Consider the following 247,500-nt stretch of genomic DNA (forward strand, 5'->3'; position numbering starts at 1 on the left):
TGCGTCATAGTTTCTTATATATATATATCTGAAAAACGATGTATTAGACGACAATAGTCGAAAAGATTAAAGCCACTCTTTTTTTCACGTATATTTTATTCATGCAGCTACAATTGTCGTGATTGCCTAAGTGAAGTCACCTGGGGCAATCGTTTGACGCGCTGGAGCGCACTTCCTGATTGGCTGACGTTCTCCTCTTAAGCGGTCTGCGTGCAGAGATGGACGTCAGACCGTACTTTTTGTATCCCTTTGTGTGTCTCCAGTTTACAAAGTACCTACGACTCCTGTTGCCTGATTAATGCCTGCCTTCCGTTTTTGACCTGTTTCCGTCCCACGTTTTTCCACCTGCTCTCCCGCCCTGGCCATCGACTTACCTGCTAAGCTGTACCTTCCACTTAACTGTCACGGAGCTGCCATTCCGCCCAAAGAGGTTGATGACCGACAAGCGCCGGCGTCACAAGCCAGCTCCAACAACTCTTTCCAATAAAAACTCCTTTGAAACAAACGCTATTGGATCCAAGAGTCCGTCCTGGTTCATGACAACAATAAGATAATTTACCACCTCCTAGTGGTGAATATAATTATTTTATTACAAAAAAAAATCCACATTGATTTAAATAATAAGCAAAAATATATGAACTACGATACAAGCACTTTTAAAAACAGTCGTAGGTCTGGAAATTAGCATTAGCATTTATTTTGCATAACATGGGATTGGGGAGGCAGTAGCTCAGGAGGTAGAGCGCTCGTCTTGGGATCAAGGGATCCCAGTTCGAATCCCGGCTTGTTACATGTCGAAGTGTCCTTGGGTAAGACACTGAACCCCCAATAAGCAGGTTAGCGCCTTAAATGGCTGCACAGATCACGGCCGCTATTGGGAAATGTGAAGCGCTTTGGGAAGTCATTGACTTGAAAAGCGCTATATAAATGCAGATCATTTCATTTAATTTCATTTCATTCACATAAAATAACATGACAATTGTCCGTCATCTTGCTGCTAAGGGTACAAAAATAACTAAAATGGTGGATTCTGGTCACTTTGAGTCTCTGTAGTTTGTATCTTCCCTTTTTACTTTTTAGCACTTATTTACAGTTGCACAAAATCATGCTGCAATATCAAGTGGTCAAAAAATATACACACAATTTTACAAATCAGGTGAAGTGAAGCAAATTAAAATACTTTTCCCGTTAATTTCAGAATACTCAAAGTCACTAGTACTGATACTTGAAAAAGACTGGTATCAACACCAAGACTGGATTGGATCTTTGCCATCCGTCATTTTTAAAGGCATTCATCATGGTTACCAGATAAAGATTAAAGCTAAGTTGTACACCATTATTGAAATAATCAGAATGCATTTTTTTAGATTTTTGAATGAATAATAGATTAAAATATCCTAAAAAATAAAAAAACTAATTCTGTAACACTCTTTATTACATGTAAAATGTGAAAAAGGATACTCTCAACACATGCAAAAAAATCCCAAGCATAAGTGTATAATCAATGAGCAAATTTCCAATAATCACAAATATTTTACAATAACTATTCATCATTTATTATTATCAAGTAATTGTTTGGAATATTTCTATAGGGTTAATACAAATTCACTCATTTACTAGATATCTCCTGGATGTTTTTATGTATTTATTTATTTTTACAAATATTTCCTTGGTTGAATGAATCAAAATAAATCATTTAAAAATGATGGTCACAAAGTAAAAAAAAAATTCTCATTTTGTAATTACTAAAGTCAAGAGTTTGGTTTTGGCATTTTTAAGTGATCACATATGATTGGTGGGGTACACGTCCCCTCTGTCCATGCAAAAAACTATGCCATTGACTAATATACCGGAGCCGTATCCCATACCTGTCAACCTCCACGGATCCATGCCCGTACAAACTGTCGTATTTTCCCTTACAAAATACAAATTAATCTTACACCATATTTTTTTTCCGGAATGATGCATGATGGGAAATCCCTAGGCGGCAGATGCATGGGCACAGTTGCATCAAACCGCTCATTTCATTTGCAACGAAAAAAACGATACCGAGATAGAGGGTACCGCGGCGAACTCGTTAGACTTGTTGATTTGCCGTTTCGTGATAGTCGGTGTTTACCGGATGGTACCCATAATTGACAAATTTACGTTTTTCCGTACAGATTTTCTTGTACATCGTACACGTCTTAAAATGAATAATTAACGTACTTTGTACGGCAAAAACGTACAGGTTGACAGGTATGGTATCCCCCTAGTGGGAGGTGGCTAGAGTCAAGAACACATTCACATATTTGTGTCTTTCTGGGAGATGGATACAGAGGAGGGGATTCCCAGCCCCGTCGTGCAACCCAACTGATGTGTTGTCATTAGGTGACCAATCCCCCCCAATTCCAACACCTAATGCCGAGCAGGCAGGCAATCGGTACCAATGTTGTAAGTCTTATATATGACCCGGCCGAGGCTCGAACCAGCAACCTCCCAGTCTCAGGGCAGGCGCCCTGCCACCAATACCACCACATGCAGTGTTCATTTTATCTCTGAAAGGTGATGGGTCCCAGGGACTCACATGCTCAAAAATCTATGGGTCCCAACAGAGATCTATGGGTCCCCAAATTTAGTGTGCTCCATGCCCTTATAAACTGTCGTATTTTCCCTTGCAAAATACAAAAAAAATCTTTTTTTTTTTTTCAAACATGTTTATTTATGTAGTTTATCTTATTATATTGTACATGAGTTTCCTTATATCATATATATTGTCAATGAACATTTTGTTGTGAGACACTGAGTTAAATGAGGTTTATTATAAAAAAAGTTGAAAAATGAAGTCGCTTGGACTTTCACTGTATAAGGAAAAAATACATGCAAATATAATTAAGTAGAATAACACATTTTCTTATTCAAATTATTAATAATTTTCTGCATTCAATTATTGTCGGTAATATACTGATTGAAAGGGATTACCACAAACCTGTCTTTTTTCATTTTCTCCTTTTATACTTCCTTTTTTTCTTAACTTCTTTATACAACATAATCATTCGTAATATAATGCATCAAAGCAAGTGAGCCGTTTGAGAGCCGGCTCTTTAATGAGTTGAGCCGAAAAAGCCGGTTCTCATAAAAGAGACGGACTACACAACTCGAGATCGGCGTGCAGACGAAAACTCGAACCGCGAGACCAAAACAACAATAACAGATCTACCTGACGAAAAGTTTGGAGTGCGGTAAATCTTTGTTAAAAATGTAAATGACAATTTTGTGTCAAAAAAGTTGCGTCCCGGGGACGCACGTTGATTTGACACGATGCATCCCCAGCAAAAATAATGCGTCTAGTACGCAGGGACGCTGGCAAACGAGAACACTGCACATGTCCCCTCTGTCCATGCAAAAACTACGCCATTGACTAATGAATACATTAAAAGGACAGTATATTACTTTAATGTTTCTTTCCATACTGCAGTAATTGGCACCTTCGCCTAATATGCAAAAGGACCCCGGTTCAAGACCAGGTGGAAACATACGTTGTCCTGGAGAGGGATGGCTGCCACCAGGCTGCACTTGCCCAAGACACACTGCAGGAAATGGTGCCCCTAATGGCTAAGGGTTCCAGATTACAATATTTAATGCCTCCGAGTGGTTGTCTTTGTTTTCTTACTAGGTTGCCTTTCAAAGTGACGGCCATGTTTTTCCCAACCCGTGAGAGAGTGGCGCCGCCGACACGATTTGACACGCGTGTCGACGCTAAGCAGATCGGAGTTGGCGCCTCGCTTCACACCAATCTGCATGGCTTCCTTTCAGGGCAAATGTCTCCTGCAGCGCTAACGTATAACTACACACGAATACACGGAGAAAATGAAATGGCTTGACCGTTCCTTGTTGGCGCGTCCTGCCCTTTGGCACTTACATTTTGGTTTTAAATCAGGAACTGAACCAGGAGACATAGTTGGAGTAGTGGACGTTTTTCGAGTATAGTAAATAAGAACCGGGGTTATGTATTAGCTATTATCTCATCTTATCTCATTAGCTGCACCGCTTATCCTCAGTAGGGTCGCGGGGGTGCTGGAGCCCATCCCAGCAAACATCGGGCAGTGGGCAGGGGACACCCTGAACTGGTTGCCAGCCAATCGCAGGGCACACGGGGACAGAAAATTCACTCGCCCATTCACACCTAGGGACAATTTGGACCGGCCAATTCACCTGAAATGCAGTTTTTGGAATGTGGGAGGAAACCGGAGTGCCCGGAGGAAACCCATGCAAGCACGGGGAGAACATACAAACTCCGCACAGGAAGTCTGGAGCTGGATTTGAACCCACGCAGGAGGTTCTCATGACATGAACTGTGCCGCACATGCGCTAACCACTGCGCCACCGTGCTGCCCATTAGCTATTATGATGACCTTATTTTAAGGATTATAAATCACACAGTTTTTGCGACATATGGCTTGTGTTAGATCAGGGGTTAGAACATTGTTTAGGCTCTTTTTATTAAGGCACATTTAGGCCAGGAGTGCAATACCGTATTTCTACCACTAGTGGCAATTAATTGTAGCTCTTTTCTACCATCAAGGCACAGGTGTCAAACAGCCGGCCCGCGGCAAGACAACCCTCAGAGAAGCGCAAGAGAAAAACAAGCTGCAGGTTGAAATATGTCAACTTGATGTTGCCAAAGCCATGTGCCTCTCACAAAGACACTGTACTTGTATTTATTTCTCTCTTTCTCTCTTTCTTTTCCACCCCTTTTCTCCCACTCTGTCTCTTTCACTCTCTGTGTCTCTCTTTTTCTCTTCCTTTGTTGCTCTTTGTCTTTTTCTCTGTGTCTTTTAACCTCTTTTACTCTAACTTCCTTTTTTCCTTTTCTCTCTTTTCTTTCTTCATGCACTCCACGCTTTTTCTCTTTTCTCTCCTTCTGTCTTTCTATTTCTCTTTGTATTTCTTTCTTCCTCTCCTTTTTTTTTTCCCCCATCTCTCACGACTTTTAATCTTTTGTTTCTCACGCTCTCTCCATCTCTCTCTTTTTCTTTCTTCGTCCAGCCCTCTCTCCTTTTCCCTTCCTCTTTCCCTTTCTTTTTTATCCCTTTTTCTTTCTCTTTTTTCTACTACTCCGGCCCCTGACAGAATGTTTGTTCCATCGTGTGGCCCCCGAGTTAAAATGAGTTTGACACCCCTGCATTAAGGCAATGAGAACACACATGCGGGTGTGACGTCCACCTTTAAGTATTTCTTAAGCATTTTTTCAAGCGTAGAATTTGCGCATGAGGACTTTTAAGACAGATATTTGTCAATTTCATAGATGTCGAAGAGTTCCATCTATGAAAAACGATAGAAGATTAATAATGACCATTATATTCCCAAGGTTAGGACTGTGACGATGTCCCATGGCTTGAGTAATTACTTCCATGTACTTTTCATTTGCAGTATTTTGTGACATTTTTACGAAATACCTCTGCTCACACTCTGTTTTGAACCAATTATTTAATGAACGGCTCCGATCTTAACCCTATATAACCTGATAAGTTCTTACTTTAAAAATGACTATCAAACTGGTAGTCCTCTGCGCTAATCTGTAACTTAAAGGTCTTACTTTGATACATTTCTAGTTTACATTTGTGTCACGGTTGCCTTGGCGACCAATTGTCCCCGCCCATGTGGCGCCAGCTGCGCCTCGTTGATAGATTGGCTTTCCGTCTATTCAAGCTCATTGCTCTCACTCTTCCTTTGTCAGTCCGTCAAAGAAACTCTGCCCCGCAGGACGTGGGTTTTGACTCGGTTCTGTTTCATGTTGGTATTTCCTGTCCCGTATTGTTCCCGTTTATTTTGTCCTGTTTAATATCGGTTTCCAATTTCGTTCCCGTCTAGTTTGTCCTGTTTAATTTCAATATCCTGTTTTGATATCAATCCTGTCTGTCACGTTGTTTAGTATCGGTTTCCAGTTTCATTCCCGTCTAGTTTGTCCTGTTTATTTTTGTCATCCTGTTTTGATATCAATCCTGTCTGTTCCATCCTGTCCGTTATCAACCCCATCTGTCCGATATCTGCTCGGGCAATTGGTATCGATCTCATCGGCCTCTGGCTTCCTATCATTCCATGCCAGAAAGCTGCCTAATGTGCATGACTCCCCATTTCCCGTAAAATAAAAGGCTTGTGTGAGAAACACCACGCATTTGGGTCCTGATCCTCTTCCGGTTTCATGGCAATTCGTATTACATAACACAGAACTCGAGAACCAATGCGAGTAAATGTCCAATATGATCTCAATTGAAGCAGACCCGAGATAGAGAAGATAGTTGACAGCTATTAGCATTAGCACAATAGTAACCACACAACAGACAACAATAGTTAAGCAGGGAGACTCCAGACTTTTACATGCGAGTTGTCACTCGTATTATTTTGACCTTTTTCTGGACTACACATGCTTATCTAGACAAGGCTGGATAGTTTGCTTATATTATTAGCTTCAACCTTTGCCGTTTAATCATGGCTAGCTAAAAGGTGAATGTGCGCATGATAATGTGTGTTACTTAATGTGTCGTGGGTCTTTAATAAGTTGGGGCCACGGGAGCACTGACTTTAATTAAGTGTTCGAGACAGATTTAGGCCTTGGCAGCGTCACATACTCACCCATTTGCAAGACGCATACACGGAAAAATGGAAAGCCAGCATCATTCACTGAAATTCTTTAGCCGGTGGGCTACTTTAGCTACGAGAGTGATTTTATTTTTTTTCGAATCAAGCTTTCTCACTCACGGCTTCATTTAGTTTGTTCGTCTCACTTGGTCAGATTTTGCTGATTCGACCGTACCCCACCCCGCTCCTAGAATTCATTACAACATCTTCATTTCACATCACATACACCCTGCTCCCCTTTTAGAGAAGTCAGGGAGTCGTTAGTATGCAGAGGAGTGCAAGTACAAACTGCATATTTCTCTTCAGAAATATAAAATTGAAATATTCATGACTTGAGAGAGCAATCGTTTTAAGGAGTGGGGCTGGGGAGGAGGCAGAAATGGAGAACAGGTGGCACTTTTCCTTCAAGTATCGGTTACCACCCCTCACCCAGATCTTCTTGCACCTGGGTGTTGCATCGCAGACTATTTAGTGGAATCAAATCCACTCTATGCAGTGGATAGTTCAGTTTTGAATGCCTTTGACGTAGGAAAGTCAAGTTTGCAATGCATTTCAGACGCTTTGGTAATGTATGCGCACAGTAGATGCTGTCAGCTACACCTCACACCAGAAAACTCACACAGACTCTGGCTGAGGCTTGCTATCTATGTTTGGTAATATTGTTACTGTACTCGAAAATCGAGTTAAAAAGAAAACATTACATTGATAAAATAGAAAATTACATACCGTAATTTCCTCACAATAAGGCGCACCGGGTCATAGGGCGCACCCCCCAAAAATAGTTTTTGGTCCTATATTTTCCATACATAAGGCGCACCGGATTATAAGGCGCTGCAATGGGAACGTCGACAAAACAGTCAGATAGTTCAGTCAAACTTATTACCCCCTTAACATTCCCAAAGCTTGCAAAGAAGCAAATACGTGTCTCAGACAAGTACGGAAACAGTGTCTGTACGATGTCACCAATCACTCAAATGCATCGTTCCAAATGTCATTCGGAAGGTTAAGGTTTTGGGATTCAAGAAATGCCAAACATTTCTTAGTTTCCAATTTATTTTTTGCTGGCAACTGTGTGACAGCAAAGTAAGAATTTTATTGTGCAGGGAAAGGGGGTTCTTTACTGTGTATATGACAATAAACACTTTGAATTGAATTTAGTTTAAAAAAAAACTCATCACAGAAACATCAAGATCGTTCTAAAACAAGATACCGGGAAAATATAAAGCCGCATATCTGACCTAAGTTCTCTTGCAGCCATCCCGTTCAATAATGGTACGTAACCATGGTCTTCTTACAACTGTGAGTGTAGTAAATCCAGGAGAGTAAAATATTTACAAATACAGAATAGTAAAACATGTTTTCTCTATGCCGTAGTGCAACCCAACGTGTGATTCACATTCATCTTTTTAGGCCAATTGGAGGCTTTGTTTCGCCCCTTTAGCCTATGCGAGCCTGTAAATGATAAAAGGGATCCGCCCCCTTTACCTCCGAATAACTTTAGCCAATAGTGACTGATTCAAATGATGATTGACACATTGGTTAGGAAATTAAACGCCGGTATATAAATCCCAGCATACACCGCGGACTACTGCGCCTTCGGGGGAAAATCTAGTCGGCAGCTGCTTGCCTTAGTTGCAAGACTTTGTGACTTAATATTGATCCATATATAAGGCGCACTGTATTATAAGGCGCATGGTCAGCTTTCAAAAAAAATAAAGGCTTTTAGGTGCGCCTTATAGTGTGGAAACTACGGTAATTACGTCAAGTCAAGTCTTATTTTTTTTGTATGGCAAAACATAGTAAATAATACTTTTTTACTAAAAAAATATTTTAAAGATTTTTGTAAAATAAGAGACATAATACGTTTCAAAAATGAATCAGAAAAAATAGTTAAAATATGGCAAAATAGTAAAAATAATATATCTTCTTTTATTGGAAAACATTGAATATGGAAAAACAGGATGCGTAATGTTTTTTTTTAAACAAATGGGTAAAAAAATCGAAAAATACAATAGCTAAATAAAATAAATAATACTTCAAAAAAATCGAAAGAAACCCATAACATAGGGCAAAATAAAATCAGCAATACTGTTTTTTTCATTGCTAAGAAATTGTGGAAATATGGCAAAATAAGATGAATGATACTTTAAAAAATGTAGTAAATTAGGATTTTAAAAACCTGAAAAAATAATTAAAATATGGCAAAATAAAAGAAAAAAATATATGTTTTTAATGGAAAGAAATGGTTAAATATGGCACCTTTAAACATTTTGGGACAATAATTAATAATATGGCAAAATAATCAATCCACTTATTTTTTTAAGCAGAAAGACATATTTAAAATACGGCATGTTTCCATTTATCTATTTAATGAAAAAATAGTTCAAAAATATTGTAAAACAAGAAAAAAAAAGATTTTTATCTTCTGTTGTGGCATTTGTACTTGGTGTTGGTAGGAGTGGGTACCAACAAGAACGTTACTTATATAAGTGTGGAAAAAAAAAAAGAAGTGACAATTGATTGTTATATTTCGTTTAAAGATTTTGGTTACTAATCTCTGACTAAATCTTTCAGTTAAACCAAAGGTTCCCAAACTTTTGCAGACTGGCGCCCCCTTGGCTTCCTAGTAAATTACTTTTTTCTTACAGCATAAAGGTCGGAAATGATGCTTTGATAGAGGTTTGTTTACCTCTCAGTCCACTTGTATAGATGCACCTTCTTCGTCTTTTACTTGTAATCATTTTTGACATTCTGTGTATTGTAATTTGTTAGAATTTTTAAGGTGCTGGTACAAATTACTTGTGTTTCCTTGTGTGACCTAGCGACTGCTCGAAAGCAAATTCGTCCTCTTTGTCAAAACCCAAAAAAGGTCCAAACAAGCAATGTATTGCCCTTCTTCGTTACAAGCTTCGTTTCCTTCTCTTTTGTTGACTCTGGGACTATGTTTACGGAGTCCGCCATGACACTCAATGACCTCACACTGTGGGTGTGGGATAGTGTAGTGCTTACAAACTTTGAATAAAGTTTATTGGCTTGTACTATTATTAAAACTTGCCTCTGATTGGTCGGCGCTTTAAAATCTCAAACAGTAACAAAACTCCCATCACTCACTACAAAACCTTGAAAAAAACGCAGTGCTTTGCAGTTTCACAACCCCACTAAGTCACATTGCGATGTCGATTTGATTTCGGTTAATTGTGCAGCCCTAACGTGTTGTGTACAAATTATCAAACAAACGTTCAAACTTCTGACTTTCACTTCAGACTGCCGCCCCCCTACCGCCCCCCTACTGCCCCCCTACTGCCCCCTTCTTCCTCACCGCTCCCCCAGATCTTTCCACCACCTCCAGGGGGGCGGTACCGCCCACTTTGGGAACCACTGACTTAAACTAATTATTCATTGAAACGGATATAAACCGTTAGATTACACAACCGCAGAAAAACTCCCATTGCGCACATAGCAAAGCAAGACATTCTTGCCCTTAGCCGTCTGATTTTGTTATCTGGATGCCATCTTCAACTTTGCCATCTCCTTTATCTTCCTCCTCCTGGCGTATTCTTTGTTTTCCAAATTTGTCCGTGATTTATCTTTCATTCGATTTTTTCGGACGGCGCCTGCACCTTCCTTCTTTGCTAGCACTCCGAGGGAACTGATGCACCTTTGATTAGTGCCTTGCTGAATATTCTGTTTGACTTCTGCTGGATTCCGTTTTGTTGTCTTTCCTGTCTGCCGCCGTGAACTTTTTCCTTTACTTTTTGTCGATATGAGTCATTCTCTGCTTTCTTTGCTAATGATTTCCGGAGGGCTTCGGTGCATTGCAAGTTGCCTCACCCATACAAAACTATTCATGCAATTGTTGTAATCACTCGTTTGAAAAAAACTAGCCTAGTGAATAAGTCAATTGAATATTTGAATGTTTTCTATCTATAGGCTCTTCCCAAACTCCTCAACTTAATTCTGACCCCTGATCCCTGAACCATACCCACTGACCCCTGACGCCTGACCCCTGACCCCAACCCTTAACCCAAATTCCTAACTGTGACCCTCTAATCACAACCCTGAACACCTAACCCTAACACTAACCCTTAATTCTAACACCTAAATCTAAAGCCAAGCCTAACACCTAATCCTAAACCGTAACCCCTGACTTCCTAGACTTAACCACTGACCCCCAAACCTAACTTTTAACCCTTAGTTCTAACCCCTAACCCTAATTTCTAACTCTCTAGCAATAACCCTAACCCCAACATCTAACCCTAAACGTATTCCCTAGCCCCTCAACCTTTAGTCAAACCCTATACCCTAACTCTCTAACCCCAAAACCTAGCCCAATTCTAGTTATTAACCCGTAACTCCCAAACCTAACACTCAACCCTTTAATCCTAACCCCTGGCACTGACCTCTAACCAATCGTAAGCCTAACTACTTACTCTTTAATAACCAAAAACACTAACCTCGACTATTTAACCCGAACATTTAACCCAAACCTTAACTCTCTAACCATAACCCTGCCTATTCCATAAGCCAACCCCAAATCGAAACTCCCATTATTCCATCAAATGTTACCTGGAGGCAGCATGGCGGCTGGGTGGTTAGCCCACACACCCACGGTACAGAGGTCCAGGGTTCAATTCCAGCCACCAAGGCCTCCCCCTGTGGAGTTTGCATGTTCTGTCCGTGCCTGCGTGGGTTTCCTCTTGGCACTCTAGGTTCCTCCCACATTCCAAAAACATGCATGTCAGGTTAATTGGCTAGTTCAAATTGTTCCTAGGTGTGAATGGGTGAGTGAGTTGTCTGTCTCTGTGTGCCCTGTGACTGGCTGGCAACCAGTTCAGGGTGTCCCCTGCCTACTGCCCTGAGATAGCTGGGATCGGCTCCAGAACCCTGTGATTCTACTGAGTATGGAAGGATGTTAACTGGATTGTAATGTTCTATCTCTTGTCATTAGCATGCATGCCTGAGTTTGCGTTTAGCACTGAAGGTATCACGTAAACTCACGGAGCCTCTCATTATTCCTCACAGAGGGCAGATGACTTATTGATTGCAAGGACTCATTTATTTAGATGGGACATCTGGAGAAGCCCCCAGGTCTTGTTTGTGTCATGAAACCGACCTTCTCTTTGTTCTGTAACCTCCACCAAGTCCCCTTTAAAGACACACTTTATAGCATTCATTGTTGAAGCTATAAATTTCGCACAGTGTTAAAGAACTAGAAAACCAAAACGTTGAGTGAAATAAAGAGTAAAATGCAATACAATTAAAAGTAAGGAGTTGCATTTACTTCAAAAGGTTTTGTTCTTTTTGGGTTCGTCTCAATAAATTTTGCAGATATTAAAAACTAAAAGATTGCCAATTTTCTCTCCGAGACAGCTCAAGTTACTTGAGGTTTGAAGGTGATCGTTTGTACACAGCATTTTTCAGATCTTTCCACAAACATTTTATAGGATTGAGGTTTTTACTCTGGCTGGGCCATTCAAACACTTTTATATTGTTATACTTAAACCATTGCATTGTAGATGTTGCTTTATGTTTTGGGTCATGGTCTTCTAGGAAGGTGAACCTGCACCCTATTCTCAAATCTCTTGCAGACTCCAACCGATTTTCTGTCAGAATCACCCTGTTTTTGGCTTTATGCATCTTCCCATTAATTCAAACGGTCTTCCCAGTCTTTGCTGAAGAAATGCAACCACAGAGCATGATTGTGCCACTCCCATGTTTGACAGTGGGGATGATGTTTTCAGAGTGATGTAAAGTGTTACTTTTCAACCTTACATAATGCTTTGAATTCAGCCTGAAAAGTTCAATTTTGTTTTCATCAAGTCCAACTTCACAATAGTGTCTCTTATGTTGTTCATTCTTAGAAAATATTTTCAGTTTTTTAGCTTTACGTTTGATGCCTGAAATGTGGCAATGCGACAACAAGTTATTGAAGGGCCAATACCTTCACTAGGCAATGTAAAAGGTATCTAACTCTTTAACATGTTCTATTTGAAGTTTACATATTTTTTATGGATTTCAAAACCTATTTTGGATTCCCCAAATACCATAACCCTTCGATTTTAATTGTAATAACAGTAATAGTACTTGTTATTGGTTTTATTATTTCCAACTCCTAATGACTTTCCAAAGATGAGTTAAGTCAATGTTATTTTCGGAGGAGTAAAGGATGAATTGGGAACGCGGATTTCCATGCTTGCTCCCACCTGGCAACCTCATCTGATTGTGTGTACTACAAAGTATTTAATCCAGGGTCAGCATCTTCCGTCAGCACGAGGGCCTTCCGTTCAATAAGTAAATAAACACGCCAAGGCCTTTGCACACCTCCCCTGTGCACACATTTGCGATTGAAGCCGAGTTCACACCAAGGCTCCTGTTTTGACAGGCTTTCCTTGCCGGGATTAGACGAGCGGCAAGAGTCGCATTAATCCTCCACTGCTAAATACCAAACATCCCTCTCCCGCCCTTTCCTGAGCTCCCTGAAGGCCCTTAAAACCGGGAAAAGAGAGCCCGGGATGGTGTAAATTTGTCTCATTAGGCCAGGGTTACGGAGGCTAGTCTGTTCTAGTTCTTTCATTCCAGTATTTCCTGACCTCCTCATGAACCTCGTGGAAAATCAGAATTCGCAAATGTTTTGCTCCAGCCGCATTGACCTTGAATACAATTTGAAGATGGACAGCTTGCGTGTGATGTCTAAGCGGCAGATGTAACAGGAGGAGGCTGAGCTATCCATCATGGGATTTTTTTTATTTTTAGTTTTTTTGTTTTTTGTGTGTGTGAGAGTGAGCGTGTTCTCTCCTTAGGCGTGTGATTGATGGAAGTAGGACGAGAGGCTCGCGTGATTCGTTCCGATAAAGGAAACTTCACTCAAGTCTCTCGCGGAATGTCTCGCAGAACTCCAAATGAAAGTTTTGCACAAGGAACTAAATCTTAAATCGGAAGTCAACCCAAAGGATTTTCTGAATAAGTGTCCTTCCCTAAACAGCATTTGCATTATTTTTGTTAGAATTTAAATGACAAGGTACATCTTTCGGCTCCCAAATGTCTCTTTGTATTTTTTTGTTTTTTTAGGAGTAACGGATCGGATGACTGAAAATAGCTAACGGTTTTGTTTTTCAGTAACGAGGTAATCTAACAATTTTTTTTTCCCACCGTTACAACGCTGTTACTGGACCTAAAATGTATATCTATCTTTGATTGTTATTCTTGTTTTGTCCATGGGGTGGCGTACATTAATTCGTACAGACGCTGCCCTACTTACAAACAAGATAGGTTGCGGACGATCATTCGTAAGTTTAATTTGTTTGTGAGTTGCTTCAGTGCTATATTTTGTATGTTTAGGGTTTGTATAAGTATGTCTAAGGCTTGTATTAGTAACCTGTATTGTTTTGTACTAAAATAAACATGAAATAAACATAACAATTTCAGAAAATTATATGCTCTATAAAGATAAATAAAGTTGAATTTAACTTACTTTTGGAAGATGGGCTTCAGGAGGTCCTCCTCTGTGGTAAAAATTGGCCGAAAAAAAAGCGTTTTCTCAACCGCATCAAGCTTTTTTATTCCACTTTCATTTCAAAAGAAACAGCTCGCCTCTTCTTTACACTTTACACCAACCATATTAAATAGAGGCACATGATATTAAACAATAAAAACGTAAAAGTTCTTAGCCCGCTAGATACTGTTTACACACGAACTCGGAAGTAGAAGTCGGATTTCTACTTCGGGGTGGATGCTGGGTGAGCTCTCACAGCGCCACACGCCGGTGGCGGCAGAAAGAAGCACTACAATAACGTCCTGTACTCGGCAACAGGTGCACACAATGCAAAATCTAACTTACAAAAATGTCCGGATACTTTTTGACATCCCGGAAAAAATGTTCGTAGATAACGTTTTACGTACGTCGAATGGTCGTAAGTTGGGGAGCGTCTATATTCCTGTAAGAGTAAAAACGCTTGGGTGGTCATACAGGTATCAGACCCGGAAAGGCAAAAGGTTTTTAACCGGAAGCTGGTTTGTTGTTGTCTCTTTGGTTTATGTGTCTTTTGTTATTGCCGTTTAATAGACTCTACTTCAGATCATTTTAATCAAATAAATAATAATAAATAATACATGGCCCTGGTCACTTTAGATAACATCTAGCGTATCTGCCTAGTTCCACCCGGCATATTGATATTTCAGTCTTTCTGTATTGGGCAGAACTCCTTTATCATTAGTCAAAAACCTTTCTGTTAGCGCTACACGGAATCTGCCATTAGCATTTGTCGAAACGTACTTAGCCAGGGTGCTGGCCCATGCTGACAGAGGCACGTTGGTTACTAGAGATTGTGTTTTATTCAATACAGTAAAACTCACTTTATATATTTTTATAATTGGCTTTTGTTGTAAACAAAATGAAGTCAGTACAGTAGGCTATGTCTATTTGACCAGTTGTCTCAAGCTGTGAGAGTTAGATGTAATTATTTAGACTCACTTTATATTTGTTTAATGTTGATACCTGATTTATTATAGTTTTTATTGTTTTTTTTTTTTTTTTTTTTTTTTTTTTGCACTTCAAATGTAGCATTAAATCTGTTGCTGGTGAGGTACCTGTACAATAAATATTACAAGGTCCTATAACACATCTACCTGTCTGTTCTTCTCTATTCAACTGACTCGAATATTGCTCTAAAAAGTTCAAATTCTTTGAAATACAACAACTTGTTTTCATAGTAGCGGAAATAGTCACTTTCCCTGATAACTAGGTACTTTTACTATAGAGTGATTCAGTTACTAACGCAGTTAGTTTTTGGAAGAAGTAGTGAGTATTGTACCTGGCACTTGATATATTGATAATGATAATGAAACATTATGCACTACTTTGATTAAGAATTCATTTTGAAAATATATTGTGCTACTATATTAAAATACCCTTTATTGTTTTGATACTTTTCCCAATTTCAACTATAATTTTAATTTTTTATTCTAAGCAATAGCAATGACGGGCAATGGAGTCTGGGTGATACTACTGATACTAGATACAATTGTTTAAAAAGAAAAAAGAAAATAAGACTGTTAAGAGATTATGGGATAGGAAATTCATAATCCCAAAGGTGAGAACAACCAGGAAAAGTATGTGTGTGTCTGTGTATGGAGTCAAACTTTGGAACAATTTAAATTAAAAAAAAAAAACATTACTGGCAGAATACAGAAATGAAGAAAATGGGGTATGAGTGATAGGAGAGATTGGGAATAGTGCATCTACAACTGTTTTTAACTTTGTTGTTATTGTTGCTATTATTAATTGCTGTTATTATTAATATTATTACTATTGTTTTTATCATTGGTGTATTTAATAGGGAAGATGAAGGGGTAGGGAAAATAAGCATCTGCTTCTTACTAGCCCTTTTCGAACAAATTATGTAACATTATTTTGTTGTTGGGTCATTGTTTTTTTTATATTTTTTATTTTAATGTTCGAAATAAAGTTTTCATTCAATATATATATTCATTTTTATTACCAAATAATAACATAATTTTCACTGCGATGACCAAACTCTCCTTTGATGCTCTTTCCATTTAGAAGACAGAAAACTCTGTCTTTGTGTGAATGGGGTGGACTTGATCAAGAGAAAGGATTAATATCCCCAGTAGGAGATGGAATGGAATCTTAATGAGAAGCGTGGCTTTTTGTGTGTGCTTGATATGTAGGTCACAAGCCTGTTTGCAAAATCTGGTGTGCTGCCGTGCTGCAAAAGTCAAGTAAATGAACAAAAAAAAAAAACTGGGTGCACAAAAGACCCCCGAGCTGCCTCCGCTGTCGGAGTGATGAGGCCTCGGGAGCGCTCGATCGCTGATGTCAAAGACAGCGAGGGTCGCTGATGAATGCTGGATTTGAGTGCTAGAGACCTTGTGCTGATTTTCAATGTTTGATTTTATATTGCGCTTATTCGGAAGCTCAGTCGCATTTGGTCCAAAGTCAGCAGTGAAGCTGAATGGGCTGGGTGACGTTCTATTGTCACTTTTTCGCCAACTCCAAGATTATTTTCATTATAACTAGCTTATTCAGTTTTTCTATACAGTACAAGATTGTTGGAAATGTTCCTGTATATATTAGAGTGTTTTTTATTACATGACATTGACCTTGCATTTAAAAATAAATACATAAAAAGTCTGCTGATAATTTCAAGCATTTATTTATTTCTTTGTAAATGTCAAATATCGAAAAGAAATGCACAAAAAAAAGAATTGAAATCCCTTTCCCTTTCCTAGAAATTTTAATCCAAGACGTACCCAAAATAAATAGAAAGCTCTTCTTGAACAATTTGAAAATATGGACAGTTTTGGTCTCTTTTGTAAATTAACACTCTGAAGTTCTGCCTAAGGTGAAATAATCACTGCAAGGGTTACTTGTCAGGACCAGAACGTAGACAGGACCCACTTGCGTTACGTTTCTTTCAGTTTTATTGGAAGAAAATAAAGGGTTGCCCCCACGATCCGGTGATTGCTTGGCACGGGAAGCAGGTCGCTCTGAACGCGGAAGTGGGACTTCCGTAGCGAGCGATGGCGGTGTCGGGAATGTTAAACGGGTCAGTAGCTGGGACAGGAGAGCAAAATACGTGGTCGGGGTCAGAAGCCAGGAAGGAATTATTTTGCAATCACATGCCTGCAGATGAGTGTAGCATAGACAGTTTAGTTTTAAAACAGGGTAGCTTGAAGCCTTACCTGGTACCTTGGCAAATTTGATCACAATCTGAAAAACTAATTCCATTTTACTCATTTTTCTAAGGGTGGGTTTAGGCATTTCAAAAGTGGCTATCTGGAAACAAGTTGACAGCGGTAAAAACTCTGCAACTGTGTTTTTTACTTCGGCCAATTTTTTAGACATATTAAAAGGGTTGTGAATGTTTGACTCCTCTTTCCAGAAGTCAGTCAATGATTGTAGACACTTGCGCATAATAATGAATCAAATGTGGTGTTGCTCACGTTTATTTTCAAATTTCTCATTTACACGGCAAAAATGTGGACATATTTATGTCGGGAATCATATTGGCTAACCAATGTGTCAATCGTCATTTGAATCGTTTACTGCTGGCAAAAGATATTTGGAGCTAAAGAAGCTGACCTCCCTTTTACCATTACAGGCCCTTTTAGGCTAATGCAGGCTGTGCACGGTGAAACAAAGCCTGATACTAGGCGATAGTGGTGTCAATCAAAAGGTTAGAGGCTAATAATTTTACAAGTCTGTTTGCAAACAGCAAACTGATAACAACAAGGAACTTCCAACAATGCAGACATGCCTTTAGGCCGATTTTTTAAAAAAATCTGTCGGCATTATTGTGTTTTCGAGTAGATCTTTAAAACGGTTGGATTCACTGGACAGTCCTAGATGTAAAGACTAAATGTTTGCAAAAAATGATCTCATGAGCTGCCTATCAAGGGACTTATTGATGAGCGACCTGGCTTCAGAGTTTTTGGGTAACTTGTTTCAGAATGTTCAAGATGTTTCTCTGATGAAAGCATATTTTAAATTCAAAGAGTTTAAGCTTTCCATTGATATGTCGCATGAAATATTTCATTGATTAGTGAGATCTTACAGACACGTATTTGTTTGTCAACTATCCGATATACATATATATACACCCACCTGTGTTTTATAGCCAGTCTCACTCACCCACACAAAACCAACAAGCTTCTGAAGATTCTAACTTCAAAAAGCTGCAGCTACACGCTTGAGAAAACGCACACGCCATTGTGGACACGTGTGTACTGTATGTAGCTGCAATTAGAAAAACTGTGGCGGCTAGCAAAGCGCGATAAAAGCTGCAGGCTGCGAGATTTTCTTGTCATTATTTGAAACAACCCGTGAAAGGATTGAACGGACCGTCCTTAGGAATAAAAGGAAGCTTCATGAACGGCTAAAACATTTTAATTGCTCTCATTTTTCTCACTGTTTATTCCTCTCTCTCTCTTTTTTTCTTTCTAATTCTCCTTTTTTTCCTCTCTCTTGTTATCTTTCGCCTTATCGTTCTCTTGCTCTTGCTCTTGTATATGTATATACAGATTTTACATAGTAAAAATAATAAATACAATTTCAAGCTGTCATGATTACCGATGTGAATTGAATCACTTGTGCCCGTTCATTTGGCATCAACCGCCGCGGGTTCTGATTGGCTTGCTTTACCTACTTAAACCCAGTCCTGTCAATCCCCTGTTGTCAGTCCGCCTGCGAACCTGTTTTTCGACCCTGATTCCCGCCTGTCCCGTTTTTGCTCCCGTTTGTCTCCGGCTACGCCCCTTTTCTATCCCACCACGTCTGCTCTCCCGTCCTGGTTCACGACCCGTTTCCGACCCCGACCTCGTTTTTACTCTCCTTCCGTTCCTGACACCGCCATCGCCCGCGACGCAAGATCCACTTCCGTATTCGGATCACAATCCGATTGCAAGAGTGACTTGCTTCCTGTGTCCAGCAACCATCGTTCCTCTTTCTTTTGATAAAATTGTGAAAAAACATTATGAAATTGGGTCTACCCTGTGTGCTGGTCCTGACACAAGCATTCATTTTTATTTTGCTGAAAATATATAACAATTTATTAAAAGAAATACAATACACCATTATCAAAATTACAAAAGGAAAGACGAGGGAACAGGGAAGCAGATGAAATGAAAAGAAATGATCTGCATTTATATAGCGCTTTTCAGGTCAATGACTTCCCAAAGTGCTTTACATTGTGTTTCACATTTCTCAATAGCGGCCGTGATCTGTGCAGCCCAGTAAGGCGCTAACCTGCTTATTGGGGGTATTGGGGGTTCAGTGTCTTACCCAAGGACACTTCAACATGTAACACGGACAAGCCGGGATTTCGAACTGGGATCCCTTAATCCTAAAACGATCGCTCTACCTCCTGAGCTACTGCCACCCCAGATAACAGCTGAGTCGTATTTTATTTATTATTTATTATGTTTCTTGATTTATTAGGAAAATAAGTTGCAACTTAAATACAAAAAAGGAAACCGATCAAATTAAAAATCACTTTAGTACAGTATTTGTCATCTGTATATCAGATAAGTTTGCCCATTTTAACTCTTGCTTTTCTTACTCTATCAGAGATATTTAAAAAAAAGGGGCTAACTTTTCCCAAAAAGTACTGCATTTCTAATAAGCGCACCTATTTGATATGACATACAGAGAGTTGTTTTGGTTCTTTTTTTTTTTTGTTAGAAATAAATATCTTAAATAATGATTCTATATTTTCTATATAATTTCAATGCTTTACTAATAATGATAAAATGTATCTTTTATCTTCAACATTCAAAATAATCTATTTCATCAGATCCTTTTGAAACAATATTTAAAATAGGAAAACCATAACCCCAAAAGGAGAAAACTCAATGCCAGTAGACCAAAATCTATATTGACAATGACATAGTCACAAAGAAAAATTGTCTATATTTGCCCCTGCTCCAGTATCACATTAATATTAGATAACAAAGTAAAACTTGACATTGATTCTTTTTCAGTATGCCATCCTCTATTTGCAGCTTAAGCACTGGCTAATATAATCAGTCATGATCATAGTTGAAGGTCCCCAGGCAAAAAACTGTGAATTAAATTATGGGATTTCATTATGCGGGATAACTTTTTATTTGGCGGTGACCTTTCGAGATGAACTTCAAAAGTCATGTTAGCTACAGGGTAATTTTTGAGTTGGTCTTATGAAATAAAGACTATTATGATTTTAAAAAAATGTTCGGAAAATGACTCAAAGGGGGATTTTTTTCAACTTCAGGTGGCCTTCTTTGTGTTGAATGTATTTTTATAGAGAAACCTGATTTTTTCTTTTTCTAGGTGCTCTAAACGTCTTAATATATTCTATGGAAAATTTTCAAATTCCACTGAGTTACAGCAAAAATCTTCAGTAGTTTTGGTTCATCCATCTATCTTTTCATGCAGACACATTGGTCCAGTTTGAAAATGAACTATCTGTACCACTGCTCGCAGAATTAGTCGACCACAACCATTCAATTCATTTTACTCCTTGTGACAAAAGTGCCTTCTGCGGGTTCCCACTCGCAGCAACATGGGGATTGTGGCTGCATGAGTGCTGTTCACTTTTTGGTGGAAAGAATAGCAAAAAAGTAAATTCCGCCGGTTGAGAAAAAATGCACTACCAGCCTCCGCCTGCAGCAATAGTCAACTGTGGCAAGAATGACATTTCCCAACAAAAGTGGCATCAATATGATACAGGGGATAATGGATTGTGGCCACGCAGGTGCTGTTTTTTTTTTGGCAGAAAATACAGTAACAGTAAATGAAATAACTGCTGTTGGGCCTGACAAAAATGGATAGCGGAAAGAAATTCAACCCACAATGCACTGAGTCTACAAAGTACAAAGGACGAAGTGACAAGAGATTACATAGTGAAAATATGATTAAATGTGAGGTATGCTAAGCTAATTCACAAAAGGGTTCCACACACTATCATACCTGTCAACGTATATGTTTTTTCAATATTTTATACGTCTTTTTTTATTTTTAATGGTATAAACCACATAACAATTCTTGTACAGGGAATTTTCTTAATATTAATTTTATTAATTTAGACTGATCTTGTCTTGCCTATTCCTGCTGTAATCCGGATCATTATAGTCACTGGTAGCTGATGACAACGTCATCGTATGTTGCTAATGTTGACCCTGATATTGACCCTAGCAAATGTTATCTGAGATCAATTATTTGTTTTTCGCGCATACTGCTTTCATAACTTTTATGTTTTTATCCTACATAGTCTGTCTTGCTGTGTGTAAATAGTCAAATTAAGTCGTGTTTATTTGTATAGCCCTTAAGAAGTCTCAAAGGGCTGCACAGACTACTACAGATGACAGACTATTATTACACCATCCCCTGATCTGAAACCAGAATGTGCGCAAGGAAAAACTCAATAACCACGGCATAAGGAAAAGAAAGAAACTTTAAAAAGAGGCTGCACATACGTCAATCCCCTTTCCAGACTACAATAGATGTTGCAATGGCATTAACAGACAATACACAGACACCAGCAGGTGCTGGACAAAGACTAGGAACCTTCCCGTGGTGTCCTGCGAAGGGCTCTCTCTCGGGGGAGCCTTACGAATCCAACTCTATCCACTCAGACTCGCTCTCTCTTTCTTTCTTGGTCCCCTCTCCTTTTTTGTCTCTCCTTTTCTCTCTTCCCCCTTTACACTCTTGTCTCTCATTTTCTCTATCCCTCTCTTTCCTACTCTCTCTCCACCTCTCTGACTCTCTTTTCCCCCTTTTTGCGTTTTACTCTGTCTGTCTTTCTATCTGTCCCTCTCTTTCTCTCTCTTCTACTCTCCTCTCTCTGTTCGTCTTACGGCGGGCGACATCGAGAGCAACCCTGGCCCCCAGTCCAAATGCCAGTGATGCTTTCGAACCATTCGCTGCGACCACACCCCAATCACCTGTACTACCTGCCCACGGGGCTTCCATAAATCGAACGTACTAAGGACTTCAGAGGCTTAGTATGCTTGGTTTGCTTGGGTCACACCCCGTCAGGCCTGGCGGCACAGGACAGTCGCAGCCCCCTCTCCTTCGGAGAACTACGGAGCCTCCCACAAGCGAGTCTAGCGCTACTAAGGATTACCTTAGGCGCCTTAAGTGACTCTACAACAACAACAACAACATCGGCAGGTTCTAGATGATAGCGTTCCGAGTGCTGGTACGATGGCTCAAAATACATGCACCTTGCAAAAAACAGAATTAGCTTTCTCCCTCAAAGACAAGATAACAAAGGTATGAGGTCCACATCACTCATATACTATTGAATATAAGTATGTCTTAAGCTTAGATTTAAACACTGCAACTGAGGTTGCAGATCCAATCTCAGAGCATTCCATTGCACCAGGGCCTGAATGAAGAATGCTCTTGATTCTGCAGATTTCTTCTTGGATCTTGGAATTATCGTTTTCTGAGCGGAGGCTGGACAGAATGACACAAAGGTGCTGCTTTGTGTTTCTAAGGTTTATATTGGCTTATGAAGGGAATTGCATTAATATTAATAAGGGGAGCAATTGGCTGAAGTTGACAGGTATGCATAATATTTTCCTTATGAGGAACAGTCGGTTTAATTGAAAAAAACAGAAAAATAAATGCTGCTTTAGAAAATGTATGGACCGGGCCTAATTTTTCCCGTTGCAAACAGGAACAAAGCAGCCTGTCAAAAGCGATGACGTTTCTCTGCGCTAATCGCGCGCTGGCCTTCTTGAAGAGTCATCAGCATGTGTCGGCCTTCAAAGCGTCGCGCTCGGCGTATTAAAATCCGTCTTTGTCGCCGCTTCTGATCCAAGCGCCGAGCCTTCAGCGTGAGCCGTCGCATGTGCTCATCATTTTCCTTTTTTTCCGCCAGCCACGAGCTAGCACGGCACCGTGCTAAAACCGAGAATGTGCATGTGTCGGAGCTGTCCCCTTAATCCTTACAGCAAATAAAGGGATGCTTACCCAGTCTGGTGCACATCAACACCAGTGCAGGCGTCTCCTTATTTTTTTTCCGCACATCCGTGTTCTTCCGCTTTTACTTTTTTCATCTGAGTCCCCCTGAGAAGTTTGCAATCTCCTTCCTGTCTCACGGGGTAGGCCACAATCCAAGCCGCCGAAAGCTCCCAAGCTCCTTTCGGGGTTTGTGAAATTGGCTCGGAAAGCAAAAAATAAAGGATTACCCCCGTCCCCGCCACAATTACACTCCTCTTTACCAAGCGACCCGCCAGAGCTGTTGAATAAAAGGAGAAGAGATTTGCACTTGGCCGGCATGCTATCAGCTGTTGCCCGTGCAGATTTGAGCTTTTAATATTCTTAAATAGGAAACTTTCTTTGTCTCGTTTTTATTTTCCACTGTGATAAGATCCCCTAAATAAAACAATGCTTCCGATAAAGATCTTCATTCCAATGATACATGAGTCAGCTACATTGGATAATGTGAGACTGCAAACGTAAATACATTTGTCTAGGCTTAGATAGATAGATAGATAGATAGATAGATAGATAGATAGATAGATAGATAGATAGATAGATAGATAGATAGATACTTTATTCATCCCCGAAGGGAAATTCACTTTTCCAGCAGCATCCCTAAGCTGAGAACAATCGAAAATAACTGAGAACAATGGCTTGAGTGACTCGGTAAATTAATGGAGTTTACAAAATGTTTGCAGTGAAAAAAAGGCGTCTCTTTATCATCAACGGCAGTCTTGTAAAATAGATCTTTGACGAAGTTGCCAAGGGGGCAAACAGAATGTACATCCTCTTTTGTACATGTACATCCGCATTTTAGAAGCTGACATTTTTAGATACTATATCAATCGGGAGGTTTGATAAATCAAGTTAAGTCATGTTTATTTATATAGCCCTTAATCACAAAGAGTATCAAAGGCTGCATAGACCACAGATTATTGCAAACCACAGACTATTATGACACCATCCCCCGATCTAAAACCTACATGACAGCAAATAATACAGATATTGTCAACATAAATACAGGCAATTAATATGCTATGGAATAGAAGTGGGTTTTACGTTTAGATTTAAACATTTCCACTGAGGTTGCAAATCGAATCTCAGAGGGAAGAGCATCCCACAGCACCGGGGCCCGAATGGAGAACGCTCTCGAACCTGCCGATCTCTTCTTGGCTCTTGCGATCACTAGTAGACCAGCATTTTCAGAGCAAAGGCTCCGGACCGTAACATAGGGGGAAATTAAATCTGAAAGATATGAGAGAGCAAGTCCATGCATGATTTTGTATACTACCAACAGAACCTTAAAATCACATCTTAAGCTAACAGGGAGCCAATGCAGGTTAGCTAAAATCAGGGTAATGTCTTGTCTTATTTAAAATCCTCGCTGCAGCATTTTGTACCAGCTGCAGGCTCTTGATTTTGGACTTCGGGAGCCCGGAGAGTAGTGCATTACAGACGCATGAATTATAATCCCCGCATCCGCCTGAGACAGTATAGGGCGGATTTTAGCAACGTTGCGAGGATGGAATAAATCTGTTTTAGTAATATTCTCAACGTGTGTTTGAAAGGACAGATCGGGGTCAACTATGACACCTAAATGTTTGACTGAGTCACTCAGGGTGATATTAATCAGGAATGTTTTGTTTAGGATTGTATTTCTGCAGTGTGTGAAGCTATATTTATTAAAGCTTTTGTTCTCAAATGTTTGCTAATCATTTATCGTCTGAGATACAAGAAATCTTCCTTAAATGTGCGGTCCGGAATTTAAAAATGGTCAACATGCTGATGCCATTTGAACCCAGGACCTATACACTGTGAGGCAGACTTGCTATGTAGTGTACCACTAAGACAATTTTAATAAATAAAACTATATCCGTGTAAAAATGTGTTCAAGCAAAGGTTCATCTTATCCTTTTATCGCTACAGGGCCCCCTCCGGATATAAATTAATCCTCCAACGATCTAACTATTTCTTTGGGCTGACGTTGCATTTAAAACGATGACTCTATGAAAAAACTACTACCCAAAAAGTTTCGAAGAGAAATGTGAGTATGCAAGAGAGAACATCCGACATATTCCTCACATGGGGGCTTCATAAAATTCAAGAATCATCATCTTTTTCACCTGCATTTTCATTTTTTTCCCCCGCCTGAAAACATTGGAGCGCAGTCTGCCCTCCCTAAAATCCCAATCCCCTTCCTATTCTTCCTATTTGGATGAAAAGATGGCGCCCGGGAAAAGAATCATACAAATAATATGCGTGTTTTATTCGGTCGATTTTCCATCCATCCATCCATTCATTATCTGCACTGCTTATCCTCAGTAGGGTCGCGGGGGTGCTGGGACCCATCCAGGCTGTCTTCAGGTAGTGGACACCCTGAACACCTAGGGACAATTTGGACCGGCCAATTAACCTGACATGCATGCTTTTGGAATGTGGGAGGAAACCGGAGTGCCTGGAGGAAACCCACTCAAGCATGGGGAGAACATGCAAACTCCACACAGGAGGTTCGATCTCATAACCTCAGACTGTGCCGCACATGCGCTAACTACTGCGCTGCCGTGCTGCCCTGGTCGATTTTCTGTATGTGCGATTTAGCTGTCACAAAGTGGCTAATTTACATACTCCATTAGTTGTTTCCCAAATTAAGTGATGAACATTGCAGCAGGTGCTCTTTAAGTCCTTGTCACCTACTGTAACTCATATGTTTCGGTCGTGTCTTAAACTCACTGAATATTGGAGATCATTTTTGAGGGGCATTTCCGATATCAATCAATCGCGCACAATCCACTGACAATCTCTCGACAACTGTTATTCAGGACGTTTTAGTCTTCGCCTCTTTGATAGCCCGTCGGAGGATACTACTTTTGTGGAAGTCCTCAGAACCACCTGCCTTCAGAACATGGTTACACAATATACTCTTTCTGCTTGAATTGGAAAAAAAATAAATTTCATCTCAGAGGATCTGACGTTATTTTCCATTCTCATCTGGAACCTTTGCTCTATTATTTTGGAAGGCTCCCACCTGACAACAGAGTATAATAGACCTGGATGTCAGGGTCTGTTGACTTCTAACTCTAAATGTTGTTGGGTGCACCCGATTTTCTGTATATATCCATCCATCCATTATCTGCACCGCTTATTTTAACTAGGATCACAGGGGTGTTGGAGCCCATCCCAGCTATCTTCAAGCAGTGGGCAGGGGACACCCTGAATTGCTTGCCAGCCAATCACAGAGTCACCCGCGTATTTACACCTTGTACCGGCCAATCAACCTGACATGCATGTTTTTGGAATGTGGGAGGAGACCGGAGTACCCCGAAGAAACCCACGCAGGCACAGGGAGAAACTGCAAACTCCGCACAGGAAGGCTGGTAGCTGGATTAGAACCCATGACCTCAGAACTGCGCCGCAGACACGCTAACCACTCAGCCGCCGTAGTGTCCTACTGCCTGTTATGTTGAACAATTTTGTCTATGATTAAAAAAATGAAAAAGAAAAACAACAAAACAGCAAGTTGCCTTTTGATGAAAATTAGTGACAAAAATACACTATTTGAATTTTCACTCCAACCAAACCAATTTCATGACAAACCGGATCCAGACACTGTATCTACAGTTTTGTCAAATAAAATAAATCAGTGTGGTTTCAAAGTAAAAAAATAAAACTAAAACAAACAAACAAGAAAAAACAAGTAAAAAATGCCCTGTCGTGAGACAGCAAGGAACAAACTAACACAGTATCCATAAATAAACAACGGTATCCAGCTTTTTGCTCAAATTAAGCGGACACCTCGGGGACGAGAGTCTCCAAATCTTTGTTTTAGCCACCATTAGCACGTTAGCATGTTTTGGTGCACTCTTGTCAGTGTAATGCGACGAGAAAGAAGAAAGTTGTCCCTCTGGTAAATTTAAATTTTGATTATGTTGATCTTAAGCTAACGTCTAAACGACAGAAAACGGGGAACTCATCCTTAACCAGTCATTATCCCTTCAGCATATTTTTCTGGATTTGTTGGTCTAATGCCACCTAAAAATATTATGTTGAACTAGTTTAAGTTGATTCCTCCAGAATAAGAAACTGGAATTTCCCATTTTAGCCACCATTGGCTTATTAGCATGCTTGTGTGGATTGTGTCATTGACGTGAAGGAATAAAGTAATCCCTCCAAACGTCAACATTTCCCATTTGTTTATCTGAAGCGGACAACTTGGTAAAGAGAAATGGGAAATCTATTTTTTACCTTCATTAGCTTGTTAGCATTTTTTGTGGATTGTGTCATTATATATGCCATGCAAAGGAAAAAATTTGTCCCTCACACTCGCCAACATTTGGCGTCAGTTTAACTTAGCGGACAACTCAGTAATAAGAAACCGTCATTAGCTCGTTAGCGTGTTTTTCTGGATTTTCTTCATTGTAAGGTAACGTGAAGGAAGAGCTTCTGTCACGGTTGCCATGGCACCCAATTGACCCGCCCATGTGGTGCCAGCTGCGGCTCGTTGACAGATTTACTTTCCTTCTATTTAAGTTCAGTGTCCTCACTCTCCGTTTGTCAGTCCGTCAACAAACCTCTGCAAGACGTGGGTTTTGACTCAGTCCTGTTTCCTGTTGGCATTTCCTGTCCGGTATTGTTCCCGTTTATTTTTGTCCTGTTTAATATCGGTTTCTAGTTTCGTTCCCGTTTACTTTTTGTCCTGTTTATTATTCTCTCCAGTTTACGTTCCCGTCTAGTTTGTCCTGTTTTCATTTTCTTGTTTCATTATCTATCCTGTCTGTCCCGTTCTGTCCGGTATTGACCCAATCTGTCCGATAGCAACTCGGGCAATTGGTATCGATCTCGTCGGCCTCTGGCTTCCTATCCTTTTACGCCAGACTGCTGCCTAACATTCATGACTCATATTCAGATTCAGATTCAGATACTTTATTGTCATTCTTGTACACATGTATACAGAACGAAATGTCGATACATCTGACCCGCACAGTTTCCTTGAATGTACAGATATAAATAAAATGTTGTATTGAGTTGGAGTATTGAAGTACTAATTATAGCTATGAGTATTATACAGTAGTGCAAGAGTGCAAGAGGAGCAGCTAAACAGATGTGCAAAGTGGGCATTCAGGTAAACAAGTCGCTATACAATAACAATAACAATAACAAAGGAGTACGGCAGTGCAGAGGAGAACACATGTGCAAAGGAGTGGCTAGGTATAAGAGACTCCCCATTTCCCGTAAAATAAAAGGCTTGTGTGAGTAACGTCATGCGTTTGGGTCCTGATCCTGTTCTGGTTCATGACAGCATCAGGCCATTTAACCTCAAAATTTCACGTTTATCTAAACCAGACAACTATGGAACGAGAAACGGGATATTCACGTTTTAGCCACCATTAGCTCAGCATGTTTTGTGGGTTCTCTTCAGTGTCTTCGGACTTCAAGTAGGAAATTTGACCCTCTAACATGCCAAAATGTTGTTTATGTTTATCTTACGCGAGCCAACCTTAACGAGAAACGAGAAATCTCTGTTATACCCGATATTAGCTTCTTAGCATGTTTTTGTGCATTGTTTCGGTAGGATGCCAAGAGAAAAACTAAATTCATCCCTCCAGCACGGTAAAATTCAGTATCGGTTTGTCTTGTCTCATCCAGGAAGCTTGGTAGCACTCCAGTGGTACGAAACATGTGCAAAAAAAATAAAAATGAAATAAAACTCCCCCCTATTGAATTACTCTTGTGCTGGAGGCCGCAACCCAGTCCGCCGAGGTCCTATAAAAAAGCAACCGGAGGGAGAGAAAAGTCCATGAGATCATAAAAAAATGCAATTATCCATGCGTGTGAAGTTGTAAGTAGCAAGCAACAATACATTATCCTCCCGCGCCAGCTGAGCTTTCACATTAAAATGACATTATGGTAATGTTTTATTCCTGTGAAAAATACTCCATTGTTACCTGCAGCCCAAAATGGGGGAATCTATAAAGGCACAGGTCCATGAATTTGGAGTTCAACCCCTTTTTATAGAATTAATGGGGAAATGGGAAGACAGTTTATAGAGGATAAAAAACACTGAAGTAAATAAGTAACAAAAATTGATTTAATAATACAATGTTAACAGTAAATGAAAATATTTATACATACAAATAAAAACAACTAAAACTAAAGATTTCTGATCTTGAGCAGGAATCAAAATCTATTCTGTAAAATGATATTACCAGAACATAAACTTCGCTCTACAAAAAACATATAGATTTTTTCACGGTTGCCATGGCACCCAATTGGCCCCGCTTGTGTGGTACCAGCTGAGTCTCATTGACAGATTGGTTTTCTGTCTATTTAAGCTCAGTTCTCTCATTTTTCCCTGGTCAGTCCGTCAACGAACTTCTGCCCCGCAAAAGACGTGAGTTTCGACTCGGCCTTGTTCCTGTTGGTATTACCTGTCTGGTATTGTTCCTGTTTATTTTGTCCTGTATAATTTCGGTTTACAGTTTTATTTCCGTCTATTTTGCCCTGTTCATTATTTTCGTTCCCATCTAGTTAGTCCTGTTTCTTTTCGATATCCTGTTTTAATATCTATCCTGTCTGTCCCGTCCTATCCGGTATGGACCCCATCTGTCCGATATCAACTCGGGTAATTGGTGTCGATCTCGTTGGCCTCTGGCTTCTTATCATTTCACACCAGACTGCTGCCTAACGTGCATGACTCCCCATTTCCCGTAAAATAAAACGCTTGTGTGAGTATCGTCACGCGTTTGGGTCACGATTTCAGTATACTTATCTAGTGGTCAAATACTACACAGTACATACTGTCTCTTTAATGACAACATTCCTAAAATGTCTATCCCGTTGTTAAGATGACCACTGGACAGAAGCTGATATCAGTGTTGGGATCACCTGCAGTGGTTTTGGGTAATGATCTTAAACATGAGCCTGGCATCAGCACCGATATCAATTCTTGATACATCCTCTTAACTATGCGTCCATTTATTGTGTAGTTATGTTTCTATCTATTCCCATCTGAACCCGGGATGCTAACAAGCGGACCACGTGTCTTCTTTTTGGGGTCTTTTTCATATCGGTTGTGACTCTGATTCAAAATGATGTGTGTGTTTTTACATATGATACATTTAAAATTTAGTAGCTAATATAAATGAGTAGAAAAAACATCAATGGAATTTATACCGTCAAGGTAAACAAGGAACCTTAACCCTATGTAAAAAATTCCAACCTGTTATAAAAGCCCTCCTCTGAGCTCTTTCTCTTTGTTAAATATCCCTGATCACAAAAATCAGATTATCCCTATAGATTCAACAATGAACAGCAATAGTTACAATGATTTAAACAGTGCATAATAGTCAAACTAATGAACAATAGTGAGCAACAGCAGTAAAAATAACAAACAACCCTGGCATCCCAAGCAATCTCCTTTGCAGGTGTCAGTAGTAAAAACTGAATACATTAGTTATTGTAAACAAGCAGAATAGACTAATGACTGCTTATCGCCTTTGCTGGTTTCCTGACTACTAGGAGTTGAAAATATGCAGGGATGGCCCAAGTTCTTGTCACGATTGCCCATTGCCCTCACGCGGCCCCGCCCATTTGGGTTCAGCTGCGGCTCATTGCCTAATTGGCTTCCCTCCTATTTAAGCTCAGTGCTCTCACTATCCCCTTGTCAATCCGTCAACGAACCTCTGCACCCGCAAGACGTGTGTTTTGACTCTGTCCGGTATCCTGCTTTGAATCCTGTCCGGTATTGATCACGTCTATCTCGCCCTGTTTGATATCTGACTCCAGTCTCCAGTATCTGGTATCGATCCTGTCTGTCTCGTCCTGTCTGATATTTTGCTAGAGTCTACGGTATCTGGTATCGATTCCGCCCGTCTCATCCTGTCTGATATCCTGCGCCGGTCTCCAGTATCAGGCATCGAACCCACCTGTTTCGTCCTGCCTGATATCTGGCTCCAGTCTCCAGTATCCGGTATCGATCCCGTCTGTCTCGTCCTGTCTGACATCTGACTCGAGTCTTCAGTATCTGGTATTGATCCTGTCTGTCCGGCCTGTCCAGTATTGATTCGTCTGTCCGGTATCTGCTCGTGTATCTGGTATCGATCCTGGCTGTCCCGTCCTGTCTGGTATTGGTCCGTCTGTCCGGTATCTGCTAGTGTATCTGGTATCGATCCTGTCTGTCCCGTTCTGTCCGGTATCGACTCCGTCTGTCCGGTATCTGCTCCTGTATCTGGTATTGATCCTGGCTGTTCCTTCCTGTCCGGTATCGACTCCGTCTGTCCAGTATCTGCTCATGTATCTGGTATCGATCCCATGTCCCGTCCTGTCCGGTATCTGGTATCGATCTCATTAGCCTCCCTTCCTGTTCTTCCACGCCAGACTTCTGTCTTCTGCCGCCCAGCGATCGCGGAATCACTGGCGTTTGTGTACACACGCATGACTGCCCCATTCCCGTAAAATAAAGCTTGTGTAAAAACTTTTTCGCATCTGGGTCCTCCTCCTGTTCTGGTTCTGACAGTTCTATGAAGATTAATATTGAATAGCATGAATACACATAGACATACAAATAAACTTTATGACTATGCATATGTGAACCAAAAAAAGAAAATAAAAGAAAAAGAAAAGTCAAACACTTGCCATAAGCAGCATTTCCAAACAAGAATGGTTTGTCATTAGCACTCGAAACAAAGACTATGCAAGAGTACAAACAATGCAAGACAGCACCAAGAGAAAAACAGGCTTGCAGCAACAACATCAACACATTTTTTTTCCCTTTGCAACATTAAACTCAGAATTCTCGCCTCGTGCTAGCGTTTCCATGAAAATGTATTTCCTTTGAAGGGCCTCGCATGTTCCGAGCAGGCATAATGAGATGGGGCTGTAGCGAACTTAGGAGAAATTGGAAAAGATGGAGTAGAAACAATTTGGAAAGAGGTGTTTTTTTTAATATTCAACGCCTAGTGGTAAAAAAACCAAAGAGTAATTCATTCAATGCCATAACGTATAAACACATTTTCTAAGGCATTGTCCCTGAGTGCCAAAACCTAGAAATACATTTTTCTATTTTGTAGGGTTTGGCGCTGCTCATCTGTAAGTATCACGCCACTGGGAATTATTTCAGTATGATAAATCATAATTAGATGGAGTGGTTTTGATCAGGGGCAGCACGGCGGCACAGTTCTGAGGTCATGGGTTCAAATCCAGCTATCAACCTTCCTGTGCGGAGTTTGCATGTTCTCCCCGTGCTTGCGTGGGTTTCCTCCGGGCACTCTGGTTTTCTCCCACATTCTAAAAACATGCATGTCAGGTTAATTGGCCGGTCGAAATTGTGTAAATGAGTGAGCGAATTGTCTGTCCCTGTGTGCCCTGCGACTGGCTGGCAACCAGTTCAGGGTGTCCCCCTGCCCACTGCCCGAAGAAAGCTGGGATGGGCTCCAGCACCCCCGCGACCCTACTGAGGATAAGCGGTGCAGATAATGGATGGATGGGTTTTGATCAGATCTTTGTCCGCACATCGAGAAAGCCCCCACTTTCTAATGTTGCTTCCTTTTTCCCGGGGAATGAGTGTGTGTAGGCAGCCACATATGACAAGTATGCGTAATAAAGCCGTGTGTTGCTAGTCATGAAGATATCAATAGGTACAGACAGTTAACACTTCAACAGAGCTTTTTTTATCGAAACAAGCTGAAAAAGCCCCCCGTCATCATTGGAGCTGAGTGGGATGTTGTTTTCGATGGTACGTGATTGCTAAGGTGACTGGAATTGTGCGACGGTTCTTGCTAAGTTCATGCATCCTTTGAACATATTTTATAGATTGGTTCAGTTTTTTTGCAATCAAATATTATTTTGTGGAAGTCCTCAGTGCCTTTGTGTTTATGGAAATGTTTTTGTAGATATTGGAGAAGCATCATTTCACTAAAAGACGTTTTTTTCAGAAGTTTTCCTCGAAACGAGTATTATCAGGAAAATTAGCAATGATCAACTGTTGTTGAGTAAACAATGGTTAAAGCTAAATAAGTACATTTTTCCTAATGAGGATGAGGGTTCAAGCTTTGCTTTGATATATAGCTACAGATACAAATTTTATTAAGGCCTTCATTAATGAGTCAAATGGCAAAAATTGGTTCTTCCCATTTGAGAGTAACGTCTCGTTTCGAATGAGTGCGTTCAGGAAACAACTACTAATGATTTAAATCATAATCAAAAATACATGACCTATCATGTAAACATACATATTTAAAAATACTAATAGGTCGAGAAATTTGCATATATTTCTGATAGCATAAGCATCCCCTGTAGGGAGCTGACTTTATTGTCCGCCATCTTGCAGCTACGAGTACCCCAAAAAAATCATAAACCTCTCGAAAGGCTGGGAAAAATGGTGCGGTTTGCTTACTTTGATTCTCTGTAGTTTTTCTTGGTGCTTTTTAGCACTTTTTGGGGAAGTACAACACAACAAAGGGGACAGCAGTAGCTCAGGAGGTAAAGCGCTCATCTTGGGACCAATTGTTATATGTTGAAGTGTCCTTGGGCAAGACCCTGAATTCCTAATGCCCCCGATAGGCAGGTAGTTGCCTTGCATGGCTGCTTTCAGTATGTGAGTGTGTGTATGGGCAAGTGTGAAGCACATTGTAAAGGTCATTGACTTGAAAAGTGCTGTATAAATGCAGACCATTTTGTCAAGACCAGAACAGAGACAGGACCCACTTGCGTACGTTTCTCTCAGTTTTATCGGGAAGAAGGGAAAGGATTGCACCCATGAATCGGAGATCGCTGGTCGCGGGGAGCAGGTTGCTCGGACGCGGAAGTGGTATTTCCGTGGCGAACGATGGCGGTGTCGGGAGCGAAAAAAAACAGGTCAGTAGCCAGGACAGGAGAGCAGGAAATGTGGTCGAGATCAGAAAATGGGTCCAAGCCGGGAAACAGATGGGAGCCAAAACAGGAGCGAGTCAGGGTCGAACAGCTTGCCCAGCGTAAACTTAGGTTTGCAGACGGACTGACAGCCAGTGACAGAAAGACGGGGCTTTAAATAGTGCCAGGGAGCCAATCAGAGTCCGAGGCAGTTGCCGCCAAAGGAGTGGGCACAGGTGCCTCGTATCAGTAATCATGACACATTTACATTTACAAAGTGGTATCTTGTAGTCAAATACAACACACTGTCCCTTGAACACACACAGTTTTTCATTTTTTTCATTATTTTTTTCCCTTTTGTCACATCCTCCCTATTATAAAAACGTAGCCCTTCTATTTTCTTTTTATAAGTGGTCATAGTTCTGATAGTGCGGACATTTTGCTTTAATATTTTTCATATAACATGTCAAATTTCTGGACATTGTGCAACCTATGTATATTTCAGTAAGTTCTTCCCACTGTTAGATTTTGTGTCCTTTTTTTCCTGAAAAAAAGTCAATCTTAATCGGTTTAAAATTGTGTCCAGTTGTTAAATATGATAAAAATGTTGTGTGCGGCACATCCCGGCATGAGCATGGCACCTCGCCCGGGCAATTATTCCCTCTGTTGGAGGGAATCAGTGTGAGAACCTGAACCTGTTTGGCTTCAGGTCGCCTTTGGGAAAAGCAAGCGCAACATAAATCTTAGGGCAGACATGTCCAAATTCAGACCCGGGGGCCAGTTGATCACATTTTTACTGGCGCGCGGCCTCTGTCATAAAACTACCAGAAAAAAAAACGAAATATATCTGATTTTTAGCCCACCCCATTTCCGATATGGTGACAGTAAATAAAAAAGGAAAGTTTACTGCAGGGGCAGCATCCAGGACAGGTGGAAATTGGATTTTTTTTATCACTGAAATCTGAAAAAAACTGCGTCTACCTAATTCGGCAAGAGACGGCGATTGTCTTTAAAGAATATTACATCGAGAGAAACTGCCAGACCAAACATGCTGACTACAATAAGCTAACGGGAAAAGAACGCTGTGAAAAGGTGAAGCAATTTGAATCTGTTTTAAAGACGCAAAATCCTGTGAGTCAAATGAAAATGCTACAAAGGCGATCTACAAGGTCGCTTTGCTGATCGCTAAGCACTGCAGACGTTATAAGGAGGGTACATTTATTAAAAACTGTGCAAAGAATGCCATGCTGAGTAGTCGGCCCTCACTCATGTTCAGGTTTTCCAAATGTTTGGACACCCCTGTCTTAGGGAGAGACTGAAGATTAAACTTATTAATCAAATGTTCAATATTTATTTGGTGCATCAATAATACGTATTATAACAGGGTAGTGTTATGAGCACCATTATATATACTATGTATACCACAGCCATATCCCCCTGGTGAGAGGTGGCTAGAGTCATTTCTGACTCTTTTTGGGAGATTGATTCAGAGGAGGGGATTCCCAGCCCCCTCCCTAAACCCAACTGAGGTGTTGGGATTCATTAGATGACCAAACCCCCCAATTCCAACCCCTAATGCTGAACGCCAAGCAGGGAGGCAACAGGTACCAATGTTTAAGTCTTAGGTATGACTCGGTCGAGGCTTGAACCACAACCTCCCAGTCTCGGGGCGGGCGCCATACCTCTAAGGCCACCGAGCACCATGATACTGAAAAATACAGTAGATACAGCAGACACTACACGTGACTATGGATGTATTTATAATGTCATTATACAATATATTTAATGTCACAAATGCCTTGCTGAAAAATATATCGCTCACTTTATCAAAGGTTATTATCTTACTGTGTGCCCTGTAACTGGCTGGCAACCAGTTCAGGGTGTCCCCTGCCCACTGCCCGAAGATAACAGGGATGGGCTCCAGCAGCCCCGCAATTCTACTGAGGATAAGTGGTGCAGATAATAGATGGATAGAGTATCTTACTTGTACACATTAGTAGTTATAATTTAAAAATAAAAGCCTGTTAACCCCTTTCTACTTAAAAGTTCATAATTCGTGGCCTTGATGCATCGTGAGTCGAAAAATATTCCGATCACATATTGCTACAAATCTTTGTCCGGCCTGCCAAGGTCTTCTTTGCAGTTCTTTGCAGAAAAAGCAAACAGCACCTATACGGCCGCGATCCATTATCCCAATCACATATTGCCTTAAGAAGAAGGTAGATTTTTTGGACCTAGCTGTCACAGACCAGGAACGGAGACGGGACCCAATAGCGCTTGTTTTCTCAGTTTTTATTGATCAAAGAGGGAGAGAAAGGCTTGCTTCCATGATCCGCAGATCAACGAACACGGATAGCAGGTGGCGGGAACGCGGAGGTGGCACTTCCGTGTCGAGCGAGGAAGATCAGAGACAGGCGGGAATAGCAAGTCGTTGGCCGGAGCTGGAGATCAAAGGCAGTGTCGAGTTCGTAAGCGAGGTCGGTAGCAGGAGGCTGGCAGGTAACGGGGCAAAACAGGTCAGGTAACAGGCAGGCAGAACGGGCAGAGTCAGGTCCGGAAACTGGTCGATAACAAAGATCAGGCATAAAAAGACGTAGCAAAAACGGGGTCAGTCAAGAAGGCTAACTGAGCAGAAGGTAACAGTTTGCAACGATCTGATGCAGGGAGCCGGAGGGTTTAAAAAGTGGCAAGGATCCAATCAGCAACCAGGGCTGTTGGCGCCACCTGCAGGTGCCCCAAATCATTAATCATGACACTAGCGGGTCTTTTTTATAAACGTTATTTCTAGCCACAATCCATTATCACCAATCCCATGTTGCTGTGAGTGGGGACTGGCAGAAGGCATTTTGGTCCACCATGAATTAAATGCTCAATTACAATCGCTCAACTATTGCTTAGAGCATGGGACTGCAGAGTCAATTTGTTTTAGTTTGGGCTTTGTAAATGTGCCGTAGTAGCCTGCCTAAAATAAACTGTACATCTCGGCGTGATCGTTAGACCCCAGTGAACAATTTCTTAGAACAGGGGCCAAGAAAACACATTTGAGTCTTGTGTAGGGGCTCTTTATTTCCGTTTATCTAAAATGAACAGCACTCATGCAAATGTGATCTATTGTCCCCAGTCAAATATTGCTGAGAGCGTAAAGCAGTCTTAAGGCACTTTTGTCAGGGTGGCAGGTAGGTGCCTACAGAGAACCTTTTTGGGGGGTTAGGAGCAACCCAAGAGTGCCACTGGGCCCACTTAAGATAAACTGCACTGCTTTGGATGAAATTCATTTTCCCCAGTGACTATTCTTGAGAGCGGGTGCTGAGAGAGCAAATTTGTGTCATTCCTAGGGGCTCATTTTGTCTGTTTTCTCCGCCTAAAATGAACAGCACCTTTGCGCTGCTATCCATTATCCACTGGGGGAAAGCAGGGTTGGATTAATTAGTGGATTTTTAAAAATTAAAAATTGTGTTTAGTTTTGGTCCCCATTAACTAAGATAAAAGAGGTATTACAGTATACAAATGCTACATGTGCGGTCCCTTCTCAAGGTTTCTTCATTTTCCTCATGTTGAGGTTTTTGAGTTTTTCCTTGCCCTCATGTTGGTTCCAGATCAGGGGATGATGTAATAATAGTCTGAAAAATAGTCTGTCTAATAACCTGTGCAGCCCTTTGAGACTCTTTGTGATTAAGGGCTATACAAATCAAAATGACTTGACTTGACTTAATGCAAAGAGGGGAAACTATATAAAGAGGGGAAACTATATCAAGCCAAATTGTGTGACTACTTCCATAGAAAATATCAGGATATGATTTGATTATTCTTAAGTATAGTCGGCTGATTATCAAGTGCCTAATTATCGGGTCTTTTTTTCTACCTAGCCCTGTGACGTCATATATGTCGTTCATCTCAAATAAATGTCACGTCAATTTTTTTTTAATTGTAAAGTCGATTGGTGATGACCCATTTCTTGTTTATTTAGTGGAGTTTATCGCCAATTTGTTCTTATCATTGATCCAATGGTAGTCCTTATTTTTACTAACATGGCATATAATCCTTAGAGCTTTGCTCTTACTGATGACCTTCCTATAGCTTTCTTTGCTGAAAACGTGCGACTGTGTGTGCATGTGTGTAGTTTTGTGTATTTGTGCTGACACGGGGCTGAGGGACTGGCACGCTAATAGAAAGTCTATTGACTGGGCTAGTCACTCATGGCCGCCGTAATAGCTGGCGGGCCACTCCGGGTACCGGTCGATAAAGCACGTTCGTCTCGACGGGCTGGCGTCGGAGACCTCTGTCAGCAAACCCAGCAAAATTAAATGTTTGATCGACCACCTTCCAGATGTAGTTTGTGGGTGCACGCTTGCCCCGGAGTGCATACCTATTCGTTTACGGGACTTCTCTAGTAAGTTGGGTTGGCGTTCAATTTGATCGGTTGAAGCTCTGGGCAAGGATCCGGATAAAGTTGGTGGTATACAACATTGTAAAATTAGAAATTTCTCAAAAAACATGGTACATGAAAGACTCTTTAGACACATACCAGTACCTAGCATTGCATGTAACAGGGCAGCAACAGGGCACTAAGAGCTGCATTGTTAAGACCAGGTTATATTGGCTTGAGTACCGTATTTTCCGAACTATAAGGTGCACTTAAAATCTCCAATATACCACAGAATACAGTGGAATTTATAGCTGTGCATTACTACACGAGATTTTGCAGTATACTATCACTAACTATCGCTAATAGATCGTGTGGAATAGGATTCGAACCCGGGTTGTTGCGATGAGGACGCTGACACTTTACTCTAGATCAGTGATTTTCAACCACTGTGCCGCGACACACTAGTGTGCCGTGAGAGATCGTCAGGTGTGCCGTGAGAAATTATCCAATGTCACTTTTTAAAATTAAAAAATTTATAAAACATTTATGAATCATTTTCTGCGAGTATTATGTAATTGTCAAGTGTCTGTGCTGTAAAAACTGGGGGTATTATAAATCATATTGTAATTAAATACACTGTTCAGTGTCATTTTATAACTTTTTTGGTTAGTGGTGTGCCGCAAAATGTTTCTAATGTAAAAAACATGCCCTGGCTCAAAAAGGTTTGAAAAACGTGGCTCTGGATCACCTGTTTTAAAAATGACATATGAAAAGGCATATTTCGTTATTACACTACGTTTATGCACATGATTTGCATAGTGCATTTTTTTATGCATTCTTATAGGTTGAACAGTCTCATCACTTCTTCACATGTGCGATGATAACATTAAGACGGAAACAGAAAACAAAACAAAATTCGACGTAAGCTCTTTTACATATTCGAAAGCTTACTTCCATATTTTCTTGCGTTAGCAAAAGGGTAAATTTCAGCCAGTGACAGGTCATGAAATCTGGTGTTAATTCCCGTGAGAGACAGCAAAAAACGAGTTAAATTGATTCACCAGAGTGGCTGAAAAGTGCAAAGGATGGAGTTGGTCAGAGTTTGTTGGTGACAGTTAGAGGGATAATCTACTAAAGAGGCAGGTAAAATATTGCAGAAACGGAGAAAACTGAATCACGGAACACTCCAACGTTTACTTATGTGACCAGCCGCGAAATGCGAGTGACACTGAAAGACCGAGTCGGCTTTATTGACACTGAGCAGCTAAGAATAACAAAAGCAGCCAGTGGCGAGCCATTTTTTTGCAGCCAAGTGACTAACATAAGTGGCTAGAGAACAAAACAGTGGAAAAAAGTAAACATTGACAAAAGCCAGAGGCCTGAATAACTGGACTTGGTGACCGTCACATCCAATATTTGACAGTTCACGGATACCTCAATTGCCTAGATCGTCGAGGTACCACATCTTGTGGTGTGTCTTGGGCGAGTATGGCCTGGTGGTGCCCTTGTTAGGTGTTTTCTCCCCGCATGAAACAAACAGGCGGCCCGCGGGCCAAACTCAGGTCCGCTAAGGGATTGAATCCACTCAGGGAAGCGCAAGAGAAAAACAAGCTGCAGGTTGAAATAAGTTAACTTGATGTTGCCAAAGCCAGGTGCCTCTCACAAAGACACTGTACTTGTATTTATTCTCTCTCTCTCTCTCTCTCTCTCTCTCTCTCTCTCTCTCTCTGTCTCTCTCTCTCTCTCTCTCTCTCTCTCTCTCTCTCTCTCTCTCTCTCTCTCTCTCTCTCTCTCTCTCTCTCTCTCTCTTTCTCTCTCTCTCTCTCTCTCTGTCTTTCTTTTCCACTCTGTCTCTGTCTCTTTCACTCTCAGTGTCTCGCTTTTATCTCTTCCTTTGTTGCTCTTTGTCTCTTTCTCTCTCTGTGTCTTTTTAACCTCTTTTGCTCTCTTTTTTCCTTTTCTCTCTTTTCTCTTTCTCTCGTCATACCCTTTGCACTTTCTTTTCTCTTTTCTCTCCTTCTTTTGTTCTATTTCTCTCTGGATTTCTTTCTTCCTCTCCCTTTCTTTTCCCCCTCTCTCACGACTTTTTTTTTTGTTTCTCACGCTCACTCCCTCTCTCTTTTTCTTTCTTTGTCCCGCACTCTCCCCTTTTCCCTCCCTCTTTCTCTTATTTCTTTATCTCTTTTTATATTTCTTTAATCTACTAGTCTGGCCCCCGACAGAATGTTTGTTCTATCGTGTGGCCCCCGAGTTTGGCACCCCTGCTCTAGTAATCCATGGTCAAGAGGATTAAATTAGTTCAGCAAAATCATATTGGCCACACAAATATTGAACTTCAAGAACTTTGCCTTTAGGGTGTACTTACTTTACTTTCTTACCAGGGGTTTAGCTACTAATGGCTATATTTGAAGTATTTTGAGTGGAAAAATATATTTACACTGTTATATAAGCTTTACACAGACTACCTTTCATTGTGTCAAAGCAATTTTTCTTCAGTGTTGTTCAAGTATACATAATAATGACATCTCTGCAGAAATGGGGTGTACTCAATTTCGTGACATACTGTACATGACTGCAATTCTGCAAGTCTGACACAATCAATAATAGCAGATGACTTGATGGAGAACGTCTGCAGCTTGCCGTGTCCCCAAAGTAATGCAGGCTTTGGCAAGGTTGTGTGCTTGATTGACAGCACTGACATTCAAACTGGAGGTTGGGGGCAGACAGGTGGCGGCATAGCGAGGTCCCTCTCAAGGGAGGCTGAATTGGGATGGACTGGCTCCAAACACATACACACACGCAAAAGCATGGGATGACAGGATGCATTATGGGAAAGAGCCTTCTTGATCACATGATCCTTAGGGGTGGGGGGTCGCGTTACTGAGGCACGCTAGCTAATCCCGCTGTCTCGCCGTTAACCTCTGACACATGCTTCCCGTCACGACTGGGTGGCCAAGGCGACAAGCCACGACGAGGTCGTAGCATTTAGTTGGAAAATACTTCAAGAGGAAGTCCTGCCTGGAGATTAGCAACAAATATGATACGGTCGCACCTCTTCATACGAGCACCTCTAAACACGAGAATTTTGGTACACGTGTTTTATTTGTAACAGAAATATTACTCTATGTACAAGGGTAAACCCAAGCTCCGAGCAGGTCTAGAGGCTACCACTAGTTGGCGCATGCACTTCCTACCATAAGATGCCTGCGGCAAGTTTTTTTCAATCATATAGCGCCTCCTTTTTCTGTAGCTTGTTGTGTTCTAGCTATTCGTTCTGGAAAGAGAAATGGTAAGGTATTTTCTCTGAAAATAAGGATATGCTAATCCCAAACAACCCCAGGTAACCCAGATAAAAACATTAAAATTGTATATACAAATTAAACATTATTTACCAATTGGTATGTAATAAGAATTATATGTAATATACGTGTTATGACTAATGTCAAGAACCCACTCGAGGTGGTGCGGTAGACCCCAAAACATTCATTAGTACAGCAAATGTCTTTCATACAGGTAGGCTATGTTACACTGAAATCCTTCCAAGAGTTTGGCAGGCAGTACTCATGATATGGAAGGGCAGGCAAGGGTTTGATAAACTGGAAGAACATGACTCTGGGACAAAAGTGCTTGGGAAGTGACATGGAAGACAACGAACAAGCACAGAGCCACGGGGACAGTGTTTAGATTGTGACGAGGGAGAGTCGTGATAGGAGGGAAATCAAGACGAGTGACCGCAACTGAAGGAAAATTTAACCCAGGCAGGCAGACGGGCAGGCGTACAGACAGACAAAGAGTCAAAAAGAATGCTTTCTTTGTATTTCCTAATTACCTCCAGCTTCGTTCCCATGGTTATTGTCTCCTGACTTCTCCAGGAAGGAAGTTCTGAGAGTGACAGCTAAACAAATGTAAGTTTACTGTGTGAGATTCTGAACCAAACCGTGATGTGAACGTTTTGCAGTTCAGCGACAATATAACCTAAGGGTGTATGGTAATCTAGAGGCATGTGGATATTTATGATATTCAAATAACCAGAGTGCCCTAAAACTTTATGGCCCACTTTGCAGGCTACTGATACATATTTCTTGGTAATTGCAAGCTCCGTTTCTATGTTCAGCATGTTTTCGATTCTCCTTAGCGTCACTGCAAGTCTAGGGACCTGTTTCTAACAAAAATATGGTATATGACATTCTGAACTAAATGAAAAGAAAGACATTGAGGGAGGGAGTTCACCCAATAGCATATTGGCATCTTCGAAATGCCGTGACACAAACTCGAAATGCCTTGACACAAACCAACAGCGGTCAAGCATCTTATTCTGCATATGCACAAACACTGCATAGTTTTGATTTTGGAAGTTTTTAGGCAATCAAGTTAATTTATTTTGGTGTGGTATGTTTCCATAGTGTAGTTGTTAGCATATTTGCCTATCACGTGAAAGGTTCCCGGTCCCAGATTCAAACAAACATAAAAAAAAAATTGCATTGCACATGGTATTAATGTGAAATAATCATGAATTGTCAATAAAGCGCACAATCCTGCCAAAGGCTATAAGCATCTGGGTCTACTGTATCTAAAATAATGCATAATCGCGGATCGAATTGGTTAACATCGACTTTGAAGTGGCGCTGCCTCCCATTGAGCAAATCTGCACTTTTATTTGGTTGTCTTACTCGGAGAAAGACAACCTGCTGAGACAGACAACACAGTGCATAATTGCAACCTCGGGCTTTTATTTACTCAACAGAAACCGGAGGCCCTCAGTTTTGTTATTTTGCCCATAGGAAACGCAAACCACACAAAGACTGCAGCTGTGATTTGAACTGCAAATCCCGCGTAGGAAGCACCTGTTTCTGCAAGGTGTTTACAAGTAAATAACAATATTTAGTAGAATAATGCAAAAATAATAATGTATAAAAAAAAATGTAACAAAAAGTAAATAAATAGAAAAATAAGTAAATAAATAAATAAATTATCGAACAAACAAACAAATCATAATAGAAATAATAATTGAATAAAAACATGCAAATAGCTGATCATTTTGAAATACTTATATATATATATATATATATATATATATATATATATATATATATATATATATATATATATATATATATATATATATATATATATATATATATATATATATCATTTTATATATTATTTTCATTAATTTATTAATTCATATTGGAAGCCAACCCTGCAACAATGATCTGAGAGACTCAACACTATTATTATTATTATCATCATTATTGTTATTATTGTTATTATTATGTTTTTATTGTTACTATTATTATTATAATAAATATTATTATATTTTGGATTGTTTTGGTTAATATTAATGTTAAAACAGGCCCAGCAGTTGTTTGAATTTGCATTTAAATACTGTATTGAGAAAATGTAAGCTTCTTAAGGGAAAAAATAAATAAATAAAAAGAGAAGGGGGAATTTTGGCATAATATTCTTTCTACATACAAAGAATATTGGACTTGTTATTCATCATTGCAAAAAAATAAAATAAAAAAGAAGAACCTTTGTCCGTGACGATATCTTTTTCCATCCTCCCTGTTCGGACAAAATAAAAGCATTTACATATTTATAGAAGTAAAGCTGTTTACCTGTTTCGCACACAGTAAGGTAAGTCAGGTTTGGCGCTTGTCGACATGTGGAGCACAGATTGCCAGAAAGTGCCAGAATTTTTCCTTTGGGAGTAATGAGCCCTTCTTTTTAAATGCTTCCGTTTACAGCTTGTTGGTAAACAGTTTTAGAGATGAATGGCCCTGATTGGAAAATGATGCTGCCGATGAGCTGCTCGGGTTTAGCAATTGGAAAGCAATGGCACAGTTTCGGTTACCGTGCTTAAAAATCATGTATTTATTACGGCCGGGAAAAATGTCGCGTTAACGATTTGCATTATTATTCAATTCAACACGTGAAAATATATTATTTCAACGGTTAAAATTCCGCCCTGTGTCAAGCCGCGCTGTTCCAACAAACGAAAAAGAGTTACTTTCGTTTCCTGAGGCTAACGTGGCGTAGCATGCTAGCGTTGGAAAAGAGAAAGGAAACACATTTAGGTTGACCGTTTTGCTTTGAAACATTGGACAAAGGGAATATTGACAAGGCGAAAGTGATATAAATGCAAACTACTTTGGATCAGTTTGGTGAAAGAGACGGGTGTTGTACAATGTTTACTGTAGGAACATGAATATTTTGTTTATGGAAGATTTGTCTTTGACATCACAAACAAAATGCACTTTTCATTTACTTGGTATGCATTTTTTGTTAAAATAACAGCTTTACAGCCTTTTTACAGTTCAACAGTGTTGACAGAAAGCACTTGAATATCTTTATTATGAAAGCTATCTTTTTCATTGTATGCATGTTTACTGTACTTGGTATAGGCCTATACCATTTGTCATAATAAATGTGATCTTATTTTTCTATTCCTATTTTTTCATACTTACTGCCGTTTGTAATATCTGGATTTAATACATTGATCACGATTAATTCATTGAAAAACTGAATTTAATTAGTTAATTCATTTTAATCGATTCCCAGCCCTAGTATTTATCTGTTAATGCAAATCATGCTTTGGAGTTGGCGCCGCAAAACGCCGCGTTGTCTCCAAAGCGACTATGCCACCTGTCATGGAGGATGTGAGTCTGACTAATTCACGGGTGCAGTTTTGTTTACCGTTCTGCTAGCTTCCCGAGAGTGTTGACAAACTCCAAGTGATGCTCATAAGGAAACTGTCAACTGCGAAGACGTCAAAGCAACTTGTGCCAAAAGATATCCTTGGCTGATTGACATCTTCAAATAGTTGGAGCTGAAATTTTGAAGGTAAAGAAAACGTTAAAATGGGGAAGATATCTTTGAAGGTAAACCTTTATTTCAGGTACTGATTTTTTTTCTTATTGATATTTTAACACATTGCAAAAAGTCCAGTAACAAATTTGAGGGAATGTATATTAATAGTAGTAATACGTAGGCATTTTTGCAATTATTCTGATAGCAAATAGTTTGCTCAATTAAAACATTATTTTTCTAAATTAAAAAAGTAAGAACTAATATTACTACAATAAAAACATTTTACTTAGACAGTTCTACACCCACTGCCATATCAGCTCATTTAAAAATGCCCTTATTATATAAATGACAACCCCTTAACCCTGATCCGCTAACCGCCTAGCCCTAAACTTTAACCTAACACCAAACACTAACCCAAATCAGAAACCTTGACCCCCCAACCGTTACCCCGTGACCCTTAACCCCTAAATCCTAACCCCCTAACTTAAGTCCATAGCCCTAACCCAAACCAAAACCCTTAATCCTATAACCCTGATCCCACTCTCTAACCCTAACCCTCAAAACCTAACTTCTTAAACACCCTTAGCCTAACACTTACCCCCTTGACCTGTATCCCCTTATTTCTACCCAAAACCCTAAACCGTGACCCCTAACCTTAACCCCTAAAACCTAAACCTCTAATCCTAACCCCATACACCTCCAACCCTAACCCAAACCATAAACATTGACTTCCCAACCCTTAACCCCAAAACCCATAAACCATAAACCCCCCAAAATAACCCCAAACCCCAAGATCCCACAAATCACCTGAAGTTTTGAGTGTTTCCTTGATGGCATGTTGGTTTAAGATCAGGCGATGGTGTAATTGTAATCCTGTGCAGTCCTCTGCAACATCTTGTGATGAAGGGCTATACAAATAAATGTGACTTGACTTGAATGGAAATCCTAAATGTTAACCTTCTCAACCTCTGGCCCTAGGACTTAAATTATGACCAAAATACCAAAACATGGTTAAAATAATGGAACAAATACACCAGAATTTCAGAATTATTCTTGTCCAAGTGAGGCAAATCCTTTACTGCTGTTGTATGTTTAAGTTTTCATTGTTTTCTAACAATCATTAAAATAAAGTGACTAATACAATAACAACAGACAAAAGTGGGTGGAAGGGTTGTCATGAATGGCACGGCGGATGGGTGGTTGGCTCGCAGGCCCACGTTGCAGAGGTCCAGGGTTCAATTCCAGCTACCCCAGCCTCCCTGTGTGGAGTGTGCATGTTCTCCCCGTGCTTGTGTGGGTTTCCTCCGGGCACTCCGGTTTCCTGCGACTGGCTGGCAACCAGTTTAGGGTGTCCCCTGATCATTGCCCTTTGACAGCTGGGATGGGCTCCAGCACCCCAGCAACCCTACTGAGGATAAGCAGAGCAGAAAATGGATTAATGGATGGATAGGTTGTCAAGACTCAAAATTTAGGCTTATGATTCAATTTTTAGATGACTGCAAAAATGTGCAAAACAATTCCAAAAAGCTGGGTCGAAATAACCCAAATTGTAGATCCGTCCACTTATGCCCAAATTGGGATATTTTTTTTATTCGGACCCAACATGTGTTCCCTCTAAGCTGCGCGCGTGCGCAATGCAATTCTCAGCGCACAAGAAAATCTAGCCGGCGCACAAAAATGAGGGCTCAAAATTACTTATTAAGAAGCGACTTAAGTTAAAGTTACAGTGCATGAAGGTAAAAATACAGTGGTTCCCCTGACGTTGTGTCCTGAATGCGGTATTTTGAAGTCGAACGAAGTTGAGTAAAGTTAGTAGAGTATGTCGAGAACCGGCCTCTTCGGCTCGGCTCACTAAAAGGAACCGTTTTTTTTTTGGCAGGGAAAAAAACAACCGAAGAACTTACTAGACCTGGCTCTTTCAGGTCCTTAACGGCTCTGCAGGTTGTTTTTGCTTCTTTAATCCCAACATGACCAAATATTAAGTATAATTATGCACAAAATGACTTAAAGGAAGGGGGGAAAAATACCAAAATGAAAAAGTAGTGAAAAGATGAGAAAAAAATGAAACAAAAGGAAGAGAAAAAAAGAAAAGGAAATTTAGAAAAAAGCCAGAAAAAAAGAAAATAAAGAAATTTAGGAAAAAAATAAATAGAGAACAAAAAGAAAAAAGTAACAGCTTGGAAAAAATAAACACAATGAGATTTAAAAATAAAAAAGTAGAAAAAAACACAGGTAAAAAGAAGAAAAAGTTACATTCAAATAATTTATAGTTATATCAAGTGTATCTTGTTGCCAACATTGTACTTCCACTAAAACATGTGACTGAGTACAGTTCTGTATCTTACAACCGACTAAATAAGCCCCCAAAAACGTTAATATTATGCGACAAAATATATCAGGAAATAAAAAGAAATGGATATCTTGTGAAAGAATTGTAAGAACAAACAACCTTTGTAGGCCGTACAACCTTTACAATAGTACATGAGTCAATTCATTCAAAAGAGAAAAATAATTTTGCATTCCCGGAAACTCAGCAAAATGTAACTTGATGTCAAGTTTCGACGTGTTTGATAATTAATTATCTTGCCATACTTGGGATTATGGTGGCTCACTGTTGTTTCAAGCGTTGCTCACCGACTTTGTGTGAACGCTCAGACCCGTGAAAAATTAGAGGGAACATTGGACCCAACTGTATTAAACCTGCCACGCCATTGACACGATAAAACGTGTTTTGTTTTCATTAACAGTAAAAGGTCCAGAAATGTATTTCAAACCAGAACTACAAATTGTATTGCTAATTTGTTTTTGGAACATCCTTAATTTGGACCATTTATTACCAGGCTCTGAGTATCTGAGTTTCTGGCAGGGAAAAAAACAACCGAAGAACTTACTAGACCTGGCTCTAGGTGACTTTTTTTTTTTTTCATTCTCAGTGCATTTATTACAAAGTAGTTACCGGTAGAACTCCTCCGACCTCCACAATCAGTTTACAGTCCAACACCAATTCACTGAGCAATCAGCTAAGTGCTGCTTATCAAAACCTAATGCAGTTAGCAGCATAGCTCCTCTCACCTTCTTTTACAAAACCACCCACGGGTAATTTAACCTTAACTCGTCGGCGCATATTGACTGGCGGCGTTTGTCCCTCCTCCAGAGAATGCTAAGTGCTTTTCAATGTTCAGTGCGTCCATCTCTTCAGGTCCGCTAATACGTCGGCGCCTCATTAATGGGCCGCTACGTTTACTGGCACTGGATGTGTATCATTAGAGGGAAGAGAATGGTTAATTTATTTCCAGTCTTTAATGATTCATTTCAAGCAACCTTTCGCCCGTGAAAACGGTGAGCTGCTTCCCACCGGAAAGATTTAATTCCTTGGCTTTGACACGAGCGGGTTTTATTGTCGTGACAATCAAAGTAAGACGTAACGCCGCAGTGCAGCCCGGCGCTCGATGGTCTCGCCTCCGTTGAAAGGGTTTTTCCCGTTTTAGCCGCTTTGCTTGCATGGACGGACGGCGGCTTTAGAGGATTTTGTTTCAGATTGAATGTTTACACAGTAATCCAATCGAACATGGCTAAATCTTTTACAGCTTGACCACCTTCTCCCCCCCCCTCCCCTTCCTGCTCCTACATAACGCTGATCCATTAAAACAAACTGCCGCCTTTTAATGTCCCTGCAAAGGTAATTTTCTGCTTAGCTGAAACTTTTAATTGAAATAGTTTTCTTTTTTGTTGTTCTTTCTGCCTCGAGAATCAGTTCAACACTTTTTGGGTGTACAGTTGAATGGCATGTGAGCAACGTTTAAGTACTGGTGAGAATCGATTCAAAAGTCTTTACGTCACATGATCTAATGTAATGTATAATTTGTGTGACATATATGCATGATGTACGGGCAGCACGGCGGCGCAGTGGTTAGTGCATGTGCGGCACAGTTCTGAGGTCATGGGTTAAAATCCAGCTACCAACCTTCCTGTGCGGAGTTTGTATGTTCTCCCCGTGCTTGCGTGGGTTTCCTCCGGGCACTCCGGTTTCCTCCCACATTCCAAAAACATGCATTTCAGGTGAATTGGCCGGTCCAAATTGTCCCTAGGTTTTAAGGAGCGAGCAAACTGTCTGTCCCTGTGTGCCCTGCGACTGTCTGGCAACCAGTTCAGGGTGTCCCCTGCCCACTGCCCGAAGATAGCTGGGATGGGCTCTAGCACCCCCGCGACCCTACTGAGGATAAGCGGTGCAAAAAATGGATGGATTGAAACACATATGTAACAAATATAAAAGTAACATGACATAACATGTAAGACACAACATGACAAAATGCAACATAACAGGTAAAACATATCCAACACTCAATGTAATACAAAGTAACCTAACTAAACATGATTAAACCTAAGTAAACATCTAACCAGTGTCTGAAACTCATGACCAAAAGATACAGGACACCAGGGCAGACAACTCTGAAAAGTTGCCTGCCCCATTTTTCCCAAATTGAAACACAATAAGATGACTAATCGCAAAATAAAAGAAAAACATTGTTGCAAAGTATTAAGGATTGATAATCAGAATATATAACAGAACAACACTTTAAAATTAAGTTTATTATAAATCTACATATAATATTCATTGCATGTATATGACATCGCTGTTTTCAATCTGCCATCGGTATGTACCTGTACTTACTCATTTCCATTCATGCAATGTTTGCGTTGCGTCGTATGCTACAAACCACGTGAACTCGTCTTCCCACTATGCTTTTAATGTATGTTTACGTTTTGTAGCGTCATCAATTTTGTTAGGTTCTTTTGAATCTTTTTTCTGGGGCTGAGATTTTGGCTCTATTCCAAACCACTTATCGATTTTTCTTGTGTTCTCTGTGTGTCTACTTTGGAAAATGATATGCAAATGCAAAGAAGTGTTCTGGTTCGAGAGCGTTCTCCATCCGGGCACCGGTGCTGTAGAATGCTCTTCCCCCTGAGATCTGCAACCTCAGTGGAAATGTTTAAATCTAAGCTTAAAACTCACTTCTACTCTGTAGCATATGAATAACCTACTCTTCTCGTTGGCTCCAGAGCAGGGGAATGTATAATAATATTCTGAAAAATAGTCTGTGTAATATAGTGTAATAATCTGTGAAGCCCTTTGAGACTCTTTGTGATTTAGGGCTATACAAATAAAAATGACTTGACTTGACTTGACTTAACATAACAAGTAACAGCATGCAACGGACACAAACAGCACATATGCACCATAAAATGTATCACAAATAAACACTATAGAAGATAGCATAACATGTGACACACACATAACATAAAGTATAACATATATGTAACATGTTACTTTAAGTATCCCTTATCGAACACCTAATATAACATGTAAAATACATCTATCAGAGATGTACAACAACCTGTAAAATATTGTAAGTTTACACGACAGTTAACATATTACATAACACACAAGTAACAACAGGTTATATAAATGTAACATGTAAGATGTAACTTTAAGTAACCTTGTGTTTGGCCAATGGAGTCGGATAACTAATTCCAACAATTTGGTAAACGGTACATTATAATATTAAATTCCTAACACTTGTATAAAATCTAGCCCAAAAGTAACATAACAGGTCAAGAATACATAACATGTAAGAACTAACTCATATAAACACTAACAAAGCATGTTACACAAGTAAAAAAAGTGTAACACACGTAACATGTAACTTAGGGCATCGAACAAAACATGTAACACACTTTTAAAACAACATGTAAAATAAAGTAACTTCATATGACAACTAACATAACATATACAACACAAGTTATAAAATCGATAACATACGAAAAATGTAAATTAAAGTAACATAATATAACATTTAACATAACATGTAACATACATGTATCACCCACATTTAATATAATGAAACATATAGAAACATCGTACAGTAGCTAACATAATGATGTAACTGTCACGTCCAGAACGGAATCAGGAACCAGATGCGTAACGTTAACCACAAGATTATTGATATAAAGAGGAAGGACAGCGCCGCAATCCGGTGCTCGCTGGACGCGGGAAGCAAGCCGCTAACAGAATCAGATCGTGATCCGAATGCGGAAGTGGATATTCTGGAACGGGAGATCGTAGTGTCGAAGACGGAAAAAACAGGTCGATAGCCGGGACAGAGAGCAAAATGTGGTCGGGATCAAAAACGGGTCGTAGGCGGAGACAAACGAGGAAATCAGGAATGGACGGGTGGAAAATGGATGCAAAAAGCAAGAGTGACGGGAGTCAGAGTCAAAGTGCTTGCCTTGTAGAAACAGAGGTTCGCTGATGGACTGACAACAGGCGAGTGAAAGGACTGATCTTAAAAAGGACGGGCAACCAATCAGGTAGCCCGCCGCGGCTGGTGCCAAATGAGCGGGCACAGGTGAACCTAATCAGTCATCATGACAGTAACCCTAGATGGCACGATGGATTAGTGGTTAACGCGTCCGTGGCACAGTTCTGAGGTCATGGGATCAAATCCAGCTACCAGTTTTCCTTTGCGGAGTTTGCGTGGGTTTTCTCCGGTGCTCTGGTTTTCTCCCACATTCCAAAAACATGCATGTTAATTGGGTGGTCCAAATTGTCCTTGGGTGTGAATGAGTCGTCTGTCCCTGTGTGCCCTGCTGCTGGCCGGCAACCAGTTCAGAGTGTCCCCCGCCCACTGCTCGAAGACAGCTGAGAAGGGGCTCCAGCACCCCCGTGACCCTACTGAGGATAAGCGGTGCAGAAAATGGATGGATGGATGGATGATGTCTCCTAACATGTAACACATACGCAGGGTTGGGTAGGGTTACTTTAACTTGATTAATTTCAATTACTTTTGGATTACTCCAATACTCCAAATATGCTAATAAAAGACAAAAGAAACTAAATATGAGTAAAATGACAAAATTGTGTGCAGGCTTGGGGAGTAACGGATTACATGGAACGGCAAAAATGATGTTGGCAAGCTGTTTGGACTTATTTTCATTTTGTTTCTGTCACATTTTATGTTAGTTTTGCCGGAGATCAAAGAGATCAAAGCCAGGAGAGAAAGCTTACCACGTGTTGTGAGTCATAATTTTATTCATATTTAGTTTATTTTGTCTTTTATTAGCATATTTGGTATTGGAGTAATCCAAAAGTAATTGAAAGTAATCCAGTTAAAGTAACCCGACCCAACCCTGCACATACGTAACATATAACTGAAAGTTATCTAACATTAAACTTTCCATACATACACTATAATCACATATTGATAATGCTGTGGAGAAAGATAAACCCCCAAACATTTCTAAAAGTATTTAGGCCAGATCACCCCAAAATAAATTCAATGTCCTCTTTTTGTGAGATGGCAGGGGCTTTCGTACCACTGGTCTGTGTGACCCACATCTTTCACCACCAATGCAATTGCGTTCTATAAGTATTTTTAACCAATAGAGGTCATTTTGAAACTGATACACTCTCTATAGAAGAAAGCCCTTATTTTGAGTTATCATCTTTATTTATTTTAGTATGCTTTTTGTTCATCGAATAAGAATCAATTCAACAAAGTGGATGGAAATTAAGCATTGAGCGACAGAAAGGCACCTTGCCATTTGTTTGGTGGCTTCAACAAACTCATTCTGGCTGGAATCTCTCGTTCTGCGCGTGATTTTGTGCGCGTGGGCGTTTGCGCGTTACAGATTTAGCTTGCCGGCTGGGCTTGTTGGGATGACAGCAGTCACTTGGGGGGGAAAGCAAGCATCAGACATAGTCGTCAACTGACAGACTCACTTATTACACTGGCTGTCCCCCCTCCTGAGTGGAGGCCCAGATACATACAGGATTAGGACAAACGCTGTCTGGCTTGCTCACTAACTTTTTACTTAAATTGTTACCTGGCTATACTGCGGTTTGAGTTTTTTGCCTTTGGTGCATTGCAGTTCTACTAAAAAATCATGGAATGTCGTTGTTACTTTAAGAGCGCCAGTACACACGAACTAATCGCAAAACTGTTTCCTGGGCACTGATTGGACCAATCCAAATGGATCATCTTTACATCTAGTAAAAAAAAATAATCAAACTTCTGTTTGCAGGTAATTTGATCAGGAATGCAAGCTAAAGAGACTTTATTACAAATGTAACGGTTGCCATGGCGCACAATTGGCCCCGCCCGTGTGGCACTAGCTGCGGCTTGTTGACAGATTGGCTTTCTGTCTATTTTAAGCTCAGCGCGCAAGACGTGGGTTTCGACTCAGTCCTGGTCCTGTTGGTATTTTCTGTCCGGTATTGTTTCCGTTTATTTTGTCCTTTTTAATTTCGGTTTCCAGTTTTGTTTCCGTCGCTGTTTGTCCCATTTATTATTTTCTCCAGTTTTCGTTCCCGTCTAGTTTTTCCTGTTTATTTTCAATATCCTGATTCATTATCTATCCTGTCTGTCCCGTCCTGTCCGGTATCGACCCCATCCGTCCGATATCAACTCTGACAATTAGAATCGATCTCGTCCGCCTCTGGCTTCCTATCATTCCATGCCAGACCGCTGCCTAAAGTGCATGACTCCCCATTTTCTGTAAAATTAAAGGCTTGTGTGAGAACATCACGCGTTTGGGTTTTAATCCTGTTCTGGTTCTTGACAACAAAATTGCACTTTCAACTTTCGACATTGATTTAAGGATGACTTCATGTATGTTACTGACCCCATTGTAAAAACAGTTGGGTCACAAATAACCAAAATGGTCAAAATGGATCAATCCATTACTTGAGTTGCTTGGACTGATTTCCTGTTTTGTTTTGCAGAAATAACACACTATTGGTCTAATCGACCACAAAAGGGTTTGCATTGCATTTAAACATGCGCAATTGGTTTTGTGTTTTCTTGTTGTTTTTAGAAATATAGAACAAAATGTCTTTAAAATTACACTAGGAAAAGCTGTATTTTATTTTAAACAACCTTGCAAAAATTATTATTTGTTGTTCATATTTCAAAAGTTTAAGGATTTTGTTTAGTATGCACAAAAGCATTTCCTCTATTTAAAATGTTGCATCCCCAACAAATATTTCAAATAACTTTTCCACAAGGTATTCATTTTTCTTAAAAGACACATTCTGCAAAATTGTGTCATTGTGTTATAGTTCTTTTGTGCAAAATAATTTTGACGAAAAACAACAAAACAAATGTTTTTGTCAAGAACTGTAACATTTCTCACACAAGCTTTATTTTACGTGAATGGGGCACTCATGCACATTAACACAAACACCAGTGATTTGGCGATCGCTGGATGGAAGAAGAAAGACAGAGGTCTGGCGTGGAACAACAGGAAGCCAGAGACCAACGAGATCAATACCATTTTCACGAGCCGATACCGGACAGAACAGGACTAACAGGATTGATAACAGATATAGGAGAACGGAGACAGAGATCTGAAAGAACGAGATAGATGGGAACGATTCCAGACACTGGAAAACGGAGACTGATATCGAAACAGGACGAAATAGACGGGATCGATACTGGACAGTATACACAAACAGGAAACCGGACGAAGTCAGAACACACATCTCGCAAGTGCAAAGGTTCATTGACGGACCGAAAAAGGGTGAGTGAGAGCACTGGGCTTAAATAGGAGGGAAGCCAATCAGTCAATGACCCGCAGCTGGCGCTAAACGGGCGGTGCCAATTAGGCGCCATGAGCAAATGTAACAATTTTAAATCACACCTTTAAAATTGGGTAATTATAAACTAAACAGGGTAATTTTGTGTAAGCCAACCCAAATAATTGGGTTGTTTTGTGTTAAACAAAACATACTATTTTGTGAAAATGTTACAAACAGTTGGTTGGTCTCATGTTAGATGGTCTTTAGAGTGCAACATCCACAAATTATTGTAACTTTTCCCTCCTCACAGCCAAAGTTGGCTCCCATGTGGCTTGCCAAAAGCCAAGACTTACACTACATATGGATAGATACAATTGGGGTATGGACTAGATATGGATGGAGACAGCTATAGATTCATACTGTTTATGGATGGATTTAACTGTGACATACCCTCTATATGGACGGATACAACTGTGGACTGGCACTGTATATGGATGGATCTAATTTCACCAGGGTGTAGAAATAAAATAGCAAAGTGGCTTGAGAAATCAACCAAAACATGGGTCTTTTTTGCGAGTAAACTGAAGTATAATGTGTTTGCGTACTGTCAGGAAGGACCAGAACAGAGCAGGAGACCCCAGAGCGTTCGTTACAAGTCTTTTATTTGGGGAAGCGTACAGGGTTAGCGGGAGACGCGATGACCGTCGAACGTCAGCAGCAACGCCGTGAAGACAACTTCGGGACACGTAGCCAATCGTAGCGTTGGACGGAAGCAGGTCGAGTTTACCGGGACTGGAGAGAAGATCGTAGCGTGGAACGGAAGTAGGTCGGATCGGAGGCAGGCAGAATCAGGTAAACAAGTAAAAAATACACAGGAAAATCAGGCGAATCAAACGGGGTAAAAAGTAATCCTCCCCCAAAGAGTTCTCCGCGTAACGCGTTTAAAAAGGGAGCATTAACCAATCAGGAAGCACATTCCAGCGCGCCACATGATTACCCCAGGTGGCTCTATTTGGGTAATCATGACACGTACACATTGTCCCGGAGGAGAGAAACTGCATGTGCGCTGCAAAATGTACAACTAAAGAGATTCATTTTGTTAGACATATGGATTATAAACGGTTCCTATATTGTGGAATTAACTTAACACGGGTGGTTATAAAACGGATAAACCACGGAAATTAGTTTTACAATTGCACATTTCCTAGAAAATCATCATGAGCATGTATTTCTTTGCTCGCTACCCACCATGTAGTAAGACTTCATCAGCATGTAAAAAAAAAGCCCCCCTTTAAATTCCACACACAGCCTGCCGCACTGGAGGTGTCACTCCAGCGTTTTAATTAAAGCTCTTCTGCCGAGCGACGCAACAGCAAAAAGCTTTTTACCGGAGGAAATCTTTTGCGCGTGGCAAAACGTCCTCGACTGAAATACAACGAGAGACACATTCGAATTATGAAGGAGGCAAAACAACCGTCTGAGCTGTTTTGCCGGCTTTATCCTAAATTAGGGGTAAAAACAGTGGGGGCTCTGTCGGAGTTACTTATTCATGATTTAATTTGATTATGGTGCGGTTATGTAACAACTTCGGCTTTGGTTAATTCAACAGAACTAAAGTAGTTCAAATCTTTTGGATGTTTTTACCTTTTATTTAGTGGCCTTTATCATTTAAAATCGAACATATCTAGATACAAATACTGCCGACTGACGCTGGTAGTCATTAAAAACAATAAGAGGTAGTTGCTAAGGCCTGCTAAAGCTAGCTGCATTGGTGGAGCTGAAGCTAAAACTTTACACTCCTACACACAATGGGATTGTCCTGACCAGAAAGGAAATAGGACCCACTCGCGTTACGGGACTTCCGTGGCGAGCGATGGCGGTGTCGAGAACGGAAAAAAACAGGTCAGTAGCTGGGATAGTAGAGCAAAAACGTCATTGGGATTGGAAACAAGTCGAAAGCCAGGAGAGGAGAGTAGACGTGGTCGAGATCAAAAATGGATCGTTATTCGCTGCGGGAGAACAGACGTGGTCGAGATCAAAACAGGTTGTAATTCGGGACGGGAGAGCAGACGTGGCCTAGATCAAAACAGATCGTAACAGGGGACAAACAGGAGCGAAAAACAGGACAGGCGAAAAAGGGCTTGCCGTGTAAAAACAGAGATTTGCAGACGGAACGACAAAAAGGGACTGACAGGACCGAGTTCAAATACCGACAGGGAGCCAATCCGTCAACAAGCTGTAGCTGGCGCCACACGGGCGGGGCCAATTGGGCGCCATGGCAACCGTGACAGAGATTGCTCGTCACTAATCCATGCTAATCTGGCTAATTGATCACTGCTTGGGCAAGGAAATTAGCAGCCTGTGGGCGTAATGCGGTCCAGGACAGTACCTCAATCGAGACTCACTTGTTTGTTATGGGAGCCGCCCCTGCAAAAAATAGCCGCGTTAGCCTAAGCAGCAGTAATGCTAAAATTTAGTGGCCCACTGGCCAAAATATGGTCTAAAAGAACCCAACAAGCAAATGACCTTAATTTTAATATAAATAAAGGATACAGAGGTTAAACAGTCACAAATTGCATTCTATCACAGTATGTCAAGTCAAGTCAAGTCAAGTCATTTTTATTTGTATAGCCCTTAATCACAATTAGTCTCTAAGGGCTTCACAAGTTATTACATATAAGAAGATTAGGTTACTCGTATGCTATAGAGTAGAAGTGAGTTTTAAGCCTAGATTTAAACATTTCCACCGAGGTTGCAGATCGGATATCAGGGGGAAGAGCATTCCACAACACCGGTGCCCGGATGGAGAACGCTCTCGAACCAGCGGAACACTTCTTGGCTCTTGGGATCACCAGGAGACCGGCGCTCTCGGAACGAAGGCTTCGGGCCGGGACATAAGGGCAGATCAGATCTGAAAGATACGAGGGGGAAAGTCCATGTATGATTTTGTATAGTAGTAGGAGAACCTTAAAATCGCATCTTAGGCTAACAGGGAGCCAATGCAGGTTAGCCAAAATTGGGGTGATGTGATCATACTTTTTTGTCCTTGTTAAAAGCCTCGCTGCAGCATTTTGTACCAGCTGAAGACTCTTGAGTCTGGTCATCGGAAGACCGGAAAGTAGTGCATTACAGTAGTCGAGACGGGAGGTAACAAACGCATGAATTATGATTTCCGCATCCGACTGAGAAAGTATAGGACGAATTTTAGCAATGTTACGGAGATGGAAGAAAGCGGTTCTAGTAATTTTCTTCACGTGTGTTTGAAAGGACAGATCAGGGTCGAAAATGACACCTAAATTTTTAAGTGAGTCACTCTGTGTGATGTGGCAATTGTCCAAGTTCACTGCGGTTTTAGAGAATAAGTCACGGGACTTAGAAGGACCAATTACTAACATTTCAGTCTTTTCAGGGTTAAGACGCAGGAAATTGAGTGACATCCACTCTTTTATCTCAGTGAGGCAGGCCTCCAAAGTTCCACAGTTTAGTGTGGTAGATTCCTCCATCGGGAAATAGAGTTGAGTGTCATCTGCGTAACAATGGAAACTGATGTTATACTTGCGAATAATATCACCTAGTGGAAGCATATAAATGCTGAAGAGAAGGGGGCCAAGCACTGAACCCTGCGGAACACCACAAGTTACACTAAATGGCTCAGATGTCAATTCGCCATATTTAACGCAGTGTGTCCTATCTGAGAGGTAAGATCTGAACCATAATAGGACGTTTCCTGAGAGACCAATCCATTTTTCCAACCGTTCTAGCAAGATAATATGGTCCACTGTGTCAAATGCAGCACTAATGTCCAGCAGCAGCAAAAGTGATGATGCGCCCGAGTCCATAGCCCGTAGGAGATCATTGGTTACCTTTATCAGAGCTGTCTCAGTAGAGTGGTTAGCCCTGAATCCTGATTGCATCGATTCAAAGAGATTGTTATCGGACATGAAATCATTCAGCTGCTGTGCCACTACTTTTTCAAGTATTTTAGAAAGAAACGGTAGGTTTGACACAGGTCTATAATTACATAAGTTTTCTGGATCTAGGTTGGGTCGTTTCAGTGTGGGTTTAATGACTACTTACTTACTTATTGCTCCAGCGAAGGTCGGGGGGTCCCGTCCCTGTGCGTTGAGCCGACCAGATGAACCAGGTTTTTCCAATGCTGGCGGTCTTGTGCCAGCTGTTCTGCATCCTCTACGGCAACTCCGTGTTGTTGGAGGTCGCCCGCAACGACGTCGAGCCATCGAGTGCGGGGTTTCCCTCGTGGTCGTCTCCAGCCTGCGGCCTTTGGGTCAAACTGGAGAATGGCTCGTGTCGGATGGTCTGGTGGTAGACGAAGGACATGGCCAAACCAGCGGGTGCGGCGTTGTGCGACCAAGGAAGATGCTTGGGGCTGGCACGTGCGGGCTCTGAGCTCTTTATTGAAGACTCGCTGGGGCCACCTGATGTTCTCGATGGTTCTGAGAGCCCTGCTATCAAAACCATCGATTCTTGTGGCCAGGGTGTCGTTCAGGGGCCATGTTTCTGAGCCATAAAGCAGGATAGGGAGTACGGCGAGGTTGTAAATGCGGAGCTTCGTCTTGCGTGCGATGGTCTGGTGCCGCCAGAGTGGTTTCCAGAGAGACTGCAGAGCAGATGCTGCCAGGGCTCTTCTGCGGAGAATCTCTGGTTTTAGGTCCCCATTGTCTGTCACCATGGACCCCAGATATACAAAGCTCTTGACAGGCTCTACGATGTCGCTACCAATTTGGATGGGAGGTGGATCTGGTCCATCACCGACATACATGAACTTGGTTTTCGTCCAACTCACTTGCAGGCCAAGCCGCGCTGCCTCTTCGCTGTAAATGCCCAGAGCGTCTCTCAGCTGGCTGTAGGAAGTGCTGAGAATGATGGTGTCGTCAGCATACTCCAGGTCAGTCAGGTGGTAGTTGCCGAAAGACACTCCGGGGATGCGCTCACTAACCCTGAACATCAGATGGTCGATGATGCAATTAAAAAGGTCGGGAGCAGCCACACAGCCTTGGCGAACGCCGCTGGAGATAGCAAACCAGTCGGAGTCAATGCCGTTGATACGGACACAGCTCTCTGTGTTGCTGTAGAGCAGCTTGAACAGGGCTATGATCTTGGGTGGTGCTCTGAGAGCTTGGAGGATGTTCCACAGTGAAGAGTGGCAGACGGTGTCAAAGGCGGCCTTCAGATCAATGAATCCGATATATAGATGGCGATCTTTACGGAATTCACGGGTCTTTTCTATCAGCAAACGGACGGCAGAGATGTGGTCCGTTGTGGAGCGGTTGGGCATAAAGCCAGCCTGCTGGGGACGGCGGCAGCTTCTGATTGCTGGAAGGGCACGGCTGAGCAAGATCCTGGTAAAGACCTTGCCCGGGATGGAGAGTAAGGTTATGCCTCTGTGGTTTCCACAGACAAGCCTGTCGCCCTTGCATTTCCAGAAGGGCAAGATGACTCCTCTGGTCCAGTCGGTGGGCAGCTGCTCCGATTCCCACACCTGGTTGAATAGGCGGGTTAGCCACTCCACCATGCCATCACCGCCGGCCTTGAGCATCTCGCCGGTAATGGCACAGATGCCGGGGGCTTTCTTGGTGTTCAGCTTCTTCAGAGCAGCTCTCACTTCCTCGGGTGTTACGGGGTCTGTGCAGCAGGTGTCGTTAGGAGGTGCTGTGCTCGCAGCCCGTAGGAGGGTGGGATCAGCCGGGATGGTGCTGTGCTGCAAGAGGAGGCTAAAGTGCTCCTTCCAGCGCTCGAGGCAGTTGGCTTCTGTCATGATGAGGTTGCCGTCTGAGTCCTTTACCAGGGCTGTCTTTATGTGTGGGCCGCTACGGGCTTGGCGTAGTAGACTGAATACGCGGCTCATGTTGTTGTTGTTGGCCGCGGACTCAAGCTGTTGGGCTTCTGCCTGCCAAAACCTCTCCCTATCTTCAGCAATGGCCACATTGCGCAGGCGATTCAGTCTCCGATACTCTGTGAGGTCGCCTCGGAGTCGGGCCTCACGCCGCTGGTCTATGATGTTTAGTGTCCTCTCTGATATCCAGGGCTTTCTCGGGGAGGATCGCGGGCGTCCGAGGACATTGTGAGCAGACTGGAGGACACTTTCCTTGAAGGCCGCCCAGTCTGTCAGCTTGTCAGGAGCCAGGGTATCAAGAGAGCGGCGGATGGAGCAACTGAAGTCTCTGGCGATGTTGGGGTCGCTGAGTCGGGAGGAGTCGGGGCGAGGCAGAGTCTTGTGCTGGTTGGCTCGGAGCTTTAGCTTGAGCTGGGCCACCAGCAGACGATGGTCTGTGTTGCCAAGCTGTGCTCCTCTGAACACCCGGCAGTTGGTTACAAACGACTTCCAGCGTCGTGATATCAGGATGTGGTCCAATCCCTTCCTGGTTCTGCCATCTGGGCTGTACCACGTCCAGTGATGGATGCATTTCCGGGGAAACCAGGTGTCAGCAACACAAAGGTTGTTTTGGTGGCAGAGGAGGAGGAGGCGGTTGCCATTGTCGTTTGTTGTGCTGTCAACGAAGGTGGTGCCGACAGGTGAGCCGGGGGACCGATCAATGCTGGATAGAGTGGCGTTGGCATCAGTGAGGATGATGGTGACGTCGTGTGGTGGGGCTTGGTTGACAGCCTGGTGGAGTTGGTCAAAGAACGCGTCCTTCGCATCCTCATCAGCGACATCGGTGGGGGCGTAGGCGACGATCACTGTCATCTTGCCGTGATGGTGGAGGAATCGAGCAGACAGTAGTCTGTCACTTATTGGTGTCCAGCTGATGAGGGACCTCCGGAGGGCTTTTGGAATGGCAAGAGCCACACCGTAAAGGCCGGTCCGACTCTCGGGGCCACTCCAGATGTAGCAATGGTTGCCAGCTGTTGTTTCACCATTGCCTTGCCATCGTACTTCACAGAGCCCTGCCATGGTGATGTTATAGCGACAGAGCTCTCGGGACAGCAGGGTGGCAGCTCCGGGGCGAAGGAGTGTCTGGACATTCCAGGTGGCGACACGGGTCTTATGACGAAGATCGATCCGTACTCGTTGGTCGGGGGCAGGCTGGGGTCCGTTACCGTGTTGGTCAGTCCGGCTTCTTTCTCTGGTCAGTTTCGTAACAAAGTGTGTTTCTCCTGGGTGAGTTGTTAGCCCTCCGCAGGATAGTCGGTTGGTGGGGCTGCCACCTCACAGCGTACCGACACGCTGGGGTCTTTGTTTGTCTGGAACCTACCCCGGAGACCGGCCCGCCATGGGTGACCCTACCAGGAGCAAGCTCCCGACGGTATCGCTCTCCAGGGTCACTGGAACACGCAAGCCCCCTCGCCGCATCAAGGCCAGACCCATCCGAGGGGGGGGTTTAATGACAGCGGACTTAAAAGCAGCTGGAACTACACCAGAGGCGAGTGATATGTTTAAAATATTTAGAACTGAAGGTGCAAGAACGCCAAAGAGACCTTTAATAAGTGAACCTGGAAGTGGGTCGAACTGGCAAGTCGTCGGTTTGGCAGTATTCACCATCTGTTTAAGATTTTCGAGTGACAGTTCACTAAAACGGGACCAAGTCCCTGGACAGCCACCATGTCGTGCATCTAGGGATTTGAGTGCTTTAGTATGTGTTGAATTAATATTGTCTTTAGCAATTTCTTCCTGTATGCTCTGGATCTTCTTAGTAAAGAAGACCATTATGTCGTGAGCAGAATGGGTGGAGCTATCTGGGATAGTCTGTTGCCTTGTAAGTGATGCTACAGTGTCAAAAAGGGCCTTGGGATTGTTCTTTTGTGACGCAATCACTTTCGAAAGGTAGGCTGATTTTGCAGAGGCCAGGGCCGCTTTATACTTCAACAAACTATCACACCAGATTTGATGGAAAACTTCAAGCTTGGTAGCGCGCCATTTTCTTTCAGATTTCCTGCATTCTCGTTTAAGGGATCTAGTTTCATCATTAAACCAAGGTGTGCGTCTTTTAGGTCGTAATTTATGCCGGATGGGCGCAACTAAATCCAGGGCATTGGCCAGGGTAGCGTTAAATTCATTTAGGAGTGGTTCTATGGAGCCTATGTAGGAAGGAAAGGACGCAACTGCTCCTGGAAGAATATCGGAGAGCTCAGAAACTGTGCCTGTGCTTATATTGCGTCCGGTGAATCCTTCAGTTTTTTTGGTACTACATTTAGCTAGCACCTCAAATGTAACTAAATAATGATCCGAGATAACTGTAGTACACGATAGCACCGCCATGTTTGAGGTTGAAACTCCTCGAGTCAGAACCAAGTCGAGCGTGTTTCCATCTTTATGGGTTGGCAAATCAACCAGTTGATTAAAACCAAAAGCATCAATTATAGACTGAAACGCAACAGTGAGTGAACTGAGTGGAGAGTTCATATGAATGTTAAAGTCCCCCATAATAATAATTTTGTCTGCGTAGGTTACTAGTTCAGACAGAAGTTCGGCGAATTCGTCTAAGAAAGTTGTGTATGGTCCTGGTGCGCGATAGATAGTTATTACGTCAATTGACAATAAGGGGGACCGCATCACAAGAGCCTCAAACGTTTTGTAATTATTAGAGGTACGTGGATTAAATTTAAGCGATTTTTCAGAGATTAGCGCGACACCGCCACCCTTTTTCAACGTGCGTGCTATATGGCTGCTCTCGTAATCTGGGGGAGAAGCATAATTTAGAGCTAAATACTCATCCGGGCGTAACCACGTTTCACAGAGACCAATACAGTTAAGTTTATAATCACGAATAATATTATCTACAAGTAAAGCTTTAGGAGCGAGCGATCTAACATTCAAAAGACCAAATTTTAGCTTTGAATCATTTGACTTAGCTGTAGCCTTTGTAGAGATCGTCACGAGATGCCGGTTGTGTGCGTTGGGCTTCGGTTGTCGGTTTACTCGTAGAATCGACGAAGAAATGATGGTTGGATTAGACAGATCTTCATGTCGTTGCTCCATCAACTTCACACGCTTCCCTGCACGACATCCTCGCTTCTGTTTTCTATCTTTTCGCCGTCTTCGTCTCCGATTTTTCTTCTTTTTCTTCGGTGGAGCGGGAAAGCAGGGCGAACCCGAGTCCCTTTGGAGCTCATTTGGGATGTCGTGGGTGGTATAAAAAGTGCCCGAAAAGTCGAAATTTAGACACCCACCTAGTCGGATGAGCTCCTCCCGACTGTAGGTCTTATTGGCCACGCATGTATCCAAAAAGGAAAGCAGGAGGACAGTTGTAAGTAGTAGGATAACCGGGTAACAATCAGCCGCAACGTAAACACGCGCCGCCATGTTGGAAACCGGAAATCCTTGAAATGTCATGTCCTTAGAAACCAAGTTGCTAATTAAAACAAGAGCCTCTGATAAATACATAATAGATACAATTTAAAAAATGCATGACCCATATGTAGTAATAAGTGTGTAATATAAAATTGCGAATAAATATTGAATTACATTACGCCATGTTAAGTCCTGAAACCTGTTGTAAATCAAAACAACAGCATATGATAAATAAATAATAGATAAGAAAATGCATTACCCCAACATAGTAATAACTGTGTAATTAGATATTTATCTGAGTAATATGAATTTGCAATAAAAACGACCTTTTTATATTGTTTGAAAGCTCTTGCTAAGCTATACAACCGTACGGTATCTGATAAATAAAGTTTAGTTACAATAAAGTAAAACAAATAAAATAAATGGTAATAACTGTGTAATAATATTGTCATCAGAGTGATAGAAATTGCTCGACAAACAGATGTCATTTTTTTTAAGTCATGGTGAATCCTTACAAACCCTGTTGCCGAAAAACAGCAGAATATGGTATGTAAAAATATATAAAATAAAGTTTAAAAAAATTGAGTAAACCTCCATGATGAGGAATACAAAAGTGCTCTAAGACGTATAGCCTAAACGAAAATATATTTAATTTTATGAAGTCATCTTAAACTCTTATGAAACCTGTTGCTAATCAAAACAACATAATCTCATACATAAATCATGGAAACAAAAAAGTAATAAATGTTTCATAACATTTTCACTTGACTAACATAAAATTGCTCTAAAACTAAATAAACAAAAACATATTTTATTCTTATGAACCCCGTTGCCAACCAAAACAACAGCATATGATACATAAATATTAGATCCAAATAAAAAAATCCATTACCTGGATGTAGTAATAGATGGGTAATAACACCTTCATCTCAGTCAGTGACTGCCTCTGGTGGCTGTTTTAAGAAAAAAAAATGACATTTTTTGCTAACTTTAGACTGAAAATACTGAATTATTTGCATAAAAGCAATCCTTATCCATCAAAGGTGTCACTGAGACGACTGTAAAGTGATTTTCTCACCTGAGGTCATCAATATTCATGCACCACATACCTCGCAGTGAGTCAACTGGAGTGGTGACCCTGTATTCAAATTCCCCCATGCCCTCCTCCTTAAAATACATAATACCAATATTGTCTTCAGTGCAACTGTTGGCATATTTCTGCAATATTTTAAAGACAAATCAAGTTATGTTTATTTGTTTACCCCTTCATAACAAAGAATCTCAAAAGGCTGCACAGACCGCAGACTATTATGATACCATCCCCTGATCTCAAACCTATATGAGGGCAAGGAGAAACTCAAATACCTCAGCATGAAGAGAATTGTGAAACCATTACAGCTTTGAAGCGACAAGCCCAATTTAAAACCTTATTTTAAAATTGATTTATTTGTTGGTTTTATTGTCCTTTAAAAAGAAAACGTAGAACGTAAGTAAACAAGTATTTGGGTATTTGGGCGGCTTAGTTTGACTGGCAGTTGTCCGCATCTTTTGTGTCAACATTGGAGACACTGCTCAGTATCCGAAGTGTCACCATGGAAACGTCGCCATGAGCAACAAACGTGTTGTTCAATTATTTGAAAACGAAAAGAATACCATATTGTTTAGTCTTGCATCATGCTTGCCGACCTTTTATAGTCAAAACAAATCCCATCCATGGTTTATCTTTTATACTTCTTATCAAAAAATACTTCTAAGATGATTTTGAATTTGTATGTGTCATGATTACCGATTGGAATCACCTGTACCCGCTCATTTGGCGCCAGCTTTCTGATTGGCTCCCTGTCCCTATTTAAACCCAGTCCTGTCACTCTCTGTTGTCAGTCCGTCTGCAAACCTCTGTAGATACAAGGCAAGCTTTTTTGACCCTGACTCCCGCCTGTCCCATTTTTGCTCCCGTTTTACCACCTGTCCGTTCCTGATCTCCCTTTCTGTCTCCGGCTACGACCTGTTTTTTGATCTTGACCACGTTTTTGCTCTCCTGTCCCGGCTATCGACCTTTTTTGCATCCCTGACTCCGCCATCGCCCGCTACGGAAGATCAACTTCCGTATTCGGATCACAATCCGATTGCAAAAGCGAATTGCTTCCCGCGTCCAGCGAGCGCCTTTCAATAAAACTTGTGGTAAACGTTACACAATTGGGGCCTGATTCTGTTCTGGTTTTGACGCTCTGAGGTTATGGTGGATTTTTTATAGGACTCACATTGAAAAAGTTTTAACGTTACTAAATCCATATGTCTTACTGCATGTTGCTATTGCAGCCCAATTTTTCTGTCATTTCAAGCTTCAGCTAAAGTACCTTTGTCTCTATTTTTAACCCGATTAGTGCCTAAAATTAACATACACTCGTAAAAAAGAAAGAACCACCCTAATTGAAAAATAACCTGAATTGGATACAAATACGCTACTTGATTGAATTTGATCCAGCCCCTAGGTTAGGTTTACTAGGTTGTTTTGTAATGAAATGATCTGCATTTATATAGCGCTTTTCAAGTCAATGACTTCCCAAAGCGCTTTACAATGTGCTCCACATTTCCCAATGCCATGTAAGACGCTAACCTGCTTATTGGGGGTATTAGGGGTTCAGTGTCTTACCCAAGGACACTTCGACATGTAACACGGATGAGCTGGGATTCGAACTGGGATCCCTTGATTCCAAGACGAGCGCTCTACCTCCTGAGCTACTGCTAGCTATTGTACGGATACATTATTTTTTGTTTGGGTTTTGAAGGCCACATATTTTTCCGTTATACATGACAACATTCGGGAAGATTTTTTGGGAAAAAAGTAACCACTATTTTTAAATTTCTGGTACAATTTGACTTGTAATAAATAGAAAAAAAAGTAAATACTTTTAGGATAGGGGCGTTACAAAAAAACATATACTAGTCCAGTTATATTAAACATATCACCAAATTCTTCAATTCAAATTGAATGTTTCTTTTTGTGTCTTAAATCATCCAATCCTTAGATGTTGTTTTGTTTAATATCATTACGTTGTTGTGAAGGTTTGAAACAAAATAAAACATTGTTGTGTTAGGTACGAGTTAACTTTTTATTTTTTAAACTACATGTAAAAAGCATTTTTTCGGGGGGTTGGTTGGGGTTCAAATATGTCATATTTCGAAGGTTACTCCGAAGAAGCGACCCAATGTTAACTGATTTTTAACAAAGTGGGCATTCACTACAGTCGTTTTTGTGTCTTAAATCACTGATTTATTTTTTTTTTTTTCTTAAGCCTCCTTATATATTGGGTAGGGTTTAAACAAAATAACTCATTTTTTCGTGGGGTGTCTGGTAGGAGTCTGACCTTTGTTTTCTCTTTTTTTTTTTTTTTAAAATAAACACTTACTTATAATTGTGTTTGAATGGGCGGGGATCAGACTAATTACCCTTTTTTATTAGTTTTTTTAAACAAACACCCACATTATAGACGATTTTAACAAAATATAAGGTTATCTAACGTAAACATTGTGACTTAAATCACAAATTCTTGTTTATTGCTTTTTTTTTGATACAAGACTATAGTTTTTGTTTAAAAAACAACAACTTTTTGTGCAACATTTAGTATACGTTAAGAAAATACCTTGATCAGGGTTATTCAGAACAAGTAATTCAAATTTAGGGGTTTTGACAAATTTGGGACATCATTTAGGCGTTTTTGGGGTCTTATTTTGTTTTATATAACACTCCTTAATTGGTTTGAAGAAAAATAAACCAATTGTGAGGATCGTTTTAGCGTAATAATTTCGGAACTGATTGCTTTTACGAAACAAAAGGTAAACAACAATGAAACATTTTGGTAAATTGTGTATCCCTTTAAAATAAAAAATGAGTTTAGTTTTACACATTCCTGTTTACTGTAGTTAAAATTATTTATTTGACCAAAAGAAATCCTTAAACCACCCTTATATTATGTTTCTCAATTACACAACGCACACACATTTTTCATATCATTGTCGGCATATTTATTATTATTTCTCAATAATAACAACACATTTCCCTCATCACCCGGTGGCTTAGTGCAGAGAAACAATAAAATACAAAACTCTCATAAATCTCAATACAATACACATACTTGAAGCTAATGCTTTTTCACCCCCCCCCCTCTGTTTTTCTGTATTTCCCACTTAAAACAGTCCTTTTAATCATCCGTAGAGGAAACGCTTTTTAATTACAGTAGGTCATTTGTAGTTCACTTTTCTCTCACGGATCACATGAATAAAAACATTTTTTTAATGAGTGAAATAAATAAAAAAATCTTCTGAAAAACAAAGAATGCTAATTTAGCGTAGCCACATCCTTTTCTGCTAAATCACAAAGCAATAAAGCAAAAAAACACTTCCCCCTTTTAAAGAGGTTACAAACAGTTCCAAATGCACTCTATACACAGATAAAATGACTCAAAACAATGCTGAAAATCTTGGTATCAAAAAGTCATTTTTTTTATAGAAACAGAGGTAACATCTCCCGACGTAGTTGGTGAGGTGCTAGCTAATAATCGTTTTTACGCATGAACACTAGAGGGCGGCACTATTGCCAAAACGGTGAGCGTGAGCTGCAGTGCCTTACAAAAGTGTTGGGCCCCCGAGAACTTTTGACATATCGCCATATTTTAGGCTTCAAACTTCTAGATTCAAAGCTTTTCTAAGAATAGGCAAATGTGAGACACAATCTGGACAAGAAACCAAATTTAAACAACATTTGTCGTTTTAAGTTTTGCAAATCATGGAACAGAAGTATTTTTACAAAACGGATCAGGTTCCTATAGGTTTGATGGGGATATTTTGGATCTTTTCACAAATGATTGTCCGTTTTAACACCTTTATATTGATATTTTGAACCATCCCATCGCAGATTGTGCATTATTATTAGGGTCGTTGTTCTGTCGGTAGGTGAACCTGTGACTCGATTATAGGTCTTTTGCAGACTCCAACAGATTATCTGCCAGAAGCATCCTCTATTTGTCTCCATCCATCTTCCCATCGGCTTGAACAAACTTCCCAGTCCCTGCTGAAGAAAATCAACCCCAGAACATGATCCTGCAGCCACCATGTTTGACAGAGGGGTGGTAATTTCAGGATGATGTGTGGTGTTACTCTTACGCCAAACATAGCATTTTGAATTCAGCCCAAAAAGTTAAATTTTGATCTCATCTGACCAGAGCACATTGTGTGCCTCTCATGTGGCTTGTTACAAATGCCAAACTGGATTGGTATGGTATTCTTTCAGAAAGGGTTTCCTTCTCGCAACTCTTCAATTAAGGGAAGATTTGACTAGTAGTTGTTTTATGCACAGATGTTCCCACCTCAGCTGTGTATGCCTGCAAGTAATCCAATGGGATCATAAACTTATTGGTTGCTTTTCTGATTAGTTTTCTACTTATTTGGGCCAAAAGTTTAGAGCGACGGCCAGGTCTTAGTAGGTTTGCAATGTTTTTATGCTCTCTCAGTTTTGATATCATCGCTCGCTCAATGCTCTGGGGGATGTGCTAACATTGCAAAATCATTCTGTATCCCATTCCTGCTTTGAACTTTTCCATAACTTTACCACGGACTCGCCTGGTGTGTCCTGTGGTCTTCATAATGCTTTCTGTTTGCCAGTGTTTGCTTTCCAAGACCTCTGAGCCCATCATATAGCAGGTACATTTAAACTGAGACTTAATGCACTCTGTTTGTCATTGTTAGTCTTTTAGGTCAACATTGGATTATTCAGAAGTCATCAGGGGATTACTGGAGTCAGTTGGCTCGGCTAAGAAAACAGGGGGGCAATCTTTTTTGCAAAACCTATTTATCAGCTTTTTTCGTTGTAATCAAAATATAAAATGTTGAAAAAAGTTTGGTTTCATTTGATGATTGTGTCTCACGTGTTGTTTATTGTCCAAAAATATATTTCGTGGGGGGCCAATGCTTTCGCTAGGTGCTCTATACGAAGAAAAATAAAAAGCAAGTGAATGCAACATTTCCCATGCATGAAGAGATGATTACACATTGATTGCTACATAGTCATATTTTTTTCCTCTAGCTTGCAACGCGAAAAAAATTGGCATTGTTCGAGAGACTTTTTGTTTTTGTGTTTTTTTGCCTCCGGACTGCTTCTGACATCAATATTCAGCTCTGTGGGAATGTTTTTGAGAAAAAAAGTCCCTTTTTGTGCTGCTGTCAACAAGTCAAGGCAGAGTTTTGCTTTTTCCTTGTTGGATTTCGATCTTTCGAGTTCAGTCCATCGAAAAAAAGAAGAAAAAAATAATAATTATACTTGTATTGTGAAAGATGTTTTCTTAAAGTCATCCACACATTTGTAGTCCTTGGATTTTCTTTACAGACGTGGGCCTGAGTCGTGTTTGTGTGGTGAGAACAAAGCCCATAAATTGAGTTCGGATTGCTGTTCGAAAATTGTGCAATGGAGGACCGAAAATGCCAGAAGGAAATATAAAAGTGAAAAAAAAATACATATCAAAAGGAAAAAAATATCAGTTAAGTACAAATAAATATATGAGGAAATACATAAAAATCAATAGATTAAAAAATAAAAAAAGCCAAGAAAAAATTAAAGTAAAATAAAATAAAAAATAGATCAAAATCAAACTATTAGAAAGAAGGTACTAACATATATATAGACAAAACTAGCATGTACTAATACATACCAACCATTAAATACATTTAAAAAAAAGTGAAAATAAAAAAGGGAAATCGAACAAAAATCCAAAGAGTATAGAAAAATAATATAAATAATAATAAATATACCATGTAATAAATAAACAAATAGAAACTATTACATCTGAAAACAATGTACAAAAACAAACTTCAGAAGAAAAAAAATAAAAATGAAAATAAAAAATATTTTATAATAAAAATGTCAATTCAAATTAAAAAATAGCCAGAATAAAGGTCTGTAAGAACCTTTATATTTAAAAAAATAAATCCAAAATCAGAATTTGCTTTATAATTAAGTTATAATTATTAGAAGAAAATGATAATAGATTTAATAACAATAAATGGACAAATAAAACAATTTAAAAAAATTGCAAACCATTAGATTTAATCATAAAAACAATGCCAGAAAAAAACTGAAAAATAAATCATGTTAATAATAAATATCTAAATACTCAAAGAAAAATATATATCAAAATTAAATGACCATAAATAACATAGAAACTTAAAATTGATAATTTATAGAAAAAATACAGAAATAAATATATATAAAATTAATTAAACACTACGTAACTTGGATCTATAAGAGGGTTAAAAATGACCTGATGGGTTGTTATTCTTCAAAATAAAATAAAAACTCCAATACTGTTAATAAAATAAAATAAAAAAAAATAAAAACCCAACCTGCGACTTGAATGTCTCGTTATCTTAATCAATTATCAAAAATTTGTGAATCTCAATAGACCAATGAAGAAGAGGACTGTGTCAATGCATGTAACATCTGATCAATTATAATCGTGCCATCTGCTGCCGAGATGGTATCTTGTTACTTAATGAAATGCTGTGCTGGCTGGCTGCTGGAATGGTCAGATGTGTTGCCAGGATGCTACACCAGATATTGCATTAAAAAGGATACAACTTTCCTGGACAGCATTAGCATTTTTGAGTCATGGTCATAAGTCGGATTCCACCCCTATACATGAATAAATGAATTTGATTTTGTATAATATTTTTTGAGTGTTCATATATTTATTTGCTTTTATTTGAATAACATGTTATATGTGGTTGTTTTATTTTCCCTTTTTTTTTATTTAACATTTTAGGTCCTCCATTTTGCAGACAACACAGATTGACACTTTAATCATAAATGCTGTTTATCATTTTATTATATGGTCAAAGATTATTCATACCCTGGCCCAATGATAAGCTAAATGAGCATTTATGCTTTTGGCAATAAACTATGTGGAGAGGAGCAGGCGACAAAATATATATATATAAAGAATATATACAGTTTCTTGCAAAACTATTTGGCCCCCTTGAAGTTTGTGACCGTTTGCCACATTTCAGACTCCAAACATAAAGATATAAAACTGTAATTTCAGTGCATCAAACTCCAGAAGTTCAGCGAGGATCTCTGAATGATTCAATGTTGATCTAAATGACAAACGATGATAAATGGAATCCACCTGTGTGTAATCAAGTCTCTGTATAAATGCACCTGCACTGTGATCGTCTGTTTAAAGCGCAGGGCTGAATAAATTTGCACACCCACTTTTCCAATTTTTTATGTGTTAAAGAGGTTTAAAATATCCAATAAAGTGTGTTCCACTTTGTGATTGTGTCCCACTTATTGTTGATTCTTCACAAGAAATTACAGTTTTATATATTTATGTTTTAAGTATGAAATGTGGCAAAAGGTCACAAAGTTCAAGGGGACCAAATAGTTTTGCAAGCCACTGTATATATATAAAAAGGACATTTTGGGTAAAAAGTGTGTGAATTTTTCCATTATCACCTATATTTTGTTAAAGAGCCTATCCTTAAAATAATTATGATGTGTATCTTTGTGATCTGTCATTTCAAAATGACTCAGAAAACGTTGTTTTTTCATATAGTTTCACATTTTCATAAATTTTTGGTACGGAAAATTAAAAAAAGAAAAGAGATATAAGTGGAACAAATTGTACCTATTCAAATGGAACATTAACCTTCCCCTCATCAAAAAATGTCTTAATACTCTCATTCCTCAAAATGTCAATCATTTTAACTAAACATTCGGCCAGAGTATCAATATTTTATGCTTAACTGTGAGTAACATTCTTGGCATTGACATCATTAAAATCTCGTACTCTTATTTTCCTTTTTTTCTAGGTCACCGACGAATAACGGACGGATGTCTCGGACGGTCACACATTCGCACACGAGGCTCACAAAATACACAATCACGCAAGATGCACGCACACAAATCTGAAATAGTGACATATGGCAGGATTCGAGAAATTCGCTGACTCCTCCTCGTTCACTGCTGAGGCTGCTGCTGCTGCTTCAGGCTGCAGAGAAACAAAGAGAGAGAAATCGGTTTAGTGTGTCTGAGTCGGGCCCTTGCGACAAGAAATTGTTGTTTTCGCTTCGGGGCGACACGGATGACGCCCACGGGGGGAAAAAGCGACCCGCTGTGTTGCTCGTCTTGTTTAGATTCCTGTCTGCTGCTTGAGGTTATTAGTGCAAGGATTGACGGATTTTTTTTTATTTTTGAGAGGTAAAAAGCTAAATTAAAATAGTTCAGTAACCCTATTGGCCTAATATCTCATTTTAAGTGTTACTTTAAACAAAAGTAATTTAAAGTTATCCAGTTAAAGTAACCCTACCCAACGCTCACTTTTTTATTTTTGAGAAGTAAACAGCTAAAATAAAATTGTTCAGTAACCCTATTGGACTAATATCTCATTTTAAGTGTTACTTTAAACAAAAGTAATGCAAAAGTAATTGAAAGTAATCCAGTTAAAGTAACCCTACCAACCCTCACTTTTTTTTTTTTTTTTGAGAGGTAAACAGCTAAAATAAAATAGTTCAGTAACCTTACTGGCCTAATATCTCATTTTAAGTGTTACTTTGAACAGGGTTGGGTAGGGTTACTTTAACTGCATTACTTTCAATTACTTTTGGATTAGTCCAATACCAATTATGCTAATAAAAGACAAAAGAAACTAAGTATAATTAAAATTATGACTCACAACAGGTGGTAAGCTTTCTCTCCTGGCTTTGATCTCTTTGATCTTCGGCGAAACGAACATAAAATGCGACAGAAACAAAATGAAAAGAAATCCAAACAGCTTGCCAACATCATTTTTGCCGTTCCATGTATTCCGTTACTCCCCAAGCCTGCACAAAATTTAGTAATCCAAAAGTAATTGAAAGTAATCAAGTTAAAAAAAAACCCTACCCAATCCTGACTTTAAATATTTTTTTCACAAATATCTTGTAGGGTACTACCAGGACCAGCCAAAGCCTTCATAGGCCCTCAGCAAAATCAGATTTGGGGGCCCCTATTACTTGTTAATTTGCATACTTAATAAAACTCATTCCATGTTCTACTCCAGGGGTGGGCAACTATTTGGAGATGGGGGCTGCATGTGTTATACGTCTTGTAAATGGATTAGTTTCATCAAATTGGTTTTGAAACAACCACAATTAGCAAGAAAGTATATTATGTCCCTGTTTTAAGCACTTCATTTGTTATTTATTTTTGAAGTATTACTGTCGTTTTTTTTCTTTAATTATTTCTGACACAGGGTAAATCTAGCTTGATTTTTTTCCTTTTTCAAAATAATTTTGAATATTTTTATTTCATTTTTATACTGACAGTTTAACCACAAATATTCTACGAATAAAAATATATTCTAACCCTATTTTTCTAAACTTACTTGAAAAGACGAGAACATTATTTCACCATCTGTTGGATACAATATATTTTTTGGAAAAACACATAAATATACTTAAAATGAGAATATTCTGAATAATAATATTCTATTTTATGTGTATATTTTTTCAGTGCACTTTTTTGACCGTTTGTTTGGACTACAAAAAAAATAATTATTTTTCCAGCAACATATATTGCTCGTATTAAGTATTTTTTTTTCCTTTTTCATTGATTTGTTTGAAAACTACGATACGTCTCAAGGTAACCAAAAAGATCCTCCCTAAAGATGTTAGCAGTTTTTTTTTTTTATGTTTTTAGAAAATATTTCTTGAAATATGCACAGTTATCCGGGATCTGCTGGATGAGGTATTCTATTTGAGAGACAATAGAATTTATACATTTTTTTACATCTTTAGAATTCCCTTAACTTGAAGATGGTAGATTGTTTTGCTCATTATTTCTTTTTTTTCCTAATGTTTAAGTTTTTTTATGTTTTAAATGACCAAAATGATCCATTTGTCATGATTACCGATGTAAATCACCTGTGCCTGCTCCTTTGGCGCCAACTGCCTTGGACTCTGATTGGCTCCCTGTCCCTATAAAAAACCCACTCCTTTCGGGCGCCTTTTGTCAGTCCGTCTCCGAACCTCAGTTAACACTAGGCAAACCTTTTTCGACCCTGACTTTCACCTGTTTTTTGCTCACATCCGTTTCCCATCTTTGACCCGTTTTTGATCCTGACCACATCTACTCTCCCTTCCCTGCTTTCGACCTCTTTTTGTCCTCAAGCACGTCTACTCTCCTTTCCTGGCTTACAACTCGCTTCCGACCATGACCACTTTTTTGCTCTCCTGTCCCGGCTACTGACCCGATTTTCCATTCCCGGCACCGCCCACACTCGCCACGGAAGATCCACTTCCGCTATCAGAGAGACCTGCTTTCCGCGCCTAGCGAACCCCGGATTGTGGGCGCAACCCTTTCTTTTTCCTCTAATAAAACCTGTGAGAAACGTAACGCAAGTGGGTCCTGTCTCTGTTCTTGTCCTGACGCCATTATCAAGATATTTTATCTGAGAAAAAAAATAAATAAAAAAATACTCAAGATCTTCCCCCAATAAGTTAAAAATATATATTTTTCTAGTGTAGTGGAGATAAAACAAACTGTCCATTCATGTTAAAACTGACGACGCCAAAAATGTATGCAAAAAAAAAGATATTTTTAGAACAGCAGTTTCGATAAAGGCCCCCTCATCAGGAAACGACGATTGTTTTTCATAACGGAAATCATCCCCGGCGTGAAACAAAGCACCTCGCACTTGATTCCAAACAAAGGAAAGAATAGCACCGAAGAAAAGCCACTTCATCAAACCTCCTTAATCACATTTGGGTTCCTGCAGAAAAGCCTGATTTAATGGTTCCATTATTTTGACTAAGCCAGATCGTTGTGCCGAAGCGAAATTTAATAAGCAAAATCGTTGTGAGGCCGCATGTCGAAAGCTATTTTTGATTCATTATTGCTTATTTAGTGATGCATTATTTTAATATTTATTAGCAGGGAACACATCGTATACTCGTTACTTTCTTTACAGTCTTTCAGAGATTTTAGAATATAAATAATTGAAAGGACAAATTAGATCAGATTTAGCAATGTGATGATATATTCTCCTTATTTCATTATGGTTATTTCGGGAGTACGGTAGACTACTGGGTTATGACCAGTGTTCCCTCTAAGCTGCACGCGTGCGCAATTGCGCACTGCTCGCACATTCTCGGCGCACAAGAAAATCTAGCCAGCGCACAAAATGAGGGCTCAAATTACTAATTAAGAAGCGACTTAAGTCAAAGTTACAGTGCATGAAGGTAAAAATACACGGGTTCCCCTGACGTTGTGTCCTAAATGCGGTATTTCAAAGTCGAACAGGTTGTTTTTGCTTCTTTAATCCCAACATGACCAAATATTAAGTAAAAATATGCACAAAATGACTTAAACTAAGGGGGAATAGAACAAAAAAGAAAAAAATACCAAAATGAAAAAGTACTGAAAAGCTGAGAATAAAAGAAACAAAAAGATGAGAAAAAAGAAAGACATATTTAGAAAAAAGCCAGCAAAAAAGAAAAGAAATGAGGAGAAGCAAATAGAGAACAAAAAGAAAAGAGTAACAGCTCACAAAAAATAAACACAATGAGAGTTTTTTTAAAGGAATTAAAAAAAAAGTAGAAAAAACACAGAAAAAAGAAGAAAACGTTCAAATAATTTCCAATTATATCAAGTGAATCGTGTTGCCAACATTGTACTTCCACTAAAAAATGTGATTAAGTACAGTTCTGTATCTTACATCCGACTAAATAAGCCCCTTCTGTATCTTACATCCGACTAAATAAGAACTTCACATATATCACTATATATAACATCTGTTGGATACAATATATAACAAGTTATCACCTCTAATTCTATCTCGGGTTTATTGTATTAGTAACCTTTTTTGAGATGAGTTGCAGGAAACGTGTCATAAAATCAATAGCGACTTTTTGCTGTATCAGGTGCAAACAGTAGCCGTATAGTGAAGCTTGTTATATTATTCTCACTCTATGAGACCATCATACATCTTTTTCTGCCACTGCGGTGAAAAGTGAATGAATTGCCAGAAAAAGAGAAATGAGGCTTCATACAGGCCTGGAAGTGAATTTTTAATCATAGGATGGACTATCTGAAAAAAGAGGGAATGGTGGAGGAGGGGACAGAGGGTGGTGTAGTTGATTTTCAACTTTGTATCAATTGAGAAGAAGGAGGGATGGAAGAAACTCTGGGAGTGGGTTCACTTTGGGGGCACCGTTGGTGGCGGTCTCGCCCGGAGTTCAGCTGCGGAACCAAACTAGAAGTTTGCTTATGCTAAGAGCTTGGCTGTCATGCCGTCAATGCAAATTGAGCTGTTTTTTTAACACTGGAACAAAACAGATCCACAAATGTATTTTGCTGGTCAGGATTCAAATAAGGTGCTATTTCTTTAGTGGAAGGTCAAAACAGTATTTGAAAAATTAAAATCAACGTTTGCAAGGTGACTCTCTCTCTATTTCTCTCTGCGTCCATTTGTCTTTGTCTCTTACTGTCTCTATTTCTGTCTATGTATCTAATGCTATCTCTGTCCGTCTCTTTTTCTCTTTGTTGGCTTGTCTCTGTCACTGACTGTCTCTCCTGCTCTGCCTTTGTCACTCTCTCTGTGTCTGACTCTCAAGATCAAATATTTGTGTCCCAAGAACGTGCAAATGTAAGATTTAGGTAACAATTTTGATTTCATGTGGAGTACCAGACCATTAGCCGGTCACCATGCTGCATTCTCCCATGGTCTGTGGTCCCCCCACCCCTCCCTGTGCTCCCCTTCCAACTCCTGATAAATGCACATTAGCTGGTTTTGCAGTTTGTCTACCAGCCCATGCCAAATAATTAGCGAGGGTAAACCGGCTAAAAGGATTGTCCTTGACCTCACCGGCGCACCCTCAGGGGTTTTTGTGAACATCAGCATCAACAATGCACTAATACACAAACATCCTCTGGATATGTAATAGACGTAATGCCAGGACCAGGGTCAAAATCATATTCCCAACTAGCAGGCTCTGGCTAGTTATTCCTTATGAAGGACGTTGATATACCATATTTTTTGGAATATAAGGTGCACCGTTATCCCACAAATTGGCAAGAAAATTTGTAAAAGGTCCTCATGTATCACTAAATAGTGGATGAGATTGGAGATGCATGACGCAGACCTAGAAAATAACTCAAACTTTGGGTTACGAGCAATGTTCCGTCTAGACTGCGCGCGTGCGCAATCGCACACTGCTCGCAGTTTATCAGCGCACAAGAAAATCCAGCCAGCTCACAAAAATCAGGGCTCGAAATTGCTAATTAAGAAGAATTAGTCAAAGTTACAGTGCATGAAGGTAAAAATACACGGGTTCCCCTGACGCTGTTTTCTAAATGCGGTATTTTGAAGTCAATGTCGAAGTAGAACAAAGTTGAGAAAAGTCAGTAGAGTTTTTTGAAAACCGGCTTCTTCGGCTTGGCTCACTAAAGAGAATCGGCTCTTTCGGGTCCCAAACGGCTTTTCAGGTTGTTTTTGCTTATTCAATCCCTACGCGACCAAATTTTATGTAAAATTGTGCACAAAATGACTTAAAGGGAACAGGGGTGAATGGAACAAAAAAGAAAAAAATGCTAAAATGAAAAAGTAGTGAAAAGCTGAGAAAAAAGAAACAAAAGGAGAAGAAAAAAGAAGGAACAATTCAGAAAAAACTGAAAAAAAGAAAAGAAAGAAACAAAGGAAATAAAGTAAATTGAGAACAAAAATAAAAAAGTAACAGGAAAAAATAAACACAATGAGATTTTTTTTTAAGGAATTAAAAAAAAAAACAGGAAAAAAACAGGGAAAACGAAGAAAAAGTTTGTGTTGCATTCAAATAATTTCCAATTATATCAAGTCAATCTTGTTGCCAACATTGTACTTCCACTAAAAATGTAATTAAGTACAGTTCTGTATCTTACAACCCACTAAATAAGCCCCCAAAAATGTTACTATTTTGCGACAAAATATGTCAGGAAATAAAAATAAATGGATATCTTGTGAAAGAATTGTAAGAACAAACGACGTTTGTAGGCCGTACAACCTTTGCAATAGTACATGAGTCAATTCATTCAAAAGAGAAAAATAAATTAGCATTGCCGGAAACTCAGCAAAATGTAACCTGATGTCAAGTTTTGGACATGTTTGATAATGATTTATCTTGCCACACTTGGGATTACGGTGGCTCACTGTTGTTTCAAGCGTTGCTCACCGACTTTGTGTGGACGCTCAGACCCGTGGAAAATTAGAGGGAACAGTGGTTACGAGGTTTACTACTTACTACTGTATTCATGCAGTGACTTATAAATCAGCACTTTTCAACTTTAATCTCAAAATGAACACAAACTATCTATCTATCTTAATATCTACCCTGGTCATATCCCTCGAGAGGGGTGACTGACAACAAGACAAACACATACATAAAAACAAAGAAAATAAAAAATGGTATAACGTAGCAAAAAAACACACACAAAAATGTGACCATGGCCAACCCAAATGCCCAGTCACCCAAACAAGTTAATCACCTCGGCACCCAAATTGGTCATGCTTTCGTCCCTCCAGATGAAACCGGACCCAAAAAAGCGGGTCAGGGTCACACAACACACTCTTCTGTTCAACAGCAGGGACAGCTTTCACTGGTTTACCCCTGCCGCATCATACAAGTGCCCTGCCTATCCTTTGGAACACGTCCAAAAATCCCACTATCCTTTTACAACACCTCTCCACTCATTCCTATCACCAACAAGAGCTCTAGCTTCCACTACATTTACACATATTTCCTGCAGTGCACTCATAACACCATCCATCCACGTCAAACACAAACTATTTATGCTTAACACTTCTTAATGGACTTACGTCTGTTCTTAGCCGTAATTAAAATTTTAAACACAGTAACTTATTTATTAAAAAAACAACAGTTGCTGTAAGGGCACCACAGTTATGTCCGGAAAAAAACAGGTTATCCTTAAAACTCTTTATTTAGCCCTTACAACTCAATTTATCACGCCTAAGGGGAGAATAAATTGATGAAATCCAAAATGTTGCACCTTCCCACTTGTGAGTTGAACTCGTTGATATACACGCTGGCTCTAAAGGTGCTAATGCAACATTGGCGGCATAGCGGCAGTCAGTGTTTATGCCGGAGGCTGTCGCAAGGGGGCAAAGATTATTCGTGATATTTTTTTAAAAAGTTAGCAGAGGAATAAGATGAGTTAAAATTGGTGAGATTGGAACTTTTGAGAAGAAGTCACAGACTTCTTGCATTGCATGTTATTTAGCACCACCAGGTGGTAAAAAATAGTAATTTATTAATAAAAAGTACATCATCGATTTGAAAAATGAGCAAATTACATAGACTTTCATATAATCCAAACTAAAGGGAGCTCACATCTGCCATCTTGCTGATACGGGTTCCCCAAAAAATCCCAAAACTCTCGAAAGGCTGGGAAAAATAGTGCGTTTTGCTCACTTTGACTATCCGTGGTTCTTCTCTGTGCTTTTTAGCACTTGTTGGGGTTATACTACACAATAAAGCGGCATCTTGTGGTCAAATATTACACACTGTTCCTTGAACACACACGATTCTTATTTTTAAGGTAAAATAAGTGAGAAGTAAAATGGTGAATTTTTGTCGCTTGGATTCTTTGTCGCTTGTTTATCACTCGTTTTCAGTTGCACTTCACCATTAAGTGACAGTTAGTGTCATAAATAATACACACTGTCCCTTTAAAATTGTATTTGTCAATTTCAAGGTGTTCAAAGAAAGGACAGAAATAATCCTGATGTCACAATATTTCTGTTATTTATTTTAAGGTTTTTGCTAAAATTTAAGAATTGTATTTTATTTGTATTCTCAGGTTAAGAAGAATATAATAATAATAATAATTTCCTTGTATTGTCATTCTGTGTAACAATGTACACAGAACGAAATGTCGATTGCACCTGACCCGTTGTAGCGAGCCGATGCAGCCGCAGCCAACAGAGGGCGCCGCCGACCACTTTTTAAGTCTTAGGAATGACTCGGCCGGGGCGCGAACCACCGACCTCCCAGTCTCAAAGCGGGCGCCTTACCATCTAGGCTACTGAGCTGGTAGACATGTACATTAAAAAAAATGATTCAACATCTTCTGCTAAATAGTTTTGCATTATTTTAACAGGTTGTAGTTGTTTATTTTAATATAAATTTTTTTGTAGATTATTTTGTTCCAATTTTCCCAAGAAAATACATTCGTTTTATCGCAACAAGAATTAAATAAAATATGAAAATAAATGATATATAATAAAACAATGATAATAATTCAAGCAGCATTTCACATTTTTATATTCCAAGTCTTATTTACCTTATACAATAGTGTAAAATAATAATGTCTATATAATTTATATTAAACTGTATACATTATTTTATATTATATTTTTATTGTTTGCAATTGTCTTAATGAGTTATATATTCTATAATCTCAAAGATAAAATCATAACCTTAAAATAAGCAAAATGATCTGACAACGATGTTTTTTGTATTATAATTTACAATATAAATTAATGATAATAATAAAATAAATATTTAAAAAATATAATCTTTATTTCATATTTTAGCATTTAAAGTAAAACCATCAAAATAATATGATACTTACATTATGAAAATAGAACACATTATTTTTTATTTATTTTTAATTATTTGTAATTTGTTTAATCAATCAAAGATTTTATACTATGATAGCATATCAAATAATAGCTTAAACCTTAAAATAAAAACAACAAATTTCCTAATGGGACAACACGTATTATTTTATTGGATTAGGATTTGTACAGTAATTAGAATATTGAGAATAATGACAATAATGACAATAATGACAACAATAATAATAATAATGATAATAATAACCACTATAACAATATTAGTTCAAACATTATTTCTAATTTTACATGTTAACCTAATATTTCAGAAAATAAAGTACATAAACATGGATAATATAATACTTGATACTATTATATAATATAATCCATTAGCTAATATTCTATATACATTTCAAAATTCATAATTTATTAATCATATATGTTATAATAATATATAAAATCAAAGCATAGCATAATCCTGCAAACTCAGCAAAATATTCTGCAAGGCATGTTTTTTTCCTAGTGTTTCTGCAGTACTAAAACAAAGAGCACTCAAGGCTCTTTTCAATGAATCATATTATTCCGTTTTCCAATATTTGGTCATGCGTAACACATTGCAATTGGAGTGAGTCCTATTGGAATACAAGTGGATCATAATTGGACTGAACAATATCCCGAGTCCTCTTAGATCATAGTTGGAGTCATTTATGTTATGTAGAAGTTTAATTGAATCATCATAATGTAGCGTACTCATTTCCAATTACGGGTCACCAACATGGTGCCCATGGGGTCCATGTAACCATTTGTTCCGTAAGAACATCGTTGTGGAAAACTAAGAACAATGTGTCTTATTTTGAAATTGACTTTTTAATCTGTCAGTAAAATAGACGCCTAGGTCAGTGTCTTTCAACCCTTTTTGAACCAAGGTATTCTGAGGCACACTGTTTGTCGATGATGTTTGAAAATGAAGTCAAATATTTCACTGTACTACCTAATAAGCAGATAATTAGTATATAAAAAGTATATAAAAATCTACTGCCACCTACTGATATGGATGACTATTACAGTTCCTCGCCTGAAGATAGCAAAAATACTGAATAATGGCCTGAATTTTTGGAAAGATACAATTGGGCAATTTCCAGAGGCACACTAGACAAAGTCTCATGGAACACTAGTGTGCCCCAGCACACTGGTTTAAAAACACTGGCCTAGGTTACGGCGTCCCTAGCTTACAATATTTTCAAGTTAGGATGTTGCATATGAAGATTTTTCGGCCTGTTTTGCCTACTATACAACATCAACAACACATTATTTTGCGTGCCCTGCCCAAAAACATACATAATATATTGTCAGGTAAAATATATACTTTACCTGACTGCCCATTTTGCACATCTGGTTAGCTGCTCCTCTTGCACTCTTTGCACTACTGTATAATACTATATATAGCTATAAATTATTTAGCATATTATCAGTACTTCAATACTCTAACTCAGTACAACATTTATTTATATCTGTACATTCAAGAAAACTGTGCGGGTCAGATGTATCGACATTTCGTTCTGTATACACGTGTACAAGAATGACAATAAAGTAGATCTGAATCTGAATCTGAGTAATGTTAGTGCCTATGCCTGGGAAGGTTACAGTGCCTTGCAAAAAATATTGCCTCATAGTAGATCTCTCATCTCTCATCTCATTAGCTACACCGCTTATCCTCAGTAGGGTCGCGGGGGGTGCTGGAGCCCATCCCAGCAATCATCGGGCAGTGGGTAGGGGACACCCTGAACTGGTTGCCAGCCAATTGCAGGGCACACAGGGACAGACAACTCACTCGCTCATTCACACCTAGGGACAATTTGGACCGGCCAATTCACCTGAAACGCATGTTTTTGGAATGTGGGAGGAAACCGGAGTGCCTGGAGGAAACCCATGCAAGCACGGGGAGAACATACAAACTCCGCACAGAAAGTCTGGAGCTGGATTTGAACCCACGCAGGAGGTTCCCAAGACATGAACTGTGCCGCACATGCGCTAACCACTGCGCCGCCGTGCTGCCCCAAGATAGTTGATCTATAGTTGTTATTTTGTTACGGTTATATACTCTCAGTCAGTAAGGACATCATCTGGAGGTAAGCGGGATAACAGAGGGATTACTGATAGATAGATAGATAGATAGATAGATAGATAGATAGATAGATAGATAGATAGATAGATAGATAGATAGATAGATACTTCATTCTTTATTATTACTGTATACCATTTTAATGGTTTTACCTAGATTACAGGGGGGTTGGAACACATGAGCTAATTACTGTATGTTTTTATGCCCCACTATACGGCAATTTCACATTTACAATCCCTACCTCAGAACAGATGAATGTCTTTTCCTGGCCGTATACAGTTTATAAATTACAGTAATGAGATTTTCTCTCATCCACCAACAGATAACGATTCCAGGTGGATTTCTTGTTTATTTCCTGATGGAAGTAAAGCACGCAGGTGCCAGCCTGCAGCTCCATTCAGGTAAGTACCCTGCATTATAGCAACACATTGTGTAAGCGAGAAAACGGCCTGCCAAATAGATGTGGTTATATCTTCCAGAACAGCTCCAATTACGGCGCCGGGGTGAGCCGAGTGTTATTCGAAGGACAAGCAGCTGACGGTGAACGAAACAGATGCGCGGGACGGATAAAAGAATGCTGGCGCGTAAACACGTCCAGCTGTTTGGTGGCCGGGAGAAATCTGTTGTGGCTTTACCCGTGACACCTTGCAAATGGACAACAGCCGTGAATTGAATTTGAAGAAGGGTTTTTGGGTCTGTTTTTAGTGAGGGCTTGCAACTCTTGTTTTTGGGTCAAATGCAACCCAAATTGGGTCAGAAATCAGCCAACCTTCTTCTTGGATCAATTTAATCTGTTTGTATTTAATCAAATCTTATTTTTTGTAGGGTTTTTCATGCTGAATGACCAGGTTTTAGGGGGTAATTTTGTACAAGAGGAGGTATTTTCAAAGGGTAGAAACAGCACGTTATACTTATAGACAGGGTTGGGTAGGGTTACTTTAACTTGATTACTTTCAAGTACTTTTGGATTACTCCAATACCAAATATGCTAATAAAAGACAAAATAAACTAAATATGAATAAAATTACTACATTTTGTGCAGGCTTGGGGAGTAACGGAATACATGGAACGGCAAAAATGATGTTGGCAAGCTGTTTGGATTTATTTTCATTTTGTTTCTGTCGCATTTTATGTTAGTTTTGCCGGAGATCAAAGAGATCAAAGCCAGGAGAGAAAGCTTACCACGTGTTGTGAGTCATAATTTTATTCATATTTAGTTTATTTTGATTTTATTAGCACATTTGGTATTGGAGTAATCCAAAAGTAATTGAAAGTAATCAAGTTAAAGTAACCCTACCCAACCTTGCTTATAGATAGGGTTAAGACAAACAATAAGAAAGTAAAACAAAGACCACTTGTTTTGAAAATAAAAAGTTCATTTTTTTTTTTTGTATAAAGTAAGCCAATTGTAAGGTTATCGTTGGTTGGTTAGTTGGATCCCATAACCACTATGGTTTTAGGGGCAGCATTTAAGGTTATCATTAATAATACATTTGATAACCTTAAGTAGAATTCCCAAGTTTTTTTGAGAATTATTTGCTTCTATATGACCAGTTTTATTTAATTTAGACATTTTTTTGCAGTTTAAAATATAAATGACATGTTTTGGGGGAATATGATAGAGGACGGGGCAGCACGGAAGCGCAGGGGTTAAAAGTCGTCTTCCGCAGAATCGGAAAGAAACTTTGTCATATAGGCGTCAACCCACGCTCCCTTATTCCGCAACACGCTCGCAAGGTAAAGGTTATGTGTTTTATCGGATTGCACGATAGCTTTAAGCTTGAAAGCTGCGTCATGTGCCTTTCGCTTTGCAATTTGCATGATGAGGGTAAGTTTACTATAATTTAATTTGTGCACAAGCTAAAAAGTTGCAGTCTTCCTTGGCGCATATATTCCAGCGGTCTAAATCTTACCTTTTGTACTCGAGCGCCGCTGGCGGCCGTTAAAAAAATTACATAAATTGGCCGCATCACTGAATAAGCCGCAGGGTTGGACATTTGGGAAAAAAGTAGCGGCTTATAGTCCGGAATTTACGGTATGTATTTTCACAATTTTATATATCTTTTTTTGACCCCCCAAAAAGTCCAAAGATAATTTAGAGCTATTTGTTCGTGTTGCTGTGTTGTTTTTGGCTTGTGCCTACTTTATTCCATGATTACAAGTAAAACAATCTGTGCTGTATGTTGTGCATATATTCACCTAAAGTGTGTGTAGCCACCCTTTAGAATAACTAAACAAGGTTTTTCATCCATTTTCCTGACATAATGATCCAAAAACGTATGTGGTGCTACAAAAGGCGAGACGAGATTTGAAAAGAATAAACTCGGCTTTTTAATTCAATTGGTCAATAAACTGTTTGCTGGAATAGATTATTTACCACCCATACTGTATTTTCTACACAAACCTGGCCAAACCATGAAAAAACTAACTTATACTCCATAGAATAGTTTATGGAAATCGCTTTGCACTGACTTTAGACCCGAATTGATGAAAATGAATTTTGAGGTTCTAATGGGCTTCGTCATAACAGCCCATCAATTGTGTGAAAAGGTTTGTTTAACGATTGCATCTTGAAGCAATGGAGGCTTAATAGAGTGCAACACTTGGCTGATCGGCGCTCTTGATTCAATCTTTGCTTGTTCGGTGTGTTGAGATGTCAGCTCGGAGATGATGAATAACTCAATAAGTTCATTTTGAGAGACATCGATTAAATGAAAACTAAGGTTGCCACAAAAGATGATTTTATCTTTTGATTCTCCATCCATAGATTTTCTGCACCGCATAGCCTCACTAGGGTAGCAGAGGGTGCTTGAGTCTATCCGAGCTATCTTTGGGCAGTGGGCAGGGGACACCCTAAACTGGTTACCAGCCAGTTCATGCATGTATTTGAAATGTGGGAGGAAACTGAAGCGCCTGGAGGAAGCCCACACAGGCGCGGGGAGAACATGCAAACTTCGCACGAAAAGGCTGCGGTAGCTGGAATTGAACCCTGGATCTCCGCCCCTTTGGCCTGTGCGCTAACCACCCATCCATCATGCCGCTCCTTCGATTATGCAGAGGATTATTTTTGGAATAGGTGGTCTCTACAAGCTCTTTGTAGCCCCATCAGAACACCTAAGTAGCCTGCAGACCAGTTCTAAAAATAGCTCACCAGTGATGAGTCATTGTAATTTTCTAGGGAATTTGATTTCTAGTCTATTTAAGCCTATTTTAACCCAACTTCTAATAAGTCTAACATGGTAGTAACATGTTAGAAACCTTGTAATGACATAGTAATAACACAATGACTTAGTTCTTTAAGTGGTAGCCTTTTGCGCTAATGACCAACAAAAACATAGCTTTTCGACTTGGTTGGTGATCCCGGTAATAAATTATTATAGGAGGGGGGAGTCATTTGTGGTATTTTCAAAAAAGTTGGACACTTTCTCTATCATAACAAGGTGAGAGTATTCTCTATTAGTTATGTATCAACAATACCGAATTGAGTTCAAATAGCCTTTATGTATTTTTTCCCACCACGCTTACCTGCTTTTATTTTACTTTTAGCACCACTATCCTGGGAGTCGCAACAAATTAGGAAGCAGGAAAGGGGGGTCGAGGGTTTGGAGAGTAATTTCATGCTTGTTCCCATGTTTTTTTTTTTTAATTAGTGTAGCCTGAAAATGGTGAAAGTAAGAGAAGGCCTGTTTCAAAAAAGCAGTCCAAACGCCAACCCAAAGCCCCCAAAAGATAAAGAAAATAAGAGTATGTTTGTACTTGAGGAATAAGCGGACGGAGGCGCGATTATGACTTTAAGCCTGGAGATGATGACAGAGAGCAGAAAAAAAATTCAAGTTGCGGACACCATTTTTAAGTTACTGTGGGTTTGAATACCAGCAAAATAAGTCTTCGATTGTAAAATTCAATAAAACTGGTAAATAATTTCTGTCGAGGAGGCAAAATTCTAAAGACCGTGTATAAACAGAAAGCTATCTAAATAATTACTTATTTAAAAAAACAAACAAACATAAATTTATTTAGAATTTCATTCATAACCTACTACAGATGTGCCAAATATCGAAAATCCCATCTCAAAATGAAAAAAAGACATTTTTCAGATTTGGAATATTATTCCTAGTAGCATTTAATTGTGCCATGTTTAGGTTGGAAGTGGTTCTTAGACAAGAATATCACTTAAAAAATTGAAAAAAACAAGCAGCAATCATTTGTAACTAGTAAAAATCTAGTTTGAATGTAACTGTTAAGCAATTAACATATTTGTAACAACCAATAATAAAAAATGAACATAGCTTGATTATGTTTTCTTTGATTTTTGTAATTTTAATAGACTTTCGTAATTTGCTTTGAACTGGCATAATAAACTACAGAACATTATTAGTATTTGGTAGCTTTACTAATACTAATAATTTAATAACATATTTGTTGCATGGCTAATTGACCAGTGATGTTTTATTTTCATTGAACTATTGTTATAATCCACTATTGTTTTTTATTGCATACTCATTATAACTTAAGCCAGTTTTTCCAAGCATTATTTTGAAATTATTTTTATTTTTTTGCCTATTTATCCTGATAGTCTTTTATCATTTTTCCCTTCAGTGTCTTTATTACATGTTTTACCCTGGAGTGTCCTGTCTAATCTCGTTGCATACAATGTTTTACATGTCAATGACAATAAAGACAATTCAATTCTATGCAGTAGCTCAGGAGGTAGAGCACTTATTTTGGGACCGAGAACTCGAAAGGTTCAATTTCAGGTTTCTCTGAGCTAAATATTGAAGTGTTCTTGAATAAGACACTGTTCCCCTAATACCCCCAATAACCAGGAAGATGCCTTGCATCTATTGATGTGTGAGTGTGTGTGTGTGTGTGAATGGGTCAATGTGAAGCACATTGAGTTGTTTTGGGATTTCTATTCTATTCTATTCTATTCTATTCTATTCTATTCTATTCTATTCTATTCTATTACAACCCCCAATTTACTCATATGATAAGAACACTCTCCACACATTTGATTTGAAAAAAAATCCCACATTCGTGTAAAGTGAGAGTACAGGGCAAAACTCCCCCAAAATATTTACTAAAAAACATTGAGTTGTTTTGATGTTTGTGTTCACGCCAAGCCGCCTGAACCGAAGCCGACACGCGAATCGTCGCCTGCGGAGCCTCACATCACCCATTTTTTTTTCCCGTCTCGTACTCCGCGCGAGTGCGTTTCCATTCACGTGTCAGCAGAAAATGTGACACTCGGCTAAGTGTGCTGCACGATGCACGCTGACAACGACTTTACATGCTATCATATCACGGCCAGAGTTGTACGAAGACGCAGAGATGACAGAGAATGCATTTATTGGGTGAAGGCTGGAGTCGACACTTTGCAGGGAGTGTAAATGGAGTGACACCTGAGTGAGTGGGAGATGGAAAAGGGAGGGAAATCGATGAGGTCCAACACATTTTATCTTGTTTGGAGAAATATTTCACAAAAAAGGTTTTGTGAACACCCTTTGTGTTCAACCCCAACATGAGGGAAAAGGCATGTTTTGTGTTTCATAAAGAAAAAGAAGAGTACAGTGGAACCTCGGTTTTCGAACGCCTCTCAGTTCGGACAAATCGGTGTTTTCGAGAAATTCTTGCTTCGCTGTTCGGTCAAAAAATCGGAGTTCGAACGCCGGTACGCTAGGGTGCGATGCTGAGCGGCGTACGGGTGTTTTAGCCCCTAATTATGCCTCCGAAGAAGGTCGGTGCACGCAGGACAGGTGAAAAAAAAACAAGTTGTTCGTCCAACTATTGCTTTTAAGAAAGACATAATAGCTAAATATGAAAGAGGTGCACGAATTTCCGATCTTGCTAGTGAATACAGCATGGCTAAATCTACTATTTTTTGGTTTGAACAAATTTATTGACACTAAAAACAGAAAACAATCATGACAATCTCAACAGCAATTAAGCACATTCACAATATTATATTCCAATATTACGTTTTTAACAGCAAACACAAAGTGAGGTTTGAACAAACCTTCTCGAAAATCAAACATATTCACAATTTCATTATATAACATCTTTGTTAGTGTCAATAGATCCGTCCAGGCCAAAGTCGATTGTCCTCGGTCTGAACAAATCCACTGACACCAACAGCAGCAAAACACAGCCATCAAGCATATTCACAATTTTTTTATATTTGACAATATGACGTGACGATATGACGTTTTAACATTTTTTCCTGACATTTCCAACATCAATTAAACAATTTCAGAGTTATTTTCTTTTAACAGTAGTTACCCAGCGTGTAAAAGGCAATACTATTGTGCAAGGGCATAGCTCTGCCATCCCACCCTCCCAAGCAGCATTCTTCCAGTCCTCTGTGTGGGTCCTTTCCCTTCTGCGTGGGTCCTCTCCCTTCTGGGTTCCACAACCCAGGCCGTTGCTGCCGGGACTCCCACAGCGTAGCTCCGGCTCCCCCCTCCGGGTGGGTACAGACGAGTCTTCTTTATGGCTGCGTCCTAGGCCCGCCGCTCGCAGATTGTATGGTATCTGCAGCCATTTGGAGCACAGCCACGGGGGGGATCTGCCTGCACCTCCATACCAGCAGGTTTCTGGAGGTCCAGATGGCGTCCTTGATGGCGGCGAGAGTGAGCCAGTCCCTGGCAAAGTCGTTCCGATGCCTCCTCGACCGACTCACCCCGTAAAGCACGTACTGTGCATCAGGGACCTCTCCTGCTGGCAAGTCCGGGAACTTTCCTAGTTGTTCGGCCATTGTCCACAAGACCTTGGCAGCGCTGCACTCACAAAAAAGGTGCCTCACCGACTCCTGGGCGCCACAGCCAGGTCGAGGGCACGTCGAAGTCGCTGACATTCCTCGGTGGTGCATTACAGCTCTGACTGGGAGAACTTCATGAGCCACCATCCATGACAAGTCTCGTAGTCTGTTTGGGAGGGCAGGATGATTGACGTTGCTCCAAACCGTTGTGGATTCGCCAAACGCAAGCCCCCGCACAGGGCTTACTGTAGCTCGCTCTTGCACAATAGCAATAAGGGCCCTGTGGTTTTGTAAAGTGTGACATTCTTGTGTTTCCAAATCAAACTTCTTCAAAAAAGCCCGAATAAAGAGATGTGTTGGTGGCAAGTTAAACGAAACTGGAATCAAACGATTGTCTGGTACAAGCTTTAGCTTCCGCAAATATGAGCCCATCCAAAAACGGGTCATTGCTTGACTTTTCGGGTTGTTGGGTGGGCCCACAGCGTTTTGGAAGTGGAGAGAGACATATTTGCTTCCCAGGAAAAGCTGGAGGTCAGGCACTCCTTTCCCCCCTTTTTCCTTTTTCTTTTTCATTGTATCTCTTTTTATCCTTTCCCACTTTGAGCCCCAGACAAAGCGAAAGATGGCTCGGTCCATTTGTAACAGCACGTTTCTTTTAGGCATAAAAATTAAACTGATTGACAAAAGCATTGGGAGGATGATCGCTTTGATGATTAGGACCTTCCCCTCTATTGTCAGTTTTCTTAGTGACCAAAAAACAAGTTTTTGCTTAACTTTCCTTGTCACGTCATCCCAGTTGGTCTCGCCTCCTCCATCCGCATTGAATTTTATCCCTAGGATTTTCTGGTCTGTCTTTAACACCGTCAGCGGGAGTCCTGCCTTTTCTGTCTCTTTCCACATTCCATAACACTTCACTTGTGATTTTTCTCTATTTAGCCTTGACCCAGACGCCCTCCCAAACAGGTCAGTCAAGTCAAGGGCTCTTTCAACAGATGCGCGGTCAGTACACAAAATATTAAAATCATCCATGTACAAAACACACTTGGTAATTTGTCCCCCACTTCCTGGGATATTGATGCCTTCGACAAATCTATCTTTTCTTAACATTTGTGCCAAAGGTTCAATGCAAAGAACATAGAGAAGGGGAGACATAGGGCAACCTTGACGTACACCGCAGTTGATCTCGATTGCTTCCGATAAATTCCCGTTAATCATGAATTTGCTGTAGATGTCTCGGTATAGCAGTCCTACCCAATTGATGTATTTTTGGGGAAAACCACATTTTTGCAATACCCTGAAGAGGTATTGGTGCGAGACTCGATCAAAGGCTTTTTCAAAGTCTAGGTTTAGGACCGCTAGTCGCATGTTTCTGTCTCTTGCATAACAAATGGTGTCACGGATCAGCATGAGACTGTCGCTGATCTTCCTTCCCACAATGGCACAGGTTTGGTCTGGATCAACCAAGTCTCCCAAGACAACAGACATTCGTGTTGCTAGAAGCTTGCTGAAAATTTTACAGTCCACGTTTAAAAGCGTTATGGGTCGCCAGTTTTTTAAGTCAATTTTGTCTCCTTTTTTGTGCAATAGAGTAACTATCCCGATTCTGAAACTGTCTGGCATATGGTCTCGACTGGAAAATTCGTTAAAAACACTTAACAGATCTGGTGCTAAAATATCCCAAAAAGTCCGGTAAAATTCGAGGTTGAGTCCGTCCTCCCCGGGTGATTTGCCTTTTTTCATAGTCTTTATGCAATCATTCAGTTGGTCTTGGGTAAAGTCCGATGTTAAAAAGGGGTCTTGACGCACTGATCTTGAAATATGATCTAATACATGCCCCATTTCATTCTCATATGTTTCTTTCTTTTCAAATAATTTTTTGTAGTAGTCTTCGACCAATCTGGTTATTTCACTACTTTCCTTTGTTATTTGCCCGTTTTCGTTTTGAAGTTTAAAAATCCCCTCATTTTTGCCCATAATTTTTTTAAAAAAGTAGCGTGTACATTTTTCCCCTTCTTCTATTTCTCTTTCTCTGCTTCTTATTATGATGCCTTTGCTCTTTATTTCCGCCAAAGCGTTTAGTTCTTGTTTGGTCTCTTTGATTTCATCATTAAAGTCCATCCCCTTTTCTGTTAGGATGAAATAGCGTTGGAGTCTTCTTTGTAGTCCCGACATGCGTTTCATCTCTTTGAGTTTCTTGTTTTTCCCTGCATTTTTAAAAAAGGTCTGTGTTCGTTTCTTTGTCATTTCCCACCATTGTGCTCGTGAATCATACGAGTCTTGAAGGGTCTGCCAGTCTTTGTACAGCTCCCTGTATTGTGCGGCTAGAGCCTCATCCTCCAGCAGGGAGCAGTTTAACTTCCACAAACCCTTCCCAACAGTCATACCTGAAGGAAATGAGAAAGAGCAGGACAGTAGCAAGTGATCCGAAAAAAAAACTGGAATTAATCTTGCATCACTCTGTGCTAAACCCCTCGTAAATATGTAGTCTATTCGAGAGGCTCTGGCATTGTCACTACTGAACCAGGTGAAGCCCTCCTCTCCTGGATGTATGGATTTGAAACAGTCCACCAGTTTAAATGTCCGGCACATGTCTTGTAATAAAGTTGATGTTTTATCTACTTTAAACTCCTCATCATTCCTCTTTCTATCCTTCCTACTTAAGATGCAATTAAAATCTCCTCCCACAATTAGTGGTTGATGGCCTAGCATATGCGACTGGATGTCCTCTAAAAGTTCGTACCTGAGTTGTCTGTCGGCATGGCCGTATATGTTAATGAGGTTAAAATCATTCCCTATATAAGAAAGTCTTGCTAAGATTGCGCGTCCGTCTCTCATCACAGTACTCCCCTTTATGATGAGTTGAGGGTTGTTTATTAAAATGGCTACCCCATCGTTACGGTTTTCATTCGAGCCACTCCATAATGACGGATATGGCCAAATCTCTTCCCACTGTTTATAATTTTTTAGAAAGGGGATGCAGCATTCCTGTAGTAAAAACACATCCGTTCTGATAGTTTTTAAGAACGATAAAACACTGTGAGCCTTAACCTTTGATCTCACACTTCTCACATTGATAGTAGAGAATCAGTACGATAGTAAAAAATAAGGAGGCTGTGAAATCGAGTGATGTGGCTAAGGAAGTTAGCGCTATAAGCAAGCAACTGCCGCAAGTTTTAGAAGAGGTTGAAAGAATTTTGAGGATTTTTCTCTCCCCACCGTCCACCACAAAGGTAAGAAATCCTATTCATAATCCCTTTTTTATTTTTACACGTTCATGTTAACGTAATCTTTCGTACGGAAGATTACGCTAACGCGAACGTACGATTAGCCTGGGTTAGCTTCATGTTTACGTTCGTGTTAAACATTCAGGGTGTTGGAACGGATTAAAAATATTTTACATTACTTTTAATGGGAAAAACGATTTTCGGTGATCGACCAAATCGGTTTTCGAACAGGGTTCTGGAACGGATTATGGTCGAGAACCGAGGTTCCACTGTAACTCAAAAAGCGTGTTAGAAATAAATAAACTAAAATATTATTAAATGGCATGTTAAAATTTGATAGGCAGCACACTGTAGCAAATATTTGATCTTAATCGAATGAAATAGTGGTTTTATTACTTTATATTTGCAAACAATGATTTGTTATTCCCTGCTTCAAAAACGTTTTGTAAGAATGTACATTATAGACATCATGGACATTAATGCAAGAACTGAGCATGTCTTTCGTCAGTGCTAGCTGAAGGCAGAACAGGCAAAAAAGGCATGATATTGTCAATAGCAATTGGTCGTGGGATATTGTCTGGAAAACCATACCTCTCCTTTTCTTTTTTTTACTCAACCTGGTGATGGTGTGATTCATAATGGATGGAACAAAAACAGATAATGTTGGGTTTTGGGCAGGTTATTTCGCTTCCCTTCCGGGAATTCCTCGATTCTTTGGACGAATGGAAATCTCAGTGATCCAAGTTGCGATCTACCCCAAACCAATAATCTAATAAGGATCGGACTGATCATAGAGCTTCACATCAAGGTCGTGGTAGGAATTGGGTTCTTGAAAGTGAAATCATAAAGTTTAAGAAACCACAATACCTATGGGTCTGGGATTCCCTTATTTGGGGAACATCCAAATTGTGTTTTCTTTGCTTATTTGATGAACCTTCTTGCCATTCATTTGAATTGTTATTAAAATTTGACCTGGATTAGTTTCTGACTTTATATTCTGAGACAAAGAAAGATTTAGGTTGAAACGCTATCAATCTGCATTAATGTACATTTTGTAACTAAGGTTATCAACCAATAATTGAGTAGATACCCAGTCATTAAATTGAAATAGAAATAAAACAGCATTAGAAAACCAGAATGAACCAAATTGAATTTTATTGTAATAAAAACTAAATGTTGTCTATTTTCTTGTCCATTGTTCATTAAACTGCAGGCTTTTGGATAATTTAATTTTGATTCTAATGTTTCCTCTATTAGTTTTACCACTCATCAAACCTAAAATTAGTACATTAGTTTTCATTCCCTCTGCTTAACAGCATAGGTGTGAGGCTAAAGTAAAACAGAATAAATGGAACCAGACTAACCCAAGCCAGACTAACTAGTTGGAGGAACAACTTAAACCAAAAATAGAGGGGTTGCTAAATAAGGGAAACGCTAAGTGTTCTGTTTAACAAATCCGAGTAAATCAAACCAGGGTAAATCAAACTAGACTTTCTCAAAGCAGAGTAACTCAAACTAGACTAATTAAAACCACATTAACTTCAACCAGAGTAACTCAAACCAGACTCACTCAAATCAGACTAACTCTAACCAAAAATGTGTAATTAAATGAAGGAAACAAGCAGTGTAACTCAATCCAGAATAATTCAAACCATCCATCCATCCATTATCTGCACCGCTTTCCTTTCTTCCTAATAAAACTGAGAAAAACATAACGCAAGTGGGTCCTGTCTCTGTTCTGGTCCTGACAAACTATTGGGAAAAGATAAAGTAAAATAAGAAAATGATGACATTTTTTTGATCATTTTCAAAATTAGAAAAAATATTGGATATTTGTCTCATCTCATCCCATCTCATTAGCTGCACCGCTTATCCTCAGTAGGGTCGCGGGGTGCTGGAGCCCATCCCGGCAATCATCGGGCAGTGGGCAGGGGACACCCTGAACTGGTTGCCAGCCAATAGCAGGGCACACAGGGACAGACAACTTGCTCGCCCATTCACACCTAGGGACAATTTGGACCGGCCAATTCACCTGAAATGCATGTCTTTGGAATGTGGGAGAAAACCGGAGTGCCCGGAGGAAACCCACGCAAGCACGGGGAGAACATACAAACTCAGTAGGTCCGGTAGCTGGATTTGAACCCACACAGGAGGTTCCCAAGACCTTAGAACTGTGCCGCACACGCGCTAACCACTGCGCCGCCGTGCTGCCTTTGGATATTTGTATTTATTAAAATAAAAAAATATAGAATTGAAAAAGTGCTAGTAGCTTCTAATCTTTTAAGCGTTAAAAAATATATTTCAGCACCTCCCTTGTGTTCTTCTCTTTTCTTTTTTCTTTTTTTTTTGCAATCCCTGCACTTGTTTAGCTCCGACACCATCTCCCTTGCCATCTGTCTGATTCTGTCGCGGTGTTGTCTCGTAAACAACTCTTTCAGTGTCTCGCTATCTTCCTCCACCTTTATTGGAGGGAAAGTAACAAAAGTGAGATTTATGAGCCGCTGACGTGAATTACAACATGTTTGCAGGAATTTCTCATTTCGAATTTAAAGGAGGAGGATCAGCACTCAACCTTCTCAGCTTACCCTTGGGGATGCATGGCTTTCTTTTGCCCACCGTGCTATTTATCGTGCTTGCAGTCTAAGAAGGAAGTTTGATTGCCCAAAAAGTTACACAGTTTAGCAGTTTGCCTAAGTACAATGTGTCCCGAGAGTCACTATGTGTTATTTTAACGAGCTTGACACAGCCTGCAGTTACGCTACGGGACAGGGGGGGCGGTAGATAGTTAAAAAGTAACAACCTTTTTCAATCCTGGACTCATTTTCTACATAACCTTAGCCAATGACATTTAAACATGCATACCTGATTCCCCCTCTTTTAGTGGGGGTACAGTAGACACCTGGGATATGACATTTATGCGTTAAATCCTTCCAAACCTTCGGTACCCCAGATAATACATTATAACAATGAACTAGTATATAGTAAGCACTGCTCATGTGTAATATGCGTGCATATGACAAAATTACACTTTACATTAAATATGCATGTAAGGGAAGAATGGAATTTTATGTATGTGGCTCGAGCTGGTGCAGTGGAGTTAGTGGGTGGATGCAGAGGTAAGATGACATGGCGGATTGAAATAAAACTGATTTTAAAGAATCCACGTACAAGGATTTCCTGAGAATAAGTTGTTGGTTTGATCTGCTCCTTATTTTAATTGCTAATTGGTTATGACTATGCAACTTAGTTAGGGTAAGATTTGTGTGCCATCCTCGTAATTCTTGATAATTACTAGCTACGATTTCTTGGTTATCATATTTTTGCTTCTCCCTTTAGCGTCATTGGAAGCTCTGGACCCAAACCAAAAAATACAGTATCGTGTCTCTGACCCATAAAAACCTCACTGAGAAAACCAGATTCCCAACTGGAAGAAGAAGAGAGAGGCATTGTAGGAGGTAGTTCAGCAAATAGCATATCTTTATTTTCATAAAACCAATACCAGACTAGTATTTTATATGGCGTCGACCAATAGCTGACATCTTGTGGACGTAACTCGTCCTACATATGAACAATGTAAAGTTGGAGATTTAGAAGTTCTTCCGTATTGTTCATGTCATAAAAAGGGAAACATGACATTCTAGACCGTTAGCTGAAAACATGGAAATGTTTGGACGCAGTATCGCTGGAGTTTACAGTATTAATATTTTAATTTTTGCCGGTATTTGACGACACAACCACAGATGGATTTTAATAGTTTTTCCCCACAATCTTTTGCCTTACTGTCCTCAATGAAGCCATTAAAAGGACTCACAGCAGTCTGTTATAAAATCTCATGATTGCTCTGATGAATTACTAAATCAAAATGTAATTATGGGCCAGACTATATTCATAACGGATCATCAACTAATGGATTAGTCATCAAATCTTTCTGAAGAGCATTAACTTAAATTTCAAAGCATTTTGGAAAGGGTGACCTGTATAACCCGGGAGTATTTTCAGTGTTTTCACTCATCTTTTACGGCTTAAAGAATTGTCGATTTTGGGGTTAGGTAAACTACGGGCCACGGGCTACATAAGGCCAGGCTGGTTTTTACCCGGCCCACAAAACCGAAATGGTAAAAATATGATAATGTACAGTATGTAATGGTGAAGGAAAGTAAAACTGATAATAAAATTTTATTTATCTGGTGCCATTCTTGTCCTAAATGTACCCTCGTGTGTATTCCCCAAACTGGGAACCAATATAATTTTCATGAAGCATTAATGTGTACTGTGCTGAGGGCCAACATTCAAATAGTTTGCTTTGATATTTTGTACTTATTGTCTTTATTTTGTTTATAAAGATATTTATTTACTTTCATAAAGTCGTCAGCAATGAAGAAATATGTTTATTTTAGAAAGTGTTGAAGGAAAAAAAGTATTAAAAAATATTTGTTATTTTTAACAATTACATATTTTTCCCCTAACATGTTTTGCTTAAGTGATGCCATTAATATCTAAACATTCCTTTAGAATATCAATCAATTTTCTTTTGAAACAAAAAATTAAAAAAAGTGAAAATAGCTATTTTTAATTCAAAAAATTATACTGGCTATTTACACGTTCCTTTGTAATTACAACTACTATTTAGACAGGCCTGTTCACTCATTTATCTTATTCACATTGTTATTCCATGTGTGTATACACTCAAAAAACGTCATTGCTTAAAGCTCAAAATTTAAATCACCCCCTCCAACATATTCGGTTTTCGATCACATTTTTGTGTCGTGATTACCCATATGCTTCACCCTGTGCCCGCTCCTTTGGCGCCAACTGCCTCGAACTCTGATTGGCTCTCTGTTCCTATCCAAACCCACTCCTATGTGTCCCCTGCTGTCAGTCCGTCTGCGAACCTCAATATACACTAGGCAAGCCTTTTTTCGACCCTGACTCCAACCTGTTTTTTTGCTCCTGTCTGTCCCCCGGCTTCGACCCATTTTTGATTCTGACCACGTCTACTCTACCGTACCGGCTTTTGACCTTTTTTGTCCTCGACCACGTCTACTCTCCTTTCCGACCCCGACCACGTTTTTGCTTTCCTCTCCCGGCTACTGACCTGTTTTTCCGTTTACAACACCGCCATCGCTCGCCACAGAAGTCCCACTTCCGTGTTCAAAGCGACCTGCTACCCACGCCCAGCGATCACAAGATTGTGGGGGCAACCCTTTCCCTTCCTTCAATAAAACTGAGATAAACGTAACGCAAGTGGGACCTGTCTCCGTTCTGGTCCTGACATTAGGTCAATCACAACTTGGATAGAATAAAAACCAGGATGTATTTGTATAGCACTTTCAGCAAAATTACAACTGAATGTGCTGCATAAAAATATTTATTGAAAAATAGGTTATAAATACACGCATACACAACAGTTATATTAAATAACTTATTATACAATTAAAAGCAAATAAATAAAATCATGCAAAATTTCACAAAGTCTGTCACCATATTTTCAAAGAGAAGGCATGTCTTCAAGAAAGGGCTCTTTTAATAGTTTTAGCCATAGTTCGTATTTACAAACCCTAAAAGTCGCATAGGGTTCATAGTAAGGTTAATTAGACTCTAAAAGTACATTGAAAAACAAAAAAAGGTAATCTCTGGATAGTTTTGTCATCTGGTCTAAAGTGATTAGTTGAATACATCTAGATTATTATAGGAATCCTGATTTGCGTGTGTGTGTGTGTTTGTATGTGGCTAATAGGTTCTGAAACGGCTGAACTGATTTTTGTGGAAATTTACACGGTAGTAATTTACCTCTCTGGGAGTGTTTTTAGCTTACTTGCATGTCAAGGCACCCCCAATAAATACCAACAAAGTCAATAGACATCTGCTTTAGTGTCCAAGCGACTCTGGAGCTGCAAGCATCTCTACTCTTTGGAACCCCCCAGTGGCTTCCTTGCACTTTTCCAACAAACCATTGCCCCAAAAAGCTCGCTTAGCTAGAATGTCCGACAACGCCAAGCCCGGCAACGCTGGGCCCTTATACTTGTCATCAATAATTGTAATTTAAATTTTGTCAAAACAGGAACTATTAATCGATTTTATGGAAGGTGAATCAAAATCAGTATACATGCACATGCATAAATTCCCGCTAGCATGGACCGCCTGTAACCATGCTTGGAGCCATCTCATGGTAAATGCATGATGTCTAAGTGTTCCTTTCCAGTGTTCTAGATGGTAGTTTAGAAACAACCACAAACCCATTTTCATATTCTGTATAGGGAAACATGATACATTCAGTAATATTCAATACAATACAATATGATTTAACAGACTCACTATTGCTGAAACAGTCTACATTTTTTTTGAAAATAAACACGCTTCTGTGAGGTCAGCAAGTTCGCAAGCTAATAATTGTGCAACCATTTTTTGCATGTTTATCCCACTGCTGTCAAAACATGGCTTGTTTCTCTGTAGGCCATAAATGAGATTCAACTTCCCCTCACTTCACCGGCCAAGGAGCCGTCACACACATACACATAAACACCTCTGGTTCAGATCAAATGCCTGGTAGGTGGTTTGTTCACACGCTAGGATGAGCGGCTGCACTCACTTGTTCTGATGTTTGGAGCCCTGAAGGTGCGCATGGTACTGTTCGATGGAGTTGAGGACCACGCTGCAGACGCTGCAGGAGTAACTGCTGCGAAGCCCTGGAGAGACAATAAACAAACGGGTCAGTCGTGATTAACTTTTCGGGATGCTCACAAAAACGTATGTGCTCGATTATAAAGGCTTCAGAAAATGTTAGCATCTTAATCATCATGATTAACAGAAGCCCTTAAAGGCACAGAGAATACGTAATCATTTAAATTTTTAGTGTATCATGGTTTATTACTAATTCAGTAACCCCTCGATTGTCATGGTTAATGTGTTCCATAGCCAACAGTATTGAGTGAATTTCTGCAAAGTCAGAAGGAAATATGCACAGATCTATGCATTGGAATGAATTGGGATCCCTTTGACTTCAATGTTATTTCCCTAAGTATAGCTCCCCTCGTGGATTTTCACGGTACTGATCCCAGAGGAAATACAAACGGCCATGCACCACCACCCACGGCAGACCTGGGCAAATTACGGCCCGCGGGCCACATCCGGCCCTTTGTACGTCCCTGTCCGGCCCGCGTAGGACCAATTATACACCATAAAAAAAAAAATAAACTTTTATTTTGAAATTTTATTTTGACTACATATACACGTCATAGACGTAGCGCCTTCACGCGCGTATACACTTGAGTGAGTGAAGGTGATACTGTTCGCCAGGGTACCCTTCAAGATGTCGGCACACCCCAAGAAAAGAAAAGTTGATAACGAATGCCGTGTTTTCAACAAGACATGGACTGCCAAATATTTCTTTACAGAAATTAAAGGTAAAGCAGTGTGCTTAGTCTGTGGTACACAGGTTGCTGTGTTTAAAGAATATAATTTGAGTCGCCACTACACGACCAAGCATGAAGATGAATACAGAAACCTGTCTGGTGAAGAGCGTGCAAGAAAGTCTGATGCATTGCTAGCAAAACTACAAACCCAACAAGGTTTTTTCACTAAACTTCACACTTCCAGAGATGCAGCCGTCAGGACAAGTTATGTAATTTCTCATAAAATCGCCAGAAAAAGTAAGGCATTTTCCGACGGAGAGTTCATTAAGGAGTGTTTATTGGACTCTGCTGAGCTGATATGCCCAGAAAAAAAGGGCGCGTTTGAGAACGTTTCACTCTCCCGACGCACTGTAACGAGGCGGATTGAGGACATCGCGGGAAATTTAGAGCTTCAGTTGAAGAAAAGAGCGGCCGACTTTGACTTTTTTTCTCTGGCTTTGGATGAGAGCTGCGATATACGTGACACCGCCCAGCTGCTCATCTTCTTACGTGGGATAACCGCAGACTTTCAAATCACGGAGGAGTTGGCAGCCATGCAGTCAATAAAAGGGACAACCACAGGTAATGACTTGTTCAGAGAGGTAAATGCATGTATGGACATGTTAGGACTGAAATGGGACAAGCTTGCAGGTGTGACAACAGATGGTTGTCCAAATCTTGTCGGGAAAAATATTGGACTTTTAAAGAGAATGCAGGATAAAGTGACAGAAATGAACCCTGATCAGAAATTGACATTTTTGCATTGTATCATACATCAGGAAGTGTTGTGTAAGACAGTGTTAAAAATGAAACATGTTGTTGATTCTGTCACTAAAATAGTTAAGAGCTTTAAATCACAGACAGTTTGTTGCTTTGTTGGAGGAAAATGAGGCTGAACATGGTGACATAAGCTATTACTGCACTGTTAGGTGGCTCAGCCTTGGCAAAATTCTGAAAAGTGTCTGGGACCTGAGAGACCAGATTCAGGAGTTCTGTGTTCAGAAAGGTCATGACGTCTCAGAACTTTCAGATGAAGACTGGTTGGCAGACCTCGGATTCACTGTGGATGTGACTGCACTAATGAACGAACTTAATGTCAAACTGCAGAGCAAGGGCCTTTTTGTGCATGAGATGTACAGTGCAGTGAAGGCTTTTATGAGAAAACTGCAGCTTCTCTCAAGCCAAGTGAAGGACAACATTCTGACCTTCTTGCCAACACTTAAGGAAGCCAAAAGATCAGGCGATCACCTCCAAAAGTACTCAACCATGTTAGAAACATTGCATGCAGAGTTTTCAAGGCGATTTCAAGATTTCAAAACTCTTGAGAGTGAAATGCACATGGTCTCTTCTCCCTTCAAATGCAGTGTGGATGATGCGCCAAGTGAAGTTCAGATGGAACTCATAGATCTGCAGTCTGACACACTTCTGGCAGATCACTTCAAGTCAGTCTCACTGCTGGATTTTTACTCCTCCCTCAAAGAGGAGAACTTTCCACACCTGAGGAAGCATGCTCAGAGAATCCTAGTCCTCTTTGGATCTACCTATCGTTGTGAACAGACATTCTCAGTTATGAAGTTTAATAAATCCACACATAGATCCTACATGACTGATGACCACCTCTCAGCTGTCCTTCGCATAGCCACTTCAGACATTCCGCCGGATTTCAATGCTCTTGTTCAAGCCCAGAACAGACTGGATTATTCTCACTGAAGAGGTGACATGAGGTGAAGAACATTAAAAGTTATTGTTTGTGGAAATTAACAAGTTAAAAATAAATTGCACTGGTTCAATGATTGTTTTTCTTATTTAACCAATACACGACAATTTCACATAGCCTAATATAAATATTTACAGAGTGCTATATTCTTCTGATTATCAGCATCAGCTATTCAAAATATTTAATTTGAGCATTTTACAATGAAAGAAAGTGTGTGGCCCTCTGACACAATTCAGGTTTCTCATGCGGCCCCTGATAAAAATTAATTGCCCACCCCTGACCCACGGTATTGAGAAGGAGCTGTCAATCTGTCAATCATGTCCGTGTCCGGGCTGGGTGAGCTTTCCGGAGTACAGACTCACGATCTTTCTGGCACTGCAGTACCGCCAAAAAATCCATTAGGGGAGCTGTACTTAGGTGTCTGGCATACCAGCTAAGTGCCCAAACCAATTGTCTGAACTGGGATATTTTCATGATGAAAAGCACTGTGGGATCTATGGTACAAAGACCAATGATACACGTAAATTTGCGCTTAACAAAATATCATGTTCAATGATTGATTTATCTAAGAGATTTCCATGGTGAAAATGCTACTGACCCTATATAGTGGATGGTGAATGACATAATCATAATGTCACTATTGTCCAAAATTAAACGCAGAATTGTGTTTCATAACGATATTGCTTGTGCTCGCCCTCTGACCTGAATCCTCACAAACTGCATGTATCATGGGGTTATTTTGCATGTAAACCATGCAAGCAGAGTCCAAGAAATAAACCACTTTTCCCTGGTTTGATTGTACCTGCACTCTATCAATGATGTCTGTCAGAACCCGAACAGACACAAGCTTTATTTCACAGGAACTGGGCAGTGATGCGCGAGAACACAAACACCAGCTGATTCGGCAATCGCTGGGCAGAAGTGATCGAAACCGGATAGGACAGACGGAATCGTTACCAGATACTGGTTACACGAGCAGATACCGGACAGGACAGGAGAGATGGGATCGATACACGAGCAAGATACCAGACAGGACGGGACGGATGTGACCGACACCGAATACTTAAGCAAGATACCGGACAGGACGGGACAGACAGAATCAATACCGGTTACTGGAGCAGGATACAGAACAGGACGAGACAGACAGGATTGATACTGGAGCAAGATACCGGACAGGATGAGACAGGGGGGATCGACACCGGATACTGGAGACTTGAGCAAGATACCGGACAGGACGAGACAGACGGGATCGATACCGGATACTGGAGACTTGAGCAAGATACCGGACAGGACGAGACAGGCGGGACATATACCGGTTACTGGAGCAAGATCCCGTACAGGACAAGACAGTTGAGATCGATACCTGATACTGTAGACTGGAGCAAGATACCGGACAGGACGAGACAGGCGGGATTGATACCAGATCCACGAGCAGGATACCGGACAGAGTCAAAATACAAGTCTTGAAGGAGCAGAGGTTCGTTGACGGACTGACAAGGAGTGAATGAGAGCACTGATATTAAATGGTAGGAGAGCCAATCAGGCAACGAGCATGGCGCCAAACAGGCGGGCCCAAATGAGGGCAATGGGCAACTGTGACAATGTCATAATTATGCAACATACGCAGAACTAATTAATATAAAAGGACACAAAGGCAAACCTTGATATGACGAGAGGACACTGTATTATTGCAAACAAAGATTTTTGATATTATAGCTGGGATCCAATCTTCCAAAGGCTAACTGTTTTAGCAATTTGTCTTTCTCGTATATTCAGGTTCCAGATTCCGAAATGGCCAATAGAGGGGAGCTGATACCGGTTTTCTGCACCCATACCTGGCATTGGTTCTGGCTCATCCCTAATCTTTAAGTTTGCTAGTTATTAAGTGTCAATGCTATTAACTCTAATTTTAATGAATTAGTTAATTAATTGATCATTTGTAAAAAAATAATTAACCCGTGTAGGCAATATTAGACATAAATAATATATATAATAGCTCCAGTGGAAGATTAGTTTGCACAATCTTGATCTTGTTTTTCTTAATTTCAACAATTTAGAATTTTTAGTGACATAAAAATATCATAAGTAAATCAAAAAAATATTTTGTTTATGTAAGCTACTATTTAATTAGTTTTTTAGAGGTAGAAAAGTGTTCTAAGTCATTATATTTTACTCATTTCATGAAAAATATTCCTCGAAATAAATATTCAAACAAGAAAAAAAAATGCAAAATTGTGCAAAATATTATTAGTATTATAATTTTATATTAAATACATTTGTAACTGGAGTTTTAAAGTGTATTTTTTTCGATATTGGTGATTTTTTTAATTGAATGCAAGAGCTTGCATCATAAAGGACAATAGTAAACTTAAAAAAACAATGTCATGTAGAGAAGCTAAAAATCTGAGGATTAAAATTAATATATTTAATAAAGCATCCAAACAATTATTCAGTCATTTAAAGTGTATTATATTTAAATAATGGTGAGTTTCCTTTTAATTAAATGCAAGGTATTGCATCGTACAGGACAATAGCAAATACAAATAAAAATGTCAAGTTGATAAGCTAATAATCTGAGGAATTAAAATTATATATTCCATATTGTATCAAAATATGTATTCAGTCATGATCATTGTTGTGAACTACTCTGAAAATCAATCTACCGATTAGTTGTTGAACCTTTCGTTAAAACTCATAATTCATTCTAATATATCTTAATTACGGAGCATATAAGGTATGAAATAGAACCGGCGCCAAACGAGCTTCTATTTTCCACTCTGCTGAGCGGGCAAATATTCCTAATTAGGTTAAATCTGGAGAGAGATTCGAATCTATTAATCATCATCACTAAGCTGGTTACATTTTTAGATCAATGAGGGCACGCTTGCAGACGTCAACAAGAAGAGGGCGGGGAAAAAACCATGAGATTTGCCGTAAATTGTCGCCGAAAATCGAAAAGCTCGCTCGAGACTCAGACGGGAAGCGACTGGAGGGCTTGCAGGTGGTCCACACGAACAGAGCCCCAAAAATAGATGAGGACAAAGAGGGGTGAATTTCCGGGAGGAAGAAGAGAGCGATGCATTTGTGATGAGTCGCCAGAGTTGTGAATTTGCGACAATCACATCCCAAGAATCCCGAAAAATAATTGGTTTCCTTTGCACCAATTTTACAAGCTTGAAAGCAAAAGACCCCCACTGTGTCGATGAAATAAGTAGTCTATCCATTACTGTATGACATCAAAAATATATATACTTAATTCTGTTACTTGGTGGGCTTCATATTGACCCTTTGCATGTGATGTCACGTTGCCTTCCGCTTCAGAATGAGATCCTTGCGAGATGGTAGAAGCATCTAAGAGTACAGCACTTGAATTAGAATTCGAGTTGAAACACATCAATAACAACGACAGAATAAGATTACCACCACTTTTTAGGATGGCGATTCATTGTTGTGCGGTGGGAAAAGGTTTTAAGCAAGATTTGGAATTGTTTCCTTTTTGATGAAGACAGAAGACAGCAATTTTTACCTGCAAATAGACAGAAGGGACTCGTGTTGTGCCGAGCTGCAACACCGGCAGCCTTGACGTTTTCCAGCATTTGCAGGGAACTTTTTTGACAATGTAGATTTACTGTATTTCTGAGCAATTTTAAATTAACAACTAATGGCTAAATTGTGATCGGTTAAATGCTTAAATGTAAAAGCACACATGAAGAAGCAGGGCAACCAGGTAGAAGTAATAACAGGAAGCTGAGAGCTCATTTGGAAGGACAAAAAATAATTAACATCACATGATTAAGATCTTTTTAGCCAAGCAGAGATGGTTTTGCAGGCTCTGGCGGCCCACCACTGCTGTAGACATGCATTTTGTTGAAATACCCGTAAGTTGAGAAATGTGTTCACATTTCACAACACTCACTTGAGGGAGCTGACATGATTGTCCGCCATATGTCAGCTAAGCGTATCCAAAAAAATCCCAAAACTTTGCAAAAGACTTGACAGAAATATGGATAATATGTTAACATGGGCGCTGCTATTGGCTGGCAACCAGTTCAGGGTGTCCCCTGCCTACTGCCCGATGATTGCTGGGGTGGGCTCCAGTACCCCCGCGACCCTACTGAGGATAAGCGGTGCAGCTAATGAGATGAGATGAGATGTTAACATGGAAAAGTAAAAATAGTGGTCATGTCTCCGTAGTTTGTATTCATACTTGTTTTTTTTAGCACTTGTTGTAGCATGACGCAATCCTGTGACATCTAAAGGTCAAATAATACACGCTGTCCCTTTAAAGCCTTGGATGCTCCACTTTACTCCTGTCCTCAGACAAAAGCGGCATTGCTTCTAATCAAAAGACTATTAACAGGAGAAGAAAAAGACACTCCATGACCGTCCTAGCTGGTTTTTATTTTATTACATTTCACGCTGCTTTTATTCTATAGGATTACAGAAAAAGGTCTGCTTTTTTTATACACTCGACAATGAAGGAGAAAGCTCTTAGTCTGATTGACAGTCTGGCCTGGTGTCTTGGATAGAAAAATGGCCACCTACAAGCTCCTTGTTTATGGACAATGACGCTTTTGCCTTTTGGCTGGCCGGGCGCCTTTTTGCTGTATGAGACTTTGGACTAATCCATGTAAATGATGTGCGGGGAAGGCTGTTGAATTTATGCGGGTGCTAGCCGTATTTTGTGAGGGCGTTTTAAGCCTTGTTAATTATGTGAAACAATATGTTAGTGACAGAAAAGAGGCATGAAGGCAGTTGTTTAATGCGTTGCCTGCTGGCTTTTTTGGCAATGCCGGTATGGAGACGTTACAAAAAGAAATGGAAAATGAAAGCAATGTGTTGTGTTGTGTTTTTTTTTCTTCATAAAGAGTATTGTTGTGCTTTGGGCGCTTGATGTTACTTAACTCTGCTTAAGAAAATTAAATGTAATGCGATGCACCACTCTCCGGTCTCCCGAGGTTCAAAATCAAGAGCCTACAGCTGGTACAAAATGCTGCAGCGAGGCTTCTAACTAAGACAAGAAAGTTTGACCACATTACCTCGATTTTAGCTAACATGCATTGGCTCCCTGTTAGCTTAAGATGTGATTTTAAGTTTCGGATGGTATTATACAAAATTATGCATGGACTTGCTCATATCTTTCGGATTTAATTTCCCCGTATGTGCCTGTCCGGAGCCTTCGCTCTGAAAATGCTGGACTACTCATGATCCCAAGAGCCAAGAAGAAATCAGCAGGAGGAGCGTTCTCCATTCGGGCCCCGGTGCTGTGGAATGCTCTGCCCTATGAGATTCGATCTGCAACCTTAGTGGAACTGTTTAAATCTAGGTTTAAAACACACTTATATTCTATCGTTTATGAATGACCTTTACTTCATGTTTACAATGTATGTGTATTGTTTGTTAATGCTACATTCATTGTACCCTGGTCATCATTTTTATTTTATTATTTATTTTTTTTATTTTAATAGTATACTTTCATTATTTTATATTTCATTTTATTGTTTGTTAATGCAACATTCATTGCAGCCTGGTCATCCTAAAAGGGAGGTACCTCATGTGCGGTCCCTTTTCAAGGTTTTTCTCATGCTGAAGTTTTTGAGTTTTTCCTTGCCCTCATGCAGGTTTTAGATCAGGGGATCGTGTAATAATAGACTGTGGTTTGCAATAGTCTGTGGTCTGTGCAGCCCTTTGAGATTCCTTGTGATTAAAGGCTATACAAATGAACATGACTTGACTTGACTTAAATAGGCTATCCCATTAAAGTGCTCCACCAAGCTCAAACTGTGGTTGTTACTTTTATAAACAGTAGTGGGAAACAGACTACAGTTGACCGCAGGATACTGCAACCCCGCCTTAATACATTTTTACTTTACAGTGTGAAATTAGATGTTTTTTTTTACCCCTCTTTACAGTTTTCCCCACGATACAAAACCTCCTTGAAATTATTTAGCTCGCTCCAAAACGTGTTTGTGCGTTTTTAGAGTTGACAGCCTGCTATTGGTCGGCTATTGGTCTAAGTCATGGCATCATGAAAGTGCCAATATGCTATTGAATAAACTGCCGCTCACGATCCTTTTCTCTACATTCTGTTCACAAACGTGTGTGCTTTGTAAAGCCTATGCGAGTAGGAAATACTATACTGTATTTATCCTACTGTATTATTCACTACTGGTCCCCAAGGCTTTCAATGATTCTAAAAGGGAAGCAAACACATGGTAATCATGGTAACCAATCTTGCAATTGCCAATAAATATGAAGAAAGTACATTAATCCCCACCCTCATTAAGTTGCATGGTTGTAACACATTTATATTCAGGACTAATATTAAAAATAAGGAGGCAATTACAGCAAGGAAATCCTCTAAGGGCATGACAATCAATGTCAATCAAAGAATTAATCGATCAATCAAGCTTTGCAAGTGGAAGTTTTAAAACCATTTTTAAGTTAAATCCACTGTCTCCTCAACCATTCACTGGCTACTCTTCCTGACCACCTTATCAAGTCACAAAAGTTGAATAAAATCTTACTTTTCTATGCAAAATGGTCTGGTCTGCATTTATATAGCGCTTTTCAAGTCAATGAAGACCTACCAAAGTGCTTTACAATGTGTTTCACACTTTTCCCTTTTAGACACTATGTCACCAATAGCGGCGTCAGCCATGCAAGGCAACTACCTGCTATCAGGGGGAATTAGGGATTCAGTATCTTGCCAAAGGACACTTGGACATATAACACACAGGAGCTGGGAATCAAACTTGTGACCTCTCAAACCCAAGACGAGCCAATGCTGCCCCAATGTTAATAATAATAGACATACATAGTACTAACTACATCATGTTATGGTTCGTTTTTATCTGGGGTACTGGGAGATTAGAACATATTAGCTATACATTACATGTTATTATGGCCCAGTAAACGGCAATTTCACTTTTCGGTTCTGAGAAGTATGTTATGTTTTCAATATTGGACACCTGCAAAGGAGATTGCATCTTCTTCGTTATTATGGTTCTAATGAACTGTTTACATTATTATCATGATCGGCCAATTATGTAGCAGTTCTTTGACCTCCACACCCTTTAGCGCAAATCTGTTTCTGTAACCACGGAAATTTGATAAAAAGAAAGGGCTAACTGGAGAGCTTTTAGAACAGGATGGACTCTGTTATCTCTGGTTTTGGTTCTTTTCCTGTCCTCCCTGCTTGCTCACACTTTTCCCTTTTACACACTACCTAACCGATTGCGGGGTCAGCCATGCAAGGCAACTAACTACCTGCTATCTTGCCCAAGGACACTTCGAAATATAACACGGAGGCAGGAATCGAATTGAAAGATCGTATTCAACGAGATTAGACATGGCACTCAGGAATCGAACCTGCGAGGAATAGGGATTTCCTATGTATAACAGCTGATCTCATTTTTGATTACCACAACCTGACTGGAAGCACTGACCTGTTAAATGGTCAATCACACACATAGTAAGTCTACACTGCTGCTAATCTGCACATCTGTTTGTCTGTTTTGTTTTTTGCACTACTAGGAGTTCTATATACGTAGCCACTCCTTTGCACATCTGTTCTCCTCTGCACTATCGTACTACAGTGTTATTGTTACTGTACAGTGACTTGTTTACCTGACTGCCCATTTTGCACATCTGGTTAGCTGCTACTCTTGCACTCTTTACACTATTGTATAATACTATACATAGCCACAATTATTTAGTATATTATTAGTACTTCAATACTCCAACTCAATACAACATTTTATTTATATCTGTACATTCAAGGAAACTGTGCGGGTCAGATGTATCGACATTTCGTTCTGTATACACGTGTACTAGAATGACAATAAAGTATATCTGAATCTGCTCAAAATGCATTGATGTCTTCCCTCCTTATTTTGAGTGTCTAACTAAACTTTTAATTAATCAGATCCCTACCTTGGAACAAATTACTGTCATATCCCAGTGGTCTACTTTACAGATCTTTACCCTGTTTGTTGCGAACAATTTTAGGTATATACAGCCACTGTTTAAGGCCCCAGGAACAATCGACAGACACATTCCGAAGGCAAATAAGAAAACGAGCCCTAAACACACTGTTTAACCGCCACCCCCAAATATCAATGCGGATCATTTTCAAGGTGCTTCAGACCTTTAGTAGAACGAATCAATTACCCGTTTTAAACACGTTTGCTGTCGAGGCAAGATAATGGGACATAGACATCCTTGCTGCACTTACAAATTAAAGTATCCGTTTTCCAGCTTAATTAAGGACAACCAAAAGTGAGAGGGAAGCCTATTGAAAGGAGACGTGAGCATTATAATTTATTCATTTGTCTGTGAAATACCTCGACTCATCTTCATAACCTGTTTGAGTTAAAACACAAAAGTCTCTCTGATGTTTTTTTTTTTGAGGGGGGTCCTGTAGACAGACGATAAATATCAATTCAACATCAGTGTCTACACTTTATCAAATGGGTTTGACGCTACAAGAATTAATTGGTTCAAAGTGTTCAAGTGTTTCTATTTGAATGATGGATGATTCATCAGTCGCTCTACATTTGCTTGAAAGGTATGGCATTTTGAAACATTAAGCACAAGAAAGTAAAAAAAGTAAAACACCAAGCTGTTGGCTATCAAGGTAAGGTTGGCAGTTGCGTACAGTTTGGTAATTTTTTGTCCTTGCATCACCGTCCAATATTCCAGTTTTGTTTTATATTTAACATCAGTCTCGATATGTCAAGTAGCACCAGAGGTGGGTAGTTACAAAGTACATTTACTCAGTTACATTTACTTGAGTAAGATTTGGGATCCGTTACATTTAATTGAGTAAGTTTTGGGAAATTGTGTACTTCTAGGAGTATTTCTAAATCCCTATACTTTTATTTTTACCCGAGAAAAATTGTTAAGTCAAGTCATGTTTATTTGTATAGCCCTTAATAACAAAGAGTCTCAAAGGGCTGCACAGACCACAGATTATTGCAAATCACAGACTATTATGACACCATCCCCTGATCTAAAACCTACATGAGGGCAAATAATACACAGATATTGTCAGTACTTTTACTCTGTTACCATAGGCAACATCAAGGTGATTACTGCGTTACTTAATAAATCCCCTCCGCATAAGTATGCGTATGTCTGTCTCCGCCAAGGCGCAAGGCACATTTATTATGATGGAGACCTCCACCAGGCGCTACCATGTTTAAGCAATCAAACGTGGCAGCCTGGTCATCTGACCATATTCGACTTCAGCGGAGGAAATTTTGTTTACGGATGAGACAGGTCGAATATGTAGCTTAGCAATACTGACGATGAAAACACAGAAGAGGAGAAGCACGCCTGGTCTCACATTAAAAGCATGTTCCCCTTAAAACGGGTGACAAACACCAGCTAAAGTATGCAATGTCTCCCTTGTTCGAGTTCATAGGCTAAGTTGTTGTTCTACTTGCAGAGCATGTTCATTTATAGAATTGCTACTTTGTGCAACATGTGCTTAAATGCATTTATTTGATGTATTAATTTCATTGTATTTTTTATTAAAGTACTTGAATTTACGTTGAATGTTTAAATGTACCTTGAAGTTAAATGAACTTGTCGTTTGGATGAACTTTGATAATATAATGAAATGATTGGTTGTTTTCAAAAAAAATCAGTTCATACGATAGTGCTACAATTACTCTGTACTTGAGTATTTTTTTCACCAAGTATTTTTTTTGTCTTTACTCAAGTAAGAATTTGGATCACTACTTTTACTTCTACTTGAGTAAACATTTTGGCTGCTCTACCCACCTCTGACTAGCACGTACTTGCACTCTCAGGATGAACATACTCAACAAAGGCTGCAATGATGATACACGAGAAAGGTGGCGGCCTCGAATAAAAAAGTTCCAACTTGCTTACATCTCCTTTAAGGTCTGAACAAGGCACAGCAGGGTAGGCAGAACTTAAAGAGACGTGAGGAGACATGTAACAGCTGTTTTGTTTTTTGCGTCTCACCTCTTTGTCTAGGTGCACGGCGCCAAGTAGGGAAGGGGCATGGGAGCACTAGGCCACAGAAAAGCTACATTTTCAAAAAACGTAATACTATGCATACATGCCTGTTCATGTATATATCATGCCCTTAGTTGTCATTTGAGAATAGGGGACCAGGGCCCTGTAAAAAATATAGATGTGATTTCAGCGTGTGTTGTTTGTTCTCAAATACTACATTTGCCAGAATAATATCTTTAATCCATAGAAGGCATTTTATAAAAGCATTGATCTAGTAATTTATTATAACATATTGTTTGTAGCCTGGGCGGCACAGCCAAAAACATGCATGGCAGTTTGATTAGCCTGTCCAAATTGTCCCTAGGTCTAAATGAGCGAGTGAATGTGATGTCTCCATGTGCCCTGCGACTGACTGGCAACCAGTTAATGGTATCCCCGCCCCACTGCCTGAAGATAGCCACGACCCAAACCGTCAGCAGTTGCGTCCTCATTGATGCCCTGACAACCGAGCCAGTTTAAGAATCTGTGACCCGTGAATCAGGCTAAACTGGAATAGTAGAATTTTGCACCTAAAGTATTGTTTTTGCTAAATACAACACTGGCATTATTACCTACTATGCTAGTAGGAGAAGCAGAAGATCACATTTCTGAGGCAAATGTTAAGAATATGAAGGTTCCTCAATTAGGCTTCATCCTACATTCTAAAAACTGCCTTGTTATTTGCTGAATACTCTAAATTGATTTTAATACATGGTTGTTTGTCTATATGTGACCTGGATCGACTCCAGCTCAAATGGGGCTAATGAGGACAAATGCGTCTGAAAAATATGGGTGTACCTAATGATTACACTCCCCCTTGGGAAGGACTAGATTTTGTTTTACAAACTCGGCAAAAAAAAAAAAAAACAAGTACAAGTCCTTCTGAATTAAAGGGCTAATTACTGCCTTAGGAGTATAAAAAATATCTCCTCATCATCACATGTATTGTTTGTAACTTAACAAGGCTACTATTGAAAATAAAGTCTGAAAGAAAACGATGATTGTTTTCGGTCCCCAAAAATGTTTTTGGCATGTAAACTGATGTTGCTAATTTTTCAGGCAGGGGTGTATATTAGCTCGACCTAAAATATCCAAAAGAAATCACGCTGCCGGAAACTGGCGATGCTAGATGAAGACTTGAGTTTTCGTTGGAAAAGACGATGCTAATTGCTTTTTTGGACTGTAATTCTACTTTTCAGCACCGAAGACAATAATGCTAGCTAACAGCGTTAAAGGTGAAAATGCTAGCTTTTGGCTTGGAAGATGACCATTTGATTTTTAATGAGCGAAGATGTTGCTAATGGTTGTTGTAGACAACCATGCTACTTTTCGGCGTCAAGGACAACAATTCTAGTTTTCAGTAAAAATAAGACAACGGCACAATTTTAACAAAAGGCTAATTTTTGTTGCGCACAAGAAAGCTAATTATCTGTGTCAAACACAACAACGCTAATGGTTGTTTTCAGTGAAGATAATGAATGTTTTTTCGCCTAATCAATGACGCTAGTTTTTTAACGAGGAAGTTTACTTTAGCTGTACTAAAATATAATTAAAAACTGGCGGAAACTGGCAACTGTTTCACAAAAAACCTGTGTAACGGTCTAATAGTGGAAACATTCTAATTTTGCCCTACCCTACTTTAGGCAGAGCAAAACATTTAAAATTATATTTCAAAACGAATAAAGAGCATTTTTTAGATTTTTAATTGTAGTAGCATTAAAGAGTGCCATTTTTAAGTTGAAAATGTTTCCTCGACCTAAATAGAAACAAACCTGTCGTTACTGGAAGGGTCCAGCAGATGACACTAATGCATCGTAAATTACCGAGGAACAGTCAACAATGTGTATACAAAAATTGAGCATCGCTTTAATTTTTTCATAGGTTTTTTTGGAAAATGAGTTTTTCATGCTTTAAACTAGCATGACCATGGAAGATTTATAGTAATTGGCAGCAACGCCCTGCGACCCTACTGAGGATAAGCGTTGCAGATAATGGGTGGATGGATGTAAGCTATGTTTACTGTATTTCTCTTTGATACTGAAGGAGGAGGAGGTTCTATGTTTTGTTGTTTACTGTTTACCCTCTTAAACTCTTGCCTCAGTGCATACACCTGCAGGTAGTGCCCCCATGTCACGTGAGCACCATTTCCAGGCGTAGGAGGTCAACAATGTCTCCTGACTCATACGTCGTCATCAATTACATGTCGCTTTTCCTGCTCTCCTCTGAGATCCTCGCGCTCAAGCCTCAGCTGGGGATGCTTATCTCACTGCTCCTAATTCACGGCCCTGCTTCCGTAGATACGAGACAATCGTCCAGCTTTGTCCTGAGGGGGTTTATACCCCGACCGTGATTTATGTAAAGACGCATTGGAGTCTGCCGGGCTCTCTGCCACGTCATACCCTGAGATCCGTCTCTCGGGGTTTTAGTCTTGCTAGCGCCTAAATAGCTTCCGATCCCTGCAGCAGTTTGTCAATGAGATCAGAAAAATGGAAAAAAGAGAAAGCATGCAAAGGCGTGTGCGCCACAAGGCTTTACGATATGAGAGTACAAGTAAAGGTCAGTATCATCAATAGAACAGCAAGGATGGAGTGTGAATAAGTCACCTGCGCCTCACGGGTATATAATGAGGATGACGGATGGGACGTGACGTGTGTCCATGCAAACAAATACATGTCTCCTGCACGTCTATAAACACACTCAGTGAAACAGGAGTAGCAGATGTTCCATAGCATGAAAACAATGTAGTGAACATTGTTTATAGCAAGATTAGACATGGTACTCTAGAACACTGTCATGTTTATAGTTTAGTACTAATTCAAAATAAGGAGAAAATACATCAATGCATTTTTGACTTGCACGGGCAACTCTACCAAAAATGCCTCACAATACCAAATTCACAACATGTTTGTAAGATCATCCCCTGAACACTTTCTAAATCATCAAATCGCCATGGTTACAAAAAAGCTGATCCGCCCTAGAGGATGTGGAAATCAAAGAGCAGCAACATTAATGGCCACCAACAATGTAATCAGTACCTAATGGTCAAAATAAGGAACAACAATCAGCGGTAATTGTATAAATAATCCCTTTTGCAGTTGTCTGATATTAAAAACAGAAAAATATTGTCAATGTCCATGCAATAGGTAAATGTAATGTTTGTTCAGTTTTGTGTTTTTGCATTTTATCTTTGAGATGTAATTTCCCTCTATGTTCCGGTCCGGAGCCTTCGCTCTGAAAATGCTGGTCTACTAGTAATACCAAAAGCCAAGAAGAAATCCGCAGGTTCGAGAGCGTTCTCCATTCAGGCCCCGGTGCAGTGGAATGCTCTTCCCCCTGAGATTCGATCTGCAACCTCAGTGGAAATGTTTGAATCTAAGCTTAAAACACACTTCTATTCTGTAGCATATGAATAACCTATAGATTCTGTTGACAATATATGTGTATTATTTGCTCTCATGTAGGTTTTAGATCAGGGGATGGTGTCATGATAGTCTGTGGTCTGCAATAATCTGTGGTCTGTGCAGCCCTTTGAGACTCTTTGTGATTAAGTGCCATGCAAATAAACATGACTTGACTTGACTTTATAATCTCATTGTTTCTGTGAAACAAAAAGAAGAGAATGACTAGTAAACTGTTAACATAAGTACCTGACACCTGAAGAGTAAATTGCTTTGGATGCCAGGGCCGTCCTTTATTTTGACTATTATTGCACCAAGTTGCTGGTTATTTTGGCTGACTGTTCACACCCTTGTCACTGTTGGGAAATCATGTTTTTTTTTATTTCACACCCCTTAGGGCTTACATTCTTTTTTAACCGGGATTGTTAATAAAAACAGAAAACCAGTGCAGACACATATTTCTAAAATGAGAGTCAGGATATAAAATATAAAGACAGGTTTTTCTATACATAGGTATGACAAATCTATATGTATTTTTTTCAGTCCTATGTGCTATTTAGAGTGGTGATAGCCCTTGGGAAGAAACCGTCACTGAGCTTGTTATTCCTAGTTTTAAGGGACTTGTAGCAATGCCAGAGAACAAAAATCTGCTAAGGCAATACATCTTAAAAACAATCAGCCCTAAATGTCTACTTGAAGTTCAGAAAATAGTTCCTGCAATGTGGAAAGTGAAAAAAAGAATGAAAACGTGTTCATCCAGCTCATTACAAAATGTTTTTTTCCAACCCAAGTATCTTCCTTGTCCGACGAATTGGCAAGATAAAAAGCAGGAACACTATCATTTTTAAGTCCAAGAAAGCAGGAAACCGACTTGATTTTATATAATATTTCTATGTTTCTGTTTTTTATCTGGTCTGTACACAGTGTTAACCATTCAGCTCCGTCCTAGCTAAGCATGTCATCAATGTATGTGTATATATTTTGCCTTTGAAGAAGTACGGCAATTGGATTTGAACCATTTGGATTGTTCAACTCCAACCAAAAAATGGATTAGGAATATTTTAAGTATTTAAAAAAAAATATCGCCCCAGGGGCAAATTATTTTGCTCTTTTGTATAATCAATTGTAACATAGTTTCTGAATTTCCCTACAAGAAAGCATTAGAAAAATAGTACTTAAATCAAGTTAAATTCAGATGTAGGGGGAGATAATTTGCTTTATTTATTTTAAATTCAATTGACACAATTACAACTACATAGATATAAAATGTATAGATAATTTCATAATTACACCAGCAAACATAATAATAATAATAATAATAATAATAATAATAATAATAATAATAATAATAATAATAATTATTATTATTATTATTAGTATTATTATTATTATTATTATTATTCCTAAAATGTGCCAAAAAATCTGCACTGCCTGGCAATTTGACCTATTTTAAGAATGATTTTCTTTTATTTAAACACATGTAACAAAACACATGGAATAATTCCGTCACTTTTTCTTTCATAGAATACCAAAAATAATACATTACCAGTACTTAAAATCAGCAACATGATTAGAGATGCGCAAGAACTATTTTATTTTCTACCGATATGATAACCAATAATATCCTGATTCTCTGCATTAATAGTGACAACCATAACATTTAAAAAAAAAATGCTATATTCATGTTGTGTTTGTCCGTTATCATTACGATAACTTTTAGACTGCTAAGTTATCATACATTTCGCAAAATATAACTTCTGTGTAATTCCAAACTCAACCAGTTGAAAATATGAAATGTAAAAAAACAAAGCTGTCTGATTGTGTGTATTATACCTAAACCTGTCCTTCCCAATGTTATGTAATTTTAACTTAACCTATATAAAACTTTAAAAATATATGAATATTAAAAATAATATTTATTTTCATTCATTACCTATCCAAGATAGTCGACAAATACACTCTTTAAAACACATGAGTTATAAAAAACAAACAATATTTTGTATTACATAAACCAACCCAACATCCTGCGTTGTTTTGCAGAAAAAAAAACACAAAGATGGTGTGATGTTTTAGTTTTTTAGCGCAACTTAATACCAGAAAAATCAACGACAACAAAAAACAGGTTATTTCATACTGTAATCCGACCCGGCATGATTAATGATGCAATCAGTCGCTTATTAAGTCTCGTTGCCAATTTGATAACAAAATAACAAGCGGTATAAACATTCACACAAGTGCTACTGTTGCTCGAACTCACACTGTTCAAGTGCACAAACACACTGACTTCAAAGCAAAGTACTTCAAAACACAAAAACTTTTGCATCTGTAGCATCCCTCCTCCCTCGCGACACACCCTTTCTTAAAGGGACCGTGCATAAAACACACAACAGAAGCAAAAGTATCAGTCATTACAATACTGAACGGTCTGGGTAATTATGTTTTGAACAGGGGTCTCCAATGTAGTGCCCTTGGGCACCATGTAGCCTGCCAAAACCACCCGAGGAGCCTGTTCACTCTGAAAACGTATCAGGGGTAATTTTGATGTTCTAGGAAATTTGATTTCTCACTGGCATGATGTTTAGTGGGGCAGCATGGCGGCGCGGTGGTTAGCGCGGTTGCGGCACAGTTCTGAGGTCTCAGGAACCTCCTGTGGGGGTTCAAATCCAGCTACCGGACTTCCTGTGCGGAGTTTGTATGTTCTCCCCGTGCTTGCGTGGGTTTCCTCCGGGCACTGCGGTTTCCGCCCACATTCCAAAGACATGCATTTCCGATGGATTGGCCGGTCCAAATTGTCCTTAGGTGTGAATGAGCGAGTAAGTTGTCTGTCCCTGTGTGCCCTGCGATTGGCTGGCAACCAGTTCAGGGTGTCCCCTGCCCACTGCCCGATGATTGCTAGGATGGGCTCCAGCCCCCCACGACCCTACTGAGGATAAGCGGTGCAGCTAATGAGATGAGATGAGATGATGTTTAGTGGTTGACTGAGCCAATTTGAACCTCTAGTAAATACAACCAAGTAACAACATTGAAATAACATGTGATTTAAGAAATGCTTATTTAACTGGTACCCCTTTGCGCCAATCAGTAACAAAACTAGATCTCAACTGCCAATTGGGTTGGTTTGTGTAAAATGATCCAGATAAAAAAATGTTCAAGTATTTTGGGGGTCCCATTTTCGACCAAAATGTTTATACTGTATTTGGGCCATGCAACCAGGCAGATCACTTTCTAAGTGAGCAAACATTTGCAAACATTTTCCACCATCTCGCACCTGAGAGGCGTCAAAGACCATTTGGACGTGTGAATCCTTTGCCAACAGAATCAAGTCACACACTAGGACAAACAATTCCTGACAATCGTTGCGTGATTAAAAGACGCCTGAGCCCAGACGTGATTGATGGAATGTGTAATGAATGACATCAGCGCCGAGCCGGCTTCTCAGACCGTGCCTGTCCGTCCTTGAGAGAAAAGATGCTGCAGCATCTTTAAGTTAATGAAAACAACAAGTGCAAATTACCACCCACCGACCATTCCCGAACACAGTAAACGGTATCAGGGTTGGGCAGTGATGCAACACATGTAACGGTGTTATGTAATTGAAAGACATAAATAACTGATCGGATTATGTGACAGTTACAGAAAAAAAATATGTAATCATATTACAGGTATAATTGGTTAAAACAATGATTACTTTGCAGGGATTAAATGTGTATTTAAAAATATATTTACCTATGCATAATGCGCCATTATATGAATAGCTTCTGTCATAATTCAGAGCACTGACACTCGAGAAACGTAGTGCGCAGATTGTACAGACGGCCAACTTATACAATGTGTTTTCAGGTAAAACACTTCTTTTTTGTTTGTATTTAATTTCTCATTCAATGTAGGACTAATTTTGTTTAATTGATGTGAGCCGCCGTTTCATTGGGCGAGCCGATGCAGCCACAGTCAAACAGGGCGCAGCCATTTTAGACCCAACTGCTGTGTTGGGAGTCATTAGGTGACCAAACCCCCCAATTCCAACCCTTAATGCCGAGCACTAAGGAGGGAGGCAATGAGTATCAATATTGTAAGTCTTAGGTATGACTCGAGGCTTGAACCAGCGACCTCCCAGTCTCGGAACGGGCGCCCTACCATCTAGGCTACAGAGCCGGTAAAAGCAACAACAAAATAAGGATGAGTTTTTCCAGAAAACTGGTGTACAAATCAACATCATGCAATCATCTCCCAAATTGTCCAACAACAGGAAGAACTGGATTAATCCCCGCCCCCCTGATCACAATTTCTATGTAACATCTAGGTTGGTGACTTTGTTGATGATGCAGGAGCGTCTTATCATAAACAAACTTTAGTAATTTCATTTATATTATATGTATTTTGTATTTTATTAGCATATTTAGTATTGGAAAAATCCAACAAAAAATAAAGGTAGTCACCTTATAATGTCACGCCCAGAACTAACAGGGGACCCAAATGCGTAACGTTCACACCACACTTTATTAAATAATCTGGGGGATCCGGGATATAGCAGTAAACAGCGGTCTGGTGCTCGATGAGCAGGTGGAACAGGAAGCCCTCGGGGCTGGTGACAGGTGGCAAGGCGGACAGCCGGGGCCGGAGAGCTTAGCGTGATTGTGGATCGGAGCAAGTCGGATAGCCGGGATAGAAGAACGAAGCGTGGTCGTGGATCTGAAGCAAGTCAGCGTACCAGAGACGATCGGATAGCAGGAATCAGGGGAAGGAATCAGGCAGAAAGATGAGGTGGGCAGGCAGATTGGAGGATGCAGGAACAGGTGGGAATCACAAGGGTAGCCAGGGTCAAACGAGCTTGCCTTTCATGTGCTGAAGTTCGCTGATGGACTGACAAAGAGTGACCGGAGAGGAAATGCTTACATAGGGAGAGGGATAATTAGGAAACCAGTGGCAGCTGGGGCGGAAGGAGTGCGCGCAGGTGAGGGCAATCAGTAGGCAACTGACGGGATCATGACATATAATCTGCAATATTATGGCATTAAGTCTATGTTCCGGATCACATTTTTCAGCAGGTATTGTTAGACTATCAGTGTTAATTTTACCTCTGAGAAGTGATGAGTCCGGGGACTCGCATGCTCAAAAATGTATGGGTCCCAACAGAGATCTATGGGTCCCCAAAATTTAGTGTTATCAAGATTGAAATTGTAAATCGGTGACAAATATATAATAAAAATCTATATATTCATTCAGTTTTAATCATCACATTTTTAATTCATTTTCTGCATCAAATTATTGTTGGTAATATACCGAATAAAGGGATAACCACAAACCCGTCTTTTTTTCATTTTCTCCTTTAATGCTTCATTTTTTTCTTAACTTCTTTGTACAACATAATTCGTAATATAATGCAACACAGCAAGTGAGCCGTTTGAGAGCCGGCTCTCTTGAATGAGTTGAGCCGAAAAAGCCTGTTCTCTAAAAAGAGACAGACTTTTCACCACACTACTAGAGATCAGCGTGCCGACGAAAACCTAAACCTAAACAACATCTGCCGGATCTGCCTGACGAAACGTTTGGAGTGCGGTAAATCTTTGTTTAAAAAAAATGTAATCGGGTAATAATGACAATTTTGTGTCAAAAGAGTTGCGTCCCGGGGACGCACGTTGATTTGAGACTATGCGTCCCGAGCAAAAATGATGCGTCTACGACGCAGGGACGCGGGCAAACGAGAACACTGGATTATTAACATGTGTCACTGAGTATGTTGTCACTGTAGCATGCATTTTCCAGCTAGTCTTATTAGTTAATCATCGCATCATTACTTTAATCATTGCATGATTTCTTTAGTTTTTAAAAGATAAACTTCATGCTTATCCACACAATTAAGTGTTCACTTATTGCATTCACTTAAAGGTTCAATGTATCATTCATTCAGTACTTTTTGAGTCTACTATACTCCTCTCAAAACATCTGAAAAGTCCAGTTCTTGTAAAGTTCTTTCTCGATTGCACAAAAAACATCTCTGTTAAGTTTCATTTTCCAGCTATGTTTCACTTTTATCCATCCACGTGCATTTCCTACAAGACAGTGGTGAGCAATGTTCCCTCTAATTTTCCTTACGGGTCTGAGCGTTCACACAAAGTCGGTGTGCAACGCTTGAAACAACAGCGAGCAACCGTAATTCCAAGTGTGGCAAGATAATTAATTATCAAACATGTCCAAAATTTGACATCACGTTACATTTTGCTGAGTTTCCGGCAATGCAAACTTATTTTTTTCTTTTGAATACATTGACTCATGTACTATTGCGGAGGTTGTTCGGCCTACAAACGTCGTTTGTTCTTACAATGCTTTCACAAGATATCCGTTTCTTTTTATTTCCTGATATATTTTGTCGCATAATATTAACATTTTTGGGGGCTCATTTAGTCGGTTGTAAGATACAGAACTGTACTAAATCACATTTTTTAGTGGAAGTACAATGTTGGCAACAAGATTCACTTGATAGAATTGGAAATTATTTGAATGCAACACAAACTTGTTCTTCTTTTTTCTGTGTTTTTTTCCACTTTTTTTAATTTCCTTTAAAAAAAAAAATCATTAGAGACTACTCTCTCCAGCTCTTTTTTTCTTAGTCCAAATACTCGATCCAAATCCTGGAAGTTGAACATGTTGTCTATGTCTACAGTAACATGTAACTGTATCAGATTACATTTTCAAAGTATCGGGATTGCCTTAAAATGCAGCGGTCTTCGGAGGATCTGGGTCACGGCAAGTGGATGGAGAACGATATCAAACATGACACAACTTAAAGCCTCTGAGCCAGTGTAGGCGGCAACATGACTCATGCTTTTAATATGATTGCTTCCTTGAGATGATTGCTTTTGTCATGGCACCTGGAGCACACAACTCACGCTCAAGCTTCTGCAGACAAAGCAATGGATTGTGTGTCCTGTGTCTTTGAGTGTGTGTGTCTTTGAGTGCATTGCATGGATGTGTCATGGAGTGCTCACGTGGATGCTAAGCTGCCTACTTAAGCTTTTTGACCATTGAGGAATGTCGATAAAATGTTTGATATAGTGTGCAACATTGTAGTGAAAAATGCGATGCATTCATTCATTCATTCATTCATTCATTCATTCATTCATTCTCCAAACCTTTTATCCTCACTAGGGTTGTAAAGGTAATGCAGCTGCCATTAGGCAGCATGCAAGGGACATTCTGGGTTGATTGCCAACCAATTATACATTTTTTTATTAAAGAAAATATGTGACTTTTATCTGTGCCTTCTGGTCATGAAAATATGTTGTGTTTTGAGATGCAAAAAAAAACGAAACAAAAACAAAAAACTCACAACATCTTTTCCTGTTGGCATACAATTGTGCTTATTTTTTATTTTTATTTTTTATTTCACTCCATCTTGAAAGTCATTTTGTAGAAAAACAGAAAAAATACTTTATAAATGTGGATCTGGAGTCGTCCAATTTCGTTGTCACAGCATATCCCATGTTGTAACAATGACAATAAAGGCATATTCTGTCACGGGGCGTGGTGGCGTGGAAGGGGACCGGACCAGAACAGAGGCAGGAGGCATGAAGGGAGAACTCAAATGCGTTGACGATCCATAGGTTTTATTTAATAAAATAAAAGTCGCCCAATACTCCGAGGCAAAACAGAACAATACAGAGTTCCTCCGGCACGAACTCAACAGGACAAGGCATAACAGACTAAAACAGGACAAGGCATAACAGACCGGGATTGTGGAGAATGAGTAGTAAACCAGCCCCCGCCAAACCCAAAATCCAGCCTTAAATAGCAGAACAGCAATCAGCTGATCTGCTTCAGCTTGAGTTCGGGGGCGTGGCATACTGGTCGTCATGGCGACCGTGACATATTCTATTCTATTCTATTTTATTCTATTCTATTCTATTCTATTCTATTCTATTCTATTCTATTTTATTTTATTTTATTTTATTTTATTTTATTTTATTTTATTTTATTTTATTTTATTTTATTTTATTTTATTTTATTCTATTCTATTCTATTCTATAATGTTCTACAATAACAGATGGCAGTTTGTTTTGCTCATTTTGGAGAACATTTGAGCAATTTGAACATCATTTCAAGTGATATTGTGTCTCCTGTAGAGTATTCAACGTTTGCAATGTCAGAAAACAATGTCAAACCTTGTGAGGTGAATACTGTGCTTGAAGTCAATCCCATAGATATGCTATCTGACTGATACTACTGGAATGTGAGGTTGGGTAGGGGGGGTTGGCTGCATTTGCACATCAACGGTTGCCGTCACAACTCCACCACACGGGTTCCGCCCCTCACAGGAGACCGGCTATACTAAAATTATAATATGGTGCTACAATAATTCTTGAAATTAAACATTAAAAAATCTATAATCAACAATATTTTTTTTTCTTAATTTCATCATCATCATTAGCCGTACCGCTTATCCTCAGTAGGGTCGCGGGGGGCTGGAGCCCATCCCAGCAATCATCGGGCAGTGGGCTGGGGACACCCTGAACTGGTTGCCAGCCAATCGCAGGGCACACAGGGACAGACAACTCAATCGCTCATTCACACCTAGGGACAATTTGGACCGGCCAATTCACCTGAAATGCATGTCTTTGGAACGTGGGAGGAAACCGGAGTGCCCGGAGGAAACCCACGCAAGCACGGGGAGAACATACAAACTCCGCACAGAAAGTCTGGAGCTGGATTTAAACCCACGACAGGTTCCCATGACATGAACTGTGCCGCACAAGCGCTAACCACTGCGCCGCCGTGCTGCCCCTTTTTCTTAATTTAAGAATTGTTATTTTCTGAAAAACTAGATGATTATGATATTATATAAAATATATTTTTCCCACATTAACTAGGCATTTTAATTTGATTTTACATTGTAATTATCTTACATTATTATAAATAATATTAAACATTAACATAAAAAAATACATAAAAATAAAAATAAAATGAGTGACATTTTGCTGATAGAATGATCTTGCAATGTATTGTGTGTATTATAAAAAAACAGAAAAAAAATAACATCAAACAGTTATCATGCAATCCTAACCAAAATTGGGCCTAACTTCACCTTTTTGGGTAAAACTTTGCAGATATTTCCTTTTGCATATGATATTTAATTGGTGTGTGACTCTAGAGACCCCTTGACATTAGTGCCCTGCAATTAGACCGTATCGTCAAGCAGTCACCAACCTCGAGCTTTCCCTGTCTGACGAGACCGGCAGAGTCGCTTAAGCAACTGAATTGCTCTGAGCAAAGTGCCTCCGTCACTTTAATTGCTATAAACTGGCGTGTATTCCTGAATGTGCACATTTGCCAAATGAAGGAGAACCAGGGAAAAAAATGCAGGCTCCAGCACCATTGTCAACAGTTTTTTTCCCGGCTTTCTATCAAAATAAAAGGGTTGCAGAATTATAACTCTGGGCACTAAGAGCTCTATAATCATTTTACTAACACAGCAAATATGTGTTATGAGGGGCCCATAATTATATATTACAAATCATTCCCTCCACCTGTGGATAGATATTTGAACTGTGCACATTTGTTCCCATCGTGCTATCAATTCAACAGTATGGAAGCCCAAGAGTGCCAAAATGAATAGAAAACAAACAACCTTTTGAAAAAAACACAGAAAAGCTAAATAACAGGTAATTATATAATGCAGCTTTTTTTTAATAGGGTGCCATCATTATGAATTATGTAGTGATAATAATAGCGCCCAAAGAAAAGTGATACTATACTATACTATACTATACTATACTATACTATACTATACTATACTATACTATACTATACTATACTATACTATACTATACTATACTATACTATACTCAGGGTTGAGTTGGGTTACTTTAACTGGATTACTTTCAATTACTTTTGGATTACTCCAATACCAAATATGCTAATAAAAACAAAATAAACTAAATATGAATAACATTATGACTCACAACAAGTGGTAAGCTTTCTCACCTGGCTTTGATCTCTTTGATCTCCGGCAAAACTAACATAAAATGTGACAGAAACAAAATGAAAATAAATCCAAACAGCTTGCCAACATCATTTTTGCCGTTCCATGTATTCCGTTACTCCCAAAGCCTGCACAAAATTTAGTATTTTTATTCATATTTAGTTTATTTTGTCTTTTATTAGCATATTTGGTATTGGAGTAATCCAAAAGTAATTGAAAGTAATCAAGTTAAAGTAACCCTACCCAACCCTGACTATACTATACTATACTATACTATACTATACTACACTACACTACGCTACACTGCATTGAACTATACTATACTATACTATACAACGCTACACTATACTGTATTGTACTGTACTGTAGCACACCTCACCACACGACACTATACTGTATTAAACTACACTATATTACACTACACTAAGCTACACTACACTGTATTGTACTATATTATACTATACTGTACTATAGTATACTATACTATACTATACTGTACTATACTATACTATACTATACTATACTTTTATGAATTATGATGATGAACATGAAAACTGATGTTAATTCCTGCGAGCAACAACAAAATACAGAGAAAACTGGATACCCCGAGAAGAAGCTGAAAAGAACGATTAGCTGGAGTTGGTCAGAGCTGGTGTCAATGGCTAACTTTAGCGGCATGATGCTCTCAAATGTATACATTTTAAATTAATTAATTAGAATATAATCTTTCTTTAATATAGGTACATATTTAATAATAACGGGACACTATTCATAAATCACGATATATTTAATGATGATAAAATGTTTAGTTAATGGATTTTAAAGAGGGTGAGAATGTATTACATATTAATAACACAATATTTTAAAAACAAGTAGTCTTATTACAGTTTTTTTTTTTTTTCAAAAGGTCGTCTTTCTTTATAACATTCTGACACTTTTAGGCCTCCATACATCAAAGATGGAGTTCATTAGGGAAAGAAAAAACATGTTTGCTTGTTGTGATGGATGAGCAGCCATACAAGAGTAATCCCTGGATTTCAAATTCTATTTATTTGCATGCACAGAGGAAACCCAAGCTGCAGAGGCCAAAGCTTTTTCAACTTCAGATGTAAATCATCCAACCTTAAAGCCTCCTTACTGAGATTGTAATGCAGGCTTTCTTTTGAAACCCTCTAAAGTATTTTATATTCCAAGATTGGAAAGCATTATAAAAATTGTTGATATTTAAACGTAATAACTATAAAATCATCCCAGCTATTTTTAACGGTCTTTAACACCACGGAAGCATGTCCTCTTATCGGGTTTCCCTTTAAAAAAGCAGCGAGACACCCATCAGGGGAGCCTTAGCAGGGAATTTAGGAGGACCAGGGTTGTAATTAGTTACAGTTACTAGTTACATGATTTAAAAAGTAGCCTGCAACTGTAAAAGTAAATCTAGTAACAGATTATTGTATTAACTCATGTTGAGGCCAACCACCCAAAACTGGTTTAAAATAGCTACATAATAAACTAAATAGACCAAACTGTGTTGATACTTTAAGGCTTGTGCAATATAGCTTTCAATAGAGGTGGGTAATACTGGGAATTTTTCTGTGGATCCGATCTAAGCAAATTCATAGTCATATCAACGGATTCTGATTGGATACTGATACTTTTGCTTGAAAATGTCATCATTCTCGAATAATTGAATCCTTCTCCCTTTGTCACGGCTGCCATGGCGCCCAATTGGCCCCGCCTGTGTGGTGCTAGCTGCGGCTCTTTGACAGATTGGGCTTTCCGTCTATTTAAGCTCAGTGCTCTCACTCTTCCTTTGTCAATCTGTCATTGAACCTCTGCCCTGCAAGACGTGGGTTTTGACTCGGTCCTGTTTCCTGTTGGTATTTCCTGTCCGGTATCTGATATCTGCTCAGACAATTGGTATCGATTTTGTCGGCCTCTGGCTTCCTGTCATTCCACGCTAGACTGCTGCCTAATGTGCATGACTCCCCATTTTCCGTAAAATAAAAGGTTTGTGTAAGAAGTTTTACGCATTTGGGTCCTGATCAGGTTCCGTTTCATGACACTCTTTAGTTAGTTTATAATTACAATAAACACAACCAAAATATATCAGTCACTAAAAATGTAATTTTTAAATAACTACATTGCAAACGTTAACAGTATAAAACAAAGATTCAAATATTTCTATTACTACTTTTTCAGAAAATAAGACAATATTCTCTAGAACTAAAATACCTTCCATTGCACAATTTATAAGATAAAAATGGTAATACCTATGAAATGTCAATCGGTTTTCTTTAGCTCCGGTGTTGGAGTGACAAGGTTTTGCCTTTATGTACATTTGTGGTGCTGCCACAGTAGCAGACCCATTGACCATAAAATGCACACCAGGCATTGTCCTTTTCTATTGTTTATAAAAAAGTCTGCACTGCGCTATTTGCTTTTGTCACATTTAGCATCCTGTAGGGAAGGACGCATTGATTTGGCCCTGTTTCTTGCCTTTCAGGCAAGATGCAGCAGCAGTTCCAACACTGACGAGGACTGACCTGTGCTTTCGGTAGCATCCAAGCTTCCGGCGAGCTGCTCGACCAGGCGTGCTCGGGCAGCGTTCCTGCGGTGCTTTTTGCCGTCGTAGTGCTGCTGAGCCATCAGAGGGTTGTTGAACCAGGCACCGCACAAACAGCAGTATTTGCCGGCTTCCTTGCCGCTGATTGCCGGGGCAGACGGAAGTGGGGGGCATGCCGTAGGGTCCGAGGGCACCGGGGTGGAAGGGGAGGAATCTGCGAGGGGTTGATAAAATAATATGTAAGTTAGCGCGAAAAACTGTATCTTTACAAAAACTGTTACCTGAGTGGGATGGATCATAAACCTAAAAGTTGCATTTTGTATGACATATTGAATTTATTTAAGACTTTCGGAAATACTAGTTCACATAACATACTGTCATGATTGCCGAAGTGAAGACACCTGTGGCAATCGTTTGCTGACGTTCACTTCTTAAGCGGTCAGCGTCCAGACAAGGACGTCCGATCGTACTCCTGTGTTCCTGTGTGTTTCGCCAGATTAGCAAGTACCAAAGACCACTCTCCTGTTTTGATTCCTGCCTTCGGTTCCGACCTGTTTCTGCATCACGTTTACGAGCTACTCTCCTGCCCTGGCCATCGACCTGCCGCTAAGACGTATTGATTCTGCCTACCTGTCACGGGACTGCCGTCCGTCCGATCGCTACGAACCTTCAGCTCCCGCTAAGAGAAGTGCCACTTCCGCGTCACGAGCGACCTGCTCCCCACAATCAACGATCACTGGATCGTGGGTGCCAGCTTACATCTCTTTTCAAATAAAACTAAGAAACTAACGCAATTGGGTTCCCGTCTCCGTTTCTGGTTCCTGAAACATACCACTTGCCTATAAACCTTAAGGTTTGATTATTTGAAGCACTATGTTAGGGGTGGCGAACAAGTTTGACACAAAGAGCCGAAATTTTCAATTGTGAGAGTCAAAGAGCCACGCACTGACCTGCCATGACAGACAGACACACACAAACACACACAATTAAAAACATATTATTTCCCATAACACACACCTCTCTTTACAATACGGTATTGTTCTTGAGTTGATTTTAAGGAAAGTGCCCACCCTCAATACACACAAAAAAAACTACCGTAAATTCCGGACTATAGAGCGCACCTGATAAGCCGCACCCACCACATTTTAAGAGGATAGCCGCTTTTGTACTTACACAAGCCGCACCTGTATATCAGCCGCACGCGCCCAAATTAGAATATATAACGTAATCATAAAATCAACCCAAACCCATCGTTGCGTCCCGCGATTTTGACTGAACACAGATTTCACAGTTCAAAATCCACAGCCGGCAAAATAACAGAAAACGATACCGGTACTTAACATTCGTTGCAGACCTGCAGAGTCCGGGTCCGGTTAAAAGTAATCCAAGGAAAAAAAGTGTATATTTCCAAAGGTAAGGGTGGGAAAAATATACATCCACTATTGTCTGCCGTGTCCACAAACACTCACCTTTACCGGTCCCCACTTCCTGTCATTCCCCGCGTCTGTTACACCCCTTCTTTTTAATTGGTCAGTGCAAGACTTATCAGAATAAGTGTCCAAAATAAATACAAATAAATACATTACAGAAATATACAGTTGCAAATACATATTATTCATGGTTACACATATTTACAGAGAAAGACGGTACACTGAGAGAGTTTTCAAAACTTTAATATTAATAATATAACTTTCATCCCAAACCGTGCCTGTGAAGGGTAGCAACACGCTCGCAACACAGTGAACCGAACTTTAAAAAAAAACAATCCATTCTTGCAGAAACCACGGTAAACCGTTCTCATCTACCTACTTATAATTGACGTCATCAAAGACATCTTCCCCAGTATGGGTAAGAGACTTTGTCTTATAGGCGACGTTCCACACTCCCGTAATCAAAAACATGCTAGCAGTAGCTCTGTTTCCTTCTTTATCGGACTGCTCGATTGCGTTTAGCTTGTAAGCTGCGTCATGTGCCTTGAATTCGAGCGCCGCTGGCGGCTGTTAGAAAAATTACATAAATTGGCCGCATCACTGAGTAAGCCGCAGGGTTGAAAGTGTGGTAAAAAAGTAGCGGCTTATAGTCCGGAATTTAGGGTAAACTTGAAACAAAGTAAAGTGCCACAGTATACAGAGAATATGATGAGGCAAAGAGCAGCATTTTCATTGGACAAGAGCCGCATGCGGCTCTAGAGCCACGTGTTCGCCACCCCTGCACTATGTGGTTATCAGAGGCAACAATTCCATCCACCTAGTTTTGGTGTCATTTACAATGAAAAGGAACAATTATAATCCAACATATTGAGAACTATTGTATAGAATTTGATAAAAAGAAGATAGGATCTTCCTATTTTGTGCTTTTGTCATAGAATGTCAATAGGAAACCTCATAATGAATTCTATTCCCGGACACAGGTTTTTTGGGGGGGAAAGTTAAAAAAGTATATATCTATAGTATTATCTATATATAAGTGTTCATTTTACCTCTGAAAAGTGATGGGTCCCAGGGATTCGCATGCTCAAAAATCTATGGGTCCCAACAGAGATCTATGGGTCCCGAAAATATCGGGTTATCGGGTTGAAATTGTAAATTGGCGACAAATATATAATATAAATCTACATATTCATTCAGTTTTAATAATCACAGTTTATTGGTAATACAAATCCGTTATCACTTCAAGATTTTTCTGTTCACAACAGTATTGTGCATTATACAAAATATTATTGCTGAAATACTTATATTAATCTATATTTCTATTCAGTTTTAATCATCACAGTTAATTGGTAATACAAAGCAGTTATCACTTCAATTTTTTTCAGTTCATGTATTCGTCGTGGTTTGCTGTTCCGCCATGGTTGTAATGCCTTCTCAAAATCCAATCCATTATCATCCTCCTCATAGCTTAACCAGGAATATAATTTAGTCCATTTTGGCAGAAAAGTCCTTTTCTTGCTAGTATTCTTTTGTTTATTTTCTTTCGTCGAATCGTTCGCTTCAAAACAGGTGTTTTCCTTGCCTTCGCGGTCTTCTGAAGAATTTCTCGTCGTTTTTTGGTGCCGGAATTATTGCCGTTGTTACCACTTTCTGTGTTATGTTTCGACTTATTACCGACACTGAATAAATTGCCATTTTTTTGTTGATTTGCAGCTAATTCCAACTGTTTTTTCGGAGGCATACTTCTCTTTCACTCGACAACCGCCACAACAATGATGTCATCTCGAAGCAACGAGATTTTGTTTACCGAGATCAGGAATGGGAATGAGTGTCAAAATCTTAAGCAGTGCTGATCTGATCGTTGAGATGAGAAAAGTAATACAAATGCAGTACTGAAACTGGCATAAACAATCATTGGGAAGAATGTGAACTTACCTGATCTATGGCAACTTGAGTCTTAGAAAAATTCAAATTCTTACTGTATTGTCGGGAAGGTTAACCGTTTTTAAGTATACTGTGTCTTATTATCAGATGTTTTATCTTGTTTCTCAATCAAAATTTCAAATCCTCTTTGAGATAGTCAAACTTATCCTGAAAAAATGGTTCGCGGCCACATGAATACTCTCAATTATAAAGACAAATTCAAAATATGAAAAAAAAACAGAAATTTAAATTAAATGTGTGCTTTTTAGAAATGTGTGTTTTTAACATGAATATGAATTTAAAACAGACAAAATTGTATTCATAATAAATGTAAATGTAATGTAACTTCACATTGTCATGATTTGCTAATTGCCCTAACCTGCTCTCACTCGTTCAGCCCCAGCTGCCACTCGTTCCCTAATTAGTCTTCCTCCTCCGTAAAGAACACAAAAATACAGCTCTTCATAAAAAATATTCTCTAGCTGCCCAAACAGAGCAAAAATATCCACAATGTGTATTTTCTTATGTAATTATAATTTTGACAGAAAGATGACAGTAGTTTGGAAATGGGGATGTTGGATCGCGGCCACAATGATGATGTTAATTTTATCCGTAAAAAACAGAAAAATACAGCTCATCATAAGAAATATTCTCTAGCTGCCAAAACTGAGCAAAATGATCCACAATGTGCATTTTCTTATGTAACTATTATTTTGACAGAAATATGACAAACGTTTGTTGGATTGCGGCTGCATGGATGCTGTTAATTATAACCGTGAAGAACAGACAATTAGAGCGGCCAAGTATGACACAAATTTGCTCACTGCAATACGTGACTGGAGATAATGAATTGCAGCCAAAAAAGTGCAGTTTATTTCAGGCAGGCCACAATGTTGTCAGCAAAAAAATAACACCAGGCCTGACAAATATGCCCACTGCCCTCCACTTCCTTGAACAAATAGAATAATCGATGATGAATAATGGAACGTGGTATATTTTTCAACACTATGAGGCTGCAAAGTACTAAGTGTACTGGGACGTAACAAGGCATTACTGGATCTGGTCCGCTTAATAAAATAAAAAAATATATTGTTAAAATCAAAATTGTATTAGCTTTACGAAGGGTTGCTAATTTGGCCATTTCAAAAAACATTTTTTGTCATGTTTACCGATGAGAATTACCTGTGCCCGCTCATTCGGCGCCAACCGCTGCGGGCTCTGATTGGCTCCCTGTCCCTATTTAATCCCAGTCTTCTCAATCCCCTGTGGTCAGTCCGACTGCGAACCTCATTGTATACTAGGCAAGTCTTTTTTCGACCCTAACTCCCACCTGTCCTATTTTTGCTCCTGTTTGTCGCCTACAACGACCTGTTTTGATCCCAACCACGTCTGCTCTCCCATCCCGGTTTACGACCCGTTTCTGACCCCGACCACGTTTTTGCGCTCTGTCCTGGCTATCGACCTGTTTTTCCGTCGCTGACACAGCCATCGCCCGCTACGGAAGTTCCACTTCCGTCTTCGGATCACAATCCGGTTGCGTCCAGCGAGCATCAGATCGCAGGCGCCACCCTTCCTCTTTCTTCCAATAAAACTGTGAGAAAACGTTACGCGATTGGGTCTACCCTGTGTGCTGGTCGTGACATTTTTAGCAAGATCAGAAAAATGATGCCAAAATGAGCAAAACATATCTATTTTCCTCATTTTGAATATGACAAAAACAAGTTTTTGGCAGTATAAATCTGCTTCAATGACAGAACAGATAACCAATTTGGAAATGCGCCTTAAAGAAAAATAAATACATTTTCTGTAAGTTATGAAATATCAACCAGAAGGACATTTGAATTCTGAATAACTATCCTGTGGTACGCTCAAAAACTACTTTTTCTGTGAATACATAACCCCAACCTGACCTGAAAAAAATACAATCCTGGTAGAAAAATACATTTTTAAAAATGTATAAACCAAAAGGCGAAAGAGATCATCCGAGGTCTATGCGCTTTGTCTCGTTCTTCCACCGCCGTTGGTAAATATTTAATCTGATTATGAGTAAAAATAATGTTTCTTTTACTTTGAGTTAATATCGGAGTGTGTTACCTTCAAACAAACACAATTTCGAAGATCCACTGCACCCAGCTGTTTTTTTTTTTTTTAACTTGGGGGTTAAAGTGCAATCGATCGTATTGAGCCTCACGTGTGAAACACAGATGAGGGTCACCTGAAGGTCGTTGGCCCTCCTGAGAGCATCCTTCAAGAAACTCCTTTTCTCTTGAACCCTTCCTTCAGAACCTCCTTTTTCTCTTATCTCTCATCCCTTTCCTCCATAAGGAACTTAATTTGGACCCACGGGTGACCACTGCTCATGACATGACACTGGTTGCCATGGCGATTGTCCATGAATAGCAACCAGTGATGACATGCCTATTGTGTGACGTTTGTCCAGTGCGCATTTATTGGCGTTTGAATCCAAGCTCCCTGCTTTTGTGAACCCCAGAATAGTGTAGTGAGGTTCAGCGCATGTATATTTGGACGCCAGAGAGTCAGGGGGGGTGTTGAAGTCCAAAGCCGAACGGCGTGATGAACGCTTATAACGGCAGATGGCTTTTCCAAATGTGGCGAAAAGCCATCTTCTGTGCGACAGCGTACCTCGCGTTATACTCTGTATCACTTGAGAGTTCACACAAGGAAAAACAAAACCCGTTCATTAGTCATAACACCGCTGTCGCACATTCGGTTTATAAATGATGATACTGTAATCCCTCACGACTTCAAGCTTTGTACAATGTGCCCTCAGTGCATCACAGTTTAGAAAATATTCCGCGATCCGCTATCCCGGATCGCATATTGCTGCGAGCGGGGGTCAGAGGAGACGATTTTTATCAAAGATGGCTGCTCTTTTTTGCCGTCCTGTCAAACAGATATTGAACTGCACTTGTGCGGCAGCACTCTGTTAACCCCAAGTCCATATCGCTAAGAGCGAGGACTGGCAGAATACTTGTTTTAAAGTATGGGTCATTGAGGCCAGCCCTAAATGAACTGCACTAAATTGGCCATGATCAATTATCCCCTATTGCTTAAAGCAATGGCCAAAAGAACATGTTTGTGTTATGCGTGGCGACTCATGTTTCTGTTCTTCCACTCCAAATAAACTGCTTATGTGCAGCCGTGCTCTATTAACCCAATTTGCATTTTGAAACAAGCAGGGACCAGCAAGGCAGATTTTTATGAGGTCCGGTGGCTTTTTTTTCCTATTCCTTGCACTCAAAAGTGAACTGCACTCATCCGGCCACAGCATGTTCCTGTGAGCAGGGAAGGGTAGAAGGCATGGGGAGTGTGCTATTCTGGCCAGTCTAAAATGAACTGCACTGTTTCACCAAAATCAATTGTCCTCTTTCCATTATTGATGAGGGGGAAAGCCGCAAGAGCAAATTTCACAAATTTTCAATCTCAAAACAGCACCCATGCGACCGCAATCCACAAATCCCCTGTCGACTATTGCAGTGACCAGGGACAGGCAGAGTACATATTTTTGGTTCAGACTGCTCAAACGTTCCCCTGCAGCTAGCCCAAAATGGATCACACTGTTTTGGCCTCGATCTACAGGGAGTGCAGAATTATTAGGCAAATGAGTATTTTGACCACATCATCCTCTTTATGCATGTTGTCTTACTCCAAGCTGTATAGGCTCGAAAGCCTACTACCAATTAAGCATATCAGGTGATGTGCATCTCTGTAATGAGAAGGGGTGTGGTCTAATGACATCAACACCCTATATCAGGTGTGCATAATTATTAGGCAACTTCCTTTCCTTTGGCAAAATGGGTCAGAAGAGGGACTTGACAGGCTCTGAAAAGTCAAAAATAGTGAGATATCTTGCAGACGGATGCAGCACTCTTAAAATTGCCAAGCTTCTGAAGCGTGATCATCGAACAATCAAGCGTTACATTCAAAATAGTCAACAGGGTCGCAAGAAGCGTGTAGAAAAACCAAGGCGCAAAATAACTGCCCGTGAACTGAGAAAAGTCAAGCGTACAGCTGCCAAGATGCCACTTGCCACCAGTTTTGCCATATTTCAGAGCTGCAACATCACTGGAGTGCCCAAAAGCACAAGGTGTGCAATACTCAGAGACATGGCCAAGGTAAGAAAGGCTAAAAACGACCACCACTGAACAAGACACACAAGCTGAAACGTCAAGACTGGGCCAAGAAAAATCTCAAGACGGATTTTTCTAAGGTTTTATGGACTGATGAAATGAGAGTGAGTCTTGATGGGCCAGATGGATGGGCCCGTGGCTGGATCGGTAAAGGGCAGAGAGCTCCAGTCCGCCTCAGACGCCAGCAAGGTGGAGGTGGGGTACTGGTATGGGCTGGTATCATCAAAGATGAGCTTGTGGGGCCTTTTCGGGTTGAGGATGGACTCAAGCTCAACTCCCAGTCCTACTGCCAGTTTCTGGAAGACACCTTCTTCAAGCAGTGGTACAGGAAGAAGTCCGCATCCTTCAAGAAAAACATGATTTTCATGCAGGACAACGCTCCATCACACGCATCCAAGTACTCCACAGCGTGGCTGGCAAGAAAGGGTCTAAAAGAAGAAAAACTAATGACATGGCCTCCTTGTTCACCTGATCTGAACCCCATAGAGAACCTGTGGTCCCTCATCAAATGTGAGATTTACAAGGAGGGAAAACAGTACACCTCTCTGAACAGTGTCTGGGAGGCTGTGGTTGCTGCTGCACGCAATGTTGATCGTGAACAGATCAAAGCACTGACAGAATCCATGGATGGCAGGCTTTTGAGTGTCCTTGCAAAGAAAGGTGGCTATATTGGTCACTGATTTGTTTTTGTTTTGTTTTTGAATGTCAGAAATGTATATTTGTGAATGTTGAGCTGTTATATTGGTTTCCCTGATGAAAATAAATAATTGAAATGGGTATACATTTGTTTTTTGTTAAGTTGCCTAATAATTATGCACAGTAATAGTCACCTGCACACACAGATATCCTCCTAAAATAGCTAAAACTAAAAAAGCCCCACTCCAACTTCCAAAATATTCAGCTTTGATATTAATGAGACTTTTGGGTTCATTAAGAACATGGTTGTTGTTCAATAATAAAATTCATCCTCAAAAATACAACTTGCCTAATAATTCTGCACTCCCTGTATTATCTCTGGTCCACTATTGCTGAAAGCAGGGGTCAAGAGAGCCAATTGGTCATGCATGGCAGCTTTTGTTTTTAGTTATTTTCGCCTAAAACATACAGCATCCCTTTGGCCACGATCCATTATGCCCAATCTCATATTGCTGCGAGGGCCACCGACTTAATGCACTTTTGTCAGGAAGAATGCCGTTCTGACCCATCTAAAATAAATGTCCCGGGTGTAGCTGTAAACCATTATTCCTGGTTGTCTAAGAGCAGGGCCCAGTCGAGCACATATATTTTTCAAATCAGTACTCTGAAGCAAGCAATTGTGGCTTGCTCAACACCAACTGGACTGTTTTGGCTGAGATCCACTACCTAAGGTCGAATTTTGTTGTGACCAGGAGCTGGTAGTGCACTGGCAAAAATGATTGAGTTACTCTGCAGATTTTTGCATATCCTGGGAGCTTGGGGGTCCCATTAATAATACCTTATACATTTTTTAGAGTTTCCTAATACATTTGGATAATCACAGACGCTGGGGAAATAATAATTAAGCATTAAGGGTCAACCCAGTTCAACTCCCCAATACTGTTATCAAATATTTACATAACTATTTTTACACCCGAACTGCCTCGTATTGTTTTCTTGCAATCTTGGCCTGAAATATCAAACGAGTCACTCCAAAAATATCTCCATCGATTTTGAAGTCTGGGAATTAATACCTGCAGTGTGAATGCAACTTCCATAACCCCATGGAAGCAAAGCATTGGAGTTAGAGCTGTTTTCTATTCTTCACAGTAGACACATATCTTCACTTCACCACCGCCACTCTCCAACCAAGCTGTAAAGCTCTCACTCTGCCCCTTGTGCCCCACTCCGTGAAAATCACTTACTTCTGCTCCAATGTGCAGAGATCACAGTCACGAGAAAAGACAGGGTGGGAAAACATGAGAAGAGGGTGTGTGTAGAGAGGGCAAGATACATCCAAGAATTTTTACCTTTCGCATCACAGAGCACACGCTCACCACTATGAAGCACAGAGATTTACATTTTATTTTCCATTGTAAAACTAAATACCAGTAAAAGGCCATAGGGATTTAGTTTCTAATTGAGATTTATGGCGCGCCAAAAAGAAGTGAAAGGAACACCAGTACGTGTAATAAGTGGAACGAGAAGCCGACGGTATTATAACGATCGGCTTGCAGGGTTTCTATTAGCTCACTTGGACTAAAATAGACGATAAGCGAAAGGGACTCCGTGGATCTCAGGCCGCATGATAGCACCAACCATTTCTGGCGCTTAAGAGCGGAAAATAAATCAGCGCCTTCTTACTGACACAAATGTATTAGCACATTCATTAGGAAAACAGATCTGGAGGAACCAGGTCTCAAGTGAGGTTATGATATCAAGAAACACTTAGAAACTGGACAGACTTTGAATTGGAGTCAAATAGTCTACAGGGTCCTTGGGTTTAAATAAATTGATACATGAATGCATACATTTTACCATTATCTATTTCATCTCATCTCATCTCATTAGCCGTACCGCTTATCCTCATTAGGGTCGCGGGGGGGCTGGAGCCCATTCAGCCATCTCTGGGCAGTGGGCAGGGGACACCCTGAACTGGTTGCCAGCCAATCGCAGGGCACACGGGGACAGACAACTCACTCGCTCAGTCACTCCTAGGGAAAATTTGGACCGGCCAATTCACCTGAAATGCATGTTTTTGGACTGTGGGAGGAAACCGGAGTGCCCGGAGGAAACCCACGCAAGCACGGGGAGAACATACAAACTCCGCACAGGAAGTCTGGAGCTGGATTTGAACTCATGCAGGAGGTTCCCATGACATGAACTGTGCCGCACATGCGCTAACCACTGCGCCGCCGTGCTGCCCCATTATCTATTTATTTCACATATTTATTAAATAAATGCAGATTTAAAACAATTGCAAACCAAACCTTAATAGAAATAGATAATAATAGAAATAATTACAGTTAAAACTACATTAAAAAAAAAGAGAGAGAAATACAAGATAACGACTATTTTTATCTATTATAATTTATTACTATTGTTGTTCAGCAGCTGAAAAACATTTAAGGTCAAAATAATTGAAAAAAGAGCCTCTATCCACATATTTATTCTGCCTCCATCTCATCTCATCTCATCAGCTGCACCGCTTATCCTCAGTAGGGTCGCGGGGGTGCTGGAGCCCATCCCAGCAATCATTGGGCAGTGGGCAGGGGACACTCTGAACTGGTAGCCAGCCAATCGCAGGGCACACGCGGACAGACAACTCGCTCACTCATACCTAGGGACAATTTGGACTGGCCAATTCACCTGAAATGCATGTCTTTGGAACGTGGGAGAAAACCGGAGTGCCCGGAAGAAACCCACGCAAGCACGGGGAGAACATACAAACTCCGCACAGTAAGGCCGGGAGCTGGATTTGAACCCACGCAGGAGGTTCCCACGACCTCAGAACTGTGCCGCACACACGCTAACCACTGCTCCCCCGTGCTGCCTTATTCTGCCACCACTCTCGCCAATATTCCACTGGGGATAGAGGATCGTGGCCGCAATCATGCATTGTGTTTCAGTTCACAGTGGCACCCTTCAGCAACCTGGACATACAAAAATGCACTATGCCGGCCCCTGCCGTTAGCAATGGTTAACCGGGGATAATGGATCGAGGCCACTATCGTGCACTTTACTTTAGTCAGCCCAGAACGGCATGAGTCTCACGAAAAGTGCCTTTTGGAAAAAAAAAACATTGGTAATAATGGATCTAGGCCACACAAGTGCAGTTCATTTTTGGCAAAACTACAGTTATGTCAAAAACAGAGGTGCCCGGTCCGACAGAAGTGTGGTTCAAAGCTCCCGGCTAGCAGCAATATGCGATCAGGAATAATGGATTATGGTCACACAAGTGCAGTCGACTTTTTGGGGTGAATGGAATGGCAATAAACAGCCGCCAGGCCTGACAAAAATGCCCCCCCCCCGCAACTATATGTGACTAGCTATAATGAATCACAAGTGCAGTTCACTTTTTGATAGGCAGAGCAGCAAAAAAGAGCCACCAGGCCCAACAAAAGTGCATTTTGCCGATCCCCACTCACACCAATATGTCGTCAGGGAAAATGGGTTATGGCTTTTGGGTGGAGAGAACAGCAAAAAAGCAGTGAAACCTGACAAAAAATGTACTCTACTGCTCCCTGTAATATGTAACCAGGTGTAATGGATCACTGAATATTTTTCACTGAAACCACGGGGTAAGAAGTACAAATAAGTGAGGGATTACAAAAAGTCTCCCTAGGATACACACACCATATAAAAGTAAAGAGAGGCAGATTTTTCGAAAATTATTGCATTGGGATCCATTCATTCAGCTAAATATTTGTTCTAGTTTGGCGCGGCTAAATGAAGCAATGATAACTTCTAAACTACAAATCCCATCATGCAGCGCTTCAGCTGCCGCCGCAAGACCAGGATTATTCCTGCAGCAATCGAGTAGCGCAGCCACTGCTAAAACTAATTACGAACTAATCTACTAACAAAAAAAACAAGTCGGCCATTAATAGTGAATTTTAAGTGTCACGCTGCAAAGGAAGGCTAAACTGAGACCAACAGGGGGCGTTTCTAGTGGCGTGGATAACGTGGAATGCTAAACCATCACAATGGCCGAAATAAAAACGGGTGCTCAAAACAAAACCTTTCAATATGATTTTTTAATTTTTTTTTATTGAAAACAAAGTATGTGTGTCACGACCAGAACAAACGGTGAACCCAAGTTATACTTTTCACACAATGCTTTATTGAGGAGCCGGGGAAGTCAGGGAGAGGGGAAATAACAGCGATCTGGTGCTTGCTGAACAGGTGGAACATGATGCCCCTGCGGTCAATGACAAATGGCGACGCGGACAGGCGGGCCCGGAGAGCGAAGTGTGATTGTGGATCCGAAAAGTTGAGTAGCCGGGACGGGAGAACATACAGTGATCTGGGATCGGAACATGTCGGACAGCCAGGACAGGAGAACGAAGCGTGGTTGGAGATTGGAAGCAAGTTGGGTAGTCGGGATAGAATCAGGCAGAATACGGGTAGCCAGGACAGGAGAACGGAGCTTGAACCGGTGATCGATTCAGGAAACGGAATCAGTCAGGATACAGGTAGCCAGGACAGGAGAACGGAGCTTGGATCAGGGATTGATACAGGAAACAGAATCGGGCAGGATACGAGGAGCCGGGACAGGAGGATGGAGCTTGTATCAGGGATCGATACAGTAAATTGAATCAGGCAGGATACGGGTAGCCGGGACAGGAGAACGGAGCTTGGATCAGGGATCGATACGGGAAATGGGTCAGGATCAAAAGAATCAAAATTGCTTGAGGTTCGCTGACGCACTGACCAGGAGTGAAGGAGAATGACATGCTAAATAGGAGGAGGACTAATTAGGGAATGAGTGGCAGCTGGGGCTGAACGAGTGAGAGCAGGTGAGGGCAGTTAGCAAATCATGACAACGTGAACTTATTTAATGTTTACATTTATTCTGGAATAATATTTTTGTCTGTTTTGAATTCATATTCATGTAAAAAGCCCACATAACTAAAAAACACACATTTAATTTATATTTCTGTTTTTTTTTCATATTTTGAATTTATATAGTTTTGACGGAATATATTTCTATGGAGAGTAAAGTATGTTAAGTTATTTAATGTTTGTTTTGGAATAATATTCTTGTATGTGGGCAGCACGGCGGCGCAGTGGTTAGCGCGTGTGCGGCACAGTTCTGAGGTCATGAGATCAAACCTCCTGTGTAGAGTTTGTATGTTCTCTCCGTGCTTGCGTGGGTTTCCTCCGGGCACTCCGGTTTCCTCCCACATTCCAAAAACACGCATGTTCAGGTTAATTGTCCGGTCCAAATTGTCCCTTAGTGTGAAAGGGCAATTGAGTTGTCAGTCTCTGTGTGCCCTGCGACTGGCTGGCAACCAGTTCAGGGTGTCCCTTGCCCACTGCCCGAAGATAGCTGGGATGGGCTCCAGCACTCCCGCGACCCTACTGAGGATAAACGGTGCAGATAATGGATGGATGGATTCCTGTCTGTTTCAAATGCATGTTAATGTTAGGAAAAAACATCAAGTTCTAGTGTTTTCAACAAATGTTTCTCCTTTTCGGCCCGAGACAAAAGGTGTGGTATGAGTTTCGGCCCTCTGTGCAAATGAGTTTGACACCCCTGTCGTAACGTTTACACAGGCTGCATTTCTTTTTTCTCGTACGCTGAACTTTAAAAGAACAAAAAGAAAAACGCACCCCGAAATCCCAGAAGATCTCCTCACCCGATGCCTGTTATGTAGCTGGCAAGTCAAGCACGAGCTAAACGGAGTAGGTACAGCGAGTGTGTGTTCATGTGTCTCGTCACATTGATTGTGCATCAGCGAGTGAAGGCTACTTTGGACTTTGATCCCCGATAGAACGCTGCTCTCTTCTCCCTGGATGCCTTCTCCTGTTGCACTCTTATAAATTGTTTGCTTTCCTCACACAGGTTGGAGGGAAATGCAGACGAGTGGCACGCCTCCAAAGTAGGACAAAGTTGAGGAAGAAGTCACATTAATACTGTGTGTTTTTTTAATAAGTGCGGCAAATGCTTGCTCGATGAATTGTGACAGTAAATCCAATTATAGTCACATTATGTGAAGCCACCCTGGGGACGACTCACCGCGTCCCAAAAATCCTGACTTTGAACAAACATGAATTCATCTTCATTACACCTTCCAAGATTTCCCTCTTGGGCGTCACTCGTGTTTGCAGACTTTATATGTCCCCCTCTCTGAAGCCCACGAGACGTTTTGACTTTATGGTTGACTAAATATGTATATAAAAGACGTGCTTTTTACTATATTTGTTTATAGTGAAGAGAGATGTGAAATCACACAATAATTAGCACTGTATGCTTGTTCCTGTCATGGTTGCCATGGCGCCCAATTGGCCGCACCCCTGTGTTCTGACTCCCTCCTCTTTTGCTGTACGTATTTCAAGTCCGGTATTGTTCCTGTTTGTTTTTGTCCTGTTTAATTTCGGGTTCCAGTTTTGTTTCCGTCTGTTTTTGTCCTGTTTGTTAGTTTCTCCAGTTTTTGTTCCAGTCTAGTTTAACTGTTTATTTTCGTTATCCTGATTCGTTATCGATCTCGTCGGTCTCTGGCTTCGGTCTTTCCACGCCAGACCGGCTGCCTAACATGCATGACTCCCCATTTCCCGTAAAATAAAAGGCTTGTGTGAGAACGTCACGTGATTGGGTCCTGATCCTGTTGGAATCCGATTATTGTCTAAACAGATACATATTACGAGCTTGAAATGCAGACTGGGCGAAAGCTTTTACGTGGAAAGTTTACAACATAGAAAGCTGACTTTAATTCTGCAGTAGTAGCAAGTTTTTATGATTAAGTTAATCTGTTTTTGTTGAAGACACATGTTTTTTTCCCTTATGATTAAATCATCTGTCAACTTGTACGTCATTTGTCCTGTTCATTTCCTTAAAGCTTCGGTGTCTAAATATTAGCATCATCCATATTTATAGCTACCTGAAATTTGCTATCCATGCACCCCTATTAAATATGTAATTGACCAATTGCTACATTTGCCCAATGGAGTTTCCTCTATATGCATCAATATTTTTATATTTATTAATATTTTTTTAAGATGCACAGCCAAGATAACGTCACTTTATAGAATCGAGTGATACTATTATCCCTTGTATCACAGTTGGCGCTTGATTGGCTAGATTGTCTCTCCCCTTTATAAACACCTCACCCCCTTTGGTTCCATGCTAGTTTGTTGTCTTCCATGTCACATTCCAAGCACAAGCACACTTGTTTCAAACTCTTGTTATTCCAGTGTATCGAACCCTTGCCACAATATGCACTCTGAGTCCCGCTTATCTCGATCTACACTTCCACTTTCTCGCTTTATTTGGTCACCCACTTCCTGGGTTTAATTACCACTCCACAACTGGTGTCACTTGTCCTGATTACCCTCCAATCACAGCTCTCCCTCTTCACTATCTAAAAACTATGTCTCTTGGGTTCTGTGCTAGTTCGATATCCTTCATGTCACGCCCCAAGAACCTTTGTCTCAGCCTCTTGTTATTCCAGTGTACCGGACCCTTTACTGCCGTTACAGATCATGAGTACTGCCGGGCGGACTCTTGAAATGGTGCCTTCACTGTATGAGTTTACTAAAACTCCGAACCCTCGTTTATTGCTTGGATCACGACTGTTGCCCCTCTACCTAAATTACCATGTACTTAACCCTGACCACTGTTTACTGTACAAATCTGTGTTTCTGAACTTTGCTTCTGCGCCACCTCGTGTAGGTTCATGACAAGTAACACCCCAGGTAACATTATAATATCTTATCAAGTGTATATCGGATACCTGCATTGGTGGGCTGCATGGTCAAAGCTCCGGGGCTGCTTGGAGTCTCACCAAGCACAAGGCGGACTCTCTTGGCGTGGGTTTTTCCTTGGTAGTGGGACTGAGCCACGATGGCTGAAGTGAAGAACATGTTGCACAAAGTGCAGCACTTGTTTTTGTCCACCTCCGTCTCGTCGCAGTCCTGCAATAGGTCAGAAACAAGGAAAGCGGTAAGGAAACCAGTACAGGACGTAGGTACATTATTTTCGATCATGTTGGAACAGGACAAAAGCTGATTAAGTGGATGAGGCACAAAAATAAGAGATACTGCGGAGCTGACGAAAAAAATAAATAAATAAATACACCAGCACGTAAGCAAAGACAACAAAGCGAGCTTGATTTCTCTGGAGCGGATCCTTCTCTTTGTTCTTGACCATCTGGCGTAGAAGCTGGAACAGGATGCGGAAAATCTAAGAATACTCGGTAAACCCGGGGAGGCGGATTCATTTTATGTACAAAGAAGCGGTGTAAACACGGTCCAATTTACACACACACACACACGGACACACACCTTCCATCAAAACAGCTTTACCTGCAGTCCGAATTTTAAAATATATTCTTGTTGCCAGTTTTGTATTAGATTAAACATTAACTAGATGGTAATCTAGGTAAGGGATCACCAACGTGTGCCCGTGTTCACCAGGTAGCCCCCTGAAAACAAGTTGTTCCAAGAGCTTTTCTGAAAATAGCTCACCAGTCAAAGGTCAATGTCATTTTCTAGGATATTCGTTTTCTAACCGGCATGATCAGCGTCTTTGATGTCACGATGACTGATTAGTTTCCCCAGTGCCCGCTCGTTGGCGCCAGCCGCTATGGGCTACCTGATTGGTTCCCTGTCCTTTTCAAGCCCAGTCCTTTCAGTCGCCAGTTGTCAGTCCGTCAGCCAGGCATAAGGGAAGCACTTTGACTCTGATTCCCGTCGGCCCCGCTTTTTGCACCCGTTTTACCACCCGTCCGTTCCTGATCTCCCGCCTGTGTGTCTCTGGCTACAACCTGTTTTTCAACCCCGACCACGTTTGCTCTCCCATCCCGGCTTACGATTCGTTTTTGATCTCGACTACGGTTTTGCTCTTCTGTCACGGCTATCGACCTGTTTTTTCCGTCTTTGACACCGCCATCTCTCGCTTGGGAAGATCCACTTCCGTATTCGGAACACGATCCGATTGTGTGAGCGACTTGCTTCCCACGTCAAGCGAGCACCTGATTCCGTTCTGGTCGTGACATTCAAATAGCTGATCAATTCTACCAAAATGACTTTAAGAATTAACACACAATTTACAAATGCCAACCACTGAGTGCCCTTATACAACAAAGATGTTTTAGCTGGGGACTAATTGCATCGCTACTTCTAACAACAACAATATGGTAATAATCTAACAAAAGCGTAGTAACAGTATCGTAATAACGTGATACATTGTTATTTGAGAACTGGTAGTAGCCCTTTGCTGTCAAAATGCTCTATGACCCGGGATGTAGGTCAACTGAAAAAACCTGACTCTAATAATATAGAACTTAGCTCTCATTTTTGATTGACATAAGGGGAAAAAACCCTTATCATTAACAATGTATTGGGAATTGCTTGGGCCAGATATCGAATCCCAAATGCCCCCAATGAGCAGGTAGTAGCCTTGCTAATGTTGCTATCGGTTAGTTAGCATGTATAAAGTGGAAAGTATGAAGCAGATTGTAAAGCGCTTAGGGAGGTCTTCATTGACTTGAAAAGTGCTATAGAATTGCAGAATATTTACATTTACATGTGTCGGTCTTGGACTGATACTAGGGAATACTGCGCGCTATTTTTAAACATCATTGGTTGTGACAAATGCCGGACACCTTCTGTTAGGTGTGTTCTAACTGAAAGACGCTACTGAAATGAAATGAATGAAATGATCTGCATTTATATACTACAAAATATATAACACAAAAAAAAATTAAAATACATCAATGCTTCGTACATGAGCACCATTGGTATATGTATGTAATATCGGTACCAGTAACTAGGAGATGAGTACTCGTACAGCTAACTACCTAAAAAAAAACATAATTGAACACCTTGGGTTTTAGCGACTCCTCAAGGTGAAAATACTCAAAACAAACTTTGATCTGCGCTGAAAATATTTTACAAACAATCTGTAAAATAAGTTAAGCATATTTCCTAGTAGGTCAACAAGAAGATAATTTTGCGTTTTTTTTCAGAGAAATCTCAAATTCATCAACACAAATAAATGGTTAACATATATTTCTCCGATTACTGATATTTTTGTTTGTTTGAATACATGTTCCTTTTTTTAAATTGAACATACCTTTTAAACTAAATCAGAAACAATACATGTTGTTACAGATTTCTTTCATAATTTTATTTGAAATCTAATACCACGATAATATTGATAATGTTAAAAAGTACTATTAATTACAATGTGTTTTTTTTGGTGCCGCTCATGCCCCCAGTTTACCCTAATGTATGCTGCGCTCACTGCCGACATACAAAATTTGGCTACATTTTTTTAACGGTTTTGTATTATGTACTTCTTATAATATGTATCACATTTAATGCAAAAAGAAACCATTTCTCACCGTTTTTAATGCTGTCATGAACCAGAACAGGATCGGGACCCAAATACGTGACGTATTCACACAATCCTTTTATTTTGGAAATGGGGAGTCATGCGCGTTTAGCAGCAGTCTGGCGTGGAATGATAGGAAGCCAGAGGCCGACGAGATCGATACCAATTGCCCTCGTTGATATCGGAAGGATAGGGTCGATACCGGACAGGACGGGACGGGACAGACAGGATAGATAATGAAACAGGATATCTAAAATAAACAGGACGAATTAGACCGGAACAAAAACTGGAGAGAACAATAAACAGGACAAAAATAGATGGGAACGCAACTGGAAAAAAATATTACACAGGACAAAAATAAACGGGAACAATACCAGACAGGGAATGCCAACAGGGAACAAGACCGAGTCAAAACCCACGTCTTGCGGGGCAGAGGTTTGTTGACCGACTGACAAAGGAAAAAATGAGAGCACTGAGCTTAGAAAGGCAGAAAGCCAATCTGTCAATGAGCCCCAGTTGTCGCCAAACAGGCGGAGCCAATTGGGCGCCATGCTTAAAAAGGGACATACAATTATTTGCTTCAGTTATGAGTGTTTTGTAAACAATTAGAAATGTTTGTTTTATAAACAAATATAGAAGCAGGGTTAGGTAGGGTTACTTTAACTTGATTACTTTCAATTACTTTTGGATTACTCCAATACCAAATATGCTAATAAAAGACAAAATAAACTAAATATGAATACAATTATGACTCACAACACGTGGTAACCTTTCTCTCCTGGCTTTGATCTCTTTGATCGCCGGCAAAACTAACATAAAATACGACAGAAACAAAATTAAAATAAATCCAAACAGCTTGCCAACATCATTTTTGCCGTTCCATGTATTCCGTTACTCCCCAAGCCTGCACAAAATGTAGTCATTTTATTCATATTTAGTTTCTTTTGTCTTTTATCAGCATATTTGGTATTGGAGTAATCCAAAAGTAATTGAAAGTAATCCAGTTAAAGTAACCCTACCCATACCTGTATAGAAGAAATATGATATGTATATGCAGATGTCTGCATGTAAACTACTCATAAATACAATTAAAAATAGATTATATCGGTTTTCTCATGCATTGCCAAGGCATCGGATCGAGACTCCGTATCGGCAGATAAAAAGATTCTGACCAATCAATCATATTTGTGTTTTTCTTGCTGTACTCTGAAAAATACGGCCCAAAACGCCACAAGGTTAAAATATTCCATGCGATAAAACTCCAAGTATGACAGCGCGTCTGGTTTGCTGCGCTCCTTCGATGACAAAAATCTTCTTGACGAGTTCAGAGTCTCGTCTGCCTCCCCTGCTCACTTTGAGGAGTCATTTTGGTTTGTCGGAGGCTCCTTTTCACACCAGCGCTCCTGCTAGTCCAGGTGTCAAGCCGGAGGAGACAAACCTGGCCCGGGTCAAGGGAGGCGAGGGCCAAAGATGCCTCGTGCGACGCTTTCATGTGTGCGTGAAGGCTGTCAACGCCGTTCAGCATCACGCTCGTAAACGTTGAGGACACCTTCACCTTCCGGGCTTTGCTTCGTCTCAGCTGTCTCCGCTTTTTTTTTTTTTGCCTCTTTCTACTCAATCTCTTTTTATTCTGTTTGCATCATCCTATCCTTCTACCCTTCCTCTTTAGGCACCGGGCTCACTGTGTTTGTGTGTTGTTGGGAGCGATACTGAAAAAAATATAGCTACAGTTACTGGTTCTTACCATAGCGTAGGGGTGTCAAACTCATTTTAACTCGGGGGCCACACGATAGAACAAACATTCTGTCGGGGGCCGGACGAGTAGATTAAAGAGAAAGAAAAAGAGAGATGAAATAAAATGATATGAAATGATCTGCATTTATATAGCGCTTTTCAAGTCAAGACTTCCCAAAGCGCTTTACAGTGTGCTTCACATTTCCCAATAGTGGCCGTGCAGCCATGTAAGGCGCTAACCTGCTTATTGGGGGTATTAGGAGTTCAGTGTCTTACCCAAGGACACTTCGACATGTAACACGGAGGAGCCGGGATTCGAACTGCGATCTCTTTATCCCAAGACGAGCGCTCTACCTCCTGAGCCACTGCCGCAAAGCAATAAGAGAAAGATGGATGGAAAAGGGGAGAGGGCAGGACAAAGAAAGGAAAATAGAAGGAGAGAGCGTGAGAAACAAAAGATAAAAAGCAGTGAGAGAGGGGGGAAAAGAAAGGGAGAGGAAGAAATAAATCTAAAGAGAAATAGAAAGACAAAAGGAGAGAAAAGAGAAAAGAAAGCATGAAGGGTATGAAGAGAGAAAGAGAAAAGAGAGAAAAGGAAAAAAGGAAGTTAGAGCAAAAGAGGTTAAAAGACACAGAGAGAGAAAGAGACAGAGTGGGAGAAAAGGGGTGGAGAGCAAGAGAGAGAGAAGAGAGAGAGAGAGAGAAAGAGAGAGAAAGAGAGAGAAAGAGAGAGAGAGAGAGAGAGAGAGAGAGAGAGAGAGAGAGAGAGAGCAGAGAATACAGTACCAGTAATGACAATTTAAAACTCAATGATATACAGTAATAGCGAGTTAATAATTTCACATATAAGGCTCACCGCAGTAAAAGTCACACTGCAGGCCGAACTATCAAAAACAATTGCGACTCGAAGTCTAGAAAATATGATGTACACGTTTGGAAGAGTATCTCCATGACAAAAATCTAGTGCCCTCTTATGCTATGCTTGAAACAGCACCATTTGTAAGGTATATACTGGACTGTCTCAGAAAATTAGAATATTGTGATAAAATTCTGTATTTTCTGTAATGCAATTAAAAAAACAAAAATGTCATACATTCTGGATTCATTACACATCAACTGAACTATTTCAAGCCTTTTATTATTTAAATATTGCTGATTTTGGCTTACAGCTGAAAAAAACTCAAAAATCCTATCTCAAAATATTAGAATACTTCCTCAGACCAAGTAAAAAAAATAATTTTATAACAGCAAAACTAAATCAAACATTTGAAAATGTCCATTGATGCACTCAGTACTTGGTTGGGAATCCTTTTGCACGGATCACTGCATCAATCCGGCGTGGCATGGAGGCAATCAGCCTGTGGCATTGCTGAGGTGTTATTGATGCCCAGGATGCTTCGATAGCGGCCTTCAGCTCATTTGCATTTGTAGGTCTGGTGTCTTTCATCTTCTTCTTAACTATACCCCACAAATTCTCGATGGGGTTCAGGTCAGGGGAATTAGCAGGCCAATCAAGGACAGTGATGCCATGGTCTGTGCACCAGTTACTGGTGGTTTTGGCACTGTGGGCAGGTGCCAGATCATGCTGGAAAATGAAATACTCATCTCCATAGAGCTTTTCAGCAGATGGAAGCATGTAGTGCTCTAAAATCTCTTGGTACACAGTTGCATTTACTCTGGACTTCATGAAACACAGTGGACCAACACCAGCAGCTGACATGGCTCCCCAAACCATTGCTGACTGTGGGAACTTCACACTGGATTTCAAGCAACTTGGATTTTGCTCTTCTCCAGCCTTTCTCCAGACTCTGGCGCCTTGACTTCCAAATGAAATGCAAAACTTGCTTTCGTCTGAAAAGAGGACTTTGGACCACTCTGCAACTGTCCAGTGCTTCTTCTCCATAGCCCAAGTCAGACGCTTCTTCCGTTGTCTTGAGTTCAGAAGTTTTTTATTGGCTTTGTTTTGTGTGTGCTGCAACATCTTCAGCATGTATTTTTAATGATACACCACAGGCACACTTTCACAGATGTGCATTTTTCTTGCAGTTTGAGAATCAACACAAGGGAAAAAAAATCTTGAGTTTGCCACATTTTAAAGAGACTTTCAAAGAGTCTGAAGCAGGGGCCTCAAACTCAATAATTTGGGGTATTGGCCCAAATATAGTTTTTTTTTTGTGCAAGGGAATCTGCCACGAACAGTACGGAATAAGGACCCAATCGCGTAACATTATTCCTGGATTTTTCTTTTTAGTTTATCTCTCTCACTGTGGACATGCACCTACAATGACAATTTCAGACACCTCCACCATTTTAAGTGGGAGAAATAGCAAAACAGCAGGGTGTTTAAATACGTATTTTCTTAACTGTATAAGATGAGGTACTAATGGCTTTCTGGGGGGGGGTCATAGAAAAAAACATTTACCATAAATCGCATAACCACATGCAGGGTTGGGTAGGGTTACTCTCACTGGATTACTTTCAATTACTTTTGGACTACTCCAATACCAAATATGCTAATAAAAAAACAAAAGAAACTAAATATGAATAAAATTATGACTCACTACACGTGGTAAGCTTTCTCTCCTGGCTTTGATCTCTTTGATCTCCGGCAAAACTAACATAAAATGCGACAGAAACAAAATGAAAATAAATCCAAACAGCTTGCCAACATCATTTTTGCCGTTCCATGTATTTCGTTACTCCCCAAGCCTGCACAAAATTTGGTAATTTTATTCAAATTTAGTTTCTTTTGTCTTTTATTAGCATATTTGGTATTGGAGTAATCCAAAAGTAATTGAAAGTAACTTTACCCAACTCAGACCACATGTAAGAAAAATGGCTCACATTGCACATTTGACACCAATTTGGAAAAGGATTTTCACAAAAATCCCTTCAGCTCGATTTGTAATCCGATGCGCATAATTGCTTTACATATCCCAGAAAACGGAGGGAACTTTGAACACAGATGAAACCGAAGCTAGCATGACAAGGTAGCGGCGCCATTGATTTCTGCAGGTGAGAAACGTCTTGTTAAATCTGCGCCGTCCACAATAAAGTCGTCCCATTTCCATATTTATTCATGAAGGTGTCACAGGAGTCGCAGTGCAAGTCCCATCCATTCTTTGCTGTTCCTTCGTGCTCATTAGCATAGCTTCTTATTCTGCTCTAATGTGTACTTGCTGCTCCTTCGCTCATTTTTCTCACTTATTATTATCCCGTTATTCTTTCGCTGACACTTTATCTTCTCTCCCGTGGCCGCGAGACTGCTTGCACCGTCAAAATCATTTCCGAGAGAGATCAGCGGCTTAAGTTCCTGTCAAAAAAGTGAAGCGAAAAATGGACGGAGCGTAAAATGTGAAGTAGGACTTTTTGAGTTTACTGTTACGCTCATTTTGAAAAAGACGATAAACAATAGCAAGATTCAACGTTTGGACCCTATGTGCCAGTATCAATGGGGTATAATTTAGAGGTTTCTATTTTAAAGTAGAAGCCTTGCCAAACCTTTTAATGAATACTGTAAAGTTAGTTATTTTTAGTTGTGTATTTCTCAGACTCCCATGCTTAGAAATTAACCTGTTTTTCTATTTTTAATACACAAGTAATCATTCACACACACACAGTCACATTTCAAAGATCTACGGTTTTATTCACGTTTTTTCCATGTTTTTGTATTGTATTTCCATTTATTCACTGAGCATGTGCGACTTTTCAATAAACCACACCTACTGACCGGATTTTGTCAGTTCGGCCCGGGCAGCCAGGCAAAATGGCGACCGGCCAGCGCTCTCTGCATTCGCGAAGTAGATTAAAACTGTATAAATGCCTCGACCTGAATAATTTCGCCAGCAACGAGTTAATATCTTTATAAACTCCGACAATACTCCTGTAATCCCCTTGCTAATTCGTGCTCTGCGGCCTTAGTGCATTGTGGGTTTAAAAATATTCTGCAATCTATAATCTGATTGCTTATTGCTTTAAACAGGGACCAGCGGAGTGGATTAATTTCCTGGCCTTGCAGGTTTTTTTTTTTGCTGTTTTGTCCCCAAAATGTGAACTGCACTTTTTCGGCCACAATCCATTATTCCGGATTGAATATTGCTTGTATCTAATTTATGGGGGATTGGAACAGTAAACTTCAGAGCATTTGCAGCTTGTATACGATGTAGAAATTGCTTTTGAACAAGTTGAAAATATTGACTTTGGCTAAATGACATGGCTCTGCGTGAAATGCACTCCCCCTTCCAACCCAAACGCACATGTAAACAAACTGCTTTTTTTGCGATTAACTGTCACGACCAGAACAGATGGAGGACCCGGATGCGTACCGTTACTCACAAGTTTATTGAAATATAGAGGAAAGGCAGCACCAGCTATCCGGTGCTCGCTGGACGCGTGACCTAAGCCGCTCCTAGGATAGGAGCGTGTTCCAAATGCGGAAGTGGATCTTCCGGAGGGGGAGATTGTAGCGTAGTTAGACGGAAAAACAGGTCGTTAGCCAGGACGGGAGATCAGAACGTGGTCGGGATCAAAAAACTAGTGGTAGCAGGAGACAAACGGGGAAATCAGGAACGGACGAGCGGAAAACGGGTGACAAAACGGGACCGACGGGACTCAGAGTCAAAAATGCTTGCCTTGTGAAAACAGAGGTTTGCTGATGGACTGACAAGAGGCGAGTGAAAAGACTGAGCTTAAATAGGACGGGGAACCAATCAGGTAACCAGCAGCAGCTGGAACCAAACGAGCGGGCAGAGATGCGTGTAATGAGTAATCATGACATTAACCAGCGATTCAAAACAGTCATCTTCTGCATAGCACATGTAATTAAACTGTTATGTGTTTTACCATAAAACTTATCAAGGTGAAATGAAACGTCAAATTCTCAACAAATGAACCGGGAGACGAAAGTACGGAAGATAGGCTAAGACGTCGTTTTGCAAAAGTCAATATTTACAACTTGCTCAAAAGTGATTAGTAAAAGCTATACAAGGTGCAAATTCTTTGTGCTTTAATGTTCTATTACATATTCCACAAAATTAGATACCAAGTTCCCTCCTATTTAAACACATCACTCCCATTTACTCCTTGTCAGTCAGTCAGCGAACTTCCGCACATGCAAGGCAAGCAATTTTTGACTCTGGCTCCCGTCTTTTCTGTCCTATCTTGTTTCCTACTCCTCTGTCCCTGGCTTCCCGATCGTCTCCGGTTAACTGGCTTTATTCCGTCCTCCGACCACGCTCCAATCTCTCATCCCGGCTGCCCGACTTATTTCCATCCTCCGACCACGCTCCAATATCCCGTCCCGGCTGCCCGACTTGTTTCCGTCTTCCGTTCATGCTCATCAATGGCTTCTTGTTCTCCTGCCCAGCGAGCACCGGATCGCTGACGTTTGTTTCCCAGGCCCTGACTTCCCCGATTCCTCAATAAAGCTATGTGCGAAACGTTACGCCTTTGGGTCTACTGTCTGTTGTGGTTCTGACAGGGGTATGCTGAATCGTTTAGCAAATGTTAGGTATTGTTTTTCTAATACTGTTAGAAAAATATGTTTAAAATGAGGAACAAAAATCTTCCATCTGCTTTATCGGATATGTTTGCTCATTTCAAGTATGCTTCGCTAATCTTAGATGACAAAAACCAAAGTAAAATACATTTTATGATAAAAAGTGATACTTCTATTCAAATATGTGTTTTTTTTAATGTATTTGTTTGTTTAGGGCAGCACGGCGGAGAAGTGGTTAGCGCGTGTGCGGTACAGTTCTAAGTTCTCGGGTTCAAATCCAGCTATCGGACTACCTGTGCGGAGTTTGTATGTTCTCCCCGTGCTTGCGGGGGTTTCCTCCGGGCACTCCGGTTTCCTCCCACATTCCAAAGACATGCATTTCAGGTGGATTGTCCAAATTGCCCCTAGGTGTGAATGAGCGAGCGAGTTGTCTGTCCCTGTGTGCCCTGCAATTGGCTGGCAACCAGTTCAGGGTGTCCCCTGCCCACTGCCCGATGATTGCTGGGATGGGCTCCAGCGCCCCCGCGACCCTACTGAGGATAAGCGGTGCAGCTAATGAGATGAGATGTGTTTGTTTATTCCTTATTTTATTTATTTATTTGTGCCAACATTCGGAAATACCTTGCCAAGGGTTATATGTCACCTTTAAAACACTGTCTTGCATATCACAGGATAGGAAAAAACAAAAACCTTTATCTGTCAGCACGATAATGTAAACATACACACAGTGATGATGTTGATTTTCCACACAGGCTCCGCCGTTAGAGAACATAATTTCCTTCCTTTAAAGTAATATGCATGTTGAAAACTGTCAACGTGAGCCGTTTGGCCCCCCCGAACCCCCTTCCAACCTACGTACCCGACGTCTGCAGCTCTAAATATGTTGTCTCCTCCCGTCTGTCCTTCACCTCACAATAAGCTACTAATAAGCTATGTTTGTCTTTCTCTTCATTTTTGCTCCTGTGTTCTCCTGTTTTTCACAGTGCTGCGTTCATGCGCCTTGGGGCACATCACCGCTAAATATACACTTGAAGGAAGCACTCCTTTGGAGGGGTGAAGATGAGGTGAGGGGGGTGATCCAAACATTGTGTTTTTGACTGGTTCACAATCTCTTGCCTTTTTCCTTAAGTCTCTTGCGCAAAAGCTGTGTGGAGAATCGGTTAAAAACATGTATCACCCCGACCGGCTTTCATCTGCGAGCACCTTTATGACCTACTTTTTTTGCGTTTTTACCTCGTCTCTCAAACAAAACCGGCCACAGAAAGCTCAAGGCTTGGCTTCTCACACTGAGTAAACATTGGCATTTTCTTTGCTACATCCAGATATCTTAGCCCATTTCCATTGCATGCAAGGGGGTAATCAGGGGGAGAGGATAGGATCAGTTTTCAAATCGGGAATATCCATTCTTTTTTTAAGCTAGGAGCTACTGTATGTTTGCTTATTAGCTCGGAGGGATACTGATAAAGTTAGTTTATTCAATTTTGGACAACTTTAAAGGAGATTTCAGAGGATGCCATTTTGTTATTTTGGCTATTGCGCACTGCTGTTTGTTGTTTCGACTATTAAATCATTGTTGCGATCGGCTAATGATACTGCTCTTCTTTGACTCCCACAATATTTAGGACATGCTTTTGTGTCCTAAGAGATGTAATTAAAATACAGGGCCCAGGTAGAGCCTTCAGTTGCACTTTCTTATCTAAAAGCTCCGTTGCCTATCTTCGCTGCTAGGTTAAAATCCATTGATGTCTTCTCTCCTTGTTTTGAGTGTTTACTAAACTTTAAACTCAAGTCAAGTCAAGTCAAATTTATTTGTATAGCCCTTAATCACAAAAATGTCTCAAAGGACTGCACAGGACCACAATGGATAGATAGATAGATACTTTATTCACATTGACACAACTGCCTGATCATAAACCAACATGCGGGCAAGGAACATCTAAAAACCTCAGCGTGAGGAAAAAGAGAAACCTTGAGAAGGGACCTTACAAGTGGTATCCCCCTTTCAGGATGACCAGAGTGAATTACATTTAACATTACAGTACACAAACATAGTAAACACTAGGTAACATGTTGAAAATTTATCCGAAAAGTGCATGACAGCAGCGACACCCCCAGCCTGTAAACTAGTCCAGAAAGTCTATGAAGGCCACGACGCAGCTTCCCATCTCTGCCAGCTGGTCCATGCAGGCGTTCACATGCTTCAGGTCAAACTTAAACTTAAACTTATCAGATAGGTACCTGGGTCCCTCTTTCTATGGGTTTATCTCTTGTGGGAGGGCTCAAAGAGTTCAGGTTTGTAGAGAACCAGGTAGTAGCCATAGGATAGGTCCTTGGCACACTGATACATTGCTTTAGAAACTGGCTTTTGGGACATGGACTGTCATCACTCTGGCGGGGAAGGAACCCAAGCTGGTGTGTGAGATTCAGAGGTTCCGACTTTATATAGTCGGACTCACCTCCACACACAGCTTGGGCTCTAGCACCAGTCCTTTCGAGAGGGGTTGGACTTTCTTCCACTCTGGAGTTGCCTGTGGCAAGCGGTGCAGTGCCTGTTTGGGCATATTAGTTGCCCCATGGCTCAGCAACTGTATGTTGGTGTTCAACCCGGTAGGCGAGAGGGTAGCCTCCTCTTTGGGTGGGGAGACGGGTCCTCACAGTAGTTTAGAGTATCCAACGTTTGTGGAGTCATTTAGGGTGGGCTTGAGAGTGCCTCCTGGATAAGCAGATGAAAATGGATGGATGGATGGAAGGATGGATAGATTGAGGGAGGGATGGCTGGATGGATGAATGGATGACAGTACCAATTTTATAGGCATGCTTAAAATAGCAATTAATTTACTGTTCTTACTAAAATATCAATGTGTTAAAACCAGGTTGTAATTATTACAAGTAGCGAAAAATTGGTTCAGTCAACCACTAGAACACCTGCTATAAGAGCCATGAGTGATTTACATATGTCATTTATAGGCTAATTTTTAAATAATGTTGTAAAAAGTTATTGTGTATTTAAACGGACAGTGGGTATTATTTAGCACCTTCTAGTGGAAAAAACCTCATTAATAAAAGGTAACGATATTGTTTTAAATTTTAAATACTCGTAGTTTCATAAATTTGCATTTATCTTAAATAACACGAGCCTCATCGAGGGTGCTGACATTTTTGTTTGTTATCTTGTTGCTAAGGGTACCCAAAAATCTAGCGAATGGCTGGGGAAAAATTGAAAAATCGGTGCAGTTTGGTTCCTTGAGTCCCAGTAGTTTTTATTCATGTTTGTGCTTTTTATCAATTATTTTCTTGATCATAACACAAACCAGCAACATCCAGTCATCAAATAAAAAAACTCACTGTACTTCAAAGACACTGCTCATGTCAATGATTTCTCATGATAGTTAGAAATAAAATATCCTTGAAAATCTCAAAACCTTGTCAATGGTGAAGAATTTTTCAGAACCACTTTGGTAATAATAATAATACTTTGGTTTGCCACTCAAATTTGGCATCTGTGCTATATTCTATTGCTTTTTAGAGTTTTTTATTCAGGTCACGTAGAGTGTCTCATTTTTCTGGTTTATAGTCTGTTCCGCATTTGTGGAATTCCTTTGGCTGCTGGCATTTTGTCCACTCAACAGCAATTTTGGAACGCATCGGGTGGGGTGGGCCAGAGTGTTTAATTTTTCGGTTTATTCTTTTGGTCTTTAGATTTGGAGTATTTGTAGCAGGATCTGGCACACCATTTTAGTACTGTTTTTAATATTCCCAATTAAAATTACTTCATGATGGTGTTTCTGTGGTGGATTTTTGACTGAATTTGATAAGATTCTTTAAAAAAAGGTGAAGAACCAGTGATCTGGCTAAACAAATTGCATTTGATCTATCATCCAAATAGAAAACCACAATCACGTTCATTGTCTCAGAGAAAATCATATTATACAAAACATTTGAGAGGTTAAGCTCCAAAGGATCAGAGATCATTTGAATGTGGTCCGGCCGGCGATATTATTTCATCTTGTGAAACAGTCAAAAAAGTCCTGTTACTACCTATGTGATACGCTTATAACAAGAGGAGAAGACGTAAGATAACCTGCAAGGAGAACAGGGGATGACAGTACAATAAACTCTCATAATGCCAAATTGCACATCTGGTTAAAAAGGCCTCCCCTGAGCCTTTTCATTTATTAAATATCATAAGCAGATTATGCCTTAGGGGTGTAGCTATCAAAGAACAGGAACACATTGGCCGATAGTGACAATAATGTAAAAAGTGCTAATAGTCAAAATAACAAACAACTGCAGTATTAATTTTACCTCTGAAAAGTGATGGGTCCCGGGACTTGCATGCTCAAAAATCTATGGGTCCCAACAGAGATCTATGGGTCCCTAAAATTTTGTGTTATCGAGGTTGAAATTGTAAATCGGCGACAAATACCGGTATATGAATAAATCTTTAAATCTATACATTCATTCAGTTTTAATAATCACACGTAATTGGTAATACAAAGCAGTTATCACTTCAGATTTTTCAGTTTACAAAAATGCTGTACATTATACAAAATAATATTGCTGAAATATTAGTCTATATATTCATGCAGTTTTAATCACTTCACATTTTTCAGTTCATATATTCTTCGTGGTTTGCTGTCCCAGCACAATTGTAATGCCTTCTCAAGGTCTAATTGCAGCAACGGAATTTCCATAGCTAATTTGTGGTTTTCATTGTCGTTGTGCCGATCCAATGTGCTTTTCTGAAAGTTCGTATTGCGAAATGATTTATGCAATCCAGTTTTTTGTCACGCTGGGTGCATGCATCACAGAACATGTAGCCTCCATTATCATCCTCCTCATAGTGTAACCAGGAATTAATAATAATATTTGAGTCCATTTTGGCAGAAAATTCCTTTTTTTCTTGCCTTTGCGATCTTCTGAAGAATTTCTCCGCAGTTTTTTCGTGCCGGAATTATTGCCGTTGTTTCCACTTTCTGTATTATGTTTCGACTTATTACCGACACTGAAGAAATTATCAATTTTGTGTTGATTTGCACCTAATACCAACTGTTTTTACTGAGGCATACTTCTCTTTCACTCGACAACCACCAAAACAATGACGTCATCTCGTTTGCCGAGATCGGCGCGAGACCAAAACAACAATGCCGGATTTGCCTGACGAAAAGTTTGAATCTTTGTTTAAAAAAAAAATTCATCGGGAAATAATGACATTTTGGTATCAAAAAAGTTGCGTCCCGGGGACGCACGTTGATTTGACACAATGCGTCCCCAGCAAAAATGATGCGTCTAGAACAGGGACGCGGGCAAACAAGAACACTGCAACAGTGATGTATAATGGTCAAAAACGGCATCTAATGCAATCTCCTTTAAAGGGTCGAGTATTAAAAATAATCACCTTGTCACCTATTTATTACAGTTTTTCTTCGAAGTAAAACTTTTTTTACAACACTTTTGATATAGTTTCAACGTTTATGTACTTTAATTGAAGTGTGACTCAGAGGCATGACACAACACTATAATACCTGTAATAACTAAAATATTTTTGCACAAAACAAGCTACCCTTGAAGAGATGAAAAAAACAGACTTTGCAGTGGTGGGCAAATACATGTTTTTGCCAATGTTTGGCAAAATTATCATAAGGTTTGAGAGTTGTCTCCAAAACTCAACTACAATTTTGCTTTGTCATGTTTGCAATAAAGCCCTGCAATTGGCTGGCAACCAGTTCAGGGTGCCCCCTGCCCGATGATTGCTGGGATGGGCTCCAGCACCCCCGCGATCCTACTGAGGATAAGCGGTGCAGCTAACGAGATGAGATGAGATGTTTGCAATCAAAACAATAATAGTGCTTAGCACATCCGCTTTGACATTAGAAATTCTGTTTTGAAATCTCTATTGTGAACACTAACTGCTGTTCTATCTGCCAGCCCAGCCAGGTTTTTCCCCAGTCAAAGTCAGGCATGGCTAAACCCCAATTCATCCATGACCTTAAGAAGGACAAGCTAATGAATTGTGTTTCTTAATAATGTGCTTGGCTTGTTCGAAATAAGTAAACATATAGATCCTAGGCTATTAAACAAATTGAACAGCCTTGGATTATTCATTGAGTGTTGTGTAGGATGTCTGTCTTATTTACAGCGTCACTCATCAGATAAATGTGTGAAGGGAGTGCCAAAGAAGAAACAAACCTTCAAGCTAATAAAGTCATCCCTTGATGAATGTTTGTAAGCGGAATGTAAGAAAAATAAATGCGAAGAAATGTTACGAACCAAGATCTGACCGGCGTAATGCTTGAAAAAGTGTGAATAAGCGTTTGTGTATCTGGGGCCCAAATGAAGTGGAAGCCAGAAGGGGGCTGAGTCACATCTTCCTCACTTTCGAAGGCAGATGGAGACGCAGGTGTAATGCTATTTATTTATTTTCTTTTTTTCGGAGGGGGGGTTGTGCACGCCAACTTCATGCAAGCGCGTCATGTGGCGCACATGCATGTTGTATTTTCCAGGCAGCTTTTGCAAAATTTGTCACTGAAAGGGGATCGGAGCTCGCTTATGTATGCCACGATTTACGCTTCATTTGATCTTGAGGGAATGATGTTATGCCATACTAAAGTTTGCTTTATTTCCCATGCGAATTGTAATAAACTGTGTGATATAATTCAAGGCTAATGATATATTTGTGGTTTTTGATCGTGCAACTGTGTAAATACCAAATAATTGATATAGTTATCAAATATATACTCCTTCATAAATTTTTATACATTAATTTATATATTCTATTTTCAGCGGCATGCATATGATTACTGTGGGACTGTTGACTACTTCCCAGTATCTTGAAGTCAGGGGAGGCAGATAAGGGAGTGCCTCGCCTGTCATCATAGAAATATATTTCAGTAAACTCTCATTTATTGTTATGTTGTTTTTTTTTTGTCAATATTACTGATATGCTTCACCTGTGCCCCCTCCTTTGGCACCAACTGCCTCGGACTCTGATTGGCTCCCTGTCCCTATCTATTCCCACTCCCATCCGTCCCCTGTTGTCATTCCGTCTGCGAAACTCAGTTTACACTCGGCAAGCCTTTTTTTCGACCCTGTCTCCAACCTGTTTTTTGCTCCTGTCCGTGCCCCGGCTTTCAACCTTTTTTGTCCCCGACCACGTCTCCTCTCCTTTCCTGGGTTACGACTCGCTTACAACCTCGACCACGTTTTTGCTCTCCTGTCCCGGCTACTGACCCATTTTTCAGTTTCCGACACCGCCGTCCCTCGCCACGGAAGTTCCAGTTCCGCGTTCAGAGCGACCTGTTCCCTGCGCCCAGCGATCACCGGATCGTGGGGGCAACCTTTGCCATTCTTCCAATAAAACTGAGAGAAACGTACACATGTGGGTCCTGTCTCCGTTCTGGTCCTAACATGTTTAATCATTATACAATTGAATACACGGTTAGACATTAAAACCAAAGAACAAACACTTTTTACAAGCCCAAGCTTTTATTTAACAAAAAAAAGATACTTGTTTTTAATCGATACCTACTGACTTGGGAACTGTTTTGTCATTCAGAAATGCAGAAAACAATGCATGGTGAACATTTGTGAAGATGCTAGACCCTAAAAGGTGCACCATGTTAAAACAAAGCAATTTATATTGTTTGTATGTTCTTTTTCCAAAATTCTGAATTTTCACATTATATGATGAATATTAGCAATACAATTAGTATGTAACGTACTGTGCTGAGCATGTGAAGATGTGGAGTGAGGCACACAATTCTATTTATTCAAAAGGAGCAGATTGTGCTTTATTTATTTGTTAAGGTAGGTCAATGCAACTGTTTTTTTTCTTTGTTACAGTTTATAGGCTGCTTTCTCTGTTAATCAAATCATGAATAAGAGGTAGGTTCAATTATTTCTAGATCTGACTGTGCCTCACCAGACATGAACCTTACCGCATGTCTCTCTCTCATACTTTTTAGTATGAGAGAGAGACATGCCTTGGCAAGATGTTCGGTTTAAAATCCACTTTTGAGGTTTCGTCACATTTTTCGGTTTAACCAATGTGTTTGTCTAGTTATGAGAATATTGTGTCCTGTAAAACATCGGCAAGGCTGGACCTTCCGTCTGTTGAGCATTTAAGTGTGGAGACTTTGTCCAAAAATGCCAGGGTAGGTGGAAAGCAGCGTGCGGAGTGTAAGTATAAATTGCTGCTCCTTGCATCTGTTGTCTTTGTTGTTTTGGATTGAACAAGGCCCAAGTAAAAGGGCCTGGCTGTCTGTCTTTCTCTGTCTGTTATTCTCTTTTTTGACACACTAGATCAGTGGTATCCAATACGGTTCCCCGGTCACCAGGGTGCTCCTTAAGGACAGCTGTGGTGTCCGCGGAGCTGTTCTGAAAATAGCTTACCAGCACTGGGGCATTGTATTTATCTAGTAATTGTATTTTGTTATTGGTTCTCTGAGTCTATTTAACCCTTTTGGTTAATAATGAACCTGGTAAAAACATAAAAAAGACATTGTTATGGCATGTACGTTAATTTTCAAAGTCAAACAAACAAAGCTATTTAGCAAGCTATCTAGTTAGCATTTTTCATTTTTTTTCATGCTATCTAGCTAACATTTACCTTTTTTGCGAGTGATAATGCTACATGTCTGCGCCCTTTTTAGCTCGCTATATAACTTCCTTTAACATTCTATCTGGCTATTTAGTTGGCTTTTTCACATTTTAGCCACCTATCTAGCGCTCTTTTAGTTTTTTACCTGTTTACCTTCCTAGCTAACTAAAAAATTGCATATCAAACTTGGTGCCCCTTGCTAACACAAAGCAGTTCACACTTGAAAAAGATTAGAGACCCCTGCACTAGAGCATCCATTCCTGGACAGTAAACCTGACAGGGGAATGGAAATGGAAGGAAAGTGCTTATGCTGCATGCTGGGAAGCTGCAAAGTGGCACTTTTCCAACTTTGTAGCAGGGACTAATGTTGCTATAATTTTGTCTTTCTTTTTTTGTGTGTAAAAAAACAATACAACAATCACTTGTGTTTAAATTCAGAGTGGGATGAATCCCAGATTCCACCATCCTCAAATGTATCATTCGTAAAAAAACTCACAATGTGATTGGATAAAAATGTTGTCTGTCGTGTCCACAATAAAAGGCAGATATTTTCTGTTATTTAAAAGATAACAGATTAGTCTTAAATTATTAAAGGAGACAATTAGGACAGTTGATTTTTCAATTGTTTATATAGACAATGTTTGGCCTCCGGAGTGCCTGTCCAAACTTTTCAGGAGGAGGTCCAGATTTTGTAAGTATAAAATGTTTGAGGGCCAATTTTTCAGCTTGGAATTCTTAAAACGGTCTTTAATAAGTAAAAGCCTGCCTTTAAAGCATTTTGTTTAACTTGCAGGGTTTCGCTGTTGTGCCGTAAAACAGCTTCCAGTTGCTTCACCTTTTCACTGCTTCCGTGTCCAGTCAGCATGCTTCGTCTGGCAGTGTCTCTTAATATTATATTCTTTGTAACCAGCCACAGTCAATTGGCTATTGCCAAAATCTGGTAAACTTGTGATTTAGTTTTTTTATACAAATGTATTTTATATTGCGGTCAACATTACTGGAGGGCCACATTATTAATCTTCAGTCAGAGGCCGCAGGCCAGTAAAAATTTGATCATTGACCTGTTGTATTCACTCGATGTCTCAATGTGTCAATCTAGTATTTTTATAGTGTCTACATTGTCCTAAGTGGTGTTCTAAATTTACTGTCAGAAGGGTCTAGCCTTGAATCAGTCCGAATTTTCCACTAACTTATGCTTAATTTTCGTCATAGAAAGCTGTGTTCTGTCTCTTTGGTAAATTAAAGGTCAGCCATTTTAAAAGCACAAACCATTACAGACATGATCACAAGACCAAAATATTCTGTTTTGTTTATTTATTTATTTTTTTATTGGAATAAAAATCTGAACAGAACTGCTTTACTCCTCTGTTTGTTTTACCTTTCGCTTCTCACAACCCGGAATTTAAATCATTAATGTGGTTCCTCCTTCAGGAAGCTACATTATCCTACTTTATCTTTCATGGAGGTAATTTTTTGAAATTTGTATACAAAATAAAACACAATTTAAAATCACTTAACTAGCAATAATAGTTTATCTGTTTTATGCACGTGTTCATTCTAAAGTATTGTTGTTTGACCTTTGATTTCCATAGGTTTACACGTACTTGTGGACAGCTTTCTTTCATTTGCTTTGGAATTCAAAAAATAAAATAAATGCACAAAGAGTCTTAAGTAATCCTCCGCCTTTCCACATTCAAATCACTCCAAATAAAAAAGTAAGTCTCATCTCTTCCTTTGAAGTTGATGGCCCGGGGCTTTCAACCAATTTATTTCATTTAAAATTGTGCACATTTTTTCAATCACAGACAGCGTTATGCAAATATTGTTGTGTGTTTTGGCAGGAGGTCTCTGTTTTTCTTTGCTGACTGAGCTAACAGGCCCGTAACAAGCAGTCAAGGTCTCCTCCATGGCGACGACCGAATTTGCCACACTGTTTGAGTTTGCTTTTTTTCTTTTTTTTCCCACCAGTTATGTCCACATTATTTGTGCAGAGGGTGACTGTTGTGAAGATACAGACGGTCCCCTACTTACGACCATTAGACTAACGAAAAACGGTAGATAAGAAAAAACATTTCGGTATGTCGAAAAATATCTGGACATTGCTATAAGTCAGATTTTGTATTGTGTGCACCTTTTTCCGAGTGCAAGACAGTAATGTAGTACGTCTTTCCGCCACTACCGGCGTGTGGTGCTGTGAGAGGTCACCCCGCATTCACCCCCAAGAAGAAATCCGCTACCTCTTTCTAGTTTGTGTATAAACATACTACGTATACTGTACTGTATTTCTAGTCCACTAAGAACTTTGAAGTTTGTATTGTTTAATATCTTGTGCATCCATTCGATATGTTTGATGTAAAGTGTAAAGAAAGTGCGAGCCGTTTCATTTGAAATGAAAGTGGAATATGGAAGCTTAATGCGGTTGAAAAAATGGTTGCATTGCTTTTTTTTCAGCCACTTTTTACCACGGAGGAGGAAGTCGCGTAACTCTTGAAGCTTAAAGCTAAACTTAACTTACTTATCTTCATACACAATATTATTTTATGAAATGTTTATTTTTTAGCACAAAGCAATACAGGTTACTTATACAAGCCTTGAACTTACGTATAAAAACCTTAAACATACAAAATATAGCACTGAAGCAACTTACGAATTCAATTTACGAACGATCGTCTCGCTCGTAAGTAGGACAGCGTCTGTATTCCGATTTTGATGGATGAATGGGGAAAATGCTCAATTGTTCTACTGTCATACACCACCATCCATCCGTTATCTGCACCGCTTATCCTCAGTAGGGTCCCGGGGGTAATGGAGCCCATCCCAGCTATCTTCGAGGAGTGAGCAGAGGACACCCTGAACTGGTTGCCAGCAAGTCGCAGGGCACACAAAGACAGACAACTCACTCGCTCATTTACACCTAGGGACAGTCTGGGCCGTCCAATAAACCTGACATAGTTTTGCCGGAGATCAAATAGATCAAAGCCAGGAGAGAAAGCTTACCACGTGTTGTGAGTCATAATTGTATTCATATTTAGTTTATTTTGTCTTTTATTAGCATATTTGGTATTGGAGTAATCCAAAAGTAATTGAAAGTAATGCAGTTAAAGTAACCCTACCCAACCCTGATTGCTTTACAATGTGCTTCACACTTGCCCGTTCATACACACACTCACACACCAATAGGGAATCAGCTATGCAAGGCCGACCTGCTTATTGGGGCATTAAGGATTTAGTGTCTTGCCCCAGGACACTTCGACATTTGTAGGTATTCATTCATTCATTTATACATTTATCTCCACGTAATATGCTATGGAACTCGGCTTAATACCATAACACCATCCTGTCTTTCCAACCGTTGCTTGCGGTGGTCCGATACAGTGTCTCTTGGCAGACCGCTGAAGCTCACCAGAAACGGCACGGCGGACTCTCTGAGGAGAATTACAGCCCACAAAAACCGCACGAGTGATTCAACAACATATAAATCCCCGCGGGTGCTCCTGCCACGGCCGAGCCAAAGAATGGATGGTCCGGCGGGTAACACCGGGGGAAATCTGCTTCTCTCTATCCTGTAGCATCAAGTACAACCAAGGACATCATGACCCATTTTCACCTGCAAGTGGCTGGTTTATTGCCACTGGTCATCTATAAAGATGGAGTTGAAGATCCTATTATGCTTCTACTGTTACGACTTTCTCAATGTATTATAATTCTGAACATTCTCTTTGTTTGCTTATCATCATTATATATTAAATATGGTATTTTCCGCACTATTAGGCTCACCAGATTATAAGGTTTTGTCATCTCTGTATTCCCCATTCTCTATTATTTTTGTCTGGCATGAGTGAAAGAAATGTTTGATTCATTAAAAGAGAAGACTTACCGGATTGTCCGGCCTGAGTCGCTTCGAAGGTGGCCCGCCATCTTCTGGGTGAAGCATATAAAACAGACGCACCTTGTTGGCATGTTTCTTGCTCTACACACACAAAAAGGGAGAAAAATCTATTATTGGGTCTCTTTATAGGTTACAGGTAATTATTTTGGTCAAGTGAGTAAAGTAGAACCCTGGTTTCACGTAAGTCAAGTCAAGTCACATTTATTTACATAGCCTTTAATCACAAAAATGTCTTAAAGGACTGCACAGGATTACAATGACACAATTATCTGATCTTAAACCAACATGCGGGCAAGGAACAACTCAAAACCTCACCGTATGGAAAAAGAGAAACCTTGAGAAAGGACCTCACAAGTGGTAATCCCCCATTCCAGGATGACCAGGGTGAAACACTGGAACACAATGTTTTTTCAGCCCTTTTTATGACATTTTCCCAATGCTACAATATCATCAACGACAGGCTTTGCAAGCTAAAAACACGTACAAAGGTGTGCATATGTTTGATTCAGATGCTTCATACTTCTATTAGAAGACTGCTACTGGTGGTTAACATCCAAGATGATGGTCTTTTTTGGGGTTTGTGTCATGCCTCCATGAAAAAAAACAACATGCTATTGGCTAAATTTCTTCCCACATTGTTTCATTTTTTTTTTTCCTGTTGACTTCAAAATTGCTATACTTAAGACTTGTCCCAAGATAGTGATGGTAAAGGGATAAGCAAGAAGATGATAACGATAGAAAGGAAGCTTAATATAGCCGTAACCAAATGACAATGAAGACAATTACTGTATATACTCACATATAAGACAACTTTAGAACTAGGGAACTCATCACTGAAATCAGGGGAGTCGGCTTGGAATTGCACAAAACTGTCAAAACCCGAAAAGACGGAGGACCCAGACGTGTAACATTTTCACACAAGCTTTATTTCACAGGAATGGGGCAGTCATGCGCGTAAACACAAACGCCAGTGATTCGGCAATCGCTGGGTTGAAGAAGTGAGACAGAGAAGTCAGGCACGGAAAAACAGGAAGCCAGAGGCAGACAAGGACAGACGGGATAGATACCGGATACAGGATACATGAGCAGATACCGGACAGGACGGAACAGACAAGATCGATACCTGATACCGGATACTGGAGCAAGCTACCGGAAAGGACGGGAAAGACGGGATCGATACCGAGTACTGGAGCAAGATACCGGACAGGGCAGGACAGACGGAATCGATACTGGATACTGGATACACAACAAGATACCGGACAAGATAAGGGCCAGACAAGATCGATACTGGATACTGGAGACTGGAGCAAGATACCGGACAAGGCAGGACAGACGGAATCGATACCGTATACTGGATACACGCGCAAGATACCGGACAGGACGGGACAGACGGGATCGATACCAGACACTGGAGCAAGATAACGGACAAGAAGAGACAGGCAGGATCGATACTGGAGACTGGAGCAAGATACCGGACAGGATGAGACAGACGGGGTTGATACCGGATACAGGAGACTGGAGCAAGATACCGGATAGGACGAGACAGGTGGGATCAATACCGGGTACTGGATACACGAGCAGGATACCGAACAAAGTCAAAATAGTCTTGCAAGTGCAGAGGTGCGTTGACGGACTGACAAGGAGTGAATGAGAGCACTGAGTTTAAATAGGAGGGTAGCCAATCAGGCAACAAGCAGCAGCCTGCACCAAACGGGCGGGCAATGTGAGGGCAATGGGCAACCGTGTCACAAAACAAAATGAATGAGCCTAAGACAGGCATAGTCACCAAATGGCCCACTGGCATGTGGTGTCTTCCTGCTTCACCTTGCCCAATCTTCTATTCCTGTTTAGTCAATTGGCGTTGTCCCGATTGCATTTGATAGAGACAGCATCTCATTTTATTCTGGTTTAGTAAGTTTGATTGCCTTTCATTGCCCATTATAATAGAAATCAGAAACATTTTAAAAATGTCGTATCCCAGGTGTCTACTGTATGTCAAGCAGAATTGTAGGTTATCTCTCATTTTGTCCCGTTGATACAAAACATGAACCCGTCTTATCTTAAACCCTTAATATAATAAGCTTGAACTATTCCAAGCAGAAAGGCAGCACCTGAGGCTGGATTGAAAATGACAGTGAGATGTCCTTGAAGCTGCTCGCTGTCACTTTAATGCAGGCACAACGAAAGTCAACGGAAAAGCGCTGCGGGCGAAGAAAATCAAATGATAGCATGTGTTTGTGTGCGAGGGTGACACGGCGAGCCCACGCTATTTGTGAAATTCTATTATGGCGTGTTGTGACCTCTCATAACCTCAACCAGATGCTGTTATATACAGTGGAGATAAATAAGGAGTGATGGATTAGATATACATTAGATTGTGAAGTATATAGCGTTTTGCTGATGTCCCTGCAGACTGAGTTAGAAATACATAATTAGTAGGACAAAATAGAAGATACTAAGGTATACATTTGATCAGGGTTGGGTAGGGTTACTTTAACTTGATTACTTTCAATTACTTTTGGATTACTCTAATACCAAATATGCTAATAAAAGACAAAAGAAACTAAATATGAATACAATTACTAAATTTTGTGCTGGCTCGGGGAGTAACGGAATACAATGAACGGCAAAAATTAGGTTGGCAAGCTGTTTGGATTTCTTTCATTTTGTTTCTGTCGCCTTTTCTGTTAGTTTTGCCGGAGATCAAAGAGATCAAAACCAGGAGAGAAAGCTTACCACTTGTTGTGAGTCATAATTGTATTCATATTTAGTTTCTCATCTCATCTCATCAGCTGTACCGCTTATCCTCATTAGGGTCGCGGGGGGGCTGGAGCCCATCCCAGCCATCTCCGGGCAGTGGGCAGGGGACACCCTGAACTGGTTGCCAGCCAATCGCAGGGCACACAGGGACAGACAACTCATTCGCTCATTCACACCTAGGGACAATTTGGACCGGCCAATTCACCTGAAATGCATGTTTTTGGAACGTGGGAGGAAACCGGAGTGCCTGGAGGAAACCCACGCAAGCACGGGGAGAACATACAAACTCCGCACAGGAAGTCTGGAGCTGGATTTGAACCCACGACAGGTTCCCATGACATGAACTGTGCCGCACAAGCGCTAACCACTGCTCCACCGTGCTGCCCATATTTAGTTTCTTTTGTCTTTTATTAGCATATTTGGTATTGGAGTAATCCAAAAGTAATTGAAAGTAATCAAGTTAAAGTAACCCTACCCAACCCTGAATTTGATTTAGCAACTTATGTAACAACACGGTTAAATTATTGAAAAGGTTGGGCTACCTTGTGGTATAAAACAGGAAAACGCTCATTTTCAGTGCGGACGAAAAAGATGCTAATATTTGGCGAAAAAAAATATGCTACTTCATTGGTAAATAACCTTTTGGATCATTGCAGACGGAGAGGCTAACTTTAAGCAACATAAAATATGCTAGTTTGTGGAGTAAAAGAAGACAATACGTGTTTGTTTTTTTGCCAAAGAAAATTATGCTACTTTCAGGGGAAAAAAGTTCTAGATTCTGTCTTGGAAGATTCTAATTTTCAGCAAAAAAATAATATGTGTCAAGAACCGGAACAGGATCAAGACCCAAATGCGTGACGTTTCTCACACAAGCCTTTTATTTTAGGGGAAATCGGGAGTCATGCACGTTAGGCAGCAGTCTGGCATGGAATGATAGGAAACCAGAGGCCGACGAGACCGATACCGATTGCCCGAGCAGATATAGGACGGATGGGGTCAAAACCGGACAAGACGTGACAGACAGGATTGATATAAAAACAGGATATCGAAATCAAACAGGACAAACTAGACAGGAATGAAACAGGAAACCGATATTAAACAGGACAAAAAGAACGGGAACAATACCGGACAGGAAATCCCAACAGGAAACAGGACTGAGTCAAAACCTTGAGGGGCAGAGGTTGACGGACTGACAAAGGAAGAGTGAGAGCACTGAGCTTAAAAAGACGGAAAGTCAATCTGTCAACCAGCCGCAGCTGGCGCCACACGGGCGGGGCCAACTGGCCGGCATGGCAACTGTGGCAAATATGGTAGTTTTGCCTAGGACAAAGATGGGACTAGTATTTGGCAAAGAAAATACCTGTATGCTAACTTTTGAAGAAATAGAAGGATATGCCAATTTTAGCAAAGGAATCGATGCTTGTTTACGGCATACAAGAAGACGGCACTAATTTTCGGAAAGGAAAAAATACCTGTATGCCAGTTTCCAGGGAAGGAGATTCTAATTTTCAACATGCTAATCTTCAAAAAGGAAGATTCTAGTGTCCAGCAAAGATAAAAACGCTCTTTTTTGGCAAAGAAGAAATTAAACAGTTTCTGACATAAAATAATATGACACTATTGTTTTCTAGTAGAGGTAAGCAGGCAAGTAAGAAAGCTAGTTTGTAGTGGAAAAGAATACGAATTTTTAGCGCTAAAAATAAACCACTAATTTTTTGTGACTCAATATTTAACTTTCGGCTTAGAAAAACAATTTTTCAAAGCACATAGCCTATGGATTTTTTTCAAGTGTGAATTTCTGTGGATTATACATTGGAGGAACAGCAAATATTTGAAACATAAGTGAAGTAAAATGTAATCTGGAAAAAAATCTTCTTTAACATTATGTATACAGTATTCTTTAGATATACATTTATATTAAAAACATGGAAATGGTATCAGTACTTAAAATGTGGTGGTAAAAACTATGTTAGGAATAAAACGGTATGAACTATGGATGGCATGATATTATTTTTTCCTTGATATTATAGCTGTCACTGTTGCCATGGCGCCCAATTGGCCCCACCCGTGTGGCGCCAGCTGCGGCTCGTTGACAGATTGGCTTTAGATGCAGAGGATAATTTTTGGAATAGGTTGCTGACTGATAAACTTGTCATGATTACTCATTGCACTCACCTTGCTTGTTTGGCTCCAGCTGCTGCTCGTTACCTGATTGGTTCCCACCTCCTATTTAAGCTCAGTGCTCTCACTCACCCTTTGTCAGTCTTTCAACAAACCTAGGCACCCCCAAGACGTGGGTATAGACTCTGTCCGGTTTCTGCCTGTGTTCCCTGTCTGGTATTGTTCCCATCTATTTTGTCCTGTTTATATAGATCACCAGTTTCGTTCCCGTCTAGTTTGTCCTGTTTAATTTCAATATCTAGTTTTGATATCAATCCCGTCTGTCCCGTCCTTACGGGTATCGACCCCATCCGTCCGATATCTGCTTGTGCAATCGGTATCAATCTCGTCGGCCTCTGGCTTCCTGTCCTTCCATGCCAGATGGCTGCCTTACAACGTCCGCCCAAGGATCGCCGAATCACCGGCGTTTGGGTTAACGTGCATGACTGCCCCATTTCCTGTAAAATAAAAGCTTGTGTGAGAAATGTCACGCGTTTGGGTTCTCCTTCTGTTCCGGTTCCTGACAATAGCGCGTTGATACCAATCTGATTCTCTGTGTTAACCTAATAGTTAAAAGAAAATTTAAAATTTAAGATTGCATATGTGCCATAGGTCTTAGCGAGGGTGCCTTTTGGTATTTCATGATAACTGTAAGCTTCGTTACCATGGTTATTATGGGTTTTTTTGGCTTCTATGTTTGGCATCACTGCTATTCTTAAGACCTATAAGTAAAAAGAAAATACACGACTGCTTCGCACAAAAATGCAAAGAAGCACACGACTTCCAGCACGCAACAAACAAGAGAAAAATACATCGTATAATAGTATGTCTGCATTTTCAAAAGTAGAGCTGCATCATATTTGAAACCAGCCAATAGCAGAGAGGCATCTTGAAGATCTATATGGCACATAACTGGCACAGTTCTATGGGTTTTTATACGTTTTAGGGCATCCCAAATAATTTTGTGTTGATGTTGTTTGGTAGGGAAAATGGTGTAATGAAGCGCCGACAAATAAGCTCACATCCAACATTATGATGTGAAAACTGTATAAACGAGGGACACCGTAAGCAGAAATCTACTGGATATTGTATTCAATTCTATTTTGGGTGGGGAAATGTATGGAATGAATACATGCATATACAGACAAACAAAAAACAACGAAATAGCTTGACTTTTCTCCCTCCATTTTAATACTGAAGATCTATCTCAGGATGCACAAACACAAGAAGAGGGAAAGCACTCAATTGCTGCATAATTGCTGTCTTACCTCCGTGAGGAGTGACTCATTTAAATCAATACAGTCTTACTTTAATGCTGCACATAATGACAAAAACACAGCAAGAATTCCAATTGAGACAGTGATTTAGTATTTTTAGATAAGTGTTAAAACAAGGCAGCACGGCATATAAAGAACACAAATGGGCCATTGACAAGGCGTTGTACTTCCAGCTCGGCTCCATCGATTAGATCTTCGATAAGATTGTAAACCCGCACCTTTCCTAACATGTCCCTTGTCTGACTACTTTTATTTTTTTGTGACTCGTGTGGTTGATGGCCTCTGAGGAAACTCGTGTTTGCACATAAACCCTCCAGCGGTCGGTTCCACCAAGCTGACCCTCGGTGCTCAGACCACAATCGTTAATGGACCGGTCTCGCTTCTTTCACTCTCGCTCAAAATCAAGTTAGACCAGCCGACGGTGCGAAGGACAAGGGACGGTTGGGTAAAAATAGCTTTACTTTCTGGATGGTTCGATTTGATTTAAGAAATGAAGAAAGCTCTATTACCAGTTTCTGTAGTAGGAGAGTCTAATGTAAAGACTGGACTGCTTACAGCTATCTATAAAACGTTTAATGCACCTTATATTTTCCCTATTGAAGATTTGCAGTACAGTATACTGTAGCGCTTATCCTCAGTAGGGCCGCGGGGTGCTAGAGCATATCTCAGCTATCTTCAGGCAGTGAACTACTTGCCACAGCCAGTTGCAGGGAACACAGAGACAGACAATGATTCACATGCTCACTCACACCTAAGGACAATTTTCGAGACACCAATTAACCTGCCATACTGTATATGTTTTTGGAATGTGGAAGGAAACCCTTGCAGGCACAGGGGGAACATGCAAACTCCACACAGGAAGTCTGGAAGCTGGTTTTGAATCCATGACCTCAGAATTGTGTTGTAGATGCGTTAAACATTCAGTCGCGGTGGCCGCCGCGCGGACAGTATTGTCACGACCAGAACAGAAAGAGGACCCAGATGCATAACGTTACTCACAAGTTTATTGAAATATAGAGAAAATTTTGCGCCAGCGATCCTGGTGCTCGCTGCACGCAGGAAGAAAGCCGCTCACGGGATCGGAGCGTGTTCCGAATGTGGAAGTAGATCTTCCGGACAGGGAGTTTGTAGCGTAGTTAGACGGAAAAACAGCGTTAGCCGGGACGGGAGATCAGAAAGTGTTCGGGGGTCAAAAAACAGGTCGTTAGCTGGAACAAGAGATTGAAACGTGGTCGGGGTCAAAAAACGGGTCGTTAGCCGGAACGGGAGATCAGAAAGTGGTCAGGGTAAAAAAAAAAAAACGGGTTGTTAGCCGGGACAAGAGACCAAAACGTGGTCGGGGTAAAAAAACGGGTTAAACCAGGAAACAAACGGGGAAATCAGGAACGAACGAGTGAAAAACGGGTGACAAAACGGGACCGACGGGAGTCAGAGTCAAAAATGCTTCCCTCGTGTTCTCTGACGGACTGACAACAGGCGAGTGAAAGGGCTGAGCTTAAGTAGGTCAGGAAACCAGGTAACCAGCAGCAGCTGGCGCCAAACGAGTAATCATGACAATTATATGTTAAACAAAAATGGAATTACAATATTGAGGTCAACATTAGGTGCTGTACAGAGATCCAGAACTACTCACGAAAAGTAAAAATTCATGGGGTAACGCATCACATAAATCAAAGCCTCCAAAGGATTAAACTTACCTCAAAATAATCTCATTACCGGCTAAGAGTATGGAACTCGAACAAAATAACAACTATAGATATTCAAATAATAACACAAAACACATAAAAGCAGTTGAATTATTGTTTTTATCGTAAATATACAAAAGAAAAAAAACTTGGAGGGCTTCTCCTTTCTGAGTAAGAAAGAGATTAAGAGAGAGCCTGGCTGGCTGCATGGTTGTCCTTGATTTAAGCCAAGTCTCCGTGATGATAAAAATAAAAGCGTCTTACCCGAAGTCCAGCACCCAGAGGCTATACACTAAATGAAAATAGAGAGGGCGAGGGCTGGTGACCATCAATACCACGGTCCTTGAAAAACCAAGAGTACATCATTCCAATGGCTCCGAAAGACTGAGTGAATTTCTCAGGAAGCAAAACTCTGAATGTAGCATTGTTACTCTTTAAAAAAACAAAGAAATCCTCCTTTTTTTCCTTACTTGTTCTAATTTTTCGTGTATTATTTTGATTATTCTATCCATTAACTCATTTTTTCTTCCTTTAATGTTTTTTTTCTTCTATATTTACTCTTTTTGTTATTATTTCATTTTATTTTTTCTCCTTTTGTTTCTTTTATCATTTGTGTCCTTTTTTAGCCTTATTCGTCCCCCAAAATGTTTTTTGTGTGCATGATCTTACATAATATTATTTTAATATATAGATAAAAAAAACAAAAAAACAATCTGAAGAGATTTTTGGGAAGCTAAAAGAGCTGCTTCCCATCATTACGAGAGTTTTTGAGTGTGAGCTACCTGGTAAAGGATAGGTAGATTCTGCAAACAAGGCATAACATGAATAAAGTATCTATCTATCTATCTATCTATCTATCTATCTATCTATCTATCTATCTATCTATCTATCTATCTATCTATCTATCTATCTATCTATCTATCTATCTATCTATCTATCTATCTATCTATCTATCTATCTATCTATCTATCTATCTATCTATCTATCTATCTATCTACCTACCTACCTACCTACCTATCTATCTATCTATCTATCTATCTATCTATCTATCTATCTATCTATCTATCTATCTATCTATCTATCTATCTATCTATCTATCTATCTATCTATCTATCTATCTATCTATCTATCTATCTATCTATCTATCTCTAACTAACACGCGGGCACACAGATGACAGGCTAAAAGTTCAAGATGAGTGAAATAATTGACAACAGTCCTTTTTTCAATGCGTTTCTTTTATGGGCTCTACGCCATCTAACACGTTTATGCCCTCAGTTGTACCTAAATCATATCATTCGCGCTGTTCTGTGTTCATTTTACTGCTACCAAAAAGGAAAATGGTGGTGGGCCAAACCAACTTAAAATTTAGGAGGTGGGAAATGCCCCAGATGGTAAAACTCACCTCATCTGTTGCGCTGAATGTGGCCAAATAGCTTATTGGAAAACGAATGCGCGAGGGAGGTTAGATAGTGCAAGTGACAGATACATGTTGAGATTAAATGAAATGATCTGCATTTATATAGCTCTTTTCAAGTCAAAACTTCCCAAAGCGCTTTACAATGTGCTTCACATTTCCCAATAGAAGCCGTGCAGCCATGTAAGACGCTAACCTGCTTATTGGGGATATTAGGGGTTCAGTGTCTTACCCAAGGACACTTAGACATGTAACACGGAGGAGCCGGGATTCGAACTGCGATCTGAGCCACTGCCGCCCCCAAATTCAAATTATTTTTCTCATCCAGCCAGCACAACCAATCTCCCATATTCCCCAATTAGTCATTTCGGCATTGTGTGGGAGAAAATAAGAAAAATAAAAATAAAAGCAAGAATGTCATAACGGGCAGCATTGCGGCACAATGGTAAGCGCGTGAGTGGCACAGTTCTGAGGTCATGATATTAAACCTTGCATAGTTGAATTTGCATATTCTCCCCGTGCATGTGTCGGTTTCCTCCGGGCACTCCGGTTTCCTCCCACATTCCAAAAACAGGCATGCCTGGTTAATTAGCCGGTCCAAATTGTCCCTAAATGTGAATGAGCAAGGGAGTTGTCTGTCTCTGTGTGCCCTGTGACTGGCTGGCAACCAGTTCAGGGTGTCCCCTGCCCACTGCCCGAGGATTACTGGGCTCCAGCACCCCCGCGACCCTACTGAGGATAAGCGGTACGGATAATTGGTGGATGGATGGATGTAATAACAGTATTAACAATAAACAACTAGGCAAGCAGCTATCTTTTTTCATGCCAAGAAATCGTTTCACTCTATATTGTATTGAATCCGGGAGCCTCCACTCTAGGAAGGTACAGGATTTAATTTTGACGGTCATACGTAAAGGTCACATCTTTCCAATACACATGATTTGAGTTACTCAATGTCCCCTGCGGTTACCTTAATTATGTTCAGCACAAATGTTGACTTCACCCAAGGAGAAACGGTTAATAACTTGGAATTCTAAGTCATCATAACCTCATAAATGTCCAGCGGTATATATTTTGGTGAGAATGAGTGGTTAAAACGTTTTGGAAGTATGAATGTTGTACATCGCTCCACAAAATATGATTTTGACCGTGCACTGAGAACATTTAAGGAATTACAGATCAACCATGACAGTAATAAGCAGCTTTGACGCACGTAGCTTCAGATAAATGTTAAACGAGTGCTAATTATGTGATGACATGGAAGCTAATTCCCCATTTGTGGCCTATCAGAATTTCATAAATCAGTTGTGGTTTCTGTTAATGAAAGAAGTCACCAAGACATTCGTCTTAGGAAGCACAAGGCTATCAACGTGTACACACTGTCCCTTTGAAATCAATCAATCAATCAACGAATCGTTAATCTCCTACCAGCCCTGATGCACTGCCAACTATTCTAACTGAAACAGTAGCTCAGGAGGTAAAGCGCTCATCTTGGGATCAAGAGGTCGCAGGTTCGATTTTTGGCTCCTCTGTGTTATATGTCAAAGTGTCCTTGGGCAAGACACTGAATCCCTATACCCCGATAAGCAGGAAGTTGATTTGCATGGCTGACGCTGCCATCGGTGTGTGAATGGGTAAGTGTGAAGCACATTGTAAAGCACTTTGGAAGGTCTCCAGTGACTTGAAAAGCGCTATGTACCGTAAATTCCGGACAATAGAGTGCACCTGATTATAAGCCGCACCCACCACGTTTCGGGAGAAAACCCGATTTTGTACATATACAAGCCGCACCTGTATATTAACCGCATGCGCCCACATTGAAAAAACGCGATGCAAACACGAGATTAACCTATACCCAATACAGTCCAAAAAACACAGCCGGCAAAATGAACGGAAAATGATAACCGGTACTTAAGATTTAATGCAGACCTGCAGAGTCCGGGTGCCCGTTGAAAGTAATCCAAGGAAAAAAGTGTATAATTCCAAAGGTAAGGGTGGGAAAAATCCACAATTGTCCGCTGCGTCCACAAAAACATCTCACCTTTACTCCACTTCCCGTCAGCCCGCGTTTGCCTTGCCCCTTCTTTCTCATTTGCTCGTACAAAACATATCAGAATAAGTTTCTAAAATAAATACATTACAAAAATATACTGTTGCAAATACATATTAAACATGGTTACACATATTTACAAAGAAAGACGGTACACCGAGAGAGTTTTCAAAGCTTTAATAATAATATTATAACTTTCATCCCAAACCGTGCCTGTGAAGGGTAGCAAAATGCTACTACCAACACGCTCGCAACACTGCAAACAGCTCTGTTAAAGAAACATACTGTACTTGTAGTGAGCACGATAAACCGTCTTCATCATCCTCCTTGTAACTGACGTCATCGAAGTCGTCTTCCTTCAGTGTGGGAAGGAGACTTTGTCATACAGACGATATCCCGCGCTCCCTTATTCAAAAACACGCTAGCATCACGCTCGCTAGGTAAGGTTTACGTGCAGTAGCTCTGTTTCCTTCTATATCGCTCGATTGCGTTAAGCTTGAAAGTTGCGTCGTGTGCCTTTCTTTGCAATTTGCATGATGAGGAAATGTCCACGCTAATTTAATTTGTGCACAAGCTATGAAGTTGCAGTCTAAATCTTACCTTTTGTACTCGAGCGCCGCTCTCGGCCGTTAGAAAAAATAAATTAATTGGGCGCATCACTGAATAAGCCGCAGGGTTGAAAGTTTGGGAAAAAAGTAGCGGCTTATAGTCCGGAATTTACTGTAAATACAAAAAGTTCCAGCACGCCTGAACTACAGCATGCAGACACACAATGTAGCTGCTGTTTGCTAGCAATTACTACTTGTCCTGATTAGTTTCCTTGTTAATCCCAATTGTGCCTTGTAATCAAGAAAGACCCCCATGCATGAACGCTGTGTGTGCGCGTGTGCACTTGAATACAGGACAGGGCTGATTATTTAATGGCTATTCATTAAATTACTCTTAGGGAGTAGCTGAGAGGTAGAGCACATTAAAACAGTTTGTGCGTACGTTTGCTTGTTTGTGTGCCATCCCCGACCGTTTCCATGCTGCATTAGGTCAATGGATAATGGATGAGCGCTGTTTTGTCCCTACAAATAAGCGCACTTCAAAGGCCACAGCAGAAGATCTTGCCTGCCAAAGCAACATTTTTGGGGGGTGTTCTGTGCGTGCCGTTTTTTCGTCTTCACTCGACTCGTAAACCGCAGAAAATAAATGAAGAAAAATGCGAGCGACGACAGAAAAAAGGAAGCTTGACTTACCTCATAGTGAGCCGTGCGCTGAGACTCGGAGATGAGTTGGGCATTGCAGATGTTGCAGTAACTTTCTGTGAACAAGCCTCCGTCCACTATGCCCGGGGACTTCATCTTCATCGGAGACTAAGTGAAAACATATAAATGACACAATTATTCCAGCAGTGAAGAATGTCAGCAAGAATTTCAGGTTTTAAATAGAGAGTGTTGATTTTGGTAAGGCAATTGTTGTTTTTAATCATCCAATCTATTTTTATAGACTGGACTTTCAGTACAGAAGCGAATGATCCAAGACAATTCTGGCTTATTGTTTAATTAACTGGGACTTTTACATTTTATATTTTCCCCCCACAGCAAAACACTATAGTTGTTTATATCACTACACAGATTAGTAGATCCAATAATCCTGTTTTAATATAAGAAACATGCCACAAAGATTTCATATGATTCCAGTTAATTATTTTGACTATCATTGCACGTTGTTGTTTTGACTGTCAGTATCGGTTTGCTAGTTTTTTATTCCAGAAACACGTGCAAAAACATGATAGAATATCTCCCAGGTTCATACAGGTTGGCAGCCCCAGCATTAAGATACATAGCTTATGTTTTTATTTATGACTAATGCAATAGCTTGTTGACAGTAGTTTAAAGTAGAACATATATCTTCATAGAGCGGTCGAGGGAATGCATTTTATTTCATTACACATGATATATGTATATTGTTTTTTTGTCTTTGTTTTTTTTTAACAAAAGGAAATAATACTTCTGTTTGTGTTGAGTGAATCTAAAAGTTAAAAAATTGTTCTCAGGGGCGGCAGTGGCTCAGGAGGTAGAGCGCTCGTCTTGGGATCAAGAGATCGCAGTGCGAATCCCAGCTCCTCCGTGTACATGTCGAAGTGTCCTTGGGTAATACACTGAACCCCTAATACCCCCAATAAGCAGGTTAGCGCCTTACATGGCTGCAAGGCCGCTATTGGGAAATGTGAAGCACACTGTAAAGCGCTTTGGGAAGTCTTGACTTGAAAAGCGCTATATAAATGCAGATCATTTCATTTAATTTCATGTTCTCCACACATTTATTTTTTTTGCTGAGGTTACATTATGCCACTTACATACTGTAGACCAAAGGATAGAAAATATATATTTTTTCCCTTTTTTTTGGTCATGTCTTCCAATTTACTACACGAACGCTTGGTGGTTAAGTCAAGTGTTAATCTAAAAATAGGCCACTTAATCTACGAAGACCCGAGAAACAGTCTGTCACCGTGGATTCTTAACAACCCCAAATTGTCTCGTTGCTTTTGCATCAGGTAACACTGAGGAAAAATGTTTTAATGATGTACTTGGAAAGCCTGTGTTAATATGTCTATTTTCTTCATTATACTTTACTCTGCAGAGCACTGCTCTCACAAGGTTAGGGAGAATAATGGGCCTTAAGGGACTAGTCTAGGAACAGTTCCTGCTAAAGTGGATTAGATCTTTGACCTGAGGGAGATCTTGATGCAGGGTGTTGCAGGGGGCAAGGATGCTTTGGAGGTCACCTTCATTGGGGTTGAAGAGATGATGCCATTATCTTTAAACTATTGACCATAGCAGTCTATATTTCATGTCCAGTGTCCAATTGATTCCATTGAGGAACAGCTCCAAACACTAAGAGGGACATAACACCTATAAGGTTCTCCTTTACTCAAACTGTAACATTTGCATCGGATTAGAAATCACCCACAATTGGGTCAAAGAATATTGGGTTGATATGGCCCAATTACTTGTGTTATTTTGCAGAAATTACCCCACTCAAATTCTGTAATATTTTAGTTTTTTGGGATAAGAGAATTCTGCATAACTTGTTCATAATACCATCCCCCAAAATAGTTCATTTAACACTAAACTGTATGAGTAACCTTGTTCAGAACAACCCAATTGGGTTGTTTTGTGTTAAATGTATCCAAGTATTGGGTTGGTCTCAAGTATGGGCCCCTTCAATTAAATGTTTTTTATCTTGGACAGGTCACACTGCCTTAAAAAATTCGGCTAAGATATTAGATTTTTCATCAATACAATATAAAATCAATTATTTCATGTTATCATTTTGATGAAATCAATGGGAATTGACTTATTTTAGATTGAATAATTTTTGCCACCCAGGTCAACACAGTCATTGATTCGTGCTTGGATTTGTTTTTTTGAAAATCCTATTCCGACTAAATCCCTTCTTGCCTAAAATTTTAGCCATTGTGGAATTAAAACGAAGGTTTCCTCCAGTTGTTTGTGAGCGTGACGGCCCGTCATGCTTTTATGGGTGAGAAATTAAAAATACTTTGTAGATTTTCTAATGTTTTCAGAGATTGTATGTGGTTATCAAAAAAATACTCATATACTAGTTATCCTATATGGACTAATGGTTGATCGATTACCAGGCGGGTAGATTATAAGCACTGATATTTGGTAATTTAAAACATATCGGCATATAATAAAGCCATCGTCATTGTCATCATACAGTATATTTACGGATTTACTAGTATTGCTATGCAATTTCTTGTTTGCTATTAAGGGGTGGACCATATGATGTGGAAAGATCATGTTATTTTGCTTCAAACCTTGTCAATAAAGTGCAGTGAGATGCAGAAACAAATTGAAAGAGCGTAAGTGCAGATGCCTTCACTCCCATATGTGTAAATTAGGCTTGAGTGTCTCTTATCTTTGTTGTTCTGGGTTGAACAAAGCCAAAACCAAGGCCTGCATTTCTCTTTAATAACTCTGATTTGACTCAAGTCTGTGCATCCATCCTTAGACAAACCCAAAAAGCCATAGCGTGGTGAAAACATCAAAATCCTCCCCTTCATAAATCCAGCTTGCGCGTCTGTTGTCTTTGATGCTCTGAATTGAGCCAAAAGACATGCTTGCCCTTTGTTAGAACCCGTGTCTGTGCATTGATTCTATGATAAACCTCAAAACATAGCATTGTAAGGACTTTAAAACCAGCCACCAGGCTGTACTTGCCCAAGACACACCATAGGAAATGGTGTCCCTACGACCCTAGTGGTTAAGGGATCCAACCAACCAACCAACCAACCAACCAACCAACGAACAAACCAATCAACCAACCAGATAGCCATCAAAGGACAGGCAGTTTGAGAAGGTCGTAATTTTATGCATGATTGCTTTGCCTACTGAATATCAACAATGAGAGTAAACTTGGTTTTAGAAATGCAGAAAAAGCCAATTTCTAAAACTACCAAATGATATCGTGCACTAATCATTCCAATTTTCCAGCTAAAAATAATACATTCCATTGAGATCAGACGTCTAACTAAAACGCCCGCCTCATTTAGCGCTAGAGTGACAACTGGAATGGATCTTATCTACTTAATATCTTCATTACTGGCGAATATCACGAGCGAGACGTGAGCGGAGGCCTAATTAATCGGAGAGATCTGTTGGTGGGATTTGCAGAAACGCATGACCAACCAAGCGTGAAGATGGGAAGACGGATAGTGATGGAATTAATGAAAGTGGGACGAGATTGGGAAGCTAAGCAAAGAGAAAGATCTTCATAGTGTGATATCGTCTTATTTGGAATTTAAAACTGGAAATTCCCAAAGGAAGATTTTATGTGGCAGAAAATCTCATTTTGTCGTGACATTATGTTCAACTTTGGATGCGGCGCAAGGCGAGAAGTGAGCGTGGTTGCCTGCTTGGCATAAGTGGGAGGTTCAGTCTGTACACGCAAAGAGTGAATCTGTGAGTTGATCTTTTTGATTATTTATCGGCGTCATTTGCATTCGGTCTGCGCTCCGATGCATTTAACGAGGGCAGCGTAAACTTGGTGAACCAGTTCACTTCGCTCTGACAATGGGGGGGATTTGAACTCAGCACGACTTTTGCTTTCTTTCTTCGGAGGAAAAGAAGCTCAGTTGGGTGTCAACCATCAATTGGAATTGGATCTGGGAAGGTTCAAAGAGTGAAAAACCCCAACAAAATGTGTAAGCCATCATCTCTGTACCGGTTAATTCCTATAGGCTAAATAATATACTGTTTTTCATCGCTATTTCTCGGTTCGCCTTTCAGTGTAACTCTGCAGTGGTATATTTTTAATAAGTTTCACGTAAAAATAGGTACTTTGTGAAATTACAGCTGCCTTTTGTTTCCCGAAGACGGCTGGGATGGGCTTCGGCACACCCGCGACCCAACTGTGGATAAGCACTGCAGATAATGGATGGTTGAAAATGAATGACCCCTTATAGCTGCTGTTTGCTAGCAATTCGATCAAAAAGCTAACAATCAACAAATAGACATTCCTGCATTTAACTTTTGACGTTAAATAAAGGATGATTTCTCTCATCTCAAAACACTAAAAACAGCATAGTGAGTAATCCCCTCGTTTATTGCGAGTTAAGTTCCTGTTACTGTAGCTACTATGCCGTCAAAAAGTAATAAGCGAGGAGCCTTTATCCAATCACAGTCCAGAACTCAATGTACAATGTAAATCTGTAGACTGCACTTTAGCAAAGAATTACTGTAACTTGCTTGCTTTCTCCAAAAGTGTCTTCTATTGTTGTGTCCGGTCTGTTTACAAGTCGTGCTCATACGTAGCTTGCCAGAAACATGGACTTACACTATATATGGATGGATAAAAATTTGGCATTTGTGTCATTGGGGGGTGGGGGTGGTTTTGGGGGTAAACGGAAATATCTCGGAGAAATCAGCTAATACACATTTGATAAATAGAGTGTAGATAGACAGCTGAATAGAAATAGAGAGATTGATATAGGTATAGATGAAGAGATATAGATATATATTTTGATAGAGATGGATAGAGGAATAGATAAAGATAAGGATAGAGAGATAGAAAGGGACAGAGTGATACATAGAGATAGCGACGGAGATAGATACATAGATAGAGATAGCTATGGATATAGACAGATAGATACATAGAGATAGCGACAGACAGAGAGAACGACAGACAGACAGACAGATAGATATATAAGGATAAAGATATACAGATAGAAATAGAGTGATAGATATAATTCAATTCATAAAAATACATAGGTATATAGAGATAGATAGAGATATAACGATAAATAAATATAACTAGAGCGATAAATAGAGGGATAGCTATAGAGATCAATAAAGATAGAGATGGAAAGATAAATAGATGGAGATATTACTTGCGAATACTGTATTACAGCTATTTACTGTACGTGTTTCTTCCTTAAAGATCAAGTACATTATAATATCATAATTATAATAAGAAAATAACGTTATTTTGTACACAAGACAAAAATACCTCCCTTAATTGAGTAAACAAATCCGGCCCCGAGCGGCGTACAGTATTTACGTTAGAACTTCAATCTGGGAATACACGGGTTTAATTAAGGACAAGAGATGGACATGATAAACCTCCGTTTAAAAAAAATAGCCTTAAACTCTAATTAGGCACAGCTCCGTGGATGAAAAAGGATGAAAAAAAAAGGATTAGCATGCTAGCCAGATAGAGGCGCCCAAAGAAAGTCAACCTTAAGCAGATTCTCTTTTTAAGACCACATCAAGTATTTAACATGAATATGAACTCTGAGATTCCTCACTGAAATCTTTACTGCTTCTGGCACATTATTCATTAAAAAGCTTTCAGCGCATTTGACTTTTATAGCTTTCGAATAACCGCTTAGGTATTTTTCCATCACCTGAGCCCGGAATAACCAACTTGATTTTTAACACCGTAATAGCTCTGTTCAAAATGAACAACTCTTGTTCGGGGAGTTATCTACATTTTTAACGGAGAAGGAGGCGGGATTTATATAAATAGTGTATAGTCGGCATTCTTTAAATCCTGGTTAAAGTCGTTTTGTGAACAATGAACCTGAAGCTGTGGGAAGAGTTTCCTTTCAGGGCCTTTTAATAGACTTTTGTGGGTTATTTTAATCAGAATCCTAAACTGATTTATCTGAAATAACCATAAACCTTACCCTATTCATTATCGGCCTAACAATAATTTACCTTATCTACACTTGATAATGTTTTTATTAAAATGATTTCTTAGCCATATTAAGTCAACCCGGTTTTGATTAACAGGGGACTTTAAACTAGATTTATTTTTAAATAGACCAGTAGGTATGATACTGGCCTAATAAGTTAGGAAAACCATTATTTCCTAGATTATAAGCAGGGTTGGGTAGGGTTACTTTAACTTGATTACTTTCAATTACTTTTGGATTACTCCAATACCAAATATGCTAATAAAAGACAAAAGAAACTAAATACGAATAAAATTACTAAATTTTGTGCAGGCTTGGGGAGTAACGGAATACATGAAACGGCAAAAATGATGTTGGCAAGCTGTTTGGATTTATTTTCATTTTGTTTCTGTCGCATTTTATGTTAGTTTTGTCGGAGATCAAAGAGATCAAAGCCAGGAGAGAAAGCTTACCACATGTTGTGAGTCATAATCTTATTCATTAATCAAGTTAAAGTAACCCTACCCAACCCTGATTATAAGGCACTATGGAGTTCAAGTCCCGCCATACAATACCTACTAAAGGAGGAAAAACATAAGTCGCATTGGTGTATGAGTTGGATTTTTGGGGAAACGTATTCATTTGATAAAATCCATTCAGGTGAAAAAAAACATTAAAAAAATATTAATTATTCTCTGTTCAAACAAAAATACATTTATATATTTAAATATATAAATCATATAAATAATATCAATAATATACATAAATAATAAAAAGCAATTTTAAAATGTTGGATTATTATTTAGTCTGACTTGGGTTCAAGAAATAAAGATACATTTGTATAAAAAAAGGAATACAGTACATGCTTATGGGTAAAACCATACAATTAAAATAAATAAAAAGTTGAATTACTCTTTGTTTTTGTTTGTTTTTCAAAAATAAAAAATAATATAAATTAATATAATTAAATACATAAATAGGTAAATACATGATTAGATAAAAATAAAAAATAAAAATGCAAAAATAATGTTGATATATTCTCTGGTCCAGGTATGTGTTTTTCCTCCCCAAAATAATTAAAATAAAATAAAGATACATTTGTATGATAAAAAAATAAATGGATGCTTTTTGGTAAATAAAAATTGTTGAATTATTCTAGGTTCTGACTGTTTTTGGGGTGTCTATGTTTTTATTTAAAAAATGTAAAATTGATATGATTAAATAGAAAAATGGTTAAAATTGAAATCAAAAATAATAAAAAAATAAAACATGCTGAATGGGTCCAACCCCTTTGTTTTTTGTTGCTGTTGTTTTCCCCACCAATTCATTTTTCGGTATAGTGAGATATTTATACTACAAAAGTATTTCCACAATCTTGAGCCTACTGATGTAGCACAATAATTGTTAATTCCCTAAAAAAACATAAACTTCTCACTAAACCTTCCATCAATTCCAAACAATAACCATACTTTCTTAAATGTAATTCTATCCTCAGTCAGTGATGTGTATTGTTGTTTTCTGATGAGTATTATTTTCATTTTTGCTCTGGCAGAGGGGCTCTGCAGAATGAACACAGTGGGTGATTGCGATAGTTTTTGTCTACTCCGTCACTCTTATGTGTGAGTTTGATTGAAACTATATTTACATATACATAATGCGCCGATAGACAAACTGTGTCCATCATAATTTCAGTCACTATTACTCGAGACACGCTGGTCGAAATAATGTCGTTATCTGTTGTGAAAATTGTACAGACTGCCGACTCAGACACTGTGTCGCAGGTAGAACACTTCTCTTTGTGTCTGTATTTTCTTTATCCTTCAATCTTATTGTTGAATTTGCAAGAGCCTGCAGTTACCAGTGATGCATTCAGGGACGTTTAAAAAATATTTTTGTATTTTGCAACTGGTTGTAAAGCAAATAAGCCCAGCACAAAAATGAGTTCCACATTCTTTGTTTCTAAAGCAACCGAGAACTTTGAAATAGATAGAACGACTGTGTCCCTTTTTTCGACAGTTCCCGGTCATACTAATTCACCATGTACCAAAATGAAATCTGATAACATGAAGTTTTGGATAAAATTAAAACATCCAAAGCTGTGTATTGATAAAATAATGTTCTCACCGGAATAACTATGTGGATTGGAAGGGCATTCTCAAGTACAGAACATTACGCAAATTTCTCACTTTGGCTTTCTATCAAGTTTAGCAATTTCAAACACCGTCACCCGATACTGAGAGTATTAGATATCTTACGCCACACCCATCGAGGCATGATCTGGTTGAGCGTCACTGGTCCATATAAAAAGAATTGGCTGGGCGATAGCCGTCCTCTTTTTTTCTCCTACCTGACTGACTTATTGCATGTTGGCTACATGGCGTGGCCATGCGGGCCTGCTCTGCGGCCTGGAGGTCAGTACGTGGGCCATACGTTGCGACCAACAGGAACACGAGACCAAATTGCTCCGCAACGCAAGTGAGGTGACGGCTATACATTTAACTCCATGTATGCTTGTTTGTGAGAATAAGCGTGTTTCTCTGTACAAGGGAATCTCCCCTAGTCGACTAGCAGGATAGCCGAAAATGTATTTTTGTGCTAGTGACCTCCAGACGACAGCGGTCAAAAACTCCCGTAATCTCGAGCGACGCCCCGCTTTTCGTTTTTATCATTGATTCCCTGTGTTAATAAATTGTGTGTCATATTTTAAACAGCCTGGTAAATGTATTCAATTTTCTCGGGATTAGTAATTGATATCAGAACACATGTCAAAGTGGAAACACATATGTATATAATAATAATAATAATAATAATTTCCTTGTATTGTCATTCTGTGTAACAATGTACACAGAACGAAATGTCGATTGCACCTGACCCGTTGTAGCGAGCCGATGCAGCCGCAGCCAACAGAGGGCGCCGCCGACCACTTTTTAAGTCTTAGGAATGACTCGGCCGGGGCGCGAACCACCGACCTTCCAGTCTCAAAGCGGGCGCCTTACCATCTAGGCTACTGAGCTGATATATATATATATATATATATATATATATATATATATATATATATATATATGTATATATATATATATATATATATATATATATATATATATATATATATATATATATATATATATATATATATATATATATATATATATATATATATATATACTGGACTGTCTCAGAAAATTAGAATATTGTGATAAAGTTCTTTATTTTCTGTAATGCAATTAAAAAAACAAAAATGTCATACATTCTGGATTCATTACACATCAACTGAACTATTTCAAGCCTTTTATTATTTGAATATTGCTGATTTTGGCTTACAGCTGAAAAAAACTCAAAAATCCTATCTCAAAATATTAGAATACTTCCTCAGACCAAGTAAAAAAAATAATTTTATAACAGCAAAACTAAATCAAACATTTGAAAATGTCCATTGATGCACTCAGTACTTGGTTGGGAATCCTTTTGCACGGATTACTGCATCAATCCGGCGTGGCATGGAGGCAATCAGCCTGTGGCATTGCTGAGGTGTTATTGATGCCCAGAATGCTTCGATAGCGGCCTTCAGCTCATTTGCATTTGTAGGTCTGGTGTCTTTCACCTTCTTCTTAACTATACCCCACAAATTCTCAATGGGGTTCAGGTCAGGGGAATTAGCAGGCCAATCAAGGACAGTGATGCCATGGTCAGTGCACCGGTTACTGGTGGTTTTGGCACTGTGGGCAGGTGCCAGATCACGCTGGAAAATGAAATACTCATCTCCATAGAGCTTTTCAGCAGATGGAAGCATGTAGTGCTCTAAAATCTTTTGGTACACAGTTGCATTTACTCTGGACTTGATGAAACACAGTGGACCAACACCAGCAGCTGACATGGCTCCCCAAACCATTGCTGACTGTGGGAACTTCACACTGGATTTCAAGCAACTTGGATTTTGCTCCTCTCCAGCCTTTCTCCAGACTCTGGCGCCTTGACTTCCAAATGAAATGCAAAACTTGCTTTCGTCTGAAAAGAGGACTTTGGACCACTCTGCAACTGTCCAATGCTTCTTCTCCATAGCCCAAGTCAGACGCTTCTTCCGTTGTCTTGAGTTCAGAAGTGGCTTGACCATGGGAATACGGCTATTGTAGCCCATTTCCCGGACACCTCTGTGAACTGTGGCTTTTGATACCTGGACTCCAGCTTCAGCCCACTGTCTTTGAAGCTCCCCCAAATTCTGGAAGCGGCTCTTCTTCACAATTTTGTTAAGGCTGCGGTCATCTCTCTTGGTTGTGCAGCGTTTCGGCCACATTTTTCCCTTCCGACAGACTTTTTGTGGATATGCTTTGAAACTGCACTCTGTGAACAGCCTGCTCTTTGAGAAATTTCTTTTTGTGTCTTACCCTCCTGATGGAGGGTATCAATGATGGTCCTCTGGACAGCAGTCAGATCAGCAGTCTTCCCCATACTTGTGATTTAGTTTACTGAACCAAGCTGAGTGTTTTTAAGGCTCAGGAAACCCCCGCAAGGTGTTTCGAGTTAATTAAATGATTCAGGTGATTAGTTGAATAGCCTACTTGTATACTTTTTCATGATATTCTAATATTTTGAGATAGGATTTTTGAGTTTTCTTAAGCTGTAAGCCAAATTCAGCAATATTAAAATAATAAAAGGCTTGAAATAGTTCAGTTGATGTGTAATGAATCCAGAATGTATGACATTTTTGTTTTTTTAATTGCATTACAGAAAATAAAGAACTTTATCACAATATTCTAATTTTCTGAGACAGTCCAGTATATATATATATTTTTTTTTATTTTATTTATTTATTTATTTTTTTTGGGAGTGTAGGTAATTCTCGCATCCTTTAGAGAAAAAAAATATTCATGGTGGAGCAAAATTAAAGCTAAAAAAAATCCTACATGGTGTTTAAAATTACTATATCACTGTATTGTTATATTGTGAAAACGTTTTACTAAATGTGAATATTGTCAAGATGTTTGGCACACCCTCTTCAGACTACAAGACTCCTACCTGACTCCTATTGTTTTTCGAGGTTTCACGGTTCATTTATCTTGAACAAAGTATAGTATTTTTATTTGTATTGTGTTTATTTGGTCTTTGAGTAGCATATTGTTTATTGGAGGAATCCAAAAAAACCCGAAAATAATCAAATTCCATGACTGCAATATAAAGATATTCGGATTACTGACAACAGGTAACTAGAAACAGTATCGGATTCCATTTTTATAGTAACCCTCCCAATCCTGCTCGTACGTTGCCAAAGCACTTGGCAGCGCCACTTTGAAGCTCGACATCACAAGTGCTTCTTTTCCACCCCTCGAAAATTTGTGCGCACCATGATGAACAATCCTCCTCCTCCTTCCTTCTGCTCACGAGCAATCAAAGGTTCCAGGCTGGTTTTAAATAAAAAAAAGAAAAGTCTTCAAAGGGATCCAAAAGCTAATTCATCGCATTTGCACCACTGCGAGTCCCTTTGTGCTAAATACGGCAAACTAATGCAAATGCCATCGAGCATAAACACAACTCTGCAAAATAGGAATACAATGTGTGAACTGAAATAGCGGATGGAGAAAACATTCAAAATATTCTGCATACTTCGACCAGAGGAAATACGGATTTGTGTTTATTATTTTGTTTGATAAAGACATTTTTTTAAATAAAAATGCAAATTTAGCACACATTCTTGGGATAATCGATACCACTTTTTTAGACCGATACCTGCACTCTTGAGTAGTCATCAATTGCAGATAACAATGGTGTCCAAAAATGAAGCAATATGTTTAAATCCCAACATATTGTTCAAATATGATTCTATTAAAACAAATTATAATAGTCCACTAATGTGTAGTTCCTAAAACGGGCTATTTCGGTATCAAACATTGTCCTGAATAAAGAACATAAGACTCTTGTTCTCACCAATACCAATACCTGATATCACTACTGGGGATATCCTTTACTGCTTGTTTTAGACCAATTTTTGTCCTCGAGAAGTTAGCGATTATGAATACTAAAAAACTAAAACTAAAAAATATTACATTTAAATCCCAACATTTTTTTTCAATAATATCGTATTTAGAAATATCATAATATTCCACGGGCAGCATGGCGGCGCAGTGGTTAGCGTGTGTGCAGCACAGTTCTGAGGTCATGAGATCGAACATCCTGTGTGGAGTTTGCATGTTCTCCCTGTGCTTGCGTAGGTTTCCTCCGGACACTCCGGTTTCCTCCCACATTCCAAAAACAAGCATGCTAGGTTAATTGGCCGGTCCAAATTGTCCCTAGGCGTGAATGAATGAGTGAGTTGTTTGTCTCTGTGTGCCCTGCTACTGGCTGGTAACCAGTTCAGGGTGTCCCCTGCACACTGCCTGATGGGCTCCAAAACCCCCGCGACCCTACTGAGGATAAGCGGTGCAGATAATGAATGGATGGATGGATAAATGGATAATATTTCACCAATGTGTAGTTCCTAAAATAGGCCATTCTGGTATTAAACATTATCACAAAAAAATAATACAAGACTGTTGTTGGTATCGATACCAATACCTGGTATCAATTTCTAGGGATAACACAAACCCCCTTTTTTAGAAAAATACATTGCTCCAGATACCGCAAAACATAAAATTTAAACACATTTAAATCCCAAAATATTTTTCAATAATATGGTATTAAAATATATAACAGTCGACTGACGTGTAGTTCCTAAAATGGGCCATTCTGGTATCAACCACCATCATGAAAAAATAATAATATGAGACTGTTGTTGGCACTGATGATAATACCTGGTATCACTACTCTCCAGTTTTTAATATAAACATTCATCTTCCATCAATTTTTCAACCTAATTTCCTCCTTAGGGTCATAGGGTTTATATTAACTCATAAAAGCATACATTATTAGAACATGTATTTTTTGCATAAACTACTAAAATAAATATTGCATTTTAAGATTTAATGCATCCAATTTATAACTATTTTATACATAAATTATATCAGTGATATTTGTAAGACTAATATTTTGGCCAGGTTTCCTGTGCACGTCAATAAGAATTTAATTAATTTGAATCATGCCCTTGATTTTTAAGAGTTTCCATGTTTTTTTTTTTTATAATTGTCAATACAGGAATAAATTGGAGTGAACCTAATCAAGATCTTTTTTTTTTTAATCAAATAAAGTTAAGTCAAAATCAAAATTGATTCCGTTAATTGAAGACAGAAAAGCTAAGATCTACTTTTTTGCTCTTAATTAGCATGAAGAGCCACAATATATATATATATATATATATATATATATATATATATATATATATGCATTTCTTAAATTAAACGCATGTACTAGTTGTCATGATTAGATGTGACTGAGCTGTGCCCCCTCATTTGGCGCCAACCACCCGGGGTTCTGTTCGGCTCCCTGTCACTATTTGAAACCTGTGCTGTCAATCGCCTGTTCTCGGTCCGTCTGTGAATCACCGTGCATACTAGGCTAACATTTTTTTGACCCTGACTCTTGCCTGTCCCATTTGGCTCCGGCTATGACCTGTTTGGATCGTGACCTCGTCTGATCTCCCGTCCCGGCTTATGACCCCTTTTGTTCCCGACTATGTCTTCGCTCCAGCTCTGGCTTACGACTCGTTTCCGACCCCGATCACATCTTGCTCTCCCAGTCCCAGCTACCATCCAGTTTTCCGCCCCTGACACCGCCATCGCTCAATACGGAAGTTCCACTTCCGTGTTCCGATCACAATCTGAGTACGAAAGAGACTTCCTTCCCGCGCCCAGCGAACACCGGATGGTGGGCGCAGCCCTTTCTCTCTCTTTCAATAAAACTTGAGGAAAACGTCACGCAAATGGGTCCTTTTTCCGTTCTGGTACTGACACTAATATGGTGTTACTATGTTACTATAATGTGATTACGAAGTTGTAATTACTATGAGTAGAGGTTAAGTAGGGTCAACCACTAAAACGTTTGCTTTGTGTAAGGGCACAAAGTGATCTATAAATCTATAGATCTGTCATCTATAAATAACAGGCTAATTTTAAATGGAATCTTCGAAAGAAATATATCATATATTTAAAGCACTGCTCATCTTAATGATTTTGCATGACATTCAAGATATTTTCCTAGAAAATCTCAATTTCACTTAGTTTGAGAAATGGTTGTTAGTAGCACCACACCCTGCTCTAGATACACTACTTTTTATGATTATTCACTATTATCGATTAATGATCCTTTACCTAGCCTACCTAGCCACTCCTTTGCACATCTGTTCTCCTCTGCACTATCGTACTCCAGTGTTATTGTTATTGTATAGTGACTTGTTTACCTGACCCATTTGGCACATCTGGTTAGCTGCTCCTCTTGCACTCTTTGCACTACTGTATAATACTATACATAGCTATAATTATTTAGTATATTATTATTAGTACTTCAATACTCCAACTCAATACAACATTTTATTTATATTTGTACATTGAAAGAAACTGTGCGGGTCAGATGTATCGACATTTCGTTCCGTATACACGTGTACAAGAATGACAATAAAGTATATTTGAATCTGAATCTCAATCTTTAAAAAAAAGAAAAAAAATCAAGGAACCTGATTGAAATTAATTGTAGTCTGCAAATGGAGATTTTTGTAATAAACCTTCACAGGGCCTCCTCTTTTCACTCCCCCTGGCGCTATCACGGCATGAATGCAGCCATTATTCAGGACAGCGCAGGACTTATCTACTCTTGAAAAGTATCATGCATTTTGCCACTGCGGTAACGGATTACAGTGCCTCAAGAACATAAGCACTCTTCCCAGCCATGCTTTACTTCTCAAATTATTCATGATATTTTAAACAGGGGTGTTTATTTGCATTTAAGGAGTGTATTCAAGGATTCAACATGTACTTTGCAGGGGTAGGACTTTTAACCAATTCCTGTTTTTTTCTTTTCTACCTCAGCGGTCTCAGACTCATATCAACTCAGGGGCCAAAAGGTATAAAAAGTGTGCTTTAGCTGTAGGGTTTGGTATCTTTAGGAGGCTCACAATTTAATTCAGGGGTTTGATTTTGAGATTATTGATGTCATGAACAGGAACAGGAGAAGAACCCAAATGCGTGACGTTTCTCATACAAGCTTTTATTTTACGGGAAATGGGGCAGTCATGCACATTAACCCAAACGCCAGTGATTCCGTGATCGTTGGGCGGAAGACGTAAGGCAGCAGTCTGGCGTGGAGAGACAGGAAGCTAGAGGCCGACGAGATTGATACCAATTGCAAGAGCAGATATCGGACAGATGGGGTTGATACCGGATAGGATGGGACACGCAGGATTGATATCAAAACTGGATATCGAAATTAAACACGACAAACTAGACGAGAACAAAACTGGAGATCGATATTAAACAGGACAAAATAGACGGGAACAAAACTGGAGATCGATATTAAACAGGATAAAATAGACGGGAACAATACCGGACAGGAAACACAGGCAGGTAACCGGACAGAGTCAAAACCCACGTCTTGCGGGGCAGAGGTTTGTTGACGGACTGACAAAGGTTGAGTGAGAGCACTAAACTTAAGTAGAAGGGAAGCCAATCTGTCAACGAGCCGCAGCTGGTGCCACACGGGCGGGGCCAATTGGGCCCCATGGCAACCGTGACAATTGAGTGCTTTTTTTCTCTCAATATATTTGCCTTCACTAAGATGTTATCTCTTGTAGTGTTTATCAACTGGACCTTGAAATAAATTACATGAATTTGTTTCTTCTACTGCTTGTGTAACTTGTGCATAGAGGGAGTAGCTTATTTCTAATTAATTTAGTTTGGATTCGAACTCGATGGTTACCGATTTAAGCAGCAGAAGGCTCTGGAGTTCTACCACAAGGATTGCCGTATTTTCTGCACTATAAGGCGCATTTTGGTCACTTTGAGTCTCAGTAGTTTGTCTCTTTCCTCGTGCTTTTCAGCACTTGTGTCACGGTCGCCTTGGTGACCAGTCTGCCCCGCCCCCTGGGCAACAGCTGAAAGCAGTTCCACTAATGGTGGATCTGTATTTAAGGCTGCATGGTGGGCTCTGCGGTTGCGGGTTCATTACTACTCATTATTCACAATCCCGTTCTGTTATGCCTTGTCCTGTTTTAGTCTGTTATGCCTTGTCCTGTTGAGTTCGTGCCGGAGGAACTCTGTATTGTTCTGTTTTGCCCCGGAGTATTGGGCGACTTTTATTTTATTAAATAAAACCTATGGATCGTCAACGCATTTGAGTTCTCCCTTCATGCCTCCTGCCTCCGTTCTGGTCCGGTCACCCCTTCAACTTCGCCATGCTTCGTGACAGAATGAACCAGCCAACAAATAGAACTCAGCGAACGATCCCAGCGCGACTTGGGAGAGCTGGAGAGCGCAGTTCGGCAGGCGCCTACTGAGTTGGCCTTCCCTGCCCGTTCGAACCACGGCCCCGCCCGTCGTGGCCCTTGCTGTGCCTCGAATGGGGTCCCGGGAAGAATTGACGCCTGCCTGTTCGACTCTCATGCCTGCCTGCCCGACTCCCGTGCCGATTGCCTGCTATTCCGTCTCCCCTGCGTGCCAGCCCGACTCCGACTCTGCTGCCCGTCGGGCCGACTCTGACTCCGCTGCCCGTCGGGCCAACTCCGACTCCGCTGGCCGACTCCGACTCCCAAGCCTGCCTGTTCGACTCCCAAGCCTGCCTGTTCGACTCCCAAGCCTGCCTGTTCGACTCCCAAGCCTGCCTGTTCGACTCCCAAGCCTGCCTGTTCGACTCCCAAGCCTGCCTGTTCGACTCCCAAGCCTGCCTGTTCGACTCCCAAGCCTGCCTGTTCGACTCCCATGCCTGCCTGTTCGACTCCCATGCCTGCCTGTTCGACTCCCATGCCTGCCTTGAGTCTCCCTGTACTGATTTTGTTCAGTCTTTCCTGTCCTGTCTTGACTGTTCTGAATCTGTTCCCCCCTGAGTCTGACTCTTCTGAATCTGATCCCCCCTGAGTCTGACTCTTCTGAATCTGATCCCCCCTGAGTCTGACTCTTCTGAACCTGATCCCCCCTGAGTCTGACTCTTCTGAACCTGATCCCCCCTGAGTCTGACTCTTCTGAACCTGAACCCCCTGATTCTGACTCTTCTGAACCTGAACCCCCAGAGTGCGACTCTTCTGCATCGGCCTGACCTGAGTGCGACTCTTCTGTAGAGGCCTGTCCTGTTTACCTGTTCTGATTCTGCCCTGATTTTGCCTGTCTGTTATCCCCTGTCCAGCTTGCCCGCCGGACCCCCCCTGCCGAGCGCCGATTCCGATCCGCCCGACGCAGATGGCGCCTGCCTCTCCCCGTTCCTGCGTGTTCGGAGGAGGGAGCGGGGTTGCCCCAATCGTGAGCGTCGAACCATTCCGGGGCGTGAGGTTGTAATTTTTTCTTTTTTGGGACCTCGGGAGCTGTCCCTTAAGAGGGGGGCTCTGTCACGGTCGCCTTGGTGACCAGTCTGCCCCGCCCCCTGGGCAACAGCTGAAAGCAGTTCCCTTAATGGTGGATCTGTATTTAAGGCTGCATGGTGGGCTCTGCGGTTGCGGGTTCATTACTACTCATTATTCACAATCCCGTTCTGTTATGCCTTGTCCTGTTTTAGTCTGTTATGCCTTGTCCTGTTGAGTTCGTGCCGGAGGAACTCTGTATTGTTCGGTTTTGCCCCGGAGTATTGGGCGACTTTTATTTTATTAAATAAAACCTATGGATCGTCAACGCATTTGAGTTCTCCCTTCATGCCTCCTGCCTCCGTTCTGGTCCGGTCACCTTCCACGCCACCACGTCTCGTGACAACTTGTTTTTGTTTCACTACACAATACAGCTATATCTAGTGATCAAATACTACACACTGGCCCTTTAATGATTTAAAAGTTCTTCTGCTTTTTTTTTCATAAAAACGTTTACCTGAAATTGAGAATTTTCAGTTGGATTTCACATTAATTCTAGAAAGAAGCTGAAGCTTTTTCGAGTTTCTGTAAAGACATTGATAAGGTGCTGACCGAACGACTTCCAACCACTGGGGATAAAAAGCAATATTTAGAATTTAATGTTATAGTTAAGAAAGATATTCAATCATATTGCCTTAAACAGCATGTCTGTGACTTTTATTTAAAGTCATATACCATGAACTGGAACAAGAGGAGAACCCAAATGTGTGACGTTTCTCACATAAGCATTTTGTTTTACGGGAAATGGGGAGTCATGCACGTTAGGCAGCATTCTGGCATGGAATGACAGGAAGCCAGAGGCCGACGAGATCGATACCAATTGCCCGAGCATATATCGGACAGATGGGGTCAATAACCTGACAGGACGGGACAGACAGGATTGATATGAAAACAGGATATCGAAATTAAACAGAACAAAAATAAACGGGATTGATACCAGACAGGAATTGCAGACAGGAAACCGGACAGAGTCAAAACCCACGTCTTGCGGGGCAGAGGTTCTTTGACGGACTGACAAAGGGTAAGCGAGAGCACTGAGCTTAAGAAGAAGGGAATCCAATCTGCCAACGAGCCGCAGCTGGTGCCACACGGGCGGGGCCAATTGGGCGCCATGGCAACCATGACATAACATCGGGATGGGCTTTTCTTTGAATGTTCTCTGGTTGATAAATGTCGGTCACCAAATATATACTGGGGAGTTTGTTTTGGAAGTGGCACCATTCAGTAAACACATTTATAACATTTTTCTCTTGTATGGTCCTCCAGGCCGGATAAAATCAATTTCCAAGACCGATTCCGATCCGCGGGACGTACGTACTTCAACACTGTTCTACCTGAATCATTTCCCTGCAATCAGTGCGGGCAAAGGGATTTCACCACAAATAGTTGGTCCGCTGATGTAAAACTCTCGGATTCTTTATGAGTTTAAATGGAGCTCTTGTGAGCCATCGGCGCTGTAGTAAAATAAATGTCTTCATTGTGGTGTTCATCTTCCAGATTATACGCAGCTTTACTAGTGAGCCCGATTGAGCTAAGACGATACAAGACAACAAAGAATACAATCGTTTCGGAAAAAGGGAGAGATAATGGACAATAGCTCTTCAACAAAGGTTGGTATTACGGTTACTATCCAGGAACAATGCATTGAAATAATAGAAGGCAGTTTTACATAGTTGTATGGGGAATTGGTTACACTGCAACAGCTGTTGGATACAGAATTACAATTTTGTTGGGAAAATATCTAAATATAAGATAAAAAATTGATGTAAATATATAAAATGAAATGTAAAATATTTTAAAAATGGCAATAAAACATACAAATATAGAATCAACCCGAAACATGATAAAATAACATAAAAATCAAAATTATAAAATAAGAAATAAATATCAAAAAATATATAACACAAATCTAAATTACAAGAGTATGGAATTAAATTAAAAAAATAAAATAAAATAAAAAATGAAAATAAATTCTGAAATAGAAGTTTATAGAATAAAATACAACTGAATATAAAATACAATTAATGTTGTAAATTATAAAATAAATATGACATGTAAGAATATAAAATAGTATAAACACATGTTAAATAGAAAATATGTAATAAAGATAAAATAAATTAATACATTGTCATGATAACCAATGTGATTCACCTGTGCCCGCTTATTTGGCGCCAACCGCTGCGGGTTCTGATTGGCTCCCTGTCCCTACTTAAACCCAGTCCTGTCAATCTCATGTTGTGAGTGCGTCTGGAACCTCTGTTTTTACAAGGCAAGCCTTTTTCGACCATGACTCCCGCTTGTTCCGTTTTTGCTCCCGTTCGTCTTCGGCTACGACCCGTTTTGATCCCAACTACGTCTGCTCTCGCGTCCATTACCATGACCCGTTTCTGACCCCGACCACGTTTTTGCTCTTCTGTCTCAGCTATCGACCTGCTTTTCTGTTCCTGACACAGGCCATCGCCCGCGACGGAAGATCCAAATCCGTATTCGGATGACAATCCGAGAGCGAGAGCGACTTGCTTCCCGCGTCCAGCGAGAATCGGATCGCGGGCGCTGCCCTTCCTCTTTCTTTCAATAAAATTGTGAGAAAACGTTACGCGATTGGGTTTATCCTGTGTGCTGGTCGTGACATACATAAAATATAAAATATGGAAAAGAAATTACAAAGTAACTATAAAATTATACTATAAAATATAAAAAACAAAGTAATACATATAAATATTAAATGTATAAAGGTATAAAACAAAGAATAAAAATTAATTATAAAAAAATCAAAATAACATATAAAAGTATCCATCAATCCAATTTCTGCACTGCTTATCCTCACTAGGGTCACAGAAAAAAAAAAAATATATTTAAAAATACATATTTGTGATATTTTAAACAATAAAAAAAAAAAATTCAAACTGTAAAAGGTTGTCCATATTTAGCGACTGAAATCTTAGTAAAGCCAATATCTGTCACGGTTGCCATGGCGCTCAAATGGCCCCGCCCGTGTGGAGCCAGCCGTGGCTGGTTAACAGATTGGCTTTCTGTCTATTTAAGCTCAGTCCTCTCACTCTTCCTTTGTCAGTCTGTAAACGAACCTCTGCCCTGCAAGACGCGGGTTTTGACTCAGTCCAGTTCCTGTTGGTATTTCCTATCCAGTATTGTTCCCATTTATTTTGTCCTGTTTAATATCCGTTTCCAGTTTTGTTCCCATCTAGTTTGTCCTGTTTTATTTCGATATCCTGTTTTGATATCAATTCTGTCCGTACCGTTGTTTAATATCGGTTTCCAGATTTGTTCCCGTCTAGTTTGTCCTGTTTAATTTCGATATCCTATTTTGATATCAATCCTGTCGGTCCCGTCCTGTTCGGTATCGACCCCATCTGTCCGATATCTGCTCGGGCAATTGGTATCGATCTCTTCGGCCTCTGGCTTCCTATCATTCCACGCCAGACTGCTGCCTAACGTGCATGACTCCCCATTTCCCGTAAAATAAAAGGCTTGTGTGAGAGACGTCACGCATTTGGGTCCTGATCCTGTTCCGGTTCATGACAATATCTTACAATGAAGCAACATATACTTGCATTTAAGTGACCATAATCATGAAATTGAAATGTTGAGGGTCGCCTAAATTGTCTTTGAACGAGAGGTAAGATCAGGCCTAAAGAATCCAGGCTGATCCGACCAGGACTAGTGGATATTAAACCCGGAACCCACCCAAACCAGCCAAATTAACTTGATTTGAGGGACTGAGCCCGAAGCATACCCGAATCATCATGTTTTATGAGTGAGGACTAGAGAGGATAAGGGCTTCTCTCTCTGTGATTTTCAGAAAAAAAAATACCTACCTGGCAAATGGTGCCCCTTGTGGTTAAAGGGATACCCCACGCATCAACCCACCCACCATTATTCTTTGTTTCTTTTTCTAAGTGGAGGATTCACATATGCACCGGAGCCCCCATGGCCTAGCTGCATTTTGGCATTCGGAAGCTAAATACCGTAAATTTCGGACTATAAGCCGCTACTTTTTTCCCAAACGTTCAACCCTGCGGATTATTCAGTGATGCGGCCAATTTATGTAATTTTTCTAACGGCCGCCAGCGGCGCTCGAGTACAAAAGATAAGATTCAGACCTGTGGAATATATGCGCCGAGGAAGACTGCAACTTCTTGGCTTGTGCATGAATTAAATTAGCGTAAACATACCCTCATCATGCAAAATGCAAAAAGAAAGACACATTAAAAAAATCGTCACCAACGGGTTCCGGAAAGTCGGTCTGCTGGGTGACGGAGAGGAGGGCACAGAATCAGGAGTGGAGAGAGTTCCAGCCACAGTGACAGCGCGAGTCAGGCTGCAGGACGACGTCTATATGACAAAGTTTCTTTCCGACACTGAGGAAGACGATTTTGATGGCTTCAGTACTAAGAAGGAAAATGAGGACGGTTTACCGTGATTTTTACAAGTACGGTATGTTTTTTTAACGGACTCGTTTACTATGTTGCGAACGTAGTGCTAGCGTGTTGCTACCATTAACTGCCCTGTCACAGGCACTGTTTGTAAATATGTGTAACCATGTATAATATGTATTTGCAACTCTATTTTTTTTGTAATGAATTTATTTTAGAGACTTATTCTGATACGTTTTGCACGGGCGAATAAAAAAGAAGGGCCGAGACAAACGGGGGCTGACGGGAAGTGGAGTAAAGATGAGACCTGTTTGTGGACGCGGCGGACAATAGTGGATATATATTTTTCCCACCCTTACCTTTGGAAGTATACACTTTTTTCCTTGGATTTCTTTCAACGGGACCCGGACTCTGCAGGTCTGCATCAAACCTTAAGTACCGGTATCATTTTCCGTTCATTTTGCCGGCTGTGATTTTTGGACTGTGTACTTTAATGAAGGACATTCAGTTTCAATCGCGGGACTTAAAGTCGGGTTTGGGTTAATTTTGAGTTTGTGTTACATTTTTTTCATGTGGGCGCATGCGGCTTATATAGAGGTGCGGCTTGTCTAGGTACAAAAAAATCGGTTTTCCTCTTAAAATGTGGTGGGTGCGGCTTATAATCAGGTGCCCTCTATAGTCCGGAATTTACGGTAGTTCACCATTATCTTAACACGATAAGTGGCGGTCTGAACACCCTGAAAAATAAATATACAACGATTTCCACATTTCCAAGAAAGCTCATCCACAGTCCCATGCGTTATACCCTCAAAGCATTTTTTCGGCTTTGTATGAATCTTCCGAGTTGAGTCGTTAGCGTCCGTAGGAACACGATCTTCCCTTCCGTAAAAGGTTGAAAGCCGAGTCCCGACTGCTAAAAGCCACTCATGAAGAAAACATTTTCATCCCCACCGTTAATCCATTCTCACCTAGCAAAACTGCTGAGGTGTTGAGGTTACTCTCTCAGGATGTGGAAGGGGGGTCTCTTGCGGTATTAATAGCAGACTGTCTGCTCGGGGCCACAATATGGACTCAGTGGAGGGTGAATCAGGACTATTATCACCTCCTCCCAAAAAGTTTTCCAGTTAAAGCGAGTTTATCCTTGCCTCCCTGTGTGTTTGGCAACAGACTGACTTAATGGGGGGTAAACAACATGGAGTGGTTATGTGGATGTAACATATGGGAGAGGATATAGTAGATGGCAAGCAAAACTGCTGGGGTCTCCATAATCTATTGGGGAGTGATTGCTTTCATTTTATTGCGTTTGTGGAACTTTGCAGGGAGCTGCGGGACACTTATGAAGCATGTGTTTTTCCCCACTATCGCATCTGTATCGAATGCAGAACACTACGGGGGTTCAACCCGACAAAAGTGATTTAAAAAAAAAGCAATACAAAGGTTTTTTCGTGGAACACAAATATGAGAGTTTTTTTATCTTCGAAGACAGTTTATGGAATACCACCTGGATTTATTTTGGTGGCAACTGAAGTCGTAATTCATTATTTTCATTCTGTTGTGCATTTTGTCATGCATCCAGTCGTGTAATTTGTAGTTCATTTTGTCGTAAATTCGGTTTTATCGTAAACTTTGATATGTATTTTGTTGTATATTTTGTGTTTTTTCATGCTATTTGTCATGTATTTTGTCTTTACATGTGGAATGAATTGTGTGTATTTGGTCAAGTTCTTTGTCGTGCATTTTGTTGTGTATATCATTCTTTCATATGTATTTGGTCATTTTTTTGGTCGTGTATTTGTGCATAGTTTGTCATCTATTTTTCATCTACTTTGTCATGTATTTTGTCATGTATTTTTTAATTTAATTCATGGGTTCATGTATTTTTTTCATTTATTATGTCCCTGTTTTTTCCCCCGTATTTATTTTTTGCTATATATTTTTTTGTGTATTTTGTTATGTATTTTGTCATTTATTTTGTCATGCTTTTTGTAGTGCATTTGTCATGCATTTTTTCGTGAACTTTGTTGTGTATTTTGTTGTGTATTTGTTGTGTATTTTGTTGTGTATTTTGTTGTGTATTTTGTTGTGTATTTTGTTGTGTATTTTGTTGTGTATTTTGTGTTTTTTTCGTGTTATTTGTCATGTATTTTGGCATTTATTTAGTCAGGTATTTTGTGTATATTTTGTCGTTTATTTTTCATATACCTTGTCATGTATTTCATTATACATTTTTGTAGTGTATTTTGTTTTGTTTTTCATGTATTTTGTCATTTATTTTTGGGGGGTATTTTTTGTATGTATTTTGTGGTGCATTTTGTCGTGTATTTGGTCTTTATTTTGTCATGAATTTTGTTGTGTATTGGGTTATGTGTTTTCTTGTGTATTTTTTTTGTAATGTATTTTGTATCTGTTGCATAATTAGTCATGTATTTTGTCCGATTTTTTGTTATTCATTCAGTCATGTTTTTTGGCATATTTTTTCTTGTGTGTTTTGTCGTGTAATTTGTGTTTTATTTGATCATGTGTTTCATTGTGTATTTCATCATTTATTTTGTCATGTAGTTGTCATCCATCCATCCATTATCTTCACCACTTATCCTCAGTATGGTCACGGGGGTGCTGGAGCTGGTCAGCTATCTTCGGGCAGTGGGCAGGGGACACCCTGAACTGGTTGCCAGCCAGTTGCAGGGCACACAGACAGACAACACACTCATTCACACCTAGGGACAATTTGGACCGACCAATTAACCTTACTCGCATGTTTTGGAATGTGGAGTGCCCGGAGGAAACCCACGCAAGCACGGGGAGAACATGCAAACTCCACACAGTAGGTTCAATCTCATGACCTCAGAACTGTGCCGCACACGCAATAACCACTGTGCCGCCTTGCTGCCCTATGTAGTTGTCATGATTTTTGTTACTTATTTTGTCGTGTGTTTTGTCAAATGCGGACCACAGGGGCTGTTTAATCAAACAAAAGCAATTAAAAAAAAGAGATACAAGCTCATTTTGGAGTTTATTCGGAGAACAAAAATACGAGCAATGTTTTATTTTCATTCCTGAAAGTCTATGTAGTACCAGCCATTTTATTTTGGCAGAGACTGAAGTCATAATTCATTATTTTTATAAATATAACCCCAGAAAGTGACACAAAGAACCCAATTGCGAGAAATCTTTCCAGTCTGTTTTATTGAAAAAGGCTTACTGAGGACAAATGCTCACACACACACACACACAAGAAGAATAACTTTCAAAAGCTTTTGAAGTCAGGCAAGTGACATTTTATAATAGCTCTCTTTTGCTATGCTCCGAGCCGCAATTATTGCATCACCCAATTAGGAAATAAAAACATGCTTTTTGTGAGATGACCAAAATTGTACGCAGTTTAATTTGCTGTATTTGTGAAGGTCCCAGTAGGTTATGAATATTACTAATATAATTACCGTAAATTCCGGACTATAAGCCGCTACTTTTTTCCCTAACTTTCAACCCTGCGGCTTATTGAGTGATGCGGCAACTTTATGTAATTTTTCTAACGGCCGCTAGCAGCGCTCGAGTGTTGCTACCATTAACTGCCCTGTCAAAGCTATATTATTATTATTAAAGCTTTGAAAACTCTCTCTGTGTACCGTCTTTCTTTGTAAATATGTGTAACCCATGTATAATATATATTTGCAACTGTATATTTTTGTAATGTATATATTTGTATTTATTTTAGACACTTATTCTAATATGTTTGGCACGGGTGAACGAAAAATGAGGGGCGGAACAAACGCGGGGTGCCGAGTTTAAGTGGGGACCGCTAAAGGTGAGGGACGGACAAGGAAAGAAGAGGGGGTAAAAAGTTGGTTAAAGAAAAGGAGTTGTGTGAGTAAATGTGTTCAACTGATTTATTTTTCCCACCCTTACCTTCGGAAATATACACCTTTTTCATTGGATTACTTTCAACGGGACCTGGATTCTGCAGGTCTGCATCAAACCTTGAGAACCGGTATAATTTTCCGTTTATTTTGCCGGCTGTGATTTTTGGACTGTGGACTTTAATGAAGGACATTTGCTGTTAATAGTGTCAATGAAATTGTTCAAACCAATTTAGTTTCAATCGCGGGACTTTAAGTCGGATTTGGGTTAATTTTGTGTTTGTGTTACATGTTTGAATGTGGGCTCATGCGGCTTATATACAGGCGCGGCTTGTGTATGTACAAAATCGGTTTTCCTCTTAAAATGTGGTGGGTGCGGATTATAATCAGGTGCGCTCTATAGTCCGGAATTTAAGGTAGTATGTAACCTTTATTGTGCTGAATGTCTGCAATTACGGATTGAGGCACGCAATTCTCTTGCATCATGGCAGAGGGTGATAGTGAGACGAAGGATTCTGAATTTGCGATAGTATTAGACAATTATCAGCAAATCAATGTACGCAGATATTATCATCGCATGGACTTTTTTTCATGATCCATTGGCTTTTATTCAGAAGGAGCAGTGCAAAGACTTCAATTATAAGTTAACATAAGACAATCAAATGTTGTTTTTTGTATGCTACACCTTATGTATTGCTTTTTGCTCATCTAAAGGATTAATAGGATGTAGTTTTTTTATTTGTGAATTTGACTACGCCTCACCAGACATGAACCTCATCGCTTTGAGTTGGTCTAAACTTGAGTCTACTCTTTGTAATTGTATTTTCTCATTAGAGTGCTTTTTGTGACAAAGACACCGGATATAAATATCTGTTTGCTTTTTTCATGCAAATTCTGACCTGACCCATTAAGCCGGCAAGACTCTGTTGAGTACGACGAGCAAGAAGGGCTCGCTGAGATCAGAGCGCCACACTCACACTCTGGAGTGGATTATATAGGGCATGACCTTGAAGCACCTAGCATCTATTTATAGCCAAGTGAGTGAGCGTGTTGTCTTCTTTTGGACACGCCTGAATAGTTGACTTAAAAACTAATTTAATGCAAATTTTTGTACAGAACGCAAAAATTAGGGCTTTTTTTTCTTATTTTATCAGTTTTTACCTCTGGTGAAAGAAAATTATTGATATAATAATAATGCATGAGATTATTTTATGCTAACCAGTATTAGATTCAGATTCAGATCTACTTTATTGTCATTCTAGTACACGTGTATACAGAACGATATGTCGATACATCTGACCCGCACAGTTTCCTTGAATGTACAGATATAAATAAATTGTTGTATTGAGATGGAGTATTGAGTACTAATAATATACTAAATAATTATGGCTATGTATAGTATTTTACAGTAGCGCAAATAGTGCAAGAGGAGCAGCTAACCAGATGTGCAAAATGGGCAGTCAGGTAAACAAGTCAAGTAAACAGTAACAATAACACTGTAACAATAACACTGTAAGTACAATAGTGCAGAGAAACAGATGTGCAAGGAGTGGCTAGCTATAAAGAACTGCCAGTAGTGCAAAAAGTCAAACAAAACCAACAGATGTACAGATTAGCAGCAGTTTAGATTTACTATGTGTTTGATTGACCATTTAACAGTCTAATGGCCAGGGGGACAAGACTATTGTGGAACCTGGTGGTCCATTAGGAGTAACACCGTTACAAGTAATGCCGTTATGTGACGACGTTATTTTTTTCAGTAACGGGGTAATAGATCGTGTTACTTTTCCGCCTTTACAACATTACTTTGGCTGCAGAACGCCGCAAAGTTCACCCTGTTTATAGCGGCAGAATAGAAAATAGTGACAACCATAAAGTTTACTACTCATCGTGATTACCAAGTGATTATCTACTAATGCGCTGAAAGAAAAGGCGATTTGGTGGTACAGCAATCTACTTGTGTCGTTCATGAATGATACGGCTCTATGAGCCGCCTCTTGTAAGTGGGAGCTAACAACTGAAAACCAGTCCCCTTCAACACGCAATTTTTCTCTTGTGATTGGTCGAAATGCATTTTTTTAGCGATTATGTTCTGTTGACTTTGAATTTATTGATTGTAAAAAAAAATGTTACAATTTTTTTGTATTTTATTTTCTTAGTTGTAAATTTTTAAATATTCAAATTTGTTTCCTGGGTTTTCAGTGTTAACGTTTAAGTGTTAGTTTTGCTTTATGTTTCCCCAACTAAGGTCATTCATAGTTATCCATAATAAATGGTAATATATGCATTAAACAAAGAAAACAACACAAAGAGCCATTTGGGGGCTGAATATACCAACTTTTTAGTGAGCCAAGCCAAAAAGGCCTGTTCTTTAAAAAGAGTTGGAATTACCATCCCTACAACTGACCCTTTGAGAGAGATTTAATTTATTAAACTCACTTCATATTGTTTACTGACGATTTTATTATATTATTTACTGTTATATATATTTTGTTTTGTTTTTTAAATTGTATTTTCATAAAATTATTTTAATAAGCAATGTTACATTAGCACCCCCCCTGCATACATAAGTGACACTGTTAATGGCCACTGTTAAGAGTAACAATGCTTCTTCTTTTTAAACGTGTCAGCACTAAAACCTGTGATAGGTACATCATGAGCAATGTTATGCAATTGTGATCATATATATGTATTGGCTGATGAATCCATGCACAAATTCGCCAATTTTGTATTATTTAAGCAAGCCTAAAAAAAAATGGTGGATGCGATTTATAATCCGATACTGCAAATAGGAATATTGCAATAAAAGCTATAAAAATGCAGCCAGTTTAACCATATATAGATCTAGACTAGATAGATAGATTAATATTGATCTTGGAACACTAAGAAAACATTGTTTCAAAGAAAACTGCAATATCACAACCCGTAAAAGCAGTGGGTCCAAATGCGTGACGTTTAACACAATGCTTTATTACGGGATCAGGGACGTCAGGCCGAGAGGAAAAAGACCGCGATATGGTGCTCGCTGGGCAGGAGGAGTGGGAAGCCCTCGCAAAAGAAGCGTGGTCGGGGATCAGAACAGGTAGGGCAGCCGGGACAGGACACGGAGCGTGGTCGGGGATCGGAGTCAGGTAACCGGAGACAATCGGGAAGCCAGGGACAGAGGATCGATACACGATACAGGAACAAGTCGGGAACAGAACGGGAGCCAGACTCAAAAATGCTTGCCTTGCATGTGCGGAGGTTCGTTGACTGACTGACCAGGAGTGAACGAGAATGACGTGCCTACATAGGACTAATTAGGGAACGAGTGGCAGCTGGGGCTGAAAGGGTGAGGGCAGGTCAGGGCAATTGACAAATCATGACACTTGCAGGCCTTAACTTTAACTTTAACAAATAATTTTAGAGATGATTCTAAAAAAGTCCCAAATAGCAAGGGACCAGAGTAAGTGTAACTTGAGAGAATATTTGTCACATATCCATATACATTTCAGTTGCATTTCCCCCCAACGAGCGATCTGTGACCAAAATGTCATCGTGTCTACCCCCCTTGCCAACTCAGTGGGGGGGTCACTTGTGACATTTCCAAGTATTCTGTCATCCGCACGGGCCGGAGCAAATTCACTCATCTATTTTAATATTCCCGTATCGCACTCGCTCTTCTTTCCCACCTGGCAGGCGGCCAGTTTACCAGAACGGCCATGCGGGGAAAGAAAATTGATTTCTAAAGAGGCACGTCGACTCGGCCCCGGATATGAAATACTCGGGCGGTTATTAGTACGCCGCTTATATTAACGTAACATGACAAGCGCATCCAGATTCGTATTAAAGATGCGACTGGTTCCCGCGAAGCGATACATGAATCGCGATCTGCTAACGTTCGGGTAAACGAATCATTAGCCATGCGATTACGAGAAGATCTGCGGCGGGTATACAACATTCATCCTGACAATGTAGAAATAAATGTGGAAATAGAGAAAATCCTACAAATATATGCCATATAAATAAATTAACACATACATGAATAAAGTAATACCTAAATACAGTGTATGATGTAAATGCAATGTTTTTTTTACTTATTTAAGCATTTTATTCTGTATTTTGTTGAGTAATTTTGCCCTGTATTTTGTCCAGTATTTTCCATTTTTTGTCATGTATTTGTTCGTTTGTTTTGTATATTGTCAGGTATTTTGTTGTACATTTTTTCATGAATTTTGTCATATTATTGATTTATTTATACATTTGGCAATGTGTTTATTTTTTATACTTATTTTTCATGGATTTTACCATGTACAGTACTTTATTGTGTATTTTGTAATGCATTTGTATTGTAGTTTGTCATGTACATTTTGTTGTTTATTTTTCCACTTACAGTATTTTTTGGTGTATTTTGTCATGTTTTCTTTCGTGTAATGAGTCATTAACATTTGTCATATTTTTTGTCATATTTTTGTTGTGCATTTTGTCGTGATTTTTGTCGTGTATGTTGTCGTATATTGTTTATTGTACTTTGTCAAGTATTATGTTGTGTATTTTGTAGTGTACCATGGCATTTATTTTGTCATGTATTTTGTAATGTGCAATGATAAGCATTTGGTCATGTATTTTTTTTATTAATACGTCATGATTTTTTTTCTTATATTTTGTCATTTATTTTCTCTACTGAACTATACACTTTTTAATATAACGCATTTACAGTATATTATTTGTCGTGAGTGTCTTTTGTTCCGTTCTCTCCGGTTCTTCTCGTAGGTTTAAAAGAATTGATGTCTTCTCTCCTTATTTTAAGTGTCTACTGAACTGTAAACCTTATGTTGTAACAAAAAACATGACAAAGTCCTACATATCTGAATATATTGCATTCATATCATATATCGTGACAGCTTTTCGTACAGTCCTCTCCTGTTCTTCTTGCAAGTTTAAAATGTATTGATGTTTTCTCTCCTTTTTTTAAGTGTCTACTGAACTATACAATTTTGTTGTGACACAATACATGACATAATGTATGGATATATGGATGTATCGCATTTATATCATATAGCGTAAGTGCTTTTTGTACAGTTCTCTCCTGTTCATCGGTGTCTCCTATTTTCTTCTTGTTTTAGGTGTCTCCTGAACTATACACTTTTGTTGTGACACAATACATGACAAAATGTATGATTATATGGATATATCGCATTTATATTATATAGCGTTAGTGCTTTTTGTACAGTTCTCTCCTGTTCATCGTGCAGGTGTATAATTCATTGATGTATTTTCTTCTTATTTTAGGTGTCTCCTGAACTATAAACTTTTGTTGTGACACAATACATGACAAGATGTACGGATATATGAATATATTGCATTCATACCATATAGCCTAAGTGCTTTTTGTATAGTCTTCTCCTGTTCTCCTTGCAAGTTTAAAATGTATTGATGTTTTCTCTCCTTATTTTAAGTTTCTCCTGAACTATACGCTTTTGTTGTGACAAAATACATGACACAATGTATGGATATATGAATATATTGTATTTATATTATATAGCTTAAGTGCTTTTTGTACAGTCCTCTCCTGTTCTCCTTGCAAGTTTAAAATGTAATGATGTTTTCTCTCCTTATTTTAGGCGTCTACTGAAGGATACACTTTTGTTGAGACAAAATACATAACAAAATGTATGGATGTATGAATATATTGCATGCATATCATATATTTACTGTAGGTGTCATTTATGTAAATATATTGCATATATATGTATGTATTTATTTATACATATATTTCTACGTACAGTGGGATTGGACCCTGAATTCCGGCGTGCACAGGAGGCGTGTTGCTTATCATGGCCCTATTAACGAACGAGGAGTGAGAAAGGTCAAATGTGCCGCCTGCTGATGCTTCGGCACGCGAGTGGCGCACACATGAGCGCTGATCCGAACTCGCTCGTGCGAAGGTTGGCATGCACGCACTTGGCAGGAAAGGTCACGGTGCACGGTGGCTGCGGGTGTGCCTATGTGCGTGCAAGCGTGCCACAGGATATTTGAAGACGATATGCAGCCTGTTGCTATGGAGCGGAATGGCTCGATTTGAGCGCACGCACACGTATATACTCGTAGAATACGCGTTCCATTCAAACTTGTAAAGTGTTATTGTAATCCCTGGTTACTTCATGCTGGGTTTTCTGTGGATTTAGTGCATTACAGGTTGAAAAATATTCCACAATCTATTATCCCTAATTGTACATTGCTTTTTCCACCAAAAAGTGAACTGCTCTCATGGGACTTAAACCCCTTACCCTTGTCACATAGTGCGGGGACCAGCATTTTTGTTGGGCTTCTCTTCTTTCTGCCCAAAATGAACAGCACCGTACAGCCACAGTCCCTATTTTCCTGGTGACTATCAATGCATTTTTTTGGGAAGGTGGAGATAAGTCTTCATTTTATTCATCTTCAGTTTGAAATGTGTTAAATCGGGAGATTTAGGTAGAAATTTACTAGTTAAAGCCGAATTACCAAAATGGGTTTCTGATAATCAGTTAATGTGCTACAATGGTTCTATGGCTTTTTTTAACAACCTCATTCATGTCTGAGTGTTTTGCACAGAATATATTTTTCAATCAATACAATTTTGTTTACAGGCAGCACGGCAGCTGAGTTGTTAGCGCGTCTCCGGCACGGTTCTGAGGTCAAGAGATCGAACCTTCCTGTGTGGAGTTTGCATGTTCTTCACCAGGCTTGCGTGAGCACTCCGGTTTCTTCCCACATACAAAAACATGAATTTCAGGTTAATTGTCCGCTCCAAATTGTCCCTATTTGTGAATGAAGGAGTGAATTGTCTGTCTCTGTGTGCCCAGTGCCCAGGCTGGCAACCAGTTCAGGGTGTCCACTGCCCCGAGATAGCTGGGATGGGCTCCAGCACCCCCGCGACCCTACTGAAGATAAGCGCTGCAAATAATGGATGGATGGATGTCATAACGGTATTAACAATAAACAACTAGGCAAGCAGCTATCTTTTTTCATGCCAAGAAATCGTTTCACTCTATATTGTATTGAATGCGGGAGCCTCCACTCTAGGAAGGTACAGGATTTAATTTCGACGGTCATACATAAAGGTCACATCTTTCCAATACACATGATTTGAGTTACTCAATGTCCCCTGCGGTTACCTTGCTGCCTGAAGATAGCTGGGATAGGCTCCAGCACTCCCGCGACCCTACTGAGGATGATCGGTGCAGACAATGGATGGATGGACAATTGATTTACTTAATGTGACTTGCGGTGATGTTTATTGTAAAAAAATAATAAAAATTGGTAATGAACCCAAAAACATTTTGGGGTGATGCTGCCCAGCTCCAACACACCTTTACATATAAAAAAAATATATATTCAAGTTGAAGATCAAACTTCCATCATTAGGGCTAGTCAAATGCATCTATCTATTTATATGTAAATTAATTCATAATCCAATCATTCTATCGTTTTTAGGATGTATTCGTTCAACAATCATGCAAGATGAATCTATCCATTTGACCAGCTGCCCTCGTTTCTTTCTTTATTTTATCTTTCTTTCTATCAATCCATCACATATGGTGTCATTTCTTCTTTTCCTTCAAAATCAGAATAATTTTTTCACCCATCAACTATTTGTCCTTCTTCCCTTTCTTCCATCCGACCTTCCTTCCTGCCTTCCTTACTTTCCTTGCAATAATCTATTCATCTTTCCTTTGTTACTTCTTTTCTTTGATCAATCAGCCATCTTTGAGCCCCCCCTTCTTACTTGCCTGGTTGATTGCCTTCTTGCCTCCTTGCTTGCTCACTTCAATCTTTCAGTCCCTACTCCCATTATCACTTCACTAGTCCTATATCCATCTTTGGCCAGCATCCATTCATCAAAAATATATTTTTTCTCCATCTTATCCTCCCATCCACCTGTCTTTTAATACTTCCTCCCTTTGTCCTCCCTTCAGACATTTCATATTTCCGTCAATCATGCATCCTTCAGTGTCCTCTTTGTCCCTGTATTCCTTGCTTCCATCCATCCCATATATATGACATATATTGTCGTTGCATCCATACATGCCTTTTTCTTCCTTCATTCAACCCATTATTTCAGTTTTTCCTTCTATTCACCACCTATTGAATCTATCATCAGCTAAACATTTTTCCTCGCATGCAACCAGCCAATTGCATCCACACCTCCAATTTGAATTCTTCTCGGGATCCTATGATAAAGGGGCAAGAATGAATAAAGGGATGGTAACTATTGCCTGCACTTTTCAGCTATATCAGGAATTGCCAGGATCCTAACAAAGGATATCCCAATTGCTCACCAAAGAGACAAGATAGTATCAGTAAGTAGTTGTACAAACAAGCACGTGCATCCTTGGCCACATTCTGAAAAATTGAGCCGGTTTAACACCTCCTATAGGGGCGGAAGATAAAGTCCAGTGAGGGGAATAAATGATCTATTCCAAGGATTGAACCAATGGCCGTATGAGGATGTGGAAAGCAGCACAACGGTTTGACCACGTGGCACTTCATTAAATTGTGTCGAAATGATTGATATTAAGGTATTGTGTGTGTTTCCAAATGTGTGTCTGAGACAAGAGCGGTGCAAAGGCCATAAAATGCTATCACACTTCCACAGACGCTCAGCGGACAAATTCTTGCGTTTGCAGCAGTTTTAGTGAGACGGCCCAAAAATTGCAGAACAAAAAATATGTGATGCATGTGTTCATGTCCAAGAGCGCCCCTCGGTGCTCGATTTGAACCGAGACAAACACATTGACTTGGCTTCATTACAATTAAGCAATTAAACGACTCTTTGAAACGTTCAATATGGTTTTAACGCGGCGTGAACCTTTCAATCAAGAACCCTGACAGCCTCGGTGCACACGAATGCATTAGGGCTGACAAAGCGGAGCCATAATCATAACACTGAATTAGCGCTATTGCTCTACAATCGCCTCTAACTGTATGGTAGACACAATAAGTGTTATGGGCGCCCATTTAAACATACTGTGAGAACTCACTGGGGAAATAAGGTTCTCTTAGCTCATTCATTCAAATATCTATGAAGCATATACATTACAGATCCTATCCAGGGTGGAGAGGATCAACACAGCCCAGAAAATCATCAGTTGCTCTCTGCTCGGCAACATTGCGCTACTTCAGCAACATTATCAAGGACTCCTCAGACCCAGGCCATCAAATCTTTGATTTGCTTCCATCTGGCAGAAGCTACAGATACCTGTGGATGTATTGTGTAGAGAACCGGAAAACTAGTTCTACAACGCGCAAGGAAGAGTGCAAACTACAGGGACACAAAGTGACCTAACCGCATATTTTTTTTCTCAAATTTTTTGCTCTGCCCTTCAAGGGTTTTGGTCTTTTGGGGTACCTTTAGAAACAATGGCGGACAGCCAGGTCAGCTCTCTTTAGGTGAGCTTTGTCTTGTTTAAAATAACATATGGTCTTAATAAAATATGCACATGTATATAATAAGTCCTAGATTTTTCTTTATTCAAATCAAAATTGTTGTTTTTCAATGAATTAAGTTTATTTTACCAATAGGGGGCACTTAGTAATACATAGTGTCTCTTCAAGTGATAAGATTGTCTTGCAACATCACAGAAATGTTCTCATTACCACAAGGTCAATGCTAACGGCTACGTGGATCCCATATTATGTTGCACTGGTACATGCAAACTTGATCATGCGCTCAAACTTTGATCATCGATGATGTTAAGTAGTTAGCAGTACTCACAAACCATTAGTGGCTAATCAGTCGTCATTTGAACCACTGCTAACAAATAACGGTAGCAGCTGCCTAGCAGTTACATCATCGACCTGAAAACGACACTCTTAAATGCTACAACATTTTTTCCTAAATCTATCCATTCTGAAATGTGATCAGAGACTGTTTTTTTCCCTAATCGAAGAACAGAAGCACAAAAGACAAGAAAAAACCTCATGTATAAAACAATACATATATTCATCTGTTATAATTTATTTGTATTCTGACACTGTTGCTGTCAATGTCATTGCATTATTTCATTGCAGTATTTTATGAGCCGAGTCTACAAGAACTACCTTGTAAATATTGCCTAGCCATTTAAATATTCTTATTTTTCTATATTTTTCTTGAAAGTATTTTATCACGGTCTTCCGGGAATGCGTCTAATCTCATTGTTTGTTCTACACTCGACTGCCACCTGTGGTCAAAATCTCAGTTGAAAGACGCATAATGGATATTTTGAACAGCAAAGACCTCTCTCAACCATGCACTTCGATTATTGTTGGTTCACTTCTTCGCAGATTTTTAATTTAATTGAATTGACTTTATTGTCATTGATATCAATGTACCGTGCATTGTGTTTCTGATAGACATTAGACATTGTGTTGGGTGGGTGTGACTGTCTGGGCGACTGTGATAGGCTACTATATGCTTTCAGTCAAACAGATGGGGCATGCACAGTCAATATCTCAGAATCAAAACAACATGGGAAGGATAGCGGCCGCTAGGTTTTAGCGGCTCGTTACATTAAAAATAAATTCATCAATTGTTCAGAAGAACACAAATAAATGCTGATCACTAGCGGGTGCTGCGTGGATTGTTATTGCGTCCAGAAATCGACTGAGGCAAGGCAAGCAATAGCCTGGCTGCAGGTCTAGTCTAAAGCTCGGCTCCAATAGCAGCCGAGGCCAGCACTTGGCTTTGTCACCACACGTGACGGTGTGGCGATAGTCCAAGTGTTCTGATTTCCGCGTTGGGGTCTCATACCTGAAGCTGCACATGCTTTTCACAAATGTCCTCCAATTTCATTTTAATGTTGTATAATGACAACAAAACCATTAATTCAAATGCAATTATTGGTTATGTGTTATTGTTTGTTGATCAATAAACCGGGTGGAAACATTGGTGGGCCTGGAGAGGGATGGGCGATACCAGGTTGTACTTGCCCAAGACACAGGAAATGGTGCCCCTACAACCCTAGCGGTTAAGGGATCCAATCACCCACCCACCAATATAACTCTCAGTCTGTAATGACATCATCTGAAGGTAGGTTTGCTCCTTGGATGCTTGTATGAAGGTGCAACGCTCCTTAAAGGATTTTCACTTTGCACAGGTGTTTTTGGTCCCTCTTAACCGCGAAAACCGAGGGATCACTGTATATTCGAAGAAGACTTGAACCCAACCATCCAAAGTTCACTTTTCTACCTTAAAACATTTCCTCTTTCATGTTATATTCGTGCAAATTGTGTCTGAAATGAGCCTCCATTGTGTCCTAAAATTTATCTTGCTGGACCGTTGCAAGAAGGCCAATAAAAAAAGATCTTATTTAAGGCACCGGTGCTTTTTGCCTGTGATTTAAAATGTTGGACTGAAGCAAAACGTCATGAAGGTGTTGCCTCATTCATTTGCCATTTATGGAAATATCCACAGAAAATTGCCATAAAATTCATGTGGCATGCATTCCGACACAATATTCCCCTTAAATAAAAAAATGCATAATACAGTAAGAAGTTAGTCTATTCCTAGAATCTAACCCTTGTAGAAATGTATGGAAATTATATGGTGCATTAAATGATAATAAGAAAACCTCACGCAATTAAAGTTGTTCAGCTGTAATACAAATTAATCAGCCCTAGCTATCGTATAGACTTCAGCATACTTGAATAATGGCTTATTTTTGCTGTGTTTAGGTCCGAAATGATATTAAGAGCATTTCCCATCTCATCTCATTAGCCGTACCGCTTATCCTCATTAGGGTCGCGGGTGGGGGGCTGGAGCCCATCCCAGCCATCTCCGGGCAGTGGGCAGGGGACACCCTGAACTGGTTGCCTGCAAATCGCTGGGCACACAGGGACGGACAACTCATTCGCTCATTCACACCTAGGGACAATTTGGACCGGCCAATTCACCTGAAATGCATGTTTTTGGAACGTGGGAGGAAACCGGAGGGCCCGGAGGAAACCCACGCAAGCACTGGGAGAACATACAAACTCCGCACAGGAAGTCTGGAGCTGGATTTGAACCCACGACACACAAGCGCTAACCACTGCTCCGCCGTGCTGCCATTAAGAGCATTTGTGAACAATAAAACAGGTTAGCCAATTTTGTCCCGTTCTAAACATTCCTGCGTTTTGGTCCTTTCACTGGGGTTTGCTCTCTGAATTTGCTATTTCATGATTTTGCCGTCATATCACTCACATTATAACATGTGGGTATATGTCTGGTGTCATCTTACTTTCTAGTTTTGTTTAGTTAGAGCTTCTTAGTGTCTATACATATTCTGAATTTTACAACTTTTAGCCATGGTCCAAAAATGTTTGTGTGTTTCTTGCTATGTTTTCCCTTTTTTAATTTTCTTTGCTTTTGTACGCGTTTGTCTTGCTGTTGGTCACCCCTCTCGAGGGATATGGCCAGAATAGATAGATAGGTAAGTATTTGATAAATTAGGGTTAGTGTTCCAACATATCCCTTTCATGTTTTGTTCTGTTAGAGCTGGTGTGTATTAGTGTATTTCAATCCAGTATTTTATACTGTGTCCTCTACTTTTCATGTTTTGTTCATTGTCAGCTTGCTAAATTCCCAAAATGGTCTGTGTCTTCCTTTCATGTTTTTTTTTTTCTTAGGACGGTTGGTGTTTGAACATCGTGTAATTTTTTAATGCATGCGAGAGTATTTTTCACGGTATTCTCTATTTTTTTGTGTTTTGTTCAGTTAGAAGTAGTTCGTTTTCCAACATACCTGTATTGTCTTCTATTCATTTTTTTGTTAATTTGTGTTAAATAACAATGGAGCAAGGCTGTGTAGTCGAGATTTTGTCATAACAGCTTTGAATAAGAATTCTGAAAGTGTTAGTAAATTGTGTTGTTCTGTTTGTGTACACAATTATGAATCCATAAATGAATTATTTTCTAAAATCATAATGTATGTAACATGAATGGGATCCGCCTGTCCGACGGGGCCATTCTGATACAAATTGTAATAATTTTAATGCTTATAAAGGACAATGTTTTTATTGCAAACTAGATTTGGCTTTCAACACTATGTGTTATCAATGTTGGTTGGTTCATATAAAAAGAGGAAAAACAGGTAATGGTAAACTTTCAATTGCTTCACTGCACCGTCAGTCACCACTATTTTAGCTAATCGACAGTGTCATCTGGGCAGCATGGCGGCGCAGTGGTTAGCACGTGTGCGACACAGTTCTGAGGTCATGAGATCGAACCTCCTGTGTGGAGTTTGCATGTTCTCCCCGTGCTTGCGTGGGTTTTCTCCGGGCACTCCGGTTTCCTCCCACATTCCAAAAACATGCATGTTAGGTTAATTGTCCGGTCCAAATTGTCCCTCGGTGTGAATGAGCGAGCAAATTGTCTGACCCTGTGTGCCCTGCGACTGGCTGGCAACCAGTTCAGGGTGTCCCCTGCTCACTGCCTGAAGACAGCCGAGATGGGCTCCAGCACCCCCATGACCCTACTGAGGATAAGCGGTGCAGATAATGGATGGATGGACATAACATGTTTGTATACTCATTTCCATGTTACTCAATATACCAGGTTTATTCTAGGAACGCACACATTCATTATCCCAGATTTTGCAGTCTCCATTGTGAGGATAGCGACCACAAGTGGACTAAGAACATGCCTCTCCTCACATTCGTGCATGGAAAATCTAAATAGTGGTGAAAATCGAGTGTTTATCTAAATTAAAGAGGGATTTATGTTTAACTTTGTGTTAGGAGTTATGGTGCATTCAATGAATTTTATTCTAGAAGTATTTCTATGTATCCAAAAGGTATGTCTATCTAGCTATTTATTCTGGTCATATGCCACGAGAGGGGCGCCCGACAGCAAGACAAACACTTACACAAAAACAAAGAAAGGAAAAAGGGAAAAAGTAGAAAAATACACACACATTTTTTTTCGAACCATGGCCAACTCAAATGACCAAACACCCAAACAAGTTAAGCACCTCGGCACCCAAGTTGGTCATGCTTTCGTCCCTCCAGACGATACAGGACACAAGAAAGCGGCCATGTCACTCAAAGTTGTCTTTAAAGACAATCTTTGTTATGATGAAGACAATATATACCCACAGGAAGGCCAGTAGGGAAAACAGATCTATTTTGAGCGCAAGTATTCCACAAAGTAAGTCTTTCCACAATTTCAGTTATGTGCATTTGGAATCCTGACAGACTCCTTTGGGGAAAGTCAGTCGCTTCACAAACAGATTAGGGTCACGGGGTGCTGGAGCCCATCTCAGCCGCTTTTAGGTAGTAGGCAGGGAGAGGTAACATGTAGAGTGATTAAACGCGCTCCCTGGTTGTGGTTTTTTTAATTGTAGGATGATCAAGGTGAAAGTAAGAAAATGATTTTTTCCTAAAACAGTCCTATTGCCAACCTAAACCTTTAAAAGGGTGGAAAAAAAGGAAGAGCTCATTTGAGTGTGGAACAGAAACAGCTTGAGAGAGGCTGTAATGATAATTTCAGCCAGAAGATGACGTCAGGAATTCTAATATTTCAAACTTACGGACACCACCTTTAGTCTTTATTACATGTTTATCCTGGAGTGCCATGTCTACAGAGGTAACACAGCCCGAAAATCAATGCCTTATCTCCACCCAGTCTGGAAGACATTGCTAGCTTACGATACCGTAACAGAACCAATAATATTACGAAGGACTCCTCTCAGCCCGGCCACCACCACTCCAACTTGTTGTCCTCTGGTAAGAGCAACAGATCCCTTAAAACAAGGACTAATGGGCTCAGAGACAGTTTCTTCCCCAGGGTCATCACAACCCTAAACACAACCCTGTGAAATTGATATACATAGACATTCTGAAAGATCTATATTGGACCAAAAAAACATGTCTGAAGCAACAAAAACAATAAAAGCTTTATATAAGCTTTGCAAGAAGGCAAAAACAAATCTCAAAATTGAATTAAAAATATATTTAATAAATAAAAGCCTAACAGGATCTTGTTCGTCCTCCTACAGAAACTGCATCTTTTTCCATTATCAAACATTTTTGCAAAAGTGAGTGGGAGCCACTAGTAAGTTTTAAAGAGGCACATGTAGCTTCGGGGTCCCTGGTTGCCGACCCCCACACTATTGTTACTGTTTTTCATTCCACTATTATTATGAAAGAGATTGCACTTACAACTTTGGTTAGTCTCTTAGCATCACCTTGTAATTTTTTTTTGCCTTTTATCCTGATATTATTTATATCATTTTCTATTTTTGGTCTGTATCACCTGTTTATTTTTTTTTAATCCTTGAGTGTCATGTCTTATCTTGTTGCAAATAATGTTCATTAAAAAGTTAACTATATGACGACAAAGACTATTCTATTCTGTTATATTATATTCTAAGTATTCCCTTCTCAAGGTTTTTTCATTTTTCTCATGTTTTAGGTTTTTGAGTTTTCCCTTGCCCTCGTGTAGGTTTTAGATCGGGGGGTGGTGTAATAATAGTCTGTGGTTTGCAATAGTATGTGGTCTGTGCAGCCCTTTGAGGCTCCTTGTGATTAAGGGTTATACAAATAAACATGACTTGGCTAGAGGTTTTCGAGTTTTTCCTTTCCCTCATCTTGGTTTTAGATCAGGGGATGGTGTAGAAATAGTCAGTAGTTTGCAATAGTCTGTGATCTGTGCAGCCCTTTGAGACTCCTTGTGATGAAGGGTCAAGTCAAGTCAAGTCATTTTTATTTGTATAGCCCTAAATCACGAAGTGTCTCAAAGGGCTATCCAAATAAACATGACTTGACTTGACTTAATCTCAATGTCAACAATGTTTACTGCATTGTTATTAACGACAATTCTAATTCTAAGGCATTCATACCCTCACATCTAAAAATACATCAGGAACTTTTATTGCATATTTTAGAAACAAATCCTCTCCGGGATCAACTTGACTCTTTAAAACCTTAGCCAAATAACAGCCTAATATAACTGTCATCTAGTTGTAAACATTGTTCACTATACGTCGTTGTCAATGACCATAGAAACGATTTGATTTTCTATCCTATTTTCGCTGTTCACTACATTGTTATGAATGACATTACAGATGAATGTATAATCAAATGCATTCCTACATTCACATCTAGAAATACACAAGTAACTTTTTTGCACAATTTAGACAAAAAGCCTTCTTAGTAAATGACTGACTTGAATTTTAAAGGATTACACCTTTGTCCAGTTCACAGTCAAAAAGTTGAGCCTCGTTTAACTGATATTCACACACATACACAGGGTTGGGTAGTGTTACTTTAACTGGATTACTTTCAATTACTTTTGGATTACTCCAATACCAAATATGATAATAAAAGACAAAACTAACTAAATATGAATAAAATTGTGTCTCACAACACGTGGTAAGCTTTCTCTCCTGGCTTTGATCTCTTTGATCTCCGGCAAAACTAACATAAAATGCGATAGAAACAAAATGAAAATAAATCCAAACAGCTTGCCAACATCATTTTTGCCGTTCCATGTATTCTGTTACTCCCCAAGCCTGCACACAATTTAGTAATTGTATTCCTATTTAGTTTATTTTGGTTTTTATTAGCATATTTGGTATTGGAGTAATCCAAAAGTAATTGAAAGTAACCCAGTTAAAGTAACCCTACCCAACCCTGCGCATACAAACACTCGCATCCTTGCTCCAAAACGACAACTTAAGCATCCTTAATGCGTCTTTTGCGCAACTACCAAACAAGTTAAGCTCTCACCTCGCAGAGAGGACTCGCCTCTTCGTTTTCGACAACCATTCGCCAGCCGTGTGTTTCCCCCTCTGCACCTGCACCGTGTCAAATCCGGATCGAAATCGCTTTTATTGTTCCTCGGCGGTCCAGTTCCTTGCGCGTGTTCTCCAGGGTCCTCTCTTGTTGCGCCGCGGGCTGAAGCGTGTCCTCTAGCGGCTTCTTTCTGCCGTGTGCCGCGGAGGCAAGAAGCGCAGCGCTGGGGACATCTTCCGTGAACGTGGATAGTGTACGGGAGATAAAGAGAAGAGCTTGGGATGGAGAGATTTTCATGCACCAGAGAGAGAGAGAGATGATGATAAAAATGCTGAAGATGATGATGTGTGCAGCCTTTACTGGGATGAATGAGAAAGACGGGACTATCGTGCACGATGCGCGCCCGCGTGTGTGCGTTCATTTTGGATGCAGTGAGTGGGTGCACCGTGTGAGAGAGTGGGTGCGCGCTCCCACGTTGATATTAGACGGATTATATAAAATGATCACAAAGAACAGATTTCTCTGACTCATAGTAATCACGCTAGCCCACCCCCCGCACTCCTACGTTCAATTACAACTTTACACATCGTGACCACGAGTCAAAGGTAAATAGCGATCCGTGTTGGGACCAACGCATAACAACGCTTTTCTCGGTAACGACGACTGAAACCAGTCATTATTAAATCGTGTAACTCCACTCTTGTTGCCACGTGTTGAGTTACCCTCAATTCATGAGCAACATATCAAGATTTGTTGAGCTTGGTTATATATAACCACAAAATACGACAAATTATAGTTATGAGGTCGCTGAATTTCTCTTCATGGAGATATTCTCCCGACCATGTATATACCGTAAATTCCAGACTGTATATAAGCCGCATGCGCCCACAGTAAAACATGTAACACAATCACAAAAGTAACCCAAACCCGACTTTAAGTCACGCAATTGTAACTGAATGTAAAATACACAGTTTAAAAACCACAGCCGGCAAAATGAACAGAAAATGATACCGGTACCTAAGGTTTGATGCAGACCTGCAGAGTCCGGGTCCCGTTGAAAGTAATCCAAGGAAAAAAAGTCTATATTTCCAAAGGTAAGGGTAGTAAAAATATATATCCACTATTGTCGGCTGCGTCCAAAAACACGTCTCACCTTTACTCCACTTCCCGTCAGCCCCCGTTGTTTTCGCCCCTTCTTTTTGATTCGCCTGTGGAAAACATATCAGAATAAGTCTCTAAAATAAATACTTTACAAAAATATACAGTTGCAAATACATATTATACATGGTTACACATATTTACAAAGAAAGACGGTACACCGAGAGAGTTTTCAAACCTTTAATAATAATAAAAATATAACGTTCAACCCAAACCGTGACTGTGACAGGTAGCAACACGCTACTAGCAACACGCCCGCAAGACAGTAAACGCGTCTGATAAAAAAAATATACCGTTCTTGTAAGAATCACGGTAAACCATATTCATCTTCCTCCTTATAACTGACGCCATCAAAGTCATCTTACTCAGTATCGGAAAGAAACGTTGTCATATAGACGTCGTTCCACGCTCCCTTATTCCAAAACACGCTAGCAACACACTCGCAGAGTAAAGTTTCTGTGCAATAGCTCTGTTCCCTTCTTTATCGGATTGCTTGATTGCTTTTAGCTTGAAATATGCGTCACGTGCCTTTCTTTTTGCAATTTGCATGATGAGGGTAAGTTTACGCTAATTTAATTTGTGCACAAGCTAAGAAGTTGCAGTCTTCCTCGGCGCATATATTCCAGCGGTCTAAATCTTACCGTTTGTACTCGAGCGCCGCTGGCGGCCGTTAGAAAAATTACATAAATTGACGGCATCACTGAATAAGCCGCAGGGTTGAATGTTTGGGAAAAAAGTAGCGGCTTATAGTCCGGAATTTACAGTACTCACATTCAAGCAAAATGTACAACTGTTTGAAAAATACTCAGCGGAGGGGGTCAGCTTATGTGTCCATATTTGGTTGTGTGTCACCATCAGCGAATGGTAGGCAGCACTTTGAGAAGGGGGCGTGGCTATACAGGAAAAAAAACAAAACAGCCCAAAATTATTGAGTCAAAAGTAGGCACAGAATTTAAGACAAACAGGAGCTGAAGGTTGTCATTATATCCGTACAATTATTTTTGCATTACTTCATGCCTGGAGAAAAAAAAATGTCTGAGAGTGTATCTAGAAATGAAGGAGATGTGAGTGTTGTGGAGAGTGTTTTGAAATTTCTAGGCTAATTGTTCATTTGCAAGCGATCAAAATTGCACAAGACAAGAAATATGAAGGCTGTATTCACATCTTCCACAAGTTGGTGTACAAGGTTTGTTCAATGCATACAATTATGTGGCTATTTTAATGTGTTTTAGGGGGTTGTTTATTGTACTTTTTAGCACTCATTTTGGCTGCACTCTGAAACACAGAGAGAAATATTACACAGTGTCCCTTTATTATTACATTTATGATATAAGAGGAAAGAAGGAAAGATATACTTGTTTTCTCCCCAAATAAGGCAACATTTTGCTGCCGATTGAAAATGTTATCACAGCTGTTTGGCCAATCACAGCTTCTGATGTCATATTCAGGCGACAGAAAGTTCCTTGATCTCCAGAGTCAGTCAAAAAAACAGAAACTAACCTGCATAATTATGCTTCATAGATAATAGTACAAAATACATGATGGATTTGATAATGCTTCAGTCGAGATTGTGAACATAGCATGAAATCGGAAAGAATGTGTCTTTTATTTATAATAACTGCAAGCAGTGTGTATTTTTTGAAGAGGAAAGCTTTTTATTTATTTTATTTATTTATTTTTTTTACTGATATGCGCTACCAGTCGAAAATGAATTTCCAAAACAAAAAAATTAAAAAAGTAAAATGTTATCAAGTTAGGAGTGACAAGATTGGATATATTGAGAAATAAAATTGTGAGAGACAGAACTGGAGTAGTAGCGGAACTCAGCAAGCGTGTGGATGAGAGAGTACTCGGTTGGTTTTGACACATGGAGAGGTTGGATGAGGAGCGAATGTTGAAGAGGATCTACAGAGCAGAAGTCAATGGAAGAAGACCAAGAGGAACGCTGTGATTGACATGGATGGATTGTGTTATGAGTGCACTGCAGGAAAGAGAACTAAAAGTAGTGGAATCTGGATCTCTTATTGGTGATATGAATGAGTGGAGAGGTGTTGTGAAAGGATAGTGGGATGTTTAGACACATTATAAAGAAAAGGCAGAGCACCCGTATGATGCGGCAGGGGTAAACCAGTGAAAGCTGTCGAGCCCTGCTGTTGAAGAGAAGAGTGTGTTGTGTCACCCTGAGCCAGTGATATGGCTGCTTTCTTGTGTCCCGTTTTATCTGGAGGGACGAAATCATGACCAACTTGGGTGCGTAGGTGTTTGACTTTTTTGGGCGTTTGGGCCTTTGGGTTTTGCCACGGTCCAATTTTTTCCAGTTTCTTTTCTCTGTTTTTGTGTATGTGTTTGTCTTGCTGTCGGTCACCCCTCTCGAGGGATATGACCAGGGTAGAAAGATAGATATAAATTTGCCGTTGACAAATGTGCATCACACAGTATGACAAAAAAAAACAAAATCCTGGTTTGAACTGGACACTGAAATCTTAAGTCGAGTCGAAGCCCTTTTCGAAAGTTCTACTTCTTCATCGACTTAAATGTAAAGTCAGAATCCTTACGCTCTAAAAATAAAGCAGATCAGCCAAAATCCCCAGCCATTAGACTTTATGACCTGAACCTTTATGAATCTTCATCCAAATGTTTAACAGTCCGTAGGGGGAAAACGGTAGCTTTATTCCATCAAATGAGCGAGACCCAACTGCTCCAAATGAACCAGTTATCGAAAAAAGCAAAGCTGGAGGGAAGTTTTAATGTGTTAAGGGCGAGAAGATATTACACCATTAAAGAAAAAAAATCCCACAATGCCTTGCTAACAATAAACGGAACCATCCACCCTGTTTAATATCGAAGAAAAATGACTTTGCTGCTCCAAGTGCATATATTTTTTTGTTCGACTACGTAGAATATCAATTTTCTCGCTGTTGGGGCAGAAATGAGCCATTATTACATGCTTTTAGAGCAAGTGTGGGCAAACTTAGGCTTGTGGGCCACATGCGACTCATCGGGTTTTTCAGTCCGGCCTGTCGTACAATGTTCTGCTGCCCCCAAGTAAATTTAGTTTGAGCCTTATTGCCTAAATTATTCTATTTCCTCATGTATTGCCAAGGTGTCGGATTTGAGACTATCAGCCGATGCAAAAAAATCAAATCAGTCAATCTTTTGGACCCTTCCAGCCTGGTTTTTCCGATACTTTAAATTTCGGTTTCAAATTTGATCTGAGTAAATACCCGGTAGCAAAGTTCGATAGCAATCCAATACTTTTTGCTAGGAAATGTCATGATCATTGAAAAATTGACCTTCCCTGTCATGATTATCGAGATGCATCACCTGTGCCCGGTCCTTTGGCGCCAACTGCCTCAGACTCTCTGTCCATACTTAAACCCCCTCCTATCCGTCCCCTTCGGTCAGTCCGTCAGCGAACCTCAGTTAACACTAGGCAAGCCTTTTTCGACCCCGACTCCCACCAGTTTTTTGCTCCTATATGTTTCCCAGCTTCGACCCTTTTTTGATCCTGACCACGTCTACTCTCCCGTCCCGGCTTTCGACCTTTTTTGTCCCCAACCACATCTACTCTCCTTTCCTGGCTTACAACTCGCTTCCGACCCGACCACCTTTTTGCTCTCCTGCACCGGCTACGGACCCTTTTTTCCATTCCAGACACCGCCATCGCTCGACACGGAAGATCCACTTTCATGTTCAGAGCGACCTGCTTCCCGCGCCTAGCGAACACCAGATTGTGGGCGCAGCCCTTCCTCTTTATTTAAATAAAACTTGTGAGAAACGTAACGCAAGTGGGTCCTCTCCTGTCTCCGTTCTGGTCCTGACATCCCCTTTTTTTTAGTTCATTATAATTATGATACACAGCACACAAGAACTTTAGGTACTGTAAATATATATATATATATATATATATATATATATATATATATATATATATATATATATATATATATATATATATATATATATATATATATATATATATATATATATATGTATACAGTTTATATATATATATATATATATATATATATATATCTATATATATATAATAACAACTGACCTTGAAGTGTCCTTGGGCATGACAACCCCTGATGCCCCTGATAAGCAGGTAGGAAGGAGCCTTGCATGGTTAACACCACTATCGGCGTGTGAGTGAATGTATAAGTGTGAAGCATATTGTAAAGCACTTTGGGAGGTCTTCAGTGACCTCAAAAGCACTGTATGAAATGCAGACCTTTTACCCTTCATTGTTCTTCTTTGACTCTCGGTCTCTCTCTCTCTTTAGGTTCTTATGGACGTACTGATGGTGTGGATTATGGCCCAGTTCGTAACCCGTCAATATAACAGTCTGCCTTGTTTTTTTTCCCGTTAACTTTTATAAAAATAGGTGAATGAAGGAAAATTGTCCGTAATGAAATGATAAATAAAATAATGTAAAAAATGTAAATGTGTATACAGTTTTGTTTAACATTGATATTGTTGCAAAAAAATCGTTATTGTGTTATCATTAATCATCTTTCCTCCTCCTGAGTCCTCACCACTTTTTTTTGTGTTTGCTTCGGGCTTGATCCTTCAAATGAAGGCTGTAATACCCGTGGCCTATGTTGGCTCGGATTTTTTAAGTTGAGCAACTCAAAAAGGTTGCCTATTCCTGTTTTAGAAGCTTTGTCGCACATGACAGTTGAGAAAACGTGCTGGGGCACAAACGGAGGCTAATACCCGAAAACCAACTGACACAATGCCCCAGCCTGATGAAAGACTAATTTATCAAACCGGCATCCTGGGCACGCCTGGGTTTGTGTAGTGCTAGCACCGGTCCAGAGAAAAGGGGCTGGAGCAACGTTCTCTCCAAGCTGCGCACGTGCGCAATCGCGCACTGCCCGCACATTCTCAGCGCACAAGAAAATTTTCCCAGCGCACAAAAATCAGGGCTCAAAATTGCTAATTAAGAAGCGAATTAAGTCAAAGTTACAGTGCATGAAGGTAAAAATACACAGGTTCCCCTGACGCTGTTTTCTAAATGCAGTATTTTGAAGCCAATCTCGAAGTCGAACGAAGTTAAGTAAAGTCGGTAGAGTTTTTCGAGAACAGGCTTCTTCGGCTCACTAAGAAGAACCGGCTCTTTCGGGTCCCAAACGTCTCTTCAGGTTGTTTTTGCGTCTTTAATCCCCACACGACCAAATATTATGTAAAATTGTGCACAAAATGACTTAAAGGAAGGGAGGGAAAGTAGAACAATAAAGAAAAAAAATACCAAAATGAAAAAGTAGTGAAAGCTGAAAAAAAAATAAACAAAAGGAAGAGAAAAAAGAAGGAACCATTCTGAAAAAGCCAGAAAAAACGAAAAGAAAGAAACAAAGTAAAAAAAGGAAATAGAGAACAAAAAGAAAAAAAGTAACAGCTCGGAAAAAATAAACACGATGAGATTTTTTTAAATGAATTAAAAAAACAGGAAAAAAGAACAAAAAGTTTGTGTTGCATTCAAATAATTTCCAATTATACCAAATCAATTTTGTTGCCAACATTGTACTTCCACTAAAAAAAATGTGATTAGATAGTTCTGTATCGTGCAACCGACTAAATAAGCCCCCAAAAATGTTAGTATTATGCGACAAAAGATACCAGGAAAGAAAATAAATGAAAATCTTGTGAAAGAATTGTTGTAAAAACAAATGACGTTTGTAGGCCATACAACTTTTGCAATAGTACATTGGTCAATTCATTCAAAAGTGAAAAATTATTTTGCATTGCCGGAAACTCCGCAAAATGTAACGTGATGTCAAGTTTTGGACATGTTTGACAATGACTCAGTTGCCACACTTGGGATTATGGTTGCTCACTGTTGTTTCAAGCGTTGCTCACCGACTTTGAGTGAACGCTCAGACCCGTGGAAAATTACAGGGAACATTGGGCAAGAGGTGAGTCTAGCATCACGATTGCGTGTGCACAGCAGCTGAACATACCATGCGTTGTTGCCTGTGGCAAACTTCCCTCCAAGTACGAGCGATTCAACTGCGTGACAGAGGTTTTTCTGTCCTTTCACTCATTAAAGTTCAAGTTCCACGTTGCCTTTGCAAACCTCGACGACTACTGTTGTCATGAAGAAGACAAGGCCGTTCGACTCAAGCTAACTGCCGACGCACGATATCACGACATTGTTTGTTCGAAACCACAAAAGAGTGTTGTACATGCATGCGAACATTGCGCGGCATGTATATTTGATAGGGAAGCTTCAGCAACCCCGATAAGATGGACTTTTCTTTGCTGCGTTTGTCACGGAGATGGGCGCTTTGGTTTTTCTTGTAAGGAAATACATTGGTTGCTTCTTCTTAGGATCATAGCCGAGTTTGAGACCACTGCTGCAAAGTTTAGGATGGTAAGTGGAGTAAAGTACATGACTGTCTTGGGAAATTTGATAGTGTGCTAACGTACTTTAATTTCTGCAATACTATTTAAAAATAAATGTCATACATCCTGGATTCATTACAAACAGACTGATATTGTCAGGAACCGGAACATAAGGAGAACCCAGAAGCGTAACGTTTCTCACGCAAGCTTTGTTCTACGGGAATGGGGAAGTCATGCACATTAACACACTCCGTCTGTGAACCTCAGTGTATACTAGGCAAGCCTTTTTCGACCCTGACTCCCACCTGTCCCGTTTTTGCTCCCGTCTGTCTCGGGCTACGAGCTGTTTTGCCCCTGCCCACGTCTGTTCTCCCGTCCCGGCTTTCTACCTCTTTTTGTCCCCGAGTACATCTACTCTCCCGTTCTGGCTTACGACTCGTTCCCGACCCCGACCACGCCTTGCTCTCCCAGTCCCGGCTACCGACTAGTTTTTCCGTGCCTGACACCGCCATCGCTCGCTACGGAAGATCCACTTCTGTGTTCGGATCCCAGTCCGAATCCGAGAGCGCGAGAGCCAGATCGTGGGCGCAGCCCTTCCTCTTTCTTTCAATAAAACTTGTGGTAAACGTCACGCAATTGGGTCCTGTTTCTGATCTGGTCCTGACACAATGTTCCCTTTTAATAAGTGTTTTTATTTTTCAACTGTTTTTTAAAGAACACGTAAAATAAGCAAAATATATATGTGACACTTGAAACGTTATTACACCATTTCATTTCTTTTGAAAACAAACCTTAACACTGAAAACAGCAGCAGCAAAACCACAAAGACATATTTTAGGAGTACACTAAATAATGAATACATCGGAATGCTTAATGACACATACTGAAATCACGCCTCAACCGTGATGTTAAAAATGTATTCTTATGGTCTGTGAAAAAAAAAAAACAACACCAGTGGGACCTTGGCTCCATTACACATGAAACGGGGCGTAAAGCAAAAGCGCACGAAAACACAATCTTCAAGGGTAAAAGCAAATCAGTAGAGAATAGAGACATACACTTGATTTCCATGGAGTTGTTTACAGTGTTTTAAATACCTGGGTGGGCAGTGGTTTCTATGATAGGCCATTTCAAAGAGGACACATATTAGTAAGGGTCCTGTGCATGGCTTGAGAAGCATCTGAGATTCATGATCTCATAAACTGGGACAAAAAATGCAAGCTTTGGCTCTGAAAATAGGCTCCAAATGTGTTTCACACGAGAAAAATAATGCCTTGTGAAGAAACGCAAAGAGATGATGCTAAGTGACTGTAAGGCAATCATGCCACAAATATATACTAAAGCTCCTTTTTATAAAGCATTAAAATAAGGGTTGGGTGTAAGGTATATTACATTTAGTCATTTGTAATTTTCTCACGTTACAAATGGCTCTGATGGAATATACTTGCTTTCATACTGTTTTTGTTCTCTGTTCTCTATTTGTCTACCCTTTTATATGATTATGTTTAAAAACAAGCATACTTTCAGTCTTTATTTTGAAGGGTACAGGAAACTCATCATGGTATGTTTTTACAACTGCTTGACTTCTTCTAATAAAAAGAATCGCGTCACAGGGCCACGGTGAGAAAGAGGAGTCATTCAGAGGAGTGGGTCCGTTTTTCTCCCCGCGTAACTGGAGGCCTCCTGGAAATATCAAATCTGCATCTTCCTTGACTCTCATATCAGCCAGAGATTAATATCCCAAAATTAATCTGACATTGGGCGATACTGGGAATGTATTGATCCTATCCGTGTAAATACAAATGGGTATCCGTCGATAACGATCCCATACCTATCGAAACATTTTGCTTGGAAATGGCACAACTACAAAACAAACTTTAACAGTGTAAAACATAAAAGTAAATATTTTTTTAACTGTTAACTCAGTCAAACCTAAGAAATTAGCGTTATAATGGAACTACTAATACTGTGTAATGTTAACAAGACAACAAATGCCTTCCATTAAACAACATTTTGTAAAGACAGCAGTGCAAATAAATTGTAAACACAATTGAGCCAATATGAAAGACATAACGTAGTGTATGTATATTAAAAGTCACTAACTGTCATGATTACCGAGGTGATGCACCTGTGCCCGCTCCTTTGGCGCCAACGGCCTCGGACTTTGATTGGCTCCTTGTCTCTATTTAAACCCACGTCAATCTGTCACCTGTTGTCAGTCCGTCTGCGAACCTCGGTTTACTCTTGGCAAGCTCTTTTCGACCCTGACTCGACCTGTTTTGCTCCCGTCTGTTCCCCAGCTTCGACCCATTTTTGATCCTGACCACGTTTTTAGCTCTCCTGTCCCGGCTACTGACCCGTTTTTTTCCCTTCCCGACACCGCCATCGCTCGCCACGGAAGTCCCACTTCTGCGTTCAGAGCGACCGCATCGTGGGTGCAAACCTTTCCTTTCTTATAATAAAAATGAGAGAAACATAACGCAAGTGGGTCCTGTCTCATTTCTGGTCTTGACTCTAACACTATTATTGTTCTGCAAGTCAAAATGGTAAGACAGTATAGATCCAAGGACAAAAGTATCAATGTGATTCAAGAACTCTATAAGGCAAAATTGACAATAAGGTGCATTGAATTGAAACAACAGCAAAAATTACAGTATCTAAGAAAATATATTGCACGTTTATACAATTTAAGTATAAATTAGAGTAGAAAATGCAACAGGAATCAAACCTGGGTCACGGCAGTGAGAGCACCAAAGCTTAGAATATGTCCATTGGGTATTGCCTTCCCTCTTACTTTCGTTCGCCATTTTCTACATCCATTTCTCTCTATCTCTCTCTTTACGTCCGTCTCTGAATATATGTATATATATCAGACTTCTATCTTTCTTTCACTCTTGTTTATTTCCCTTTCGGTCACTATCTCTTTATTTATCTGGCTCTTTATATCCCCTCCATCTCTTTATTACTTCTCTCTATCTGTATTTTGATCTCTCTTTCTCTCTCCCTCTTTTTCTATCTCCCCCTTGCACTCTCTGTATGTCTCCCTCTATCTGTTTATTTTGCTATTATTATCTCCGTATTTCTCAACTTCTCATGCTCTCCCTTTCTTTCTCACATAATTTTCTCCCTCTATATCTCACTTGTTCTCCCTTTCTTTCTCTTGCTCATTATCTTTGTTTTTCTCTCCTTCTCCATCTCTTTTTTTCCTCCCCTTTCTGTGTTTCACTTTTATCTGCTAGTCTGGCCCTCGAACTATAATGAGTTTGACACCCTTTGTACTAGACAACCAATGGTACAGATAACATACGAAAAGGCATTTTATATCGATAATATATTTCTAGCTAAAAAAAGGAGGGGCCATTTCACTTTGTTTTGCATTTTATCTTTTGTTGTGATCAACAAACACACGAAACTGCATACTTGTTTTGTCTGATTTGTTTGGTTCAAAGATTGAGGTTAAAAAAATGTAGTACAAAGGGTCCAATTTTTAATAAACGCTCCTATGTATGAAATAAGAGTTTTTAAAGTAGCATACAGTGGTACCTCTACTTACAAATCTTTTAGGTTACAAAGCACCTGAACTGGGAAATATTGCCTCTAGTTACAAAAGTATTGTAAGATACAAAGTCAAAAATACAGTACAATTTGCCATTCGCTGTTCCGAGAGTTCTAGCTGGTAAACTGGTGCATATGCGTTGATCCGGGCATGCTCTTCGTGTCCCTTTCTCACCTCTGGTACAGCTACAACAAGCTATCATTCACAATGGATTCTACGAAAGACATGCAGAAATCTGGACAGAGAGAAAAGAAGAGGAAGAGCCTTTTTTCTTATGAATTGTCAAAAACAGGGAAAAGCAGACGTCATTTGATCCGTTTTTCAAGAAACACTGCTGAGGACCAGTAAACAAAGAGGCCAGTTAAAACATCAATGAATATTTGTATTAGTTCCTTTATTTTTGTCAGCACCAGAACAGAAACAGGACCCACTTGCGTAGCGTTTCTCAAATGTCATTGGAAGAAAGAGAAGGGGTTGCATGAACGGTCCGGTGATCGCTGGACGCAAGAAGCAGGTCGCTCTGAATGCGGACTTCCATGGCGAGCGATGGAGGTGTCGGGAACGGAAAAAAACGGGTCAGTGGCCGGGACAGGAGAGCAAAAATCGTGGTCGGGATCGAAAACGAGTCGAAAGCCAGGAGAGGAGAGTAGACGTGGTCAGGATCAAAAAACGGGTCGAAGCCGGGAAACAGACATTGAGCAAAAACAGGTGGCAGTCAGGGTCGAAAAAGCTTGCCTAGAGTACACTGAGGTTCGCAGACAGACTGACAACAGCTGACAGAAAGGAATGGGTTTAAATAGGGACAGGGAGCCAATCAGAGTCTGAGGCAGTTTGCGCCAAAGGAGCGGGCACAGGTGCATCACACATGTAAAAAAAATATTTGATTTTTTTACACAATGCGCCTCTAGTTTTATGTTTATTGCTCCGTAATCTAACTTTAACATGTTTTTGTTCCATTTTCTAGTAATCGCTTGTGATTTATTATTACAAAAAAACACTTGGAACGGATTAACGCATTGACATTCAAAACGTGTCTCTACTTACAATTTTTTCAGGTTACAAAGCTACTCCCAGCACGAATTAGATTCATAAGTAGAGGTACCACTGTGTATGACTTTTTAGTGTCTGTTGCAAACCACTGAAAAACTGATCTGAGCCCCAAACCCTTGTTGAGACATTAGTATACATGCATACACAGGGTTGGGTAGGGTTACTTTAACTTGATTACTTTCAATTTCCTTTCGATTACTCCAATGCCAAATATGCTAATAAAATACAAAAGAAACTAAATATGAATAAAATGATGACTCATAACACGTGGTAAGCTTTCTCTCCTGGCTTTGTTCTCCGGCAAAACTAACATAAAATGTGACAGAAATAAAATGAAAATAAATCCAAACAGCTTGCCAACATCATTTTTGCCGTTCCATGTATTTCGTTACTCCCCAAGCCTGCACAAAACTTAGTAATTTTATTCATAATTAGTTTCTTTTGTCTTTTTTTAGCATATTTGGTATTGGAGTAATCCAAAAGTAATTGAAAGTAATCAAGTTAAAGTAACCCTACCCAACCCTGATGCAACCTGACCACTTTACAAAATCTATTGAGAAATGATACTGCATGTCTTCTTTATGAATGTAATGCCTATTCCATCATTTGCTGATTGTTGTTCCTTCTTTTCCTTGTTTGTTTAATCACAAGGTGAGGTTAAATGGCCGTCCGCTGACCCCAAAGTGCAAACATGGCACAGTGATGCTAGAGACAGGCCACTATACATCAATTACCCTCTTTTCACAACATTCTTGTCACCTCATGTGTGCAGGCGCATTTAAACGTGGATGAAAAAACAACACCTGAATCCGCTTAATATGCATGACGCTCTGACTGGTGGCACTTTGGAGCCTGATTGGAATGCTTGATTTAGCTCGCACCAAGTTTGGATGGAATGTGAGGATTCGAGTGTCCCATCTCAATGTGGAACATTTTCACTGACTTTGTACTATTTCCACGAGATTTAGACTTCTTTCCTGCAGTGCACTCATAACACACTCATCCACGTCAATCGCACCCCTCCTCTTGGTCTCCTTCCATTTAATTCTGTTCTGTGGACGTTTGGACGCGTTCTTAGGAATGGGCAGGGAACCTATATGATGCAGCATGGGTAAACCAGTGAAAGCTGTCGGGCCCTGCTGTTGAACAGAAGAGTGTGTTGTGTCACCCTGACCCAAGTGACATGGCCACTTTCTTGCGTCCCGTTTCATCTGGAGGGACAAAAGCATGACCAACTTGGGTGCCGAGGTGCTTAACTTGTTTGGGTCGGCCATTGTTCCAAAAATTGTATTTGTGTTTCCCCTTTTTTTAATTGTCTTTGTTTTTGTGCATGTGTTTATCTTGCTGTAGGTCACCCCTCTTGAGGGATATGACCAAGGTAGATAGATAGATAGATAGATAGATAGATAGATAGATAGATAGATAGATAGATAGATAGATAGATAGATAGATAGATAGATAGATAGATAGATAGATAGATAGATAGATAGATAGATAGATAGATAGATAGATAGATAGATAGATAGACAGACAGACAGACAGACAGACGGACGGACGGACGGACGGACGGACGGACGGACGGACAGACAGACAGACAGACAGATAGATAGATAGATAGATGGATAGATAGATAGATAGATAGATAGATAGATAGATAGATAGATAGATAGATAGATAGATAGATAGATAGATAGATAGATAGATAGATAGATAGATAGATAGATAGATAGATAGATAGATAGATAGATAGATAGATAGATAGATAGATAGATAGATAGAGAGTACTCTATCTCTCTATATCTATTTGTTTGTGATGTAAATCACTCTAAATAATAAATTACACTACGCCAAACAAAATGTAAGTACCACGGAATACTTTACTTTTTTAAAATTCTTATTATTATCCTGTAGATTTTTATTAATTTTTTCAAACCTATATTTATTTTCTCCTTGAAAGGAAAAATAGTCTTAAGATAAAATTATTACAATTTTCAAAAAAGTTTTAATTTTTGTTCAGATGTATGTTTATCATCTGAATATAATTTATTTTATAAATGTTTTAAAAATCTTTGTAGCAGTAAAAAAACACAAGTCTGGTGAGAGAATAATTTAACAATTTTAAAATTGTTTTTTTTTAAATCTATGCTTATTATTTTATTGACTTAGATTTTTATATAAATGTACCTTTTGAAAAATATATATTTTTGCCAAAAAAATGACCAATTTTTTTTAACCGTTTAATATATATGTTTATATATTTCTTCAATTATATAAATCTAATTTGTTTTTAAAAAAATGTATAAATGTGTTTTAGCGGAAAAAAACACGTTTCTTTATACTTTTTATACTCACATTATGTATTTGTTTTTTAAATTTATTGATATGTTTGTATATTATTATTTCTTTTCAAATTTTTGTTGTATGTATGTAATACAATTCTTTTTATTTAATTTTTGGGGGAAAACTGTGTCCGTCCATCTATCTATCCATCGTTTTGAGTCACTGCAAGATTTTTCTTTTCTATTGAATGAATATTTGCTGCTTTGGTCTGCCATCTAGAGGAAAAAGTGTCATATTGCAATTCCAGAGGACCGTTTCTGAAAATTCACCCCAAAGTTTAAAAAATAATTCCTTGAGATTCAGTTTTAAAAACCTGGATAGTGAGTAAATCATAATCATATACACTTTTAACCATTAAAAACGTTAAAATAAATATAAAATAATACAAATTACCTAATGTTAATGTCATTGTTGTTCTGAATGTACCGAGATAAGTTGGTACTGTACTGTTTTATCTGACTTGCTGCAATTTCAAGTACATTATGTATTTAAATAATCTAAAATAAAAATACAACATCCCATACCTGTATTATTGTGATAAAATTATCGACTCTCGTGGCAATATTACCACAGGTGTATCCACCTATATATATATATGAATGTCAGTTATATCCATCCACATACAATGTAAATCCATGCTTCCAAAACTTGTAAAAAGATATGACGATTTGATCAGATTTTAATAATAATACATTTGATTCCGAAGCGCCTTACAGGACACCTAAGGTCGCTGTACACAGACTATAAACAGTGATTTTAATAAAAACAGATATCAAAATTAACAATTAAAAAAAATATAATGATAAAAGTTTATGATGGATCGGCGAGTCTAAAAATATTTTATTTTGTCCAGAGCCAAATATAGATTTTAAGTATTTTTTAATACATTTTCTGCATTTATTCAAATAAATATAGTTGAATAAATGCATCATCCACTTTCTGTGTACTGCAAATTAATCTGTTTGTCGTTTCGGATTATCGAATAGAATGACAATTATGTGTATTTAATTTTAATGTATTCTCTGGGGCACGTTTTTGTTTATTCATATTTCAACTTTTTCATGTATAGTTTTTGAAAAGTTGGATTATAAGATTTTTAGAAGTTTTTTCTGAATTCCGGGGGTCATTTTTAGAATCAACTGTTGGGGCTTTTTATTATTATTATACATATATTTTCCTGGCCAAATTAAAACAAATAAACAAAATTGTCTTCTCCGACGCTCCTGACTATCATGATATTCCTTTTAAATCGTATTTTACATATTTTAAGTCTTTTATTGCATGTTTATCCTAGAGTGCCCCGTCTAATCTCAATGTAATCAATGTACGTAATGTTATAGTCAATGACAATAAAGACTACTCTATTTTAAATACTAATGTGTAATAATGACATGGAGGAATTCAGTTCTGCATGTGTTAATTTGTTTATTTTAATTTACTAATACTTATTGTATTACTTTGTGTCACGGTTGCCGTGGCACCCAATTGGCCCAGCCTGTGTGGCGCCAACTGCGGCTCGTTGACAGATTGGCTTTCCGTCTATTTAAGCTCAGTGCCCTCACTCTTCCTTTGTCAGTCCGTCAATGAACCTCTGCCCCGCAAGACGTGGGTTTTGACTCTGTCCTGTTTCCTGTTGGTATTCCATGTCCCCGATTATTTTGTCCTTTTTAATATCGGTTTCAAGTTTCGTTCCCGTCTAGTTTTTCCTGTTTAATTTCGATATCCTGGTATCACCCACATCTGTCCGATATCTGCTAGGACAATTGGTATCGATCTGGTCGGCCTCTGGCTTCCTATCATTCCATGCCAGACCGCTGCCTAACGTGCATGACTCCCCATTTCCCGTAATAAAAAAGGCTTGTGTGAGAAACGCCACGCATTTGGGTCCTGATCCTGTTCCGGTTCATGACACAATGAACCTTAACTTTTTAATTTAATATTACTTATTTTTACATTATAAATCTGAACTTATTTTCTTATCTGTATTGTATCTTGTAATTTTCTGGTATTGCTGCAGTTTTTTTAGTATTTTTGCAGAACTGTAATTCTGCAGTCGTATTTTTATAGTATCTCTTTAGTATTTTTGAAGCATTCCTGTTTTATTTGTATACTAGTCCTGCAGTAATATATCTACAGAAGTGTTTCTATAGTCGTTCTATAGTATGTTGTAGTATTACTGTACTTCCATCTTTGAAGTATTATTGTATTTGAATTTTTGTCGTATTTCTGTCATGATATTTCCATAGTAGTATTTATGATATAACATTTCGGTTGTAGTATAGTATTACTGTAGTATTTCTGGGAAAGTATTTGCTTCCTTGATTAATTAATGATTGCAATCTACACAGAGGAGGTTTTGAGTTTTTTCCTTGCCCTCATGTAGGATTTAGATCAGGTGATGGTGTAATAATACTCTAGTCAGTGCAGCTCTTTGAGACTCCTTGTGATTAAGGGTGTCTCAAATAAACACGACTTCTATTCGATTCTATTATTCTTCTGCTGTTGTACATGTTTCAAGCCACGAGGTGGGAGTAGATCCTACCAAATCACCCAAGAGGCTGACTCATCAAAGACCCCGAGGGGACTCATAAAAAATAGATAAAAAATGAGAAGCCGGCTAAGTTGAAACATCAGCAAGTATTTACGATGCACACTCAGTTGAGTGCTTCCATTTAGACTTACATTAATTAAAGATACTGCTACCAGAGGTGGCTCAGCAGAGTTTCCCTCCTGGATATCATTTGCAGTTTTGATTTAGTGCATCCTTTTCCCCCTGCTAGCCCATAATTGAGTCCATTACTTGCAAATGACTCAGTGCTCATTACAAACGTCTGACTCAACTTGACATACTTTGCAGTGACTTGCTTGAAATAAGTGTCTGCCTGTGTGTGTGAAATCTAGTATTTTAGCAAAGATCAGACATGGGACCAAGTCACACATGTGCAAGTCTCAAGTAAGTCTCAAGTCTTCACCTTCAAGTCCCAAGTAAGTCCCAAGTATTTTTTTCTTGGGCAAGTCAAGTCACAAGTCAAGTCCCGAGTCTTAGATTGCCAAGTCCAAGTCAAGTCACAAGTCATAAAAACAGCGACTCGAGTCGACTCGAGTCCAAGTCACTAAGTCTCAAGTCCCCATGTCTGGCAAAGATTATCTGAGATAAGGAAATTAGAAGAGTTTTTTAGAATGCCAGGATAAATGCTCACAGTGATTGCATCCATATTATCGAATGGGGTCGGAAAAGGGGTTCAAGTGATAATTCAGATTTTAAAATATATTTTAGAAAAGATGCATCGATCCTAAATCAAAATTTGCTGTTCTGCTACTTCATAATGCATGTTATATTATAACACATAATATGATAGTATATATTATTTATGCCCTGCGATTGACTGGCAACCAGTTCAGGGTGTCCCCTGCCCTCTGCCCGATAATTGCTGGGATGGGCTCCAGCACCCCCGCGACCCTACTGAGGATAAGCGGTGCAGCTAATGAGATTAGTTGAGATGAGAGATATATTATTTAATTTGGGAAAACATATTACAATATTACACTCACACACTGTACATAAATTCAACTACAGATTATAAAATAAATTGAAATAAAATACATTACGGTAAATTAAAAAGTAGAATAAATTACACAAAATAAATAAAAAATGATAATAAAGTATTATTTTTATTGTTCAACATATTTGTTTAGATTATTCTACTTAGAAATAAAAAATGCTTGGCATACTCACAATTATCAGATAACCTTGCTGAAGTACTATTTTTCTTACTTTATTTGATTTTGTCAAGATTACTGATGTGACTCAGCTGGGCCCGCTCATTTGGCGCCAAGTAAGTGAACCCAGTCCTGTCAATCCCCTGTTGTCAGTCCGTCTGCAAATCTCTGTGTATACTAGGCAAGCCTTTTTTTGACCCTGACTCATGCCTATCCAGTTTTTTGCTCATGTTTGTCTCCCGTTACGACCTGTTTTGATCCCGACCACGTCTGCCCTCCAGTCCCGGCTTACAACTCGTTTCCGACCCCGAAACCGACATGCCCTCCCAGTCCCGGCTACCGACCAGTTTTCCGCCCTGACACCGCCACTGCTCGCTACGGAAGATCCTCTTCTTCTTAGGATCACAATCAGAGTACGAGAGCTTCCCGCGCCCAGCGAACACCGGATCGTGGGCGCAGCCCTTCCTCTCTCTTTCAATAAAATGTCACACAAGTGGATCCTGTTTCCGTTCTGGTCCTGACAGTTTTCGTAGAAAATAACATTTTTATCAATAGTTTTTTTTGGACTGATTTATTAGATTTTTGGGGGGAATGTAAAATACTGAAATTACTTTTATTATTAGTTTAGAATGTTTTATAATTCACAGATGCAATTATTATTTTATGTTTTTGAGAGGTCACCCCTCTTGAGGGATATGATAGATAGATAGAGAATAAAGAAGTAAAGTTCCTTCTAAGTATTTTCTTATATATAATTTGTAAAATAGCATATGAAATTATAATTCCTTTTTTTAAAATTAGTACAGTAGAGAAGGAAAATACACAAAAATGTTGTTTTATTTTGCTAAAAAAATATTATTTTCAAGAAAACAATACTTTAAAAAGCTTTATAAACTATAAAAAATGTTTATTCGAGAAATTGGTAAATACTGAATTGTTTTTAAAAATAAAAGCAGAAAAATAATGCAAGTAAGCACTTTTTTCCTCATGGGGTTGACAATTGGTATTGGAGACCTGCAATGTGTCAGGACCAGAACGGAGACAGGACCCAGTTGCCTTACGTTTCTCTCAGTTTTATTGGGAAGAAAAGAAAGGATTGCACACACGATCCGTTGATCGCTGGTCGCGGGAAGCAGGTCGCTCAGAACGCGCAAGTGGCACTTCCGTGGCGAGCGATGGCGGTGTCGGGAAAGGAAAAAATGGGTCAGTAGCCGGGACGGGGGAGCAAAAACATGGTCAAGATCAAAAAACAGGTCGAAACCGGGAAACAAAAACAGGAGTGAGTCAGGGTCGAAAAGCTTGCCTAGAGTAAACTGAGGTTCGCAGACGGAGTGGGTTTAAATAGGGACAGGGAGCCAGTCGGAGTCCGAGGCAGATGGCGACAAATGAGCAGGCACACGTGCCTTGCATCAGTAATCATGACATAATGAAGTACACGTAAGGGGTACTTGTGTAAAAACAATATTTCAGCAGTGCTACAACAATTTTTAAAAATGTTTAAAAAACCCTCCCTTAAAACACTTTAGATATACTGTGTATAAAGAGGGCGGACTTCCAATAATTCTACTATAGACGTCTTTATGTAAACGGTGAACACACAGAAACAGGAAGTGATCTAGTTCCCTCAAATTTGCATAAAACAACTAGAAAAAATTAAAACGTCCACTCAAGGAACATGTTGGCAAGAAGGAAACACTGAGCTCAGCCTTCACCAACCACAAAAAGCAACATCTAAATCAATTGCAAGACTAAACTCACTCATGCTTTCTTGGCATGGTTTCTTCCCTACTTTTTGCCTTTTTTTCCATTCTTGTATCCTTATTACGAATTTGAGGAGGGATTGAAAATAAAACCACTTGAGGATCACGTCGTTATGCACCAAAGAATCAGGAAAAATACAGGAAACGGACGCCCAAAGAGATTAGGTGGACCTGCATGTCAAGAAGATAAAAAAAAAAAAAAAATGCTCATGAAACAAGCATTGTGTACATCACGAGAGGTTAAACCAGGGGTGGGCAAACTTTTTTAGTCATTGGCCGCATTGGCTTAAACATTTTTTGAAAAAATGTTGATTACATTTTTCGTATATAGCGATACAGTCTTTTTCCACTCCACCAGTTTTCCTTTGCTTTCTCACTCACAAGCACAGCCAATCCTTCTCAAGCATGTCCACCCGTAACTCCAGACCTTCTACCATACATACCTCCAAGCTGTAATTCACCCTTTCCTTTCATCTTTGTTTCACTCAAGGCTAACACATCAACCTTCCTTTTAGTCATCATCCTTCTGATCTCCTCTTTCTTCCACTCAGTCGCTTTACTTCCACATCCTCTCACATTTAGTGACCCTATAACTAGGGTTTGCGAGACCTTTCGGTCTCCCTCCCCCCTTTCTTTGCCTTGCTGTCGGTCACCCCTCTTGAGGGATAAGACCTAGGTAGGTAGGTAGGTAGGTAGGTAGGTAGGTAGGTAGGTAGGTAGGTAGGTAGGTAGGTAGGTAGGTAGGTAGGTAGGTAGATAGATAGATAGATAGATAGATAGATAGATAGATAGATAGATAGATAGATAGATAGATAGATAGATAGATAGATAGATAGATAGATAGATAGATAGATAGATAGATAGATAGATAGATAGATAGATAGATAGATAGATAGATAGATAGATAGATAGATAGATAGATAGATAGATAGATAGATAGATAGATAGATAGATAGATAGATAGATAGATAGATAGATAGATAGATAGATAGATACAGTCTCGAATACAAACCTCAGCAATACCTGAGTGTAGTTCCTATGATGTTAGACAGAGGAAAGAAAAGCTATTGGACTTGTTCTAGGTTTGAGGAGTGGTAATATTTATTTTGTTAAATATGTTTAATTTTGGGCAGCATGGCGGGGCAGTGGTTAGCGCTTGTGCGGCACAGTTCTGAGGTCATGAGATCGAACCTTCCTGTATGGAGTTTGCATGTTCTCCCCGTGGGTTGCGTGGGTTTCCTCCGGGCACTTCGGCTTCCTCCCGCATTCTAAAAACATGCATTTCAGGTCAATTGGCCGGTCCAAATTGTCCCTAGGTGGGAATGAGCGAGCGAAATGTCCGTCCCTGTGTTCCCTGGGACTGTCTGGCAACCAGTTCAGGGTGTCCACTACCTGAAGAAAGCTTGGATGGGCCCCAGCACCCCCCCGCGACCTTGCTGAAGATAATTTATTTTTCAGTTTGATAGCCGGTCATCTCCTCTAATTTTGTTGTTATCCTATTTTTAGTAGCAAAATTTACGTTTATCTGCACTGGTTTAGAATTAACAATCAATCTATTTTGTTTTAGAATAAGTTGCACAGTAATACACTTTAAATTTCAATAACAGTTCAAATGAATGACAAGAAGGTTCATTAAATAAGCAAAGAAAACACAATTACAATGTTTTCCAGTTCAGGGGATCCCAAATGCATGGGTGGAGAAGCACCTTTTCCGTTACTGGGTCCATCTAGTGTTAAAACTGAGAAGTGCAACAGAGTTGAGCTCAAGCGCCATGTGCGGGCCATATTCAATTATATTTTCAGAATTTGCCGCGGGCCAATAAAAACTGACCCGAGGGCCGTAATTTGGACACCGCTGGGTTAAACGGTTGATAATAGACCTGCGGTGTAAGACATTAATCTGTTCTGAAGCAGAGATTGAAAAGTTAATTGCTTCATAGCGAAATACAGTAGATCTCTATTATAATGTGTAGCTAATGCGCTCCAAACCCCCAAAACTCCAGATAATATTAATATAATAAAATCATAAGTACTACTTATGGGTAGGTCACGTGCGTATAATTATATTGCATTATAAATAAATAAACGTGTATAGGCAAAAATAAAAGTCGTTGACCTTTGGTGTGATGTGACCTTAGCTGGTGGAGTCGAGTACCGGGTGGATGCAGAGGAAGGTAGGAGATGAAGACGGTGGATTAAAAGTGAAGCTGATATTAAAACTTCTACTTGCAAGTATTTTTGCCTCCTTGTTCTTAAAACCAGTCCCGATCGTCAAGTAGTTCTTTGTTCATGTTTCTTGATCACAAGCTTTGTTTCCATGATTTTCTAGTTTTGCCTGTTCCTTTAGTATCACTATTGGTTTTAAGACCCATAGCCAATAAATAAAGTACAAAATACAGTTTTGTCACACCAAATACCAAATTCTTTACAAAGCAATTATTAACGGAATAAAGTGACAGAGGCATTGTGGGAAGTAGTTTCACATATTAGCATTTTAAGGATCCTATAGCAGACCAGCATTTTATATGACATCGACCAATAGCAGATATGCATATTTGAAACATATGATGCACGAACACTGCTAAGTTTGAATTCTGTACATTTTTTAGCAAGTGATAGAATTTTATGATGTCAAATGGTAGGGCCCAAAAAAACGTGTCACATGAAAATATTGCAAGGCAGGGATGTCGTAACTCGGGGGTCTACTGTATTTTTTTCTGCGCCATTTGGACATTGATTGTGGGTATTTAACTGCTATAAGAATATCACATATGCTTACTTACTTTAAAGTACCTCTGAGTTTGTGTACTTTTGTACTAATTATTTTGAGTTTCAACTAAGGTTTAACATTTTCATTTTTTGCAAATATTTTTCCATATTTACATAAGTGAAAAAAAGGAGAATGCACTAAATCCAAATACAGACACATTTAGGTTTAGTTAAAATGAATTATGTCAGGATCTGGGACACCATGTCCCTCCCCTAGAGGGTGCCAATCTGGGGGGAGTGGCTAGAGAGCAGCCACTTGCACCTAATTTGTGTCAACAGCTGCACTTTATTGTTTTAGACATTGATATTGACTGTGCCTGACAGCAGACGTTGTCAGGTCATTGTCATGTCAGGTTAGTTTTGTCTTTTGTTTGGACATATTGTTAGTGTCCACTTGAATGATTGTTTATTTTTATCTTGGTTTTGTTTTGAACACCATCTTTGTTTTACAAAATCTTATACTGATTTCAATACAGTGGTCCCTTCACATATTATACAAGTTACCCTAGTAACTAGAAATTTGTGGTATTTGATGTTATAACATTATACATATTTTTATTAATTATCAATTTATAAACAGTGTTGCATTTTTAGTAGTAATATATCGGCTAAAGCAACTACAAAAATACTAGAAGCTCATCATAAAATTGCATTAATGTCAGGACCAGAACGGAGACAGGACCCACTCGCGTAACGTTTCTCACAGTTTTATTGGGAAGAAGGGAAAGGAGTGCACACACGATCCGGACATCGCTGGTCGCGGGGAGTAGGTTGCTCAGACACGGAAATGGGACTTCCGAGGCGAGCGATGGCGGTGTCGGGAACGGAAAAAACGATTCAGTAATCGGGATAGAAGAGCAAAAAACATGGTCAATACCATAAAATGGGTCGTAATTCGGGACGGGAGAACAGACGTGGTCGAGATCAAACAGATCATAGCGGGAAAAAAACAGGAGCAAAAACACAGGACAGGCGAAAAAGGGCTTGCCGTGTAAAAAGGAGATTTGCAGACGGACCGACAAAAGGGGACTGACAGGACAGAGTTTAACACAGGGAGCCAATCCGTCAACAAGCTGCAGCTGGTGGCACACGGGCGGGGCCAATTGGGCCCCATGGTAACCGTGACAATTTACTTTCGTAAATGTAATCATCCTTATAGTATCGCTGTGCATTTTTGTGTTCAGTTACTATTTTAATGTGTTATTTGTGATCATAAAGAATGATAGAATAGATTAGAATAGAATAGAATACACCTTTATTGTCATTGTTACAAAATGGGTTAACATATTGTGACAACGAAATTGGGCATGACACTCCAGTTTCACATATTCACTGTGAGGTAAAGAAACCAAGAAGATACGGAACAGAAAAGATAAGGTTATAAAATAAGGAGGATGAGGTTATACTTATAATTTACACAATATTTACACAAAGAAATGACGGCATGTAGGATGTTACATACAGTTGGTATCGTAAGGGTTTGTGCAATATGCATTTGGTGCAAAAATAGTCAACATAGTGCAAAAAAATAGTCAACATTGTGCAAGGTGAGCAGTAAACTAAGTGCAGTCAACATTGTGCAAGAAACATAGACATGAGTACCATTTTATGTTCGTACGAGGTAGTTTGTATGCAAGAGTTTTCAGTTTTTTGTGCAGTGTGTGTTTAGGGTAGTAATGGCTCTGGGGAAGAAACTGTCTCTGAGTCTGTTTGTTTTTGTTTTGTGTGACCTGTAGCGCTTGCCGGAAGGCAGCAGGACGAAGAGGTGGTGGCCGGGGTGAGAAAAGTCCTTGATGATGTTTTCTGCTCTGCTGAGGTAGCGAGAGCAGGCAATGTCCTCCAGACTGGGCAAAGAGCAACCGACGATTTTCTGGGTTTTGATGACCCTCTGGAGCGTTTTCCTATCTGCTGCTGTGCACCCAGCATACCACGCCGTAATGCAGTATGTTAGAATGCTCTCCACTGTGGCTTTGTAAAAGGACACCTGCAGCTGCTGTTTTAGATAATTTTTCCTGAGCACTCTCAGGAAATGTAGTCGCTCCTGGGCCTTCCCCACCACCGCTCTAGTGTTTGCAGACCAGGAGAGGTCGTCGGAGATGTGCACACTCAGAAATTTGAAAGAGTGGACTCTCTCTACACAGTCTCCTTTTATGATGAGTGGTGCTGGTTTCCTGCCATTCCTTCTGGGGAAGACCGATAACAGATCAAAATGTTTTCAGTTATTTCTTATGGGGAAAATGCGTTCAAGATACATTAATTCAATATTACACTCATATGTAGAGGGTACACTGTATTTCATTCTAGGTTTCAGTAACTCTTCTGAATGTGCTCACTTCACACTGTGGTCCCTCAAATTTTATTATTCTAAATAAGGGAAAAAATGTCCATCAAACACAATTACCGCTGAGGTCTGCACACATGCACTTACCTTAGCGTTGTATGTAAGCTTTGAGCCAATATTATTCCACTAATTCAATATCCATAGTTTCCTATACTTTTCTACTCGGCAGTTACCAAGAAATGATTGACGGCAGTGGCGAGGGGGTTCCTCTCCCAAGTGGGCTTTTATTCTAGCGGGTTTGGCAACAATTTGTGTGTTTCTCAGGTGGACACACAACACGGAAAATGTGAAATGATTTTGAGATCAGCATGTTATTAAATCTATTGCACCCTGGTCATCCTGGAAGTGGGATTACTTTTAAGGGGGCCCCTTCAAGGTTTCCCTTTTTCCCCATGCTGAGATTTTGAGTTTTTCCTTGCCCGCATGTTGGTTTAAGATCAGGGGACGGTGTAATTGTAATCCTGTGCAGTCCTTTGAGACA

General features: G+C 39.8%; 1 protein-coding gene across 1 annotated transcript; it reads right to left on the reverse strand.

The window, feature by feature from the left end:
* Positions 1–72,551: 72,551 nt before the first annotated feature.
* Positions 72,552–222,334, reverse strand: LOC148354280 (zinc finger matrin-type protein 4). Its single transcript, XM_088351338.1, has 7 exons — positions 221,972–222,334; positions 179,597–179,713; positions 166,997–167,089; positions 144,687–144,867; positions 128,752–128,985; positions 100,287–100,383; positions 72,552–72,996 (listed from the first exon to the last, which is right to left on the reverse strand). Exons 1-7 carry the CDS (start codon positions 222,008–222,010, stop codon positions 72,966–72,968), a joined length of 792 nt encoding a protein of 263 aa, XP_088207464.1. The 5' UTR covers positions 222,011–222,334; the 3' UTR covers positions 72,552–72,965.
* Between the last annotated feature and the right edge of the window lie 25,166 nt (positions 222,335–247,500).

The sequence above is a fragment of the Urocampus carinirostris genome, chromosome 13, assembly GCF_059441175.1.
Source record: "Urocampus carinirostris isolate Australia breed hairy pipefish chromosome 13, RoL_Ucar_1.0, whole genome shotgun sequence".
Classification (NCBI taxonomy): domain Eukaryota; kingdom Metazoa; phylum Chordata; class Actinopteri; order Syngnathiformes; family Syngnathidae; genus Urocampus; species Urocampus carinirostris.

Bases quoted from the DNA above. Each gene is read 5' to 3' on its own strand.
- LOC148354280 (XM_088351338.1), bottom strand. From the start codon at position 222,010: ATGGTTGTCGAAAACGAAGAGGCGAGTCCTCTCTGCGAG. The intron at 167,090-179,596 runs GTAAGTCAAGCT...TTGTGTGTGTAG, and splicing joins AGCGCACGGCTCACTATGAG to AGCAAGAAACATGCCAACAA. The intron at 72,997-100,286 runs GTGAGTGCAGCC...GTTTCTCTGCAG, and splicing joins GGCTCCAAACATCAGAACAA to CCTGAAGCAGCAGCAGCAGC.